This window comes from Ranitomeya imitator, chromosome 6, assembly GCF_032444005.1.
Source record: "Ranitomeya imitator isolate aRanImi1 chromosome 6, aRanImi1.pri, whole genome shotgun sequence".
Taxonomy (NCBI): Eukaryota; Metazoa; Chordata; class Amphibia; order Anura; family Dendrobatidae; genus Ranitomeya; species Ranitomeya imitator.
Window position 1 is genome coordinate 9,414,355 of NC_091287.1, and position 285,389 is coordinate 9,699,743.

The following is a 285,389-nucleotide window of genomic DNA, read 5'->3' on the forward strand; positions in this document are numbered from 1 at the left end:
CCCCCCAGGGACCTTACTCCCTGTCCCCATTGTCACTCCCCAGGAACCCACACTCCCTGTCCCCATTGTCACCCCCCCAGGGACCCACACACACTCCCTGACCCCATTGTCACCCCCCAGGGACCACACTCCCTGCCCCCTTTGTCACCCCCTCCCAGTGACCACACACACTCCCTGCCCCCATTGTCACTCTCCCCCCCCCCCCCCAGGACCCACACACACTCCCTGCCCTCATTCCCACACACACTCCCTGCCCTCATTGTCACCCCCAGGAATTCACACAGGTCCTGCGAGTTCACGGCCAAATGAACTTACTTCGCCTATGTGATGTTGGCGCTCGCACTGACGTCAGAAAGGTGAAGTGTGTTCATTGTCCGTGAAGGCCCAGGACCCATCAGACGGCCCCGCGAGCAGGAGAACTTTCTCACGCCCTCAGACAGGTAATAGCAGTTCACAGGGAGACACCGAGCACACGGAGCTCAGTGTCTGCTGGATGACAGGCTGCATGGACGCATCATGTCACATTATAACAAACATGTAGAAAAGCCGCGGAGACACCATCACATGTTTCTCAACGCAAGCAATAAGTAGCCAGGTCTTTCACCGGGAAGGAACAGCATCCAAAAAGGAAAACCACCTATGCCAAAACATGGTATCCATCCACAGAAAGCTGTTTCGGGGTATTTGCCCCACATCCGTGTGGAGTAGGAAACTGGCTATTAGGAGCAGTGCCTGGTGAAAGACCTGGCTATTTATTGCTTGCGTTGAGAAACACGTGATGGTGTCTCCGCGTTGTTGGATGTTTTGATATCCCCGAGGTCATTCATCCTTATGTTTATAGACATTATAACAAACATAGCGTCTTGAGACCTTTGGGGTTTATGGTCCTGTTACCTTACTGGGGGGATGCCTTTAGTGACGAGCTGCTGTCACAATATGGTAAGAAATATCATATAAGTAGTTTCTCTTGTTAGCAGGCTGCGGGCTAAAATAGCCTCCCTTCCCTTGCACTCAGCCAAGAGCTTTCCTTTCCAAGGGATGGGGGAAGAAGAGTTTATTACCTCTAGCTCGGAGAGCAAAGGTATTTACGACCGGCATTCCTGCAGTGGAAAGTGACCGGCTAGAACTGGATTCTAAGTCTCTAGAATCCATGGAAGTTCTTTGTTTTGTTTTTGTAAGATATTACGCAAACCGTTTATGTTAAGAACACGAATATATATATTCTTAATCTCCCTCGGTGGATCTACCCATCACTCTAAACACGGGCTTCTAACTCCATCTGGTAAAGAAGTAGGGATTCCTCTGTAAATATGTATCCCAGATAGGACATATTTGATCTCATTAGAATGCCCACATTAATCCGAGATGAATGCTGGGTTTGTTATGACTGACATGTTTTGTAGCGGAGTTATAGAAATTAGATAAAGGTTAGGGAAAAATTAGTTAACTGAAGAGGTAGGAGGGACGAGGTGATCCAACCCCTTTCTGGGATGTTACAGGCTGCAGCTATAACTGTCTGCCCAGATCCCAGCAGGTTTTTCTTGTCTTTTTCCTGGAGAGCCCTGAGCACGTCCCATGAACTGGGACGTATGGAAGCTCCACTAGCCTGGGTGCCTGCAATGCTCTGAGAACATGTGAGTGTTATCTTTTCTCCTGTAATCCCTTTATGTTATAATTACCTTGTACATAATTGCAATTGTCTCATTTGTAACATCATTTGTAAAATATTTTGATAAAACACTGCCTGAAACTTTTGATGGGGTATATTATTTAATACTAGTTCGTTCTCCTGTTCTAAACCGTACCCTAAGTCTCCTGAAGGGAATTACGCTCCTGTTGTGTTGGGTTAGCTTCGGACCCGTTTAATCGAAGCTGGTGGCAGTGATACCGTGTGCAGACTTTTGGGTGATGTTGTAGCGACTGCGGCGTTGATAATTATTGTTCCTGCCTGAGTGGTAGTAGTTTATCGCGTCGCTGCAGCGTGCCCAATAGCCAGTACATAGCAGGCAGCCTGTCTGGCGACTAATTACCCAGGGTGCAGTACCTAACCTGACCTGAGAGTAAGGGGGGGGCGCTAGAGAGCTGCAAGTGTTAAGTGGAACTGTAAGTGGGATAAACATAAATCCCTACAGTTCGTGGTATATTGAAGAGCAGTGGGATACCTAAAATAAGCCCCTGCTGTAAACTAAGAGGTCAATAGCCTTGTGTGTGTTTTTTAGCCCAAATTGGTGGCCCAATGTCTTACTATATTAGAACCGTTATAATAAATGAAATGTGGATTACATCCGCGCTGCTGCGACAAATAATAGATCCAGATATACTGTTAGGGTGTTCGGGTGGTTTATTCAACGCGTTTCGAAGCTCAAAGGCTTCTTCTTCAGGAAGTTTCCACACAAAGATATCTTTGTGTGGAAACTTCCTGAAGAAGAAGCCTTTGAGCTTCGAAACGCGTTGAATAAACCACCCGAACACCCTAACAGTATATCTGGATCTATTATTTGTCGCAGCAGCGCGGATGTAATCCACATTTCATTTATTATAACGGTTCTGAGAGGTCGCAACGCCGACCTGTGGATCTGCAGCAGCTGACAACTACACGCTTGTACTGTGTACCACCAGGTGAGCAGTTCTCTCACAATTGATTAAGAACAATCCTGGGGATAAGACCCTATTTGCGCTTTTTTTGTCTCCTATCTTTCAAGATTACTATATTAGAACAAAGAACCTCCTGTCTTAAGAGAGAGATCAGACCAGTTTCAGCTGGAGGAAGATTTGCGCCTACACAAGCACCATAAAAATTCTTCTGGGAGGGGCATGAGGGGTTTGGGATCTACACATACACATCTCCGCAAACAGAAGCACACAGAGAAGGAGGGGTTGTTAGCCCACAGTATGGTGCTAACAGGCAAAGCTACAAAATCATATTACATTTCATACAATATTGTGACAGAAAGGTACTCCTTCAGCATTTCCAAAACTTGTCAAAATACCCTGCACATTAGGGCCTAGGAAGTGGGAGGGTCTGAGAGCACTGTCCCAGACCTTTGAGAGGGATCCCGTGCCTCTGCAGCATCTGGTGTGTGTCTCCCTTGTCTACATTCCTTGGTTGCCCAAAGAACTGTGACCTCTACTGCCAACATTGTCAGTTGGGAATTTGTTTAATAATTCTTCAGCTAGGGTCTTCTGGTGCTGCAACATTTTATTATACCGCTCCGCCACAGGAAGAAGAGATGTAAAGTTCTTCTTGTAGAGTGGATCTAGAAGGCTGACTAGGGTCATGGAAAAGGCAGCACTACATAATTTCAGCCATGTTTGCCAGGTGGCCAACAGCCAAGACTTCCCTGTCCCTATCAAGAGGACGACTGTCCATTCTGTCCTCCTCCTTGTCTTTCCTCTTCTCGTAGTCTTCAGGCCATCGACGCAGAACAGACGGGATGAAGGTGGTGTGGGTAGTACCATCTGTAGCGCAGGCAACCAGCTCCTGTTCCTCCTCATCACCCAATCCGCATTGAGAGGATGAGATGAGCCTGGGCTGTGTAGCATCACCTTGTATAGCTTCTTGCTCCATCTCAACTTGCTCCCCCTGCAAAGCCTCCTCTTTAATTGGGAGCAGTGAGCATTTCATTAGACAGAGAAGCAGGATGGTTAGTCTGATTAAGGCATTATCGCCATTCACCATCTTGGTTGAGTCCTCAAAGTTTTGGAGAACCCCACAGATGTCATATATCCGTGCCCACTCATCAGCTCTTATGTGCTGAGGCTGACTGGAATACTGACGGACAAGGTATAGCTGGTATTCAGCTACTGCCCTCTGGTGCTCATACAGCCTTGCCATCATATGTAACGTTGACTTCCAACACGTGGTGACATCGCACTACAGTAGGTGAGCTGGAAGTTGCAAACACTACTGCAGCACTGCCAGCGCGGCGGCAGCTGTAGCTGAGTTGCGGAAATGGGCAGACACGTGGCATACTTTCACAAGTAGCTCAGGCAGATCTGGGTAGGTTTTGAGAAACTGAACCACTAAGGTGAGTACGTGGCCCAGGCATGGTATGTGTGCGAGGTTGCCAAGCTTCAGAGCTGCTACCAGGTTACAGCCATTGTCACACATGGCCATGCCTGGTTGTAGGTTCAGGGGTGACAGCCACCGATCAGTTTGGTCTGTCAGACCTTTCAACAACTCTGTGTCGGTGTGCGGTTTGGCTTCTTCAGAAAGGGTGACCCTTACTCCCAGTTACATGTGTTACTGACAATTCTTTTGCTTTCTCTCCTTTGGTTCCTTGTCATTTTTTTGTTTCTCTCAAAGCCTTGGGTAACCTATTGCCTTAAAATGTAGTTATTAATGTTATAAAGAGTATATGATTAATTTATTGTATGATCACGTTGAAACCACTGATACCCTCATTGCAGGGACCAATACTGGTTTAATTATATGGTGGATATACAGTGCAGACCAAAAGTTTGGACACACCTTCTCATTTAAAGATTTTTCTGTATTTTCATGGCTATGAAAATTGAAACAATCACACTGAAGGCATCAAAACTATAAATTAACACATGTGGAAATTATGCCTTATATTCTAGGTTCTTCAAAGAAGCCACCTTTTGCTTTGATGACTGCTTTGCACACTCTTGACATTTTCTTGATGAGCTTCAACCCACTGGGGAGTTTCTGTTGTGGGCAACCTGGACAGGGCATTGGCATTGGCATTTGATCGGCCCGCTCGGTACTTCAAGATAAATTGGTAGCTGTCCAGACAGGAGGCCCATCTCTGCTGAAAGGCTCTAAGTTTGTCAGTTTGCAACCAAAACAATGGGTTGTTGTCTGTGAAAGCAATAAAAGGGGTTGCAGCCAAGTAATACTTACTTTTTTTGGTGATTGTCCATACTAATGCAAGGCATTCCAAGTTAAAATGAAATTCTGATTTTTTTTTCGGTTGGCCTGAGGGATCAGCTGGCATAAGTGATAACTTTCTCTTTGTCATCTTGGACCTAGGTTAGCACTGCACCTAGTCCCATATGTCTGGCATCTGTATACAGGTGGAAAAGGACATTGTAGTCCGGATAAGCAAGGACTGGGGCTTTGGTTAACTTCATCTTAAGGTCTGGAGTCCATTGAATGGAGGGGCTTTTGTATGCCTTCTGGAACGATTGTCCTTTAAGAGCTCTTGTAAGGGTGCAGCAATCCGACTAAAGTTCTTGATGAATCTCTTGTATTGGCTAACAAATCCGAGAAATCTGCGGACTTCATTAATATATATAGCCTAAAGATGAATACTAAGTATCCATAAACCACTAATACCAAAAAAATAAAATCAATAAAGTTTATTTAGCAAAGAATAATAAAACCATACATCACAAAATATAGGAGAAAGCACATGAGCGAAACGCGCATCGGGGCGTTTTGCGGTGGTGTCTGGGATCGGGTATTCCACATCATGGGTAAGCACTGAGCTCATAATAGCACCACATGTGCAATCAAACTGATATGTACATGTATTTAATTAGCGATATATCTTTTGGAAATGTTTATAACTATATGATGATCGGATGATCTATACTGCGATCTAATGTGATGTCATTGCCCTACATTATATATTTTTGACTCACCGCCACCTCACTCTTTTTGTACTTGATATATCCTCTTAGAAAACCTTTGCATATGTGCTCTATTTTTTGTGATGTATGTTTTTTAATATTTTTTGCTAAATACAATTTATTTTATTTTATTTTTTTGGTATTAGTGGTTTATGGATACTTACTATTCATCTTTAGGCTATATACAATGTAATCCACTATATTTACATATGGAGAGACAAACACAGATATGTCTCTAGCCAACTTTACCATTTTTTCATTCTTTAAGAATATTTGACTCTATGGACTTCATTAATAGTAGGTGGGATAGGCCAGTCTTTTACCATGACAATCTTCTCCGGATCCGGAATAACTCCTCCTGCACTATCTACGTGCTCTAGATACTGGACCTTGGGTTTTAGTAGATGGCACTTGGACGGTTTGAGTTCCAGACCATGTTTGGCTAGAACTTCAAAGACCTCTGCAAGATGCTGGAGTTGTTCTTTGTAGGTTTTGGAGTAGATGATTACGTTATCTAAATACAGTAGCACAGTTTTAAAATTCTTGTAGCCCAAGCAGCATTCCATGAGTCTCTGGAAGGTTCCTGGAGCATCGCACAGGCCGAAGGGCATGCAGTTAAATTCAAAGAAGCGCATGGGGGTAGTGAACGCAGTCTTCTCTTGGTCCTCTGGGGCCATAGGTACTTGCCAGTACCCGCTAGTAAGAGCTAGGGTGGAAAAATAGGCTTCTGATTTCATGGCAGTCAATGATTCTTCTATTCTGGGCAGGGGGTATGCATCTTTATGGGTAATGTTGTGAAGTTTGCGATAATCCACACAAAAGAATACTCCCATTCTTTTTCATGAGGACAACTATTGTGGCCCAAGGACTGCATATGTCCTTATTCACATCAGCATCTTTCATTTATTGTATCATCTTCACTGGCTGGTACATGGATGGAAGTATAGGTTGGTGGAGGATGGAAACCATTGGAAGTGTGGTGTTCGATTTTACTGACTGTCCCGAAGTCAAAGGTAAATTTGCTTAATATATGTTAGTATTTGTTCACAAGTCTAAGTGCTCCATCTTTTTGCTCGACGGAGGTCTCTTTAGTGCCAATGTCGAGCATAATCAGTGAAAACTGTTTCAGTGACTGGACTAGTCCCTGCTCAATGTGCTGCCTCCATACAAATTGCACTGACAGTGTGCTCTCTTGCCAGCTCGTCACTTTTCTTTAGAGCCAGCAAAGGAGCGCACTGTCACTGTGAATTCAAAGGAAAATAGCACAGAGATCTCATACTGAGTATGCGTCATAATTTACAACCGACGCATTATCAGGTGAGCAGGACTATAGTGCCCAGCATTTGAAACAGACATCACTGATGACGTCTCATCTCAGAGAGGGCTCAGAGGCTGCGGCAGTGACCGCAGGCCCTGCCCCCTGAGGCTGGCTGATTTGAGTATCCCAGCATGCACTGGTGAATCTCAAAATGTCATTGGAAGTGAAAAAAAAACAAGAGAGGAAGTCAGAATGTAGAGGATATGTTAGGGAACTTTCCATTCAAGTATAGTGTATTAGAAAAGTAGATTAGAGTATTAGGCTGGGTTCACATTGCGTTCAGTGTCTCCGTTAAACGGACTACGTTACACCGCGGCATAACGCGGTGTAACGTAGTCCGTTAACGGCGCCATTGAATGCAATGTCGGACGCATCGCTAGCGCACGCCCGCAATGGGCGATGAGTCCGACATTGAGTGACGGACCCGAGACGCGGGCTGCAGCGTTTCTGGGTCCGTCACCGCTAGCGCAGGTAGAGCTAGCAGATGCTCCATCTGCGCTAGCGCTGTGCAAAGTCGGCACTTGCGTCAGCGCAGTCCGTTTAACGTATGCGTTGAACGGACTGCACTAACGCAATGTGAACCTAGCCTTACACTAAATAGATGCACATTTAGTATGAAATTCACATTTGGTTTCGGACTACTCCTTTAAGTTCAGCCGATTTGTTCAGCCCTCCACAGCAGTGCCAGTTTCTCATGTGGCCCCTTGGGAAAATGAATTGACCACCCCTGCTGTAGACCCATCTTGTTCTTGCACCACATCATAGTTTCTGTACGAGGTTTCAGGACTACAGGTCTGGAGTCCATAATCCTGGAAGGGCAGATCTCTGTTATGTTTGCTAATGACAGGTGTTATGAAGGCAATCCAGAAACACAGTGTGCTTAGCGATCAGAGCGCACACAGTGATCTGACAAATACCCAAAAATACAAGAACGAGCTCTGAGACGTGGAAACTCTGTAGACTGCACACCTGATCCTATCCTAAACACAACTAAAAGCGGCTGTGGATTGCGCCTAACAACTACCTAGGCAACTCGGCACAGCCTAAGAAACTAGCTAGCCTGAAGATAGAAAAATAGGCCTGACTTGCCCCAGAGAAATTCCCCAAAGGAAAAGGCAGCCCCCCACATATAATGACTGAGTAAGATGAAAAGACAAAACGTAGGGATGAAATAGATTCAGCAAAGTGGGGCCCGATATTCTAGGACAGAGCGAGGACAGTAAAGCGAACTTTGCAGTCTACAAAAAACCCTAAAGCAAAACCACGCAAAGGGGGCAAAAAAAACCCCACCGTGCCGAACTAACGGCACGGCGGTACACCCTTTGCGTCTCAGAGCTTCCAGCAAAACAAAAGACAAGCTGGACAGAAAAAAAGTAACAAAAAAGCAAAAAACACTTAGCTATACAGAGCAGCAGGTCACAGGAACAATCAGGAGAAGCTCAGATCCAACACTGAAACATTGACAAGGAGCAAGGATAGCAGCATCAGGCGGAGTTAAGTAATGAAGCAGTTAACGAGCTCACCAGAACACCTGAGGGAGGAAGCTCAGAAGCTGCAGTACCACTTGTGACCACAGGAGTGAATTCAGCCACAGAATTCACAACAGTACCCCCCCCTTGAGGAGGGGTCACCGAACCCTCACCAGAGCCCCCAGGCCGACCATGATGAGCCGCATGAAAGGCACGAACAAGATCGGAAGCATGAACATCAGAGGCAAAAACCCAGGAATTATCTTCCTGAGCATAACCCTTCCATTTAACCAGATACTGGAGTTTCCGTCTAGAAACACGAGAATCCAAAATCTTCTCCACAATATACTCCAATTCCCCCTCCACCAAAACCGGGGCAGGAGGCTCAACAGATGGAACCATAGGTGCCACGTATCTCCGCAACAACGACCTATGGAATACATTATGTATGGAAAAGGAGTCTGGGAGGGTCAAACGAAAAGACACAAGATTGAGAACCTCAGAAATCCTATACGGACCAATAAAACGAGGTTTAAATTTAGGAGAGGAAACCTTCATAGGAATATGACGAGAAGATAACCAAACCAGATCCCCAACACGAAGTCGGGGACCCACACGGCGTCTGCGATTAGCGAAAAGTTGAGCTTTCTCCTGGGACAAGATCAAATTGTCCACTACCTGAGTCCAGATCTGCTGCAACCTATCCACCACAGAATCCACACCAGGACAGTCCGAAGACTCAACCTGTCCTGAAGAGAAACGAGGATGGAACGCAGAATTGCAAAAAAATGGAGAAACCAAGGTAGCCGAGCTGGCCCGATTATTAAGGGCGAACTCAGCCAACGGCAAAAAGGACACCCAATCATCCTGGTCTGCAGAAACAAAACATCTCAGATATGTTTCCAAGGTCTGATTGGTTCGTTCGGTCTGGCCATTAGTCTGAGGATGGAAAGCCGAGGAAAAGGATAGGTCAATGCCCATCCTACCACAAAAGGCTCGCCAAAACCTTGAAACAAACTGGGAACCTCTGTCAGAAACAATATTCTCAGGAATGCCATGCAACCGAACCACATGCTGAAAGAACAAAGGTACCAAATCAGAGGAGGAAGGCAATTTAGCCAAGGGCACCAGATGGACCATTTTAGAAAAGCGATCACAGACCACCCAAATGACTGACATCTTTTGAGAAACGGGAAGGTCAGAAATGAAATCCATCGAAATATGTGTCCAAGGCCTCTTTGGGACCGGCAAGGGCAAAAGCAACCCACTGGCACGAGAACAGCAGGGCTTAGCCCTAGCACAAATCCCACAGGACTGCACAAAAGTACGTACATCCCGTGACAGAGATGGCCACCAGAAGGATCTAGCCACTAACTCTCTGGTACCAAAGATTCCAGGATGACCAGCCAACACCGAACAATGAAGTTCAGAGATAAGTTTATTAGTCCACCTATCAGGGACGAACAGTTTCTCTGCTGGACAACGATCAGGTTTATTCGCCTGAAATTTTTGCAGCACCCGCCGCAAATCAGGGGAGATGGCAGACACAATGACTCCTTCCTTGAGGATACCCGCTGGCTCAGATAAACCCGGAGAGTCGGGCACAAAACTCCTAGACAGAGCATCCGCCTTCACATTTTTAGAGCCCGGAAGGTACGAAATCACAAAGTCGAAGCGGGCAAAAAATAACGACCAACGGGCCTGTCTAGGATTCAAGCGCTTGGCAGACTCGAGATAAGTCAAGTTCTTATGATCAGTCAATACCACCACGCGATGCTTAGCTCCTTCAAGCCAATGACGCCACTCCTCGAATGCCCACTTCATGGCCAGCAACTCTCGATTGCCCACATCATAATTACGCTCAGCGGGCGAAAACTTCCTGGAAAAGAAAGCACATGGTTTCATCACTGAGCAATCAGAACCTCTCTGTGACAAAACCGCCCCTGCTCCAATCTCAGAAGCATCAACCTCGACCTGGAACGGAAGAGAAACATCTGGCTGACACAACACAGGGGCAGAACAAAAACGACGCTTCAACTCCTGAAAAGCTTCCACAGCAGCAGAAGACCAATTAACCAAATCAGCACCCTTCTTGGTCAAATCGGTCAATGGTTTGGCAATGCTAGAAAAATTACAGATGAAGCGACGATAAAAATTAGCAAAGCCCAGGAACTTTTGCAGACTTTTCAGAGATGTCGGCTGAATCCAATCCTGGATGGCTTGGACCTTAACTGGATCCATCTCGATAGTAGAAGGGGTAAAGATGAACCCCAAAAATGAAACTTTCTGCACACCGAAGAGACACTTTGATCCCTTCACAAACAAAGAGTTAGCACGCAGGACCTGAAAAACCATTCTGACCTGCTTCACATGAGACTCCCAATCATCTGAGAAGATCAAAATGTCATCCAAGTAAACAATCAGGAATTTATCCAGATACTCACGGAAGATGTCATGCATAAAAGACTGAAACACAGATGGAGCATTGGCAAGTCCGAACGGCATCACTAGATACTCAAAATGACTCTCGGGCGTATTGAATGCAGTTTTCCATTCATCTCCTTGCCTGATTCTCACCAGATTATACGCACCACGAAGATCTATCTTAGTGAACCAACTAGCCCCCTTAATCCGAGCAAACAAGTCAGATAACAATGGCAAGGGATACTGAAATTTAACAGTGATCTTATTAAGAAGGCGGTAATCAATACACGGTCTCAGCGAACCATCCTTCTTGGCTACAAAGAAGAACCCTGCTCCCAGTGGTGATGACGATGGGCGAATATGTCCCTTCTCCGGGGATTCCTTCACATAACTGCGCATAGCGGCGTGTTCGGGCACGGATAAATTAATCGACCTTTAGGGAATTTACTACCAGGAATCAAATTGATAGCACAATCACAATCCCTATGCGGAGGTAGAGCATCGGACTTGGGCTCTTCAAATACATCCTGATAATCAGACAAGAACTCTGGGACCTCAGAAGGGGTGGATGACGAAATCGACAAAAATGGAACATCAGCATGTACCCCCTGACAACCCCAGCTGGATACCGACATGGAATTCCAATCCAATACTGGATTATGGGTTTGTAGCCATGGCAACCCCAACACGACCACATCATGCAGATTATGCAACACCAGAAAGCGAATAACTTCCTGATGTGCAGGAGCCATGCACATGGTCAGCTGGGCCCAGTATTGAGGTTTATTCTTGGCCAAAGGTGTAGCATCAATTCCTCTCAATGGAATAGGACACCGCAAAGGCTCCAAGAAAAACCTACAACGTTTAGCATAATCCAAATCCATCAGATTCAGGGCAGCGCCCGAATCCACAAACGCCATGACAGAAAACGACGACAAAGAGCATATCAAGGTAATGGACAGAAGGAATTTGGACTGTACAGTACCAATGACGGCAGACCTAGCGGACCGCCTAGTGCGCTTAGGACAATCAGAAATAGCATGAGTGGAATCACCACAGTAGAAACACAGTCTGTTCAGACGTCTGTATTCCTGCCGTTCAACTTTAGTCATAGTCCTATCGCACTGCATAGGCTCAGGTTTAACCTCAGGCAGTACCGCCAAATGGTGCACAGATTTACGCTCGCGCAAGCGTCGACCGATCTGAATGGCCAAAGACAAAGACTCATTCAAACCAGCAGGCATAGGAAATCCCACCATGACATCCTTAAGAGCCTCAGAGAGACCCTTTCTGAACAAAGCTGCCAGCGCAGATTCATTCCACTGAGTGAGTACTGACCATTTCCTAAATTTCTGACAATATACTTCTATATCATCCTGACCCTGGCACAAAGCCAGCAAATTTTTCTCAGCCTGATCCACTGAATTAGGCTCATCGTACAGCAATCCGAGCGCCAGGAAAAACGCATCGACACTACTCAATGCAGGGTCTCCTGGCGCAAGAGAAAATGCCCAGTCTTGAGGGTCGCCGCGCAAAAAAGAAATAATAATCAAAACCTGTTGAATAGGATTACCAGAAGAATGAGGTTTCAAGGCCAGAAATAGCTTACAATTATTTTTGAAACTTAGTTCTGTCTCCAAAAAACAAATCAGGAATAGGAATTCTTGGTTCTAACATAGATTTCTGATCAATAGTATCTTGAATTTTTTGTACATTTATAACGAGATTATCCATTGAAGAGCACAGACCCTGAATATCCATGTCCACACCTGTGTCCAGAATCACCCAAATGTCTAGGGGAAAAAAAAAAAGTGAACACAGAGCAGAAAAAAAAAAAAAAAAATGATGTCAGAACTTTTTCTTTCCCTCTATTGAGAATCATTAGTTAGGCTCCTTGTACTGTTATGTTTGCTAATGACAGGTGTTATGAAGGCAATCCAGAAACACAGTGTGCTTAGCGATCAGAGCGCACACAGTGATCTGACAAATACCCAAAAATACAAGAACGAGCTCTGAGACGTGGAAACTCTGTAGACTGCACACCTGATCCTATCCTAAACACAACTAAAAGCGGCTGTGGATTGCGCCTAACAACTACATAGGCAACTCGGCACAGCCTAAGAAACTAGCTAGCCTGAAGATAGAAAAATAGGCCTGACTTGCCCCAGAGAAATTCCCCAAAGGAAAAGGCAGCCCCCCACATATAATGACTGTGAGTAAGATGAAAAGACAAAACGTAGGGATGAAATAGATTCAGCAAAGTGGGGCCCGATATTCTAGGACAGAGCGAGGACAGTAAAGCGAACTTTGCAGTCTACAAAAAACCCTAAAGCAAAACCACGCAAAGGGGGCAAAAAAAAACCCACCGTGCCGAACTAACGGCACGGCGGTACACCCTTTGCGTCTCAGAGCTTCCAGCAAAACAAAAGACAAGCTGGACAGAAAAAAAGCAACAAAAAAGCACTTAGCTATACAGAGCAGCAGGTCACAGGAACAATCAGGAGAAGCTCAGATCCAACACTGAAACATTGACAAGGAGCAAGGATAGCAGCATCAGGCGGAGTTAAGTAATGAAGCAGTTAACGAGCTCACCAGAACACCTGAGGGAGGAAGCTCAGAAGCTGCAGTACCACTTGTGACCACAGGAGTGAATTCAGCCACAGAATTCACAACAGATCTCCCCTCGTGAATTTCTGATGACTAACGAGTATGTGAAGCATTTTCTAATTGGTTCTCTTCTTCTTGGGGGACTCAGCATTAAGAGCCTAAGTCACGCCTTCAATCAGTTCATCAAAACAATTTCGTAGTATGTTCATCCCAAGGAGGGAAATCACAGGTTGTCCATTGCTAGCTGTAATGTCGAGGTCAGTGGAGGTGATTTTTGCTAGCTGGTGTTTTCCAGTAACGCTTATATTGTGGTAGCTGGATGGTGGTAAGTTGTGAGCCAGTGTCAAGTAGTGCTAGAAAAGAGATACCATCTATTGTGATCGGAATAATGGGGCGATAGCCGACATATTTCAGGCCCCAGTCAGGATCATCATGCATTCTTCTCCCGAGGGTCCGTCCTTGTCCTCAGGAAATTCCGGTTTAAAGGTTGGCATTCTCTTTCTATGTGCCCACTGCAATCGCGTCTGCGGTAAATTGGCCGACCTGTTGGTCAGTCTCCTACCTGTCCTGTAGTGGTTGTACCTGGGACTGTAAGGTGGCACGTTCCGGACAAAACAAGGATGGTACTCTTAACTGGAGACTGGGTGCTTCAACTCCTTTACTTCTTTTCATAGGCGTGCAAGGCTTTTGATTAGTTCCGCAATTTGACTACATATTTCTTCAGTAGGGCCTTGTGCAGTAGGGGAAATAAGTATTTGATCCCTTGCTGATTTTGTAAGTTTGCCCACTGACAAAGACCTGAACAGTCTATAATTTTAAGGGTGGCTAATTTTAAAATTGAGAGATAGAATATCAAAAATAAAAATCCAGAAAATCACATTGCCTAAATAATACAAATGTATTTGCAGTTTGCAGTGAGAAATAAGTATTTGATCCCCTACCAGTCATTAAGAGTTCTGGCTCCCACAGACCAGTTAGACGCTCCTAATCAACTCGTTACCTGCATTTAAAGACAGATGTCTTACATAGTCACCCTTATAAAAGACTCTGTTCCACAGACTTAATTAATCAGTCAAACTCTGACCTCTACAACATGGGCAAGACCAAAGAGCTTTATAAGGATGTCAGGGACAATATCATAGACCTGCACAAAGCTGGAATGGGCTACAAAACCTTATGTAAGACGCTGGGTGAGAAGGAGACAACTGTTGGTGCAATAGTAAGAAAATGGATGAAATGCAACATGACTGTCAGTCGACATTGATCTGGGGCACCATGCAAAATCTCACCTCGAGGGGTATCCTTGATCATGAGGAAGGTGAGTCATCACCCTAAAACTGCACAAGGGGAACTTGTTAATGATCTCAAGGCAGCTGGGACCACAGTCACCAAGAAACCCATTGGTAACACATTACGCCGCGAAGGTATAAAATCGTGCAGTGCCCGCAAGGTCCCCCTGCTCCAGAAGGCACATGTGCAGCCCGTCTGAAATTTGCCAATGAACACCTGGATGATTCTGTGAGTGATTAGGAGAAGGTGCTGTGGTCAGATGAGACAAAAATTGAGCTCTTTGGCATTAACTCAACTCGCCGTGTTTGGAGGAAGAGAAATGCTGCCTATGACCCAAAGAACATCGTTCCCACTGTCAAGCATGAAGGTGGAAACATGTTTTGGGAGTGTTTTTCTGCTAAAGGCACAGGACTACTTCACCTCATCAATAGGAGAGTGGATGGAGCCATGTACCGTAAAATCCTGAGTTCCAACCTCCTTCCCTCCGCCAGGACATTAAAAATGGGTCTTCCTGCAAGACAATGACCCAAAACATACAGCCAAGGCAACAAAGGAGAGGCTCACAAGAAGTACATTAAGGTCATGGAGTGGCCTAGCCAGTCTCCAGACCTTAATCCAATAGAAAACTTATGGAGGGAGTTGAAGCTCCGAGTTGCCAAGCGACAGCCTTTAAAATCTAATAATTTATAGATGATCTGCAAAGAGGAGTGGAGCAAAATTCCTCCTGACATGTGCACAATCCTCATCATCAACTACAAACAACGTCTGACTGCTGTGCTTGCCAACAAGGGTTTTACCACCAAGTATTACGTCTTGTTTGCCAGAGGGATCAAATACTTATTTCTCACTGCAAAATACAAATAAAGTTATATAATTTATACAATGTGATTTTCTGGATTTTATTTTTGATATTCTATCTCTCAATGTTAAAATGAACCTACCCTTAAAATTATGGACTGTTCCTGTCTTTGTCAGTGGGCAAACTTACAAAATCAGCAAGGGATCAAATACTTATTTCCCCCACTGTACCTGTTAGGGAGCGCACTGAACAACAACAGGTTTGGCAGGGGCAAACACAACACTTTCTTGGTCATTCAAATCTTTATCCCTTGGACTTTGATATGCATCAACAAGTTCTGTATGGACTGGCACAGGTCTGCGTGGTGTGTCCGGGCTCAGTACTTTTATGGCAGGCTCTTTAAAATCCATAAAATCACTATCAGGATGTTATAGAGGCAGACTACTCAACCGTAACTTAGTAGTATCAGACGTTACTCCCCCAGTAAATTGTTCCCTTAAAATTTGATCAGCATTAATAGCTTCAAATGGATTAGCTTCCTTAAAGACACACCAGGCTTCCTGTAAACTCTCTTAAAGGTTCATGGGACTGCTGTTTTTTTCCCAAAGAATACAATCTTTAAAGGGAACCTGTCAGCAGGATTATGCAATGTAACTTACAGACAGTGTCAAGTGGGCGCCGTTATACTGATTACAATGATACCTGGTGATGAAATCCGTCTTGTGGTTTTTGTGGAATCTGGATTTTCAGTTTTGAGTTAAAGAGATTCTCGTGGTCTGGGGCGGCCTGTGGGGGTCTTCATGTGGTGCATTGCTTAGCTATTCATACTGATGTCTTCTGACAGGTCTTTGGTCCCTCAGGGATCCGCCCCCTATTTTACATAATGAATATTATATATATTGGGAAAAAAAATCACCTGCAGCAGACAGGCCGCGGCGGCCTGGATCGCCTATAGCTGCTACTGCGCAGGTGTGGCTAGTGCCATCTTAGTGGAGACAATTTTTTTTTCCTTTAGCAAGATGGTGCTTGCTCAGTGTCAGCTATCTGATTTACGATAGATGCTAGTACGCCGTTGCGGCAGGCGCCATTTTGGGACATATTTTTTTAAGATTAAACAACAACCACAAGACATTTCATTACCAGGTATCATTGTAATCAGTATAACGACACCGACCTGACACTGTTTGTAGTTACTGAGTACAATCCTGATCACATGTATCATTGTAATCAGTATAACGGCACCGACCTGACACTGTCTGTAGTCACTGGGCACAATCCTGATCACATGTATCAGTGTAATCAGTATAACGACACCGACCTGACACTGTCTGTAGTCACTGGGCACAATCCTGATCACATGTATCAGTGTAATCAGTATAACGGCACCGACCTGACTCTCTGTAGTCACTGGGCACAATCCTGATCACAGGTATCAGTGTAATCAGTATAACGGCACCGACCTAACACTGCCTGTAGTCACTGAGCACAATCCTGATTACATGTATCACTGTAATCAGTATAACGACACTGACCTGACACTGTCTGTAGTCACTGAGCACAATCCTGATCACAGGTATCATTGTAATCAGTATAACGACACCGACCTGACACTGTCTGTAGTCACTGAGCACAATCCTGATCACAGGTATCAGTGTAATCAGTATAACGGCTCCGACCTGACACTGTCTGTAGTCACTGAGCACAATGCTGATCACAGGTATCAGTGTAATCAGTATAACGGCACCGACCTGACACTGTAGTCACTGAGCGCAATCCTGATCACAGGTATCATTGTAATCAGTATAACGACACTGATCTGACACTGTCTGTAGTCACTGAGCACAATCCTGATTACATGTATCACTGTAATCAGTATAACGACACTGACCTGACACTGTCTGTAGTCACTGAGCACAATCCTGATCACATGTATCATTGTAATCAGTATAAAGGCACCGACCTGACATTGTCTGTAGTCACTGAGCACAATCCTGATCACATGTATCAGTGTAATCAGTATAACGACACCGACCTGACACTGTCTGTAGTTACTGAGTACAATCCTGATCACATGTATCAGTGTAATCAGTATAACGGCACCGACCTGACACTGTCTGTAGTCACTGAGCACAATCCTGATCACAGGTATCAGTGTAATCAGTATAACGGCACCGACCTGACACTGCCTGTAGTCACTGAGCACAATCCTGATCACAGGTATCAGTGTAATCAGTATAACGGCACCGACCTGACACTGTCTGTAGTCACTGAGCACAATCCTTATCACAGGTATCAGTGTAATCAGTGTAACGGCACCGACCTGACTCTGTCTGTAGTCACTGAGCACAATCCTGATCACAGGTATCATTGTAATCAGTATAACGACACCGACCTGACACTGTCTGTAGTTACTGAGTACAATCCTGATCACATGTATCACTGTAATCATTATAACGGCACCGACCTGACACTGTCTGTAGTCACTGAGCACAATCCTGATCACAGGTATCATTGTAATCAGTATAACGACACCGACCTGACACTGTCTGTAGTTACTGAGTACAATCCTGAACACATGTATCACTGTAATCATTATAACGGCACCGACCTGACACTGTCTGTAGTCACTGAGCACAATCCTGATCACAGGTATCATTGTAATCAGTATAACGACACCGACCTGACACTGTAGTTACTGAGTACAATCCTGATCACAGGTATCACTGTAATCATTATAACGGCACCGACCTGACACTGTCTGTAGTCACTGAGCGCAATCCTGATCACAGGTATCAGTGTAATCAGTATAACGGCACCGACCTGACACTGTCTGTAGTCACTGGGCACAATCCTGATCACAGGTATCAGTGTAATCAGTATAACGGCACCGACCTGACACTGTCTGTAGTCACTGAGCACAATCCTGCTGACAGTTTCCCTTTAACTTTCCCATGGTTCTTGTCTGAAATGTAGCTCCTAACCTGTCTAGCATCTGTTCAGCAGTTTCCTTTACACTAGGAGGCCAAGATTTAACAACTTCCCATAGTGCAGCGCCACCTACCTCACCAATCAATATCTGCAGTTTACTCTGTAAAGTCTGAACATTGCCTGCATTAACGCCCCTAAGTAATAAGGCATTGTTTGGGCCACATGTTGACGGGCTGCGGCCAGTCACTTCGCCCTCCTCTTCTTAATATACAGTCATGGTCAAAAGTATTAACACCCCTGCAATTCTGTCAGATAATACTCAGTTTCTTCCTGAAAATGATTGCAATCACAAATTATTTGTTATTATCTTCTTTTAATTTGTCTTAAATGAAAAAAAACACAAAAAGAAAAGGATTAAAGTTGACTCAACCTCTGTCCTGTGTCCTTGTGTGACCACATTGAGCATGGAGAAAAGAAAGAAGACCAAAGAACTGTCTGAGGACTTGAGAAACCAAATTGTGAGGAAGCATGAGCAATCTCAAGGCTACAAGTCCATCTCCAAAGACCTGAATGTTCCTGTGTCTACCGTGCGCATTGTCATCAAGAAGTGTAAAGCCCATGGCACTGTGGCTATCCTCCCTAGATGTGGATGGAAAAGAAAAATTGACAAGAGATTTCAACGCAAGATTGTGCGGATGTTGGATAAAGAACCTCGACTAATATCCAAACAAGTTCAAGCTGCCCTGTAGTCCGAGGGTACAACAGTGTCAACCCGTACTATCCGTCGGCGTCTCAATGAAAAGGGACTGTATGGTAGGAGACCCAGGAAGACCCCACTTCTTACCCCGAGACATAAAAAAGCCAGGCTGGAGTTTGCCAAAACTAAACTGAAAAATCCTAAAACGTTTTGGAAGAATGTTCTCTGCTCAGATGAGACAAAAGTAGAGCTTTTTGGGCAAAGGCATCAAAATAGAGTTAACAGGAGAAAAAAAAGAGGCATTCAAAGAAAAGAACATGGTCCCTACAGTCAAACATGGTGGAGGTTCCCTGATGTTTTGGGGTTGCTTTGCTGCCTCTGGCACTAGACTGCTTGACCGCGTGTATGGCATTATGAAGTCTGAAGACTACCAACAAATTTTGCAGCATAATGTAGGGCCCAGTGTGAGAAAGCGGAGTCTCCCCCAGAGGTCATGGGTCTTCCAGCAGGACAATGACCCAAAACACACTTCAAAAAGCACTAGAAAATGGTTTGAGAGAAAGCACTGGAGACTTCTAAGGTGGCCAGCAATGAGTCCAGACCTGAATCCCATAGAACACCTGTGGAGAGATCTAAAAATGGCAGTTTGGAGAAGGCACCCTTCAAATATCAGGGACCTGGAGCAGTTTGCCAAAGAAGAATGGTCTAAAATTCCAGCAGAGCATTGTAACAAACTCATTGATGGTTACCGGAAGCGGTTGGTCGCAGTTATTTTGGCTAAAGGTTGTGCTACCAAGTATTAGGCGGAGGGTGCCAATACTTTTGTCTGGCCCATTTTTGGAGTTTTGTGTGAAATGATCAATGTTTTGCTTTTTGCTTCATTCTGTTTTGTGTTTTTTCATTTAAGACAAATTAAATGAAGATAATAAGACCAAAGAATTTGTGATTGCAATAATTTTCAGGAAGAAACCGAGTATTATCTGACAGAATTGCAGGGGTGTCAATACTTTTGGCCATGACTGTATGGACAATGCAGTAGTTCCTCTTACTTTTCCAGCTGCTGCGCGTCTCTCCTCTCTTTGTAGGGGTGCGGCTGAGGAAAGAACGTCACTTTTCCATGGCCTCCTTGGCAGTTGGTGCGCTTTTCAGTTATGCCGCAGTTTTCACAGGATTCGTGTCTGGTTGTTGGTCACTGCAGAGTGTCGGCTTCATACACGAAGCATCTATACAATAACTTGGAAAACACCGTTCAGATCACAGGGTAGTGCAATTAAAACAGATCACGGTTTCCAATAAAGCAGCCACTGGTCTCTGCGCAGTCCCTGAGGCAGCAGCAGCTGTGGTGCAGTACAAATTCTCTACAGCAGTAAAGATGGACACTTTCTGAGTGTCTGAGGTAATTTTCTCATTAACGTCCTCCAACATCAGCATTACATGTTACCTCGGTCTCCAATACAATACACGGAGGTGATATCCTGCTCGTGAGGTCAGTTCTGTGGTAACCTCATGGTGGACGGCAGAAGGTTGTACTCCTGGCTCTTCATAATGCTTTCTGTCAGATAAGCCTCTTCTCCCTTTGCCCAGTAGCAGCCTCTTTAAGTAGAGGATGATGGTGGAGATAGTAGTAGTTTGAGCAACTGAACCCGAACGGTCTCTTTACTGATAAGAATGAGGCAAGAAATAGGACTTTCCCTAATCCGAAGACTCTTCTGCTCCTTTATTTTATTAGTCCCTTCTAGACCCAGCATCCCGGGGGAGGAAACTCCTCTTCCTACAAAATGGCCTCCTCTTCTCACTCCTCTCACAAATTGTCTGACTTTCAACTGCTGCCTCTATTCTTAAATACCTCACAGGATTTAGCTCCTCCCACTCTCATGTGACTCTTAAAGCTGCAGCCATTGGCTGACTGCCTAGGAGCATTTGTTCCAGAAGCTTCTGCATACTAAGCAGAGCTGGGTCACATGATCAAGCCTATGAGAGGAAGATTAACCCTTTTAATGCTGCCTGTCAACAGGTCTCAGTTTACACAAAAAAATCACAGCATTTGTGTGGAACCCACTGTACATCCGGTATCCCATGGTAATGGCCACTATATAGGATACCACACACAGACCTCGAAGGTAGAATTTCTGAAAAACTCCTGTACTACGTGCCACGTGTTACGGGTGATTAGGATGTGAATATGTAGGTTCAGGTCTCCTGGAGAACTGGGCCGACTTCTCTGTTAGTTACAGGCTCTATAATAAGGAGTTTTCCCACAAGCAAAAGGAGCAGGATGGAGTAAGAGAGTATACAGACAGGACAGCATGAGATCACAGACGATTATTTTTGTGAGGTAAAACATTTCCCTGCCTGTATTTAAACAATGATTTAATTGAAAGAAAGAATCATTTGCGATCCCTTAAGGTACCGTCACACTAAGCGACGCTGCAGCGATACCGACAACGATGTCGCTGTTTGATCGCTGGAGAGCTGTCACACAGACCGCTCTCCAGCGACCAACGATACCGAGGTCCCCGGGTAACCAGGGTAAACATCGGGTTACTAAGCGCAGGGCCGCGCTTAGTAACCCGATGTTTACCCTGGTTACCAGCGTAAAAGTAAAAAAAAAAAACACTTCATACTTACCTACCGCTGTCTGTCCTCCGGCGCTCTGCTTCTCTGCACTCCTCCTGCACTGGCTGTGAGCGTCGGTCAGCCGGAAAGCAGAGCGGTGACGTCACCACTCTGCTTTCTGGCCGCTGTGCTCACAGCCAGTGCAGGAGGAGTGCAGAGAAGCAGAGCGCCGGAGGACAGACAGCGGTAGGTAAGTATGAAGTGTTTTTTTTTTTTACTTTTACGCTGGTAACCAGGGTAAACATCAGGTTACTAAGCGCGGCCCTGCGCTTAGTTACCCGATGTTTACCCTGGTTACCAGTGAAGACATCGCTGGATCGGTGTCACACACGCCGATCCAGCGATGTCAGCGGGAGATCCAGCGACGAAATAAAGTTCTGGACTTTCTTCAGCGACCAACGATCTCCCAGCAGGGGCCTGATCGTTGGTCACACATAACGATTTCCTTAACGATATCGTTGCTACGTCACAAAAAGCAACGATATCGTTAACGATATCGTTAAGTGTGACGGTACCTTTACTGTAATGGCTGTGTTTACTCTTTCCCCCCACCCCATGTACTTTTGTTCTTGGGAAAACAGCTGGGGAGAAAGCCGTTATGCTGGGGGACAGAATGGCGAGAAGGTTGGAGGAGCAATATATGGGACTCATTATTCTGTATGGAGGACTGTGTGGTGCCCTTAATACTGTATGGAGCAATATATGGGCTCATTATTCTGTATAGAGCACTATCTGGTGCCCTTAATACTGTATGGAGCAATATATGGGGCTCATTATTCTGTATAGAGCACTATGTGGTGCCCTTAATACTGTATGGAACAATATATGGGGCTCATTATTCTGTATAGAGCACTATGTGGTGCCCTTAATGCTGTATGGAGCAATATATGGGACTCATTATTCTGTATAGAGCACTATGTGGTGCCCTTAATGCTGTATGTAGCAATATATGTGACTCATTATTCTGTATGGAGGACTATACTGTCCAGTTTCTGACCTATTGTACATTTTACAATAGACAGCACTCAAGTAACATAGTAACATAGTTAATAAGGCCGAAAAAAGACATTTGTCCATCCAGTTCAGCCTATATTCCATCATAATAAATCCCCAGATCTACGTCCTTCTACAGAACCTAATAATTGTATGATGAGTAAGTAACATAAGTAAGTGAAATCTTTGGCATTGTATTACACCTAGATTTCTCTGCCGTATCTGTGCCTCATGAATCATAATGTTAGAATCAAGTTCCTGCCGCTGCACAGGGGAAATCTCGAGCCGTGTCTCTCATTCAGCTTCAGCCGCAGTGGAGCCTGCTCTGCGGAGACGTCGGTCCCAGCGTCTCGCTTAGCCTGATACTGTGCAAAGGGTTACTGCTGCCTTTCCAGGTTCTGCTTTTGTAGCCAGCACTGGTCAGCGGTGCAGGCTTTTCTGGGGCTAAGTCGTGCTTTGCACACACACTGAGCATGCCCACGGGAGGACTCTCATTAGAGGTCGGGGGTCACACGCTCAGGCCCTGTAGCAGCTCTTATTGGACCACTTGTAAGGTCCTTGTCTGCTACAGCTATAAAAGGTTCACATGGCCATGCACTAGTATCAAACCAAAGTCTATGAGCTCAGCGCCAGTGTGGTCATGTCTGGATGTGGTTAGGGTTTGGCTGAAATAAGCCCCTAGACTACCGGCACCTCCGGTGAGGAGTTTGTATGTGTGTATTCAGGGCCTTGGCTGAAATAAGCCGCTAGAATACCATCACCTCCGGCGAGGAGTTGTTTGCCTGTTTCTCTGACTGCATGACCACACTTTTGCTCTGTTTGGTAACTGTGTACCTTTGTGAGGATAACAGGGCACAGCATCTTGCTTCTAGCGAATCGGTGGCGTTAAGAGTTCGCTTATACCGCCATATAGTGCCGCCATTTGCTAGCAGCAGGTTCCTCTCCTGCACAGTGGACCCCGGGTTGCGAACGCACCTATTAATACATATATATATATATATATATATATATATATATATATATACATACAGTGGGGCAAAAAAGTATTTAGTCAGTCGGGAGCGACATGCGTCTAGCTCTGAGCAGGTGGCAACTATACTGACCGCAGTCCCTAAGCTCAACACAACACTAGAAGTAGCCGTGGAATGCTCCTAACTCGGCCTAGACATCTCGTCACAGCCTAAGAGCTAACTACCCCTAAAGATAGAAGCAGGAAAACTATCTTGCCTCAGAGAAAATCCCCAAAGGATAGATTAGCCCCCCACAAATAATGACTGTGAGAGGAGAAGGAAATTACATACGTAGTATGAAACAAGATTTAGCACAGGAGGCCACTTCTAGCTAAATAGAAATAGAATAAACACCAAAGAAAAAAGCACCAGGCTAGAATTCAATAAAACATATAATTTTATTTATGACAAAAAGATAAAAGCATATATCAACGACGTAAAAACGGGGAAAAAGACAAGAATGCAGGAACACCCAACGGGTATGGCTAGAAAAAATGGTAATAATACATATAGGGTACCTTCAAACTATCAAATACTATCCAAATAGATATATCCAATAACCAAACAACTTGCTCAGCGCCGTAGACCACAGCGATCACGCACCAAAAGAAAATTAATAAAATATATATCACAACCAAGGTGAATCATTAGTAATTAAGGTGCAATCACAATATAAATCAGAAATGTAAATGTGCATATATAAGGTGCACCATCACAGCAGCCGCGGCGTCCGGGCAAGAAAAACAACATAATCACAGCCCATGAAATAGAAGGCACATAATTACCTAGGTACAGACCACCAGCCAGGGACCCACAAACACCTAAATAGAAATAGTACAGAACAGAACGTTGTGCGGTCAGTAAAAAAACACTAGAAAAAGTCCACCGCAGAGAAATGCAAAAATCTCCACACCTGACTAAAGGTGTGGAGGGCAAACTCTGCTGCCCAGAGCTTCCAGCTTAATTTAATAGATCCATACTGAAAAGCTGGACAAATGAACAAAAACAAAGAAAGTGCTGAACAACAAGTCCACAGCAAGAGAACCGCTAAAGGACAAGCAAGGACTTAGCTTAGATGAACTGGTCAGAGTGTCAGGAAAGTCCTAAGAGCAATGACTCCAGGCAGGAACAATTGACAACTGGCATTGAATGAGGGCTAAGGCCAGACTAATATAGCTGAGCCAGAAAGACGATCAGTGAAAACAGCTGCTGAAGTTAAATCCAAGAAGCAGCCATACCACTCAAAACCACAGGAGGGAGCCCAAGAGCAGAACTCACAAAAATGCTACTTGCAACCACCGGAGGAGCCCAAGAGCGGAATTCACAACAGTAATGGAGGGCTGGTGACCTCTCTGTAGTACTGGGGGGCTGGTGGCCTCTCTATAGTGCTAAGGGGCTGTTGATATCTCTCTGTAGTACTGGGGGGCTGGTGACCTCTCTCTGTAGTACTGGGGGGATGGTGACCTCTGTCTATAGTACTTGGGGGCAGGTGTCCTCTCTATAGTACTGGGGGGGCTGGTGACCTCTCTATAGTACTGGGAGGCTGGTGTCCTCTCTCTATAGCACTGGGGGGCTGCTGACCTCTCTGTAGTACTAAGGGGCTAGTGACCTCTATAGTACTGGGGGGCTGGTGACTTCTCTGTGTAGTACTGGGGGGCAGGTGACCTCTCTGTAGTACTGGTAGGCTGGTGACCTCTCTCTGTAGTACTGGGGGGCTGGTGTCCTCTCTCTGTAGTACTGGGGGGCTGGTGACCTCTCTCTGTAGTACTGAGGGCTGGTGACGTCTCTCTGTAGTACTGTGGGGCTGGTGACCTCTCTATAGTACTGGGGGGCAGGTGACCTCTCTGTAGTACTGGGGGGCTGGTGACCTCTCTGTAGTACTGGGGGGCTGGTGACCTCTCTGTACTGTGGGGCTGGTGACCTCTCTGTAGTACTGGTGGGCTGATGACCACTCTGTAGTACTGGGGGGCTGATGACCTCTCTAGTACTGGGAGGCTGGTGACCTCTCTGTAGTACTGGGGGGCAGGTGACCTCTCTGTAGTACTGGGGGGCTTTTGACCTCTCTGTAGTACTGGGGGGCAGGTGACCTCTCTGTAGTACTGTGGGGCTGGTGACCTCTCTGTAGTACTGGGGGGCAGGTGACCTCTCTGTAGTACTGGGGGGCAGGTGACCTCTCTGTAGTACTGGGGGGCAGGTGACCTCTCTGTAGTACTGGGGGCATGACCTCTCTGTAGTACTGGGGGGCTGGTGACCTCTCTGTAGTACTGTGGGACAGGTGACCTCTCTGTAGTACTGTGGGGCTGGTGACCTCTCTGTAGTACTGGGGGCATGACCTCTCTGTAGTACTGGGGGGCTGGTGACCTCTCTGTAGTACTGGGGGGCTGGTGACCTCTCTAGTACTGTGGGACAGGTGACCTCTCTGTAGTACTGTGGGGCTGGTGACCTCTCTGTAGTACTGGGGGGCAGGTGACCTCTCTGTAGTACTGGGGGGCAGGTGACCTCTCTGTAGTACTGGGGGGCATGACCTCTCTGTAGTACTGGGGGGCTGGTGACCTCTCTCTGTAGTACTGGGGGGCTGGTGACCTCTCTAGTACTGGGGGGCAGGTGACCTCTCTGTAGTAGTGGGGGGCTGGTGACCTCTCTCTGTAGTACTGGGGGGCTGGTGACCTCTTTGTAGTACTGGGGGGTAGGTGACCTCTCTGTAGTACTGGGGGGCAGGTGACCTCTCTATAGTGTTTGGGGGACTGGTGACCTCTCTCTATAGTAATGGGGGGACGGTGACCTCTCTATGCCTATGATATTGGGGTCCAGTGACCTCTGGTCGGGGATGGTCTCCTTGTCAGGGGATCCTTCTCTCCTAATTTCTCGCCCCCTGCACAGAGCTGACAATATCCTTCCCCCCGCCCTCCCCCCTCGGGTCCCACCTGACGACTCCAGACAGCTGCACTCTCACCCTCATCATTCTCAATGGCCGGCAGGAAACTCCATATGTCTCCAGTCCTGCGCAGCTGTCAGGAGTCAATCAAGAAGAGGAGCGTCCCCCCAATCTTCAGGAGATTTCTCTTGACTCTGGAGCAGTCGGTGCCGCTGTCTGCCGTCCTCCAGCACTAAGCAGCCTCTACAGGACCAATATATGGGCTTATTATTCTGTATTGAGCACTATGTGGTGCCCATAATACTGTATAGAGCAATATATGTGGCTCATTATTCTGTATGGAGCACTATGTGGTGACCATAATACTGTATGGAGCAATAAATGGGGCTCATTATTCTGTATGGAGGACTATGTGGTGCCCATAATACTGTATGGAGCAATATATTAGGATCATTATTCGGTATGGAGCACTATGTGGTGACCATAATACTGTATGGAGCAATATATGGAGCTCATTATTCTGTATGGAGCACTATGTGGTGACCATAATACTGTATGGAGCAATATATGGAGCTCATTATTCTGTATGGAGGACTATGTGGTGCCCATAATACTGTATGGAGCAATATATGGGGCTCATTAGTCTGTATGGAGAACAATGTGGTGCTCATAATACTGTATGGAGCAATATATTAGGATCATTATTCGGTATGGAGCACTATGTGGTGCCCATAATACTGTATGGAGCAATTTATGGGGCTCATTATTCTGTATGGAGCACTATATGTTGACCATAATACTGTATGGAGCAATATATTAGGATCATTATTCGGTATGGAGCACTATGTGGTGACCATAATACTGTATGGAGCAATTTATGGGGCTCATTATTCTGTATGGAGCACTATGTGGTGCCCATAATACTGTATGGAGCAATATATGGGGCTCATTATTCTGTATGGAGCACTATGTGGTGACCATAATACTGTATGGAGCAATAAATGGGGCTCATTATTCTGTATGGAGCACTATGTGGTGCCCATAATACTGTATGGAGCAATTTATGGGGCTCATTATTCTGTATGGAGCACTATGTGGTGCCCATAATACTGTATGGAGCAATATATGGGGCTCATTATTCTGTATGGAGGACTATGTGGTGCCCATAATACTGTATGGAGCAATATATGGAGCTCATTATTCTGTATGGAGCACTATGTGGTGCCAATAATACTGTATAGAGCAATATATGGGGCTCATTATTCTGTATGTAGTGCTATGTGGTGCCCATAGGACTGTATGGAGGACTATACTGTCCGGTTTCTGACCTATTGTATAATGGCACGCATGGTACCCTATAGGGAACGTGCCTCTGACTGCAGAGCCCCTAGGAGTAAGCTGGAAGGAAACTGCAGTGCACAATTCCCCCCCCTCCCACTACTCCCCAGGTGAGGATATAATTGGGACGCCCAACTGACCAACGGGAAGAAAGAGTAAGGGGCGTCCGGCCACACTCTCGGGGGTTAAATTCAGGTGCTCGGGGTCAGTGCCTTCCTCTTTCTCCCCGGCTGACCCTTGGAAGCTGCTGTCCCGAGGACCCCCGGATCTTCCCTGCAGCCATGTCCGAAGCTATGATTGAAGCCCTGTGGCAGAGAGAAGCACAGGAAGGTGAGCAATGGTTGCAAGACCTTATGTCCAGCATGCGTTCTCACCTCCCTGTGCCCTCTCATGACCCCCTAACGTCACCGCAAGTCTCCTCTATATTCCCCGGGGCTCCATCCCTTCCTGGTTCACAGGCCTCCTCTATGTCCTCTAAGTCACTCGAGCCTCCATCACTTCCTGGGCTGTAGTTCTCTGCATCCCTCTGGGCCCCATCCTCCCCTGGCCTCTCACCTGGCCTTGTAGGCCATGTCGCTTGCTCCCCCCTGACTTTCTCCCCCGTTCTGGCCACTCCATACCAACCTCCTACCATCACATCACCGGTGGGCCAGTCGTCTGGCTTACCCGTGACTGCTTCCATTTTGGCCAGCGCCCCTCATGTTGCTCCGGTGGTGCGGGCAGACAGATGCTCCACGCGGTCCTCCCATTCTCCGTCTTCACGTGGGTGGTGGGTTGGCACTTCCGAGCCGCCGTACTGCCGCCCTATCCACCAGCCCGATCGCGGCGGGCGCTGCGGCCGGCATCGCCATGCACGGACCACACTCCCAGATGTACTGGGCCCAGGCACAGTCGGCTTCCACACTTGGCGTCACACGACCTGGCCAACCCCACTCACTTCTGGTCTTCCGGCGCCACATCCAGGCCTAGGATAGCCTCACCCACATCTTCTCCCTGCTTCTCGTCGCCCAGGCCGCAGGCCCTGACAGGCCAGGCTCGAGCCTCCATACACAGCGCCACGCTGGCCCCGCCCATCCCCGTGCCAAACTGCCGTAGACCTCCGGCCAGCACACACCGGGCCCACTGTGTTCACCCTGCAGTCACATCAGCGTTGCCTGCGCGGGGGCATGGGGTCACGTGCCAGAGCCCACAATGCGGCTGCACAGCACGCTGACCGGTCCGACCGGACTGGCCAGCCAGCTCTGCAGCTAAGAGAGTACACCACAAGCATGCACACTTTTGCAACTAACACAAACACATCAATAATAAACTATGCACCACCAACACCCCGATTGTCTCAAACACAAACCGTTAGTGATTTTCCATCAACCCCTGCCCCCTCAAGCACACCTCATGGCGCTAGTCTAACTGTTACTATGCCATCTTTCTTGTTAAGCCCTGCACCACCAGTCACGCCCCATAGCCAGCATAATGACCACCCAAATCCCAAAATAAATGCCCCCAACACAACCTCAAGCCACGGCGGGTGCAGGCATATACACGCTGAAGACCGTCCTTATCCGAAGACTCCCGCCACCACCCTTGCTGTCCCTCAAACTGTCAGTATTCCCACTACCGACGCAGACACAGCTCATATAGGAGCCGCCATAGATCGCGTTCCTCCAGATGGCGTTCACCTTCCACATTGGATTGGTCAGATGCATCGGGGAGTCACACTTGGCGGTGTCATGCACACGATGGAAGACACTTCACCCAGAGTGGCCGCCCGGAGGGAACCATCGACACCCCGCCCCCATCATCGACCATGCGAGAGCCGGAGTTCCACCACCAGCGGTAGCCTCTCGGGCACACGACAGATCTCATCCGTCACGTGCAACGTCCTTGGCTGCTGACAGAGAGACCAACCCATATCTCTCCGGCCCACTGGCCAGCACCGAACCATCGATGTAACAGAAGCTGGAGCTCCCCCCTCATCTGGGGTCACTCGGCACCAGGCACAAGGCAGCAGACAACATTCTCACGCTACGGCACTGGCTACCGGCTTGGGAGTCCCATCTTCATCTCCCTGGGCTGTCTGCCAGCATCAAGTTATCGCCACGGCAGGAGCCAGAGTCCCTCCGTCCTCTGAGACTCTCGGCCTGCATTTGACAGCAGTGAGTGTTTTGAATTTAGTGAACACTATGCTATACAAAATCTGGAAGAGAGCGAACTAGCATCGGCTAACAAGGCGTTAGTTCAGCAGTTGACTCACCCAGGCTGGTCACTGTCTGTAGTCACTGAGCACAATCCTGATCACAGGTATCAGTGTAATCAGTATAACGGCACCGACCTGACTCTGTCTGTAGTCACTGAGCACAATCCTGATCACAGGTATCATTGTAATCAGTATAACGACACCGACCTGACACTGTCTGTAGTTACTGAGTACAATCCTGATCACATGTATCACTGTAATCATTATAACGGCACCGACCTGACACTGTCTGTAGTCACTGAGCACAATCCTGATCACAGGTATCATTGTAATCAGTATAACGACACCGACCTGACACTGTCTGTAGTTACTGAGTACAATCCTGAACACATGTATCACTGTAATCATTATAACGGCACCGACCTGACACTGTCTGTAGTCACTGAGCACAATCCTGATCACAGGTATCATTGTAATCAGTATAACGACACCGACCTGACACTGTAGTTACTGAGTACAATCCTGATCACAGGTATCACTGTAATCATTATAACGGCACCGACCTGACACTGTCTGTAGTCACTGAGCGCAATCCTGATCACAGGTATCAGTGTAATCAGTATAACGGCACCGACCTGACACTGTCTGTAGTCACTGGGCACAATCCTGATCACAGGTATCAGTGTAATCAGTATAACGGCACCGACCTGACACTGTCTGTAGTCACTGAGCACAATCCTGCTGACAGTTTCCCTTTAACTTTCCCATGGTTCTTGTCTGAAATGTAGCTCCTAACCTGTCTAGCATCTGTTCAGCAGTTTCCTTTACACTAGGAGGCCAAGATTTAACAACTTCCCATAGTGCAGCGCCACCTACCTCACCAATCAATATCTGCAGTTTACTCTGTAAAGTCTGAACATTGCCTGCATTAACGCCCCTAAGTAATAAGGCATTGTTTGGGCCACATGTTGACGGGCTGCGGCCAGTCACTTCGCCCTCCTCTTCTTAATATACAGTCATGGTCAAAAGTATTAACACCCCTGCAATTCTGTCAGATAATACTCAGTTTCTTCCTGAAAATGATTGCAATCACAAATTATTTGTTATTATCTTCTTTTAATTTGTCTTAAATGAAAAAAAACACAAAAAGAAAAGGATTAAAGTTGACTCAACCTCTGTCCTGTGTCCTTGTGTGACCACATTGAGCATGGAGAAAAGAAAGAAGACCAAAGAACTGTCTGAGGACTTGAGAAACCAAATTGTGAGGAAGCATGAGCAATCTCAAGGCTACAAGTCCATCTCCAAAGACCTGAATGTTCCTGTGTCTACCGTGCGCATTGTCATCAAGAAGTGTAAAGCCCATGGCACTGTGGCTATCCTCCCTAGATGTGGATGGAAAAGAAAAATTGACAAGAGATTTCAACGCAAGATTGTGCGGATGTTGGATAAAGAACCTCGACTAATATCCAAACAAGTTCAAGCTGCCCTGTAGTCCGAGGGTACAACAGTGTCAACCCGTACTATCCGTCGGCGTCTCAATGAAAAGGGACTGTATGGTAGGAGACCCAGGAAGACCCCACTTCTTACCCCGAGACATAAAAAAGCCAGGCTGGAGTTTGCCAAAACTAAACTGAAAAATCCTAAAACGTTTTGGAAGAATGTTCTCTGCTCAGATGAGACAAAAGTAGAGCTTTTTGGGCAAAGGCATCAAAATAGAGTTTACAGGAGAAAAAAAAGAGGCATTCAAAGAAAAGAACATGGTCCCTACAGTCAAACATGGTGGAGGTTCCCTGATGTTTTGGGGTTGCTTTGCTGCCTCTGGCACTAGACTGCTTGACCGCGTGTATGGCATTATGAAGTCTGAAGACTACCAACAAATTTTGCAGCATAATGTAGGGCCCAGTGTGAGAAAGCGGAGTCTCCCCCAGAGGTCATGGGTCTTCCAGCAGGACAATGACCCAAAACACACTTCAAAAAGCACTAGAAAATGGTTTGAGAGAAAGCACTGGAGACTTCTAAGGTGGCCAGCAATGAGTCCAGACCTGAATCCCATAGAACACCTGTGGAGAGATCTAAAAATGGCAGTTTGGAGAAGGCACCCTTCAAATATCAGGGACCTGGAGCAGTTTGCCAAAGAAGAATGGTCTAAAATTCCAGCAGAGCATTGTAACAAACTCATTGATGGTTACTGGAAGCGGTTGGTCGCAGTTATTTTGGCTAAAGGTTGTGCTACCAAGTATTAGGCGGAGGGTGCCAATACTTTTGTCTGGCCCATTTTTGGAGTTTTGTGTGAAATGATCAATGTTTTGCTTTTTGCTTCATTCTGTTTTGTGTTTTTTCATTTAAGACAAATTAAATGAAGATAATAAGACCAAAGAATTTGTGATTGCAATAATTTTCAGGAAGAAACCGAGTATTATCTGACAGAATTGCAGGGGTGTCAATACTTTTGGCCATGACTGTATGGACAATGCAGTAGTTCCTCTTACTTTTCCAGCTGCTGCGCGTCTCTCCTCTCTTTGTAGGGGTGCGGCTGAGGAAAGAACGTCACTTTTCCATGGCCTCCTTGGCAGTTGGTGCGCTTTTCAGTTATGCCGCAGTTTTCACAGGATTCGTGTCTGGTTGTTGGTCACTGCAGAGTGTCGGCTTCATACACGAAGCATCTATACAATAACTTGGAAAACACCGTTCAGATCACAGGGTAGTGCAATTAAAACAGATCACGGTTTCCAATAAAGCAGCCACTGGTCTCTGCGCAGTCCCTGAGGCAGCAGCAGCTGTGGTGCAGTACAAATTCTCTACAGCAGTAAAGATGGACACTTTCTGAGTGTCTGAGGTAATTTTCTCATTAACGTCCTCCAACATCAGCATTACATGTTACCTCGGTCTCCAATACAATACACGGAGGTGATATCCTGCTCGTGAGGTCAGTTCTGTGGTAACCTCATGGTGGACGGCAGAAGGTTGTACTCCTGGCTCTTCATAATGCTTTCTGTCAGATAAGCCTCTTCTCCCTTTGCCCAGTAGCAGCCTCTTTAAGTAGAGGATGATGGTGGAGATAGTAGTAGTTTGAGCAACTGAACCCGAACGGTCTCTTTACTGATAAGAATGAGGCAAGAAATAGGACTTTCCCTAATCCGAAGACTCTTCTGCTCCTTTATTTTATTAGTCCCTTCTAGACCCAGCATCCCGGGGGAGGAAACTCCTCTTCCTACAAAATGGCCTCCTCTTCTCACTCCTCTCACAAATTGTCTGACTTTCAACTGCTGCCTCTATTCTTAAATACCTCACAGGATTTAGCTCCTCCCACTCTCATGTGACTCTTAAAGCTGCAGCCATTGGCTGACTGCCTAGGAGCATTTGTTCCAGAAGCTTCTGCATACTAAGCAGAGCTGGGTCACATGATCAAGCCTATGAGAGGAAGATTAACCCTTTTAATGCTGCCTGTCAACAGGTCTCAGTTTACACAAAAAAATCACAGCATTTGTGTGGAACCCACTGTACATCCGGTATCCCATGGTAATGGCCACTATATAGGATACCACACACAGACCTCGAAGGTAGAATTTCTGAAAAACTCCTGTACTACGTGCCACGTGTTACGGGTGATTAGGATGTGAATATGTAGGTTCAGGTCTCCTGGAGAACTGGGCCGACTTCTCTGTTAGTTACAGGCTCTATAATAAGGAGTTTTCCCACAAGCAAAAGGAGCAGGATGGAGTAAGAGAGTATACAGACAGGACAGCATGAGATCACAGACGATTATTTTTGTGAGGTAAAACATTTCCCTGCCTGTATTTAAACAATGATTTAATTGAAAGAAAGAATCATTTGCGATCCCTTAAGGTACCGTCACACTAAGCGACGCTGCAGCGATACCGACAACGATGTCGCTGTTTGATCGCTGGAGAGCTGTCACACAGACCGCTCTCCAGCGACCAACGATACCGAGGTCCCCGGGTAACCAGGGTAAACATCGGGTTACTAAGCGCAGGGCCGCGCTTAGTAACCCGATGTTTACCCTGGTTACCAGCGTAAAAGTAAAAAAAAAAAACACTTCATACTTACCTACCGCTGTCTGTCCTCCGGCGCTCTGCTTCTCTGCACTCCTCCTGCACTGGCTGTGAGCGTCAGTCAGCCGGAAAGCAGAGCGGTGACGTCACCACTCTGCTTTCTGGCCGCTGTGCTCACAGCCAGTGCAGGAGGAGTGCAGAGAAGCAGAGCGCCGGAGGACAGACAGCGGTAGGTAAGTATGAAGTGTTTTTTTTTTTTACTTTTACGCTGGTAACCAGGGTAAACATCAGGTTACTAAGCGCGGCCCTGCGCTTAGTTACCCGATGTTTACCCTGGTTACCAGTGAAGACATCGCTGGATCGGTGTCACACACGCCGATCCAGCGATGTCAGCGGGAGATCCAGCGACGAAATAAAGTTCTGGACTTTCTTCAGCGACCAACGATCTCCCAGCAGGGGCCTGATCGTTGGTCACACATAACGATTTCCTTAACGATATCGTTGCTACGTCACAAAAAGCAACGATATCGTTAACGATATCGTTAAGTGTGACGGTACCTTTACTGTAATGGCTGTGTTTACTCTTTCCCCCCACCCCATGTACTTTTGTTCTTGGGAAAACAGCTGGGGAGAAAGCCGTTATGCTGGGGGACAGAATGGCGAGAAGGTTGGAGGAGCAATATATGGGACTCATTATTCTGTATGGAGGACTGTGTGGTGCCCTTAATACTGTATGGAGCAATATATGGGCTCATTATTCTGTATAGAGCACTATCTGGTGCCCTTAATACTGTATGGAGCAATATATGGGGCTCATTATTCTGTATAGAGCACTATGTGGTGCCCTTAATACTGTATGGAACAATATATGGGGCTCATTATTCTGTATAGAGCACTATGTGGTGCCCTTAATGCTGTATGGAGCAATATATGGGACTCATTATTCTGTATAGAGCACTATGTGGTGCCCTTAATGCTGTATGTAGCAATATATGTGACTCATTATTCTGTATGGAGGACTATACTGTCCAGTTTCTGACCTATTGTACATTTTACAATAGACAGCACTCAAGTAACATAGTAACATAGTTAATAAGGCCGAAAAAAGACATTTGTCCATCCAGTTCAGCCTATATTCCATCATAATAAATCCCCAGATCTACGTCCTTCTACAGAACCTAATAATTGTATGATGAGTAAGTAACATAAGTAAGTGAAATCTTTGGCATTGTATTACACCTAGATTTCTCTGCCGTATCTGTGCCTCATGAATCATAATGTTAGAATCAAGTTCCTGCCGCTGCACAGGGGAAATCTCGAGCCGTGTCTCTCATTCAGCTTCAGCCGCAGTGGAGCCTGCTCTGCGGAGACGTCGGTCCCAGCGTCTCGCTTAGCCTGATACTGTGCAAAGGGTTACTGCTGCCTTTCCAGGTTCTGCTTTTGTAGCCAGCACTGGTCAGCGGTGCAGGCTTTTCTGGGGCTAAGTCGTGCTTTGCACACACACTGAGCATGCCCACGGGAGGACTCTCATTAGAGGTCGGGGGTCACACGCTCAGGCCCTGTAGCAGCTCTTATTGGACCACTTGTAAGGTCCTTGTCTGCTACAGCTATAAAAGGTTCACATGGCCATGCACTAGTATCAAACCAAAGTCTATGAGCTCAGCGCCAGTGTGGTCATGTCTGGATGTGGTTAGGGTTTGGCTGAAATAAGCCCCTAGACTACCGGCACCTCCGGTGAGGAGTTTGTATGTGTGTATTCAGGGCCTTGGCTGAAATAAGCCGCTAGAATACCATCACCTCCGGCGAGGAGTTGTTTGCCTGTTTCTCTGACTGCATGACCACACTTTTGCTCTGTTTGGTAACTGTGTACCTTTGTGAGGATAACAGGGCACAGCATCTTGCTTCTAGCGAATCGGTGGCGTTAAGAGTTCGCTTATACCGCCATATAGTGCCGCCATTTGCTAGCAGCAGGTTCCTCTCCTGCACAGTGGACCCCGGGTTGCGAACGCACCTATTAATACATATATATATATATATATATATATATATATATATATACATACAGTGGGGCAAAAAAGTATTTAGTCAGTCGGGAGCGACATGCGTCTAGCTCTGAGCAGGTGGCAACTATACTGACCGCAGTCCCTAAGCTCAACACAACACTAGAAGTAGCCGTGGAATGCTCCTAACTCGGCCTAGACATCTCGTCACAGCCTAAGAGCTAACTACCCCTAAAGATAGAAGCAGGAAAACTATCTTGCCTCAGAGAAAATCCCCAAAGGATAGATTAGCCCCCCACAAATAATGACTGTGAGAGGAGAAGGAAATTACATACGTAGTATGAAACAAGATTTAGCACAGGAGGCCACTTCTAGCTAAATAGAAATAGAATAAACACCAAAGAAAAAAGCACCAGGCTAGAATTCAATAAAACATATAATTTTATTTATGACAAAAAGATAAAAGCATATATCAACGACGTAAAAACGGGGAAAAAGACAAGAATGCAGGAACACCCAACGGGTATGGCTAGAAAAAATGGTAATAATACATATAGGGTACCTTCAAACTATCAAATGCTATCCAAATAGATATATCCAATAACCAAACAACTTGCTCAGCGCCGTAGACCACAGCGATCACGCACCAAAAGAAAATTAATAAAATATATATCACAACCAAGGTGAATCATTAGTAATTAAGGTGCAATCACAATATAAATCAGAAATGTAAATGTGCATATATAAGGTGCACCATCACAGCGGCCGCGGCGTCCGGGCAAGAAAAACAACATAATCACAGCCCATGAAATAGAAGGCACATAATTACCTAGGTACAGACCACCAGCCAGGGACCCACAAACACCTAAATAGAAATAGTACAGAACAGAACGTTGTGCGGTCAGTAAAAAAACACTAGAAAAAGTCCACCGCAGAGAAATGCAAAAATCTCCACACCTGACTAAAGGTGTGGAGGGCAAACTCTGCTGCCCAGAGCTTCCAGCTTAATTTAATAGATCCATACTGAAAAGCTGGACAAATGAACAAAAACAAAGAAAGTGCTGAACAACAAGTCCACAGCAAGAGAACCGCTAAAGGACAAGCAAGGACTTAGCTTAGATGAACTGGTCAGAGTGTCAGGAAAGTCCTAAGAGCAATGACTCCAGGCAGGAACAATTGACAACTGGCATTGAATAAGGGCTAAGGCCAGACTAATATAGCTGAGCCAGAAAGACGATCAGTGAAAACAGCTGCTGAAGCTAAATCCAAGAAGCAGCCATACCACTCAAAACCACAGGAGGGAGCCCAAGAGCAGAACTCACAAAAATGCTACTTGCAACCACCGGAGGAGCCCAAGAGCGGAATTCACAACAGTAATGGAGGGCTGGTGACCTCTCTGTAGTACTGGGGGGCTGGTGGCCTCTCTATAGTGCTAAGGGGCTGTTGATATCTCTCTGTAGTACTGGGGGGCTGGTGACCTCTCTCTGTAGTACTGGGGGGATGGTGACCTCTGTCTATAGTACTTGGGGGCAGGTGTCCTCTCTATAGTACTGGGGGGGCTGGTGACCTCTCTATAGTACTGGGAGGCTGGTGTCCTCTCTCTATAGCACTGGGGGGCTGCTGACCTCTCTGTAGTACTAAGGGGCTAGTGACCTCTATAGTACTGGGGGGCTGGTGACTTCTCTGTGTAGTACTGGGGGGCAGGTGACCTCTCTGTAGTACTGGTAGGCTGGTGACCTCTCTCTGTAGTACTGGGGGGCTGGTGTCCTCTCTCTGTAGTACTGGGGGGCTGGTGACCTCTCTCTGTAGTACTGAGGGCTGGTGACGTCTCTCTGTAGTACTGTGGGGCTGGTGACCTCTCTATAGTACTGGGGGGCAGGTGACCTCTCTGTAGTACTGGGGGGCTGGTGACCTCTCTGTAGTACTGGGGGGCTGGTGACCTCTCTGTACTGTGGGGCTGGTGACCTCTCTGTAGTACTGGTGGGCTGATGACCACTCTGTAGTACTGGGGGGCTGATGACCTCTCTAGTACTGGGAGGCTGGTGACCTCTCTGTAGTACTGGGGGGCAGGTGACCTCTCTGTAGTACTGGGGGGCTTTTGACCTCTCTGTAGTACTGGGGGGCAGGTGACCTCTCTGTAGTACTGTGGGGCTGGTGACCTCTCTGTAGTACTGGGGGGCAGGTGACCTCTCTGTAGTACTGGGGGGCAGGTGACCTCTCTGTAGTACTGGGGGGCAGGTGACCTCTCTGTAGTACTGGGGGCATGACCTCTCTGTAGTACTGGGGGGCTGGTGACCTCTCTGTAGTACTGTGGGACAGGTGACCTCTCTGTAGTACTGTGGGGCTGGTGACCTCTCTGTAGTACTGGGGGCATGACCTCTCTGTAGTACTGGGGGGCTGGTGACCTCTCTGTAGTACTGGGGGGCTGGTGACCTCTCTAGTACTGTGGGACAGGTGACCTCTCTGTAGTACTGTGGGGCTGGTGACCTCTCTGTAGTACTGGGGGGCAGGTGACCTCTCTGTAGTACTGGGGGGCAGGTGACCTCTCTGTAGTACTGGGGGGCATGACCTCTCTGTAGTACTGGGGGGCTGGTGACCTCTCTCTGTAGTACTGGGGGGCTGGTGACCTCTCTAGTACTGGGGGGCAGGTGACCTCTCTGTAGTAGTGGGGGGCTGGTGACCTCTCTCTGTAGTACTGGGGGGCTGGTGACCTCTTTGTAGTACTGGGGGGTAGGTGACCTCTCTGTAGTACTGGGGGGCAGGTGACCTCTCTATAGTGTTTGGGGGACTGGTGACCTCTCTCTATAGTAATGGGGGGACGGTGACCTCTCTATGCCTATGATATTGGGGTCCAGTGACCTCTGGTCGGGGATGGTCTCCTTGTCAGGGGATCCTTCTCTCCTAATTTCTCGCCCCCTGCACAGAGCTGACAATATCCTTCCCCCCGCCCTCCCCCCTCGGGTCCCACCTGACGACTCCAGACAGCTGCACTCTCACCCTCATCATTCTCAATGGCCGGCAGGAAACTCCATATGTCTCCAGTCCTGCGCAGCTGTCAGGAGTCAATCAAGAAGAGGAGCGTCCCCCCAATCTTCAGGAGATTTCTCTTGACTCTGGAGCAGTCGGTGCCGCTGTCTGCCGTCCTCCAGCACTAAGCAGCCTCTACAGGACCAATATATGGGCTTATTATTCTGTATTGAGCACTATGTGGTGCCCATAATACTGTATAGAGCAATATATGTGGCTCATTATTCTGTATGGAGCACTATGTGGTGACCATAATACTGTATGGAGCAATAAATGGGGCTCATTATTCTGTATGGAGGACTATGTGGTGCCCATAATACTGTATGGAGCAATATATTAGGATCATTATTCGGTATGGAGCACTATGTGGTGACCATAATACTGTATGGAGCAATATATGGAGCTCATTATTCTGTATGGAGCACTATGTGGTGACCATAATACTGTATGGAGCAATATATGGAGCTCATTATTCTGTATGGAGGACTATGTGGTGCCCATAATACTGTATGGAGCAATATATGGGGCTCATTAGTCTGTATGGAGAACAATGTGGTGCTCATAATACTGTATGGAGCAATATATTAGGATCATTATTCGGTATGGAGCACTATGTGGTGCCCATAATACTGTATGGAGCAATTTATGGGGCTCATTATTCTGTATGGAGCACTATATGTTGACCATAATACTGTATGGAGCAATATATTAGGATCATTATTCGGTATGGAGCACTATGTGGTGACCATAATACTGTATGGAGCAATTTATGGGGCTCATTATTCTGTATGGAGCACTATGTGGTGCCCATAATACTGTATGGAGCAATATATGGGGCTCATTATTCTGTATGGAGCACTATGTGGTGACCATAATACTGTATGGAGCAATAAATGGGGCTCATTATTCTGTATGGAGCACTATGTGGTGCCCATAATACTGTATGGAGCAATTTATGGGGCTCATTATTCTGTATGGAGCACTATGTGGTGCCCATAATACTGTATGGAGCAATATATGGGGCTCATTATTCTGTATGGAGGACTATGTGGTGCCCATAATACTGTATGGAGCAATATATGGAGCTCATTATTCTGTATGGAGCACTATGTGGTGCCAATAATACTGTATAGAGCAATATATGGGGCTCATTATTCTGTATGTAGTGCTATGTGGTGCCCATAGGACTGTATGGAGGACTATACTGTCCGGTTTCTGACCTATTGTATAATGGCACGCATGGTACCCTATAGGGAACGTGCCTCTGACTGCAGAGCCCCTAGGAGTAAGCTGGAAGGAAACTGCAGTGCACAATTCCCCCCCCTCCCACTACTCCCCAGGTGAGGATATAATTGGGACGCCCAACTGACCAACGGGAAGAAAGAGTAAGGGGCGTCCGGCCACACTCTCGGGGGTTAAATTCAGGTGCTCGGGGTCAGTGCCTTCCTCTTTCTCCCCGGCTGACCCTTGGAAGCTGCTGTCCCGAGGACCCCCGGATCTTCCCTGCAGCCATGTCCGAAGCTATGATTGAAGCCCTGTGGCAGAGAGAAGCACAGGAAGGTGAGCAATGGTTGCAAGACTTTATGTCCAGCATGCGTTCTCACCTCCCTGTGCCCTCTCATGACCCCCTAACGTCACCGCAAGTCTCCTCTATATTCCCCGGGGCTCCATCCCTTCCTGGTTCACAGGCCTCCTCTATGTCCTCTAAGTCACTCGAGCCTCCATCACTTCCTGGGCTGTAGTTCTCTGCATCCCTCTGGGCCCCATCCTCCCCTGGCCTCTCACCTGGCCTTGTAGGCCATGTCGCTTGCTCCCCCCTGACTTTCTCCCCCGTTCTGGCCACTCCATACCAACCTCCTACCATCACATCACCGGTGGGCCAGTCGTCTGGCTTACCCGTGACTGCTTCCATTTTGGCCAGCGCCCCTCATGTTGCTCCGGTGGTGCGGGCAGACAGATGCTCCACGCGGTCCTCCCATTCTCCGTCTTCACGTGGGTGGTGGGTTGGCACTTCCGAGCCGCCGTACTGCCGCCCTATCCACCAGCCCGATCGCGGCGGGCGCTGCGGCCGGCATCGCCATGCACGGACCACACTCCCAGATGTACTGGGCCCAGGCACAGTCGGCTTCCACACTTGGCGTCACACGACCTGGCCAACCCCACTCACTTCTGGTCTTCCGGCGCCACATCCAGGCCTAGGATAGCCTCACCCACATCTTCTCCCTGCTTCTCGTCGCCCAGGCCGCAGGCCCTGACAGGCCAGGCTCGAGCCTCCATACACAGCGCCACGCTGGCCCCGCCCATCCCCGTGCCAAACTGCCGTAGACCTCCGGCCAGCACACACCGGGCCCACTGTGTTCACCCTGCAGTCACATCAGCGTTGCCTGCGCGGGGGCATGGGGTCACGTGCCAGAGCCCACAATGCGGCTGCACAGCACGCTGACCGGTCCGACCGGACTGGCCAGCCAGCTCTGCAGCTAAGAGAGTACACCACAAGCATGCACACTTTTGCAACTAACACAAACACATCAATAATAAACTATGCACCACCAACACCCCGATTGTCTCAAACACAAACCGTTAGTGATTTTCCATCAACCCCTGCCCCCTCAAGCACACCTCATGGCGCTAGTCTAACTGTTACTATGCCATCTTTCTTGTTAAGCCCTGCACCACCAGTCACGCCCCATAGCCAGCATAATGACCACCCAAATCCCAAAATAAATGCCCCCAACACAACCTCAAGCCACGGCGGGTGCAGGCATATACACGCTGAAGACCGTCCTTATCCGAAGACTCCCGCCACCACCCTTGCTGTCCCTCAAACTGTCAGTATTCCCACTACCGACGCAGACACAGCTCATATAGGAGCCGCCATAGATCGCGTTCCTCCAGATGGCGTTCACCTTCCACATTGGATTGGTCAGATGCATCGGGGAGTCACACTTGGCGGTGTCATGCACACGATGGAAGACACTTCACCCAGAGTGGCCGCCCGGAGGGAACCATCGACACCCCGCCCCCATCATCGACCATGCGAGAGCCGGAGTTCCACCACCAGCGGTAGCCTCTCGGGCACACGACAGATCTCATCCGTCACGTGCAACGTCCTTGGCTGCTGACAGAGAGACCAACCCATATCTCTCCGGCCCACTGGCCAGCACCGAACCATCGATGTAACAGAAGCTGGAGCTCCCCCCTCATCTGGGGTCACTCGGCACCAGGCACAAGGCAGCAGACAACATTCTCACGCTACGGCACTGGCTACCGGCTTGGGAGTCCCATCTTCATCTCCCTGGGCTGTCTGCCAGCATCAAGTTATCGCCACGGCAGGAGCCAGAGTCCCTCCGTCCTCTGAGACTCTCGGCCTGCATTTGACAGCAGTGAGTGTTTTGAATTTAGTGAACACTATGCTATACAAAATCTGGAAGAGAGCGAACTAGCATCGGCTAACAAGGCGTTAGTTCAGCAGTTGACTCACCCAGGCTGGTCAACCGACACGAGCACAACACCTCAATCAGCTAGCCTTCATAAGGACGTATTTTCTGTGGAGTTAGCCCATTAGGCGCACATGTCGACTTAGAAACCAAACAAAAGATATGGGATAACAATTATGTGGATATATGGTCACTATTATCAGCAGATCAACCGTCCGTAGACAAGGAAAGAAGAGTATTCTTTACTGTTAGGGCAGTGAGAATCTGGAATTGCTTGCCTGAGGAGGTGGTGATGGCGAACTCAGTCGAGGGGTTCAAGAGAGGCCTGGATGTCTTCCTGGAGCAGAACAATATTGTATCATACAATTAGGTTCTGTAGAAGGACGTAGATCTGGGGATTTATTATGATGGAATATAGGCTGAACTGGATGAACACATGTCTTTTTTCGGCCTTACTAACTATGTTACTATGAAAGGAGGACAGGCGAACAGCTATACTATGGGAATAAACCAAAATTAGCGCAAACTATGAATAATTGGCTTCAGGCCTTCCTGGTCCTCGGCTGCATCATGGGCCGGAACCATCCCGAACGCTCTCCCAAACTATTTCTTTATCAGGACCTAATATATAATTCATACAAGTCCCACAGCGGTTCAGCATGGAGGCAGTACGACGAGGAGTTCCGCAGGTGGCTGGCCATGCAACCTGATCTAGGCTGGGGTTTAAAAGCGTCAGACATATGGTTACGAGTCGACTCATAGTTTCCCAAAAACAGCCCCCCTTTTCAGCAGTGACCACTTATAACTCAGCAGCCGCAGGCCAGAATTCAGTGGTCGTACATGGACCAGGAGCCTGCTTACTATTTAACAAAGGATAATGCCAAATCCAGGGGTCCTGTAAATATAGACCTGAATGCTCAACCTGCGGAGGTGGACATCCTGCATTCAGGTGTACCCGCCAAGCAAACAGAGTGCCTACGAGGCATAACCCCGGTGAGCGTAACCGCAATGGGCACATGTCTAAGCCTTTATCCCAATAAAGAAGCTGCACAGCAGCTATATTACGGTTTTAAATACGGCTTTTTTTATCCCCTTCAAATTTAGTCAAACACCTACAATCGGCAAATAATCTAAAATTGGCGCTTGAATTCCCAGAGATTTTACAGCAAAAGAAAATCAAAAAAGAGGTAAAACTAGGCAGGATGGCGGACCCATTTAAATCGTTGCCATTCATGAATTTCAGAATCTCGCCATTAAGTATTGTCCCCAAAAATGAACCCGGAAAATATCAGCTGATACATCACCTTTCCTACCCAAAAGGCGCTTCGATTAACATCCGTAACCTACGCTTTGTTTGACAGGGCAATCAAACTCGTGCGCACAGCTGGGCCCAGTGCCCTGCTGGAAAAATCCGACATAGTCAGCTTTCCGCCTATTGCCCGTGCACCCTGAATGCTTCCATTTGATGGGCTGTAAGGTGGACCAGCTGTTTTATTTTGACATGTGCCTACCGATGGGCTGCTCCATTTCCTGTCACTATTTCGATCTTTTCAGTACCTTCCTAGACTGAGTAGTACGATACGAAACCGGCAGCAATTCAACAATTCACTACCTCTATGATTTTTTTTGTTCGCCGGACCCAGGGACTCTAAACTCTGCTCCTTCCTTCTCCAAAAGTTTAAGTTAATATCTCGGAAATTCAGAGTACCACCATCGCCGGAAAAAAACAGTCATCCTATGCAACGTGCTGCCTTTCCTTGGCATCGAAATAGATACCAATGCAATGGTTTTTCGATTACTAGCTGATAAATTACAAAAAGCACTGCAAATGGTAGAAAGTTTCCACGAAGCTGAAAATGTCACCCTACAGCAGATGAAGTCCTTGCTAGGTTTGCTCAACTTTGCTTGCCGCGTAATGCCAGTGGGCAGAGCTTTTTCACACCGTTTATTGCTAGCAATGAAGGGCATTTCCCAGCCGGGCCACAGAATTAGACTCAACCGCTCCCTGAAGGCAGATTTGTTGGTCTGGAGCACATTCCTAGAATCCTACAATGGCCATACATGCATCATGGTGCAAGAGACACCAAGCAAAGATTTAGGCCTAGCAGTGGGTGGAAATATCACAGACGGTTTTGTGGCAATCTACAAGGACCAATGGTGCAAAGGCAGCAGGCCAGACTTATGGACCACGGCCGCTAGGGGCCGCAAACCAGCACTGGTAAAAAATTTTCCAATAGTAACATCAGTCGAGCTTTGGGGTACCCAATTAAAAAAACGCGAACATCAGATTTTTAACCAAACACCCGGGAACAGCAAACAGCATGTCCTCTTCTTCCCCCTTTCTATTCGCGTTGTTGCGCTGCCTAGCACTATTATGCCTAAAACAGAACATCTGGTGCCGTGCCAGATTTACATCGGTTGTAGAGGATAAGATTGTTAACTCTCTGTTATCTTCCAATTGGCAGGCCTTCAAAGTCTTCCTCCCCAACGCACAGCCATCAGGCATACAGTGTCCTCCTTCCCTTTGGGACACGGTGGCCTTAATCCACGCTTCAGTGACACCGGCTACCTGGCAGGTTTATGGTAAGGCATGGGAAGAGTGGTGCTCGCTAATTCAAGGAAGACCGGTCAATAGGTGCGATCGGGCGAGATGCTACGTGTTAGTAGAACTCCTGAATCAAGCGTAGAGGCGCGTCAGGTACATTAGCGCAATGGCATTTATCAGGAATAGCGTTTTTCTTTCAGCTAATGGGGTGGGCAGACATAACTAAATATGTTTTCATGAAGCAAGCTGTTAAAGGCTGGAAAAGGCTTCAACCTAGTCAGGAATGTCGTCAACCCTAATATCTACAGCATTCGCAATCGCTCTTTGCATTAGCGAACTGGTGCTGCAGTCAAAAACAGCATCGTTAGGCGGGTTAATCAATGAAGACCTCATTATATGCAGTGACGCTCTGCGCATGAGAGTGTGGAAATCTAAATGCGATCCCACCGGTAGAGGGACATGGGTCTTGGTCAAGGCGTCAGATGGCCCTATATGCCCAGTAAAAATAGTCAGACGCTATATGGTAATAAGACACGCGAGTAGATAATATAATTATAATATTTTTATATTCCGCAGGACTTTACAAATTATAGAGGGGACTTGTACAGACAATAGACATTACAGCATAACAATAAACACAGATCAAAACAGATACCAGGAGGAATGAGGGCCCTGCTGCTCACAAGCTACAAACTATGAGGAAAAGGGGAGACACGAGAGGTGGATGGTAACAATTGCTTTAGTTATTCGGACCGGCCATAGTGTAAGGCTCGGGTGTTCATGTAAAGCTGCATGAACCAGTTATCAGCCTAAGTATGTAGCAGTACAGACACAGAGGGCTATTAACTGCATAAAGTGAATGAGAACATGATGCGAGGAACCTTTTTTTTTTTTTTTATTATAAATAGGCCACACAGGGATAGTTAGGTTAATGCGTTGAGGCGGTAGGCCAGTCTGAACAAATGAGTTTTTAGGGCACGCTTAAAACTGTGGGGATTGGGGATTAATCGTATTAACCTAGGTAGTGCATTCCAAAGAATCGGCGCAGCACGTGTAAAGTCTTGGAGACGGGAGTGGGAGGTTCTGATTATTGAGGATGCTAACCTGAGGTCATTAGCGGAGCGGAGGGCACGGGTAGGGTGGTAGACTGATACCAGGGAGGAGATGTAGGGTGGTGCAGAGCCATGGAGTGCTTTGTGGATGAGGGTAGTAGTTTTGTACTGGATTCTGGAGTGGATGGGTAACCAGTGTAATGACTGGCACAGGGTAGAGGCATCGGTGTAACGGTTAGTGAGGAATATGATCCTGGCTGCAGCATTCAGCACAGATTGGAGCGGGGAGAGTTTGGTAGAGGGAGGCTGGTGAACTCTCTATAGTGCTGGGGGCAGGTGACCTCTCTATATTACGGGGGCAATTAACCTCTCTGTAGTACTGGGGGGGGGGTGGTGTCCTCTCTCTGTAGTACTGGGGAGCTGGTGATCTCTCTATAGTACTGGGGGGCCGGTGACCTCTCTCTATAGTACTGGGGAGCCAGTAACCTCTGGTCAGGGATGGTCTCCATGTCAGGGGATCCTTCTCTCCTAATTTCTCGCCCCCTGCACAGAGCTAACAATAACCCTCCCCTCAGGTCCCACCTGACGACTCCAGACAGCTGCACTCTCACCCTCATCATCCTCAATGGCCGGCAGGAAATTCCATATGTCTCCAGTCCTGTGCAGCTGTCAGGAGTCAATCAAGAAGAGGAGCGTCCCCCCAATCTTCAGGAGGCTTCTCTGGACTCTGGAACGGTCAGTGCCGCTGTCTGCCGTCCTCCAGCACTAAGCAGCCTCTCCAGGACCCCGCTGTCTGCCGTCCTCCAGCACTAAGCAGCCTCTTCAGGACCCCGCTGTCTGCCTTCCTCCAGCACTAAGCAGCCTCTCCAGGACCTCGCTGTCTGCCGTCCTCCAGCACTAAGCAGCCTCTCCAGGACCTCGCTGTCTGCCTTCCTCCAGCACTAAGCAGCCTCTCCAGGACCCCGCTGTCTGTCGTCCTCCAGCACTAAGCAGCCTCTCCAGGACCCCGCTGTCTGCCGTCCTCCAGCACTAAGCAGCCTCTTCAGGACCCCGCTGTCTGCCTTCCTCCAGCACTAAGCAGCCTCTCCAGGACCTCGCTGTCTGCCGTCCTCCAGCACTAAGCAGCCTCTCCAGGACCTCGCTGTCTGCCTTCCTCCAGCACTAAGCAGCCTCTCCAGGACCCCGCTGTCTGTCGTCCTCCAGCACTAAGCAGCCTCTCCAGGACCTCGCTGTCTGCCGTCCTCCAGCACTAAGCAGCCTCTCCAGGACCCCGCTGTCTGCTGTCCTCCAGCACTAAGCAGCCTCTCCAGGACCCCGCTGTCTGCCGTCCTCCAGCACTAAGCAGCCTCTCCAGGACCCCGCTGTCTGCCGTCCTCCAGCACTAAGCAGCCTCTCCAGGACCCCGCTGTCTGCCGTCCTCCAGCACTAAGCAGCCTCTCCAGAACCTCGCTGTCTGCCGTCCTCCAGCAGAAAGCAGCCTCTCCTGGACCCGTCTGTCTGCCATCCTCCAGCACTAAGCAGCCTCTCCAGGACCCCGCTGTCTGCCGTCCTCCAGCACTAAGCAGCCTCTCCAGGACCCCGCTGTCTGCCGTCCTCCAGCACTAAGCAGCCTCTCCAGGACCCCGCTGTCTGCCATCCTCCAGCACTAAGCAGCCTCTCCAGGACCCCGCTGTCTGCCGTCCTCCAGCACTAAGCAGCCTCTCCAGGACCCCGCTTTCTGCCGTCCTCCAGCACTAAGCAGCCTCTCCAGGACCTCGCTGTCTGCCGTCCTCCAGCACTAAGCAGCCTCTCCAGGACCCCGCTGTCTGCCGTCCTCCAGCACTAAGCAGCCTCTCCAGGACCTCGCTGTCTGCCGTCCTCCAGCACTAAGCAGCCTCTCCAGGACCTCGCTGTCTGCCGTCCTCCAGCACTAAGCAGCCTCTCTAGGACCCCGCTGTCTGCCGTCCTCCAGCACTAAGCAGCCTCTCTAGGACCCCGCTGTCTGCCGTCCTCCAGCACTAAGCAGCCTCTCCTGGACCCCGCTGTCTGCCGTCCTCCAGCACTAAGCAGCCTCTCCTGGACCCATCTGTCTTCCGTCCTCCAGCACTAAGCAGCCTCTCCAGGACCCCGCTGTCTGCCATCCTCCAGCACTAAGCAGCCTCTCCAGGACCCCGCTGTCTGCCGTCCTCCAGCACTAAGCAGCCTCTCCTGGACCCATCTGTCTTCCGTCCTCCAGCACTAAGCAGCCTCTCCAGGACCCCGCTGTCTGCCGTCCTCCAGCACTAAGCAGCCTCTCCAGGACCCCGCTGTCTGCTGTCCTCCAGAACTAAGCAGCCTCCAGGACCCCGCTGTCTGCCATCCTCCAGCACTAAGCAGCCTCTCCAGGACCCCGCTGTCTGCCGTCCTCCAGCACTAAGCAGCCTCTCCAGGACCTTGCTGTCTGCCGTCCTCCAGCACTAAGCAGCCTCTCCAGGACCTCGCTGTCTGCCGTCCTCCAGCACTAAGCAGCCTCTCCAGGACCTCGCTGTCTGCCGTCCTCCAGCACTAAGCAGCCTCTCCAGGACCCCGCTGTCTGCTGTCCTCCAGCACTAAGCAGCCTCTCCAGGACCCTGCTGTCCAGGTAATTCCCCATCCTCCACCTCCTTAGTTGTTGGCTCCTGGGATTGTGAGTACTATATGAAGAGTGGGGTGAGGACTTATTCATGCTCATGACATATTGTAACCCCGGAGTCCTTTTTTATATGGCTGCACCCTCCTCTGTTACTGTATGTGGCAGGACACCAAACCTCACATGGCGGGGGATGGGGGTCTATAGTGTTTGCTGAGATTTATTGTGGAGATAACATCAGGGCCGTATTTGCCACTAGGCACTTGAGGGCACGTACCTAGGGCTGGACGATGGGAATTTTTTTTCTGTTTTTTTTTAATTAAAGTTTGGGGTCACCTCCCGACCGACCGCATTCCCCCATCCCCGGCTGCCTGCCTGCCTCCTTGAAGACGTCATACTCGCCCTAGTCTAGCAATGCCTGGTCTCAGCGCCGGCAGCTCGTCCTGTGTGAGCGGTCACGTGGTACCGCTCATTAAGGTGATGAATATGGACGCATATTCATGACCTTAATGAGTGGTACCACGTCACCGCTCACGCAGGCAAAAGGAACTGCATCGGGACAGAGATGGAGGGATGTTTGGCGTGGTGTGGGAAAGGTGAGTATGACAGCCGGGGAGGATGAAGCCATGCATACAGGATGGGAGGGGGGTGAGAGGAGCCATGCACACAGGGTGGGGTGGGGGGGAGAGATGAGCCATGCATACAGGATGGGAGGGGGGGTGAGATGAGCCATGCATACAGGATGGGGGTTTGGGGGTGAGATGAGCCATGCATACAGGATGGGAGGGGGGTGAGATGAGCCATGCATACAGGATGGGAGGGGGGTGAGATGAGCCATGCATACAGGATGAGAGGGGGTGAGATGAGCCATGCATACAGGATGGGAGGGGGGTGAGATGAGCCATGCATACAGGATGGGAGGGGGGTGAGATGAGCCATGCATACAGGATGGGGGGGTGGGGGGGTGAGATGAGCCATGCATACAGGATGGGAGGGGGGTGAGATGAGCCATGCATACAGGATGGGAGGGGGGTGAGATGAGCCATGCATACAGGATGGGAGGGGGGTGAGATGAGCCATGCATACAGGATGGGAGGGGGGTGAGATGAGCCATGCATACAGGATGGGAGGGGGTGAGATGAGCCATGCATACAGGATGAGAGGGGGTGAGATGAGCCATGCATACTGGATGGGAGGGGGGTGAGATGAGCCATGCATACAGGATGGGAAGGGGGTGAGATGAGCCATGCATACAGGATGGGAGGGGGGTGGGATGAGCCATGCATACAGGATGGGAGGGGGGAGATGAGCCATGCATACAGGATGGGAGGGGGGTGAGATGAGCAATGCATACAGGATGGGAGGGGTGAGATGAGCCATGCATACAGGATGGGAGGAGGAGATGAGCCATGCATACAGGATGGGAGGGGGGTGGGATGAGCCATGCATACAGGATCGGAGGGGGTGAGATGAGCCATGCACACAGGATGGGAGGGGTGAGATGAGCCATGCAGACAGGATAGGGGGTGAGATGAGCCATGGATACAGGATGGGAGGGGGTGAGATGAGCCATGCACACAGGATGGGGGGGTGAGATGAGCCATGCATACAGGATGGGAAGGGGGGTGAGATGAGCCATGTATACAACATGGAGGGGTGAGATGAGCCATGCATACAGGATGGGAAAGGGGGTGAGATGAGCCATGCATACAACATGGAGGGGTGAGATGAGCCATGCACACAGGATGGGGGGGTGAGATAAGCCATGCACACAGGATGGGGGGGTGAGATGAGCCATGCATACAGGATGGGAAGGGGGGTGAGATGAGCCATGCATACAACATGGAGGGGTGAGATGAGCCATGCATACAGGATGGGAAAGGGGGTGAGATGAGCCATGCATACAAGATGGAGGGATGAGATGAGCCATGCATACAGGATGGGGGGTGAGATGAGCCATGCACACAGGATCGGAGGGGGTGAGATGAGCCATGCACACAGGATCGGAGGGGGAGAGATGAGCCATGCACACAGGATCGGAGGGGGTGAGATGAGCCATGCACACAGGATGGGTGGGGGGAGATGAGCCATGCACACAGGATGGGAGGGGGGTGAGATGAACCATGCACACAGGATGGGAGGGGGGAGATGAGCAAGGAATACAGGATGGGAGGAGGGGGGAGATGATCCATGCATACAGGATAGGAAGGGAGGTGAGATGAGCCATGCATACAGGATGGGGGGGTGAGATGAGCCATGCATACAGGATGGGAGGGGTGAGATGAGCCACGCATACAGGATGGGGGGGTGAGATGAGCCATGCACACAGGATGGGGGGTGAGAGGAGCCATGCACACAGGATGGGAGGGGGGAGATGAGCCATGCATACAGGATAGGAGGGGGTGTGAGATGAGCCATGCATACAGGATGGGAGGGGGGGGGTGAGATGAGCCATGCATACAGGATGGGAGGAGGGGGGTGAGATGAGCCATGCATACAGGATCGGAGGGGGAGAGATGAGCCATGCACACAGGATCGGAGGGGGTGAGATGAGCCATGCACACAGGATGGGAGGGGGGAGATGAGCCATGCACACAGGATGGGAGGGGGGTGAGATGAACCATGCACACAGGATGGGAGGGGGGAGATGAGCAAGGAATACAGGATGGGAGGAGGGGGGAGATGATCCATGCATACAGGATAGGAAGGGAGGTGAGATGAGCCATGCATACAGGATGGGGGGGTGAGATGAGCCATGCATACAGGATGGGAGGGGTGAGATGAGCCACGCATACAGGATGGGGGGGTGAGATGAGCCATGCACACAGGATGGGGGGTGAGAGGAGCCATGCACACAGGATGGGAGGGGGGAGATGAGCCATGCATACAGGATAGGAGGGGGTGTGAGATGAGCCATGCATACAGGATGGGAGGGGGGGGGTGAGATGAGCCATGCATACAGGATGGGAGGAGGGGGGTGAGATGAGCCATGCATACATGATGGGAGGGGGGGTGAGATGAGCCATGCATACAGGATGGGAGGGGGGCATTATACAGTATGGAGCATCATGTGTGGCCTTTATACAGTATTGAGCATCATGTGTGGCCATTATACAGTATTGAGCATCATGTGGGGTCATTTTACAGTATGAAGCATCATGTGAGGCCATTATACAGTATAGAGCACAGTGTGGCCATTATACAGTATGGAGCATCATGTGTGGCCATTATACAGTACTGAGTATCATGTGGGGCCATTATACAGTATGGAGCATCATGTGTGGCCATTATACATTATGGAGCACTGTGTGGCCATTATACAATATAGATCATCATGTGGGGTTGTTATACAGTATGGAGCACTGTGTGGCCATTATACTGTACACAGCATCATGTGGGGCCATTATACAGTATTGAGCATCATGTGGGGTCGTCATACAGTATGGAGCACTGTGTGGCCATTGTACAGTATTGAGTATCATGTGGGGCCATTATACAGTATGGAGCATCATGTGTGGCCATTATACATTATGGAGCACTGTGTGGCCATTATACAATATAGATCATCATGTGGGGTTGTTATACAGTATGGAGCACTGTGTGGCCATTATACTGTACGCAGCATCATGTGGGGCCATTATACAGTATTGAGCATCAAGTAGGATCGTTATACAGTATGGAGCACTGTGCGGCCATTATACTGTATGCAGCATCATGTGGGGCCATTATACAGTATTGAGCATCATGTGTGGCCATTATACAGTGTAGAGCACTGTGTGGCCATTATACTGTATGCAGCATCATGTGGGGCCATTATACAGTATTGAGCATCATGTGGGGTCGTTATACAGTATGGAGCACTGTGTGGCCATTATACTGTATGCAGCATCATGTGGGGCCATTATACAGTATTGAGCATCAAGTGGGATCGTTATACAGTATGGAGCACTGTGCGGCCATTATACTGTATGCAGCATCATGTGGGGCCATTATACAGTATTGAGCATCATGTGTGGCCATTATACAGTATGGAGCATCATGTGTGGTCATTATACTGTATGCAGCATCATGTGGGGCCATTATACAGTATTGAGCATCATGTGGGGTCGTTATACAGTATGGAGCACTGTGTGGCCATATATTTTTTTTGGTTATAATTATTGTTTATGAAACAGTGTGATCAGCAGTGCTAAATGGGTGTGGTTGGGGCGTGGATATGGGTGTGACTAGCTGTGAAATGGGTGTGGCCAGAGCGTGGCCTAAACTTGTCCCTCTTTCCCTTTTTCAAAAGTTGGGAGGTATGATACCGCATTTGCCAGATTGCGGCAAGTGCCGCAAATGTCCGCAAATCCCATAGGGAATGAATGAGGCCGAACGCAGTGTTGCCGTAAGTGATCTGTTACGTGGCAGATGCGGAAAAACTGCCCGATCTGCTGCAAAAGGCGACTTTCACATCAACGATTATTGCCAAAGTCACTGCCGATAGTGTCATACCAATGGGGGAGCCAGCACTAAAAGTGCCTGGGGCAGCAGAAACTCTAAATACGGCCCTGGATAACATCACAGTCGGAAGACACAGACCGATGTGAGCTAATTAGTAGAATTCAGCAGGGCGGCAGCTAAAGGGTTAAGGGGGGGGGAATTTCTCCAGACCCCCATACACATGGGCATATGTTTTCTATAAGGGAGGGAAGAAGCAGCGGGCAGACATCTCTAGTACTGGGGAGAGCTGGGGGTGGAGAGTTGTATCTGGAGAAACGAGGAAAAACATCCCAAAAATTGTCCCCAAGACCCTGACAAATGTCTCGTGTCCCTTCCCTTGTATATGGGGGCGCCACATAACGAGCTGCTTGTAAATATCTCTGCCTGTCACCGCTGTAGCCCCCCACATGTATACACACAGGACTCTGACCACTCAGTATATAGTGTATATAATATGTGCAGAAATCCTGCTCCTATCCTGTATACTGGGTGTAATTCTCAGTATCTGTATTATTCTCTATATACAGTTGCTTATGAAAGTATTCTACCAGCCCCCACTGCCCCCCACCCCGCTGACATTTTTTGTGTTTTGTTGCCTCACAACCTGGAATTTCACTTGTTTGCATCAGTTCATGTACAGAACATGCCGACAACTTTGAACATTCGGTTTTCTTTTATTTTGTGAAGCAAACAACAAATAGGACAAATAGGACAAAATAACTGAAAGCTTCAGTGTGCAAAACTATTCACCCCCTAAAGTCAGTATTTTGTAGAGCCTCCTTTTGTGGCAATTACAGCTAATGTCGCTTTGGATAAGTCTCTATGAGATTTCCACATCTTGCCACTGGGATTTTTGCCCATTCCTCACGGCAAAACTGCTCCACGTCCTTCAAGTTAGATGGTTTACTCAGGTGAACATCGATCTTCACGTCTGACCACAGATTCTCCATTTCTCCATTGGATTAAGGTCGGGGCTTTGAGTAGGCCACTCCAAAACATTTACATATTTATCCTTACACCACTCGAGTGTTGCTTTAGCAGTATGCTTTAGGGTCATTTTCTTGTTGGAAGGTAAACCTCCGTCCCAGTCTCAAAACACTGACAACCTACAACAGATTTTGCTCAAGAATATCCCTGTATTTCGCACCATCCATCTTCCCCTTAACTCGGACCATTTTCCATGTCCTTGTTGCCAAAAAACATCCCCACAGCGTGATGATCCTACTACCATGTTTCACTGTGGGGATGGTGTTCTTGAGGTGATTTATTTATTTATTTTACTCATTTATATAGCGCCATTATTTCCACAGCACTTTAGGCCAGTCTCACACGTCCAGATAATCCTGGTACCGGAAAAATCGGTACCGGAGTTATCTGTGTCCGTGTGCTCACGTGGCACATCAGTGTGGCACACGTGCGGCAGCCGTGTGCCGCTTGTGTGCCGACTGAGGACCACACGGACCGTACAGGAAACAGCGCTAGAGTTAAGCGCTGTCCCCCCCTGCGTGTGATGCTGAAGCCGCCATTCATTCCTTCTTCCCAGCAGCGTTCGCTGGAGAGAAGGATTAACAAATCAAGGTTTTGGTTTTTTTTTTGTGTTTAAAATAAAGTTCCTGGTCACCTCCCACCTCCCACCCCCTGTGCGCCCGCCCGCTTGCATTAAAATACTCACCCAGCTCCCGCGATGCTTCCTCTCAGCGCCGCAGCTTGTCCAGTGTGAGTGGTCACGTGGTGCCGCTCAATACAGGGATGAATATGCGGCTCCACCCCTATGGGAGTATTTTAATGCAAGCGGGCGGGCACACAGGGGGTGGGAGGTGGGAGGTGACCAGGAACTTTATTTTAAACACACAAAAAAACAAAAACCTTGATTTGTCATTCCTTCTCTCCAGTGAACACTGCTGGGGAGAAGAAATGAATGGCGGCTGCAGCACCACACGCTGGGGGGACAGCGCTTAACTCTAGCGCTGTCTCTTGCACGTTCCGTGTGGTCCTCAGTCGGCACACGGACAGCATCCGTGTGCGGTACGTGTTTACATGGACCCATTGACTTTAATGGGTCCGTGTGATCCGTGCGCTCCCACAAACACAGACATGTCTCCGTGTTTTGCAAATGGACATACGGTCCGTGAAAACACGCTGACATGTGCAGAGACACATTGATTTTAATGTGTCTACGTGTGTCAGTGTCTTCGGTACGTGAGGAAATTGTCACCACATGTACCGGAGCCACTGCCGTGTGAAACCGGCCTTACAGACATTATTGGCACTGTCCCCAATGGGGCTCACAATCTAAATTCCCTATCAGTATGTCTTTGGAATGTGGGAGGAAACCGGAGAACCCATAGGAAACCCACACAAATACGGGGAGAACATACAAACTCCTTGAAGATATTGTCCTTGGTGGGATTTGAACCCAGGACCCCAGCGCTGCAAGGATGCTGTGCTAACCTCTGAGCCACAGTGCCGCGTGTCGTGCCATGATGAGCTATGTTGTTTTGATGCCAGACATAGCATTTATCTTGATGGCCAAAAAGTTCCATTTTGTCTCCTCCGACCACAGCACCTTCCACAAGATATAATTAGGGAGTCTCTCACATGTTGTAGAATCTGCTGAGTTTTGGGGTGCCAGTTAATACTAATTAACAAGAACTACTGGATCTTTAAAAGGGGGTTTATTACAAACAAGGTATTTACAATGACATACAGTGGGGCAAAAAAGTATTTAGTCAGTCAGCAATAGTGCAAGTTCCACCACTTAAAAAGATGAGAGGCGTCTGTAATTTACATCATAGGTAGACCTCAACTATGGGAGACAAACTGAGAAAAAAAAATCCAGAAAATCACATTGTCTGTTTTTTTAACATTTTATTTGCATATTATGGTGGAAAATAAGTATTTGGTCAGAAACAAAATTTCATCTCAATACTTTGTAATATATCCTTTGTTGGCAATGACAGAGGTCAAACGTTTTCTGTAAGTCTTCACAAGGTTGTCCACACACTGTTGTTGCTATGTTGGCCCATTCCTCCATGCAGATCTCCTCTAGAGCAGTGATGTTTTTGGCTTTTCGCTTGGCAACACGGACTTTCAACTCCCTCCAAAGGTTTTCTATAGGGTTGAGATCTGGAGACTGGCTAGGCCACTCCAGGACCTTGAAATGCTTCTTACGAAGCCACTCCTTCGTTGCCCTGGCGGTGTGCTTTGGATCATTGTCATGTTGAAAGACCCAGCCACGTTTCATTTTCAATGCTCTTGCTGATGGAAGGAGGTTTGCACTCAAAATCTCACGATACATGGCCCCATTCATTCTTTCATGTACCCGGATCAGTCGTCCTGGCCCCTTTGCAGAGAAACAGCCCCAAAGCATGATGTTTCCACCACCATGCTTTACAGTAGGTATGGTGTTTGATGGATGCAACTCAGTATTCTTTTTCCTCCAAACACGACAAGTTGTGTTTCTACCAAACAGTTCCAGTTTGGTTTCATCAGACCATAGGACATTCTCCCAAAACTCCTCTGGATCATCCAAATGCTCTCTAGCAAACTTCAGACGGGCCCGGACATGTACTGGCTTAAGCAGTGGGACACGTCTGGCACTGCAGGATCTGAGTCCATGGTGGTGTAGTGTGTTACTTATGATAGGCCTTGTTACATTGGTCCCAGCTCTCTGCAGTTCATTCACTAGGTCCCCCCGCGTGGTTCTGGGATTTTTGCTCATCGTTCTTGTGATCATTCTGACCCCACGGGGTGGGATTTTGCGTGGAGCCCCAGATCGAGGGAGATTATCAGTGGTCTTGTATGTCTTCCATTTTCTAATTATTGCTCCCACTGTTGATTTCTTCACTCCAAGCTGGTTGGCTATTGCAGATTCAGTCTTCCCAGCCTGGTGCAGGGCTACAATTTTGTTTCTGGTGTCCTTTGACAGCTCTTTGGTCTTCACCATAGTGGAGTTTGGAGTCAGACTGTTTGAGGGTGTGCACAGGTGTCTTTTTATACTGATAACAAGTTTAAACAGGTGCCATTACTACAGGTAATGAGTGGAGGAAAGAGGAGACTCTTAAATAAGAAGTTACAGGTCTGTGAGAGCCAGAAATCTTGATTGTTTGTTTCTGACCAAATACTTATTTTCCACCATAATATGCAAATAAAATGTTAAAAAAACAGACAATGTGATTTTCTGGATTTTTTTTTCTCAGTTTGTCTCCCATAGTTGAGGTCTACCTATGATGTAAATTACAGACGCCTCTCATCTTTTTAAGTGGTGGAACTTGCACTATTGCTGACTGACTAAATACTTTTTTGCCCCACTGTACATAAGGGAAGTCTAACTAAGGGACAAAGGTACAATTAAAGGGAAGAGGTATTAGGAGAGGGTAGACGAGACTGGGATGTGGGAAAGGAAAAGATACATAACTGATCCTTACATATATATTAAACCAATGCACATCCACACCCACATACAAGCCATGACTCCACCCTCGCTTCCGGTATCTTCTGTGGCAAATGTCCAATCATCTTCTGGCAATGTGAACACTGTCGTTGGCTGCAGTAATCATCACCTTCCTGCAGATGGCATCCTTGTACTTGGGAAGAAAGTTCTTGTGTAGGACAGGTTCAACTCCATTTGGGCTGGCTCCAACATGTCCATTCAAAGAACAATGGTTTGTCACCCAAACACCGCAGGCATTGTATATCAATATAAAATTCATAGCCATGAGTCTGACCAGACGTGTCTGACCATCTTAGAAATTGCATTTTTAAATTGCAGTTTTTTAATTGCTATGAATTAGACTAGAATTCCATGGGGCATTTGAGCATTCATCACTGCTGTACTTTCATCATCCTCATCACCACCTGTATCCTCTAATCAAGCTCTTTTGTCTACCCACAGGTATGCTGCTGTCCATCTACTCTGCCTTTCCTGCAATGTGTGTTTATGTGAACTGCATATAATTTCCACCTGGTATGCTTTGCTTACCCATTGTTTTCTATCCATTCCTATTTCACTTCCCTTGCTTCTTGCTTGCATACCTGAGTAGCCATCTACCCCACCCCCTCTTTATGACCTGGCTTAACTGTGAACATGTGCTCTAGACACACACGCCCACATCCTCCCTCTCAGCTGTGAGCCCTTAGGTGCCCATAAATTCATAGCCATGAGTCTGACCAGACGTGTCTGACCATCTTAGAAATTGCATTTTTAAATTGCAGTTTTTTAATTGCTATGAATTAGACTAGAATTGACTGGAAGGTAAAGGAATAGAAAACCACTATAATGTTTCGGTTTCTTTTCACATTCACCCCCATACTACTCTATTTCTTCCTATCTCCTGTAGTCCCTCCACCCAGTAAAGAACTAGTCATTTCTCCCTCCATCCTCCCCAGTCATCTCACCTCCTCCACAGAACTATTCCTCCACATACAATCCTTTCTCGCCAGGCACACACGGCCACATCATGACCTATCCAGCTCACACCTTCTAACGCTCTGTCTGCTGCTCCTCATTGCTGGCGACATATCCCCAAATCCTGGCCCTCCTCATCACATCCCCACACTCATTTCTAATCCCCTGCCACGATCCTCTACACGTCCTCGCAACCACAGTAACCTCATACCCATTCATCCTGCCCCCACTCCCCCAATTTCCCTATCTGGAGCACTATGGAACGCACGCTCTGTCTGCAATAAACTGTCATTTATCCATGACCTCTTTATCAATAACAAACTCTCCTTCCTCGGCATCACTGAAACCTGGCTCACCCCTTCTGACACAGCCTCCCCTGCGGCACTCTCTTACGGTGGCTTCCACCTTTCTCACACACCCCGCCCCAGCAGCAAGCATGGCGGAGGAGTTGGTTTTCTCCTGTCAGATAACTGCTCCTTCACCCCAATCCCACTGCCACCCTCTGTTATCCTCCCTTCCTTTGAGGTGCACTCTGTGCGCATCTACTCCCCCTCCAACCTCCAACTGGCTGTCATCTACCGTCCCCCAGGGCCAGCCACCACCTTCTTCGACCACTTCACCACCTGGCTACTCCACTTCCTCGCCGCTGACATCCCCACTATCATCATGGGCGACTTCAACATCCCCATTGACACTTCCCTCTCAGCTGCCACTAAACTTCTATCTCTCACTTCCTCCTTTGGCCTCACTCAATGGTCTTCTACAGCCACCCACAAAGATGGTCACACACTGGACCTCATTCTCACCCGCCTCTGCTCCCTATCTAACCTCTCAAACTCACCTCTTCCTCTTTCTGACCACAACCTACTTACATTCTCTTCCCTTTCCACTCCTTGTCTACAACCCCCACCCCACAAACTCTCACACCCTCGCAGAAATCTCCACTCTATATAACACCACAATAGCTGCAGCTTTGGAATCTCTTGCCCCTCTCACACATGCCAAAGCTCGCAAAATCAACAGACAACCCTGGCACACCAGCATGACAAAAGAACTGAGGCGAGCTTCCAGAGCTGCTGAGCGCAGATGGAAAAGATCCCACTCCATCGAGCACTTCATCGCATTCAAACAGTCCCTCACTGCTTTCAAAACCATGCTCGCCACAGCAAAACAAACCTACTTCTCATCTCTCATATCCTCCCTGTCTCACAACCCCAAACAGTTATTCAACACCTTCAACTCTCTCCTCCGTCCCCCAGCACCTCCTCCCTCCCCACTCATCTCAGCTGAAGACTTCGCCTCATTTTTCAAGCAGAAAATTGAGAACATCAGAGACAATTTTAGTAAACAACCCCCAGAACCCTTCCTCCCAACTACCCAGCCCTCCACCTCCAAAACCAACTTCTCCACCATTACAGAAGACGGACTCTCCACTCTACTCTCAAGATCGCATCTCACCACCTGTGCACTTGACCCACTCCCATCCCACTTCATCCCAAACCTCACCACAGTCTTCATCCCAACCCTAACCCATCTCTTTAACCTATCACTAACAACTGGCATTTTCCCCTCAAGCTTTAAACATGCCACAATCACACCTATCCTCAAAAAGCCCTCTCTTGACCCATCCTCTGTATCTAGCTATCGCCCTATATCACTTCTCCCCTTTGCCTCAAAACTACTGGAACAACATGTCCATATTGAACTGTCCTCCCATCTATCTTCCTGCTCCTTCTTCGACCGCTTTCAATCAGGCTTCCGGTCACACCACTCCACTGAAACTGCCCTAACTAAGGTCACCAATGACCTATTAACCGCCAAGAGCAAGCGACACTACTCTGTCCTCCTCCTCCTGGACCTGTCCTCTGCCTTTGACACAGTGGACCATTCCCTGCTGCTGCAGACCCTCTCATCCCTTGGCATCACAGAATTGGCCCTATCCTGGATCTCATCATACCTAACTGACCGTACATTCAGCGTCTCCCACTCACACACCACCTCCTCACCTCGCCCCCTATCTGTCGGAGTCCCACAAGGTTCAGTTCTAGGACCCCTGCTCTTCTCCATCTACACCTTTGGCCTGGGACAGCTCATAGAATCTCACGGCTTTCAGTATCATCTCTATGCTGACGACACACAGATCTACATCTCTGGACCAGATATCACCTCCCTACTAACCAGAATCCCTCAATGTCTATCCGCTATTTCATCCTTCTTCTCCACTAGATTTCTAAAACTTAACATGGACAAAACAGAATTCATCATCTTTCCCCCATCTCACGCGATCTCCCCAACGAACCTATCCATTACAGTAAACGGCTGCCCACTCTCCCCAGTCCCACAAGCCCGCTGTCTTGGGGTAATCCTTGACACTGATCTCTCCTTTAAACCACATATCCAAACCCTTTCCACTTCCTGCCGCCTCCAACTCAAAAATATTTCACGGATCCGCACATTCCTAAACCAAGAATCTGCAAAAACCCTAGTCCATGCCCTCATCATCTCCCGCCTTGACTACTGTAACCTCCTGCTCTGTGGCCTCCCCTCTAACACTCTTGCACCCCTCCAATCTATTCTAAACTCTGCTGCCCGACTAATCCACCTGTCCCCCCGCTATTCCCCGGCCTCTCCCCTCTGTCAATCCCTGCACTGGCTCCCCATCACCCAGAGACTCCAGTACAAAAGCCTAACCATGACATATAAAGCCATCCACAACCTGTCTCCTCCATACATCTGTGACCTCGTCTCCCGGTACTTTCCTGCACGCAACCTCCGATCCTCACAAGATCTCCTTCTCTACTCCCCTATTATCTCCTCTTCCCACAATCGCATACAAGATTTCTCTCGTGCATCCCCCCTACTCTGGAATGCTCTACCACAACATATCAGACTCTCGCCTACCATCGAAACCTTCAAAAAGAACCTGAAGACCCACCTCTTCCGACAAGCCTACAACCTGCAGTAACCACCGATTGACCAAACCGCTGCACAGCCAGCTCTACCCTCACCTACTGTATCCTCACCCATCCCTTGTAGATTGTGAGCCCTCGCGGGCAGGGTCCTCTCTCCTCCTGTACCAGTTGTGACTTGTATTTTTCAAGATTATTGTACTTGTTTTATTATGTATACCCCTCCTCACATGTAAAGCGCCATGGAATAAATGGCGCTATAATAATAATAATAATAATAATATACATATCCATAGGCCGAAGACAGGATGTCTATCTCAAGACCACTGGCTTATAATGGAAACCCACAGGAGTTGTGTACATATGCAGATAATGATGGGTCACAAACAAGATAGAGGCTATTGAGTCAAGATTTCCACAGTGTACACCTATATCCTCCATTAGGTTGGAGGGCCAATATTCATTTAGTATGTAGATGCACCTCTGCCGTGTCACTAAACAAAGGACATCACACAAAAGAACACCGGCCTGACTGTCTAATAGGTTTACAGTCTGGTATCTGGTTTATCTCATCAACAGAGTCCAGGAGATATTCAGCACTCATAAGTTCTATATATCTCAGTGATTTCTATGATACGTGCATTGTCCATGTTGACTCCAACATACGCCCCTTTGTGTCTGAATGACCACAAATCCAGAATCCTCTTCACCACTGTAGTTGATTCTTCTTAGGGCAAGGTTATTAGAGGACTGGGGGGTCTGCAATACCAAGATAGGTTATTACACTTGGGGCTATTTAGTTTGGAAAAACGAAGACTAAGGGGTGATCTTATTTTAATGTATAAATATATGAGGGGACAGTACAAAGACCTTTCTGATGATCTTTTTAATCATAGACCTGAAACAGGGACAAGGGGGCATCCTCTGCGGTTGGAGGAAAAAAGGTTTAAGCATAATAACAGACGCGGATTCTTTACTGTAAGAGCAGTGAGACTATGGAACTCTCTGCCGTATGATGTTGTAATGAGGGATTCATTACTTAAATTTAAGAGGGGACTGGATACCTTTCTGGAAAAGTATAATGTTACAGGGTATATACACTAGATTCCTTGATAGGGCGTTGATCCAGGGAACTAGTCTGATTGCCGTATGTGGAGTCGGGAAGGAATTTTTTTCCCCAATGTGGAGCTTACTCTTTGCACATGGGGTTTTTTTGCCTTCCTCTGGATCAACATGTTAGGTTAGGCTATGGGTTGAACTAGATGGACATATAGTCTTCCTTCAACCTTAATAACTATGTAACTATGTAACTATGAGTCTTGACACATTCACTCATCTGCCAACATTTACTCTAAAAAATTAACTTTGCTATAGCTTGATTTCTTTTCCCACTAGGATTTTCCTATTTTGTTTCGTTCTGGAACCATGCAGTCTTTCCTACTGTGCCCTCTTCTGCCACAGTTCTCACATACTACGATTTCCTCTAACTCTATGGGACTTTGTACATTTGTGTCGCATGATGCAATTTTAACAGCAGTTTGTTCTTTCACATTTAACATCTGAATCGTCTTATATAAGTAACAGATCACATAGCACATGTATATTTGTAGCCGGGACAAAATTAGCGAAATAATGGGTAGTACAAGAATCAGACGGATTACACATTTCAGAATACCATTTGCTGCATTTGAATGACAAAATATTACCTCCCACCAATAACCCTTAGCATTGTTTTCCAAAAGATGGGTAACCTCATTTAATTCATTTTGATCATGATGTTTGCTACTCATACTTTTAGACAATCCCCTTCTGCTTTGAATATATCTAATAAATTCAGAACATGAATAGTTTACAACAATATATCACATGCGACTCATGCTGCTAATGTAGACTCTGCTGCTGCACACGGTATCAATAGATAAGGGGTATCCAATGCCCGGTTAAAACATGGCCTTCCACGAGTTTTAGATACAGGTTAATCCATGTCAAGAAGATGTTCCATAAAAGTTGTTTATGAATCAAATCGCCATCAAATCATAGCTTATCCAGGATGCAAATTTATGCTCCATCATAGATCCTGGAAATAAAGAACAAGAGCAGTATCAGATTCTTAGCAGTTGTAATCTATATATTGTTTCTTTTACAAGAATCAAAAATAAATAAAAAAAAATAACTTGGAAAAATAAGATCCAAAAAAATAAAATGTTAATTACAAAAATTCTAACACCATTTCATTTATGGTATTGCATGGTAATTGTTACACTTACGCCCCTTTGATACCAAAACTTGGTACAAACAAAAAGAAAGGGAGAAAAAAAAAATAGAATTTAAATGTGAGGTAAGAAAATTTCTAAATAATGATTAGGGATGTTAAAAAAGAAAAAATTCTGAGCAGCAAGAATATTTAAATGAAGAGAAAAAAAAATAATACTGTGACACAATGCATTGCACAGGAAGACATAAAACAGACAAACATAAAACAATTAGGGCAACTCAACTTTATCTGTCTCATGATGACTAAAGATGAACAAAGTGGTCAAGCTGGATCTGCAGATTTCATATAGAAACCTCAGCTTTGCACTAGTTGGCACTATCATGTAAATTAACTATCCAACTTCAGGTCCTGAATGAAGACTATTACCTGTGAAACAAGATAAAGAGCATGCATACACAACAAACAATCATGCATTAGGTAAATACAATACACAGTCATCACAATGGGAAGACTACTCGTTTAATTGTTTGCAAACAATTACTTAAACCTTTAACTTTGAGCTCATTGTCTAAACCACGTGGATTTAAATTTGGCCTTATGAATGCATTCATATAGTTAGTTATTACAGAGAAATAACCTGTTTCGTCTATGGATACAGTGCTGTATATGGCCTGTTGAACAAAACACACTGGTTAATCTCCTTGCTGTAATATCACGCGATACATGGTCTCCAGTCTAAAAAGAAACAGACATAGTTAGAACACAAATTCAAACCATACCCAAAACATAACTTTATCCTGTCCATTATCCATATCCTAATTGATTCACTTCTAACATGGCAGCCAAAGTCCCTCTATGTTTACCCAACCATATTGGCAAATGGTGCTGGGCAGTTTAGCAACAGCGGTAGGGCCATTTGTGACCAACTCCAAAATAACCAGAATGGTAGAGATACCCATGGGTCGATCATAGGGATATTAGCACCTTCCTTTTGTTGTTTATTATATGACCTCTCCTGGCGTTTTCCTGTCTTACTTTTGTCATTTGGGCTCCGCAATGTTTCTGGTTTTGGTGCATTTGTATCAGTTTCTATATTCCCTATCTCCTCACATGTCTCTATGAACTCTGCGTTATAGGAGATACTTTCCTCTTCAGCCTCAACACTATCAATTTCTTGGTGCAACAAATGACTTTTTCTATCTGGGTACATGTTCGGTGTATTACAATAGCGTTTAATGTGTCCTGGTTGACCACATTTATAACAATACCTAACATATCCTCGCCTCCTGGGTCTGTATACAGCAGATACATTTTCTGACGGTTCATATTGCTCTTTAGACTCATTACACCAGTCCCTAAGTATATTCACAAAGTTTTCATAGGAGCTAGTATTCCTTAAGGCCCCTTCACATTAAGCGACGCTGCAGCGATACCGACAACGATCCGGATCGCTGCAGCGTCGCTGTTTGGTCGCTGGAGAGCTGTCACACAGACCGCTCTCCAGCGACCAACGATGCCGGTAACCAGGGTAAACATCGGGTAACTAAGCGCAGGGCCGCGCTTAGTAACCCGATGTTTACCCTGGTTACCATGCTAAAAGTAAAAAACAAACAAACAGTACATACTTACCTACAGCCGTCTGTCCTCCAGCGCTGCGCTCTGCTTCTCTGCTCTCCTCCTGTACTGTCTGGGAGCCGGAAAGCAGAGCGGTGACGTCACCGCTCTGCTTTCCGGCTCACAGCCAGTACAGGAGGAGTGCAGAGCACAGCGCTGGAGCACAGACAGCGGTAGGTAAGTATGTACTGTTTGTTTTTTTTTACTTTTAGCATGGTAACCAGGGTAAACATCGGGTTACTAAGCGCGGCCCTGCGCTTAGTTACCCGATGTTTACCCTGGTTACCAGTGAAGACATCGCTGGATCGGTGTCACACACGCCGATCCAGCGATGTCCACGGGAGATCCAGCGACGAAATAAAGTTCTGGACTTTATTCAGCGACCAACGATCTCCCAGCAGGGGCCTGATCGTTGGTCGCTGTCACACATAACGATTTCATTAACGATATCGTTGCTACGTCACAAATAGCAACGATATCGTTAACGATATCGTTATGTGTGAAGGTACCTTTAGAGTCATTCTTGTGGTGTAATCTACATTACAATGATTTGCCATTGAACATAGGAAATTCGCATCATCCTGAGACATTTCCAGACAGTTGTAAACAGTCCTATATAGGGACAGATAATTATTACAAAAGAGCAACGGATCATCATATCGCCTGAATCTTGTCATTGCTAGGGCATCTTCACCTCTAATGTCTCGTCCACCTATGGTGCGTTGTAATTCCTTCCTTCTTATCTCTGCACCATTACAACTATCACCCATTTGTTCTGTTTTTAGTTGTCCTGCAATTGGCCCTGGAAGCCAAACTTGTAATAGAGACCAAGCATTTTTATTGTTCAGATTATACTATAGGACAACATGTTCAAATCTATTGGACAGAATGACGGGAGAAATATGTGACTCAAATCTACCGAGAAGTTGACACAGATGGAGCTTCTCAGAAATAGTGAGCAATGGAGAATTATCAATCAATGGAGATCTATATCCGGCATCCATTCTATCACTAGCATTTCCCCGATTGCATTCAAGATCTGCAGATAATCCTTTGTGATATCCTACAGGAGGCTGCAAGTTTTCACAGAGTTGGGATGGGAGCCATACCCGAAGTAATGTACACGCAGCCCTATTACCTAGATTATATTGTGTCACTACAGCCTCTAACCTATTGGAGAGACTAATGGCTGATGCGCTTGTGTCAAATTTCCCTAATATCTGGCATAGGTTTGTCTTTTCTTGTATGGTGAGTGTTGTGCAATGTACTTGATGGCTGCTATTTATAAGTGAATTCTCCCTCATTTGTCTCAATCTACCTGACTCAGGGGTAAAGAGAGAGGACCTCTGATTTGGGTTACCTTCAGGGCTATCCACAGTGTATGCAGGCTGCTCCTCCCCCCTTTTCCAGTCTCTTTCTTCCTGGTCATTAGATTTGCACATTTGATTACAGCAATGATTATTCACTTTAGTACTTTTCTGTGATTTCAAAGACTTATTATCATGTTCTTTTAGTTCCAATTTTACATTAGCATCATGCAACTGATTTCTAAGTATTGTCATAACATCATTATACTTTGCTTCCTTTTCTTCTAGCAAAGCAGTTTTCTGCTCCCTAACTTTACATCTTTCCTTATACTCCTCGAGCTTATCTTCTAACTCACAATTTTGGTAATTCATATTGTCTAACTCATCCCTTAGATTTTCACATTCACAACTATGATCTTCAGCACTAGCAATAGCCGTACTGACTTCCTGTTCAATTTTGTCCACCTCACCTCTTAATTGAGCTTTCTCTGAGTACCAATGCAATTCCTTTCATTTTCAACAACATACATAAAACATTTGCTAACTTCTCTTTCTTTGCTTTCTTTTTCGACAATTTACTCTTGTTCTCACTCTGCCCTTCACATTGTTTCATTAGGTCATTAAACTGATGTGTCAATGCATCATCTGCACAAGTATTAAACTGAGCAGAGGCATGCTTTTCAATAAACTTACTGACTATTTCCATGTTAATTATTTCCAACTATTTTCACAGAGGACAAATAAAAATAAACAAATCAACTTTTCTAACAGAAATTACAAATTAACTAAATACAACACAGAAACCAGTGAATATTACTTCACTAGACAGGGAATCAGATTGAATACAATCTTCCCTCAGGCAATCACACTCCAATACTAGAGTCTTGTGACTTTACCAATATCTGACTGACCGTATCTCATGCACTTGATCAAATACAGATCCAAGATCCAGGCCAAGAGTGATCTCCTATTGAAGCATAAGGCTACTTCCCCTTAACATGAGATTTAGATTTTAACCTCTAAGGGTACCGTCACACTATACAATTTACCTACGATCACGACCAGCGATATGACCTGGCCGTGATCGTAGGTAAATCGTAGTGTGGTCGCTGGGGAGCTGTCACACAGACAGCTCTCCAGCGACCAACGATGCCGAGGTCCCTGGGTAACCAGGGTAAACATCGGGTAACTAAGCGCAGGACCGCGCTTAGTAACCCGATGTTTACCCTGGTTACAAGCGTAAAACTAAAAAAAAAAAACAGCACATACTTACATCTGGTGTCCGTCAGGTCCCTTGCAGTCTGCTTCCCGCACTGTGACTGCCGGCCGTAAAGTGAAAGTGAAAGCACGTCACCGCTGTGCTCTGCTTTCACTTTACGGCCGGCAGTCACAGTGCGGGAAGCAGACGGCAAGGGACCTGACGGACACCAGAATGTAGTTTTAGTTTTACGCTTGTAACCAGGGTAAACATCGGGTTACTAAGCGCGGCCCTGCGCTTAGTTACCCGATGTTTACCCTGGTTACAAGCGAACGCATCGCTGGATCGCATCGCTAGATCGGTGTCACACACACCGATCTAGCGATGCCAGCGGGAGATCCAGCGATGAAAGAAAGTTCCATACGATCTGCTACGACGTACGATTCTCAGCAGGATCCCTGATCGCTGCTGCGTGTCACGTCACGAATCGTACCGTCGTAGCGATCTAAATGGTATAGTGTGACGGTACCCTAACTCACTTTCTTCTCAGAGATGTCTGGTTTTATCCTTTAGATCTTTTGAGAAACTCAATCAACAGGGCGCTACCCTAACTTTACCGGCAACAATTCAACAACATTTAAACAAATAAAGACATAACAATAGGCCTAAACTTAACAGAAAGACATTAATAAACATAAAATATAATGCATGTATTAAATCTAATTAAAGGAATGTATACTTACCAATTAAGCGCGTCCGCTCACTGATGAAGAATATCACAGAACTTCTGGTCAATATCTCAGGCGTTCCAATTTCCACGAACCAGCGTGTCACTTGTTATCCGATAAGATATTCTCCTTGGGTCTGTTTCCTTGAAGAAAGGCTTTCTTGTCTGGTCTTAAAATCGAATATTTTCAGGCACTTGGATGAAGCCAGTTGGGAACTTCTTGGTTCTGTGTAGAATGCTGTTTTCCACTATCCGCTGGGGTGCCAAATGTTGGATGTGCTTTTCCGTCCTGTATCCTGTCCTGAATATTTCCTATACCATCAATAACTCAAGTTTGGGAAAATGGTAAAGATATTTAATAACAAGTAAAATAATATAGTAGTAAGACAATTCAAATAATAACAATAAAACCTTTTCTTCAATGTCCTATAATTTGAGAAAATACAAATACAAATATCTACAAGTATACTTAGCAATGACTTTTGACAACCTCAAAATAAGCCTTACAATTTTTGCTTGGAAGTAAAGACTTTTTTCTGCTCACTCTTCCTTGAAGTCACCTCTATTGAGTGTACGGTTTATTGTGGTCGTTTGGACTGATACTACAGTCTCTGCATGGGAACTCTGCAGTTTCTTCAGGGTTACCTTTGGTCTCTGTGCTACTTCTCTGATTAATGCCCTTCTTGCCGGGATTGAGAGTTTTGGTGTGTGACCATCACTTGGCAAGTTTTATTGTGATACCATGTTCTTTCCAAATGATGATAATGGATTTGATGGTGCTTCGGGAATCATCAGAGATTGGGATTTTCTTTATAACCGAAACCTAACTTGTACTTATCAACAACTTTGTCCCTGACTTGTTTGGAGATCTCCTTGGTCTTCATGGTGTTGTTTGGAGATCTCCTTGGTCTTCATGGTGTTGTTTGGAGATCTCCTTGGTCTTCATTGTGCTGTTCGGTTAGTGGTGCCACTTGTTAATGGTGTTGCAACCTCTATGGCCGTTCAGAAAAGGTAAAGTGTACCATATTTTTTGGACTATAAGACACACATTTTTCCTCCAAAAATGTGGTGGAAAATGGCGGGGTGTCTCCTAGTCACAGAGGCAGGAGTCGGCTGCTGCGGCTAAGTCTGCTTTCTCACTTCCGTCTTTGAGCTCCCGTCGAAATCCGTCGATTTTTGAAAAAAACAGGATCCAGCAAATTTTTCTGCTGGATCCTGTTTTTACTCATAGACTTGTATTAGCAACGGATTGTGGCGGATGGCCATCTGTTTCATCCGTCGTGCACTGAAGCCGTCGGAAAATTGCTGTCCGTCGGGCGGAGAAAACATACAGAGGACCGTTTTTTCTGTACGTCGGAAAATTGCTCAGCAACGGATCCTGCGCTGCCCGTCGTTGGCTATAATGGAAGCCTATGGACGCAGGATCCGTCGCTGACTGTCAGAAGCAGGAATCCAGCGATGGGTTCTGTCTTTTGAAACTGAGCATGCCCGGAAAAATTTGCAGTCAGGGAAATTCTCTCTCGCTCGCTCTCTTTTTCTTTTTACTATTGATGCTGCCTATGCATAATAATGTTAAAAAAAAAAAAGTGCAATATTCTCACCTTCCAGCGTCCCGCGCAACGTTACCGATGCTCGCGATGCTGCCGGCAGCTGGCGTTCCCAGTAATGAATTGCAAAATGACCCGCGAGACCGCTACATCGTCAGAGGTCATTGCCCGCAAGGTATTACTGGGAGCGCCAGCTGCCGGGAGCATCACGAGCATCGGTAACGCTGCGGGGGATGCCAGAAGGTAAGAATATTGCGATTTTTTTTTTTTTTTTTTTTTTAACCTGGGTTGTGTTGTGTATGCATTTTCGCAGCGGAAAGACACATACACAACAGGTACACATAGCCTCGACGAGTCCGTCAGAAAAATGGGCCCAGTGCACCCGTTTTTTACAATCTGCACAGGAACCGTCTTTTCAACATTTTGACGGATCCTGTGTAGATTGTAAAAACGGAAGTGTGAAAGAGGCCCAACTCCTGTGCCCGCTGCTAAAGAGAACTGAATATTCACTGCATGCCACACTCATGGGCGTGGAGGGCAATGAATATTCATTTCTCTTTAAAGGCATCCTGGTATGATGTCCCCCCCCCCCATCCTGGTATGTACAGCCCCATCAGAAAACATTAAAAAACCATAAACAAATACACGTCCCCTCCCGACGTTCCCTCGCAGCGTCCTGTTCCGATGCCAGCAGCTGCTTTATGCTTGTAAGCAGTGCATGGCAGAGACCTCATGGGCTGCTTGCAAGCTGAAGGGCAGCTGAAGGAATACTCAATGCTCTGCACGCCGGTACTATGTACGCGCAAAGCAGTGAGTATTTATTGCTCTCTAGCAAGCACAGTGTCAGCGGGAGACTTCCTGTTGTGGCCGGCCGTCACGTGTGCTGCTACTTAAGAGAAATGAATATTCACCCCATTTCATGAATATTCATTTCTCTTAAGTATCAGCACATGTGACCTCCAGCTGGATCCAGCTTTTGTTTTAGCCAGTCAGGAGTGGAAAAATCAGAGGAGAAGTATAATAGAAACACGTCACTACTTCTGTATTTATCACCCACTCCTGGTTTTGGCTTACAAATACTGATGTATAATACTGACCAAATACTGAACATGTGGATGTAGCCTTAGGATAGGTGATTACTTATTTTCACAGGAGAACAAATGTAAGTGCATTATTTCTACTGTGTAATAGTCACAGGACAGGGAGGGGTAAAACTTCCAAGTATTTGATCTGTATTGGAAATCAAGAATCTTCCCCTTATTGATATCATAGAGAGCAAGTGACCTCAATACACAACACAATCCCCTATACCAAGACCAATAATACCAAATAAATGGAACAAATACTGCCACACAGTGACAAGACCACAAATTACCACCACATAGTGACCGAATAATACCACATACAAGGAAAAAATACTGCAACATCATGACCAGACCACATGTTTCCACCATATACTGACCAAATAATACCACAAGCAGGGGAGAAATACCGCCACACCATGACCAGATCACATTTAACAACCACTGAGTGACTAATACCACATACCAGAGACAAATACTGCCACACTGTGACCAGACCACATTATCACCACATAGTGACTGTATATTACCACATACAAGGTAGAATTACTGCCACACTTTGACCACGCCACGCCATTACTAATGTAGTGATACCAAAGACGTGTATTTTTTTTTTATTTCCTAATCGGGGACAAGGAGGGTAATTTGAACTTTTTTTGTTTTCATATTTTTCAAATCATTTTTCTTTTACTTTTCTTTGTATTTGTTTTTCCCCTCAGGGGGCTTGAACCTGCAATAATCCGATCACTTGTTCTATATTTAGCAGTGCCACAGTGTTGCTGAATATTGCAAAAATCACGATCTCCTATGAAAGTCGGCTACAGGCTGGTTTTCACAGGAATTTGTCTTGACAGACACAGGCTGTCATCAGGCCTCTGTCCATAATGGTAACCCATCAGCTCCCCACGATCACGCCACAAGAGTGCCAATGGGCGCATTCATCAACACTCTCCTGCTGACACAGTGAATGCTGCTGTCACAGATCCACAGCGGTGTTTACCAGGTGAACAGTGGCTGTTAGTGACAGATGGGGGAACTACAATACCCAGAGAGATTAGCAAAATGAGGATTATTTAGTCTAGATAAAAGACGACTGAGGGGCGATCTAATAACCATGTATAAGTATATAAGGGGACAATACAAATATCTCGCTGAGGATCTGTTTATACCAAGGAAGGTGACGGGCACAAGGGGGCATTCTTTGCGTCTGGAGGAGAGAAGGTTTTTCCACCAACATAGAAGAGGATTCTTTACTGTTAAGGTACCGTCACACTTAGCGACGCTGCAGCGATACCGACAACGATCCGGATCGCTGCAGCGTCGCTGTTTGGTCGCTGGAGAGCTGTCACACAGACAGCTCTCCAGCGACCAACGATCCCGAGGTCCCCGGTAACCAGGGTAAACATCGGGTAACTAAGCGCAGGGCTGCGCTTAGTAACCCGATGTTTACCCTGGTTACCAGCGTAAAAAAACAAACAGTACATACTTACATTCAGCTGTCTGTCCCTTGCCGTCTGGTTCCTGCACTGACTGCTGGCCGTAAAGTGAAAGTGAAAGCACAGCGGTGAGTCACACAGCGGTGACTCACCGCTGTGGCTGTGCTCTGCTTTCACTTTACGGCCAGCAGTCAGTGCAGGAACCAGACGGCAAGGGACAGACAGCTGAATGTAAGTATGTACTGTTTGTTTTTTTACGCTGGTAACCAGGGTAAACATCGGCCCTGCGCTTAGTTACCCGATGTTTACCCTGGTTACCAGTGAAGACATCGCTGAATCGGTGTCACACACGCCGATTCAGCGATGTCTACGGGGAGTCCAGCGACGAAATAAAGTTCTGGACTTTCTTCCCCGACCAGCGATCTCCCAGCAGGGGCCTGATCGCTGCTGCCTGTCACACTGGACGATATCGCTAGCGAGGACGCTGCAACATCACGGATCGCTAGCGATATCGTCTAGTGTGACAGTACCTTTAGAGCAGTGAGAATCTGGAATTGCTTGCCTGAGGAGGTGGTGATGGCGAACTCAGTCGAGGGGTTCAAGAGAGGCCTGGATGTCTTCCTGGAGCAGAACAATATTATATCATACAATTATTAGGTTCTGTAGAAGGACGTAGATGTGGGGATTTATTATGATGGAATATAGGCTGAACTGGATGGACAGATGGCTTTTTTCTGCCTTACTAACTATGTTACTATGTTAAGATGATGGCTGAACATTACTGCCATCATTTGCAAAGGAAAGATGCGGGATCAGCTTATGAGCCTGCATCAAGGCAGGGAGATGACAAGTGACGTACCCAGTATGTCATTCTTCACTAAGGGCTTATACACTTTGGGGAGATTTTTCAAAACTAGAAGTAGGCAAAAATGATGTAGCTGCCTATATCAATGCATCAGAGTATAGCTATATATGAAGTACCCTCACGGTGCATATCTATATATAATACACACATATAGAATATACCCATGTACAATAAACACCTGTGTCTACTGCATATGTGATCTACTGTACATGTATATATTATGTGTCTATGTATTGTAGCTGTGTGTTACATACCACAGGTATAATATATGTGAATGAAGGCTTCAGTGGGCTCAGGGCTCAGTCCCAGCCTGGATCTGTTACAGTATTAATGACAGGAGGCCGCCAGTCAGAGAACACAGCTGGTGATTTAGTGACTGTGTTCCCGAGCTCTCTGGTCGGTGCTGTCTGTGGATGAGAATCCTGCACCGATCAGAATCAGACAGCACAAAGCTCCGGGGTCACAGTAAGTCACTGCTTCTAGTCTCTGACTGCAGCCCCTGCCTCCCCTCTTTACTCTTCTAAACAATCGGACACATTCAGGCCGTTCTTTACCTCTTGTTCAGGGGGTCATTGAGGTCCTGCACAGCTGCAGCTTCCTTCCAGCCATGAGCGTGCAGACACCGTTCTGCAGAGGCTGGAAATGTGTGCAGGGAGAAGGGGCGATCTAAGGCTACGTTCACATTAGCGTTAAGCTAATGTGTGTCGGGTTTGCGTCGGGCGACGCAGCGGCGACGCATGCGGCATGCGCCCCTATACTTAACATGGGGGACGCATGCGTTTTTGTTTGTTGCGTTGTGCGACGCAAGCGTCGTTTTTGCCGCAAGCGTCGGACCAAGAAAACGCAACAAGTTGCATTTTTCTTGTGTCCGAATTTCGGCAAAAAACGACGCATGCGTCGCAAAACGCAGCGTTTTTGCGTGCGTTTTGCTGCATTATTGCGTGCGTTGTGCGTTGCGTCGCCGACGCAGCGGCGCACAACGCTAATGTGAACGTAGCCTAACAGGTACGAGCCGGGAGGAGCAGCTGTGAAGACAGGCGATGCGAGATGCCGCGTGCATAGTTGTGAAAAGTAAGGCCATGTTCACACGTTTCGGTTTTTACCGCAGATCCGCAGCGTTTTTGACGTTGCGGATCTGCAGCAGTTTTCCATGCGGTTTACAGTACCATGTAAACCTATGGAAAACCAAATTTGCTGTGCACATGCTGCGGAAAAAAATGCGCGGAAACGCAGCGTTGTTTTTTCCGCAGCATGTCAATTCTTTGTGCGGATCTGCAGCATTTCTGCACCCATTGACTTGCATTGAGTCAGGCACATCCGCAGCAAAACCGCAGAAGTAAAAAAGATCTGCGGTTTAGCTGCGGGTGAAACGCAGATCGAGAGGAGGGAAGTGTGTGGGCGGAGTGTGGGCCTGTGTGTAGGCAGGGGCTGTTGGTCTGTGCGGGACTCTCGGGGGGGTGTGCGGGGCTCTCGGGGGTCTGTGCGGGGCTCTCAATCTGTGCGTGACTCTCCGGGGTCTGTGCCCGCCACCGTGGTCCTGTGCGAGGCTCTCGGGAGACTGCGGGGCGCTCGGGGGTCTGTGCGGGGCGCTCAGGGGTGTGTGTGTGTGTGTGCAGGCATTGTCCGATGGGACTACAGATCCCATCGGGCTATGCCTGCTGCAGTGACAGTGATTGACACATTAGCCAATGATGGGACAATAGTAGTCCCATCATCCGGCTAATGTGTTGAATGTAAAAGCAAAACAAAACACAAACATTACATACAACAGAACATACAATATATAAATGTACATACAACATATAACAACATATAACAGTACATACAACATATAACAGAACATACAACATATAACTGTACATACAACATATAACTTCATACAACATATAACAGTACATACAACATACAACATATAACAGAACATACAACAAATAACAGTACATACAACATATAACAGTACATAGAACATATAAAAGAACATACAACATATAACTGTACATACAACATATAACAACATACAACATATAACAGTACATGCAACATATAACTGAACATACAACATAAAACAGAAAATACAACATATAACAGTACATACAACATATAAAATACAATACATACATACAGTACATTCATACATTACATACAATACATACATATAGACATACAGTACATACAGCATAGAGTACATACTCACCATCACTTGTCACCTTGATCCCCGAAGCCAGTGTCACCTGTCAAAAATATTAAAATAATAAGCAAACTATATACTCTCTGATCTGCAGAAATCCAACGACGATCTCCCGTGGAGAGCAGCAGCATATGCTGATGCGACCGCTCTCCAGGGGCTCCAGAAAGATATCCTTCCGCACTGTATTCCTCCGCCACTGTAAAAAATGGTCCCTGGTCTCACTTGTGGCACTGCTGTGTGACAAATTTCCCACGCAGCATTGCCATAAAGTGAGATTCTGAACTCAGGTGACCTCTCAGTGATGCACTGCAGGAGCCATTGTCGCCTGTCAGTGTGTCACTGAGGGTCCTATAGAGCAGTGAAATCACTCGATGTCACTGTTCTATAGGGGAGATCGTCGTGGGACACTCGTTATTAATTGGACTGCGTCGGACAGGTAGTATGCGGTTTATTATTTTCAATTTTTTGCAGGTGATCGAGTATGGTTAAATTAAGAATATTAAAATACTTTCTTCTGCCTGTGGCTTTATTTTTTTTTAACTATTTCACTACTATTGGATTAATAATGGATAGGTGTCTTATTGACGCCTCTCCATTATTAACCGGGCTTAATGTCACCTTACAATAGCAAGGTGACATTAACCCCTTATTACCCCATATCCCACCGCTACACAGGAGTGGGAAGAGAGGGGCTAAGTGCCGGAATTGGCGCATCTTACAGATGCGCCATTTCTGGGGCGGCTGCGGGCTGGTATTTGTAACTGGGGGGAGGGGGCAATATCCATGGCCCCTCTCTAGGCTATGAATATCAGCCCGCAGCTCTATGCGTAGCCCTTCTGACTATAAAATATAGGGGCATCCCACGTCATTTTTTTTGGGGGGGGGTCCCTCTATTTTAATTACCAGTAAAGGCTACGCAGACAGCTGCGGGCTGATATTCATAGCCTAGAGAGAGGCCATGGGTATTAACCTCTTCCCAGGCTACAAATATTGGCCCCCGGCCGTCGACTTTCCCCCTCTGGCGCAGAAAATTGCACGGGAGCCCACGCCCTTTATTTCCGTTTTTTTTTTTTTTTTCTTCAATTAAACGTTCATTAACAAACATAGGCCTTGCTATTATAGATCTATGGATATATCCATAGATAAATCTATATATACATGGATATCTATGGATATATGTATAGATATAACTATGGATATATCTATGAATGGATAACTGGCTATATCTATCTATAGATATATTTATCGATAGATAGATATATCTGTTGATAAATAGATGTTTCAATCCATATATCTATCTGGCTACTTTCACACATCAGGTTTTTGCTGTCAGGCACAATCCGGCGAGTTTTGAAAAAAACAGATCCGTTTTTTTTTTTCCGGATCCGTTTTTTGCTCATAGAGTTGTATTAGCGCCGGATTGCGCCTAATGGCCACAAAGTTCATCCGTTTTTTGCTGGATCCATCCGAAAAGGTGTTTCCGGCGGATGGAGAAAACATTCAGAAGAACGTTTTTTTTCTGTCCGGCGAAAAACTTATGAAACTGAGATGTAAAATGATGAATCCGGCCTCCGAATCAAAAATTTGCCGGATCCTGCCAGAAAACAACTGATGTGTGAAAGTAACCTAACTATCCATATATCTATCTACATCTATCCATCAGGCAGGATCCGGCGAATTTTCGAAAAAACGGATCCGTTGCAAATAGTGAAAAACTGATGCAACTGATCCGGTTTTTTTTTTTTTGAAAGAGAGAATGGAAAATGTGCATGATTTCAATGGAAAAAAAATTCATGAGAAACCGGATTCGGAGGCTGGATTCATGATTTCGCATCTCGGTTTCATACATTTTTTGCCTTATTCGTCGCTGGGCGTTTTTTCACCGGACAGAAAAAAACTTTCCTCTGTACGTTATCCCCGTCCGGCGCAAACAGTTTTTTTTACGTATCCAGCAAAAAATGGATGAAACGTGAGGTCATCAGGTGCAATCAGGAGCTAATATAATTCTATGAGAAAAAAAACGGATCCGGCGAAAAAAAACCAGATCTTTTTTTCTAAACTCGCCGGATTGTGCCTGACGGCAAAAACCTGATGTGTTCAAGTAACCTAACTATCCATATACAGTGGGGCAAAAAAGTATTTAGTCAGTCAGCAATAGTGCAAGTTCCACCACTTAAAAAGATGAGAGGCGTCTGTAATTTACATCATAGGTAGACCTCAACTATGGGAGACAAACTGAGAAAAAAAAATCCAGAAAATCACATTGTCTGTTTTTTTAACATTTTATTTGCATATTATGGTGGAAAATAAGTATTTGGTCAGAAACAAAATTTGATCTCAATACTTTGTAATATATCCTTTGTTGGCAATGACAGAGGTCAAACGTTTTCTGTAAGTCTTCACAAGGTTGCCACACACTGTTGTTGGTATGTTGGCCCATTCCTCCATGCAGATCTCCTCTAGAGCAGTGATGTTTTTGGCTTTTCGCTTGGCAACACGGATTTTCAACTCCCTCCAAAGGTTTTCTACAGGGTAGAGATCTGGAGACTGGCTAGGCCACTCCAGGACCTTGAAATGCTTCTTATGAAGCCACTCCTTCGTTGCCCAGGCGGTGTGCTTTGGATCATTGTCATGTTGAAAGACCCAGCCACGTTTCATCTTCAATGCCCTTGCTGATGGAAGGAGGTTTGCACTCAAAATCTCACGATACATGGCCCCATTCATTCTTTCATGTACCCAGATCAGTCGTCCTGGCCCCTTTGCAGAGAAACAGCCCCAAAGCATGATGTTTCCACCACCATGCTTTACAGTAGGTATGGTGTTTGATGGATGCAACTCAGTATTCTTTTTCCTCCAAACACGACAAGTTGTGTCTCTACCAAACAGTTCCAGTTTGGTTTCATCAGACCATAGGACATTCTCCCAAAACTCCTCTGGATCATCCAAATGCTCTCTAGCAAACTTCAGACGGGCCCGGACATGTACTGGCTTAAGCAGTGGGACACGTCTGGCACTGCAGGATCTGAGTCCATGGTGGCGTAGTGTGTTACTTATGGTAGGCCTTGTTACATTGGTCCCAGCTCTCTGCAGTTCATTCACTAGGTCCCCCCGCGTGGTTCTGGGATTTTTGCTCACCGTTCTTGTGATCATTCTGACCCCACGGGGTGGGATTTTGCGTGGAGCCCCAGATCGAGGGAGATTATCAGTGGTCTTGTATGTCTTCCATTTTCTAATTATTGCTCCCACTGTTGATTTCTTCACTCCAAGCTGGTTGGCTATTGCAGATTCAGTCTTCCCAGCCTGGTGCAGGGCTACAATTTTGTTTCTGGTGTCCTTTGACAGCTCTTTGGTCTTCACCATAGTGGAGTTTGGAGTCAGACTGTTTGAGGGTGTGCACAGGTGTCTTTTTATACTGATAACAAGTTTAAACAGGTGCCATTACTACAGGTAATGAGTGGAGGAAAGAGGAGACTCTTAAAGAAGAAGTTACAAGTCTGTGAGAGCCAGAAATCTTGATTGTTTGTTTCTGACTAAATACTTATTTTCCACCATAATATGCAAATAAATTGTTAAAAAAAAACAGACAATGTGATTTTCTGGATTTTTTTTTCTCAGTTTGTCTCCCATAGTTGAGGTCTACCTATGATGTAAATTACAGACGCCTCTCATCTTTTTAAGTGGTGGAACTTGCACTATTGCTGACTGACTAAATACTTTTTTGCCCCACTGTATCTATCTACATCTAGCTATCTCATTCCTTCTATCTATCTATCTATCTATCTATCTATCTATCTATCTATCTGTGTGTAATGGAGTGTGGGTTGGACAAATGTAAAAGAGGAGGTTGGACAAGACATGACATCACAAATCTTTTTTTTTTTTGTTCAATAATACATCTTTATTTAGCTTTCAAAAACGCATACAAAACATAGTAACATAGTAACATAGTTAGTAAGGCCGAAAAAAGACATTTGTCCATCCAGTTCAGCCTATATTCCATCATAATAAATACCCAGATCTACGTCCTTCTACAGAACCTAATAATTGTATGATACAATATTGTTCTGCTCCAGGAAGACATCCAGGCCTCTCTTGAACCCCTCGACTGAGTTCGCCATCACCACCTCCTCAGGCAAGCAATTCCAGATTCTCACTGCCCTAACAGTAAAGAATCCTCTTCTATGTTGGTGGAAAAACCTTCTCTCCTCCAGACGCAAAGAATGCCCCCTTGTGCCCGTCACCTTCCTTGGTATAAACAGATCCTCAGTGAGATATTTGTATTGTCCCCTTATATACTTATACATGGTTATTAGATCGCCCCTCAGTCGTCTTTTTTCTAGACTAAATAATCCTAATTTCGCTAATCTATCTGGGTATTGTAGTTCTCCCATCCCCTTTATTAATTTTGTTGCCCTCCTTTGTACTCTCTCTAGTTCCATTATATCCTTCCTGAGCACCGGTGCCCAAAACTGGACACAGTACTCCATGTGCGGTCTAACTAGGGATTTGTACAGAGGCAGTATAATGCTCTCATCATGTGTATCCAGACCTCTTTTAATGCACCCCATGATCCTGTTTGCCTTGGCAGCTGCTGCCTGGCACTGGCTGCTCCAGGTAAGTTTATCATTAACTAGGATCCCCAAGTCCTTCTCCCTGTCAGATTTACCCAGTGGTTTCCCGTTCAGTGTGTAATGGTGATATTGATTCCCTCTTCCCATGTGTATAACCTTACATTTATCATTGTTAAACCTCATCTGCCACCTTTCAGCCCAAGTTTCCAACTTATCCAGATCCATCTGTAGCAGAATACTATCTTCTCTTGTATTAACTGCTTTACATAGTTTTGTATCATCTGCAAATATCGATATTTTACTGTGTAAACCTTCTACCAGATCATTAATGAATATGTTGAAGAGAACAGGTCCCAATACTGACCCCTGCGGTACCCCACTGGTCACAGCGACCCAGTTAGAGACTATACCATTTATAACCACCCTCTGCTTTCTATCACTAAGCCAGTTACTAACCCATTTACACACATTTTCCCCCAGACCAAGCATTCTCATTTTGTGTACCAACCTCTTGTGCGGCACGGCATCAAACGCTTTGGAAAAATCGAGATATACCACGTCCAATGACTCACCGTGGTCCAGTCTATAGCTTACCTCTTCATAAAAACTGATTAGATTGGTTTGACAGGAGCGATTTCTCATAAACCCATGCTGATATGGAGTTAAACAGTTATTCTCATTGAGATAATCCAGAATAACATCCCTCAGAAACCCTTCAAATATTTTACCAACAATAGAGGTTAGACTTACTGGCCTATAATTTCCAGGTTCACTTTTAGAGCCCTTTTTGAATATTGGCACCACATTTGCTATGCGCCAGTCCTGCGGAACAGACCCTGTCGCTATAGAGTCACTAAAAATAAGAAATAATGGTTTATCTATTACATTACTTAGTTCTCTTAGTACTCGTGGGTGTATGCCATCCGGACCCGGAGATTTATCTATTTTAATCTTATTTAGCCGGTTTCGCACCTCTTCTTGGGTTAGATTGGTGACCCTTAATATAGGGTTTTCATTGTTTCTTGGGATTTCACCTAGCATTTCATTTTCCACCGTGAATACCGTGGAGAAGAAGGTGTTTAATATGTTAGCTTTTTCCTCGTCATCTACAACCATTCTTTCCTCACTATTTTTTAAGGGGCCTACATTTTCAGTTTTTATTCTTTTACTATTGATATAGTTGAAGAACAGTTTGGGATTAGTTTTACTCTCCTTAGCAATGTGCTTCTCTGTTTCCTTTTTGGCAGCTTTAATTAGTTTTTTAGATAAAGTATTTTTCTCCCTATAGTTTTTTAGAGCTTCAATGGTGCCATCCTGCTTTAGTAGTGCAAATGCTTTCTTTTTACTGTTAATTGCCTGTCTTACTTCTTTGTTTAGCCACATTGGGTTTTTCCTATTTCTAGTCCTTTTATTCCCACAAGGTATAAACCGCTTACACTGCCTATTTAGGATGTTCTTAAACATTTCCCATTTATTATCTGTATTCTCATTTCTGAGGATATTGTCCCAGTCTACCAGATTAAGGGCATCTCTAAGCTGTTCAAACTTTGCCTTCCTAAAGTTCAATGTTTTTGTGACTCCCTGACAAGTCCCCCTAGTGAAAGACAGGTGAAACTGCACAATATTGGGTGAAACCGCATTCAAAACCGCGCAAAAACCGCATCAAAAATGCACCTGCGTTTTCTGCCAAGAGCTGCGGATTTAGTGCAGAAAAATCTGCAACGTGTGCTCATATCCTAATGCAGCATTACAGTTAGTAAGTGACGGCGATGACCATCCCCCTTGCCCCTGGTTCCCGGTAAGCTGAAGCAAAGAGGGGAGGGCCCCAAGCAGCCAGCATTTCCAGGCCCTCCTCTTTCCTTCTGCCACCGGGCCCCATACAACAGTAAGGGCAGTAATGCCCTAATAGTGGCCCTGTGTATAGGAGGTGCAGCTTCATCCAGGGCACTGTGCAGTGTTTCATTATAATTCTTCTGTTCAGAATCAGGACATGAGGTGGAGGAGATAGGGGTCAATGAGGGCTGCAAGTCCTTCATAAGTTTTTGGGTGTTAATGGCTTGTATATTTCTGTAAGTGTGGAAAGTGGGGGTGTCCTGAGCGGGATGGCAATTCTTAACCTAGAATGAAAGAAGGTTGTGGTCAAAAAGTGGGAGAGGGAAGTTTGTAAAATCATCCACTGAGCAAAGCCGGGAGAAGACCAAGACGAGGGAGTTTCAGTCGTCATGCGTAGGAGAGTTAGTATGCTGCGAAAGGCCGAAGGAGGAGGTTAGAGATAAAAGGTGAGAAGCAGATGGGGAGAGGAGAAAAGCAATGGGGATTTTAAAGTCTCTCATGGTAAGGGTGTGGGTGTCACAGGAGAGAGAATGTGGAAGCCAGGTGGCAAAGTGATCCAGGAATTGATGGGAAGGACCTGGAGGACGACACACCACCGCCGCTCACAAGGAGAAGGGGATGTAGACTCTGACAGCATGGACCTCAAAAGAAGGGAAGACAAATGAGGGTACTTGGGGGATAACCTGAAAGGTACATTTGGTTGATAGGAGCAGACCAACGCCTCCACCTATTCTGTTGTCCGATCTTTGGGTGTGAGAGAAATGTAGTCCACCATATGAAAGAGCAGCAGCAGCGGTGGTATCTGACTGCCGGATCCAGGTTTCAGTAAGAGCCAGAAGGTTAAGAGAATCAGAAAGGAAGAAGTCATGGATGAAGGAGAGTTTATTACACACTGAGCGAGAATTCCGAAGGGCACAATTAAGAGACAGTAGGCATGCAGGGAATATTAATGAGATTTGAGGGATTTCTGAGTGTAGCAGTTGAGGGGTTCGACTTGCTATAACATGAGGGGCCAGGATTGGGACAGATATCTCCTGCGACAAGGAGGAGGAGGAGAAGGATAGAAAGAGTGAGCAGATGGTTAAATGATTTCTGAGAGCATCTCTTGTGTTGGATAGTCCTCCATACAGTACAATGGTCCCCACATAGTTGCCTCTACAGCACAATGGGTCTATACAGAATAATGACCCCTCAAAATCCTTCATACAGAATAATGGGCCCCACATAATCCTCCATACAGGATAATGGCCCCATGTAGTCCATCATACAGTATAATAGCCACATATAGTATTCCATACAGTATAATGTCCACTCAGTCCTCCATACAGTATAGTTTCCCCACAAAATCCTTTATACAGTGTAAAGTCCCCACATTGTCCTCCTTACGGAAAAATGGGACCCACATAGTCCTCCATACAGAATATTAGTCCCTACATAGTCCTACATACAGAATAATGAGCCCCATATAGTCCTACATACAGTAAAATGGGCCCCACGTAGTTTTCCATACCGAATAATGGGCCCCACATACAGTGGGGGAAATAATTATTTGATCCCCTGCTGATTTTGTAAGTTTGCCCACTGACATAGGCATGAACAGTCTATAATTTTAAAGGTAAAAAAATAAAATCCAGAAAATCACATTGTGTAATTTATATTATTATTATTATAATACATTTTTATAGCGCCATTTATTCCATGGCGCTTTACATGTGAACGGGGCAAATATAGACAAGTACAATAAGCATGAGTAAAACAAGGCACACGCAAGTACAGGAGGAGAGAGGACCCTGCCCGCGAGGGCTCACAGTCTACAGGGGATGGGTGAGGATACACTTGGAGAGGATAGAGCTGGTCATGCGGCGGTTCAGTAGACTGAGGATCACTGCAGGCTGTAGGCTTGTCGGAAGAGGTGGGTCTTCAGGTTCCTTTTGAAGGTTTCCGTGGTAGGTGAGAGCCTGATGTGTTGGGGTAGAGAGTTCCAGAGTATAGGGGAAGCACGGCAGAAGTCTTGGATGCGGTTGTGGGAGGAAGAGATGATGGAGAAGGAGATTATGAGACGATCGAAGGTTGTGTGTAGGTAGGTAGCGGGAGACCATGTCACAGATGTATGGAGGAGACAGGTTGTGAATGGTTTTGTATGTCATTGTTAGTGTTTTGAACTGTAGTCTCTGGGCAATAGGAAGCCAGTGAAGGGCCTGGAAGAGAGGAGAGGGGAATAAAGGGGAGACAGGTGGATTAGTCGGGCAGCAGAGTTTAGGATGGATTGGAGTGGGCCAGAGTGCTAGAGGGGAGGCCAGAGAGTAGGAGGTTGCAGTAGTCGAGGCTGGAGATGATAAGGCCATGTACTAGTGTTTTTGTGGTTTCAAGGTCAAGGAAAGCACGGATCCGGGAAATTTTTTTGAGTTGGAATTGGCAAGAGGAGGCAAGAGCTTGGATATGTGGCTTGAAAGAGAGGGTAGAGTCAAGGATCACCCCGAGGCAGCGAGCGTGCGGGACCAGGGAAAGTGAGCAGCCGTTGACATTGCTGGATAGGTCGGGTGGAGGGGTAGTGTGAGGTGGGGGAAAGATGATGAATTCTGTTTTGTCCATGTTTAGTTTTAGAAAGCGAGCAGAAAAGAAAGATGAAATAGCAGACAGACATTGTGGGATTTTCATCAGTAAGAAGGTTATGTCCGGTTCAGATAGGTAGATCTGCGTGTCATCAGCGTAGAGATGATATTGTAAACCGTGGGATTCTATGAGCTGTCCCAGGCTGATGGAGAAGAGTAGGGGTCCTAGAACTGAGCCTTGGGGAACACCGACAGATAGGGGGCGAGGTGAGGAGGTGGTGTGTGAGTGGGAGACGCTGAATGTCCGGTCTGTTAGGTATGATGAGATCCAGGATAGGGCCAAGTCTGTGATGCCAAGAGATGAGAGAATCTGTAACAGGAGAGAGTGGTCCAGAGTTTCGAAGGCAGAAGACAGGTCCAGGAGGAGGAGGAGGACAGAGTAGTGTTGCTTGGTCTTGGCGGTTAGTAGGTCGTTGGTCACTTTAGTTAGGGCAGTTTCAGTTGAGTGATGTGATCAGAAGCCAGATTGTAACCGGTCAAAGAGGGAGCAGGAGGAGAGGTGGGAGGACAGTTCAAGATATAAATGTATTTGTATTTTGCAGTGAGAAAGAAGTATTTGATCCCTCTGGCAAACAAGACTAATACTTGATGGTAAAACCCTTGTTGGCAAGCATAGCAGCCAGATGCTTTTTGTAGTTGATAATGAGGTTTGCACACGTGTCAGGAGGAATTTTGCTCTACTCCTCTTTGCAGATCATCTCTAAATCATTCGATTTTGAGACTGTCGCTTGGCAACTCGGAGCTTCAACTCCCTCCATAAATGTTTATTATGGGATAAAGGTCTGAAGACTGGCTAGGCCACTCCATGACCTTAATGTGCTTCTTTTCGAGCCACTCCTTTGTTGCCTTGGCTGTATGTTTTGTGTCATTGTCTGTTGGAAGACCCAGCCACGACCCATTTTTATTGTCCTGGCGGAGGGAAGGAGGTTTGTCATTGAGGATTTTATGGTGATGCAGTGAAGTGGTCCTGTGCCCTTAGCAGAGAGACACCCCCAAAACCTAATGTTTCCACCTCCATGCTTGACAGTTGGGACGGTGTTCTTTGGGTCATAGGCAGCATTTCTCCTCCTCCAAACGCGGCGAGTTGAGTTAATACCAAAGACCTAAGTTTCTGTCTCATCTGACCACAGCACCTTCTCTAAATCACTCAGAGAATCATCCAGGTGTGATGATGGGCCTGCACATGTGCCTTCTTGATCAGGGGGACCAAGTTGCGGGCAGTGCAGGTTTTTAAACCTTTACAGCGTAATGTTTTACCAATGGTTTTCTTGGTGACTGTGGTCCCAGCTGCCTTGAGATCATTAACAAGTTCCCCATGTGTAGTTTTAGGCTGATCTCTCACCTTCCTGAGGATCAAGGATACCCCATGAGGTGAGATTTTGCATGGTGCCCCCAGATCAATGTTGATTGACAGTCATATTATATTTCTTCCATTTTCTTACTATTGCACCAGCAGTTGTCTCCTCACCCAGCGTCTTACTCAGATGCATATCTGGGGGGGGGCAGCTGGGGCATGTGCCCCGGGTGCAGCCAGCAGGGGGCGCCATCGGGCAGTCTAATGCGGTGGTCCGCAGTGTCTCCCCCTGTGGCTACATTCTGCTGCCCCCAGACTTTGAGTCAGTTGTTCCCTGTGCCGACTGTCAAGCTGACAGCTGGCACAGAGAAGCTGCAGCACGTCGGCCCCCAGGGAATAATTGTGCTCACATCTTAGAGGCGCGAGTACAATTGAAGCTCTGACTGCCAGGTCAGAGCGATGCCAGCTGGGTGATCATGTCATGTGATCACGCTGCTGACGTCAATCGCCGGCGCTGCAGAGACGCCAATGGGTGGTGAGTGCTCCAGAGAATCTGAAGACACCGAAGATTAAATGCATGGGGGAGATTTAGTTTGGGGGGGAAAATTAGGAGTGAAGATGAGGGAGAATTTGAGTGGGGATGGGGAGATTTATTGTGTGGGGGAGATATGGAGTGGAGATGGGGTTACTTATTGTGTGGGGGAGAGATTTGGAGTGGGGAATGGGTGATTTAATGTATGGGGAGATTTGAGGACACAAAATGAGGAGCAAAGGGGAGATGGGGGGCATATATGAGGAAATAGTAGTTGAATGGGGTCATGTATGAGGAAACAGTACACAGGAATGGGGGCATGTACGAGGAAACCGTATAGGGGAATGGGGGCATGTATGAAGGAACAGTATGGGAGGATGAGGGCATGTATGAGACAACAGTACGGGGGAATGAGGGCATGTACGGGGCAATGGAGGACATGTATGAGGAAACAGTATGGGTGAATGGGGGGCCTGTACGAGGAAACAGTACGGGGGAATGGGAGGCATGTATAAGGAAACAGAATGGGGGAATGGGATGCATGTACGAGGAAACAGTACAGTGGAATTGGGGGCATGTACGAAGAAACAGTATGGTGGAATTGAGGGCATGTACGAGGAAACAGTACTGGGGAATGGAGGGCATGTATGAGGAAACAGTATGCGGGAATGGGTGCATTGTTATGATTAGGTAATTCAGAACCGTAATGGACCTTAAAGTTCAGAGCACACAAAGTGACCTGACAAAAACCAAAAAACATATGACGAGCTCTGAGACGTGGAAACTCTGCTGACCGCAATCCCTAATCCTATCCAACCACACTAGAGGCAGCCGTGGATTGCGCCTAATGCTCCCTATGCAACTCGGCACAGCCTGAGAAACTAGCTAGCCCTAAGAGGAAAATAAGCCTACCTTGCCTCAGAGAAATTCCCCAAAGGAAAAGGCAGCCCTCCACATATAATGACTGTGAGTAGAGATGAAAGTACAAATGCAGAGATGAAATAGATTTAGCAAAGTGAGGCCCGACTTACTAACAGACCGAAGATAGGAAAGATTGCTTTGCGGTCAACACAAAACCCTACAAACAACCACGCAGAGGGGGCAAAAAGACCCTCCGCACCGACTAATGGTACGGAGGTGCTCCCTCTGCGTCCCAGAGCTTCCAGCAAGCAAGAAAAACCAATATAGCAAGCTGGACAGAAAAAATGGCAAACAAAAACAACACAAGCAAACTTAGCTCATGCAGGAAGACAGGCCACAGGAACGATCCAGGAGGAAGCAGACCAACACTAGAACATAGACTGGAGGCCAGGATCAAAGCACTAGGTGGAGTTAAATAGAGAAGCACCTAACGACTTAACCTCATCACCTGAGGAAGGAAAGTCAGAAGCCGCAGTACCACTCACATCCACCAACGGAAGCCCATAGACAGAATCAGCCGAAGTACCACTTGTGACCACAGGAGGGAGCTTGACCACAGAATTCACAACAGTACCCCCCCTTGAGGAGGGGTCACCGAACCCTCACCAGAGCCCCCAGGCCGACCAGGATGAGCCATATGAAAGGCACGAACCAGATCGGCAGCATGGACATCAGAGGCAAAGACCCAGGAATTATCTTCCTGACCATAACCCTTCCACTTAACCAGATACTGGAGTTTCCGTCTCGAAACACGAGAATCCAAAATCTTCTCCACTATATACTCCAACTCCCCCTCCACCAAAACCGGGGCAGGAGGATCAACAGATGGAACCATAGGTGCCACGTATCTCCACAACAATGACCTATGGAATACGTTATGGATGGAAAAAGAATCTGGAAGGGTCAAACGAAAAGACACAGGATTAAGAACCTCAGAAATCCTATACGGACCAATGAAACGAGGCTTAAACTTAGGAGAGGAAACCTTCATAGGAATATAACGAGATAACAACCAAACCAAATCCCCAACACGAAGTCGGGGACCCACACAGCGTCTGTGATTAGCGAAACGTTGAGCCTTCTCCTGGGACAAGGTCAAATTGTCCACTACATGAGTCCAAATCTGCTGCAACCTGTCCACCACAGTATCCACACCAGGACAGTCCAAAGACTCAACCTGCCCCGAAGAGAAACGAGGATGGAACCCAGAATTGCAGAAAAACGGCGAAACCAAGGTAGCCGAGCTGGCCCGATTATTAAGGGCGAACTCAGCCAACGGCAAAAAGGAAACCCAATCATCCTGATCAGCAGAAACAAAGCATCTCAGATATGTCTCCAAGGTCTGATTGGTTCGTTCAGTCTGGCCATTTGTCTGAGGATGGAAAGCCGAGGAAAAAGACAAATCAATGCCCATCCTAGCACAAAAGGCTCGCCAAAACCTCGAAACAAACTGGGAACCTCTGTCAGAAACGATGTTCTCTGGAATGCCATGTAAACGAACCACATGCTGGAAGAACAATGGCACCAAATCAGAGGAGGAAGGTAATTTAGACAAGGGTACCAAATGGATCATCTTAGAGAAGCGATCACAAACCACCCAAATGACCGACATTTTTTGAGAGAAGGGGAGATCCGAAATAAAATCCATAGAGATATGTGTCCAAGGTCTCTTCGGGACCGGCAAGGGCAAAAGCAACCCACTGGCACGAGAACAGCAGGGCTTAGCCCGAGCACAAATCCCACAGGACTGCACAAAAGAACGCACATCCCGCGTCAGAGACGGCCACCAAAAGGATCTAGCCACTAAATCTCTGGTACCAAAGATTCCAGGATGACCAGCCAACACCGAACAATGAACCTCAGAGATAACTCTACTAGTCCATCTATCAGGGACAAACAGTTTCTCCGCTGGGCAACGATCAGGTTTATTAGCCTGAAATTTTTGCAGCACCCGCCGCAAATCAGGGGAAATGGCAGACACAATTACTCCCTCTTTGAGAATACCCGCCGGCTCAGACAAACCCGGAGAGTCGGGCACAAAACTCCTAGACAGGGCATCCGCCTTCACATTTTTAGAGCCCGGAAGGTACGAAACCACAAAGTCAAAACGGGAGAAAAACAGCGACCAACGAGCCTGTCTAGGATTCAACCGTTTGGCAGACTCGAGATAAGTCAAGTTCTTGTGATCAGTCAAGACCACCACGCGATGCTTAGCTCCTTCAAGCCAATGACGCCACTCCTCGAATGCCCACTTCATGGCCAGCAACTCTCGATTGCCAACATCATAATTTCGCTCAGCAGGCGAAAACTTCCTGGAAAAGAAGGCGCATGGCTTCATCACCGAGCAATCAGAACCTTTTTGCGACAAAACAGCCCCCGCTCCAATTTCAGAAGCATCAACCTCGACCTGGAACGGAAGCGAAACATCTGGTTGACACAACACAGGGGCAGAAGAAAAACGACGCTTTAACTCCTGAAAAGCTTCCACAGCAGCAGAAGACCAATTGACCACATCAGCACCCTTCTTGGTCAAATCGGTCAATGGTTTAGCAATACTAGAAAAATTACAGATGAAGCGACAATAAAAATTAGCAAAGCCCAGGAACTTTTGCAGACTCTTCAGAGATGTCGGCTGAGTCCAATCATAAATGGCCTGACCTTAACAGGGTCCATCTCGATAGTAGAAGGAGAAAAAATGAACCCCAAAAATGAAACCTTCTGAACACCAAAGAGGCACTTTGATCCCTTCACAAACAAAGAATTAGCACGCAGGACCTGGAACACCATTCTGACCTGCTTCACGTGAGACTCCCAATCATCCGAGAAGACCAAAATATCATCCAAGTATACAATCAGGAATTTATCCAGGTACTCTCGGAAGATGTCATGCATAAAGGACTGAAATACTGATGGAGCATTGGCAAGTCCGAATGGCATAACTAGGTACTCAAAATGGCCCTCGGGCGTATTAAATGCAGTTTTCCATTCATCGCCCCGTTTAATACGCACAAGATTATATGCACCACGAAGATCTATCTTGGTGAACCAACTAGCCCCCTTAATCCAAGCAAACAAATCAGATAGCAACGGCAAGGGGTACTGAAATTTGACCGTGATTTTATTTAGAAGGCGGTAATCAATACAAGGTCTCAGCGAACCATCCTTCTTGGCCACAAAAAAGAACCCTGCTCCCAATGGCGATGACGACGGACGAATATGACCCTTCTCCAAGGATTCTTTTACGTAACTCCGCATAGCGGCGTGCTCAGGTACAGATAAATTAAACAGTCGACCCTTAGGAAACTTACTACCAGGAATTAAATCGATAGCACAATCACAATCCCTATGCGGAGGTAGGGCATTGGACTTGGGCTCATCGAATACATCCCGGTAATCAGACAAGAACTCTGGAACCTCAGAAGGGGTGGATGATGAGATAGACAGAAATGGAACATCACCATGTACCCCCTGACAACCCCAGCTGGACACAGACATTGATTTCCAATCTAATACTGGGTTATGGACTTGTAGCCATGGCAACCCCAACACGACCACATCATGCAGATTATGCAACACCAGAAAGCGAATATCCTCCTGGTGCGCAGGAGCCATGCACATGGTCAGCTGGGTCCAATACTGAGGCTTATTCTTGGCCAAAGGCGTAGCATCAATTCCTCTCAATGGAATAGGATACTGCAAGGGCTCCAAGACAAACCCACAGCGCATAGCATACTCCAAGTCCATCAAATTCAGGGCAGCACCTGAATCCACAAATGCCATGACAGAATAGGAAGACAAAGAGCAGATCAAAGTAACGGACAAAAGAAATTGCGACTGTACCGTACCAATGGTGGCAGACCTAGCGAACCGCTTAGTGCGCTTAGGACAATCAGAGATAGCATGAGTGGAATCACCACAGTAAAAACACAGCCCATTCTGACGTCTGTGTTCCTGCCTTTCAGCTCTGGTCAAAGTCCTATCGCACTGCATAGGCTCAGGTTTATGCTCAGATAATACCGCCAAATGGTGCACAGATTTACGCTCACGCAAGCGTCGACCGATCTGAATGGCCAAAGACATAGACTCATTCAGACCAGCAGGCATAGGAAATCCCACCATGACATCCTTAAGGGCTTCAGAGAGACCCTTTCTGAAAATAGCTGCCAGCGCACCTTCATTCCATTGAGTGAGCACGGACCACTTTCTGAACTTCTGACAATAAATCTCAATCTCATCCTGACCCTGACACAGAGCCAGCAAATTTTTCTCTGCCTGATCCACTGAATTAGGTTCATCGTACAGTAATCCGAGCGCCAGAAAAAACGCATCAATATTACATAATGCAGGATCTCCTGGCGCAAGAGAAAATGCCCAGTCTTGAGGGTCGCCACGTAATAAGGAAATAATGATCTTTACTTGTTGAACTGGGTCACCAGAGGAGCGAGGTTTCAAAGCCATAAACAGTTTGCAATTATTTTTGAAACTCAGAAATTTAGCTCTATCTCCAGAAAACAAATCAGGAATAGGAATTCTTGGCTCTAACATAGAATTCTGAGCCACAAAGTCTTGAATATTTTGTACTCTTGCAGTGAGATGATCCACACATGAAGACAGACCTTTAATGTCCATCACCACACCTGTGTCCTGAACCACCCAAATGTCTAGGGGAAAAGAGAGACAAAACACAGTGCAAAGAAAAAAAAATGGTCTCAGAACTTCTTTTTTCCCTCTATTGAGAAGCATTAGTACTTTGGGCCTCCAGTACTGTTATGATTAGGTAATTCAGAACCGTAATGGACCTTAAAGTTCAGAGCACACAAAGTGACCTGACAAAAAACAAAAAACATATGACGAGCTCTGAGACGTGGAAACTCTGCTGACCGCAATCCCTAATCCTATCCAACCACACTAGAGGCAGCCGTGGATTGCGCCTAACGCTCCCTATGCAACTCGGCACAGCCTGAGAAACTAGCTAGCCCTAAGAGGAAAATAAGCCTACCTTGCCTCAGAGAAATTCCCCAAAGGAAAAGGCAGCCCCCCACATATAATGACTGTGAGTAGAGATGAAAGTACAAACGCAGAGATGAAATAGATTTAGCAAAGTGAGGCCCGACTTACTAACAGACCGAAGATAGGAAAGATTGCTTTGCGGTCAACACAAAACCCTACAAACAACCACGCAGAGGGGGCAAAAAGACCCTCCGCACCGACTAACGGTACGGAGGTGCTCCTTCTGCGTCCCAGAGCTTCCAGCAAGCAAGAAAAACCAATATAGCAAGCTGGACAGAAAAAATGGCAAACAAAAACAACACAAGCAAACTTAGCTCATGCAGGAAGACAGGCCACAGGAACGATCCAGGAGGAAGCAGACCAACACTAGAACATTGACTGGAGGCCAGGATCAAAGCACTAGGTGGAGTTAAATAGAGCAGCACCTAACGACTTAACCTCATCACCTGAGGAAGGAAAGTCAGAAGCCGCAGTACCACTCACATCCACCAACGGAAGCCCAAAGACAGAATCAGCCGAAGTACCACTTGTGACCACAGGAGGGAGCTTGACCACAGAATTCACAACAGGGCATGTACAAGGAAACTACGCGGGAATGGGGGGCATGTAAGAGGAAACAGTATGGGGGGTTGGGTGCAGAAACATGGTGATTGGGGATGAGTGCAGACAGCATGGGGAGCGAACGGGGAATGTATGCGGACACAGTATGAGTAGCAATGTGAAAAATATATGTGGACAGAGTATGTTGAGTGAGGGTGATGGGATGTGTGCAGACACAGTATGGGGAGTCAGAGGTATGTGTGAGCAGGCAGTATAGAAAATGAGGGGGCAAATATATGAGGAGACAGTATTGTGAACGGGGGATGTGAGAGGAGACAGTATGAGGAGAGAGCGGAATAGTGTGAGGAGATGGTATAGGAGGAGAAAAGTGAGTGGGTACAGAATAGAAACTGAGTAGTGAGGGCATAGCATGGGAGGACAGTGTAAGGGCACAGCCAGAAGGGGACAGTATACTAAGGAGGGTGTATGTGATGAGAGAGTACAGTATAAATACTGGGCCCTATAGGGGGACACAGTATGAGAGGACAGTGTGAAGAGGGGGCCGGTATGGAAAGGAGAGGTCAGTGTAAAGAGCATGTACCCATAAGAGGGACAATGTGGGGGTCATATTTTGAGCAGACAATATAGTGAGGAGTAATTTTTTATTCAGGAGCATTATAATCACTTTTCTATCTTTAAGGGTGTTGTGTGGGGATGTGCTGCAGAAGACCGGAGAAGATGGAAGTCTGCAGAGACAGCTGTGAATGAGAAAACTCATCATGGGGTCTGGACAAGGTGAAGAAAAAGAGAACGACTCCAGAGATGATGTCATCTATAAGGTACCTGGATGTAAATGTTATTTGTGATACTGACTAATTCTCATGCTTTTTTTGTTAGGAGCATTAAAGGGGATGCCCAGGTTTGTGATGAGTCTGCAGTCATTCTATGTGACTGCAGACTTCTGAATTCTCACAGTGCGCACTGCAGGCTGTCAGGATTCTCTCGTGCTGGCGATTTATATATATATATATATATATATATATATATATATATATATACAGTGGGGCAAAAAAGTATTTAGTCAGTCAGCAATAGTGCCAGTTCCACCACTTAAAAAGATGAGAGGCGTCTGTAATTTACATCATAGGTAGACCTCAACTATGGGAGACAAACTGAGAAAAAAAAATCCAGAAAATCACATTGTCTGTTTTTTTAACATTTTATTTGCATATTATGGTGGAAAATAAGTATTTGGTCAGAAACAAAATTTCATCTCAATACTTTGTAATATATCCTTTGTTGGCAATGACAGAGGTCAAACGTTTTCTGTAAGTCTCCACAATTTTGTCACACACTGTTGTTGGTATGTTGGCCCATTCCTCCATGCAGATGTCTCTAGAGCAGTGATGTTTTTGGCTTTTCGCTTGGCAGCACGGACTTTCAACTCCCTCCAAAGGTTTTCTATAGGGTTGAGATCTGGAGACTGGCTAGGCCACTCCAGGACCTTGAAATGCTTCTTACGAAGCCACTCCTTCGTTGCCCTGGCGGTGTGCTTTGGATCATTGTCATGTTGAAAGACCCAGCCACGTTTCATCTTCAATGCCCTTGCTGATGGAAGGAGGTTTGCACTCAAAATCTCACGATACATGGCTCCATTCATTCTTTCATGTACCCGGATCAGTCGTCCTGGCCCCTTTGCAGAGAAACAGCCCCAAAGCATGATGTTTCCACCACCATGCTTTACAGTAGGTATGGTGTTTGATGGATGCAACTCAGTATTCTTTTTCCTCCAAACACAACAAGTTGTGTTTCTACCAAACAGTTCCAGTTTGGTTTCATCAGACCATAGGAAATTCTTCCAAAACTCCTCTGGATCATCCAAATGCTCTCTAGCAAACTTCAGACGGGCCCGGACATGTACTGGCTTAAGCAGTGGGACACATCTGGCACAGCAGGATCTGAGTCCATGGTGGCGTAGTGTGTTACTTATGGTAGGCCTTGTTACATTGGTCCCAGCTCTCTGCAGTTCATTCACTAGGTCCCCCCGCGTGGTTCTGGGATTTTTGCTCACCGTTCTTGTGATCATTCTGACCCCACGAGGTGGGATTTTGCGTGGAGCCCCAGATCGAGGGAGATTATCAGTGGTCTTGTATGTCTTCTATTTTCTAATTATTGCTCCCACTGTTGATTTCTTCACTCCAAGCTGGTTGGCTATTGCAGATTCAGTCTTCCCAGCCTGGTGCAGGGCTACAATTTTGTTTCTGGTGTCCTTTGACAGCTCTTTGGTCTTCCCCATAGTGGAGTTTGGAGTCAGACTGTTTGAGGGTGTGCACAGGTGTCTTTTTATACTGATAACAAGTTTAAACAGGTGCCATTACTACAGGTAATGAGTGGAGGAAAGAGGAGACTCTTAAAGAAGAAGTTACAGGTCTGTGAGAGCCAGAAATCTTGATTGTTTGTTTCTGACCAAATACTTATTTTCCACCATAATATGCAAATAAAATGATAAAATATCAGACAATGTGATTTTCTGGATTTTTTTTTCTCAGTTTGTCTCCCATAGTTGAGGTCTACCTATGATGTAAATTACAGATGCCTCTCATCTTTTTAAGTGGTGGAACTTGCACTATTGCTGACTGACTAAATACTTTTTTGCCCCACTGTATATACAGTCACGTGCTGACTAGACATGTGTGGCTTCACTCAATGAAAATGAACTGAGCGAGGCCGGGCACGTCTAGTCCGAATGTGGTCAGAAGTAAACAAATCACATGCTTGTGCTGACATGACCGTCCATCGGCAAGGAAAAATCTTAAGGGTATGTGCACACGTTGCGGATTTTGCTGCGCATCCGCAGCAGTTTCCCATGAGTTTACAGTTCAATGTAAACCTATGGGAAACCGAAAACGCTGTGCACATGCTGCAGAAAAAAACGCGCGGGAATGCAGCGGTTTACAATCCGCAGCATGTCACTTCTTTGTGCGGAATCGCGGCGATTCTGCACACATAGGAATGCATTGATCCGCTTACTTCCCGCATGGGGCTGTGCCCACCATGCGGGAAGTAAGCGGATAATGTGCGGGTTATACCCGGGGTGGAGGAGAGGAGACTCTCCTCCAGGCCCCGGGAACCATATTTGTGTAAAAAAAAAGAATTAAAATAAAAAATAATGATATACTAATCTCTCAGCGCTGCATGCAGCCGTCCGGTCGCAGGGTTGCTATGCGAGCAGGACCTGCGATGACGTCGCGGTCACATGACCGTGACGTCACTAAGGTCCTTCTCGCATAGCATCTTTCGAACCGGACCGCCGCATGCAGCGCCGAGGAGATCGGGACGTCGGAGGGTGAGTATAACAATTTGTTTATTGTTTTTAACATTAGTATTAATGCTGCATATGCAGCATTAATAGTAAAACGAGTGCAGGAGTAAACCCGCAGCGGAAACCGCAAGACAAACCGCGATAAATCTGCAGGGATAACCGCAGCGGTTTTGCCCTGCAGATTTATCAAATCCGCTGCGGGAGAACCCGCAGAGGACCTTTCCTACGTGTGCACATAGCCTAAAAGTGTGCAGTGCATGCGTTGTGAGAATTCAGAAGCTGCGATGTCAGGATTCAGCTCTGCAGGTTCCAGTAGTCGTCACATGGACACTTCACTCATATGCGATTTTCACACTTATAGTCCTGTCACAACGAGCTTCTCTTCCTTCTTCTCTGTTTTTCACTGAACATTGAGGCCATGTGCACACGTTCAGGTTTTTTCGCGCTAAAAACTCATTAAAAACGCATACATTATGCATTCTATGATTTAGAATGCATTCTGCATGTTTTGTGTACATGGATGCGTTTTTTTCCGCGAAAAAAATGCATCGCGGTAAAAAAATGAGCATGTTCATTACTTTTGCGGATTTTCTGCATTTTTCCCACAATTCTATGCATTTGGGAAAAAACGCACAAAAAATGCACAAAAAAACGCATCAAAAACGCGTCAAAAAAACGCATGCGGATTTCTGGCAGAAATGTCCGGTTTTTGTCAGGAAAATTTCTGCAAGAAATCCTGACGTGTGCACATACCCTGAGAGCATTAAGGAGAGGAGCTCGTCGGTATATGACTGACTGCAAATCGCATATGTCCTTGGAGAAGGGGGGGGCAAACTGAATTCTTGCCCCGGGTGCCAAAAACCTAGATACACCTCTGGTCTTAAGGTACCATCACATTTAGCGATGCTGCAGCGATCTAGACAACGATGTCGATCGCTGCAGCGTCGTTGTGTGGTCGCTGGAGAGCTGTCACACAGACAGCTCTCCAGCGACCAACTATGCGAAGTCCCCTGGTAACCAGGGTAAAGATCGGGTTACTAAGCACAGGGCCGCGCTTAGTAACCCAATGTTTACCCTGGTTACCAGTGTAAATGTAAAAAAAAAACCAAACACTACATACTTACATTCCGGTGTCTGTCCCCCGGCGCTCTGCTTCCCTGCACTGACTGTGAGCGCCGGCTGGCCGTAAAGCAGAGCGGTGACGTCACCGCTGTAATCTGCTTTACGGCTGGCCGGCGCTCACAGTGCAGGGAAGCAGAACGCCGAGGGACGCGACAGACACCGGAATGTAAGTATGTAGTGTTTGTTTTTTTACATTTACACTGGTAACGAGGGTAATCATTGGGTTACTAAGCGCGGCCCTTTGCTTAGTAACCCGATGTTTACCCTGGTTACCAGTGAAGACATCGCTGAATCGGCGTCACACACACCGATTCAGCGATGTCTGCGGGAGTCCAGCGACGAATTAAAGTTTTGGACTTTCTGCTCCGACCAACGATGTCACAGCAGGATCCTGATCGCTGCTGCGTATCAAACACAACGATATCGCTATCCAGGACGCTGCAACGTCACGGATCGCTAGCGGTATCGTAGTTATATTGTCCAGTGTGAAGGTACCTTTATGGTTTTGCAGCCCGTTCCAGCTTTGTGCAGGTCTATGATCTTGTCCCTGACATCCTTATAATGCCCTTCGGCCTTGACCATGTTGTAGAGGTTTGAGTCTGATTAATTGAGTCTGTGGACAGGAGTCTTTTATAAAGGTGACTATGTAAGACAGCTGTCCTTAATGCAGGTAACGAGTTGATTAGGAGCGTCTAACTGGTCTGTAGGAGCCAGAACTCTTAATGGTTGTAGGGGATCAAATACTTATTTCTCACTGCAAAATGCAAAAACATTTATATACAGTTGTGCTCAAAAGTTTACATACCCCGGCAGAATTTTTTCATTTTTTAGCTTTTTTTTTTCAGAGAATATCAATGATAACACCAAAATGTTTTCTCCACTCGTGGTTATTGGTTGGGTGAAGCCATTTATTGTCAAACTACTGTGTTTTCTCTTTTTAAATCATAATGACAACCCAAAACATCCAAATGACCCTGATCAAAAGTTCACATACCCTGATGATTTTGGCCTGATAACATGCACAGAAGGTAAAACAAATGGGTTTGAATGGCTACTAAAGGTAACATCCTCACCTGTGACCTGTTTGCTTGTAATCAGTCACCTGGTGTAATGACAAGTGGGATAATATTTGTGGGGTTGATGTCACCTTTGTATTGTCAGGTGAGATCAAGCCCACGGGTTAGTAATGTAGAGGCATTTATAAGACACCTATCCATTACTGATCTTATAGTTATATGGTAAATAAATACATAGCCAGTATAAAGCCCTTTATTTGAAATAAAAAGAACAGTTTTACTTTTTTTAAAGTAACAACATTTACATTCCCTTAAAAAAAAACTAAAACAATGAACAACAGTATGTGAGGCAGTGTCACATGTAGGGGTCGCTGTGTGTGATTCCCTGGATGCGCACGGAGGCGTATGGAGGCCATGGGGGTGAATTGCAGTCACAGGCATAGCAGTGATTACAATGGTGAGGCAGTGACCGATGTCACAGATAGAGGTCGCTGTTTATTCTCCCCAGGATGCGCACAAAGGCGTATGGAGGCCATGAGAGTGCATTGCATTCACAGGTGTAGCTGTGATTGCAGTGCAGACTAAAAATAAGTGTTAGTCTTGGTCATGCTAGTTTCCAGGGCAGAGTTGGGAAAACCTGCTCTGGGTTTTGTATTTTGAAACAGACTGTAGGATGGTAGTCGTGCGGTCCGTTTCATTCCAGGCCCGGATTTTCCATGTGGCTGAAGGCCACAGATCCCAGTTCAAATCCCTGCAGTAAAGGGTTTAGGTGTGTCAGGTCCAGTGTCAGGCTGAGTGTCAGTCTGGTGTGTGCTAGAGGGCAGAGAAGTTGGCTCTGGAGTGCCATCTATGTGAACCAAAACAGACCAGTGAAGCCAAGCAGCCAAGGCAGCTCAGGGGCCTGGCACCCACAGCGTACACAGCGGTGCAGTCGCCCACGGCAACTGGTATCGGAGGTGAACTGTCCTATGCATGAAGGAGGACTAGCGAGTTTATTGGCTGCAAACTTGAGGGCATGGTTCCTGGCTGCAATCCAGAGGATACTGGGTACTTTGTAGTGCTTTGAATTGGACATTAATGCTGTGAAGTAACCGCATTAAAGAGACTCTGGGTATCTGCACACGTTCAGGTTTTTTCACGGTTTTTTCGCTATAAAAACGCTATAAAAACTCATTAAAACGCATACATTATGCATCCTATCATTTAGAATGCATTCTGCATGTTTTGTGCACATGATGCGTTTTTTTCCGCTAAAAAAACGCATCGCGGTAAAAAAAAAAGCAGCGTGTTCATTAATTTTGCGGATTTTCTGCGTTTTCCCACTATTCTATGCATTTGGGAAAAAACGCACAAAAAACGCAGAAAAAAACGCATGCGGATTTCTGGCAGAAATGTCCGGTTTTTGTCAGGAAAATTTCTGCAAAAAATCCTGACGTGTGCACATAGCCTTTGTGTTGGAACTTTTTAGGTCACTGCTTCATCATTGCACAGCGTGCTACCGCGGCACTACAAATAAGGCTACTTTAACACTAGTGTCGGGCACTGTCCGTCGCAATGCGTCGTTGTGGAGAAAAAAAACGCATCCTGCAAAGTTGCCCGCAGGATGCGTTTTTTCTCCATAGACTTTTATTAGTGACGCAGTGCCACACGTCGCAACCGTCGTGCGACGGTTGCGTCGTGTTATGGCGGGCCGTCGGTACAAAAAAAGTTACATGTAACGTTTTTTTGCACATCCTGGCTGCCATTTTCGACCGCGCATGTGCGGCTGAAACTCCGCCCCCTCCTCCCCGGACCTTACAATGGGGAAGCGGAAGCGTCGTAAGACTGCTTCCGCTGCCCACGTCGGGCATTTATTTCACAGCATGTGTCGGTACATCGGCCCGACGTACTGCGACGGGCCCGTACCGACGCTAGTGTGAAAGTAGCATAATGCTCACCTAATGCCGATTCCATTGAATCCCTGGTGTCCTGCAAAAAAAACAAAAATGAAAAACAACCATATTCCTCACCTGTGACAAAAAAACAAAAGCAAGAAAAAAATTCCTGGTCCTTGAAGTGTTAAATAGGCCTTGGACTATTCTCACATCAGATCTAGATCTGAAGGATCCTCTGACCACAGGATCCTCTTCTGGTTATCGCATAGCAATATCCACGTCTGACCTCCCGGCGTGGAGTCACATTACATGGAAGGAAACACGGACGCAGTCACCAGATCCTCGTTTCTTTGATCCTGAGTAAAAACTTTCTAGATGCCTTTGGCACGGGGGTCCTCAGCTATGAATAAATTGACAACTGGGTGTTTAAATTAGATTTATTAAAGGGGCATGTCCATGCACGGACCCTGTGAACTGATTGGACTGTGCAGAGACACCCCCTCCTGGTAACACCCAGCTGTCAATATATTCATACATTATCAGTAGGAATAACAGAGGAACGGTACAACGCCGAGATATAAAGCGAGATGCTCCAGAATCATATAATGGAGACTATGAGGATCTACTAGAGCCGTCGTGTCCGGAGAGCTGATGGCGCCTCTTTACTGATCGCCTCTGGTCATCTAGAACTTTCCATGTGACTTTTCCTTTGGTCTTTTTCTTGTTACTTTTCCTTCTGTTTGTGATTTTTCCATTATTTCTTTCACAGATCTGAAATCCAGGTGTAAAATTTGAAAATAATAACACTACAGTCATAATGGAGAAAGAAAAGCGTGATGAGCGGTGCACAGAGGACGATCCTACAGGTAACCACCCCGGTGGAGAACCACCATTAAAAAAAGCAGAGAAGAGTCACATTCTCCGAACCAGACAGTTCTGGGACAGAGGTTTTATGCTTTGTGTTTTCTCAACTATTGATTCCCCCGTTCAGATAAATACAGGTGATATCTGGAGATAATGTGATAGCGCTATATGTGATAACACCGCTGTGCATCTGTAATATGGGTGTAAGATACAGCGGGAACATGGAGGTGAAATAGGAGCAGGGTCCGGGCTTTACCTTAGAGAGGCGTAGCTAATAGAGTTCCTGGTTTTCACTGGAGCTCCTGATGGTGGAGTCATGCTTGAGCTGCTGATAGCGGCTGGGTATCACTCCAGGGCAGTCCCTGGTACTGCAGCTGCTCACCCCAAGGGTCACACACACTGACACGGTCTCTGGCTCTGCTCAGACTACACCGGTTCTGGACACTCGGGAAGAACGACACTGAAAAGGAGTCACTGACAGGACTGAATTTGGAGACTGGTATAGCTGTCCAGACTCATGGATCTCAGGAATAGGTTTAGGCCCTGGACACACACGGACTAGGGAGTAGCTTCTGGCACTGGTCACACATGGACTAATGAAGCAGGTTCAGGCACTGACCACACACAGACCAGGGGAGCAGGTTCAGGAACTGGTCACACATGGACCAGGGGAACAGGTTCAGGCGCTGGCAACACACAGACCAGGGAAGCAGGTTCCTGCAATGGCTGAACTAGGACCAGAGGGTCGGGTTCAGTCACTGCCACACACGGACTAGTGGAGCATGTTAAGGAAGTAACCGCAGAAGGACCAAGGGAGCAGGTTGAGGCACTGGACGCACAAGGACCAGGGTTTCAGGTTCAGGCACTGGCCTCGGTGGGTTGATGGGAAGCCACTTCAGGCTCTTGCTGCACAAGGACCAGGGGTTTGAGTTCAGGCACTGACCATACACCTACCAGGAGAGCAGGTTGAGGAACTGGTCGCACGAGGACCAAGGGAGCAGGTTCAGGCACTGGCTGCACAAGAACCAGGGTTTTCAGGTTCAGGCACTGGCCAAACATGAACTAGGGAAAACATGTTTAGGAACTAGCAACACATGGACCAGGGAAGCAGGTTCGGCCACTGGGCCACACAAGGACCAGGGGTTTCGGTTCAGGACTTAGCCACACAAGGACCAGGGGACATAACACGTGTCCACGTCTCGGTCGTTAAGTGGACAATCCCAGTAAGAGCATGGGTGATATTCCTGGACATGTGCTGGTAGAAGGAGGAGATGCCACACCAGGAGAAATAGTGGCAGCTGGGGACCAAGTATCAAGGGAAAGCTGCTGCCATGAGTCTGCGGAAATCCTTTTTATCTACAAGCTTAAAAGGTAACATTTCCATGTCAAGCAGCCTGCAAATGTGCACTTTTTAGCATTTGGGCCCATAGGTGGGTGGCTGAGAATTTTTCTTTTTAGTTTCAAGGCCTGGGGTAGGGACAGCTGAATGCTGTGTTTGGACATTGATTTTGTAACACCTGATAATGGTGCCTCAGAATGTGCAATAACAGGCGTAGGGTGGGAGGCATCTGCAACAGTGTCATGGACAAGGGATTGTCCATCACCTAGCACAGGGCAAGAGGCAGTGGTGTCACCCATTGGCACCAGTTGTAAACCCAATCGTTCGTCCCACCGAGTCAGGTGCTTAGATGACATGTGCCTAATCATGCTGGTGGTGCTTAGGCTCTTAGTGGTCAGGCCCTTGCTGATCTTGGCATTACACAGGTTGTAAATTACCATTTTGTGTCTTAGAACTCTCTTTAATAAAGTGCCAGACTGGAGATCATCTAATTCTTTGCAGGAGAAGTTCACAAGTGTCGGCGGAATAATTTCCCGCCTTCTCCCCCTGGTCACCCTACTACCTATTCCTGCCTGTTTCGTTACTGCCAATCTGTCCCCTTCAGTTCTGCTGGCCTTGCCCTGCATGCCAGCTTCCCAGGTAGGGTCAGTGCCTTTGTCATCCACCACCTCGTCTTCCACCGCCGAACACTGCCCTGGTCCTCCTGAATTGGTAACTTAGCAAGAACCTGACTTATCGACAACTGTCTTATAATCATCTACCTCCTTAGACAAAATTTGCCATTCCCCACCATCATGGTCTTGTAGCCTTGGCTGCTGTAAGTTTTTTTTGCATCGCTAAACAGCATGTCCTCCTGTCCCTCTTGGATCATGCAGGGTGAGAAGAAATAATCAAGAATTGATGATGTAAAGAGCTCCTCGGAGTGTCCTAGTGTGAGATTACAGGTCCCCAGGGACTCGACATGGTGAGAGGAAGGAGGATCAGGATGAGGATTAAGTGATCCAGACTCTTGGGTGGTGAGACTGGACTATGAGGAAGACTGGGTGGTGCTGGCAAACATGTTGGAAGCATTATCTGCTACCCATCCGACCACCTGCTCACCTTGGTGTGGCTACAGAAGTGATGTCCCATGTCTCCCCGCAAAATGGGACAGGATGCTATGTGTTGTGGGTGGGCGAGTTGCTTGTGCTTCAGCAACAGGTGCAGTCGCACCTTATCCACGTCCTCGCCGCCTGCATACACCATCATCAGCACTTCCTGTCCCTTACCACATGCCTAATTACTAGGTTTCTGGAAATCAAGTTTCCTTGATTAATTGAAGCTACGTTTTCAAGCCACCATAACTTCACACAAAGTATATTTAAATAGCATGGATGACGGTAGTCATTTGTTTAGAATAAAAATTGTGAACTGTAGCAGGACAAGCGGTTTTTAAAAATGTTAAACCAACACAATTTTACACAAAAGCTCATTAAGCTATATAGAAGGCAATACAGTCATTATACAGGTGACAGTTCACACCTCTGTACATATCACACTCCGCTGACAATCTGGACATCTGTTGGGCAGGGGGCATTTAATCACCTGACCCATCTGTTCTCCAGGGGAGTCTGGAAATCACTTTCTTGTCTCCAATTGTCTGAAATGTTGTCTATTTTGGACATAAGATCTTTCTCACCTGATGTCATTGAAGTTGTAGGGCCAGTAGTGGGACAGTATTGTTCAGTGTGGAATAAATGGTGTTAGGTCGCTTATGTGTAATGACTGTATTGGGCTCACCTGTTGAGGTGGAATCCTTGCGCTATACAGAGGATATAAAAAGTCTTCACACCCCTATTAAAATGGCAGGAAAAAAATCCGACTAAGAAAGTGACTGGGCCAATCCAGAACTTCCGTCTTCTTCTGGTGAAGCCTTTCTTATGGTGATTTGGAGGTCGCTTAGGGTCCTTGTTGTGCTGAAAGGTGGAATTCCTCTACGTCTTCTGCTTTTTAGCCCAGGCCTGAAGGTTTGGATGTAAACTTAACTGATATTTGGTATTGTTCCTAATTCCCTCCTATACACGTACAAAAAATAAAAGACTTGAAGCTCTCACATATGTGGCGACACATAGCACTGACTACCAGGCTATTACATCTAACTGTAATAAAAATTTACCAATATTGTATCAAGATGAAACATTGGTTAACATACCGTCTTCAGGAGCCAGACATTCCGCTCATTAGGAGATACGTTATCTCCAGGTTTATTCAGTTGTCCCTCTCCTGCTCACAAATCCTGGTTACCTTTCATAGGTAACTTTAGATGTGGCTCATCCAAATGTGCAATATTCAAGATTATGGTTAAAGCCCAGTCTTTTTCATCTTGCAACAAGAGGATGCAATATAGTGTTAATTCCTTCATCAACTGTAAAGGTACCGTCACACTAAGCGACGCTGCAGCGATACCGACAACGATCCGGATCGCTGCAGCGTCGCTGGAGATCTGTCACACAACTATGCTGGTAACCAGGGTAAACTGTTGTGAATTCTGTGGCCAAGCTCCCTCCTGTGGTCGTGAGTGGTACTGCGGCTGGTTCTGTCTATAAGCTTCCTTTGGTGGATGAGAGTGGTACTGCGGCTTCTGAGTTTCCTTCCTCAGGTGATGAGGTTAAGTGGTTAGGTGCTGCTCTATCTAACTCCACCTGGTGCTTTGATCCTGGCCTCCAGTCAATGTTCTAGTATTGGTCTTGCTTCCTCCTGGATCGTTCCTGTGGCCTGTCTATCCTGCATAAGCTAAGTTCTGCTTATGTTATTTTTGTTTGCTATATTTTCTGTCCAGCTTGCTATATTGGTTTTTCTTGCTTGCTGGAAGCTCTGAGACGCAGAGGGAGCACCTCCGTGCCGTTAGTCGGTGCGGAGGGTCTTTTTGCCCCTCTGCGTGGTTGTTTGTAGGTTTTAAGTGTTGACCGCAAAGCTATCTTTCCTATCCTCGGTCTATTCAGTAAGTCGGGCCTCACTTTGCTAAATCTATTTCATCTCTGTGTTTGTATTTTCATCTTACTCACAGTCATTATATGTGGGGGGCTGCCTTTTCCTTTGGGGAATTTCTCTGAGGCAAGGTAGGCTTATTTTTCTATCTTCAGGGCTAGTTAGTTTCTCAGGCTGTGCCGAGTTGCATAGGGAGCGTTAGGCGCAATCCACGGCTACCTCTAGTGTGGTGTGATAGGATTAGGGATTGCGGTCAGCAGAGTTTCCACGTCTCAGAGCTCGTCATATGTTTTTGGTAAATGTCAGGTCACTTTGTATGCTCTGAACTTCAAGGTCCATTGTGGTTCTGAATTACCTGTTCATAACAGTACTGGAGGCCCAAATACTAATGCTTCTCAATAGAGGGAAAAGAGAAGTTCTGAGACCATTTTTTTTTCTTTGCACTGTGTTTTGTCTTTCTTTTCCCCTTTACATCAGGGTGGTTCAGAACACAGGTGTGGACATGGACATTCAGGGTCTGTCCTCTTTGATGGATAATCTCACTATAAGAGTACAGAACATTCAAGATTTAGTGGTTCAGAATCCTATGTTAGAACCTAAAATTCCTATTCCTGAGTTATTTTCTGGAGATAGAGCTAAGTTTTTGAATTTTAAAAATAATTGTAAACTATTTCTGGCTTTGAAACCCCGCTCCTCTGGTGACCCAGTTCAACAAGTTAAAATTATTATTTCTTTATTACGTGGCGACCCTCAAGACTGGGCATTTTCCCTTGCGCCAGGAGATCCTGCATTATGTAATATTGATGCGTTTTTTGTGGCGCTCGGATTGCTGTACGACGAACCTAATTCAGTGGATCAGGCAGAGAAAAATTTGCTGGCTCTGTGTCATGGTCAGGATGAGATTGAGATTTATTGTCAGAAGTTTAGAAAGTGGTCCGTGCTCACTCAATGGAATGAATGTGCGCTATTTTCAGAAAGGGTCTCTCTGAAGCCCTTAAGGATGTCATGGTGGGATTTCCTATGCCTGCTGGTCTGAATGTGTCTATGTCTTTGGCCATTCAGATCGGTCGACGCTTGCGCGAGCGTAAATCTGTGCACCATTTGGCGGTATTATCTGAGCATAAACCTGAGCCTATGCAGTGCGATAGGACTTTAACCAGAGCTGAAAGGCAAGAACACAGACGTCAGAATGGGCTGTGTTTCTACTGTGGTGATTCCACTCATGCTATCTCCGATTGTCCTAAGCGCACTAAGCGGTTCGCTAGGTCTGCCACCATTGGTACGGTACAGTCGAAATATCTTTTGTCCGTTACTTTGATCTGCTCTTTGTCTTCCTATTCTGTCATGGCATTTGTGGATTCAGGCGCTGCCCTGAATTTGATGGACTTGGAGTTTGCTAGGCGCTGTAGGTTTGTCTTGGAGCCCTTGCAATGTCCTATTCCATTGAGAGGAATTGATGCTACGCCTTTGGCCAAGAATAAGCCTCAGTATTGGACCCAGCTGACCATGTGCATGGCTCCTGCGCACCAGGAGGATATTCACTTTCTGGTGTTGCATAATCTGCATGATGTGGTCGTGTTGGGGTTGCCATGGCTACAAGTCCATAACCCAGTATTAGATTGGAAATCAATGTCTGTGTCCAGCTGGGGTTGTCAGGGGGTACATGGTGATGTTCCATTTCTGTCTATCTCATCATCCACCCCTTCTGAGGTCCCAGAGTTCTTGTCTGATTACCGGGATGTATTCGATGAGCCCAAGTCCAATGCCCTACCTCCGCATAGGGATTGTGATTGTGCTATCGATTTGATTCCTGGTAATAAGTTTCCTAAGGGTCGACTGTTTAATTTATCTGTACCTGAGCACGCCGCTATGCGGAGTTACGTGAAGGAGTCTTTGGAGAAGGGTCATATTCGCCCGTCATCGTCGCCATTGGGAGCGGGGTTCTTTTTTGTGACCAAGAAGGATGGTTCGCTGAGACCTTGTATTGATTACCGCCTTCTAAATAAAATTACGGTCAAATTTCAGTACCCCTTGCCGCTGCTGTCTGATTTGTTTGCTCGGATTAAGGGGGCTAGTTGGTTCACCAAGATAGATCTTTGTGGTGCGTATAATCTTGTGCGTATTAAACGGGGCGATGAATGGAAAGCAGCATTTAATACGCCCGAAGGCCATTTTGAGTACCTGGTTATGCCATTCGGACTTTCTAATGCTCCATCAGTGTTTCAGTCCTTTATGCATGACATCTTCCGAGAGTACCTGGATAAATTCCTGATTGTATACTTGGATGATATTTTGGTCTTCTCGGATGATTGGGAGTCTCATGTGAAGCAGGTCAGAATGGTGTTCCAGGTCCTGCGTGCTAATTCTTTGTTTGTGAAGGGATCAAAGTGTCTCTTTGGTGTTCAGAAGATTTCATTTTTGGGGTTTATTTTTTCTCCTTCTACTATCGAGATGGACCCTGTTTAAGTTCAGGCCATTTATGATTGGTCTCAGCCTACATCTCTGAAGAGTCTGCAGAAGTTCCTGGGCTTTGCTAATTTTTATCGTCGCTTCATCGCTAATTTTTCTAGTATTGCTAAACCGTTGACTGATTTAACCAAGAAGGGTGCTGATGTGGTCAATTGGTCTTCTGCTGCTGTGGAAGCTTTTCAGGAGTTGAAGCGTCGTTTTTCTTCTGCCCCTGTGTTGTGCCAACCAGATGTTTCGCTTCCGTTCCAGGTCGAGGTTGATGCTTCCGAAATTGGAGCAGGGGCTGTTTTGTCGCAGAGAAGTTCTGATTGCTTGGTGATGAAACCATGCGCCTTCTTTTCCAGGAAATTTTCGCCTGCTGAGCGAAATTATGATGTTGGCAATCGAGAGTTGCTAGCCATGAAATGGGCATTCGAGGAGTGGCGTCATTGGCTTGAAGGAGCTAAGCATCGCGTGGTGGTCTTGACTGATCACAAAAACTTGACTTATCTCGAGTCTGCCAAACGGTTGAATCCTAGACAGGCTCGTTGGAGTCATGATTCCAATGGCAGGGAATCACAAAAGGACAAGCACCAACGAGCTCTAGGGTGATGGAACCTGAGCTGACCGCGACCCTAAACCTGAACACACAAATAACAATAGCCGGGGAACGTGCCTACGTTGATCCTAGACGTCTCGCACCAGCCGAAGATCTAACTTCCCCTATTAGAAGAAACACAGACCTCTCTTGCCTCCAGAGAAATACCCCACAGAAATAGCAGCCCCCCACATATAATGACGGTGAAATGAGAGGAAGGCACATACACAGTATGAAATCAGATTCAGCAAAATGAGGCCCGCTAAAACTAGATAGCAGAGGATACAAAAGTAAACTGCGCGGTCAGCAAAAAACCCTTCAAAAAACCATCCTGTAATTACTTGAACTCATGTTCCAACTCATGGAACATGAGGAGCAATTACAGCCCGCTAGAGCAACCAGCAGCAAAGAAACAATTATATGCAAGCTGGACAAGACAAAAATAAATCAAAACGTGGAACAAGAAAATCAAAAACTTAGCTTGTCCTGAAGATTACTGAAGCCAGAAGCTGAGGTAACAAAACACTCTGATAACCTTGATAGCCGGCGGGGAAATGACAAGAAAGCCCGGTTAAATAGGAAACTCCCAAATCCTAATAGAACAGGTGGACACCAGAGACAGCAGAACACAAATCACCCAGTACCATCAGTAACCACCAGAGGGAGCCCAAAAACAGAACTCACAACACGTTGGTCGCTGTTTTTCTCCCGTTTTGACTTTGTGGTTTCGTACCTTCCGGGCTCTAAAAATGTGAAGGCGGATGCCCTGTCTAGGAGTTTTGTGCCTGATTCTCCGGGTTTGTCTGAGCCGGCGGGTATTCTCAAAGAGGGGGTAATTTTGTCTGCCATCTCCCCTGATTTGCGGCGGGTGCTGCAAAAATTTCAGGCTAATAGACCTGACCGTTGCCCAGTGGAGAAACTGTTTGTCCCTGATAGGTGGACGAATAAAGTTATCTCTGAGGTTCATTGTTCGGTGTTGGCTGGTCATCCTGGAATCTTTGGTACCAGAGATTTGGTGGCTAGATCCTTTTGGTGGCCGTCTCTGTCGCGGGATGTGCGTTCTTTTGTGCAGTCCTGTGGGATTTGTGCTCGGGCTAAGCCCTGCTGTTCTCGTGCCAGTGGGTTGCTTTTGCCCTTGCCGGTCCCAAAGAGGCCTTGGACACATATCTCTATGGATTTTATTTCGGATCTCCCCGTCTCTCAAAGAATGTCGGTCATTTGGGTGGTTTGTGATCGCTTCTCTAAGATGGTCCATTTGGTGCCCTTGTCTAAATTGCCTTCCTCCTCTGATTTGGTGCCGTTGTTTTTCCAGCATGTGGTTCGTTTACATGGCATTCCAGAGAACATCGTTTCTGACAGAGGTTCCCAGTTTGTTTTGAGGTTTTGGCGAGCTTTTTGTGCTAGGATGGGCATTGATTTGTCTTTTTCCTCGGCTTTCCATCCTCAGACAAATGGCCAGACTGAACGAACCAATCAGACCTTGGAAACATATTTGAGATGCTTTGTTTCTGCTGATCAGGATGATTGGGTGTCCTTTTTGCCTTTGGCTGAGTTCGCCCTTAATAATCGGGCCAGCTCGGCTACTTTGGTTTCGCCGTTTTTCTGCAATTCTGGGTTCCACCCTCGTTTCTCTTCAGGGCAGGTTGAGTCTTCGGACTGTCCTGGTGTGGATACTGTAGTGGATAGGTTGCAGCAGATTTGGACTCATGTTACATAGTTACATAGTTATTAAGGTTGAAGGAAGACTATATGTCCATCTAGTTCAACCCATAGCCTAACCTAACATGCCCTAACATGTAGTGGACAATCTGACTTTGTCCCAGGAGAAGGCTCAACGTTTCGCTAACCGCAGGCGCTGTGTGGGTCCCCGACTTCGTGTTGGGGATTTGGTTTGGTTGTCATCTCGTTATATTCCTATGAGGGTTTCCTCTCCTAAATTTAAGCCTCGTTTCATTGGACCATATAGGATTTCTGAGGTTCTTAATCCTGTGTCTTTTCGTTTGACTCTTCCAGCTTCTTTTGCCATCCATAACGTGTTCCATAGGTCATTGTTGCGGAGATACGTGGCACCTGTGGTTCCATCTATTGATCCTCCTGCTCCGGTTTTGGTTGAAGGGGAATTGGAGTATATTGTGGAGAAGATTTTGGATTCTCGTGTTTCGAGACGGAAACTCCAGTACCTGGTTAAGTGGAAGGGTTATGGTCAGGAAGATAATTCCTGGGTCTTTGCCTCTGATGTCCATGCTGCCGATCTGGTTCGTGCCTTTCATGTGGCTCATCTTGGTCGTCCTGGGGGCTCTGGTGAGGGTTCAGTGACCCCTCCTCAAGGGGGCGGTACTGTTGTGAATTCTGTGGCCAAGCTCCCTCCTGTGGTCGTGAGTGGTACTGCGGCTGGTTCTTTCTATAAGCTTCCTTTGGTGGATGAGAGTGGTACTGCGGCTTCTGAGTTTCCTTCCTCAGGTGATGTGGTGAAGTCGTTAGGTGCTGCTCTATTTAACTCCACCTGGTGCTTTGATCCTGGCCTCCAGTCAATCTTCTAGTATTGGTCTTGCTTCCTCCTGGATCGTTCCTGTGGCCTGTCTATCCTGCATAAGCTAAGTTCTGCTTATGTTATTTTTGTTTGCTATATTTTCTGTCCAGCTTGCTATATTGGTTTTTCTTGCTTGCTGGAAGCTCTGAGACGCAGAGGGAGCACCTCCGTACCGTTAGTCGGTGCGGAGGGTCTTTTTGCCCCTCTGCGTGGTTGTTTGTAGGTTTTTGTGTTGACCGCAAAGCTATCTTTCCTATCCTCGGTCTATTCAGTAAGTCGGGCCTCAGTTTGCTAAATCTATTTAATCTGTGTTTGTATTTTCATCTTACTCACAGTCATTATATGTGGGGGGCTGCCTTTTCCTTTGGGGAATTTCTCTGAGGCAAGGTAGGCTTATTTTTCTATCTTCAGGGCTAGTTAGTTTCTCAGGCTGTGCCGAGTTGCATAGGGAGCGTTAGGCGCAATCCACGGCTACCTCTAGTGTGGTGTGATAGGATTAGGAATTGCGGTCAGCAGAGTTTCCACGTCTCAGAGCTCGTCATATGTTTTTGGTAAATGTCAGGTCACTTTGTATGCAGCGTTGCAGCGTTCTGGATAGCGATCTCATTGTGTTTGACACGCAGCAGCAATCAGGATCCCGCTGTGACATCGCTGGTCGTAGCTAGAAGTCAAGAACTTTATCTTGTCGTCAGGTCGGCGTGATTCGTCATGTTTGACAGCAAAAGCAACGATGCCTGCAATGTTTTTTCATGGAGCTAACAACCAGCGAGAACGATAAGTACGTCACTGGATCGCTCTTGCATTGTTCTGCTGTTGCCGTGTTTGACGTCTCCTAGCGACCTAAACAGCGACGCTGCAGCAATCGGCTCGTTGTCTATATCGCTGCAGCGTCGCCTAATGTGACGGTACCTAAGACTGCACAACAGACTCCCCAGTGTGAACAGAGTCTGAAGCCGGCATGGCAGCGTGAGGTCAGATTATCAGAACGTATTTATGACATATCATCCACCGCTATAAAAACGAACAGCTCATTGTCAGGGCTATCCAGGCATTTCCTAGACACACACCAGGGAGACGTATCCTCCCTGATGTTCACAGTCATAGAAAGGGTCAATTGTCCATCATGAGGAGGTACCGTATATACTTGAGTATAAGCCGAGATTTTCAGCCCATTTTCTTAGGCTGAAAGTGCCCCTCTCGGCTTATACTCGAATCATTGTCCCAGGGGGTCGGCGGAGGAGCTGCATCATACTCACCCCCTCCTGACGCAGTCTCTGTAGGTCCCTTCTCAGATGGTCTCCGGCACCGGCAGCTCTTCCTGTGTTCAGTTATTCATTAAAGTAATGTATATGGATGCGACTCCACTCCCATAGGCGTGGAGTGCATATTCATTACTTTAATGAGCGGTACCACATGACTGCTGAACACAGGAAGAGCTGCTGGCGCCGGAGAGACCATCGGAGAAGCAGAGACCGCGCCAGGAGGGTGTGTATGACGAGGGAGGGGGAGCCATGTGATATTCACCTGTCCCCGTTCCACCGCCGCGCTTTGTCTTCCGCCGCCTCTGGCTGTGACATTCAGGTCAGAGGGCGCGATTACGTGTTTAGTACGTACCCTCTGCCTGAACAGTCACCCGGAAGACACAGCAGCGCACGTCGGTGGATCGGGGACAGGTGAATATCGCAAGTGCAGGAGGCCTGAGCCAGCGGTGACACGGGCACCTCGCCCCCATAGCGCGCCGGTGTCCCCGCCTGCTCAGGACCCCGACACCTAGCCCCCAGCGATGAGAGGGGAGTATTTCATTTTTTTATTTTTTTTTTGTAATCACATCATTATATGGGGCATATTATTCTATGGGGCAACTTATGGGGCCCATCAACCTTTATGGAGCATCATATAGGGCATATTTTAATATGGAGCATCTTATGGGGCCTTCATTAACCTTTGTGCAGAATTATAGGGCATATTATTGTATGGAGCATCTTATGGGGCCATCATGAACTGTATGGAGCATTATATGGGGCTCCTGATTCAATATGGATATTCAAAAACATTTAACCTACTGATGTCTCAATTAATTTTACTTTTATTGGTATCTATTTTTATTTTTGATATTTACCGGTAGCTGCTGCATTTTCCACCCTAGGCTTATACTTGAGTCATTAAGTTTTCCAATTTTTTTGTGGCAAAATTAGGGGTCTCTGCTTATACTCAGGTCAGCTTATATTCGAGTATATACAGTAATTGAAAAAAAAAGCGCTTCTCAAATGTGAATCATACTGGATACTAAAACGTGAAACCAGATTTTTCCCAAAAGGTTAAATTATACAACTGATCTGCTATATTTACATTGACAGCCTCAATTTCCATCCACACATAAACAAAAAATATTTTATAATTTTTCTTTCTTACTTTTTCTTCTTATTTCCTTTAGTATTTGCCCTGCTCATAAGCATCCGCCCTTATATATCGTCAACTTATTGTTTTTTTTTTTACAAATGTATTACATCTAATGATTTATTATACGTGACTGATCTACAGCAAGACCCTTTCAATCATAAAATGAACTTGCTACAGCAGTTGAGACACAATCCTCCCGTATATAATCTGGTGACATTTATACATTGCGGCACTGCTGTTTCTATGTACTTAATGAATATTGCCATAAATTCTAATCTGGCTTATGACCAATGCCACTAACAGTGCCATAATCATTAACCCCTTCATGACCCGGCCTATTTTGACCTTAATGATCTGGCCGTTTTTTGCAATTCTGATCAGTGTCCCTTTGAGGTAATAACTCAGGAACGCTTCAACGGATCCTAGCGGTTCTGAGATTGTTTTTTCGTGACATATTGGGCTTCATGTTAGTGGTAAATTTAGGTCGATAACTTCTGCGTTTATTTGTGAAAAAAATGGAAACTTGGCGAAAATTTTGAAAATTTCGCAATTTTCAAATTTTTAATTTTTATTCTGTTAAACGAGAGAGTTATGTGACACAAAATAGTTAATAAATAACATTACCCACATGTCTACTTTACATCAGCACAATTTTGGAAGCAAAATTGTTTTTTGCTAGGAAGTTATAAGGGTTCAAATTTGACCAGCGATTTCTCATTTTTACAACGAAATTTACAAAACCATTTTTTTGAGGGGACCACCTCACATTTGAAGTCAGTTTGAGGGGTCTATATGGCTGAAAATACCCAAAAGTGACACCATTCTAAAAACTGCACCCCTCAAGGTGCTCAAAGTCACATTCAAGAAGTTTATTAACCCTTCAGGTACTTCACAGCAGCAGAAGCAACATGGAAGGAAAAAAATGAACATTTCACTTTTTAGTCACGAAACAGATCTTTTAGCAACAATTTTTTTATTTTCCCAAGGGTAAAAACAGAAACTGGACCCCAAAGGTTATTGTACAATTTGTCCTGAATACGCCGATACCCCATATGTGGGGGGGAACCACTGTTTGGGCGCACAACAGGGCTCTGAAGGGAAGGAGCGCCATTTGACTTTTTCAATGAAAAATAGGCTCCAATCTTTAGCGGACACCATGTCATGTTTGGAGAGCCCTTGTGTGCCTAAACATTGGAGCTTCCCCACAAGTGACCCCATTTTGGAAACTAGACCCCCCAAGGAGCTTATCTAGATGCATAGTGAGCACTTTGAACCCCCAGGTGCTTCACAAATTGATCCGTAAAAATGAAAAAGTACTTTTTTTTTCACAAGAAATTTCTTTTAGCCTCAATTTGTTCATTTCCACATGGGCAACAGGACAAAATGGATCCTAAAATTTATTGGGCAATTTCTCCTGAGTACACCAATACCTCACATGTGGGGGTAAACCACTGTTTGGGCACGCGGCAGGGCTCGGAAGGGAAGTAGTGATGTTTTGGAATGCAGACTTTGATGGAATGGTCTGCAAGCATCATGTTACGTTTGCAGAGCCCCTGATGTGCCTAAATAGTAGAAACCCCTCACAAGTGACCCCATTTTGGAAACTAGAACACCCAAGGAACTTACCTAGATGTGTGGTGAGCACTTTGAACACCCAAGTGCTTCACAGAAGTTTACAATGCAGAGCCATGAAAATAAAGAATAATTTTTCTTTCCTCAAATATTATGTTTTAGCAAGCAATTTTTTTATTTTTGCAAGGGTAACAGGAGAACTTGGACCCCAATAGTTGTTGCACAGTTTGTCCTGAGTGTGCTGTTACCCAATATGTGGGGGTAAACCACTGTTTGGGCGCACGTCAGGGCTCGGAAGGGAGGGAACACCATTTGACTTTTTGAACGCAAAAAAGAGGGAAATAACATACGCAGAAATGAAATCAGATTTTAGCATAGGAGGCCATACTAGCTAGATAGATAAAACAGGACAGGATACTGTGCGGTCAATATAAAAACTACAAAAAATCCACACAGTTTACAAAAATCTCCACACCTGACTAAAGGTGTGGAGGGTAAATCTGCTTCCCAGAGCTTCCAGCTAACAGAATAAATCCATACTGACAAGCTGGACAAAACATAGAATGCATAGAACAATTAAGTCCACCACATGTGGACAGAAAAGAGCAAAGCAAGGACTTATCTTTGCTGAACTGGTCAGGATATCAGGAAAATCCAAGCAGAGATGTGAATCCAACCAGGAACCATTGACAAGTGGCCCTGGCTGAAGGGAAGAGCCAGGCATAAAAGCCGAGCAGAAAGACAATCAGTGGAAGCAGCTGCAGACTGATAAATTCAAGGAGCAGCCATTCCACTTAAAACCACCGGAGGGAGCCCAAGAGCAGAACTCACAAAAATGCCACTTACAACCACCGGAGGGAGCCCAAGAGCGGAATTCACAACAGGTGGCGCCATGTCGTGTTTGGAGACCCCTGATGTGCCTAAACAGTGGAAACCCCTCAATTCTAACTCCAACACTAACCACAACCCTAACCCTGATACACCCCTAACCACAACGCTAACCCTGATACACCCCTAATCCCAACCCTAACCCCAACACACCCCTAACCATAACCCTAACCACATGCCTAATCTTAACCCTATTTCCAACCCTAGCCCTAATTCCAACCCTAACTCTTTTTCCAACCCTAAGTCTATGTGCCCACATTGCGAATTCGTGTGAGATTTTTCTGCACCATTTTTGAAAAATCTGCAGGTAAAATGCACTGCTTTTTACCTGCGGATTTACCGCGGATTTCCAGTGTTTTTTGTGCGGATTTCACCTGCAGATTCCTATTGAGGAACAGGTGTAAAACGCTGCGGAATCCGCACAAAGAATTGACATGCTGCGGAAAATATAATGCAGCGTTTCCGCGCTGTATTTTCCGCACCATGGGCACAGCGGTTTTCCATAGGTTTACATGGTACTGTAGGTTTACATGGCCAATCCGCCGTAGATCCGCAGCCAAATCCGCACCGTGTGCACATAGCCTAATTCTAACCCTAAGGCTGCCGTCACACTAACAGTAGTTGGTCAGTATTTTACATCAGTATTTGTAGCCAAAACCAGGAGTGGAACAATTAGAGGAAAAGTATAATAGAAACATGTCACCACTTCTGCATTTATCACCTACTCCTGGTTTTGGCTTACAAATACCGATGTAAAATACTGACCAAATACTGCTAGTATGACGGCAGCCTAATTCTAACCCTAACCCTAGTCCTAACCCTAGCCCTAACCCCTGCCCTAACCCTAGTTCTAACCCTAACCCTAGTGGAAAAATAAAAGTAAATATATTTTCTTCATTTTATTATTGTTCCTACCTATGGGGGTGATAAAGGTAGGGGTTCATTTACTATTTTTTTTTATTTTGATCACTGTGATAGGTTTTATCACAGTGATCAAAATGTACCTGGAACGAATCTGCCGGCCGGCAGATTCGGCGGGTGCACTGCGCATGCGCCCACCATTTTGGAAGATGGCGGCGCCCATGGAGCAGACGGACGGACACTGGGAGGCTCGTAAGTATGAGGGGGACATCGGAGCACGGGGGGAGCGGACAGGAGAACGGGGGAGCGGAGCACAGGACGGAGGACTGGGGAGGCGATCAGTGGGGGGGGGCAGATTAGGGTTTCCAGCTATGACCGATGATATTGCAGCATCGGCCATTGCTGGATTGTAATATTTCACCAGTTTTCATAGGTGAAATATTGCAAATCGCTCTGATTGGCTGTTTCACTTTCAACAGCCAATCAGAGCGATCGTAGCCCTGCAGATCGGTTGAAATTGAAGTTAACCCTTTCACTCGATCTGCAGGGACGCGATCCCTCCATGACGCCACATAGGCATCACAGGTCGGATTGGCACCGACTTTCATGATGCCTACGTGGCGTCACAGGTCGGGAAGGGGTTAATATTAGTGATGAGCGAGTATACTTGTTGCTCGGGTGGTCTCCGAGTATTTGTTAGTGCTTGGAGATTTAGTTTTGTTGATGCGGCTGCATGATTTACAGCTGCTAGCCAGCCTGAGTACATGTGGGGGTTGCCTGGTTGCTAGGGAATCCCCACATGTAATTAGGCTGTCTAACAGTCGCAAATAATGCAGCTGCTGTGACTAAAACTAAATCTCCGAGCACTAACAAATACTCGGAGATCACCCGAGCAACGAGTATACTCGCTCATCACTAATTACTCGCTCATCACTAATTAATATACATATGTTACCGCTAGCTTCTCACCTAATGAGATTTGTCTCTGTTGGTTGGTGTTAATCATTAGGTTACTGGGCTTCCGTGCATGTTATGTCTTTCATTTCCTGCATAATCCCTGGACAGCCCCTTCATTTGGACGCAAATAAAAGCCCTGTTCAGACAATGCCCTAACATCGTGATTTTATTTTTACCTTATGATATATATGGGTTTTGTTGTAAATACAGTTTCTTGAGATATTTTCTTCATTTTTCCATTGGGGCCATATCTACTGTTCGGATATAGTATCCTACATGCATTGCCCGCCCTCACACACCCTTTCCCCCTTTTCTCTGTTCAATTTAGTTTTCTCCTCTGAGCACAGCCCTATAGACTGATTGAAATACAATTTGGAAGATATCTGTCTGCTTGCACCACATGTTCCATTTGTCCTTTCCTTTTCCTGTTTGCTATATATGCATCTCATTCGGACACCTTTATTGTCAGGACTAACTGCGTTATAGTTTGAAACGCGTAACTCTTGTCCTTTTATCCTCCCCCCTCGTCCTATGTCTTCCTACCCTTCTCCCTTCAATTTTGTATGTTTTTTTTTCTTTAATTTTTAATATTCCCCATTAAAAGTCATGTTTTAATTCCACACTATCAAGCGGTTGCTGGAACCCTCTCGTTTTTACTGTCCTAATCCAGTCCACCTTGACTAAAACCCTAGCTGTAGAAGAGAAGCTCCAAAGCACATGCTTCCTCCACCATGCCTCACCGTGGGGATGGTGATTATATAGTGATGCATGGTGAGACATGACACAAACCAAACCTTTTAGAATAGAAAGTTCCAGGGCTGTGCTGTTCCGCTCGGTATGCTGTTTACATCTGGCTGCTGCCAGAGCTGGTAGCAGCAGATTGAGGGTGGTGGTGCGGAGTGTTGGATCCCCAGTGATCTGATATTGATGACTTTTACTAAGGATAAGTCATTAGAAATACTAAAGGAAAAATAAAATGGTTCCTCTGCCCTGTTGGTGAAAATTCACAGTAATGATCCAGGAGACTCAATAACTTAAATGCTTTTTATGATCTACATTTCAAAGTCCACCACCTTCATCAGGCTGTAACAACAATGCAAGGAGGAGCGCACGCGTTCAGATTGATAGATTGATCTCTCCCGACTGTAAGAAGCTTCACTCCATTGTGGTGGCGTCTATATGGAGAAAAATGTCCCCACTGCATGGACTGGAATACATTCTGGGAGTGGTAGTGCTTCTCACGGCTCCCTGGACTAGACAGGGCAAAACTAGTTTGTACCACCTTCCAGGAAGTGTCCGCCCTGAGCGTGGAGGCTTCTCCCACTGTTTCAATGGCAGCCTCTTGAGGGGGGGGACTGAATATGTAACGTTCATATGCACACATCAGCCAGTAGATGGCAGCAGCGTGTACCGCACAATTCACATTAATCAGTCCGCAGTGTGCGCACATACACTGCATTATGGATATTACTGCAAGCTCCCTGCCTTGGTGTAATCCTTGACACTGAGCTCTCCTTCAAACCACATATCCAAGCACTTTCCACTTCCTGCCTTCAAATCAAAAATATTTCCCGGATCCGTACATTTGTCAACGAAGAATCTATAAAAACCCTAGTCCATGCCCTCATCGTCTCCCGCCTTGACTACTGCAACCTCCTGCTCTGTGGCCTCCCCTCTAACACTCTCACACCCCTCCAATATATTCTAAACTCTGCTGCCCGACTAATCTACCTGTCCCCCCGCTATTCCCCGGCCTCTCCCCTCTGTCAATCCCTTCACTGGCTCCCCATTACCCAAAGACTCCAGTTCAAAACCCTAACCATGACGTACAAAGCCATCCACAACCTGTCTCCTCCATACATCTGTGACCGCGTCTCCCGGTACTTACCTGCACGCAACCTCCGATCCTCACAAGATCTCCTTCTCTACTCCCCTCTTATCTCCTCTTCCCACAATCGTATACAAGATTTCTCTTGCGTATCACCCCTACTCTGGAACTCTCTACCACAACATATCAGACTCTCGCCTACCATCGAAACCTTCAAAAAGAACCTCAAGACCTAACTCTTCCAATAAGCCTACAACCTGCAGTAACCACCACTCAACTAAACTGCTGCACGACCAGCTCTATCCTCACCTACTGTATCCTCACCCATCCCTTGTAGATTGTGAGCCCTCGCGGGCAGGGTCCTCTCTCCTCATGTACCAGTCAGACTTGTATTGATTAAGATTATTGTACTTGTTTTTTATGTATATACCTTCTCACATGTTATATGCCATGGAATTAATGGCGCTATAATAATTATAATTATACATCTCCTGACTGCGCCCACAGTAATTCTGGCACATTGGAACAGATCTACTGACATGACAACTGTTTCACTCAGCAGTAGTACAGTGGGTAGCAGGATTCCACACTGGACAATAATGAACATTATTAGAATTGATTGTTTATTCTGTCTTCACCCCCAAGTAAACGACTCTTTAGTCAATTAATAATAGTTTTGCTACTTTGCAATTTGTATGGGATTTTTTCTTCAATATTTGTTATATTTAGATATATTTAGGTTATATTTTTCAAAAATAACATGCATTTTATTTTTGGCAGATGACTGTATCTGGAGCTCCGAGGGACATCTGATATCTTTAGAATTTAAAGCAGATAATTCTAGTATCACACAAGATACATGTACACAGCATTCTGACATCTTGGATATACCCCCAGCTGTTGACAGCAGAGATCGATCATCGGATGATTTTAATGAAGAAATATCTCCTACTCCATCAAAGATTGTTAAGCAAAATAAAAGTCAGAGAAGAAATGCTGAAGATAAAAGCCCTCCTACAAGGAAGAAGCCATATTCATGTTCAGAATGTGGGAAATGTTTTTCACGTATATCACTTCTTAGTAATCACACAAGAATTCATACAGTAGAGAAGCCATTTTCATGTTCAGAATGTGAGAAGTGTTTTTCTCGTAAAGATACTCTTGTTCGACATCAAATCCTTCACACAGGACAGAAACTATTTTCATGTTCAGAATGTGGGAAATGTTTTGCACGTAAAATACATCTTACTTATCATGAGAGAATTCACACAGGAGAGAAGCCATATTCATGTTCAGAATGTGGGAAATGTTTTGCGCAGAAAAGTCGTCTTAAGCAGCACAACACAATTCACACAGGAGAGAAGCCATATTCATGTTCAGAATGTGGGAAATGTTTTTCACTGAAATCATATCTTAATGCTCACGAAAGATTTCACACAGGAGAGAAGCCATTTTCATGTTCAGAATGTGGAAAATGTTTTGCAAATAAATCACATCTTAATCGTCACAAGAGAATTCACACAGGAGAGAAGCCATTTTCATGTTCAGAATGTGGGAAATGTTTTACAGAAAAATCACAGCTTACTTGTCATGAGAAAATTCATACAGGAGAGAAGCCATTTTCATGTTCAGAATGTGGGAAATGTTTTTCTCTTAAAAGAACTCTTATTCAACATCAACGGCTTCACACAGGAAAGAAACCATTTTCGTGTTCAGAATGTGGGAAATGTTTTACTCTTAAATCTAATCTTAATCAACATCAAAGACTTCACACAGGAGAGAAGCTATATTCATGTTCAGAATGCAGCAAATATTTTTTTAATAAATCAAAACTTAGTAGTCATGAGAGAATTCACACAGGAGAGAAGCCATATTCATGTTCAGAATGTGGGAAATGTTTTACTTATAAATCAGCTCTTAATTCGCATGAGAGATATCACACAGGAGAGAAGCCATTTTCATGTTCAGAATGTGGGAAATGTTTTACTTATAAATCAGCTCTTAATTCGCATGAGAGATATCACACAGGAGAGAAGCCATATTCGTGCTTAGATTGTGGGAAATGCTATTCGCAGAAATTTCTTCTTGTTATTCATGAGAGAATTCACACAGGAAAGAAGCCATTTACATGTTCAGAATGTGGGAAATGTTATTATCAGAAATTATCACTCACTCAACATCAAAGACTTCACACAGGAGTGAAGTCTTATTCATGTACAGAATGTGGGAAATATTTTTCTCAAAAATCACATCTTTGTAGTCATAAGAGAATTCATACAGGAGAGAAGCCATATTCATGTTCAGAATGTGAGAAAAGTTTTGCAGTGAAATCATCTCTTAAAAGTCATGAGAAAATTCATACAGGAGAGAAGCCATTTTCATGTTCAGAATGTGGGCAACGTTTTGCATGGAAATCACAGCTTAATTGTCACGGGAAAATTCATACAGGAGAGAAGCCATATTCATGTTCAGAATGTGGGAAATGTTTTGCACAGAAATCACATCTTAATAGTCATGAGAACATTCATACAGGAGAGAAGCCATATTCATGTTCAGAATGTGGGAAATGTTTTGCATCGAAAATACAGCTTAATCGTCACAACACAGTTCACACAGGAGAGAAGCCATATTCATGTTCAGAATGTGGGAAATGTTTTGCACTGAAATCACAGCTTACTTGTCACGAGAAAATTCATACAGGAGAGAAGCCATATTCATGTTCAGAATGTGGGAAATGTTTTGCACTGAAATCACAGCTTACTTGTCACGAGAAAATTCATATAGGAGAGAAGCCTTATTCATGTTCAAAATGTGGGAAATGTTTTGCACTGAAAGCACATGTTAATAGGCACGAGAAAATTCATACAGCAAAGAAGCCATATTCATGTTCAGAATGTGGGAAATGTTTTGCACGTAAATCACATCTTAGTAGTCACAAGACCATGGAGTTACACTGACAGCTTGGTGCAAGAAAAGGGTCTGGGCCCCCTCTTTTAATGGCTATAAATCTACAAATATAAAACATAAAAACTTCCTTCTCACCCCCTACTGGAGTTGGTCTTTGTTGTCATTTCTCATTCTACCGGGGAGGCCTGGGAGTTTGAGGGTTCTACGCAGGATCTTAGGCTACTTTCACACTAGCGTCGTTTAGGGGAAAAAACGCATCCTGCAAAGTTGTTTGCAGGATGCGTTTTTGCCCCATAGAGTAACATTACCGACGCATTGCGACGTATTGACACACGTCGCAACCGTCGTGCGATGGTTGCGCCGTGTTGTGGCGGACCGCAGGGAGCAAAAAACGTTAAATGTAACGTTTTTTGCTGCCGACGGACCGCTTTTTCCGACCGCACATGCGCGGCCGGAACTCCGCCCCCACCTCCCTGCACCTCACAATGGGGCAGCGGATGCGCCGGAAAAATGTATCCGCTGCCTCCGTTGTGCAGCGCATCAAACGCTAGCGTCGGAATCTCGGCCCGACGCACTGTGACGGGCCGAATCCGACGCTAGTGTGAAAGTAGCCTAGGTGTTCCCAGCATTGCTCTTTTCTGGACAGAGAGCTCAGATGTTGTTCCTGGGATCTGTTGTAACCATTCTTCCAACTTGGGTGTCACTGCTCTAAGTGCTCCTATCACCACTGGAATCACTGCTGCCTTCACCTTCCACATCTCCAGTTCTCCTTTGAGGCCCTGGAACTTCTCCAGCTTCTCATGCTACTTCTTTCTAATGCTGCTGTCATTTGGCACTGCCACGTCTATTATCATTGCTGTCTTCTGATCCTTGTCTGTTATCACAATGTCTGGTTGGTTAGCCAACACCTCCTTATTCGTCTGGATCTTGAAGTCCCACAGGATTTTTGCCCTTTCATTCTCCAGCACATTCTCTGGTATCTCCCACCTGGACTTAGGGGGACTTAGCCAATATGCTGTGCAGAAGTTCCTGTATACAATTCCCGCTACTTGGTTGTGTCGTTCGGTATACGCTGTTCCTGCTTGCATTTTGCATATCTATTGTGGAGACACAGCATTGTATCTTAATTAACCGGATGACTTTTTTGCAAACCAAGATGAATAGACTGTTATCTGTACGTTGACTTTTGAATTTGTGTTGGTCAAGAAAACAGACTTTTGCTTGTGTAAGCCTGTAATATTGAAATTTCATATAACATATTGTGATCTTATCCTTGATGACTAGTGATGTTTACTGATATGCTAATTATGCATTGTGTAAGCCAGATAGTTTGGTGACTTAAAAAACAGAGCAGGAAAAACTATGCAAATAGATTAAATAATCAAGTAATGCTACTTGATCTCATCTCTATTCTTACCCTTTATGTAAATACTGAATGAAGGACACTTGTTAAGTATAAAAAAGAGGTTACATGCCTCTATAGAGCGAGACAGCCAGAGATTTTGCTAAGACATCCAGGGGACTCTACAGGACTGCAGGTAATGCATAATGGCTCCATCACGAGGGACACAGATTCATTATTCTACAGGATTTCCGGCTTAGGGGACTTCAGCCCCAGCCGGCAGAATACAGATCTGCTCCATTGACCATCACAAATCCATGGATACTTTTGGAGAAAGCCAGGATTGGGACCTGCCAGGTTGTGACTCGGGTCAAACGGCCTTATACCTCAATGAACTATCATCTTCCTAAGCTTGTTGTTGCCTCCTCTGTGTGTGTGTGTGTGTGCCACACATGCGATAATCGACCCTGGAAGATGAAGCCAGGTTGTGACCCTCCGGTTAACTGAATTTGTACCTGAATGGACTGTCATCTTCCAACGCTTCTCGTTACCTCCTCTCTGTGGGTGTGTGCCACAGGTGGGGTAGTCGATCCTGGAAGCTCTGAAGTAACAGCTGCCATCCCGGCGAGTTAGCGGAAGGGTCAGATTCTAATGTGCACCATCTTGGGATATCTTGCTGGGGGTGTTGTACGTGTTATCTGCCTGTTTTGTGGTTCAGTAAAGCATTGCCACACTGTTTTCACTAACTGTGTTGTCTAAGTAGCATTATGCTCACGTTAAAGAGAGTGGGTGTGCAGTGGGACGAGATCCCTGGTCCATGCGATTCCGGCTAGCTGACTGTCTTAGGCTAGTTTCACACTGGCGTTTACCTGATCTGCGGCGGGCTGCGGACTTCCTCTGTGAAGCCCTGCCCTCGGCCGCACCTCCGCTGCTAGCTCCGCCTACATCTGCATGCGGCCCGCGTACCTATATTTAACATTGGGTACGCAGGTCGTGCGGCTGTATGCAGATGGTGCCGCATGCATCGTTTTGACGATGCGGCGACCAGCGTAGGACGCAGCCTGTAGCATTTTTTTCCGCATCAAAATGACGCATTCGGCACAATCCGTATACAGCCGCACGACCTGCGTACCTAATGTTAAATATAGGTATGCGGGGCTTCACGGAGGAAGTCTGCAGCCCGCCGCAGATCAGGTAAACGCTAGTGTGAAACTAGCCTTACAAACTCAAATTTTTTAAACCTACAGCTCGCTCACTAACATGCAAGTTAGGCACAACTGAGAACAGTTTTTGTGGTAAAACAAAGTATTTTAATCATATACAGGTCCTTCTCAAAAAATTAGCATATAGTGTTAAATTTCATTATTTACCATAATGTAATGATTACAATTAAACTTTCATATATTATAGATTCATTATCCACCAACTGAAATTTGTCAGGTCTTTTATTGTTTTAATACTGATGATTTGGCATACAACTCCTGATAACCCAAAAAACCTGTCTCAATAAATTAGCATATTTCACCCATCCAATCAAATAAAAGTGTTTTTTAATAACAAACAAAAAAACCAACAAATAATAATGTTCAGTTATGCACTCAATACTTGGTCGGGAATCCTTTGGCAGAAATGACTGCTTCAATGCGGCGTGGCATGGAGGCAATCAGCCTGTGACACTGCTGAGATGTTATGGAGGCCCAGGATGCTTCAATAGCGGCCTTAAGCTCATCCAGAGTGTTGGGTCTTGCGTCTCTCAACTTTCTCTTCACAATATCCCACAGATTCTCTATGGGGTTCAGGTCAGGAGAGTTGGCAGGCCAATTGAGCACAGTAATACCATGGTCAGTAAACCATTTACCAGTGGTTTTGGCACTGTGAGCAGGTGCCAGGTCGTGCTGAAAAATGAAATCTTCATCTCCATAAAGCATTTCAGCCGATGGAAGCATGAAGTGCTCCAAAATCTCCTGATAGCTAGCTGCATTGACCCTGCCCTTGATGAAACACAGTGGACCAACACCAGCAGCTGACATGGCACCCCACACCATCACTGACTGTCGGTACTTGACACTGGACTTCAGGCATTTTGGCATTTCCTTCTCCCCAGTCTTCCTCCAGACTCTGGCACCTTGATTTCCGAATGACATGCAAAATTTGCTTTCATCAGAAAAAAGTACTTGGGACCACTTAGCAACAGTCCAGTGCTGCTTCTCTGTAGCTCAAAAGTGGCTTTACCTGGGGAATGCGGCACCTGTAGCCCATTTCCTGCACACGCCTGTGCACGGTGGCTCTGGATGTTTCCACACCAGACTCAGTCCACTGCGTCCTCAGGTTCCCCAAGGTCTGGAATCGGTCCTTCTCCACAATCTTCCTCAGGGTCCGGTCTCCTCTTCTCGTTGTTCAGCGTTTTCTGCCACATTGTTTCCTTCCAACAGACTTACCATTGAGGTGCCTTGATACAGCACTCTGGGAACAGCCTATTTGTTGAGAAATTTCTTTCTGGGTCTTACCCTCTTGCTTGAGGGTGTCAATGATGGCCTTCTTGACATCTGTCAGGTCGCTAGTCTTACCCATGATGGGGGTTTTGAGTAATGAACCAGGCAGGGAGTTTATAAAAGCCTCAGGTATCTTTTGCATGTGTTTAGAGTTAATTAGTTGATTCAGAAGATTAGGGTAATAGGTCGTTTAGAGAACCTTTTCTTGATATGCTAATTTATTGAGACAGGTTTTTTGGGTTATCAGGAGTTGTATGCCAAAATCATCAGTATTAAAACAATAAAAGACCTGACAAATTTCAGTTGGTGGATAATGAATCTATAATATATGAAAGTTTAATTGTAATCATTACATTATGGGAAATAATGACATTTAACACTATATGCTAATTTTTTGAGAAGGACCTGTAATAGCAATTTTAAGCATGAATTAAAGGATATACAGTGACTATCAGAGTCCTGTCATAAACATACAACAAATTACATAGGAATGAATAAGCATCAATACATCACCGGACATTGTAGCATCACTCCTCAATCGGAGGGACCTCGATTCAGTGAAGAGGAAAATTCCGAGAAAACATCAAGACGGCCGGCACGTCTGCTTCACCTGTCTGAAGAAAGTCCCTACCTCACTGAATCATTCCCATTCTTTTATATTCTTATCTGACTATATCCGCTTCTGCGCAGTACATTCTACAAAATCATCGTTATATAATTCATCACGCACTGTCATGCGCAATGAAGACTTCCAGAACCTTCTAACGCGTGATTTCCTTTTAGGCTGCCATCACACTAACAGTATTTGGTCAGTATTTTACATCAGTATTTGTAAGCCAAAACCAGGAGTGGAACAATTAGAGGAAAAGTATAATAGAAACATATGCACCACTTCTGCATTTATCACCCACTCCTGGTTTTGGCTGAGAAATACTGATGTAAAATACTGACCAAATACTGCTAGTGTGATGGCAGCCTTAAGGTCATGCGCAGTTAGTTGTTTTTCTGAGGGTCTTTTTTCAAGGTTATTATACTCCCGTTTTGTACAACTAGACTATTCTTCTGCAGCCATATTTTGTCTGATAATAACCTTATACTCATACTCTAAAGCAAGAAACCATATTGATCACTATATATGTCTGGATACCTACCTATTTAATCCATACAATCAATCTTGACCCCTTTGTATCACACGGACCTGGATGCCCTCCGTTCCCGTGTCGCCACATGTATATAGCCATACACACATATCTTACATAGTCTCCTTTAATATGTATATTGATATCTCTTATTAAACAGTGAACTCTCTTGTTATGTACATCACCGTCCCTTACATATTGGATATATTTGTATCACATTGGGTCCTTGATCAATTGGTTTGTTGCTGTAGGTCACCATGAATACTGTTGTCTTCCTATAAAACATTTTAAAGGCTATGAAACAATTCCACACAGATAATAGAATTATTAAAATAGCCATTACCAATACTGGATAAATTAACCAATTCAACATTTGCTCTGCAGAAGAATTTCTCACATAAATATCAATATTTTATATAAGAAGTCATCACATTTGATTTTGAAACACTTCATTTTTTTCACAAAGCATTTATCACAACACATGATTATCTTAATATATATTAAAACAATAAGCAACATAACTTGAAAAGCGCCTTATAAAATTCCCACTAACCATCCCCGATACCTTGGAACCAATTAGTAGGATTTAAAAAAAAAAAGTATTGGATCACCAACAATCTCTATTCTCATTATTATCGCTTTGGTATTTTCCTCTTGGTCGTTGTATATTAGCCAATTTGACTTGTAAATGTAATTGTCCTTGAGGGTCTATGTAATGACAGGGTAATTCCATGTCAAGTGGACCAGTGGTCCCCACTCGACCTCCGATTTTGCTGAAAATTTATAAGGATGTACATGTATGTTTGAAAAGAGGTTCTGTAAATTTTTAGGGCCAGATCTCAAATACATTGGGCACTGTTGACCTTTCACTGGAGGTTCCACCAAGCCTGCGGCTTCATCTAAGTGGATTTTGCAAACTTTGGCACATAGCCATTAGAGTTCTATACTGGCTATGATGCTGAAATTTGGCATACTAGCTCAACTTTTGGTGCTAAATGCGATAAAATTATTACCGGCTATGACAAAACAATATTTCGGCCGCAATTTTGTGTCAAAGTAGCTTGAAAAACGCGTTGCATAAAATTTATGCCAAACTTTGCCCATATATAACTCAAGACCAAAACCAATAGTAACTGGTGCTTTGCCCTGTACACCAAACATACATGACCTTGCATTGCTGCAATATCACGGTCAAAGCTTATGTATTTGTGGAAATATTCACACCCAGATATGATGAAAAATTTAAAAAACCCGAATTTTACCTATATTTAGGTCAAATTTCTCAAAAAGGGTACCCCTAAAATATATTCTGATATCATTAGAAAGAGCACATTTTTCTCTACAAGGATCATTGTTTGTTTTTTTGGAGTCTCTCAGTTTAAGAAATGAAAAATGCCACTGAACATGGTGTTATTTATTAATACGCAATGAATGGTAACTGCACTATTCAAACCCTTGCGTTGGTCCATGGTGGTTATACCACAACCAATTCCCTAAGAATTGGTATAATCCTATTAAGAATTGTAAAAATGCTGTCTTTCGAGAATTGGCAGCCCCATCGCCTAGGAGCCATGGCCGATAGCCGTGCAAGGCGAGCCTTGGGCGGTCTCTTTATCGCAGGTTCCGAAGCCTGAGGGTGGGTGTCTTTGCCTAGGATCCCAAGCCTAATATTGGGTATCTTTTGTTGGTTCCCAAGCCATAATGTGCAGTCTAAGTGGTCTGGAATTGTTGCTGAATTTGCAACATAATCGGTTCAGAGAAGCTGTATTGTCGGCCCATTGCTGTTGCAGCTGGTGCTGGAATTATTGCAATGATTGACTGCTCGGGAATCCAGCATGTATCATTTCTCACAGGCCAGTGAAAGAAGCTAGCTGGTCCGTGAGGATGCATAAAATTTATTAATGCATCATGCTCGTCGACTGAAATTTCAGAAATATTTCCAATCCACCAGTTCCTATCGTAAATGCAGGCAATGTATTGTCCTGGCTGGAGATTTGCAATTGGCACAAAAGGCATTTCTGATCTGACAGATCTATCTACATGGGCAATGAAAGATGATGGGTCGTTTGACACCTTTGAAATGCGAATCTTTTTGTCATCAATTGGCACAAACTGGTGATTTTCTCTTGTTCCAGCAATTGTATGTCCATCTTTGAACCTTTCCTCTTGAACTACCCGTATTTCGTCAATTTTTTCTTTTGGAACAAAAAAAACTTGATTCCTTGCATTTGCTTGTTGCAAAAGTTGAATAAATCCACCGGGGTCAGTATTTGGTTTTCAGTTGGGCGTTGAAGACTGGCACGAGCTGCCAACCTCTTTGCTGTCCCTCCAATCCCATCACAGGGCGACTTTCCATGACTGGTACCAAAAAAATTCCATTCAGCGCTGATATTGAAATCAGCATTGTGGTGGCACAAGTTGAGAGAATTTTTGAAATTTTTGTACTGGGCTGCAGATCCATCGCTGAAGTAGTGGATATGACGAATCCCATAGATGAGAGTCTTGAGATACTCCACAATTACTGTTAAGTGTGGACTGCAACTGTGTCATGTCGTGAGCAATCACTGATTATGCACAAGCTGATGTTTTGCGCAGCTTCACCATTTAACTCCTTGAAGTAAATTACAAATGGGGCATTTCTGATCTGACAGATCTATCTACATGGGCAATGAAAGATGATGGGTCGTTTGACACCCTTGAAATGCGAATCTTTTGTCATCAATTGGCACAAACTGGTGCTTTTCTCTTGTTCCAGCAATTGTATGTCCATCTTTGAACCTTTCCTCTTATTCCAGGTCCTACGCTTGCCTTACCTCGCTGAGAATAAACGTCGGTTTTTGAAATGTATTCTTTAGCCTTCTGATCGTGCACTCCGCCTCCTAGCTTCAGGTGTTTTAATTACAGCAGGTCCAATACCCCTCCACAGAGAAAGAGAATTTTAGTCTAAGAAGAGGTTTCACATGTACCCATTCAGATGGAGACGTTTATTCTCAGCGAGGTAAGGCAAGCGTAGGACCTGGAATAAGAGAGATGCCGTAAAGGGGCTTCCAGGTACACATAAAATTGGCCATTTGTATGCGCTAAAAGCTCTCATTTTTCATATTTCTAGTGCAGTAATGCAGTTAAAATTTTGTGTTTTCAAGTTTGCATGTTTTAGCGCTGCAGTGTGCTGCCTTATTTACTTAACTATATACGAGTTGGCGACTCTGGGTTCAGCACCTGTTCACACTTAGTCTATGTTTGGATGTGCCGGTCAGGTTTTTGAAATGTATTCTTTAGCCTTCTGATCGTGCACTCCGCCTCCTAGCTTCAGGTGTTTTAATTACAGCAGGTCCAATACCCCTCCACAGAGAGAGAGAATTTTAGTCTAAGAAGAGGTTTCACATGTACCCATTCAGATGGAGACGTTTATTCTCAGCGAGGTAAGGCAAGCGTAGGACCTGGTATAAGAGAGATGCCGTAAAGGGGCTACCAGGTACACATAAAATTGGCCATTTTTATGCGCTAAAAGCTCTTATTTTTCATATTTCTAGTGTAGTAATGCAGTTAAAATTTTGTGTTTTCAAGTTTGCATGTTTTAGCGCTGCAGTGTGCTGCCTTATTTACTTAACTATATACGAGTTGGCGACTCTGGGTTCAGCACCTGTTCACACTTAGTCTATGTTTGGATGTGCCGGTCAGGTTTTTGAAATGTATTCTTTAGCCTTCTGATCGTGCACTCCGCCTCCTAGCTTCAGGTGTTTTAATTACAGCAGGTCCAATACCCCTCCACAGAGAGAGAGAATTTTAGTCTAAGAAGAGGTTTCACATGTACCCATTCAGATGGAGACGTTTATTCTCAGCGAGGTAAGGCAAGCGTAGAACCTGGTATAAGAGAGATGCCGTAAAGGGGCTACCAGGTACACATAAAATTGGCCATTTTTATGCGCTAAAAGCTCTCATTTTTCATATTTCTAGTGCAGTAATGCAGTTCAAATTTCGTGTTTTCAAGTTTGCATGTTTTAGCGCTGCAGTGTGCTGCCTTATTTACTTAACTATATACGAGTTGGCGACTCTGGGTTCAGCACCTGTTCACACTTAGTCTATGTTTGGATGTGCCGGTCAGGTTTTTTAAACGAAATATTGTTTTGTCATAGCCGGTAATAATTTTATCGTATTTAGCACCAAAAGTTGAGCTAGTATGCCAAATTTCAGCATCATAGCCAGTATAGAACTCTAATGGCTATGTGCCAAAGTTTGCAAAATCCACTTAGCTGAAGCCGCAGGCTTGGTGGAGCCTCCAGTGAAAGGTCAACAGTGCCCAATGTATTTGAGATCTGGCCCTAAAAATTTACAGAACCTCTTTTCAAACATACATGTACATCCTTATAAATTTTCAGCAAAATCGGAGAAGGTCGAGTGGGGACGATTTTTAAAACTGGTCCACTTGATGTGGAATGACCCGACAGCAAGCAGGACCTATAATTTAACACATTCCTGGTAACTGGTAACTATTACCAATTGTTGCTGCACGGGAACAGTATTCAATATCTCCAATATTGCATATATTTGATCATCTAAATATTCTGTGGATTATACTAATTTATCCCACATTTGCATAATCATTGGATGTACAGAGTACTAAAGATTGTATTTTTTACTTCCATTTGCACTACATGAGGTCGTCCTGATTCCCTAGGTTTATTATCTGCCGCTCTTTTGAATTTAATATGTTTAGGTAATACCCTAGCATCTAAGTGTTTATATGGCACAATAAATGTAGCAGGCGTCAGTCTAGCCAACGTACAACTTCCCTTAATTCCTACAAGAAGCCATTTATAGACATTACTTCCACGTATCCAATACATTCCATTAGGAAGATCCCATAAAGCTGAATGTTATAATACCAACCATAAAACTAAATCGATAAAGATACTTACATTTGACATCATGCACCAACCAGGACTTTGTCCTTTAGGACTACAATAACCTGCATTAGGATTACCACATGTTCTGTCGCCTTTTGTATACTCAGACGATTCGTCACACATCAAACTGCCAGGTATATTTGTTACAGAACCCCAGCACCAAGAATATGTATGCTATATATATTATGTATAATAGGTTCCATGTGAAATGCATCAGTCCACAGGCTGCATCCCTGGGCAGAGGGGACAAGATATTCTCCTGACCTCCCCCACCTTTGTAATTCCCACAGTAAATACCAGCAGGCTCCGGCCCCCTGCGGCTATTGTAATTGTATGTCTGGCCTGTTTTTTCTATTGGCCTGCCCTGTGTATCTGTGTTATATATTCTGTTTGCTGTGAATAAAGTGTGTTCTTTTAGACTGGACATACGTGGAGTAGCAGTCAGCTTTTATATGCTCCCATGTAATCAAGAAATTCCAGCCAGCATCCTTAATTCAGAATCCAGCAAAAGCAGAGCGGACCTCCTGAAACACAGGGGGTGCTGAAAGAGGTACTACAGCACAGTAGACCCCGTTACACTGGTGGCAGACAGCGGGATGTGATACCCCTTCTACAGGAGGAAAGGAATGAATGGAAGACAACTACCAGAAGTTAAAGAAGACTACACTAAAAGATCTGGTGGAAGCCCAAGGGTTAATCGCCAGCAACAAAACTAAAGCGGATTTGATAGCAGCCATCATGGAACACAACAGTGCAGCGCCCCCCAATGTGAACGTGGAGGAGACTGAATTCCAGAGGGAGGTAAAGATCAGACTGGCGTTCTATGGCCCAAACCCTGCAGTAGAGATCATACGAGAGGTGATGGCTGATGTGCGTACTGATCTGAAGGAAGAGATGGCCGAGCAGACCAGGATAGAGCTAACCAAGATGGAGATGGCAGAGCGGACCAAAGTGGAGCTGGCCAAGATGGCAGAGCGGAGAGAGGAGAGTCAGCGAGCAAGGGAAGCTCTGGCCTCCGCCCAGGTACCTTCACCAGTAAGCCACAAAAAGATCCAGTATAATGCCTTCCAACAGTTGGGGGAGGCAGAGGAAGACATTGATGGCATCCTGCAGGACTTTGAGCGGCAGTGTGCCCTTCATCAAGTGAAGCCGGAGGAACGGGTTCAAATTCTGGCCAGCAAGCTGACAGGCCGGGCAGCGGACGCCTATCGCACGGTACCCGATGAGGACTGTATGGACTATGAGCGGATCAAAGAAGTGATCTTGGCCCGGTATGCGCTGACACCAGAGGCATACCGCCAAAAGTTCTGCGGACTTATAAAACGAGTAACCGATACCCACACTGAATGGGTCTGTAAATTACGGCAGTCACTGCTACAGTGGGTACAAGGGAGCCAAGCAACCACTAAGGAGGACGTCCTCCAGCTTTTCTTGTTAGAACGATTCTTTAATGGACTAAACCCCGAGACACAGGAATGGCTTCAGGACAGGCGGCCAATGACTCTTGAAGCCGCTCGTCTGGCCGATGAATATCATGACGCCAGGAGGCCTCAGTTGTCCAAATCAAAGATGGTCACTAGGGGTCCGCCCATGGACCTGGAGGGCCCCAAACCACCAAAGATTGTAGGGGGATCAGCTAGAAACCCGGCCTACCACAGTTCCCCTGGGGCGCGATGCCACACCTGCCGTCAGCTTGGCCACCTGCAAAGACAATGTCCCAACCGGACTCAGAATACCCAGTGGCCAAAGGCGGGAACAGCTACCTTCCGCCGGGTCGCTGTACACTGCTACCAAGGTGAAGCTGACCCAGCATTGGGGGCTACAACTAACCAAGGGGTGGAAGACATGGAGGAATTGCTGCATGAAGTAGACCCCATGCAGGCAGCCCGGGCAGATAATCGACAACAGCATCTACAGGTCGTGTGGGTTAATGGGAAACGCATGCAGGGACTAAGAGATTCCAGAGCAACTTTGACCCTTGTGAAGCCTCATCTCGTCCGGGACCAAGAGAAGACGGACCGGACAGTGACAGTCCGTGTAGCAGGGGAGCCATACATCGACTGCCCACTGCCAGGATTCACCTGAACTGAGGAGTTGGGGATGGTCTTGTTGAGGTTGGCTTGATGGAGGATTTGCCTGCAGACGTTTTGCTGGGAAATGACTTGGGGCCCATGTTGTCTGCCTTCTCGGTTGCCCCTCTGGCTGAGACATATCCTGTGACCACCCGGAGACAAGCTCGAGCTGCGGAGGCGGAATCACACTTAGAGGAGGCCCAGGTAAGACATCCCAGCCCTACACGTATTCCCATAGCCAGACAAATTTCTTGGGCCACCCCAGATGAATTTAAGAGGGAGTTACTTGAGGATCCTTCATTGGAGGGATATCGTGGGAAGGCACAGGAGGGAAGAGGGGTACTGGAAGGGGAACAGTTTATATGGAAGCAAGGACTCCTCTACCGGATCACAGAGCAGCACCACACAGGGACGAGCCCCACTATAAAACGACAGCTGGTAGTTCCCAAGAAGTATAGGCAGGAGTTACTGCGAATCTCTCATGATATACCCTTGGCCGGGCACTTCTGCGTCAGTCGCACCAGGCATCGTCTGACACAAAACTTCTTTTGGCCGGGGGTAACCTATGATGTTCGTCAATACTGGCAGAACTGTGACAGTTGCCAGCGCATTGGCAAGAGGGGAGATCGATGCAAGGCTAAATTGCGCCCCCTCCCCATTGTGGAGGAACCATTTAGCCGAGTAGCGGTCGATCTGATAGGGCCATTAGCCAAACCCAGTCCGTCAGGGAAAAGGTATATATTGACAGTGGTAGATTATGCCACACGATATCCAGAGGCGGTTGCGTTACCTAACATACTGGCAGAGACGGTGGCGACTGCCGTGCTCCAGGTTTTCTCACGGGTTGGATTTCCCCGGGAGATTATCTCAGACCAGGGTACCCAGTTTACAGCAGAGGTGACCAACCAACTGTGGAAGCTGTGCGGCGTAAAGTCCATTAGAAGCGCCCCGTACCACCCGCAAACCAATGGGTTTTGTGAACGCTTTAATGGGATGTTAAAACAACTCCTTGGGTCTTTTACCAGGACCTACAGGGACTGGGAGAAATTCTTGCCTCACCTCCTGTTTGCCTATCGAGAGGTGCCCCAAGAATCCATGGGGTTCTCCCCATTTGAACTGGTATACGGGTAAGGGGACCCCTAGAATTAGTGCTAGAACATTGGGAAGGGGAGGGCATCATAGAAGGGGTACCTATTGCACCCTATGTGCTGGAATTCCGAAACCGCCTACAGGAGCTGACCCAGGCTGTACGTGGGAACATGCAGGTGGCCCAGCAGCGCCAGCGCATATGGTACAATCGGAGGGCCAGAAAGCGCACCTGGGAAATAGGGCAGAAGGTCCTGGTGTTAGAGCCCACTAGGCAGAACAAGTTCCAAGCTGCTTGGCAGGGGCCCTACCAGGTAGTGGGGAAAATAGCCGACACCACCTATAATGTCGCCGATTGTGACGACCCCAGGGTTATCCGCATGTTCCACGTGAATATGCTGAAGCCCTATCGGGAGCGCCCTGAAGAGGTAGTGGCCATCTGTGCACCTGAAGCAGAGGATTTAGCCAGACTTCCCTTGCCGGATGTCTTAGGGGAGAGGACTCAGTCTAAAACATTGGACCAGGTACACTGGGGTGAAGACTTAGGTCCCCGGGAGAGACAGCAGGCGGAGGAGTTGTTGAGGCAGCGACAGAGGATGTTTTTGGGGAAACCCGGGTACACTCACCTGGCACAACACAAGGTTGAGACCCAGGATCAGACCCCCCTGCGACAACCCCCCTTCCGCGTCCCTGAGTCTGTACGAGAAGGGATGCGACAAGAGATACAAGAGATGTTGCGTTTAGGGGTCATTGAAGAGTCAGATAGTCCCTGGGCATCCCCCGTAGTGTTAGTGCCCAAGAAGGATGGGACTACATGGTTTTGTGTAGACTATCGTAAGCTCAATGAGAAAACAGTGACGGATGCGTATCCCATGCCGCGTGTGGATGAGTTGTTAGACCGGCTGGCAGGGGCAAAGTATTTGACCACCATCGATCTATGCAAAGGCTACTGGCAGATTCCCCTTAGTCATGCTATTCCCAAGTCGGCATTTGTCACCCAGGCCGGAATCACCCTGAACCCAAACAAGTGTCACGTGGGCAAAGCAGAGGTTCAGTATTTAGGGCATTGGGTGGGAAGTGGGAAACAGAGACCAGAACCAGCCAAGATTGAGACCATAGCCAAATGGCCCACCCCACGCACTAAAACCCAGGTCATGGTGTTTCTAGGGACAGCGGGGTATTACAGGAAATTCGTTCCCAATTACAGCAGCGTGGCCAAGCCCCTCACTGATCTGACCCATAAGAACCAACCCCGCCAGGTAACCTGGATCCCAGAGTGTGAGGAAGCCTTCCGCCAGCTAAAGGACGCCCTCACCAATACCCCTGTATTGGCCGCACCCGATCCAACTAAACGTTTCCTGGTTCACACAGACGCTTCTATGTTTGGATTGGGGGCAGTACTAAGCCAGGTTGGGCCGGACGGCCAAGAACACCCGGTAGCTTACCTGAGTCAGAAACTACTGCCCCGTGAAGTGAGCTATGCGGCCATCGAGAAGGAGTGCCTGGCAATAGTATGGGCACTCAAAAAGTTACAAACATATTTGTATGGACGACAGTTTTCCCTCCTAACGGACCATAATCCCCTAGTCTGGTTTAATCGAGTCTCTGGAGACAATGCCAGATTACTGCGGTGGAGTTTAGCCCTACAACCTCAGGACTTCACCATCCACTACAGACCCGGCAAACAAAACGGTAATGCTGATGGACTAAGTCGACAAACGGAACTTGTACCAACCCCATAAACTTCGGTCATCCCCAAACCGATCCGTTAAGGATCAGACTGTGTATGCCAATCACGTAGCTGAAAAGGGGAGCCGTGTTACAGAACCCCAGCACCAAGAATATGTATGCTATATATACTATGTATAATAGGTTCCATTTGAAATGCATCAGTCCACAGGCTGCATCCCTGGGCAGAGGGGACATGATATTCTCCTTCTGACCTCCCCCACCTTTGTAATTCCCACAGTAAATACCAGCAGGCTCCGGCCCCCTGCGGCTATTGTAATGTATGTCTGGCCTGTTTTTTCTATTGGCCTGCCCTGTGTATCTGTGTTATATATTCTGTTTGCTGTGAATAAAGTGTGTTCTTTTAGACTGGAAATACGTGGAGTAGCAGTCAGCTTTTATATGCTCCCATGTAATCAAGAAATTCCAGCCAGCGTCCTTCATTCAGAATACAGCAAAAGCAGAGTGGACCTCCTGAAACACGGGGGGTGCTGAAAGAGGTACTACAGCACAGTAGACCCCGTTACAATATTACTACAAGTATCATTGGTTGAGAAATATATCGGAACACAGACATATAATTATATATTTACCTGACTACTAAACTGTGTCAGTATAATCAAAGACTCCTAGGTATACATGTATAAAATTAGAACAATTGGAGTCAGCCAATGATATTAAATAAACCAAAACAATTTATTGAACAATTTAACAACAATTGCAAGTACAAATACTCATATAGATATAGATAAACTGGTAATTACAACAGTTATCAGTAAAACTGAAGGACACGGGTAAAGAAGGGGAGTCCCAAGGAAACCACTGATGATATTAATCTGACCAGAGAATACAAGTTCTTTGAACAACTAGGCCCCAAAGTAAACTCATATCTGCGCCTTTAAGTGCAGTAAGTGATGTGGCTAGTCAAAGGTTGATTCTCACCCATCTTGGTCGCAGTGAGTCAAGGGACTTGCAACCCCTACGCGTGTTTTGCGTAGGCTTCTACAGGGGGGGTATCATTAGTTCCATTAACAAACATTTCAGCATATGGCCATGATACATTATGAATTACTCTTTCTAACAAAATTGGTTTAAAAGCATCGGCAGTATTGGATGTAGATTTAAAACTTATTTATATATTATTTAAAGGGATCATTCCTAAATCAGTCAATCCGGTTTTATTTCTTGGTACCCATGCACCTCCTTTAAAAGCTAAATATTGTAAGTTAGTACTTGTTCCACTCATATTCCCTTGCCACCAAGGCAGATTGACCATCCTACTACTGGTATGGGCACCGTAGTGTTCCATAATTGGGAATTTTGAGTGTTATTATTTGCCAAAGTATCTGAGCAATTGTTCCAGGTTAAAATTTCTTCCAAGGATACTGGAATAGCCAAACATGGGAGGCTCGTCGCTGTTACAGGTGAATGAGTACAAATCCCGCCGTCTGTATACTGGATGCTTTTTAATGCTTCAGGTAGCACGCGATGATGTGTCAGGAACTTGCTGTTCACTGGCTCCACTTGGGGTAAACTTGTCCACCCTATAACCGTGGGGATGTCCAAATACACTATTCCAAGGATTCCACATATTAAGTTTTTTGAATCTGTAACAAAATAAAATCGCATTATTCCCGCAAATAACATTTTTCTTGAGGGACATATTCCCACTTTTCTACTCCAGGCCTCATTATGAGGAGAGTCCTATCCTTCCCTAAGCAATGACCTCAGCAGGGGAAGGCTGTCCGTGAGGGTTTTGGACCCAAATTTTAGCTCCAACATGCGTAATATTAGTGGAGCCAAACCCTTTATCTCCTCTTACTTTTAGTTCAGTAGGGGCTTGTCCTTCTTTGGCGTCAGCTAAACTGATGGGAATTAACAATATCTGAGACATTTTTTTTACCCTTTTTTTTTAATCACAAGGGGTTCTGCTGCCAATCATAATCACTTTAATTTCTCCGTGAGAATCTGCATCAATTACTCCTATTACTAATGCCCCTTTCAAAGCAAAACTGGATCATGTATTAATCTGCCGAAAATGACCCTTAGTAATTTTGCATCTGAATCCTGTAGGGATTGTACTTACCTTTCCTGGCATTATTAATACTGCTTCTGTAGCATACAATTATAATCCAGCAGCCGCTGGAGTAGCACGATAAGGCGTTTTTACCTCTTCATGCAACTTCCAGTAAATTTGTGTGTCAACATGTACTTCATGTATACTCACATTAGGTGTCAGCATCCTCATGAGTGGCGTCATGGAGTCAGTAATGGGCCTATTTTTATTCTGAGATTATCTCTCCATTGTCCATATGAATCTGATTGTGTAATTTTCTCCAGTGTGGATTTTAATAATGAAGTCAACAAGAAAATAAAGCCAGCTCACCACCTTCCAGGTGCACGGGAACTCCGTCCTGATGAGACGATATGTAGCAGAGGAAAAAAAAAAAAAGGTCTTTGTTGCAGCTCCTTAGATAAAATCTTCAAAATGTATTAAAAATGACAAAAGGCATGCTCCAAGACCGCACCGTGTGCACACAGAGACAGCAGGTGACGCGTTTCGATCATATATACACAGACTGAACCAATCCATTCACAGTTACAAATCATATGACACGTAAGGTCCTACAACATTGATTGTGAACAAACAGAACATACAAAAATAAGATAAAAACGCTCCTACAAAAGATAATATACAAAGCAAATGAATAAAAGACACATTCATTGATAATGAAACATCATTTCATTGCGTCTGTTCAGTCCGTCTGGAAATCTGGTGCCTCGGTCATAAATCCAGTAGGCTTCTCGGGTTAATGGTCGGCGTCTGACATCTCCACCACGTGGTGAGTTATTAACCTTCTCCAGTCCACAAACTTGCAGCGAGGAAATGTTACCGGCGTCTGAATGAAATTTTTGCTACTGAAGATTTATTACGGGAAAAGTTGGTGTCAATACCATTAGAAATATCATCTAAATGTTCAGCTTTGCGAGTTATTAACTTTCTTATTGTGCAGCCTACATAGGCTCATCTACAGATGGTACCATCAATTTTATAAACCTCTGACTTAGTGTTACAATTAATAAAGCTCCTAATGTTGAATTTTTTAGTATTGTCATGATTGTGAAAACATTTGGTATTGATAGCTTGTTTGCATGTTTTGCAATTTGTTGTTCCACATTTATAGCTACCCTTTGTACTCAACCATGTTTCCCGAGAAGTACGAGATGTAAACATGCTAGGAGACAAAACGTTACCTATAGTGGGGGCCTTTCTTGCTACTATATTGCATCCACTTTGTAATATCAATGCGAGTGTGCGATCCTCATGCAAAATTGGAATGAATTTTTTTATATTTCTGATTAAATAAAATTGAGAGCTATATTGCAAACATAAAAAAGGTTTACGAACAACAGAGTCATCAGTTATATTGTTAGAATTATGAGATGAAATCAAATCCTCATGATTTTTGGCTGCCACTCTATTTAGAGCTCTATTTCGCATCCAATTGGGGTAATCCCTGTCTTTGAAATTCTTACAAGACTGCTTTAGTTCTGTGTTTACATTTTGTTGATCATTACAATTACGTTTAATTCTAGTAAACTCACCAACAGGTATAGACCTGATGGTGTGTTTAGGATGACAGCTTTAGGCATGAAGAATAGTGTTTCAAATCCAGAAAAGAAATCTGATGTCTATCAAAGACATGAGTAAACATCAAATTATTGGAGTTGATGTAGTTGATGAAATCTGGTATGGCAGATACATCGGCACCCCATATGATGAGCGTGTCATCAATGTATCTGCCATACCAGACAATGGCAGAAATAAAAGGATTAGAGTCAGAAAACAAAAACTGAAATTCCCTAAAAGCCATGACCAAATTTGCTAATGAAGGTGAGAATTTTGCACCCATGGTCACCCCAGTGCGCTGTAAATAAAAACATTGATCAAAAGAAAAAAAAAATTATGAGTTAGCAAAACAAAAAGGCAACGTGCAAAATATAATTGATTAAATCTTGGGAATTATTACTGTATCTTGTCAGATGATAATTCAATGATCTCATTGCCAAATCATATAGTATACATGTATATAATGCTATAACATCCACACTTAGCCAGTTATAAGTTGATGACCACTTTCTATTTGATACAACACTGAGAATGTCCCTGGAATCTTTAATATATCCCGGTGTACGTCAAACTAATGGCTGAAGCAATGAGTCAAGCCATTCACATTCATTTGCAGCCCCTATTCCCGAGACTATGGGTCTCATAGATGGAAACGATCCAGGTTTGTGTATCTTTGGCAAACCATGCAAAATGGGCAAAATAGGATAATCAACTTGCAGAAATTCTGCCTGTTTTTTTGACAAAACCCCCAAACTCGCTCCATCCTGGATAATTCTATCAATTTCTATTATTATTATTTATATAGCACCATTAATTCCATGGTGATGCACACGAGAAAGGGGTTACATACAGGGTTATAGATATCAGTTTCTAGTTTATATTGCACTGTTGGATTCTTTTGTAGATTTTATATGTGAGATGATCCCTCAACAATTTCTCCATTGCATCTCTATAATCCTCAGAGTTCATGATAACTATCACACCGCCCTTGTCAGACATTTTGATTATTATGTCCGTCATTTTTTTCAATTCTGAAATAGCATTTTGATGTTTTTTTGACAAATTATTTTTATTAGAATTTCTTCTTGTGTTGTTTTTGAGCAATTTCAATTCACGCTCTATTACCTCCTGAAATCTGTCCATACAATCAGATCGAGATTGAATCGGATAAAATGATGGATTTCTCACTTTGAAGCTTGTGGACTGATTGACTGAGTCACTTGACTTGTTGGTTTGTGAACCGAGTTCTTGAAGCGTTAATACCGAATGTTGTTCCTGAAAATCCAACCCATGAAATTCATTAGTAACCACATCAGAGGTATACACTGAATTGGAGAAATCTTCAAAAAAATGTCTTTTCACTGTCAAATCACGCATGAATTTATTTACATCAAGAATAGTGGAAAATAAATCAAAATCCTGGTCCACAGCAAAAAATTCAAACCATATGATAACACTTAAATGTTCATCTGATACATTTCTTGAAGATAAATTCAGAACATTGTCAGGAATTAATTCATTGAGAAGGTTTTCTTGAGGCGCGTTGTCATGCCAAAATGTCTTTCTGTGCTTGCGCCATGTGCGTTTTTTGACAGCCTGTGTGGTCTGTTAGAAGAATGTCTGGCTTCATTTAACCCCTTCATGACCCAGCCTATTTTGACCTTAATGACCTGGCCATTTTTTGCAATTCTGACTAGTGTCCTTTTATGAGGTCATAACTCAGGAACGCTTCAACGGATCCTAGCGATTCTGAGACTTTTTTCGTGACATATCGGGCTTCATGATAGTGGTAAAATTTCTTCAATATTACTTGCGTTTATTTGTGAAAAAAAAAATGGAAAATTTTGCAATTTTCAAATTTTGAATTTTTATTCTGTTAAACCAGAGAGTTATGTGACACAAAATAGTTAATAAATAACATTACCCACATGTCTACTTTACATCAGCACAATTTTGGAAACAAAATTTTTTTTGCTAGGAAGTTATAAGGGTTAAAATTTGACCAGTGATTTCTCATTTTTACAACAAAATTTACAAAACCATTTTTTTAGGGACCACCTCACATTTCAAGTCAGATTGAGGGGTCTATATGGCTGAAAATACCCAAAAGTTTTGTAGTTTTTGTAGCTGTTTTTAAGTGTATTCACATCAGGGCACCTCGCTGCATTGTGTTCTGTTATTGTGATGCTTATTTTTTGTTGTTAAACCTATAAAAAACAGAAAAGAAAAAATTGCCGAATAAGAAACTGACGAATAAGAAACCAACTTCAGCTCCGAATAAGAAACTGAACGAATAAAGGAACCTTCACACTGAACGATATCGCTAGTGATCCGTGACGTTGCAGCAGCCTGGCTAGCGATATTGTTCAGTTTGACATGCAGCAGCGATCAGGATCCTGCTGTGATGTCGTTGGTCGCTGCAGAAAGTCCAGCACTTTATTTCGTCGCTGTACTCCCTGCAGACATCGCTGAATCGGCGTGTGTGACACCGATTCAGCGATGTCTTCACTGGTAACCAGGGTAAACATCGGGTTACTAAGCGCAGGGCCGCGCTGCTCACAGCCAGTGCAGAGAAGCAGAGTGCCGGGGACAGACAGCGAAGGTAAGTATGTAGTGTTTGTTTTTTTTACTTTTACGATGGTAACCAGGGTAAACATCGGGTTACTAAGCGCGGCCCTGCGCTTAGTAACCCGATGTTTACCCTGGTTACCGGCATCGTTGGTCGCTGGAGAACTGTCTGTGTGACAGCTCTCCAGCGACCAAACAGCGACGCTGCAGCGATCGACATCGTTGTCGGTATCGCTGTAGCGTCGCTTAGTGTGAAGGTACCTTAAGAAACCAACTTCAGCCTCGTTAGATGATAGATGGATAGATGATAGATGGATAAATAGATAGATAATAGATAGATGGATAAATAGATAGATAATCAACAAAATCAACAGACAGCCCTGGCACACCCGCCTGACCAAAGAACTGAGGGGAGCTTCCAGGGCTGCTGAGCGCAGATGGAAAAGATCCCACTCCAACGAGCACTTCATCACATTCAAACAGTCCCTCACTACTTTCAAGACCACACTCACCACAGCTAAACAAACCTACTTCTCATCTCTCATATCCTCCCTGTCTCACAACCCCAAACAGTTATTCAACACCTTCAATTCTCTCCTCCGCCCCCCAGCACCTCCTCCCTCCCCACTCATCTCAGCTGAAGACTTTGCCTCATTTTTCAAGCAGAAGATTGAGAACATCAAAGACAGTTTTAGTAAACAACCCCCAGAACCCTTCCTCCCAACTACCCAGCCCTCCACCTCCAAAGCCAACTTCTCCACCATTACAGAAGATGGACTTTCCACTCTACTCTGAAGATCGCATCTCACCACCTGTGCACTTGATCTGATCCCATCCCACTTCATCTCAAACCTCGCCACAGTCTTCATCCCAACCCTAACCCATTTCTTCAACCTATCACTAACAACTGGTGTTTCCCCTCAAGCGTTAAACATGCCTCAATCACACCTATCTTCAAAAAGCCCTCTCTTGATCCATCCTCTGTATCTAGCTATCGCCCTATATCACTTCTCCCCTGTGCCTCAAAACTACTGGAACAACATGTCCATCTTGAACTGTCCTCCCATCTATCTTCCTGCTCCCTCTTCGACCGCTTTCAATCAGGCTTCCGGTCACACCAGTCCACTGAAAGTGCCCTAACTAAGGTCACCAATGACCTCTTAACCGCCAAGAGCAAGCGACACTACTCTATCCTCCTCCTCCTGGACCTGTCCTCTGCCTTTGACAGAGTGGACCATTCCCTGCTGCTGCAGACCCTCTCATCCCTTGGCATCACAGACTTGGCCCTATCCTGGATCTCGTCATACCTAACAGACCGGACATTCAGCGTCTCCCACTCACACACCACCTCCTCACCTCGCCCCCTATCTGTCGGAGTCCCACAAGGTTCAGTCCTTGGGCCCCTGCTCTTCTCCATTTACACCTTTGGCCTGGGACAGCTCATAGAATCTCATGGCTTTCAGTATCACCTCTATGCTGATGACACACAGATCTACATCTCTGGACCAGATATCACCACCCTACTAACCAGAATCCCTCAATGTCTATCCGCTATTTCATCCTTCTTCTCCGCTAGATTTCTAAAACTTAACATGGACAAAACAGAATTCATCATCTTTCCCCCATCTCACACGACCTCCCCAACGAACCTATCCATTACAGTAAACGGCTGCCCACTCTCCCCAGTCCCACAAGCCCGCTGTCTTGGGGTAATCCTTGACACTGATCTCTCCTTCAAACCACATATCCAAACCCTTTCCACTTCCTGCCGCCTCCAACACAAAAATATTTCATGGATCCGTACATTCCTAAACCAAGAATCTGCAAAAACCCTAGTCCATGCCCTCATCATCTCCCGCCTCGACTACTGTAACCTTCTGCTCTGTGGCCTCCCCTATAGCACTCTTGCACCCCTCCAATCTATTCTAAACTCTGCTGCCCGACTAATCCACCTGTCCCTCCGCTATCCCCGGCCTCTCCCCTCTGTCAATCCCTGCACTGGCTTCCCATTACCCAGAGACTCCAGTACAAAAGCCTAACCATGACATACAAAGCCATCCACAACCTGTGTCCTCTATACATCTGTGACCTCGTCTCCGGTACTTTCCTGCACGCAACCTCTGATCCTCACAAGATCTCCTTCTCTACTCCCCTCTTATCTCCTCTTCCCACAATAGCATACAAGATTTCTCTTGTGCATCCCCCCTACTCTGGAACTCTCTACCACAACACATCAGACTCTCGCCTACCATCGAAACCTTCAAAAAGAACCTGTAGACCGACCTCTTCCGACAAACCTACAACCTGCAGTAACCACCGATCTACCAAACCACTGCACAACCAGCTCTACCCTCACCTACTGTATCCTCACCCATCCCTTGTAGACTGTGAGCCCTTGCGGGCAGGGTCCTCTCTCCTCCTGTACCAGTTGTGACTTGTATTGTTCAAGATTATTGTACTTGTTTTTATTATGTACACCCCTCCTCACATGTAAAGCGCCATGGAAAAAATGGCGCTATAATAATAAATAATAATAATAGATAGATAATGGATTGATGGATAAATGGATAGATGATAGATGGATAAATAGATGATAGATGGATAAATACCGTATATACTCGAGTATAAGCCAACCCGAGTATAAGCAGAGACCCCTAATTTTGCCACAAAAAACTGGGAAAACTTAATGACTCGAGTATAAGCCTAGGGTGGAAAATGCAGCAGCTACCAGTAAATGTCAAAAATACAAATAGATACCAATAAAAGTAAAATGAATTGAGACATCAGTAGGTTAAATGTTTTTCAATATCCATATTGAATCAGGAGCCCCATATAATGCTCCATAAAGTTTATGATCGGCCCCATAAGATGCTCCATATTAAAATATGCCCCATATAATGCTGCACAAATGTTGATTATGGCCCCATAAGATGCTCCATACAATCATTTGCCCCATATAAAGCTCCACAAATGTTGATTATGGCTAAATAAGATGCTCCATACAGACATTTGCCCCATATAATGCTCCACAAATGTTGATTATTTCCCCATAAGATGCTCCATGTAATCATTTGCCCCATATAAAGCTCCACAAACGTTGATTATGGCCCCATAAGATGCCCCATACAATCATTTGCCCCATATAAAGCTCCTCAAACATTGATTATGGCCCCATAAGATGCTCCATACAGACATTTGCCCCATAAAAAGCTCCACAAACGTTGATTATGGCCCCACAAGATGCCCCATACAATCATTTGCCCCATATAAAGCTCCACAAACGTTGATTATGGCCCCATAAGATGCTCCATACAGACATTTGCCCCATATAAAGCTCCACAAACGTTGATTATGGCCCCATAACATGCTCCATACAATCATTTGCCCCATATAAAGCTCCACAAACATTGATTATGGCCCCATAAGATGCCCCATACAATCATTTACCCCATATAAAGCTCCACAAATGTTGATTATGGCCCCATAAGATGCTCCATGTAGTCATTTGCCCTATTTGGTGTTGCTGCGATAAAAAAAAATAAAAATCACATACTCACCTCTCAGGCCCCCGGTACTTCCTATATTCACCTACTCCCCATTCCACCGCTGGGCGCCGCTGTGTCTTCCCCGTCCTCTGCACTGACTGTTCAGGCGTCACAGCGCCCTCTAACCTGAGCGTCAGTGCAGAAGACAGGGAAGACAGAGCGGCGCCGATGGTGGAATGAGGAGCAGGTGAATATCGCGCACTGCGTTATACTCACCTGCTCCTGGCGCGGTGCAGTCCCTGGTTCCCCCGACGCCGGCAGCTTCTTCCTGTAGTGAGCGGTCACATGGTACCGCTCATTACAGTAATGAATATGCGGCTACACCCCTATGGGAGTGGAGTGGGGTCCATATTCATTACTGTAATGAGCGGTACCATGTGACCGCTCACTACAGGAAGAAGCTGCCAATGCCGGGGGAACCAGGGACCGCGCCAGGAGCAGGTGAGTATGATTACACAGCTGCTGCTCCCCCTCCCCTGCCGACCCCTGGGTATGAATCAAGTATAAGCAGAAAGAGACAATTTCAGCCTCAAAAAATGGGTTGAAATTCTCAGCTTATACTCGAGTATATACGGTAGATAGATAATAGATAGATAATAGATACATCTATATATATGATTGTCTAAGGTCCACTTCCACTTGTCTGTCTGTCTGACACGGAAATCCCAAGTCGTTGATTGGTTGAGGCCAGAAGGCCGCGACCAATCAGCGATGGGCACAGTCCGCCCGCGAAATGGCCGCTCCCTACTCCCCTGCAGTCAGTGCTCCCTCCATAGTCCCCCCCCAGTCAGCGCCCACTGCCCGCATAGCATTTAAGCAGTCCGTTAAACCGACTGCGTTACACCGCGGCATAACGCGGTGTAACGCAGTCTGTTACCGCTGCTGTTAACCCTGTGTGACCAACTTTTTACTATTGATGCTGCCTATGCAGCATCAATAGTAAAAAGATATAATGTTAAAAATAATTTAAAAAGAATAAAAAATGGTGCTATTCTCACCTTCCGCCGTCCACCGATGCGCGCGAGCGGTGAGGCTGCCGCCAGCTTCCGTTCCTAGTGATGCATTGCGAAATTACCCAGATGACCTAGTGGTCTTGCGAGACCGCTAAGTCATCGCATGCATCGGGACAGCTTCTTTGGACGCCGGAGGGTGAGTATATAACTATTTTTTATTTTAATTCTTTTTTTTAACAGGGATATGGTGCCCACACTGCTGCATACTACATGGGCTGTTATATAGTGCGTGACTGATATATACTACGTGGGCTGTGTTATATACTGCGTGGGCTGTTATTTACTGCGTGGGCTGTGTTATATACTACGTGGCGCCGGATTTGAACCAAGCTTCGGTGATCGGCCAGCCGGGTGCGACCAATCAGCGATATTGGCGCGGAATATAACCCCCACTTACAGCATGACGTACATACATACATATTCTAGAATACCCGATGTGTTAGAATCGGGCCACCATCTAGTGATAGATAATAGATAGATGGATAAATAAATAGATAAGATAGATAATAGACAGACAGATACATAGATGGATAAATAGATAAGATAGATAGATGGAGAAATAGATAATAGGTTCATGATAGATAATAGATAGATATATCTATAGATAAAAAAAGCCTGAAAATCATCAAAAATGCATCAAATCCGCACGTTTTTATCTGTGTTTTCTGACAAGAGATGCAGAATTTGCGTGGAAAATTCCACAGGCAAATCTGCAACGTGCGCACATATGACTAATCCAATCCCCCATGTATACATTAGAGAAAAATGGAGGAAAAAAATCCAAATAATGTAGAATTCTTTAAAATGAAATAATTTATTTCACATTTAAATATTAAAATTGAAACAAGGGAATATCACAAAATTAATGAGGGTCACAGAGACCAGGAATTCTTACTAGTTGGACAGATAATGATAAATGCCACAGAGACCCTCATACATTTTAAATATCCCACCAACAACCCTCCATAGAAAATGCTCAGTGCCAGAAACTTTGTTGTGGTAACCAGATACTTATAGCTTCTAAAAACGCCAAGTGCCAATAGGAGCATCTGTAAAGGAGACTGCCCATGTGTAAACGATATCATGTTACTACAGAGGGTATTAATCCTGGGGACTCTGCCCTCAGGTACAGGGGACCTGCCCCATGGGGACTCTGCCCTCAGGTACAGGGGACCTGCCCCCTGGGGACTCTGCCCTCAGGTACAGGGGACCTGCCCCATGGGGACTCTGCCCTCAGGTACAGGGGACCTGCCCTCTGGGGACTCTGCCCTCAGGTATAGGGGACCTGCCCTCTGGGGACTCTGCCCTCAGGTACAGGGGACCTGCCCCATGGGGACTCTGCCCTCAGGTACAGGGGACCTGCCCTCTGGGGACTCTGCCCTCAGGTACAGGGGACCTGCCCCATGGGGACTCTGCCCTCAGGTACAGGGGACCTGCCCTCTGGGGACTCTGCCCTCAGGTATAGGGGACCTGCCCCCGGGGACTCTGCCCTCAGGTACAGGGGACCTGCCCCCTGGGGACTCTGCCCTCAGGTACAGGGGACCTGTCCCCTGGGGACTCTGCCCTCAGGTACAGGGGACCTGCCCCCTGGGGACTATGCCCTCAGGTACAGGGGACCTGTCCCCTGGGGACTCTGCCCTCAGGTACAGGGGACCTGCCCCCTGGGGACTCTGCCCTCAGGTATAGGGGACCTGCCCCCTGGGGACTCTGCCCTCAGGTACAGGGGACCTGCCCCCTGGGGACTCTGCCCTCAGGTATAGGGGACCTGCCCCCTGGGGACTCTGCCCTCAGGTACAGGGGACCTGTCCCCTGGGGACTCTGCCCTCAGGTACAGGGGACCTGACCCCTGGGGACTCTGCCCTCAGGTACAGGGGACCTGCCCCCTGGGGACTCTGCCCTCAGGTACAGGGGACCTGCCCCCTGGGGACTCTGCCCTCAGGTACAGGGGACCTGCGCCCTGGGGACTCTGCCCTCAGGTACAGGGGACCTGCCCCCTGGGGACTCTGCCCTCAGGTACAGGGGACCTGCCCCCTGGGGACTCTGCCCTCAGGTACAGGGGACCTGCCCCCTGGGGACTCTGCCCTCAGGTATAGGGGACCTGCCCCCTGGGGACTCTGCCCTCAGGTACAGGGGACCTACCCCCCGGGGACTCTGCCCTCAGGTACAGGGACCTGCCCCCTGGGGACTCTGCCCTCAGGTACGGGGGATCTGCCCCCTGGGGACTCTGCCCACAGGTACAGGGGACCTGCCCCCTGGGGACTCTGCCCTCAGGTATAGGGGACCTGCCCCCTGGGGACTCTGCCCTCAGGTATAGGGGACCTGCCTCCTGTGGACTCTGCCCTCAGGTACAGGGACCTGCCCCCCGGGGACTCTGCCCTCAGGTATAGGGGACCTGCCCCCTGGGGACTCTGCCCTCAGGTATAGGGGACCTGCCTCCTGTGGACTCTGCCCTCAGGTACAGGGACCTGCCCCCTGGGGACTCTGCCCTCAGGTATAGGGGACCTGCCCCCCGGGGACTCTGCCCTCAGGTACAGGGACCTGCCCCCTGGGGACTCTGCCCTCAGGTATAGGGGACCTGCCCCCTGGGGACTCTGCCCTCAGGTATAGGGGGACCTGCCTCCTGTGGACTCTGCCCTCAGGTATAGGGGACCTGCCCCTCGGGGACTCTGCCCTCACGTACAGGGACCTGCCCCCTGGGGACTCTGCCCTCAGGTACAGGGGACCTGCCCCCTGGGGACTCTGCCCTCAGGTATAGGGGACCTGCCCCCCGAAGACTCTGCCCTCAGGTACAGGGGACCTGCCCCCTGGGGACTCTGCCCTCAGGTACAGGGGACCTGCCCCCTGGGGACTCTGCCCTCAGGTATAGGGGACCTGCCCCCCGGGGACTCTGCCCTCAGGTACAGGGGACCTGCCCCCCGGGGACTCTGCCCTCAGGTACAGGGACCTGCCCCCTGGGGACTCTGCCCTCAGGTACGGGGGACCTGCCCCCTGGGGACTCTGCCCACAGGTACAGGGGACCTGCCCCCTGGGGACTCTGCCCTCAGGTATAGGGGACCTGCCTCCTGGGGACTCTGCCCTCAGGTATAGGGGACCTGCCTCCTGTGGACTCTGTCCTCAGGTACAGGGACCTGCCCCCCGGGGACTCTGCCCTCAGGTATAGGGGACCTGCCCCCTGGGGACTCTGCCCTCAGGTATAGGGGACCTGCCTCCTGTGGACTCTGCCCTCAGGTACAGGGACCTGCCCCCTGGGGACTCTGCCCTCAGGTATAGGGGACCTGCCCCCCGGGGACTCTGCCCTCAGGTACAGGGACCTGCCCCCTGGGGACTCTGCCCTCAGGTATAGGGGACCTGCCCTCAGGTATAGGGGACCTGCCTCCTGTGGACTCTGCCCTCAGGTATAGGGGACCTGCCCCCCGGGGACTCTGCCCTCAGGTACAGGGACCTGCCCCCTGGGGACTCTGCCCTCAGGTACAGGGACCTGCCCCCTGGGGACTCTGCCCTCAGGTATAGAGGACCTGCCCCCTGGGGACTCTGCCCTCAGGTACAGGGGACCTACCCCCCGGGGACTCTGCCCTCAGGTACAGGGGACTCTGCCCTCATGTATAGGGGACCTGCCCCCTGGGGACTCTGCCCTCAGGTATAGGGGACCTGCCCCCCGGAGACTCTGCCCTCAGGTACAGGGGACCTGCCCCCTGGGGACTCTGCCCTCAGGTACAGGGGACCTGCCCCCTGGGGACTCTGCCCTCAGGTATAGGGGACCTGCCCCCCGGGGACTCTGCCCTCAGGTACAGGGGACCTGCCCCCCGGGGACTCTGCCCTCAGGTACAGGGACCTGCCCCCTGGGGACTCTGCCCTCAGGTACAGGGGACCTGCCCCCTGGGGACTCTGCCCACAGGTACAGGGGACCTGCCCCCTGGGGACTCTGCCCTCAGGTATAGGGGACCTGCCCCCTGGGGACTCTGCCCTCAGGTATAGGGGACCTGCCTCCTGTGGACTCTGCCCTCAGGTACAGGGACCTGCCCCCCGGGGACTCTGCCCTCAGGTATATGGGACCTGCCCCCTGGGGACTCTGCCCTCAGGTATAGGGGACCTGCCTCCTGTGGACTCTGCCCTCAGGTACAGGGAGCTGCCCCCTGGGGACTCCGCCCTCAGGTATAGGGGACCTGCCCCCCGGGGACTCTGCCCTCAGGTACAGGGACCTGCCCCCTGGGGACTCTGCCCTCAGGTATAGGGGACCTGCCCCCTGGGGACTCTGCCCTCAGGTATAGGGGACCTGCCTCCTGTGGACTCTGCCCTCAGGTATAGGGGACCTGCCCCCCGGGGACTCTGCCCTCAGGTACAGGGACCTGCCCCCTGGGGACTCTGCCCTCAGGTACAGGGGACCTGCCCCCTGGGGACTCTGCCCTCAGGTACAGTGGACCTGCCCCCCGGGGACTTTGCCCTCAGGTACAGGGGACCTGCCCCCAGGGGACTCTGCCCTCAGGTACAGGGGACCTGCCCTCTGGGGACTCTGCCCTCAGGTATAGGGGACCTGCCCCCTGGGGACTCTGCCCTCATGTACAGAGGACCTGCCCCCTGGGGACTCTGCCCTCAGGTACAGGGGACCTGCCCCCTGGGGACTCTGCCCTCAGGTACAGGGGACCTGCCCCCCGGGGACTCTGCCCTCAGGTACAGGGACCTGCCCCCTGGGGACTCTGCCCTCAGGTATAGTGGACCTGCCCCCTGGGGACTCTGCCCTCAGGTACAGGGACTCTGCCCCCCGGGGACTCTGCCCTCAGGTACAGGGGACCTGCCCCCTGGGGACTCTGCCCTCAGGTACAGAGGACCTGCCCCCTGGGGACTCTGCCCTCAGGTACAGGGGACCTGCCCTCTGGGGACTCTGCCCTCAGGTACAGGGGACCTGCCCCCCGGGGACTATGCCCTCAGGTACAGGGGACCTGCCCCCTGGGGACTCTGCCCTCAGGTATAGGGGACCTGCCCCCCGGGGACTCTGCCCTCAGGTACAGGGGACTCTGCTCCCCGGGGACTCTGCCCTCAGGTACAGGGACCTGCCCCCCGGGGACTCTGCCCTCAGGTACAGAGGACCTGCCCCCCGGGGACTCTGCCCTCAGGTACAGGGGACTCTGCCCCCCGGGGACTCTGCCCTCAGGTACAGGGGACCTGCCCCCCGGGGACTCTGCCCTCAGGTACAGGGGACTCTGCCCTCAGGTACAGGGGACTCTGCCCTCAGGTACAGGGACCTGCCCCCTGGGGACTCTGCCCTCAGGTATAGGGGACCTGCCCCCCGGGGACTCTGCCCTCAGGTACAGGGACCTGCCCCCCGGGGACTCTGCCCTCAGGCACAGGGACTCTGCCCCCTGGGGACTCTGCCCTCAGGTACAGGGACCTGTCCCCTGGGGACTCTGCCCTCAGGTACAGGGACCTGCCCCCTGGGGACTCTGCCCTCAGGTATAGGGGACCTGCCCCCCGGGGACTCTGCCCTCAGGTACAGGGACCTGCCCCCCGGGGACTCTGCCCTCAGGCACAGGGACTCTGCCCCCTGGGGACTCTGCCCTCAGGTACAGGGACCTGCCCCCCGGGGACTCTGCCCTCAGGCACAGGGACTCTGCCCCCTGGGGACTCTGCCCTCAGGTACAGGGACCTGTCCCCTGGGGACTCTGCCCTCAGGTACAGGGACCTGCCCCCCGGGGACTCTGCTCTCAGGTATAGGGGACCTGCCCCCCGGGGACTCTGCCCTCAGGTACAGAGGACCTGCCCCCCGGGGACTGTGCCCTCAGGTACAGATGACTCTGCCCCCCGGGGACTCTGCCCTCAGGTATAGGGGACCTGCCCCCCGGGGACTCTGCCCTCAGGTACAGGGACCTGCCCCCCGGGGACTCTGCCCTCAGGTATAAGGGGACCTGCCCCCCGGGGACTCTGCCCTCAGGTACAGGGACCTGCCCCCCGGGGACTCTGCCCTCAGGTATAGGGGACCTGCCCCCCGGGGACTCTGCCCTCAGGTACAGGGGACTCTGCCCCCCGGGGACTCTGCCCTCAGGTACAGGGGATTCTGCCCCCCGGGGACTCTGCCCTCAGGTACAGGGGACTCTGCCCCCGGGGACTCTGCCCTCAGGTACAGGGGACCTGCCCCCCGGGGACTCTGCCCTCAGGTACAGGGGACTCTGCCCCCCGGGGACTCTGCCCTCAGGTACAGGGGACTCTGCCCCCCGGGGACTCTGCCCTCAGGTACAGGGGACCTGCCCCCCGGGGACTCTGCCCTCAGGTATAGGGGACCTGCCCCCCGGGGACTCTGCCCTCAGGTACAGGGGACCTGCCCCCCGGGGACTCTGCCCTCAGGTACAGGGGACCTGCCCCCCGGGGACTCTGCCCTCAGGTACAGGGGACTCTGCCCCCCGGGGACTCTGCCCTCAGGTACAGAGGACCTGCCCCCCGGGGACTCTGCCCTTAAGTACAGGGGACCTGCCCCCTGGGGACTCTGCCCTCAGGTATAGGGGACCTGCCCCCCGGGGACTCTGCCCTCAGGTACAGGGGACTCTGCTCCCCGGGGACTCTGCCCTCAGGTACAGGGACCTGCCCCCCGGGGACTCTGCCCTCAGGTACAGAGGACCTGCCCCCCGGGGACTGTGCCCTCAGGTACAGATGACTCTGCCCCCCGGGGACTCTGCCCTCAGGTATAGGGGACCTGCCCCCCGGGGACTCTGCCCTCAGGTATAAGGGGACCTGCCCCCCGGGGACTCTGCCCTCAGGTACAGGGACCTGCCCCCCGGGGACTCTGCCCTCAGGTATAGGGGACCTGCCCCCCGGGGACTCTGCCCTCAGGTACAGGGGACTCTGCCCCCCGGGGACTCTGCCCTCAGGTACAGGGGATTCTGCCCCCCGGGGACTCTGCCCTCAGGTACAGGGGACTCTGCCCCCCGGGGACTCTGCCCTCAGGTACAGGGACCTGCCCCCCGGGGACTCTGCCCTCAGGTACAGAGGACCTGCCCCCCGGGGACTCTGCCCTTAAGTACAGGGGACCTGCCCCCCCGGGGACTCTAGGTACAGGGGACCTGCCCCCTGGGGACTCTGCCCTCAGGTATAGGGGACCTGCCCCCCGGGGACTCTGCCCTCAGGTACAGGGGACTCTGCTCCCCGGGGACTCTGCCCTCAGGAACAGGGACCTGCCCCCCGGGGACTCTGCCCTCAGGTACAGAGGACCTGCCCCCCGGGGACTGTGCCCTCAGGTACAGATGACTCTGCCCCCCGGGGACTCTGCCCTCAGGTACAGGGGACTCTGCCCCCCGGGGACTCTGCCCTCAGGTACAGGGGATTCTGCCCCCCGGGGACTCTGCCCTCAGGTACAGGGGACTCTGCCCCCCGGGGACTCTGCCCTCAGGTACAGGGACCTGCCCCCCGGGGACTCTGCCCTCAGGTACAGAGGACCTGCCCCCCGGGGACTCTGCCCTTAAGTACAGGGGACCTGCCCCCCCGGGGACTCTGCCCTCAGGTACAGGGGACCTGCCCCCTGGGGACTCTGCCCTCAGGTATAGGGGACCTGCCCCCCGGGGACTCTGCCCTCAGGTACAGGGGACTCTGCTCCCCGGGGACTCTGCCCTCAGGTACAGGGACCTGCCCCCCGGGGACTCTGCCCTCAGGTACAGAGGACCTGCCCCCCGGGGACTGTGCCCTCAGGTACAGATGACTCTGCCCCCCGGGGACTCTGCCCTCAGGTATAGGGGACCTGCCCCCGGGGACTCTGCCCTCAGGTACAGGGACCTGCCCCCTGGGGACTCTGCCCTCAGGTATAAGGGGACCTGCCCCCCGGGGACTCTGCCCTCAGGTACAGGGACCTGCCCCCCGGGGACTCTGCCCTCAGGTATAGGGGACCTGCCCCCCGGGGACTCTGCCCTCAGGTACAGGGGACTCTGCCCCCCGGGGACTCTGCCCTCAGGTACAGGGGACCTGCCCCCCGGGGACTCTGCCCTCAGGTACAGGGGACTCTGCCCCCCGGGGACTCTGCCCTCAGGTACAGGGGACTCTGCCCCCCGGGGACTCTGCCCTCAGGTACAGGGGATCTGCCCCCCGGGGACTCTGCCCTCAGGTATAGGGGACCTGCCCCCCGGGGACTCTGCCCTCAGGTACAGGGGACCTGCCCCCCGGGGACTCTGCCCTCAGGTACAGGGACTCTGCCCCCCGGGGACTCTGCCCTCAGGTACAGGGGACCTGCCCCCCGGGGACTCTGCCCTCAGGTACAGGGACCTGCCCCCCGGGGACTCTGCCCTCAGGTATAGGGGACCTGCCCCCCGGGGACTCTGCCCTCAGGTACAGGGGACTCTGCCCTCAGGTACAGGGGACCTGCCCCCCGGGGACTCTGCCCTCAGGTATAGGGGACCTGCCCCCCGGGGACTCTGCCCTCAGGTACAGGGACCTGCCCCCCGGGGACTCTGCCCTCAGGTATAGGGGACTCTGCCCCCCGGGGACTCTGCCCTCAGGTATAGGGGACTCTGCCCCCCGGGGACTCTGCCCTCAGGTACAGGGGACCTGCCCCCCGGGGACTCTGCCCTCAGGTACAGGGGACCTGCCCCCCGGGGACTCTGCCCTCAGGTATAGGGGACTCTGCCCCCCGGGGACTCTGCCCTCAGGTATAGGGACCTGCCCCCCGGGGACTCTGCCCTCAGGTATAGGGGACCTGCCCCCCGGGGACTCTGCCCTCAGGTATAGGGACCTGCCCCCCGGGGACTCTGCCCTCAGGTACAGGGGACTCTGCCCCCCGGGGACTCTGCCCTCAGGTATAGGGGACTCTGCCCCCCGGGGACTCTGCCCTCAGGTACAGGGACTCTGCCCCCCGGGGACTCTGCCCTCAGGTACAGGGGACTCTGCCCCCCGGGGACTCTGCCCTCAGGTACAGGGACCTGCCCCCCGGGGACTCTGCCCTCAGGTACAGGGGACTCTGCCCCCCGGGGACTCTGCCCTCAGGTATAGGGGACTCTGCCCCCCGGGGACTCTGCCCTCAGGTATAGGGGACTCTGCCCCCCGGGGACTCTGCCCTCAGGTATAGGGGACCTGCCCCCCGGGGACTCTGCCCTCAGGTATAGGGGACTCTGCCCCCCGGGGACTCTGCCCTCAGGTATAGGGGACCTGCCCCCCGGGGACTCTGCCCTCAGGTACAGGGACCTGCCCCCCGGGGACTCTGCCCTCAGGTACAGGGACCTGCCCCCCGGTGAGGACGCCATTAGGGCGCTGTCGGGGACGTGAGGGCAGAGTCCCAGGATTATCCTCTGTGGTAACATGGCACACATTACACATGGGCAGCAGCCGCCTTTACAGGCACTGAGCATTTCCTATGGAGGGTTGTTGGTGGGATATGTAACATGTATGAGGGTCTCTGCGGCATTTATCATTATCTGTCCAACTAGTAAGAATTCCTGGTCTCCGGGACCCTCATTTATTGTGTGATATTCCCTTGTGTCAATATTTAAAGGTGAAATAAATTATTTCATTTTATAGAAATCTACATTATTTGGATTTTTTCCTCCATTTTCTCTTGTACATGGGGGATTGGAGCGGTCAGATGTTTTTGGACGGTTCTGACTCTTTTGGACCTTTGATGTATAATGTGCACATGGCCTAAACTTCTTTGTTGTGCTGAACGCGCCATGTTGTGTCTTGTGGGGGGATTTGGCGGCTCCTGTTACTGGGGTCTTTCCTGTTCCTCCAGATCACTGTGGACGCGGTTTTCTTCCTTTGCTGCCGCCTCTATGTGATCATATTACCTCAGCTCTGCTGCAGGTTTAGGGCAGTTTTCCCTCATCCAACATGGCCGCCGCGGGGTCAGTCGCCTATGAGCGCGCACTCCCGGGTCCTGAGGTGACGGATATGACGGGTGGTGACGTCATGGCCGGGGGTCTCCCGGGCTCCGCCCCCTCAGTGTGGCCACGTGTTCCTCCGTCCAGGCCTCTCTCACCGCTTGTGCTCCGCCGTCCGGTCTCGGGCAGTGTTCTCACTGTGCGGCTTCTCCCGGTGTCCGGTGGAGCAGGTAATTCTCCCGGCAGCCGCACACAGTCTGTGCCCGGTGTTCTGTGAGGAGGAGGCTCCCGGGGTCGGTGCTCGGCCTCCACTGTACACAGAGCCCCGCACACCGGCCGTGTAAGAGGCCGCAGCCCCGGAGCTTCCCCGGTCTCACGTTCCTCCACAGACTCCGGGGGTTTATTGGGGTTTTCTGTGGTGAGAAGGAAAAAATCCAGGAAGAAAAATAATTCTACATCTATAACTGCACATTGTGCCGGCGTCAGTGTTCAGCCCCTCAGCACTTTATAGGACCCCCCAACTCTGCAGTCTATGGGGGTCTCTCCCCCAACTCTGCAGTCTATGGGGTCTGTCTCTCCTCCTAACTCTGCAGTCTATGGGGTCTGTCTCTCCTAACTCTGCAGTCTATGGGGGTCTCTCCCCCTAACTCTGCAGTCTATGGGGGTCTCTCCCCCTAACTCTGCAGTCTATGGGGGTCTGTCTCCTCCTAACTGCAGTCTATGGGGTCTGTCTCTCCCCCTAACTCTGCAGTCTATGGGGGTCTGTCTCTCCCCCCAACTCTGCAGTCTATGGGGGTCTCTCCTCCTAACTCTGCAGTCTATGGGGGTCTCTCCCCCTAACTCTGCAGTCTATGGGGTCTGTCTCTCCCCCTAACTCTGCAGTCTATGGGGGTCTGTCTCTCCCCCTAACTCTGCAGTCTATGGGGGTCTGTGTCTCCTCCTAACTCTGCAGTCTATGGGGGTCTCTCCCCCTAACTCTGCAGTCTATGGGGTCTGTCTCTCCTAACTCTGCAGTCTATGGGGTCTGTCTCTCCCCCTAACTCTGCAGTCTATGGGGTCTGTGTCTCCCCCTAACTCTGCAGTCTATGGGGTCTGTCTCTCCCCCTAACTCTGCAGTCTATGGGGGTCTGTCTCTCCTCCTAACTCTGCAGTCTATGGGGGTCTGTGTCTCCCCCTAACTCTGCAGTCTATGGGGTCTCTCCTAACTCTGCAGTCTATGGGGTCTCTCCTCCTAACTCTGCAGTCTATGGGGGTCTCTCCTCCTAACTCTGCAGTCTATGGGGGTCTCTCCTCCTAACTCTGCAGTCTATGGGGGTCTCTCCTCCTAACTCTGCAGTCTATGGGGATCTCTCCTCCTAACTCTGCAGTCTATGGGGGTCTGTGTCTCCCCCTAACTCTGCAGTCTATGGGGGTCTCTCCTCCTGACTCTGCAGTCTATGGGGGTCTGTCTCTCCCCCCAACTCTGCAGTCTATGGGGTCTGTCTCTCCCCCTAACTCTGCAGTCTATGGGGGTCTGTGTCTCCTCCTAACTCTGCAGTCTATGGGGGTCTCTCCTCCTAACTCTGCAGTCTATGGGGGTCTGTCTCTCCTCCTAACTCTGCAGTCTATGGGGGTCTCTCCTAACTCTGCAGTCTATGGGGGTCTGTCTCTCCTCCTAACTCTGCAGTCTATGGGGGTCTCTCCTCCTAACTCTGCAGTCTATGGGGGTCTCTCCTCCTAACTCTGCAGTCTATGGGGGTCTGTCTCTCCCCCTAACTCTGCAGTCTATGGGGTCTGTCTCTCCCCCTAACTCTGCAGTCTATGGGGGTCTGTCTCTCCTCCTAACTCTGCAGTCTATGGGGTCTGTCTCTCCCCCTAACTCTGCAGTCTATGGGGTCTGTCTCTCCCCCTAACTCTGCAGTCTATGGGGTCTGTGTCTCCCCCTAACTCTGCAGTCTATGGGGGTCTCTCCCCCTAACTCTGCAGTTTATGGGGTCTGTCTCTCCCCCTAACTCTGCAGTCTATGGGGGTCTGTCTCTCCTCCTAACTCTGCAGTCTATGGGGGTCTGTCTCTCCCCCTAACTCTGCAGTCTATGGGGTCTGTCTCTCCTCCTAACTCTGCAGTCTATGGGGTCTGTCTCTCCCCCTAACTCTGCAGTCTATGGGGTCTGTCTCTCCCCCTAACTCTGCAGTCTATGGGGTCTGTCTCTCCCCCTAACTCTGCAGTCTATGGGGTCTGTCTCTCCCCCTAACTCTGCAGTCTATGGGGTCTGTCTCTCCCCCTAACTCTGCAGTCTATGGGGTCTGTGTCTCCCCCTAACTCTGCAGTCTTTTGGGGTCTGTCTCCTCCTAACTGCAGTCTATGGGGTCTGTCTCTCCCCCTAACTCTGCAGTCTATGGGGGTCTGTCTCTCCTCCTTTCTCTGCAGTCTATGGGGGTCTGTGTCTCCTCCTAACTCTGCAGTCTATGGGGGTCTGTGTCTCCCCCTAACTCTGCAGTCTATGGGGTCTGTGTCTCCTCCTAACTCTGCAGTCTATGGGGTCTGTCTCTCCCCCTAACTCTGCAGTCTATGGGGTCTGTGTCTCCTCCTAACTCTGCAGTCTATGGGGTCTGTCTCTCCCCCTAACTCTGCAGTCTATGGGGGTCTCTCCCCCTAACTCTGCAGTCTATGGGGGTCTGTCTCTCCTCCTAACTCTGCAGTCTTTTGGGGTCTGTCTCTCCTCCTTTCTCTGCAGTCTATGGGGGTCTGTCTCTCCTAACTGCAGTCTATGGGGGTCTCTCCCCCTAACTCTGCAGTCTATGGGGGTCTGTCTCTCCTCCTAACTCTGCAGTCTTTTGGGGTCTGTCTCTCCTCCTAACTCTGCAGTCTTTTGGGGTCTGTCTCTCCTCCTTTCTCTGCAGTCTTTTGGGGTCTGTCTCTCCTTTCTCTGCAGTCTATGGGGTCTGTCTCTCCTTTCTCTGCAGTCTTTTGGGGTCTGTCTCTCCTCCTTTCTCTGCAGTCTTTTGGGGTCTGTCTCTCCTTTCTCTGCAGTCTTTTGGGGTCTGTCCTCCTTTCTCTGCAGTCTTTTGGGGTCTGTCTCTCCTTTCTCTGCAGTCTTTTGGGGTCTGTCTCTCCTTTCTCTGCAGTCTTTTGGAGTCTGTCTCTCCTCCTTTCTCTGCAGTCTTTTGGGGTCTGTCTCTCCTCCTTTCTCTGCACTCTTTTGGGGTCTGTCTCTCCCCCTTTCTCTGCACTCTTTTGGGGTCTCTCCTCCTTTCTCTGCAGTCTTTTGAGGTCTGTCTCTCCACCTTTCTCTGCAGTCTTTTGGGGTCTGTCTCTCCTTTCTCTGCAGTCTTTTGGGGTCTGTCTCCTCCTTTCTCTGCAGTCTTTTGGGGTCTGTCTCTCCACCTTTCTCTGCAGTCTTTTGGGGTCTGTCTCTCCACCTTTCTCTGCAGTCTTTTGCGGTCTGTCTCTCCTTTCTCTGCAGTCTTTTGGGGTCTGTCTCTCCTCCTTTCTCTGCACTCTTTTGGGGTCTGTCTCCTCCTTTCTCTGCACTCTTTTGGGGTCTGTCTCTCCACCTTTCTCTGCAGTCTTTTGGGGTCTGTCTCTCCTCCTTTCTCTGCACTCTTTTGGGGTCTGTCTCTCCTCCTTTCTCTGCACTCTTTTGGGGTCTGTCTCTCCTCCTTTCTCTGCACTCTTTTGGGGTCTGTCTCTCCCCCTTTGCAGCCTTTTGGGGTCTCTCCCCCTTTCTTCAGTCTTTTGGGGTCTCTCTCCCCCTTTCTCTGCAGTCTTTTGGGGTGTCTCTCCCCCTTTCTCTGCAGTCTTTTCGGGTCTGTCTCTCCACCTTTCTCTGCAGTCTTTTGGGGTCTGTCTCTCCCCCTTTGCAGCCTTTTGGGGTCTGTCTCTCCTCCTTTCTCTGCAGTCTTTTGGGGTGTCTCTCCCCCTTTCTCTGCAGTCTTTTAGGGTGTCTCTCCCCCTTTCTCTGCAGTCTTTTGGGGTGTCTCTCTCCCTTTCTCTGCAGTCTTTTGGGGTCTGTCTCCTCCTTTCTCTGCAGTCTTTTGGGGTGTCTCTCCCCCTTTCTCTGCAGTCTTTTGGGGTGTCTCTCCCCCTTTCTCTGCAGTCTTTTGGGGTGTCTCTCTCCCTTTCTCTGCAGTCTTTTGGGGTCTGTCTCCTCCTTTCTCTGCAGTCTTTTGGGGTGATTAATGTTTAAATGAATGTTTAAAAAAAATTGAACATTTATCTTTTTTTAACAAAAATTGTACTTCAGATCCAATTTGTGTTATTTTCCCAAGGGTAACAGGAGAAATTGGACCCCAAAAGTTGTGCAATTTGTTCTGAATACGCTGATACCCCATATGTGGGGGTAAACCACTGTTTGGGCGCACGGGAGAGCTCGGATGGGAAGGAGCACCATTTTACTTTTTCAATGCAGAATTGGCTGGAATTGAGATCGGACGCCATGTCGTGTTTGGAGAGCCCCTGATGTGCCTAAACAGTGGAAATCCCCCAATTATAACTGAAACCCTAATCCAAACACACCCCTAACCATAATTCCAACCCTAACCCCAACCGTAAACATAATCCAAACCCTAAATCCAACTTTAGCCCCAACTCTAATCCTAATGGGAAAATGGAAATAAATACTTTTATTTTATTATATTTCCCTAACTAAGGGGGTGATGAAGGGGGTTTGATTTACTATTTATAGCGGGTTTTTATGTTTGGCGGTGGTCACACGCTAAAAGACGCTTTTTTTGCAAAAAATAGTTTTTGCATCACCACATTTTGAGAGCTATAATTTATCCATATTTTGGCCCACAGGGTCATGTGAGATCTTGTTTTCTCTATCCCCATGATGGCACCACGGAGAGAAGGGTCCGCCCCCAGGGACAGGAAACCTACAGATGAAAAAGGGCGTACCTCTCTCCCACATCAGTTGGTTTCCTGTCCCTGACGGGGAACCTACAGCACGTACCTGAAGGATTCTTCGTGGGATTCCAGGGAGCTGGCCGGTCGGTTCCTGACAGGGGGCGCCCTGTCACGGCCGGTTGCAGCGGGTTTTCTCCCCCCTTTTATTCCGACCCTGAAGCACCACCGCTGGGGTCGGCGGGCCCTGTGGGTGAGTGTGCCAGGGGAAGGCAGTGAAGAGATTCCAGCCTGCCTTCCCCGTGAAAAAAAAAAAAGGGGGAGGAAGGAGGCAGGTGACGGCGGTCACCGATTCAGCCTCTGTACCGCTAGTCGGTACATGGAGGTAGCGGTGGCTATCTTTCCATGGCGGGCACAGGAACGCTAGAGCTGGTAGCGCCCCACAGCACCGCCGATCACCGCCGCCCAAACCGGAAGTGCGGGGGCAGGCGGAACGAGAAATCGCGCGCACAGGCGTCCCCAATAATACCTTCCCTATAGGACGCCTGTGCCGCGAAACCGGAAGTGACACGCGCGCCTGCGCAGATGGTCGCTTCTGCCGGCGGCAGATTCAACAGCGTTCCCTAAGGCGTAAGCGTGGAAATCCCCTCTTTGTTGGAAAACTACAGAGTGGAGCCACTATGAGTGGTAGAGAGGAGCAAGAGGCACAGGAATGTGCACAACTGTCACCTGAGCAATTACAGGTGCAGCGGCACCCGCGTTCACAGCACCAGCGGAAGGGAAATGCTTCGTCCCAGCAGCGCAGCAGCAGTGGTCGCTCAGGGTCACAACGCAGCCAAGTCTCTGGGAAATCTACACGACCGGCGACGAATCCAGTGGATGTAGTCCCGAGGCCAGAGACGGTATCTCTCATTCACAAGTGGTGAGTGATCTACGTGAAAGTAATAATGTAATACGAGATTATTTTTTCTTCTAGGGCAGACACTTTCTTAAAACACTCATGGGAAGCAGCAGGAGGTGGTCTAAAACCAGCCATCGCAGCCACTTGCACGGCCCGTGCTCTAATGGTATGGCTTGAACATTTGGATTCCCAGCTAAAGGGAAAAGTCTCAAGAGACACAATACAAAAGTCAGTGTCCATGATGAAAGGGGCAGCAGCTTTTCTGGCGGACGCTTCGGTGGACTCAGTGAGATTAGCAGCCAGGTCGGCCTCTTTTTCCAACGCAGCAAGACGTGCCCTGTGGCTAAAGTGCTGGCCGGGGTACTTGCAAACGAAGACCAAGTTATGCTCAATACCTTGCGAAGGGGAATTCCTGTTTGGATCAACATTAGATGACATCCTCGACAAAGCGGGGGATAAAAAGAAATCTTTCCCCGGGTTCCCTAACCAGTCATATAGACGTTCCTTTCGGAACAGAAAGTTTATGCGGAGAAGACCCCCAAAAGGAAATAAGGATGGATGGGAAGACAGAAGAAATAAAAATAGGGGCTTCTTGTTCAACAAACCCCCCCCTCCTGATAATAAAAAATCCCAATGAAGGTATTCCCCAGGTCGGAGGGAGACTAGCCGAGTTTCTTCCAGCCTGGGAGAGAATTTCAAACAGCCCCTGGATCTTAGGCATTATACGAGAAGGCCTCAAATTCAAATTTCGTGTCCCTCCCGGCAACTTCTTCAGGATAACGCCTCAAAAACAGTCACACGAACAGTCAGCTCTCCAGAAGGAAATTCTGAACCTAATCCAGAAAGGGGTATTGCAAGAAGTCCCATACCAGGAAAGAGGCACAGGTTTCTATTCTCCCCTCTTCCTCCGCAAGAAACCGGACGGATCATACAGAACGATCATCAATCTAAAAAAATTAAACAGTTTCCTAGAGTTACAACATTTCAAAATGGAGACAATAAAATCTTGCGTAAGAATACTCTTTCCCTTGTGTTTCATGACTGTTCTAGATTTACGAGACGCATATTACCATGTGCCCATCCACAGAGATTATCAAAAATATCTCAGACTGGCAGTGAATATCCAGGGGGAGGTAAAACACTTCCAATTCCGGGCTCTCCCCTTCGGGATAGCTATTGCTCCTCGGGTATTCACGAAAATAATGGCAGAAGTAATGGCCCACATACGGGAGCAGAACATCCTAATAGTTCCCTATCTGGACGACCTCCTTGTAGTAGGGAACTCATTCCAACATTGCGAACAACAGTTGAATCAGGTCATGACTTCACTGTCGAGTCTAGGGTGGCTGCTAAACATAGCCAAGTCCAAGATGGTGCCATCCCAGGTACAGATGTACTTAGGGATAGTCCTAGACTCGATCACGCAAACATGCTATCTTCCTCAGGAGAAGATTGAGAAAATGACACAGGCAGTGTTGCAGCTGACGGTATCCCCAGTCACTACCCTGAGGAAAGCAATGTCCCTGTTGGGCTCCATGACTGCCTGTATCCCAGCCGTACAGTGGGCACAATGTCATTCCCGGGATCTACAATGGGAGACTTTAGATTCAGGCATATCTCTGCACGGGAATTTAGACGAGCAGTTAAGTATATCACCAAACACAATACACTCCCTAGCATGGTGGGCGGACCCAGGGAATCTAACCAAAGGGGTTCCTTGGGCTCTACCGACAGAAAAAATTCTAACGACAGATGCAAGCCCCTGGGGCTGGGGAGCACACATAGACGATCAAGTGGCACAGGGGAATTGGAACAGAAGTCAAAAGCTAGACTCTTCCAACATGAAAGAACTGTTAGCGGTAAAGCTGGCCCTAACACATTTTCTATATCTCCTTCACGGGCATCATGTAAAAGTCTTCTCGGACAACCAAGTAGTGGTCGCATATCTAAACCACCAAAGGGGCACCAGGGGTCGAGCTCTGATGGAGGTAACCCAATCCATCTTCCACATAGCGGAACACAGTCTAAAGTCCTTGACAGCTCTCCACTTAAAGGGCTCAGAAAACCAGACTGCAGACTTCCTGAGCAGGACATGCTTAAAGCAGGGAGAGTGGGAGCTAAATCAGTTGGTCTTCGATCAAATCGTGAATCTCTGGGGTCTACCAGAAATAGACCTATTCGCGAACAGCCAAAACCACAAAGTGAAAACATTCTGCTCAATAGATCCCCGGGGGAACCCTGTAGCTCTAGACGCACTAACAATTCCTTGGAACTATCATCTCGCCTATGCGTTCCCTCCAATGTCGCTCATCCCCTTAGTGTTGAGGAAAATTCGGGAGGAGAGAGCTACAGTGATAGCGCCATTTTGGCCTCGCAGAATATGGTTTTCTTGGCTAAGAAACATGTCCATATCGAGTCCTTGGGTTCTACCAGACTCTCCAAAACTTCTGTCCCAGGGTCCAGTATTTCACCCCAATGTAAAAAATTTACACATGACAGCATGGCTTTTGAAAGGAGGTTGCTGAGGGATAAAGGGTTCTCTCCCAACTTGGTGTCCACTCTATTACAGAGTAGAAAACCCGTAACCACTAGAATATATGGGAAAGTGTGGAAAAAGTTTATGTCGGTATCAGGGGCAGACCCGTCCGGGGAAATCCCAATAGGGAAAATACTTGAGTTCTTACAGAAAGGTCTGGAAAGAGGTTTAGCTACAAGCACTCTAAAGGTCCAGGTGGCAGCCTTAGGAGCACTGTATAATTACGACTTGGCCAAAAATTGATGGGTCATGCGTTTCATTAAAGCCTCATCTAGATCCAGACCCATTCCCCTCCACAACTCGCCTCCATGGGATCTAAACCTTGTATTAAACGCTCTAACCAAACCTCCCTTTGAGCCCCTGACAGAAGTTCCTTTAAAGATCTTATCCCTAAAAACCACACTCTTAGTGGCCCTAACCTCGGCTCGTCGTGTCAGCGATATACAAGCGTTATCCTCATGTCCACCCTTTATTCAGATACTTGATGACAAAGTCATTCTTAAAACTGACCCGGCTTACCTCCCTAAAATATCGTCAGAGTTTCATAGAACGCAAGAAATTTCTTTGCCCTCCTTTTGTCCCAACCCTAAAAATGAGGGGGAAAGAACACTGCATACCCTAGACGTAAAAAGATGCCTGATCCAATATCTGTCAGCCACTAGGGAGTGCAGGAAGGATAGGGCTTTGTTTGTCTGCTTCCAGGGTCCACGGAAGGGACAAAAAGCATCGAAAGCCACGTTAGCAAGGTGGATAAGAGACGCCATCGCCCTATCCTACTCATCCTGCGGGACAGCCATCCCGGAGAATATAAAGGCTCATTCGACCAGAGCAGTGGCATCATCCTGGGCGGAGAGAGCTGGCGCTTCGATACAACAGATATGTAGAGCGGCCACTTGGTCTTCCCAGTCTACATTTTTCAAGCATTACCGCTTAGACTTGACCTCCTCTGATACTACCTTTGGGCGAAGGGTTCTAGAGGCAGTGGTCCCTCCCTAAGAGCTATCTATTCAAATCTCTCCGTGGTGCCATCATGGGGATAGAGAAAATGGTAGTTACCTGCCGATAACGGTATTTCTCTGATCCCATGATGGCACCCGTATATTCCCTCCCCTTTCACACACAGGTGTGCACTTGGTAATGTACCAGTAATTAGTTTTAGTCACGGTGCCTCTGTTAAGTTAAATTGGTTAAGTTTAATTTGTGTAAATATTGAGTTGCAGCTGAAGTTCTGTATAAGGCTCTGTAATCCAACTGATGTGGGAGAGAGGTACGCCCTTTTTCATCTGTAGGTTTCCTGTCCCTGGGGGCGGACCCCTCTCTCCGTGGTGCCATCATGGGATCAGAGAAATACCGTTATCGGCAGGTAACTACCATTTTTTGCCGGACGAGTTGATGTTTTTGTTGGTATCATTTTTGGGCACATTATATTTTTTGATCGCTTTTTATTCCGATTTTTGGGAGGCAGAATGAAGAAAAACCAATTTTATCAATTTTACCACACGCGGAATGGTATAAAGCAGTTTTATTCTTCGGGTCAGTACGATTACAGCGATACCTCATTTATATCTTCTTTTGTTTTGGCGCTTTTACACAATAAAAATTATTTTATATGAAAAAAAAATTGTTTTTGCATCGCTTTATTCTGAGAGCTATAACTTATTTTTCTGCTGCTGATGCTGTATGGTGGCTTTTTTTTTGCGGGACAAGATGACGTTTTCAGCGGCAGCATGTTTATTTATATCTGTCTTTTTGATCGCAGTTTATTGCACTTTTCGTTCGGCAATATGATGATAAAGCGTTGTTTTCTCTAGTCACCTTCCACGACGGCATACGGAGGTTGACTCTTTGCCCTAATGGGGAGCAGGAAATGGAGAGGTTAAAATGCCCTCCCTCTCACCAGTGTCTTTCCTGTTCCCCATGGGACAGGAGAGGTTTACTTCGTATGCAGTGGTGGCCGGTAACTGCTGCTTCTACAGGCTCTGGCCTAATGTAACTGGGTAGCATGGGGTCGTACCTTACCTCCCCCCCTTATGCTGCTCCCGCCGTGCCGCGGTGTCCTCGGGACCTGTTCCTAGCCTTCCCGCGCCCCCGTGAGGGCAAAGCAGGCTAGCGTTCCTATCCGGAGTCCTCCTGGAGCTCTCCGGTTTCCTCTCCTCCACATGCCGCTGGCGACCCGGAACTGATTGCTCGTGTCACTTCCGGTCTTTTCTGCGCTCCCTGGAGGCACTTCCGCCGGCGGTATCTCGTGCAGGACGGCGTCCTCCACCCTGGACCATGGAGGGGAGGAGGATTTTCGTAATCGCTGGGGGCAGGGACATGCCGTAGAGCATAAAACCTGCCAGAAAACGTTGCAGGCAGTGGCGTAGGAAGGGGGGGGGGCAGGCCGCCCCGGGCGGCACAATGCGGGGGGCGGGCATCTAGCCGTGCTGGCACAAGCATCTTTTCAGTCAGTGCAGGGCCAGGCACATCGGGGTTAAGAACGCAGCCAGCGTGACATTGTTTGTGGGCGGAGAGAGCACGTTCTCCTGCTCTGCTCTCTGCCCCTCGCTGGCTGCTGAACTTATCAGGACAGGCAGATTCCGGAGGAGCTCCTTGCCGCCCTGAGTGAGTGCGATGTATCGCTGTATTCTGACAGTCTGGGTGACCTGGGGCGGCCACAGCTGATATACTGTATATTATATACTTCAGCAGCCGCCCAGGCCCCCAGCACCTGTCCTGTATGTATATACTGTATCTGTGCAGCCTGTATGACAGTATATATAATATATATACCGGACAGGTGCTGGGGGCCTGGGCGGCTGCTGAAGTATATACACTGCACAGTACCATCACTCCCCTGTATATATACACCGCACTGTACCACTGCCCTGTATATATACACCGCACTGTACCACTACCCTGTATATATACACTGCACTGTACCACTGCCCTGTATATATACACTGCACAGTACCATCACTCCCCTGTATATATACACCGCACTGTACCACTGCCCTGTATATATACACCGCACTGTACCACTGCCCTGTATATATACACTGCACTGTACCACTGCCCTGTATATATACACCGCACTGTACCACTGCCCTGTATATATACACCGCACTGTACCACTGCCCTGTATATATACACTGCACTGTACCACTGCCCTGTATATATACACTGCACAGTACCATCACTTCCCTGTATATATACACCGCACTGTACCACTGCCCTGTATATATACACTGCACTGTACCACTGCCCTGTATATATACACTGCACAGTACCATCACTCCCCTGTATATATACACCGCACTGTACCACTGCCCTGTATATATACACCGCACTGTACCACTGCCCTGTATATATACACCGCACAGTACCATCACTTCCCTGTATATATACACCGCACTGTACCACTGCCCTGTATATATACACTGCACTGTACCACTGCCCTGTATATATACACTGCACAGTACCATCACTCCCCTGTATATATACACCGCACTGTACCACTGCCCTGTATATATACACCGCACTGTACCACTGCCCTGTATATATACACCGCACAGTACCATCACTTCCCTGTATATATACACCGCACTGTACCACTGCCCTGTATTATATACACCGCACTGTACCACTACCCTGTATATATACACCGCACTGTACCACTGCCCTGTATATATACACTGCACAGTACCATCACTCCCCTGTATATATACACTGCACTGTACCACTGCCCTGTATATATACACCGCACAGTACCACTGCCCTGTATATATACACTGCACAGTACCATCACTCCCCTGTATATATACACTGCACAGTACCATCACTCCCCTGTATATATACACCGCACTGTACCACTGCCCTGTATATATACACCGCACTGTACCACTGCCCTGTATATATACACTGCACAGTACCACTGCCCTGTATATATACACTGCACTGTACCACTGCCCTGTATATATACACTGCACTGTACCACTGCCCTGTATATATACACTGCACAGTACCACTGCCCTGTATATATACACTGCACAGTACCACTGCCCTGTATATATACACTGCACAGTACCACTGCCCTGTATATATACACTGCACAGTACCACTGCCCTGTATATATACACTGCACAGTACCACTGCCCTGTATATATACACTGCACAGTACCACTGCCCTGTATATATACACTGAACAGTACCACTGCCCTGTATATATACACTGCACAGTGCCACTGCCCTGTATATATACACTGCACAGTATATATACACTGCACAGTACCACTGCCCTGTATATATGCACTGCACAGTACCACTGCCCTGTATATATACACTGCACAGTACCACTGCCCTGTATATATACACTGCACAGTACCACTGCCCTGTATATATACACTGCACAGTATATATACACTGCACAGTACCACTGCCCTGTATATATACACTGCACAGTATATATACACTGCACAGTACCACTGCCCTGTATATATACACTGCACAGTGCCACTGCCCTGTATATATACACTGCACAGTATATATACACTGCACAGTACCACTGCCCTGTATATATACACTGCACAGTACCACTGCCCTGTATATATACACTGCACAGTACCACTGCCCTGTATATATACACTGCACAGTACCACTGCCCTGTATATATACACCGCACAGTACCACTGCCCTGTATATATACACTGCACAGTACCATCACTCCCCTGTATATATACACTGCACAGTACCTCTCCTCCTATCCTGTATATATACACTGCACAGTACCACTGCCCTGTATATATACACCGCACAGTACCACTCCCCTCTATATATACACCGCACAGTACCACTGCCTTGTATATATACACTGCACAGTACCATCACTCCCCTGTATATATACACTGCACAGTACCACTCCTCCTGTCCTGTATATATACACTGCACAGTACCTCTCCTCCTATCCTGTATATATACACTGCACAGTACCTCTCCTCCTATCCTGTATATATACACTGCACAGTACCAGTCCTCCTGTATATATACACTGCACAGTACCACTCCTCCTGTATATATACACTGCACAGTACCACTCCTCCTGTCCTGTATATATACACTGCACAGTACCACTCCTCCTGTCCTGTATATATACACTGCACAGTACCACTCCTCCTGTATATATACACTGCACAGTACCACTCCTCCTCTTCTGTATATATACACCGCACAGTACCACTCCTCCTGTCCTGTATATATACACCGCACAGTACCACTCCTCCTGTCCTGTATATATACACTGCACAGTACCTCTCCTCCTATCCTGTATATATACACTGCACAGTACCACTCCTCCTGTATATATACACTGCACAGTACCTCTCCTCCTATCCTGTATATATACACTGCACAGTACCACTCCTCCTGTCCTGTATATATACACTGCACAGTACCACTCCTCCTGTATATATACACTGCACAGTACCACTCCTCCTGTCCTGTATATATACACTGCACAGTACCACTCCTCCTGTCCTGTATATATACACTGCACAGTACCACTCCTATCCTGTATATATACACTGCACAGTACCTCTCCTCCTGTCCTGTATATATACACTGCACAGTACCACTCCTCCTGTCCTGTATATATACACTGCACAGTACCACTCCTCCTGTCCTGTATATATACACTGCACAGTACCACTCCTCCTGTCCTGTATATATACACTGCACAGTACCTCTCCTCCTGTCCTGTATATATACACTGCACAGTACCACTCCTCCTGTCCTGTATATATACACTGCACAGTACCACTCCTCCTGTCCTGTATATATACACTGCACAGTACCTCTCCTCCTATCCTGTATACATACACTGCACAGTACCTCTCCTCCTATCCTGTATATATACACTGCACAATACCACTCCTATCCTGTATATATACACTGCACAGTACCACTCCTCCTGTCCTGTATATATACACTGCACAGTACCTCTCCTCCTATCCTGTATACATACACTGCACAGTACCTCTCCTCCTATCCTGTATATATACACTGCACAGTACCTCTCCTCCTATTTTGTATATATACACTGCACAGTACCTCTCCTCCTGTCCTGTATATATACACTGCACAGTACCACTCCTCCTGTCCTGTATATATACACTGCACAGTACCACTCCTCCTATCCTGTATATATACACTGCACAGTACCTCTCCTCCTGTCCTGTATATATACACTGCACAGTACCACTCCTCCTATCCTGTATAGATACACTGCACAGTACCTCTCCTCCTGTCCTGTATATATACACTGCACAGTACCACTCCTTCTGTCCTGTATATATACACTGCACAGTACCACTCCTTCTGTCCTGTATATACACACTGCACAGTACCACTTCTCCTGTCCTGTATATATACACTGCACAGTACCACTCCTCCTGTATATATACACTGCACAGTACCACTCCTCCTGTATATATACACTGCACAGTACCACTCCTCCTGTTCTGTATATATACACCGCACAGTACCACTCCTCCTGTCCTATATATATACACCGCACAGTACCACTCCTCCTGTCCTGTATATATACACTGCGCAGTACCTCTCCTCCTATCCTGTATATATACACTGCACAGTACCTCTCCTCCTATCCTGTATATATACACTGCACAGTACCACTCCTATCCTGTATATATACACTGCACAGTACCACTCCTATCCTGTATATATACACTGCACAGTACCACTCCTCCTGTCCTGTATATATACACTGCACAGTACCTCTCCTCCTATCCTGTATATATACACTGCACCGTACCACTCCTATCCTGTATATATACACTGCACAGTACCACTCCTCCTATCCTGTATACATACACTGCACAGTACCTCTCCTCCTATCCTGTATATATACACTGCACAGTACCTCTCCTCCTATTTTGTATATATACACTGCACAGTACCTCTCCTCCTGTCCTGTATATATACACTGCACAGTACCACTCCTCCTGTCCTGTATATATACACTGCACAGTACCTCTCCTCCTGTCCTGTATATATACACTGCACAGTACCTCTCCTCCTGTCCTGTATATATACACTGCACAGTACCACTCCTCCTTTCCTGTATATTTACACTGCACAGTACCACTCCTCCTGTCCTGTATATATACACTGCACAGTACCACTCCTCCTGTCCTGTATATATACACTGCACAGTACCTCTCCTCCTATCCTGTATACATACACTGCACAGTACCTCTCCTCCTATCCTGTATATATACACTGCACAGTACCACTCCTATCCTGTATATATACACTGCACAGTACCACTCCTCCTGTCCTGTATATATATATACACTGCACAGTACCTCTCCTCCTATCCTGTATACATACACTGCACAGTACCTCTCCTCCTATCCTGTATACATACACTGCACAGTACCCTCTCCTCCTATCCTGTATATATACACTGCACAGTACCTCTCCTCCTATTTTGTATATATACACTGCACAGTACCTCTCCTCCTGTCCTGTATATATACACTGCACAGTACCACTCCTCCTGTCCTGTATATATACACTGCACAGTACCACTCCTATCCTGTATATATACACTGCACAGTACCTCTCCTCCTGTCCTGTGTATATATACACTGCACAGTACCACTCCTCCTGTATATATACACTGCACAGTACCTCTCCTCCTATCCTGTATATATACACTGCACAGTACCACTCCTATCCTGTATATATACACTGCACAGTACCGCTCCTCCTGTATATATACACTGCACAGTACCACTCCTATCCTGTATATATACACTGCACAGTACCGCTCCTCCTGTATATACACTGCACAGTACCACTCCTCCTGTCCTGTATATATACACTGCACAGTACCACTCCTCCTGTCCTGTAAATATACACTGCACAGTACCACTCCTCCTATCCTGTATATATACACTGCACAGTACCACTCCTCCTGTATATATACACTGCACAGTACCTCTCCTCCTATCCTGTATATATACACTGCACAGTACCACTCCTCCTGTCCTGTATATATACACTGCACAGTACCACTCCTCCTGTATATATACACTGCACAGTACCACTCCTCCTGTCCTGTATATATACACTGCACAGTACCACTCCTCCTGTCCTGTATATATACACTGCACAGTACCACTCCTATCCTGTATATATACACTGCACAGTACCTCTCCTCCTGTCCTGTATATATACACTGCACAGTACCACTCCTCCTGTCCTGTATATATACACTGCACAGTACCACTCCTCCTGTCCTGTATATATACACTGCACAGTACCACTCCTCCTGTCCTGTATATATACACTGCACAGTACCTCTCCTCCTGTCCTGTATATATACACTGCACAGTACCACTCCTCCTGTCCTGTATATATACACTGCACAGTACCACTCCTCCTGTCCTGTATATATACACTGCACAGTACCTCTCCTCCTATCCTGTATACATACACTGCACAGTACCTCTCCTCCTATCCTGTATATATACACTGCACAATACCACTCCTATCCTGTATATATACACTGCACAGTACCACTCCTCCTGTCCTGTATATATACACTGCACAGTACCTCTCCTCCTATCCTGTATACATACACTGCACAGTACCTCTCCTCCTATCCTGTATATATACACTGCACAGTACCTCTCCTCCTATTTTGTATATATACACTGCACAGTACCTCTCCTCCTGTCCTGTATATATACACTGCACAGTACCACTCCTCCTGTCCTGTATATATACACTGCACAGTACCACTCCTCCTATCCTGTATATATACACTGCACAGTACCTCTCCTCCTGTCCTGTATATATACACTGCACAGTACCACTCCTCCTATCCTGTATAGATACACTGCACAGTACCTCTCCTCCTGTCCTGTATATATACACTGCACAGTACCACTCCTTCTGTCCTGTATATACACACTGCACAGTACCACTTCTCCTGTCCTGTATATATACACTGCACAGTACCACTCCTTCTGTCCTGTATATATACACTGCACAGTACCACTCCTTCTGTCCTGTATATACACACTGCACAGTACCACTTCTCCTGTCCTGTATATATACACTGCACAGTACCACTCCTCCTGTATATATACACTGCACAGTACCACTCCTCCTGTATATATACACTGCACAGTACCACTCCTCCTGTTCTGTATATATACACCGCACAGTACCACTCCTCCTGTCCTATATATATACACCGCACAGTACCACTCCTCCTGTCCTGTATATATACACTGCGCAGTACCTCTCCTCCTATCCTGTATATATACACTGCACAGTACCACTCCTCCTGTATATATACACTGCACAGTACCTCTCCTCCTGTCCTGTATATATACACTGCACAGTACCACTCCTGTATATATACACTGCACAGTACCACTCCTCCTGTCCTGTATATATACACTGCACAGTACCACTCCTCCTGTATATATACACTGCACAGTACCACTCCTCCTGTCCTGTATATATACACTGCACAGTACCTCTCCTCCTATCCTGTATACATACACTGCACAGTACCTCTCCTCCTATCCTGTATATATACACTGCACAGTACCACTCCTATCCTGTATATATACACTGCACAGTACCACTCCTATCCTGTATATATACACTGCACAGTACCACTCCTCCTGTCCTGTATATATACACTGCACAGTACCTCTCCTCCTATCCTGTATATATACACTGCACCGTACCACTCCTATCCTGTATATATACACTGCACAGTACCACTCCTCCTATCCTGTATACATACACTGCACAGTACCTCTCCTCCTATCCTGTATATATACACTGCACAGTACCTCTCCTCCTATTTTGTATATATACACTGCACAGTACCTCTCCTCCTGTCCTGTATATATACACTGCACAGTACCACTCCTCCTGTCCTGTATATATACACTGCACAGTACCTCTCCTCCTTTCCTGTATATTTACACTGCACAGTACCACTCCTCCTGTCCTGTATATATACACTGCACAGTACCACTCCTCCTGTCCTGTATATATACACTGCACAGTACCTCTCCTCCTATCCTGTATACATACACTGCACAGTACCTCTCCTCCTATCCTGTATATATACACTGCACAGTACCACTCCTATCCTGTATATATACACTGCACAGTACCACTCCTCCTGTCCTGTATATATATATACACTGCACAGTACCTCTCCTCCTATCCTGTATACATACACTGCACAGTACCTCTCCTCCTATCCTGTATACATACACTGCACAGTACCTCTCCTCCTATCCTGTATACATACACTGCACAGTACCTCTCCTCCTATCCTGTATATATACACTGCACAGTACCTCTCCTCCTATTTTGTATATATACACTGCACAGTACCTCTCCTCCTGTCCTGTATATATACACTGCACAGTACCACTCCTCCTGTCCTGTATATATACACTGCACAGTACCACTCCTATCCTGTATATATACACTGCACAGTACCTCTCCTCCTGTCCTGTGTATATATACACTGCACAGTACCACTCCTCCTGTATATATACACTGCACAGTACCTCTCCTCCTATCCTGTATATATACACTGCACAGTACCACTCCTATCCTGTATATATACACTGCACAGTACCGCTCCTCCTGTATATATACACTGCACAGTACCACTCCTATCCTGTATATATACACTGCACAGTACCGCTCCTCCTGTATATACACTGCACAGTACCACTCCTCCTGTCCTGTATATATACACTGCACAGTACCACTCCTCCTGTCCTGTAAATATACACTGCACAGTACCACTCCTCCTGTCCTGTATATATACACTGCACAGTACCATTCCTCCTGTATATATACACTGCACAGTACCACTCCTCCTGTATATATACACTGCACAGTACCTCTCCTCCTGTCCTGTATATATACACTACACAGTATCACTCCTATCCTGTATATATACACTGCACAGTACCTCTCCTCCTGTCCTGTATATATACACTGCACAGTACCTCTCCTCCTGTATATATACACTGCACAGTACCTCTCCTCCTGTCCTGTATATATACACTGCACAGTACCACTCCTATCCTGTATATATACACTGCACAGTACCTCTCCTCCTGTCCTGTATATATACACTGCACAGTACCTCTCCTCCTATCCTGTATATATACACTGCACAGTACCTCTCCTCCTGTCCTGTATATATACACTGCACAGTACCTCTCCTCCTATCCTGTATATATACACTGCACAGTACCACTCCTCCTGTCCTGTATATACACACTGCACAGTACCACTTCTCCTGTCCTGTATATATACACTGCACAGTACCACTCCTATCCTGTATATATACACTGCACTGTACCGCTCCTCCTGTATATACACTGCACAGTACCACTCCTCCTGTCCTGTATATATACACTGCACAGTACCACTCCTCCTGTCCTGTAAATATACACTGCACAGTACCTCTCCTCCTATCCTGTATATATACACTGCACAGTACCTCTCCTCCTATTTTGTATATATACACTGCACAGTACCTCTCCTCCTGTCCTGTATATATACACTGCACAGTACCACTCCTGTCCTGTATATATACACTGCACAGTACCACTCCTATCGTGTATATATACACTGCACAGTACCGCTCCTCCTGTATATACACTGCACAGTACCACTCCTCCTGTCCTGTATATATACACTGCACAGTACCACTCCTCCTGTCCTGTAAATATACACTGCACAGTACCACTCCTCCTGTCCTGTATATATACACTGCACAGTACCACTCCTTCTGTCCTGTATATACACACTGCACAGTACCACTTCTCCTGTCCTGTATATATACACTGCACAGTACCACTCCTATCCTGTATATATACACTGCACAGTACCTCTCCTCCTGTCCTGTATATATACACTGCACAGTACCACTCCTATCCTGTATATATACACTGCACAGTACCGCTCCTCCTGTATATACACTGCACAGTACCACTCCTCCTGTCCTGTATATATACACTGCACAGTACCACTCCTCCTGTCCTGTAAATATACACTGCACTGTACCTCTCCTCCTATCCTGTATATATACACTGCACAGTACCTCTCCTCCTATTTTGTATATATACACTGCACAGTACCTCTCCTCCTGTCCTGTATATATACACTGCACAGTACCACTCCTGTCCTGTATATATACACTGCACAGTACCACTCCTGTCCTGTATATATACACTGCACAGTACCACTCCTATCCTGTATATATACACTGCACAGTACCTCTCCTCCTGTCCTGTATATATACACTGCACAGTACCACTCCTGTCCTGTATATATACACTGCACAGTACCACTCCTATCCTGTATATATACACTGCACAGTACCACTCCTATCCTGTATATATACACTGCACAGTACCGCTCCTCCTGTATATACACTGCACAGTACCACTCCTCCTGTCCTGTATATATACACTGCACAGTACCACTCCTCCTGTCCTGTAAATATACACTGCACTGTACCTCTCCTCCTATCCTGTATATATACACTGCACAGTACCTCTCCTCCTATTTTGTATATATACACTGCACAGTACCTCTCCTCCTGTCCTGTATATATACACTGCACAGTACCACTCCTATCCTGTATATATACACTGCACAGTACCACTCCTCCTGTCCTGTATATATACACTGCACAGTACCTCTCCTCCTATCCTGTATACATACACTGCACAGTACCTCTCCTCCTATCCTGTATATATACACTGCACAGTACCTCTCCTCCTATTTTGTATATATACACTGCACAGTACCTCTCCTCCTGTCCTGTATATATACACTGCACAGTACCACTCCTCCTGTCCTGTATATATACACTGCACAGTACCACTCCTCCTATCCTGTATATATACACTGCACAGTACCTCTCCTCCTGTCCTGTATATATACACTGCACAGTACCACTCCTCCTATCCTGTATAGATACACTGCACAGTACCTCTCCTCCTGTCCTGTATATATACACTGCACAGTACCACTCCTTCTGTCCTGTATATACACACTGCACAGTACCACTTCTCCTGTCCTGTATATATACACTGCACAGTACCACTCCTCCTGTATATATACACTGCACAGTACCACTCCTCCTGTATATATACACTGCACAGTACCACTCCTCCTGTTCTGTATATATACACCGCACAGTACCACTCCTCCTGTCCTATATATATACACCGCACAGTACCACTCCTCCTGTCCTGTATATATACACTGCGCAGTACCTCTCCTCCTATCCTGTATATATACACTGCACAGTACCACTCCTCCTGTATATATACACTGCACAGTACCTCTCCTCCTGTCCTGTATATATACACTGCACAGTACCACTCCTGTATATATACACTGCACAGTACCACTCCTCCTGTCCTGTATATATACACTGCACAGTACCACTCCTCCTGTATATATACACTGCACAGTACCACTCCTCCTGTCCTGTATATATACACTGCACAGTACCTCTCCTCCTATCCTGTATACATACACTGCACAGTACCTCTCCTCCTATCCTGTATATATACACTGCACAGTACCACTCCTATCCTGTATATATACACTGCACAGTACCACTCCTATCCTGTATATATACACTGCACAGTACCACTCCTCCTGTCCTGTATATATACACTGCACAGTACCTCTCCTCCTATCCTGTATATATACACTGCACCGTACCACTCCTATCCTGTATATATACACTGCACAGTACCACTCCTCCTATCCTGTATACATACACTGCACAGTACCTCTCCTCCTATCCTGTATATATACACTGCACAGTACCTCTCCTCCTATTTTGTATATATACACTGCACAGTACCTCTCCTCCTGTCCTGTATATATACACTGCACAGTACCACTCCTCCTGTCCTGTATATATACACTGCACAGTACCTCTCCTCCTGTCCTGTATATATACACTGCACAGTACCACTCCTCCTTTCCTGTATATTTACACTGCACAGTACCACTCCTCCTGTCCTGTATATATACACTGCACAGTACCACTCCTCCTGTCCTGTATATATACACTGCACAGTACCTCTCCTCCTATCCTGTATACATACACTGCACAGTACCTCTCCTCCTATCCTGTATATATACACTGCACAGTACCACTCCTATCCTGTATATATACACTGCACAGTACCACTCCTCCTGTCCTGTATATATATATACACTGCACAGTACCTCTCCTCCTATCCTGTATACATACACTGCACAGTACCTCTCCTCCTATCCTGTATACATACACTGCACAGTACCTCTCCTCCTATCCTGTATATATACACTGCACAGTACCTCTCCTCCTATTTTGTATATATACACTGCACAGTACCTCTCCTCCTGTCCTGTATATATACACTGCACAGTACCACTCCTCCTGTCCTGTATATATACACTGCACAGTACCACTCCTATCCTGTATATATACACTGCACAGTACCTCTCCTCCTGTCCTGTGTATATATACACTGCACAGTACCACTCCTCCTGTATATATACACTGCACAGTACCTCTCCTCTTATCCTGTATATATACACTGCACAGTACCACTCCTATCCTGTATATATACACTGCACAGTACCGCTCCTCCTGTATATATACACTGCACAGTACCACTCCTATCCTGTATATATACACTGCACAGTACCGCTCCTCCTGTATATACACTGCACAGTACCACTCCTCCTGTCCTGTATATATACACTGCACAGTACCACTCCTCCTGTCCTGTAAATATACACTGCACAGTACCACTCCTCCTATCCTGTATATATACACTGCACAGTACCACTCCTCCTGTATATATACACTGCACAGTACCTCTCCTCCTATCCTGTATATATACACTGCACAGTACCACTCCTCCTGTCCTGTATATATACACTGCACAGTACCACTCCTCCTGTATATATACACTGCACAGTACCACTCCTCCTGTCCTGTATATATACACTGCACAGTACCACTCCTCCTGTCCTGTATATATACACTGCACAGTACCACTCCTATCCTGTATATATACACTGCACAGTACCTCTCCTCCTGTCCTGTATATATACACTGCACAGTACCACTCCTCCTGTCCTATATATATACACTGCACAGTACCACTCCTCCTGTCCTGTATATATACACTGCACAGTACCACTCCTCCTGTCCTGTATATATACACTGCACAGTACCTCTCCTCCTGTCCTGTATATATACACTGCACAGTACCACTCCTCCTGTCCTGTATATATACACTGCACAGTACCACTCCTCCTGTCCTGTATATATACACTGCACAGTACCTCTCCTCCTATCCTGTATACATACACTGCACAGTACCTCTCCTCCTATCCTGTATATATACACTGCACAATACCACTCCTATCCTGTATATATACACTGCACAGTACCACTCCTCCTGTCCTGTATATATACACTGCACAGTACCTCTCCTCCTATCCTGTATACATACACTGCACAGTACCTCTCCTCCTATCCTGTATATATACACTGCACAGTACCTCTCCTCCTATTTTGTATATATACACTGCACAGTACCTCTCCTCCTGTCCTGTATATATACACTGCACAGTACCACTCCTCCTGTCCTGTATATATACACTGCACAGTACCACTCCTCCTATCCTGTATATATACACTGCACAGTACCACTCCTCCTGTATATATACACTGCACAGTACCTCTCCTCCTATCCTGTATATATACACTGCACAGTACCACTCCTCCTGTCCTGTATATATACACTGCACAGTACCACTCCTCCTGTATATATACACTGCACAGTACCACTCCTCCTGTCCTGTATATATACACTGCACAGTACCACTCCTCCTGTCCTGTATATATACACTGCACAGTACCACTCCTATCCTGTATATATACACTGCACAGTACCTCTCCTCCTGTCCTGTATATATACACTGCACAGTACCACTCCTCCTGTCCTGTATATATACACTGCACAGTACCACTCCTCCTGTCCTGTATATATACACTGCACAGTACCACTCCTCCTGTCCTGTATATATACACTGCACAGTACCTCTCCTCCTGTCCTGTATATATACACTGCACAGTACCACTCCTCCTGTCCTGTATATATACACTGCACAGTACCACTCCTCCTGTCCTGTATATATACACTGCACAGTACCTCTCCTCCTATCCTGTATACATACACTGCACAGTACCTCTCCTCCTATCCTGTATATATACACTGCACAATACCACTCCTATCCTGTATATATACACTGCACAGTACCACTCCTCCTGTCCTGTATATATACACTGCACAGTACCTCTCCTCCTATCCTGTATACATACACTGCACAGTACCTCTCCTCCTATCCTGTATATATACACTGCACAGTACCTCTCCTCCTATTTTGTATATATACACTGCACAGTACCTCTCCTCCTGTCCTGTATATATACACTGCACAGTACCACTCCTCCTGTCCTGTATATATACACTGCACAGTACCACTTCTCCTATCCTGTATATATACACTGCACAGTACCTCTCCTCCTGTCCTGTATATATACACTGCACAGTACCACTCCTCCTATCCTGTATAGATACACTGCACAGTACCTCTCCTCCTGTCCTGTATATATATACACTGCACAGTACCACTCCTTCTGTCCTGTATATACACACTGCACAGTACCACTTCTCCTGTCCTGTATATATACACTGCACAGTACCACTCCTTCTGTCCTGTATATATACACTGCACAGTACCACTCCTTCTGTCCTGTATATACACACTGCACAGTACCACTTCTCCTGTCCTGTATATATACACTGCACAGTACCACTCCTCCTGTATATATACACTGCACAGTACCACTCCTCCTGTATATATACACTGCACAGTACCACTCCTCCTGTTCTGTATATATACACCGCACAGTACCACTCCTCCTGTCCTATATATATACACCGCACAGTACCACTCCTCCTGTCCTGTATATATACACTGCGCAGTACCTCTCCTCCTATCCTGTATATATACACTGCACAGTACCACTCCTCCTGTATATATACACTGCACAGTACCTCTCCTCCTGTCCTGTATATATACACTGCACAGTACCACTCCTGTATATATACACTGCACAGTACCACTCCTCCTGTCCTGTATATATACACTGCACAGTACCACTCCTCCTGTATATATACACTGCACAGTACCACTCCTCCTGTCCTGTATATATACACTGCACAGTACCTCTCCTCCTATCCTGTATACATACACTGCACAGTACCTCTCCTCCTATCCTGTATATATACACTGCACAGTACCACTCCTATCCTGTATATATACACTGCACAGTACCACTCCTATCCTGTATATATACACTGCACAGTACCACTCCTCCTGTCCTGTATATATACACTGCACAGTACCTCTCCTCCTATCCTGTATATATACACTGCACCGTGCCACTCCTATCCTGTATATATACACTGCACAGTACCACTCCTCCTATCCTGTATACATACACTGCACAGTACCTCTCCTCCTATCCTGTATATATACACTGCACAGTACCTCTCCTCCTATTTTGTATATATACACTGCACAGTACCTCTCCTCCTGTCCTGTATATATACACTGCACAGTACCACTCCTCCTGTCCTGTATATATACACTGCACAGTACCTCTCCTCCTTTCCTGTATATTTACACTGCACAGTACCACTCCTCCTGTCCTGTATATATACACTGCACAGTACCACTCCTCCTGTCCTGTATATATACACTGCACAGTACCTCTCCTCCTATCCTGTATACATACACTGCACAGTACCTCTCCTCCTATCCTGTATATATACACTGCACAGTACCACTCCTATCCTGTATATATACACTACACAGTACCACTCCTCCTGTCCTGTATATATATATACACTGCACAGTACCTCTCCTCCTATCCTGTATACATACACTGCACAGTACCTCTCCTCCTATCCTGTATACATACACTGCACAGTACCTCTCCTCCTATCCTGTATACATACACTGCACAGTACCTCTCCTCCTATCCTGTATATATACACTGCACAGTACCTCTCCTCCTATTTTGTATATATACACTGCACAGTACCTCTCCTCCTGTCCTGTATATATACACTGCACAGTACCACTCCTCCTGTCCTGTATATATACACTGCACAGTACCACTCCTATCCTGTATATATACACTGCACAGTACCTCTCCTCCTGTCCTGTGTATATATACACTGCACAGTACCACTCCTCCTGTATATATACACTGCACAGTACCTCTCCTCCTATCCTGTATATATACACTGCACAGTACCACTCCTATCCTGTATATATACACTGCACAGTACCGTTCCTCCTGTATATATACACTGCACAGTACCACTCCTATCCTGTATATATACACTGCACAGTACCGCTCCTCCTGTATATACACTGCACAGTACCACTCCTCCTGTCCTGTATATATACACTGCACAGTACCACTCCTCCTGTCCTGTAAATATACACTGCACAGTACCACTCCTCCTGTCCTGTATATATACACTGCACAGTACCATTCCTCCTGTATATATACACTGCACAGTACCACTCCTCCTGTATATATACACTGCACAGTACCTCTCCTCCTGTCCTGTATATATACACTACACAGTATCACTCCTATCCTGTATATATACACTGCACAGTACCTCTCCTCCTGTCCTGTATATATACACTGCACAGTACCTCTCCTCCTGTATATATACACTGCACAGTACCTCTCCTCCTGTCCTGTATATATACACTGCACAGTACCACTCCTATCCTGTATATATACACTGCACAGTACCTCTCCTCCTGTCCTGTATATATACACTGCACAGTACCTCTCCTCCTATCCTGTATATATACACTGCACAGTACCTCTCCTCCTGTCCTGTATATATACACTGCACAGTACCTCTCCTCCTATCCTGTATATATACACTGCACAGTACCACTCCTCCTGTCCTGTATATACACACTGCACAGTACCACTTCTCCTGTCCTGTATATATACACTGCACAGTACCACTCCTATCCTGTATATATACACTGCACAGTACCTCTCCTCCTGTCCTGTATATATACACTGCACAGTACCACTCCTTCTGTCCTGTATATACACACTGCACAGTACCACTTCTCCTGTCCTGTATATACACACTGCACAGTACCACTTCTCCTGTCCTGTATATATACACTGCACAGTACCACTCCTTCTGTCCTGTATATACACACTGCACAGTACCACTTCTCCTGTCCTGTATATATACACTGCACAGTACCACTCCTATCCTGTATATATACACTGCACAGTACCTCTCCTCCTGTCCTGTATATATACACTGCACAGTACCACTCCTATCCTGTATATATACACTGCACTGTACCGCTCCTCCTGTATATACACTGCACAGTACCACTCCTCCTGTCCTGTATATATACACTGCACAGTACCACTCCTCCTGTCCTGTAAATATACACTGCACAGTACCTCTCCTCCTATCCTGTATATATACACTGCACAGTACCTCTCCTCCTATTTTGTATATATACACTGCACAGTACCTCTCCTCCTGTCCTGTATATATACACTGCACAGTACCACTCCTGTCCTGTATATATACACTGCACAGTACCACTCCTATCCTGTATATATACACTGCACAGTACCGCTCCTCCTGTATATACACTGCACAGTACCACTCCTCCTGTCCTGTATATATACACTGCACAGTACCACTCCTCCTGTCCTGTATATATACACTGCACAGTACCACTCCTCCTGTCCTGTAAATATACACTGCACTGTACCTCTCATCCTATCCTGTATATATACACTGCACAGTACCTCTCCTCCTATTTTGTATATATACACTGCACAGTACCTCTCCTCCTGTCCTGTATATATACACTGCACAGTACCACTCCTGTCCTGTATATATACACTGCACAGTACCACTCCTATCCTGTATATATACACTGCACAGTACCGCTCCTCCTGTATATACACTGCACAGTACCACTCCTCCTGTCCTGTATATATACACTGCACAGTACCACTCCTCCTGTCCTGTAAATATACACTGCACAGTACCACTCCTCCTGTCCTGTATATATACACTGCACAGTACCACTCCTCCTGTATATATACACTGCACAGTACCACTCCTCCTGTCCTGTATATTTACACTGCACAGTACCACTCCTCCTGTCCTGTATATATACACTGCACAGTACCACTACTCCTGTCCTGTATATATACACTGCACAGTACCTCTCCTCCTATCCTGTATACATACACTGCACAGTACCTCTCCTCCTATCCTGTATATCTACACTGCACAGTACCACTCCTATCCTGTATATATACACTGCACAGTACCACTCCTCCTGTCCTGTATATATATACACTGCACAGTACCTCTCCTCCTATCCTGTATACATACACTGCACAGTACCTCTCCTCCTATCCTGTATATATACACTGCACAGTACCTCTCCTCCTATTTTGTATATATACACTGCACAGTACCTCTCCTCCTGTCCTGTATATATACACTGCACAGTACCACTCCTCCTGTCCTGTATATATACACTGCACAGTACCACTCCTCCTATCCTGTATATATACACTGCACAGTACCTCTCCTCCTGTCTTGTATATATACACTGCACAGTACCACTCCTATCCTGTATATATACACTGCACAGTACCTCTCCTCCTATCCTGTATATATACACTGCACAGTACCACTCCTATCCTGTATATATACACTGCACAGTACCGCTCCTCCTGTATATATACACTGCACAGTACCACTCCTCCTGTATATATACACTGCACAGTACCACTCCTCCTGTATATATACACTGCACAGTACCACTCCTATCCTGTATATATACACTGCACAGTACCGCTCCTCCTGTATATACACTGCACAGTACCACTCCTCCTGTATATATACACTGCACAGTACCACTCCTCCTGTATATATACACTGCACAGTACCACTCCTCCTGTCCTGTATATATACACTGCACAGTACCACTCCTCCTGTCCTGTATATATACACTGCACAGTACCACTCCTCCTGTCCTGTATATATACACTGCACAGTACCACTCCTCCTGTATATATACACTGCACAGTACCGCTCCTCCTGTCCTGTATATATACACTGCACAGTACCACTCCTCCTGTCCTGTATATATACACTGCACAGTACCACTCCTGTTGTGAATTCTGTGGCTGAATTCACTCCTATGGTCACAAGTGGTACTGCAGCTTCTGAGCTTCCTCCCTCAGGTGTTCTGGTGAGCTCGTTAACTGCTTCATTACTTAACTCCGCCTGATGCTGCTATCCTTGCTCCTTGTCAATGTTTCAGTGTTGGATCTGAGCTTCTCCTGATTGTTCCTGTGACCTGCTGCTCTGTATAGCTAAGTGCCTTTTGCTTTTTTGTTGCTTTTTTTCTGTCCAGCTTGTCTTTTGTTTTGCTGGAAGCTCTGAGACGCAAAGGGTGTACCGCCGTGCCGTTAGTTCGGCACGGTGGGTTTTTTTTGCCCCCTTTGCGTGGTTTTGCTTTAGGGTTTTTTGTAGACTGCAAAGTTCGCTTTACTGTCCTCGCTCTGTCCTAGAATATCGGGCCCCACTTTGCTGAATCTATTTCATCCCTACGTTTTGTCTTTTCATCTTACTCACAGTCATTATATGTGGGGGGCTGCCTTTTCCTTTGGGGAATTTCTCTGGGGCAAGTCAGGCCTATTTTTCTATCTTCAGGCTAGCTAGTTTCTTAGGCTGTGCCGAGTTGCCTAGGTAGTTGTTAGGCGCAATCCACAGCCGCTTTTAGTTGTGTTTAGGATAGGATCAGGTGTGCAGTCTACAGAGTTTCCACGTCTCAGAGCTCGTTCTTGTATTTTTGGGTATTTGTCAGATCACTGTGTGCGCTCTGATCGCTAAGCACACTGTGTTTCTGGATTGCCTTCATAACACCTGTCATTAGCAAACATAACACACTCCTCCTATCCTGTATATATACACTGCATAGTACCTCTCCTCCTGTCCTGTATATATACACTGCACAGTACCACTCCTTCTGTACTGTATATATACACTGCACAGTACCACTCCTTCTGTCCTGTATATATACACTGCACAGTACCACTTCTCCTGTCCTGTATATATACACTGCACAGTACCACTCCTATCCTGTATATATACACTGCACAGTACCTCTCCTCCTGTCCTGTATATATACACTGCACAGTACCTCTCCTCCTGTCCTGTATATATACACTGCACAGTACCTCTCCTCCTATCCTGTATATATACACTGCACAGTACCGCTCCTCCTGTATATATACACTGCACAGTACCACTCCTATCCTGTATATATACACTGCACAGTACCGCTCCTCCTGTATATACACTGCACAGTACCACTCCTCCTGTCCTGTATATATACACTGCACAGTACCACTCCTCCTGTCCTGTAAATATACACTGCACAGTACCACTCCTCCTGTCCTGTATATATACACTGCACAGTACCACTCCTCCTGTATATATACACTGCACAGTACCACTCCTCCTGTATATATACACTGCACAGTACCTCTCCTCCTGTCCTGTATATATACACTGCACAGTACCACTCCTATCCTGTATATATACACTGCACAGTACCTCTCCTCCTGTCCTGTATATATACACTGCACAGTACCTCTCCTCCTGTATATATACACTGCACAGTACCTCTCCTCCTGTATATATACACTGCACAGTACCTCTCCTCCTGTCCTGTATATATACACTGCACAGTACCACTCCTATCCCGTATATATACACTGCACAGTACCTCTCCTCCTATCCTGTATACATACACTGCACAGTACCACTCCTCCTGTCCTGTATATATACACTGCACAGTACCACTCCTCCTGTATATATACACTGCACAGTACCACTCCTCCTGTCCTGTATATATACACTGCACAGTACCACTCCTCCTGTCCTGTATATATACACTGCACAGTACCACTCCTATCCTGTATATATACACTGCACAGTACCTCTCCTCCTGTCCTGTATATATACACTGCACAGTACCACTCCTCCTGTCCTGTATATATACACTGCACAGTACCACTCCTCCTGTCCTGTATATATACACTGCACAGTACCACTCCTCCTGTCCTGTATATATACACTGCACAGTACCACTCCTCCTGTCCTGTATATATACACTGCACAGTACCTCTCCTCCTGTCCTGTATATATACACTGCACAGTACCACTCCTCCTGTCCTGTATATATACACTGCACAGTACCACTCCTCCTGTCCTGTATATATACACTGCACAGTACCTCTCCTCCTATCCTGTATACATACACTGCACAGTACCTCTCCTCCTATCCTGTATATATACACTGCACAATACCACTCCTATCCTGTATATATACACTGCACAGTACCACTCCTCCTGTCCTGTATATATACACTGCACAGTACCTCTCCTCCTGTCCTGTATACATACACTGCACAGTACCTCTCCTCCTATCCTGTATATATACACTGCACAGTACCTCTCCTCCTATTTTGTATATATACACTGCACAGTACCTCTCCTCCTGTCCTGTATATATACACTGCACAGTACCACTCCTCCTGTCCTGTATATATACACTGCACAGTACCACTCCTCCTATCCTGTATATATACACTGCACAGTACCTCTCCTCCTGTCCTGTATATATACACTGCACAGTACCACTCCTCCTATCCTGTATAGATACACTGCACAGTACCTCTCCTCCTGTCCTGTATATATACACTGCACAGTACCACTCCTTCTGTCCTGTATATACACACTGCACAGTACCACTTCTCCTGTCCTGTATATATACACTGCACAGTACCACTCCTTCTGTCCTGTATATATACACTGCACAGTACCACTCCTTCTGTCCTGTATATACACACTGCACAGTACCACTCCTTCTGTCCTGTATATACAGACTGCACAGTACCACTCCTCCTGTATATATACACTGCACAGTACCACTCCTCCTGTATATATACACTGCACAGTACCTCTCCTCCTGTCCTGTATATATACACTGCACAGTACCACTCCTGTATATATACACTGCACAGTACCACTCCTCCTGTCCTGTATATATACACTGCACAGTACCACTCCTCCTGTATATATACACTGCACAGTACCACTCCTCCTGTCCTGTATATATACACTGCACAGTACCTCTCCTCCTATCCTGTATACATACACTGCACAGTACCTCTCCTCCTATCCTGTATATATACACTGCACAGTACCACTCCTATCCTGTATATATACACTGCACAGTACCACTCCTATCCTGTATATATACACTGCACAGTACCACTCCTCCTGTCCTGTATATATACACTGCACAGTACCACTCCTGTTGTGAATTCTGTGGCTGAATTCACTCCTGTGGTCACAAGTGGTACTGCAGCTTCTGAGCTTCCTCCCTCAGGTGTTCTGGTGAGCTCGTTAACTGCTTCATTACTTAACTCCGCCTGATGCTGCTATCCTTGCTCCTTGTCAATGTTTCAGTGTTGGATCTGAGCTTCTCCTGATTGTTCCTGTGACCTGCTGCTCTGTATAGCTAAGTGCCTTTTGCTTTTTTGTTGCTTTTTTTCTGTCCAGCTTGTCTTTTGTTTTGCTGGAAGCTCTGAGACGCAAAGGGTGTACCGCCGTGCCGTTAGTTCGGCACGGTGGGTTTTTTTTGCCCCCTTTGCGTGGTTTTGCTTTAGGGTTTTTTGTAGACTGCAAAGTTCGCTTTACTGTCCTCGCTCTGTCCTAGAATATCGGGCCCCACTTTGCTGAATCTATTTCATCCCTACGTTTTGTCTTTTCATCTTACTCACAGTCATTATATGTGGGGGGCTGCCTTTTCCTTTGGGGAATTTCTCTGGGGCAAGTCAGGCCTATTTTTCTATCTTCAGGCTAGCTAGTTTCTTAGGCTGTGCCGAGTTGCCTAGGTAGTTGTTAGGCGCAATCCACAGCCGCTTTTAGTTGTGTTTAGGATAGGATCAGGTGTGCAGTCTACAGAGTTTCCACGTCTCAGAGCTCGTTCTTGTATTTTTGGGTATTTGTCAGATCACTGTGTGCGCTCTGATCGCTAAGCACACTGTGTTTCTGGATTGCCTTCATAACACCTGTCATTAGCAAACATAACACACTCCTCCTATCCTGTATATATACACTGCACAGTACCTCTCCTCCTGTCCTGTATATATACACTGCACAGTACCACTCCTTCTGTACTGTATATATACACTGCACAGTACCACTCCTTCTGTCCTGTATATATACACTGCACAGTACCACTTCTCCTGTCCTGTATATATACACTGCACAGTACCACTCCTATCCTGTATATATACACTGCACAGTACCTCTCCTCCTGTCCTGTATATATACACTGCACAGTACCTCTCCTCCTATCCTGTATATATACACTGCACAGTACCACTCCTATCCTGTATATATACACTGCACAGTACCGCTCCTCCTGTATATACACTGCACAGTACCACTCCTCCTGTCCTGTATATATACACTGCACAGTACCACTCCTCCTGTCCTGTAAATATACACTGCACAGTACCACTCCTCCTGTCCTGTATATATACACTGCACAGTACCACTCCTCCTGTATATATACACTGCACAGTACCACTCCTCCTGTATATATACACTGCACAGTACCTCTCCTCCTGTCCTGTATATATACACTGCACAGTACCACTCCTATCCTGTATATATACACTGCACAGTACCTCTCCTCCTGTCCTGTATATATACACTGCACAGTACCTCTCCTCCTGTCCTGTATATATACACTGCACAGTACCTCTCCTCCTATCCTGTATATATACACTGCACAGTACCTCTCCTCCTGTCCTGTATATATACACTGCACAGTACCTCTCCTCCTATCCTGTATATATACACTGCACAGTACCACTCCTCCTGTCCTGTATATATACACTGCACAGTACCACTCCTTCTGTCCTGTATATACACACTGCACAGTACCACTTCTCCTGTCCTGTATATATACACTGCACAGTACCACTCCTATCCTGTATATATACACTGCACAGTACCTCTCCTCCTGTCCGGTATATATACACTGCACAGTACCTCTCCTCCTATCCTGTATATATACACTGCACAGTACCACTCCTATCCTGTATATATACACTGCACAGTACCGCTCCTCCTGTATATATACACTGCACAGTACCGCTCCTCCTGTATATATACACTGCACAGTACCACTCCTATCCTGTATATATACACTGCACAGTACCGCTCCTCCTGTATATACACTGCACAGTACCACTCCTCCTGTCCTGTATATATACACTGCACAGTACCACTCCTCCTGTCCTGTATATATACACTGCACAGTACCACTCCTCCTGTATATATACACTGCACAGTACCACTCCTCCTGTATATATACACTGCACAGTACCTCTCCTCCTGTCCTGTATATATACACTGCACAGTACCACTCCTATCCTGTATATATACACTGCACAGTACCTCTCCTCCTGTCCTGTATATATATACACTGCACAGTACCTCTCCTGTATATATACACTGCACAGTACCTCTCCTCCTGTCCTGTAAATATACACTGCACAGTACCACTCCTCCTGTCCTGTATATATACACTGCACAGTACCACTCCTCCTGTATATATACACTGCACAGTACCACTCCTCCTGTATATATACACTGCACAGTACCACTCCTATCCTGTATATATACACTGCACAGTACCTCTCCTCCTGTCCTGTATATATACACTGCACAGTACCTCTCCTCCTATCCTGTATATATACACTGCACAGTACCTCTCCTCCTGTCCTGTATATATACACTGCACAGTACCTCTCCTCCTATCCTGTATATATACACTGCACAGTACCACTCCTCCTGTCCTGTATATATACACTGCACAGTACCTCTCCTCCTGTCCTGTATATATACACTGCACAGTACCTCTCCTCCTATCCTGTATATATACACTGCACAGTACCTCTCCTCCTATCCTGTATATATACACTGCACAGTACCTCTCCTCCTATCCTGTATATATACACTGCACAGTACCTCTTCTCCTATCCTGTATATATACACTGCACAGTACCACTCCTCCTGTATATATACACTGCACAGTACCACTCCTCCTGTATATATACACTACACAGTACCACTCCTCCTGTATATATACACTGCACAGTACCTCTCCTCCTGTCCTGTATATATACACTGCACAGTACCTCTCCTCCTATCCTGTATATATACACTGCACAGTACCTCTCCTCCTGTCCTGTATATATACACTGCACAGTACCTCTCCTCCTATCCTGTATATATACACTGCACAGTACCACTCCTCCTGTCCTGTATATATACACTGCACAGTACCTCTCCTCCTGTCCTGTATATATACACTGCACAGTACCTCTCCTCCTATCCTGTATATATACACTGCACAGTACCTCTCCTCCTATCCTGTATATATACACTGCACAGTACCTCTCCTCCTATCCTGTATATATACACTGCACAGTACCTCTTCTCCTATCCTGTATATATACACTGCACAGTACCACTCCTCCTGTATATATACACTGCACAGTACCACTCCTCCTGTATATATACACTACACAGTACCACTCCTCCTGTATATATACACTGCACAGTACCTCTCCTCCTGTCCTGTATATATACACTGCACAGTACCACTCCTATCCTGTATATATACACTGCACAGTACCTCTCCTATCCTGTATATATACACCGCACAGTACCACTCCTCCTGTCCTGTATATATACACTGCACAGTACCGCTCCTCCTGTCCTGTATATATATACTGCACAGTACCACTCCTATCCTGTATATATACACTGCACAGTACCTCTCCTCCTGTCCTGTATATTTACACTGCACAGTACCACTCCTCCTGTATATATACACTGCACAGTACCTCTCCTCCTGTCCTGTATATATACACTGCTCAGTACCACTCCTATCCTGTATATATACACTGCACAGTACCTCTCCTCCTATCCTGTATATATACACCGCACAGTACCACTCCTCCTGTCCTGTATATATACACTGCACAGTACCTCTCCTCCTATCCTGTATATATACACTGCACAGTACCACTCCTCCTGTATATATACACTGCACAGTACCACTCCTCCTATCCTGTATATATACACTGCACAGTACCTCTCCTATCCTGTATATATACACTGCACAGTACCACTCCTCCTGTATATACACTGCACAGTACCTCTCCTCCTATCCTGTATATATACACCGCACAGTACCACTCCTCCTGTCCTGTATATATACACTGCACAGTACCTCTCCTCCTATCCTGTATATATACACTGCACAGTACCACTCCTCCTGTATATATACACTGCACAGTACCACTCCTCCTGTCCTGTATATATACACTGCACAGTACCTCTCCTATCCTGTATATATACACTGCACAGCACCACTCCTCCTGTATATACACTGCACAGTACCACTCCTCCTATCCTGTATATATACACCGCACAGTACCACTCCTCCTGTCCTGTATATATACACTGCACAGTACCTCGCCTCCTATCCTGTATATATACACTGCACAGTACCACTCCTCCTGTCCTGTATATATACACTGCACAGTACCACTCCTCCTGTATATACACTGCACAGTACCTCTCCTCCTATCCTGTATATATACACCGCACAGTACCACTCCTCCTGTCCTGTATATATACACTGCACAGCACCACTCCTCCTGTATATACACTGCACAGTACCACTCCTCCTATCCTGTATATATACACCGCACAGTACCACTCCTCCTGTCCTGTATATATACACTGCACAGTACCTCGCCTCCTATCCTGTATATATACACTGCACAGTACCACTCCTCCTGTCCTGTATATATACACTGCACAGTACCACTCCTCCTGTATATACACTGCACAGTACCTCTCCTCCTATCCTGTATATATACACCGCACAGTACCACTCCTCCTGTCCTGTATATATACACTGCACAGTACCTCTCCTCCTATCCTGTATATATACACTGCACAGTACCACTCCTCCTGTCCTGTATATATACACTGCACAGTACCACTCCTCCTGTATATACACTGCACAGTACCTCTCCTCCTATCCTGTATATATACACCGCACAGTACCACTCCTCCTGTCCTGTGTATATATACACTGCACAGTACCTCTCCTCCTATCCTGTATATATACACTGCACAGTACCACTCCTCCTGTATATATACACTGCACAGTACCACTCCTCCTGTCCTGTATATATACACTGCACAGTACCACTCCTCCTGTATATATACACTGCACAGTACCACTCCTCCTGTCCTGTATATATACACTGCACAGTACCACTCCTCCTGTATATACACTGCACAGTACCTCTCCTCCTATCCTGTATATATACACTGCACAGTACCTCTCCTCCTATCCTGTATATTTACACTGCACAGTACCACTCCTCCTGTCCTGTATATATACACTGCACAGTACCACTCCTCCTGTATATACACTGCACAGTACCTCTCCTCCTGTATATACACTGCACAGTACCTCTCCTCCTATCCTGTATATATACACTGCACAGTACCACTCCTCCTATCCTGTATATATACACTGCACAGTACCACTCCTCCTGTCCTGTATATATACACTGCACAGTACCTCTCCTCCTATCCTGTATATATACACTGCACAGTACCACTCCTCCTGTCCTGTATATATACACTGCACAGTACCACTCCTCCTATCCTGTATATATACACTGCACAGTACCACTCCTCCTGTCCTGTATATATACACTGCACAGTACCTCTCCTCCTATCCTGTATATATACACTGCACAGTACCTCTCCTCCTATCCTGTATATATACACTGCACAGTACCACTCCTCCTGTCCTGTATATATACACTGCACAGTACCTCTCCTCCTATCCTGTATATATACACTGCACAGTACCACTCCTCCTGTCCTGTATATATACACTGCACAGTACCACTCCTCCTGTATATACACTGCACAGTACCTCTCCTCCTATCCTGTATATATACACTGCACAGTACCTCTCCTCCTATCCTGTATATATACACTGCACAGTACCGCTCCTCCTGTCCTGTATATATACACTGCACAGTACCTCTCCTCCTGTCCTGTATATATACACTGCACAGTACCTCTCCTCCTGTCCTGTATATATACACTACACAGTACCACTCCTCCTGTATATATACACTACACAGTACCACTCCTCCTGTCCTGTATATATACACTGCACAGTACCTCTCCTCCTATCCTGTATATATACACTGCACAGTACCACTCCTCCTGTCCTGTATATATACACTGCACAGTACCACTCCTCCTGTCCTGTATATATACACTGCACAGTACCACTCCTCCTGTCCTGTATATATACACTGCACAGTACCTCTCCTCCTGTCCTGTATATATACACTGCACAGTACCTCTCCTCCTGTCCTGTATATATACACTGCACAGTACCTCTCCTCCTGTCCTGTATATATACACTGCACAGTACCTCTCCTCCTGTCCTGTATATATACACTGCACAGTACCACTCCTCCTGTCCTGTATATATACACTGCACAGTACCTCTCCTCCTGTCCTGTATATATACACTGCACAGTACCTCTCCTCCTGTCCTGTATATATACACTGCACAGTACCTCTCCTCCTGTCCTGTATATATACACTGCACAGTACCTCTCCTCCTGTCCTGTATATATACACTGCACAGTACCTCTCCTCCTGTCCTGTATATATACACTACACAGTACCACTCCTCCTGTATATATACACTACACAGTACCACTGCTCCTGTCCTGTATATATACACTGCACAGTACCACTCCTCCTGTATATACACTGCACAGTACCTCTCCTCCTATCCTGTATATATATACTGCACAGTACCTCTCCTCCTATCCTGTATATATACACTGCACAGTACCACTCCTCCTGTATATACACTGCACAGTACCTCTCCTCCTATCCTGTATATATACACTGCACAGTACCTCTCCTCCTATCCTGTATATATACACTGCACAGTACCACTCCTCCTTTATATATACACTGCACAGTACCACTCCTCCTGTATATACACTGCACAGTACCACTCCTCCTTTATATATACACTGCACAGTACCACTCCTCCTGTATATACACTGCACAGTACCTCTCCTCCTATCCTGTATATATACACTGTAGAATTTACAATAGCTGTCACTCATGTTAGAAGTGAAATCTGGCATTGTACTATACCTAGATTTCTCTGCCGTTTTTGGGCATCATGAATCGTGGGCATTGCTGCGGGCTGTCAGCTGTCACATACAGCTGACAACCGCACGCGATCGCTGCGCCGCTCACCGTGAGGCCGCGCGATCGTGCCGCCATACTAGTATTGCAGGAAGGGGACTTTGTGAGTCACCTAATGATGATTCCATTGAATCCCTGGTGTCCTGTAAAAAAAGAAAAATGACAACCATATCCCTCACCTGTGAAGAAAAAAACAAAAGCAAATAAAATCTCTGGTCCATGAAGTGTTAAATAGGCCCTGGCCTATTCTCACATCAGATCTAGATCTGAAGGATCCTCTGACCACAGGATCCTCTTCTGGTTTGTGCAGATATATCCACGTCTGACCTCCCGGCGTGGAGTCACATTACATGGAAGGAAACGCCGACGCAGTCACCAGATCCTGGTTTCTTTGATCCTGAGTAAAAAACTTTCTAGATGCTTTTGGCACGGGGGTCCTCAGCCATGAATAAATTGACAACTGGGTGTTTACATTAGATTTATTAAAGGGGCATGTCCATGCACGGACCCTGTGAACTGATTGGACTGTGCAGAGACACCCCCTCCTGGTAACACCCAGCTGTCAATATATTCATACATTATCAGTAGGAATAACAGAGGAACGGTACAACGCCGAGATATAAAGCGAGATGCTCCAGAATCATATAATGGAGACTATGAGGATCTACTAGAGCCGTCGTGTCCGGAGAGCTGACGGCGCCTCTTTACTGATCGCCTCTGGTCATCTAGAATGAATTTCCATGTGACTTTTCCTTTTGTGTGTTTTTGCTGTTACTTTTCCTTCTGTTTGTGATTTTTCCATTATTTCTTTCACAGATCTGAAATCCAGGTGTAAAATTTGAAAATAATAATACTACAGTCATAATGGAGAAAGAAGAGCGTGATGTGCAGGGTGATGAGCGGTGCACAGAGGACGATCCTACAGGTAACCGCCCCGGTGAGGAGCCACCATTAAATAAAGCAGAGAAGGGTCACATTCTCCTCATTCTCCAGACCGGACAGTTCTGGGATGGAAGTTTTATGTTTTGTGTTTTCTCAGCTATTGATTCCCCCGTTCAGATAAATACAGGTGATATCTGGAGATAATGTGATAGCGCTATATGTGATAGCACCGCTGTGCATCTATAATATGGGTGTAAGATACAGCGGGAACATGGAGGTGAAATAGGAGCAGGGTCCGGGCTTAACTAAGAGAGGCGTAGCTAATAGAGTTCCTGGTTTTCACTGGAGCTCCTGATGGTGGAGTCATGCTTGAGCTGCTGATAGCGGCCGGGTATCACTCCAGGGCAGTCCCTGGTACTGCAGCTGCTCACCCCAAGGGTCACACACACACACACTGACAGTCTCTGGCTCTGCTCAGACTACACCGGTTCTGGACACTCAGGAAGAACGACACTGACAAGGAGTCACTGACAGGACTGAATTTGGAGACTGGTATAGCTGTCCAGACTCATGGATCTCAGGAATAGGTTCAGGTCCTGGACACACATGGACTATGGAGTAGGTTCTGGCACTGGCCACACATGGAATAGGGAAGCAGGTTCAGGCACTGGGCACACATGGAATAGGGAAGCAGGTTCAGGCACTGGCCACACATAGACCAGTGGAGCAAGTTCAGGCACTGGGCACACACAGACCAGGGGAGCAAGTTCAGGCACTGGGCACACACAGATCAGGCGAACAGGTTCAGGCGCTGGCAACACACAGACCAGGGAAGCAGGTTCCTGCAATGGCCGAACTAGGACCAGAGGGTCGGGTTCAGGCACTGTCCACACACAGACCAGTGAAGCATGTTGAGGAACTGACCGCAGAAGGACCAACGGAGCAGGTTGAGGCACTGGCCTCAGTGGGTTGATGGGAAGCTGCTTCAGGCTCTTGCTGTACAAGGACCAGGGGTTCGAGTTCAGGCACTGACCGCACACCTACCAGGGAAGCAGGTTGAGGAACTGGCCGCACAAGGACCAGGGTTTTCGGGTTCAGGCACTGGCCAAACATGAACTAGGGAAAACGTGTTTAGGAACTAGCAACACATGGACTGGGGAAGCAGGTTCGGACGGGTTCGGGTTCAGGTCTTAGTAACACAAGGACCAGGGGATATGACACGTGTCCACGTATCGGTCGTGTAGTGGACAATCCCAGTAAGTGCATTGGTAAGGGCATGGGTGATATTCCTGGACACGTGCTAGTAGAAGAGGAAATGCCACACCAGAAGAAATAGTGTCAGCTGGGGACAAAGAATCAAGGGAAAGCTGCCGCCATGAGTCGGTGGAAATCCTTTTTGTCTACAAACTTAAAAAGGCAACATTTCCACGGCAAGCAGCCTGAAAATATGCACGTTTAGCATTTGGGCCCATAGGTGGGTGGCTGAGAATTTTCTTTTTCATTTCAAGGCCTGGGGTAGGGACAGCTGAATGCTGTGCTTGGACAACGATTTTGTAACACCTGATAATGGTGCCTCAGAATGTGCAATAACAGGCGTATGGTGGGAGGCATCTGTAACAGTATCATAGACAGGGGATTGGCCATCACCTACCACAGGGGATGAGGCAGTGGTGTCACCCATTGGCACCAATTGTAGACCCAATCGTTCTCAGGTGCTTAGATGACAGGTACCTGATCATGCAGGTTGGTGTTTAGGCTCTTAGTAGTCAGGCCCTTGCTGATTTTTTTTCATTGCACAGGTTGTAAATTACCATTTTTTTGTCTTGGAACTCTGTAAAAAAGAACCAAACTGGGGATCTTCTAATTCTTTGAAGAAGTTAACAAGTGTTGGCGGAATAATTTCCCACCTTCTCCCCCTGGTCACCCTGCTACCTATTCCTGCAGGTTTCGGTACTGCCGATCGGTCCCCTTCAGTTCTGCTGGCCTTGCTCTGCATGCCCCAGGTTTCCCAGGTTGGTTCAGTGACTTCATCATCCACCACCTCGTCTTCCACCGCCATGCGCTGCCCTGGTCCTCCTGAATTGGTGAATTAGCAACAACCTGACTTATCGGCAACTGTCTTATCACCATCTTCCTCCTCAGACAAAATGTGCCATTCCCCACCATCATGGTCTTGTGGCCTTGGCTGCTCTAAAGGCCCCGTCGCACATAGCGACGCTGCAGCGATACCGACAACGATCCGGATCGCTGCAGCGTCGCTGTTTGGTCGCTGGAGAGCTGTCACACAGCACAGCGGCCGGAAAGCAGAGCGGTGACGTCACCGCTCTGCTTTCCGGCTGCCCGGCGCTCACAGCCAGACCAGAGAAGCAGAGCGCCGAGGACAGACAGCGATAGGTAAGTATGTAGCGTTTGTTTTTTTACTTTAACGATGGTAACCAGGGTAAACATCGGGTTACTAAGCGCGGCCCTGCGCTTAGTTACCCGATGTTTACCCTGGTTACCAGCGAAGACATCGCTGAATCGGTGTCACACGCCGATTCAGCGATGTCTACGGGGAGTCCAGCGACGAAATAAAGTTCTGGACTTTCTTCCCCGACCAGCGACAGCACAGCAGGGGACTGATCGCTGCTGCCTGTCACACTGGACGATATCGCTAGCGAGGACGCTGCAACGTCACGGATCGCTAGCGATATCGTTTAGTGTGACGGTACCTTTAGTTTTATTCATCACTAAACAGCATGTCCTCCTGTCCCTCTTGGGGCATGTAGGGTAAGAAGACACAATCAAGAAATGATGATTTAAAGAGCTCTTCGGTGTGTCCTAGTGTGGGATCGCAGGTCTCCTGGGACTTGACATGTGGGAGGAAGGGGGATCAGGGTGTGGATTAAGTGATCCATACTCTAGTGTGGTGAGACCGGATCATGTGGAAGATTGGGTGGAGCTGGCAAGCATGCTGGAAGCATTATCTGGTATCCAACCGACCACTTGTTCACATTGGTGTGGCTACAGAAGTGGTGTCTCTTGCCTTCCTGCAAAGTGGGACTGGAAGCTATGTGTCGTGGATGGGCATGCTGCTTGCGCTCCTTACCCACGTCCTCACCGTCTGCGTGCACCATCATCTTAACTTCCCGTCCCTTAACACACACCTTACGCATTTTCTAGTTGCTAGGTCTCTGGAAACCAAGTTTCCTTGATTAATTGAAACTACATTTTAATAAAATAAAATTTGAACACCTGTACCAGGCAAAGAATTTTTTAAAAATTTCAAACGACTGTAACTTCACATAAAGCAGATTAAACTGTATGGATGACAATAGTCAATTTTTGGAACATTATTTGGTTTGGTCAGCTGACCGTGAGAACTAGCCTAGTGTGACCGGAGATAACCCCTGGTCACATGCATGGCAGTTCTCGCAGCAAGCTAAGTTATCGTGAAAACTGCAGTGGACGCGGACTTCCGGCGGTGTGACAGCTAAGACCTTAGGTAAATTAGTAGACATGCGTAGTAATCTGCGTTTTCGAAGTTATGACGCATGTGACTAATCATTATATGAGGTTTTACCACATCTAATGATAGTCTATGGGAAATTTATGCTGCCGGGACAGAGCGTCTCCGCATTGTAAATAGAAATGCTGTGCGAAAGACTCGCCACATGTCCGGTTACGCAGGTTGAATGCATAGTGGAGATGGGATTTCATGAAATCCCCTCCACTATGCTGTAACATCTGGACACTGCGGGTTTGAAGCTGCGGATGTACGCAGCGTCAAACCCGCAGCGTTTACTGACCGTGGAAACACAGCCTTACAACAAGAGAATGTAATATACACTGCTCAAAAAAATAAAGGGAACGCTTAAACAACGGAATCTAACTCCAAATAAATCAAACTTCTGTGAAATCAAACTGTCCACTTAGGAAGCAACACTGATTGACAATCAATTTCACATACTGTTGTGCAAATGGAATAGGGAACAGATGGAAATTATTGGCAATTATCAAGACACACTCCATAAAGGAGTGGTCCTGCAGGTGGGGACCACAGACCACATCTCAGTACCAATGCTTTCTGGCTGATGTTTTGGTCACTTTTGAATGTTGGTTGTGCTTTCACACTCGTGGTAGCATGAGACGGACTCTACAACCCACACAAGTGGCTCAGGTAGTGCAGCTCATCCAGGGTGGCACATCAATGCGAGCTGTGGCAAGAAGGTTTACTGTGTCTGTCAGAGTAGTGTCCAGAGGCTGGAGGCGCTACCAGGAGACAGGCCAGTACACCAGGAGACATGGAGGGGGCCGTAGGAGGGCAACAATCCAGCAGCAGGACCTTTACTTCAGCCTTTGTACAAGGAGGAACAGGAGAAGCACTGCCAGAGCCCTGCAAAATGACCTCCAGCAGGCCACAAATGTGCATGTGTCGGTACAAACAGTTAGAAACCGACTCCATGAGAATGGTCTGAGCGCCCGACGTCCACAAATGGGGGTTGTGCTCACAGCCCAACACCGTGCAGGATGCTTGGCATTTGCCACAGAACATCAGGATTGGCAAATTTACCACTGGCACCCTGTGCTCGTGACAGAGTCTGGAGACCCCGTGGAGAGCGATATGCTGCCTGCAACATCTTTCAGCATGAACGGTTTGGCAGTGGGTCAGTAATGGTGTGGGATGGCATTTCTTTGGAGGGCCGCACAGCCCTCCATGTGCTTGCCAGAGGTAGCCTGACTGCCATTAGGTACCGAGATGAGATCCTCAGACCCCTTGTGAGACCATATGCTGGTGCGGTTGGCCCTGGGTTCCTCCTAATGCAGGACAATGCCAGACCTCATGTGGCTGGAGTGTGTCAGCAGTTTCTGCATGATGAAGGCATTGAAGCTATGCGTTCCCCAGACCTGAATCCGATTGAGCACATTTGGGACATAATGTCTCACTCCATCCACCAATGTCACGTTGCTCCACAGACTGTCCAGGAGTTGGCGGATGCTTTAGTCCAGGTCTGGGAGGAGATCCTTCAGGAGACCATCCGCCGCCTCATCAGGAGCATGCCCAGGCGTTGTTGGGAGATCATACAGGGACGTGGAGGCCACACACACTACTGAGCATCATTTCCTTGTCTTGAGGCAGTTCCACTGAAGTTGGATCAGCCTGTAACTTCATTTTCCACTTTGATTTTGAGCATCATTCCAACTCCAGACCTCCGTGGGATATTAGTTGTGATTTACATTGATCATTTTTAGGTTTTATTGTTCTCAACACATTCCACTATGTAATGAATAAAGATTTACAACTGGAATATTTCATTCAGTGATATCTAGGATGTGGGATTTTAGTATTCCCTTTATTTTTTGGAGCAGTGTGCTATTGATTCCTTCATCAAATGTATCATCACACAAGTGGTTTACTTAGCTGAATGCAAATTACGTGCTAAACAATACGTGGGCTGCTCCACAAGAAAGCGTGAGGTCACATTATGAGAAGGTATTTATGACGTAGCATCCACATCTATAAAAATGAAAAGCTCATTGTCAGGGCTATCCAGGCATTTCCTAGACACACACCAGGGAGATTTATCCTCCCTGATGTTCACAGGCATAGAAAGGGTCAGTTGTCCCTCACGAGGAGGTAATTGAAGAAAAGTGCTTCTCAAATATGAATCACATTGGATCCTTAAAGGTGAAACCAGATTTCCCAAAGGGTTAAATTGTAAAACAGATCTGCTATATTTACATTGACAAGTGTGACGATAATGTATAATATGATTTTTAGTTTTCCCTGTTAGCACACATGCTGTGGGCTCTGACCCACCTCTGTTTGCTTCAGCTTGCTGATATGTAACAGTGTGGGAATCCTAAATCACTTATTGCCCCCACCAAAAAAATGTTTATTGCTCCTGTAGCTGTGGTAGACAATGCTCCCATCTAGTACCAGCTAAAACTGGTCTAAGTCGCTCTCAAAGGGCATGAATTTCTATTGTTCTTGTAAAGTGATATATCGCAGCACCGAGTTGGGCTAGAAATACACCCGTTTCATATTTTAGATATCCATCGGTAGACCTATCTTCCACTGAAAGCGCAAGCCGCTAGACGCAGCGAGTGCAAAGTGTGGATTTCTCTTTAAGCAGTTCATGTAATTGTTCCGTAGTTACACTTAAAAGAATCTCCCTGACGTGGCGCACCTAGAGATCCGGGTGTATTCTGGATACGAAGTTCATACAGCGAGATATGAGTAACAATAGTTTTCTTAAGTGTAAGTAAAAAGGAGGTCTCAGCTTTTAAGTGATGTCACTACAAGGGGAGTGCATGGGATTGGGGCTAGAATAACTTAGTAAGACAGGATGATTGGGGTGTCTTTTGCCGGGGGATTCAGCTGTGACAGGCTGTGCAATCTGACCTGAAACTAAGTGGGGAAGGTCCACTCCCCCAGCCAGCACACGGCACCATTGAATATGAAAGAATCGCAAGTCAATTTTCACTCTTAATCCCTTTTTTATTTGTAATTGTAATGTACATATGATCGTCTCCTTTATAATATCCTTTTAATATTTTTATAAACACTGCCTAATTTTTAATGGTGTAAAGTATGTAATTTTACTAAGCTTGCCTCTTCTGCTCTATAAACAAACTGTGTCCTCTGAAGTGAATTGCGCTACTGATTTGGGTTGGCTTCTGACCCGTTTAATCGGAGCTGGTGGCAGCATACCTTGTCCTGTGCAATTGAGAATCTTTGTAGCGACGGCGGCGTTGATAATTATTGTTCCTGCCTGAGTGGGAGTATTTATATTGCCCTCGCTGCAGTGTGCCCAATAGCCAGTACATAGCAGGCAGCCTTTCTGGAGACTAATTACCCTAGGTGCAGTACCTAATCTGACCTGAGGGTAAGGGGGTGCCAGAGAGCTGCAAGTTCCAAACCGGAACTGGGAAGTGGGATATAGATAAATCCCCTTCAGAAAAGAACTGGGCAACCAAACATCCCCGGTTCATGACATATTAGTGTGAGTGGCAGGGATGATAAAGATATCCTCCCTGGGATCCGTGACACATTGGTGAGACCCGTGACCTAGTGTTGGCAGTCACAGAGTGATTCGTGACATATTGGCGGCAGGCGCTGGGATAATAGAGGATTAGTGATCTGGTTTGAGCAGTCATTCCTCTCACTAAAAACTTGCAAAGTTCTTGCGAAGACTCTGCGCAAATACGTTTGGAGAGCAAGCTCAGTGTTTACTAGTCCTGAGACGATACCGTATGTACTTTCGATTACCCCCTACCATTCTCTTCGTTTTTCTTTTCTATCTTTTATTTGGCAACCATGGCTGCGATGGGAGAAAAGTGGTATAAGCAGGACGCTCTTATTGCCCTTTGTGGGGTGTGGCGGATCGACGCCACAAACAAAAACAAAGGTCAACTAGTCGCGGCTCTGGTGCAACGGGAAAACGGCCAGAGCCCAGCGGGCGCAGAACCCAGCCCAAACAGAGGCGGTGCTGCTGCCGAGGTCCAACCACTGAATGCTGGCCCTACTAGCAACCAAGGCAAATTGGACCCCCACCTGTTTGCGGCCTTGGAAGAACTCCCCGCTGATGACAGTGATGGATGTCTGCAGCTGATTCAGCAATACCTGCAGGAGGCCAATGACCAGCGAGCCGAGCGTCAAGCCCAGCGAGAATATGAACTGGCGATGGTCCGGCAGGGGGGGATACCCGATACCCTCCACCTCCTGGAGCCGTGATCCCAACAGCGCTCAGATACCAAAGCCCCGGCCCGAGCACTTTCTTGTGAAGGAAAAGCACGGAGACTTGGACACTTTTCTGCGGGCCTTTGAAATAACCTGCAGACAGTACGGGCTGCCTGGGGACCAATGAGCACGATACCTGACCCCAGGGCTGAGAGGCAAAGCTCTGGAGGTATTTGCTGCCCTCCCTCAAGAACAAGATGGTGACTATGAGGCCTTCAAGCAGGCCCTGATAGCCAAGTTCCAGCTTACACCCGAGGTTTACCGTAGAAAGTTCCGGAACCTCCAACGTGGTCCCCATGACAGTTACAGTGATGTCAAGTAAATAAGGCAGCACACTGCAGCGCTAAAACATGCAACCATGAAACACGAAAATTGAACTGCATTACTGCACTAGAAATATGAAAAATGAGAGCGTTTAGCGCATAAAAATGGCCAATTTTATGTGTACCTGGTAGCCCCTTTACGGCATCTCTCTTATACCAGGTCCTAAACTTGCCTTACCTCGCTGAGAATAAACGTCTCCATCTGAATGGGTACATGTGAAACCTCTTCCTAGACTAAAATTCTCTCTCTCTATGGAGGGGTATTGGACCTGCTGTAATTAAAACACCTGTGGCTAGGAGTCGGAGTGCACGATCAGAAGGCTAAAGAATATATTTCAAAAACCTGACCGGCACATCCAAACATAGACTAAGTGTGAACAGGTGCTGAACCTAGAGTCGCCAATTCGTATACAGTCAAGTAAATAAGTTACAGTGATGTGGCGCATGGACTCGAGACCCACTTTGACCAGTGGACCCAAGGACTGTCAGTGACCACCTTTGCACAGCTGCGAGACCTGATGATCAAAGACCAGTTCGTACATCTTTGCCAGCTGGGGTGCGACAGTTTGTGATGGACCAAGAGCCCAAAGATGTGACGAAAGCAGCGCAGATTGCCGATGCCTACGAGGCCAACCGTAAATCGGATGTGCGGAAGCTAGTCACCGTCAGCTGGAGAGGGGTAAGCCTGCAACCAATGCCAGTGCCCCTGCCAGCCAACACAACAGAGGCCCTGTCCCTGTTGCCAACAGCACCAGACCTACCACCGACCGCCAGTGTTTTTCCTGCAAACAGACTGGTCATATCAGTGCCTACTGTCCAGCGAAACAGAACAACCCCCCCAGCCAAGGCCCCAAGGCCTAATGCAGCAGTTCTCTTGGTGGGTGGGGCGGTTGGGAGGGTGTGTGACAATGTACAGAACGTCACCGTGGGAGACAATGTCGCTACAGGACTCAAGGACACGGGCTGAACGGACCCTCATCCGACCCGAACTGGCGGGCCCTGAAGAGATCATTCCGGGGAAAACCCTGACTGTCACCGGGATTGGGGGCATCAGCTTCCCTTGCCGATGGCCCGGGTTTTCATTGGGATGCCGGGAGCGGGGTGAAGGAAGTGGGGCTGTCTGATAACTTGCCCACTGATGTTTTGTTGGGGACTGATTTGGGGAGGATGGTGGCATACTACGTCCCTGACACCCCTCCCCAATCTGCTAATAAGGTTAACGTTATCCCTTATGATGATGATAATGGGAAATCGCATGTGTTACGTGACCATGCTTTATCTAGTAATGATGTCTCTGATAACCATTTTTTTCCCTAGGAATGATGCGGAAAATGATGTAAATGTGCCAACTGAACCTGATAACCATTTCACTGCAAAGGTTGATGTGTCCACAGGTGCAGGAGTGCTCAGCCACATCCCTCCGCGGGGTGGGTTGGCTGATGAACACCTAACAGGAGCAAGCGTCAGTAACTGGCCCTTAAGTAGCACTGCTTCTGGAATGTTGGGGGTGGTTGGGGAGGTAGCACCCATAGCAGCGCCGCCTGATGGGTCTGCAGAAATCCCCTGGGAGACAGCCTATGTAGCTGCTGTCACCCACAGTCAGAGTGCCCGGAACGCAGATAACGTTCTGCCTTCTGAACCCTCCTCAGTCACAGGTGACTGAACCAGGGATAGACCCAGAGCAGGTCCCAGAGGGTTCCCTTGGGGAAGGGACCCTGACGTTGCTTCTGGCTTCCCCTAGCCAGGAGTTTCAGGCCGCTCTGCGCGCAGATGCGAGCTTAGAGAATTTGAGACACCTTGCCGAGTCGCTCGCCTCTGTGACTGATGAGAGGGTGTTCTGGCAACGAGGGAGGTTGTACCGGTAGACAATACCCAGAAAATCGCAAAAGGAGTGGTTGAGGGAAAGACAGCTGGTCGTCCCGCAGCAATTTCGGAGTGAGTTGTTGCGGATTGCCCATGAGCTCCCGCTCGCTGGACACTTGGGGATCAGCAAAACTATGGCCTGGCTGTCTCAACACTTCTATTGGCCTAAGATGGAGACAGATGTGTCAAACTACTGCCACTCCTGTGTCACCTGTCAGAGTGGGGAAGGCGGGGGCCTGCTCTTAAGTTTCCCCTGATCCCTTTGCTTGTGATAGAGGAGCCTTTCCAGAGAATCGCGGTGGACATTGTGGGCCCGCTCGCCGTCCCCAGCAGCTCTGGAAAGCAATACATCCTTAATGTGGTAGACTACGCTACCCGGTACCCAGAAGCAGTAGCTCTGTCCTCCACTAGGGCCGATAAGGTGGCGGATGCCCTGTTGGCTATCTTTTCACGTGTAGGATTTCCCAGGGAGATGCTAACTGATCAAGGGACCCAATTCATGTCTCGCCTAATGGAGGTTCTGTGTAAGAGAATGCAGGTGAAGCATCTATTATTGAGTGCTTATCACCCACAGACCAATGGCTTGTGTGAGCGCTTCAATGGTACCCTCAAACAGATGCTATGCATGCTGGTTGAGACCCAAGGGCGCGACTGGGAGCCATACCTCCCACACCTGTTCGCTTACCGAGAGGTCTCGCAGGCCTCGATGGGGTTCTCCCCTTCGAGCTCCTGTACGGCAAGCGTGTCCGGGGACCCCTTGGGTTGGTAAGAGAGTCCTGGGAAGAGGAGCCGAACCCTTCTGAAGTGTCCCTGGTGGAGTATGTCATGTGCTTCCGTGACAAGATGCAGACCTTGATGCAGTTGGTGCATGACAACATGAAGCAGGCTCAGGCTGATCAGAAGCACTGGTACAGCCAGAACGCCCGGGAGCAGACCTACCAAATGGGTCAACAGGTGTGGGTGCTGGTCCCCATACCAAAGAAAGAGCTTCAGGCAGCCTGGGAAGGCCCATATGTCCACCAACAGCTCAACCAGGTCACATACGTGGTCACGCTTGACCACGCTCGGGGTAGGCGAAAAGCCTTTCACGTCAACATGATGAAGGCTCATCACGAACGTGAACCTTTCGTCCTAACGGTCTGCAGCCTGCCCAAAGACTGGGAGGAAGACCCCTCCTGGACATGCTGGCCAAGCCAAGGCTGGTGGGTCCATTGAGGACATGGAGGTAAGCGTCTTGCTAACCGAACCCCAGCGGTTGCAGTTGTGGACAATGCTGGAACCCTTCCGGGCCGTGTTCTCCAACCGACCTGGAAGTACTGACTTGGCGGTCCACGAGGTGGACACCGGAAATCATGCGCCACTACGGCGAACACCCTATCGGATCTCCGATGAGGTGCTGCAGGTTATGTGCCAGGAGATCGATGAGATGTTACAGCTGGGGGTGATTCAACGGTCAAAGAGCGCGTGGGGCTCACCTGTAGTCCTCCTGCCAAAGAAGGATCGGACCACCCTGTCCTGCGTGGACTACAGGGGGCTCAACGCCATCACAGCCTCTGAAGCGCACCCAATGCCGCGCATCGATGAGCTGCTTGAGAGGTTACCTGGCGCAAAATATCTGACCATAATGGATCGGAGTCAAGAATACTGGCAGATTCCCCTGAGCCCCAAGGCACAGGAGAAGTCCGCCTTTATCACACCCTTCGGACTGTACGAGTCCACGGTCATGCCCTTTGGCATGAAGAATGTCCCTGCCACTTTCCAGCGGATTGTCAACCACCTGCTTCAGGGACTGGAGAAGTATGCGATGGCGTACCTGGGTGACATTGCCATCTTCAGTTTCTCCTGGGATGAACACCTGCAGCATCTCGAGGAGGTGCTCAGGCGAATTCACCGAGCCAGACTGATTATCAAACCCGGAAAGTGCCAGATGGGCCTGATCCGCATATTCATTACTGTAATGAGCGATAACGGTGACCGCTCACTACAGGAAGAAGCTGTGGGGAAGCAGGGACTGCACCGCGCCAGGAGCAGGTGAGTATAACGGGGAGGGGGAGCGCTGTGCGATATTCACCTGCTCCTCGTTCCGGCGCCGCTCCATCTTCAGGAGTGACGCTCAGGTCAGAGGGTGCGGTGACGTGGTTAGTGCGCGCCTTCTGCCTGACCGTCCGTGCAGGAGACGCTGAAGATGGAGTGGCGCCGGAACGAGGAGCAGGTGAATATTGAAAGTGCGTGGGCCTGAGCGACGGAGAGGTGAGTATGTGATTTTTTTTAAAATTTTTTATCGTAGCAACAGCAAATGGGGCAAATATCTGTATGGAGCATCTATGGGGCCATAACGTTTGTGTAGCACTATATGGGGCCATAACGTTTGTGCAGCACTATATGGGGCAAGTGTCTGTATGGGGCCATAATCAACGTTTGTGCAGCACTATATGGGGGCCATAACGTTTGTGCAGCACTATATGGGGGCCATAACGTTTGTGCCGCACTATATGGGGGCCATAACGTTTGTGCCGCACTATATGGGGGCCATAACGTTTGTGCAGCACTATATGGGGGCCATAACGACTATATGGGGGCCATAACGTTTGTGCCGCACTATATGGGGGCCATAACGTTTGTGCCGCACTATATGGGGGCCATAACGTTTGTGCAGCACTATATGGGGGCCATAACGTTTGTGCAGCACTATATGGGGGCCAAAACGTTTGTGCAGCACTATATGGGGGCCATAACATTTGTGCAGCACTATATGGGGCCATAACGTTTGTGCAGTACTATATGGGGCAAGTGTCTATATGGGGCATCTTATGGGACCATAACGTTTGTGCAGCACTATATGGGGCAAATATCTTTATGGAGCATCTTATGGGGCCATAATCAACATTTGTGCAGCATTATATTGGGCAAATGTGTCTTTGGAGCATCTTATGGGGCCATCATTACCCTTTTATGGAGCATTATATGGGGCATATTTTAATATGGAGCATCTTATGGAGCCCATCATGAACTGTATGGAGCATTATATGGGGCTCCTGATTCAATATGGATATTCAAAAACACTTAACCTACTGATGTCTCAATTAATTTTACTTTTATTGGTATCTATTTTTACTTTTGACATTTTCCGGTAGCTGCTGCATTTCCCACCCTAGGCTTATACTCGAGTCATTAAGTTTTCCCAGTTTTTTGTGGCAAAATTAGGGGGTCGGCTTATTCTCGGGTCGACTTATACTCGTGTATAGGGTTGAGCGACTTTTGTTTTTATAGGATCGGGTCGGATTTCACGAAACCCGACTTTTTCAAAAGTCGGGTCGAGTGAAATCGGCCGATCCTATAGAAAAGTCGGGGTCGGCCGAAACACGAAACCCAATGCAGTGCATTGGGTTTCTAATGGTTCCCAGGGTCTGAAGGAGAGGAAACTCTCCTTCAGGCCCTGCGATCCATATTAATGTGTAAAATAAAGAATAAAAATAAAAAATATTGCTATACTCACCCTCGGACGCGCCCTGGTTGTAACCGGGAGCCTTCCTTCCTAAGAATCAGCGCTTGAAGGACCTTTCGATGACGTCGCGGCTTCTGATTGGTCGCGTGAGCGGTCACATGGGCGTCACGCGACCAATCAGAAGCCGTGACGTCATCGAAAGGTCCATCAAGCGCTGATTCTTAGGAAGGAAGGCTGCGGGTTACAACCAGGGCGCGTCCGAGAGTGAGTATAGCAATATTTTTAATTTTTATTCTTTATTTTACACTTAAATCTGAATTCCGATACCAATTCCCGATATCTTAAACATATCGGGAATCGGTATCGGAATTCCGATTCCAGTTCAGAAGATCGCCGACTTCATGGCCGACCCCACACAGGGGTCGGGTCGGGTTTCATGAAACCCGACTTTGCCAAAAGTCGGCGACTTCTGAAAATGGCCGACCCGTTTCGTTCAACCCTACTCGTGTATATACGGTATTTATCCATCAGTGCCTTGTAACACAAATTTTGGAGAAATAATGAGAGAGTGAAGACAGGATGAATACATAGAAGGTAATAGGGGAAGGAAGAGAATCTCTATTTTACTGTATTTATTTTTGATTTATTTTTATTTAATCTCTTTTACTGCATTTTGCATAGTCAAGAGTGTTGTTCTCTGGTAATATATGTTGTATCTTTAATAGACATTATACCTCTAGAATAGTTCCCAAGACCCTTAACGTCCTGATCAAATTCTCCAGACAGTACAGTGCAGACATAGTTTCGTACATATGAATATGTTTATGTTCTAAGTACACTCCTAGGGCTGGTGCTGCCCTTCCCCCATTACTTTTGTGCCATGCAGCCCTGAGGCCCTGAAGCTGCAGCCTCCAACCCCCTCCCTCTTCCCCATGTTGGTATGTCCACGGCCCCCTCCCTCCAGCTACACATGCTGGTGTAATGTGAGACCAGCAGCTGGGCACATTTATTGCCCTACCCGGGTATATTCCGTCTGTCTCAAGCACATGGCAAACCCATGTCTTTGTTCATTCCAACTCGAATATAATAACAGAATGGTCATAGATGCAGGAAACTTATATTTTTGGAATCTGCATGAATAGCACTGTTCACAGCAGGGTTTTTTGGCTTATGTGCCTGTCAGGAACTGAGAAAAGGTTTCCTGCCTTCCCCTAACCGGCAGGTAGTTTATCTTTATTTTGATAGCAAACATTATGTCCCCCATCCTCTGGAATTCTCTGCCTCAACACGTCCGAATATCCACCACCCTCGGATCCTTCAGACAGAACCTGAAAACCCATCTCTTCAGGAAAGCCTACAGCCTGCAATAACCATGCCGCCGCCTCACCACTGCCAGAGACGCCGCCTCCCCACCACCAGAGCTGCCGCCTCACCACTGCCAGAGACGCCGCCTCACCACCACCAGAGCCGCCTCCTCGCCGCCTCCTCGCCCCTACCTTCTGTCTCTTCCCCACTATCCCATAGAATGTAAGTCCGCAAGGACAGGGTCCTCTCCCCTCTGTACCAGTCTCACTGTAAACCTGTGTACTGTAAACGATATCTATAACCCTGTATGTAACCCCTTCTCATGTACAGCACCATGGAATTAATGGTGCTATATAAATAAATAATAATAATAATTATGTCGTAATAAGAGAAATGATACCCCTGGCGTCTTGTTTCCAAAGTTTCCACCCAGATTTATGACCAATAGTAGTTTCTTAATAACTTTCTAAAGGGGGCGTAACCAGCCCACCCTATGAGGTCTTCCAGGGGGGGAAGACCCTTAATTTTGGGCGGAGGTATAAAGCTCAGAGGCCCAGACAAAGTGGGAATCTTTTGACCTGATGCTCTGGGAAGGTTCCCCTCCTCCACATGGCGTGCCATTGACTGAGGTGTGTAAGTTTCATATTTTAATCCATTTTATTTTGTATTTGCCTGCATATACTGTATCTTATCTCTTTCTGTAGCACCTTTATACTTTTGTAAACATTACCTATATTTTTTTGGGAATAAATCTATTATATTTACTAGTTTCTTTTTCCGTGCTCTAAGAACGTATATCGCCACGACCTCCACGCAAAAAATGTTGCTACCGTGTGGGTTGGCTCCTGACCCGATATTGATTTTAATATAGAATGAGGTGCTGGTGGCAGCAAAGTGTTCTGGGGATTTGGGAGACTCTGGCAGTGACAGAACTGAGGTTTTATATGTGTATTACCCGCCCTGGGACTGGGAATATACATACCGCACTCACGGCAGATTGCCCAATAGCCAGGACACTGGAAGGCAGCTTTTCTGGTGACTACTTATCCTAGGTGTAGTTCCCTGACTGACCTGAGGGTAAAGGGGGACGCCAGAGAGCTGCAAGTTCTAAAACCGGAACTGAAGGTGGAAGCAAAAGTTGTGACTGGTTATATGACCCATGACCACTAATAAATAGTAAATTTGTAACAATTGGTGGGATATAATAAATCCCTGAAAACTGGGGTGCCACCACACACGCCCCCAGTTCCTGACATATTGGTGGCAGCAGTGGGATATTCAGATATATCCCCCTGGTGATTCATCACATATTGGTGGCAGCGGTGATATCATAGAGCATTAGTGATCTGGTTTGAGCAATCATTCCTCTCACTAAAAACTTGCACAGTACTTGCAAGGACCCTGCGCAAAAAGTTTATTGCTGAGACAATGCTGTGTATATATTGGTTGCTCTCTCCCCTTCTCTTCGTTTTCTGTCCTATCTTTTATTTGGCTACTATGGCTACGTTTTGAGAAGCCTGGTATAAGCAGCATACCAAGGACACTCTTCTTGCCCTTTGTGTGTCGAAATGGATTGACTACACAGGCAAATCCAAGGCCCAGATGGTTGCTTCACTGATGCAAAATGCCGCAGAGCCAGTACCTCACTAAACGCAGGTGATGCTGCTGCTGAAGTCCAACCAGTGAATGCCAGCCCTACTAGCAACCAGGGCAGTGTGGACCCCCACCTGTAGATGGCCTTGGAACAACTCCCCGCAGATGATCGTGAGGAAAGTTTGAAGCTGAGCTTGCAATTCCAAGAGCGAGAAGCCCAGCAAGAGGCCGAGAGAGCCGAGCGGCAGGCCCAAGCTCAGAGAGACCATGAACGGCGGATGGCCCAACTCGGAGCAGTACCATCTATCCCACGGAGCTGTGAGTCCAATAATGCCACCACCTTTAAACCCCAGCCAGAGCGCTTTCCTGTGATGGAAAAGGGCGGGGACTTGGACATTTTTCTGCAGAGATTTGAGAAAGCCTGCAGATAGTACCAGCAGCCTGTGGACCAATGGGCCCGATATTTGACCCCAGGGCTCAAAGGAAAAGCACTGGGGTCATTTGCTTCTCTCCCTCAAGACCAAGATGAAAACTATGAGGCGATCAAGCAGGCCTTGATAGAAAAAAAAAAAATACCAACTGACTCCTGAGGTTTACCGTAAAGTCCTGGAACCTCCAACATGGCTCACACGACAGTTACAGTGATGTGGTACATGGACTCAGAACCCACTTTGACGAGTGGATCCAAGGACTGGCCGTGGACACCTTTCAGAAGCCGCGGGACCTGATAAAATACCAGTTCCTACAACTTTGCCCAGCTGAGGTGCGACAGTTTGTGATGGACCGGGAGCCAAAAGAAGCAGACAAAGCAGCGCATATCGCTGACACATACGAGGCCAACCGTAAACCGGAGGTGCGGAAGCCGATCACCGCCAGCTGGAAAGGGGGAAAGCCATCAATTAACCCCAATACCCCTGCCAGCCGACTCACTGGAGGTCTTGTCCCCATTGCCAATGCAAGGCCTACATCAGACCCTCGCAAGTGTTATTCCTGCAATCGGACTGGACATCTCGGCGTCACTTGTCCGGAGAAGCAGGAAAAGAGCCCCCCAGCCAAGGCCTCGGGGCCTAATGCAGCCGTTCTTTTTGTGGGTGGGAAGAGATAAATGATGCGCACTCTGTGAGGTGCAGGCTGAACCTGTACCGAGTCCAGAAAAAATCATAGAGAAAGAAAAACGGCCGCACTCATAATTGTAGTTTCTGTTTTCAAGTAAAAATAACATTTATTTGGAAACAATTCACCACAGCAGAGAATGACAGTGTAACGAGGTAATGTTTCGACCCAGCTTAGAGTCTTTGTCAAACCTCATTTGAGCAGAGAAGATGACAAGAATAAGCCAAGGCTAAGGAGAATAGAAGTCCTGACTGAGGCTTGGTAGTGTGCAGAGGTGGAGCAGTTGGGAGGGTCTGTAAAATTTGCAGCACTCCACCGTGGGGGACCATATTGATAGAGGTCTCAAGGACATTGGGGCTGAACGAACCTTCATCCGACCTGAACTGGCAGCCCCTGATGAGACTATTCCGGGGAAAACCCTGACTGTCACTGGGATTGGGGGCATCTGCTGTCCCTTGCCGATGGCCTGGGTTTTTATAGATTGGGGTGCCGGGAGTGGGGTGAAGGAAGTGGGGTTGTCTGAAAACTTGCCCGCACACGTTTTGTTGTGGACTGAATTGAGGAGGATGTTCGCGTATTATGTCCCTGACACCCCTCCCAATCTAATACAGAAGGTAATAGTAATGATAATAATGTGAATATGCATTCTTTACTTGACAGTGATTTACCCAATAATGCTTTATCTGATAATCCTGATGTGTCTGCAGGTGCAAGAGTGCTCAGCCACGTCACGCTGCAGGGTGAAATGGCTGAGGAACCCCTTACAGGAGCAAGCGACCGTGCTAAGGGAAATGGGGAGATGAATGGGAACCGTGAGGAAGGTGACTGAGAAAAGGGTTACCGCCTTTGCCTAGCCGGCAGGTAGTTCAAGTTTGGTATCAAAAGAAAGATAACCTTATAATAAGAGGAATGATACCCCTGACGTCTTTGTGAGGTTTCCACCTAGAGTTATGACCAATAGTTTCTTAATAACTTTCTAAAAGGGGCATAACCAGCCTACCCTATGAGGTCACCCACGCTAAAAATGATGCTACTGTGTGGGTTGGCTTCTGACCCAATATTGATTTTAATATAGAACGATGAACCTGGAAATTATAGGCCAGTAAGTCTAACCTCTATTGTTGGTAAAATATTTGAAGGGTTTCTGAGGGATGTTATTCTGGATTATCTCAATGAGAATAACTGTTTAACTCCATATCAGCATGGGTTTATGAGAAATCGCTCCTGTCAAACCAATCTAATCAGTTTTTATGAAGAGGTAAGCTATAGACTGGACCACGGTGAGTCATTGGACGTGGTATATCTCGATTTTTCCAAAGCGTTTGATACCGTGCCGCACAAGAGGTTGGTACACAAAATGAGAATGCTTGGTCTGGGGGAAAATGTGTGTAAATGGGTTAGTAACTGGCTTAGTGATAGAAAGCAGAGGGTGGTTATAAATGGTATAGTCTCTAACTGGGTCGCTGTGACCAGTGGGGTACCGCAGGGGTCAGTATTGGGACCTGTTCTCTTCAACATATTCATTAATGATCTGGTAGAAGGTTTACACAGTAAAATATCGATATTTGCAGATGATACAAAACTATGTAAAGCAGTTAATACAAGAGAAGATAGTATTCTGCTACAGATGGATCTGGATAAGTTGGAAACTTGGGCTGAAAGGTGGCAGATGAGGTTTAACAATGATAAATGTAAGGTTATACACATGGGAAGAGGGAATCAATATCACCATTACACACTGAACGGGAAACCACTGGGTAAATCTGACAGGGAGAAGGACTTGGGGATCCTAGTTAATGATAAACTTACCTGGAGCAGCCAGTGCCAGGCAGCAGCTGCCAAGGCAAACAGGATCATGGGGTGCATTAAAAGAGGTCTGGATACACATGATGAGAGCATTATACTGCCTCTGTACAAATCCCTAGTTAGACCGCACATGGAGTACTGTGTCCAGTTTTGGGCACCGGTGCTCAGGAAGGATATAATGGAACTAGAGAGAGTACAAAGGAGGGCAACAAAATTAATAAAGGGGATGGGAGAACTACAATACCCAGATAGATTAGCGAAATTAGGATTATTTAGTCTAGAAAAAAGACGACTGAGGGGCGATCTAATAACCATGTATAAGTATATAAGGGGACAATACAAATATCTCGCTGAGGATCTGTTTATACCAAGGAAGGTGACGGGCACAAGGGGGCATTCTTTGCGTCTGGAGGAGAGAAGGTTTTTCCACCAACATAGAAGAGGATTCTTTACTGTTAGGGCAGTGAGAATCTGGAATTGCTTGCCTGAGGAGGTGGTGATGGCGAACTCAGTCGAGGGGTTCAAGAGAGGCCTGGATGTCTTCCTGGAGCAGAACAATATTGTATCATACAATTATTAGGTTCTGTAGAAGGACGTAGATCTGGGTATTTATTATGATGGAATATAGGCTGAACTGGATGGACAAATGTCTTTTTTCGGCCTTACTAACTATGTTACTATGTTACTATGTTACTATGATGAGCTGGTGGCAGCAAAGTGTTCTGGGGATTTGTGAGACTCTGGCAGTGATGGAATAGAGGTTTTATATGTGTATTATCCATCCTGGGACTGGGAATATACATACCACCCTAACGGCAGATTGCCCAATAGCCAGGACACGGCAAGGCAGCTGATCTGGCGACTACTTATCCTAGGTGTAGTTCCCTGATGACCTGAGGGTAAAGGGGCACCAGAGAACTGCAAGTTCCAAAACCAGAACTGAAGGTGGAAACAAAAGTTGTGGATGGTTATATGACCCATGACCACTAATAAATAGTACATTTGTAATAATTGGTGGGATATAATAAATCCTTGAAAACTGGGGGACCACCACACACGCCCCCAGTTCCTGACATATTGGTGGCAGCAGCGGGATATTCAGATATATCCCCCTGGTGATTGATCACAATCCCCTGCTTTTCTCATGTTATCGCCTGCTTGTCCTATCGCTCTTTTGATTTCTGATCCTTGGGGAAATTCCGGGTGACCAAATGGTGGCATATGTTTAGAGATCTGGAAGGGAAGGCCAAATGCCTTCCTTACTATCTTCCATTATGTGATAGTATCCCGAAGCAATAGGGAGGATTTTACATTTGGGGGAGTTTGGCCTGTTTTGCACGTAAGAGGGCATTTAATTCACACGGCGCCGCCAGATGTCTTTCCAGTTGGGTATTAGAGTAGCAGTTAGTCTCCTGTAGCCAATCTATCACGTCTAAAAAGACTTGCTATGTTGTGGGCTCTGACATTCGGGAAATTGATCCCACCTTGATTCCTGGTTAGCATCAGTTTTCCCGATGCGATTCTGGGCCTTTTATCCACCCAAATAAAATGGGTGAAAGCTCAATTTATTTTGTTTATATGTAGATGCTTGAGTATCAGTGGTAATGTCTGTAGGTGGGGTATAGGAGTCTGGCAAAGCTGATCATTTTAATTAAATTGCATCTTCCCAGAAGAGATAGTGGTAGATTCTCCCATCTCCGAAGTTCTCCTAACATTTTTTCGATGAGAGGTTTATAATTTCGTGAATATAGTTGTGCCGGAAGGCTGCCTATCTTTATTCCCAAATAGGTGACATGTGTCTTTGCAATATGCAATTCTAAACCTTTCTTCCATTGTTCTGCAGGCGTTTTTCCCCCAATTCCAAGAGTTCGCTCTTGGCGATATTGAACTTATAGCCCTAGTATTCCCCAAATTTCTGGATAAACTGAAAGATGTTTCCTAATTGTTCCAGTGGCCGGTACAAGAGCAAGATGACTTCATCTGCAAATAATGCTATTTTAGTGCTGCTAGCGCCCACCCCGATTCCCTAAAATAAATCTGACTCTTCCATATACCGAGCAAAGCGCTCCAATGCCAAGCTGAAAAGCAGTGGTGACATCGGGCACCCCTGCCTGTTCCCCTTATATTGACAAAATGGCTCAGGGAGGAAGCCTGACGTTTATATTCTAGCTGTCTGGTCCCTATACATTCCCTTCGTGTATATTCTAAAATTGCCCTTTGTGTTGAACGAGTCCAGAGCCCCCCCCAGAAGGTCCCAGCTAACATTATCAAAAGGTTTCTCTGCATCCAGAGACAGCAGAGCCGGGCTTTCTCCCGACTGGCTGTGGCGACCCATCCCGACCAACACAGCACCTTTCATATGTTTTTTTTACTGCCACCCTACCTTTAACAAATCCCACTTGTGCAGGGCTCACCAGTTGGGGTAATATTACTGCCAATCTGTCCGCCATTATTTTTGACATAATCTTCTGGTCTACATCAATAAGGGAAATGGGTCTAGAAGAGCAGGCCTCAAGGGGGTCCTTGCCTGGTTTGGGTATGACTTTAAGGGCAGAGACACACTGCCGTATTTCTCGTAAATCTTGCACTGGCTGTCGGCTCTCCTGACCTGAGCTTGACAGCTGCATAGTAATCCATCATTCTGTCATGCTCCGGTCAGGAGAGGTGCCAGGCAGTCCATGCAGTGCTATCTATCACACGAGAAATACGGCAGTGTGTCTCTGCCCTAATATATGTTTCTTTAGATCTTTCTGGTTTGTGCACCACCAACACCCCCCACAACCCCGTTCCGTATAAGAGATTGGTGTTGTAGTAATTTGTTAAAGGGAACCTGTCATCTGAATTTTGCAGGACCTTTTTTTGGTCCGATGGGCGGGGTTTTATTCACCCCTTCCTTTCCCACTGGCCGCACACTGCCCGCAATATTGCCTTGAAGTTGATTCGCTTTCCTCCGTAGATCACACCTGCGCAAGGCAATCTTGCCTTGCGCATGCGCAGTATGCTTTGCCCAACTGCGGGCAAAGCCGAAAACTATTAGTGCGCATGCGCCGGCGCACTATGTCCCGGAAGTATTTCGCTGTGATCCGAGACATAGTGTGCCGGCGCATGCGCACTAATGCTTTTCGGCTTTGCCCGCAGTTGGGTAAAGCATACTGCGCGTGCGCAAGGCAAGATTGCCTTGCGCAGGCGTGATCTATGGAGGAAAGCGAATCAACTTCAAGGCAATATTGCGGGCAGCGTGCGACCAGCGGGAAAGGAAGGGGTGAATAAAACACCCCCCATCGGACCGAAAAAAGGTCCCGCCAAATTCAGGTGACCGGTTCCCTTTAACAATTGGGAGATATGTTACCTGAGGGCCTTATTAAACCTTCTGCTTAATCCATCTGGCCTGGTGTTTTCCCATTTTGAAGATGACTTATGGTTTGTCTCACTTCTCCTTCTGTTATTTCTGCATTAATTACATCTTGTCCTTGTGTTAGTTTTAGTAGAGTGACTTGTTGGAGGAATTTTTTACCTTCTGCCAAATTAGTATGTGAGAGTTTATATAATTTTTTGTAAAAGTTTTGTAGTATTTCATTGATTTTCCTAGGGTCGGGGTTATACCGTAGTTCCCTGGCCATCTTGTAATCTTCGTGATCTGTCTATTGGATTCACCTGCAGACGCAATTTGGCAAGTCTTGCCAGCAATTTTCCCGCTTTGTTCCCATATCTCAGCAATTCAACCTCCTGCCTAGAGTGGAACATCTGCTCCCTCCTATCGATCCAGGTTTCAAACTCGTTTGGCCAGCTTCCATTGTTCCCTGTTTTGAGTTGTGGGGCTCTGAAAGAGCTCTGTATATAGATTTCTAATCTTTGCACTAGAACCTGAGTATTTTTCCGCTACTCTTTTCTTGAGTGAGGGCACAACATCATAATTTTGACTCTTAGTACCGCTTTCGCCGTACTCCAGTACAAAGCGTGTTGGTTTGCATGTTCCTTGTCCCATTCGAATTCCTCCCACCTGCCCCATAATTTGTCTTTAAATCCCTCATCTTTTGTGTTAGAGGCTGGAAATTTCCATATGTAATGTGTTCCTTTTATTTGATTATCCACCAATTCCATACCAACTGGAGCATGGTCAGATATGACCAGGTCGTGGATGTCCACTGACTTCATTTTATTTCATAGTCTCTCCGAGATCAGCAGATAATCTAACCTTGACCAGGATCGGTGAGCATGAGAGAAGTGGGTAAACTCTCTCTATCCTCTGGATGTAACCAACGCCAAACATCCCTCAATCCAGTTTGTTCAAGAAAGGAGGGGAGAACAGACTTTTTGGAGGGATCAGACTCTGGCTCTTTCTTTCCTCCTCCCCATTGTGAACTGTATTCAAGTCTCCCCCCAGTAATTATCAAAGGCGAGTTGTCCAAGACAATTTTCCTCTCCAGGTCCTCAAAGAAGACTCTGTTAGAACCATTGGGTCCATATACATTGTAGATTGAATAGACTTCTCCTCCGTGCTTTATGGTGACCCAAACCCATCTTCCCTGATCATCACCTTACTGGGACAGCAGAATAAATACAAAATTACAATGTAATAGTATCACTACCCCTGCGTGTACCTTGAGCTGCCGAGCCCACTACTTTTCCCACCCACAATTTGCTGAGCCTAAAAAAATCCTCTTCCTTTAGATGGGTTTCTTGGAGCAATACAGTATCTGGCGAGTACCTTTTCAGATGTCTCAGTAGTATCTTTACTCTTTTATATCTTAGGTCTTTCACATTCCAGGAGATGACCTTCATAATCACTGTCACCACAGCCTATTACCTTTTGCTTTGTTTTCCTTGTGACGGTTCTAGGGATTAACCCCTTTCTGACATCGGACGTACTATCCCGTCGAGGTGGGGTGGGCCCCTATGACCACAGATGGGATAGTACGTCCAGCGCGATCGGCGGCGCTCACGGGGGGAGCGCGGCCGATCGCGGCCGGGTGTCAGCTGCCTATCGCAGCTGACATCCGGCACTATGTGCCAGGAGCGGTCACGGACCGCCCCCGGCACATTAACCCCTGGCACACCGCGATCAAAGATGATCGCGATGTGCCGGCGGTGCAGGGAAGCATCGCGCAGGGAGGGGGCTCCCTGCGGGCTTCCCTGAGCCCCCCGCAGCAACGCGATGTGATCGCGTTGCTGCGAGGGTCTTACCTCCCTCCCTGCCTGCTCCAGACCCGGATCCAAGATGGCCGCAGATCCGGGTCCTGCAGGGAGGGAGGTGGCTTCACAGAGCCTGCTCAGAGCAGGCACTGTGAAGCAGCCTGCACTGCTATCAGATCGGTGATCTGACAGAGTGCTGTGCAAATTGTCAGATCATCGATCTGTGATGTCCCCCCCCCTGGGACAAAGTAAAAAAGTTAAAAAAAAAATTTTCCAAATGTGAAAAAAAAAATTAAAAAAAATATTCCTAAATAATGAAAAAAAATATATATATATATTATTCCCATAAATACATTTCTTAATCTAAATAAATAAAAAAAAACAATAAAAGTACACATATTTAGTATCGCCGCGTCCGTAACGGCCCGACCTATAAAACTGGCCCACTAGTTAACCCCTTCAGTAAACACCGTAAGAAAAAAAAACGAGGCAAAAAACAACGCTTTATTATCATACCGCCGAACAAAAAGTGGAATAACACGCGATCAAAAAGACAGATATAAATAACCATGGTACCGCTGAAAGCGTCATCTTGTCCCGCAAAAAACGAGCCGCCATACAGCATCATCAGCAAAAAAATAAAAAAGTTATAGTCCTGAGAATAAAGCGATGCCAAAATAATTATTTTTTCTATAAAATAGTTTTTATCGTATAAAAGCGCCAAAACATAAAAAAATGATATAAATGAGGTGTCGCTGTAATTGTACTGACCCGAAGAATAAAACTGCTTTATCAATTTTACCAAACGCGGAACAGTATAAACGCCTCCCCCAAAAGAAATTCATGAATAGCTGGTTTTTGGTCATTCTGCCTCACAAAAATCGGAATAAAAAGCGATCAAAAAATGTCACGTGCCCAAAAATGTTACCAATAAAAACGTCAACTCGTCCCGCAAAAAACAAGACCTCACATGACTCTGTGGACCAAAATATGGAAAAATTATAGCTCTCAAAATGTGGTAACGAAAAAATATTTTTTGCAATAAAAAGCGTCTTTTAGTGTGTGACGGCTGCCAATCATAAAAATCCGCTAAAAAACCCACTATAAAAGTAAATCAAACCCCCCTTCATCACCCCCTTAGTTAGGGAAAAATTAAAAAAATGTATTTATTTCCATTTTCCCATTAGGGTTAGGGTTAGGGCTAGGGTTGGGGCTACAGTTTGGGTTGCGGCTAAAGCTACAGTTAGGGTTTAGATTACATTTACAGTTGGGAATAGGGTTGGGATTAGGGTTAGGGGTGTGTCAGGGTTAGAGTTGTGGTTAGGGTTACCGTTGGAATTAGGGTTAGGGGAGTGTTTGGATTAGGGTTTCAGTTATAATTGGGGGGTTTCCACTGTTTAGGCACATCAGGGGCTCTCCAAAAGCGACATGGCGTCTGATCTCAATTCCAGCCAATTCTGCGTTGAAAAAGTAAAACAGTGCTTCTTCCCTTCCGAGCTCGCCCGTGTGCCCAAACAGTGGTTTGCCCCCACATATGGGGTATCAGCGTACTCAGGACAAATTGTACAACAACTTTTGGGGTCCAATTTCTTCTCTTACCCTTGGACAAATAAAAATTTGGGGGCGAAAAGATAATTTTTGTGAAAAAATATGATTTTTTATTTTTACGGTTCTACATTATAAACTTCTGTGAAGCACTTGGTGGGTCAAAGTGCTCACCACACCTCTAGATAAGTTCCTTAGGGGGTCTACTTTCCAAAATGGTGTCACTTGTGGGGGGTTTCAATGTTTAGGCACATCAGGGGCTCTCCAAATGTAACATGGCGTCCCATCTCAATTCCAGTCAATTTTGCAATGAAAAGTCAAATGGCGCTCCTTCGCTTCCGAGCTGTGCCATGCGCCCAAACAGTGGTTTATCCCCACATGTGGGGTATTGGCGTACTCAGGACAAATTGTACAACAATGTTTGGGGTCCATTTTCTCCTGTTACCCTTGGTAAAATAAAACAAATTGGAGCTGAATTAATTTTTTTGTGAAAAAGAGTTAAATGTTCATTTTTATTTAAACATTCAAAAAATTCCTGTGAAGCACCAGAAGGGTTAATAAACTTCTTGAATGTGGTTTTGAGCACCTTGAGGGGTGTAGTTTTTAGAATGGTGTCACACTTGAGTATTTTCTAACATATAGACCCCTCAAAATGACTTCAAATGAGATGTGGTCCCTAAAAAAAAATGGTGTTGTAGAAATGAGAAATTGCTGGTCAACTTTTCACCCTTATAACTCCCTAACAAAAAAAAATTTTGGTTCCAAAATTGTGCTGATGTAAAGTAGACATGTGGGAAATGTTACTTATTAAGTATTTTGTGTGACATATCTCTGTGATTTAATTGCATAAAAATTCAAAGTTGGAAAATTGCGAAATTTTCTTAATTTTCGCCAAATTTCTGTTTTTTTCACAAATAAACGCAGGTACTATCAAAGAATTTTTACCATTGTTATGAAGTACAATATGTCACGAGAAAACAATGTCAGATTCACTTTGATCCGTTGAAGCGTTCCAGAGTTATAACCTCATAAAGGGACAGTGGTCAGAATTGTAAAAATTGGCCCGGTCATTAACGTGCAAACCACCCTTGGGGGTAAAGGGGTTAAAGGAAAATCCTCAGGTGGTTAGAGAAGGGTAGAAAAGAAAAAAAAAGACTTACCAATTATATAAAAAGGGACAGATTTAAACCTTAAGGGTAAGTTCACACAGGGCGTTTTTGCTGCGTTTTTTATGCTAATTTTCAGCTGCTTTTTCCAGTACCAGCAAAGCCTATGAGATTTCAGAAACCTCATGCACAGACATTGGGTTTTTGTGAGGTCAGTATTTTGCAGCGTTTTTTGACATAGAGCATGTCACTTCTTTCAGCGTTTTTCCAGCATTTTTTCACCCATTGACTTGAATGGGTGGTGAAAATGCGCAAATACGCTAGGTTGACCTTTTGTGCTGCGTATTTGTGACGTCACACCCGGCTCTGCTACATCTAGATGGCATGCTGCACGATGCGTCCATGGAGCCTGTCATTCAGCAGCGGACCCCCCATTCACTTGAATGGGGGGTCCGACATTAGTGTTTGATACTCTGTCATATGCATGACAGCGCCGCAAACACCGCTTTTGATCGGCAGGGAAATCCTCCCCGCCACTCTTGCGCTATAAATAAATAATTTTTTTTTTTAAAACGGCGTGGGTTCCCCCCTAATTTTGATAACCAGCCAGACAAAACTCACAGCAGGGGGCTGCAACCCCCAGCTGTGAGCTTTAGCAAGGCTAGTTATCAAGAATAGAGGGGACCTCACGCTTTTAAAAAAAAATTATTTAAATAACGGTGGTAACTGCGCTGGCCACTCCATTACAGATAGAATACCAGCTGCCGACTTCTTCCCTAAATAGTTCCGGCATAATTTGGAGGTGTGCTTTGGGTCATTGTCCTGTTGTAGGATGAAATTGACTCCAAGCAAGCGCTGTCCACAGGGTATGGCATGGCGTGGCAAATGGAGTGATAGCCTTCCTTATTCAATATCCCTTTTACCTTGTAAAAATCTCCCACTTTACCAGCACCAAAGCAACCCCAGACCATCACATTACCTCCACCATGCTTGACAGATGGCGTCAGGGACTCTTCCAGCATCTTTTCAATTGTTCTGTGTCTCACAAATGTTCTTCTGTAAAAAAATAAAAAAATAAAAAAGGGGATAAAAAGGTGGATTAACTCCGCGCTGCTTGAAAAATAGAAGTCCAAATGGATATTCAGATGAAAAAGTGGCTTTATTCAACGCGTTTCGGAGTACTATGACTCCTTCATCAGGAAACCACAAAAGTATATCTTTATGTATTAAATGTTCTTCTGTGTGATCCAAACACCTCAAACTTGGATTCGTCTGTCCATAACACTTTTTTCCAATCTTCCTCTGTCCAATGTCTGTGTTCTTTTGCCCATATTAATCTTTTCCTTTTATTAGCCAGTCTCCGATATGGCTTTTTCTTTGCCACTCTGCCCTGAAGGCCAGCATCCCGGAGTCGCCTCTTCACTGTAGACGTTGACACTGGCGTTTTGCGTGTACTATTTAATGAAGCTGCCAGTTGAGGACCTGTGAGTCGTCAATTTCTCAAACTACAGACTCTAATGTACTTGTCTTGTTGCTGAGTTATATAGCGGGGCCTCCCACTTCTCTTTCTACTCTGGTTATCCAGTTTGTGCTCTCCTCTGAAGGGAGTAGTACACATTGTTGTAGGAAATTTCATGATTACTTGATGTGGTCTTAATGTCCGGTCGCCAGATCCTTGGTTGTGAGATCGTAGAACTGGCCCAACTGTGTGAGCCCCTTTCAACCCTACAACTGTGATTAATTCCCAGGGCCATTGGTAGGTCTCTTTTGCAAAGTCTTTGAAGTTCAGCTGCAGGGACAGACTCAGAGAGCCCTACTAGCCTTAGGTTGCTCCGCCTTGACCTGTTTTCCAGATCTTCGACCTTCTCAGACAGGCATTTTGTTTTTTTCAACTGCAAGGAGAGCTGTATGTTATCACCCTCCAGTTGTGAGACCCTCTGCTCCAGCTCCTCTATCTGTCATTTATGTTTGCTTAATTCTTCTTGAAAATGCTGGAAGGCCTTCTTCATCGCCTGTTCCAGAGTTTTTTGGATGTCTGGCATGATGCTACTTGCCATGTCAGCTGCCAGTATGTTATAGTCTATTGTTATCAATCTTGAAGGGTCTTCTATGTGCCGCTCATCAGCTTGTACCTTTTTGGGTTTTGCTGTGGAAAGAGCAGCCCCTCCTGGCTCTGGGTGCACACGTGCGTGCTCCAGGTCTCAGAAATGGTCCGGGATTCTAGTGACTGACCTTTATAGATGATGTGGAGTGGGGGCCGGTGGTCATCTGTCTTTCTTTTGTGTTGGGGTGGTGGATGTCTGCAGATTTGCCAGTAGGATTCTTGTCGGTGTGGGAGCTGTTTCTCTTGGTGCTACATCTTCAGTGCTGGAATCTTAAGTCTACTTATTAGATGTAATACATTTGTAAAAAATAATGATTTATTATACATGACTGATCTACAGCAAGACCCTTTCAATCATGAAATAAACTTGCTACAGCAGTTGAGACCCAATCCTCCCGGATATAATCTAGTGACATTCATACATTGCGGCACTGCTGTTTCTATGTACTTAATGAATATTGCCATCAATTCTAATCTGGTTTATGACCAATGCCACTAATAGTGCCATAATCATTAATATCCATATGATGTTACTGCAAGCTTCTCACCTAATGAGTCTCTTTGGTTGGTGTTAAAGGGAACCTGTCACCCCCAAAATCGAAGATGAGGTAAGCCCACCGCCATCAGGGGCTTATCTGCAGCATTCTGTAATGCATTCTGTAATGCTGTAGATAAGCCGCCGATGTGCCCTGAAAGATGAGAAAAACAGGTTATATTATACTCACCCAGGGGCGATCCCGGTCCGATGGGCGGTCCAGTCTGGGGCCTCCCATCTTCATTCGATGACGTCCTCTTCTTGTCTTCTTCCTGCGGCTCCGGCGCAGGCGTACTTTGTCTGTCCTGTTGAGGGCAGAGCAAAGTACTGCAGTGCGCAGGCGCCGGAAAAGGTCAGAGAGGCCCGGCGCCTGTGCCGGAGCGTGAAGACAAGAAGAGGACGTCATCCTATGAAGATAGGAGGGACCGGACCTCTACACTCATCGGACCCGGACCACAGCGGGACCGCCCCTGGGTGAGTATAATATAACCTCTTTTTCTCATCTTTCAGGATACATCAGGGGCTTATCTACACCAGGCATGTCAAACACGCGTCCCGCGAGCCGCATGCGGCCCTTTACAGGCATATCTGCGGCCCGCACAAAAGTCTCAAACTTTGTCTCTAAACACAAAGTTTGAGACTTTTGTGCGGGCCACAGATGCTCAAAACTTCACGATCAGCACTTCCGGCTCTTCATTCATTGGCCGATATCCCTGCATATGACTTGCTTACGTGATCAGCAGCCGACCAACTAGCTCCGTGTCAATCCATGACGTGTGTACTTTGGTCGGCTGCTGATCACGTAAGCAGGTCTTATGCAGGGATATGGGCCAATGAATGACGACCCGGAAGTGCTGATCGGGAGTTTTGTACATCTGCGGCTCGCGCGGCTGCTGATCACCGTCCTAAGTCAGGAAGGCTGAGAGTGACTCTGACCGAGGAAGAAGGGACCCACTGCCGCACAGGCAAACTCCAAGTAAGTGAGTGGCCCTCCTGTATGTAACGGTACCATTAACCCCTTCCCGACCTTTGACGCCACGTAGCCGTCATGAAAGTCGGTGCCAATGTGACCCATGACGCCTGTGTGGCGTCATGGAAAGATTGCGTCCCTGCAGATCGGGTGAAAGGGTTAACTCCAATTTCACCCCATCTGCAGGGACAGGGGGAGTGGTAGTACAGTCCGGGGGGGTGGCTACGATCGCTCTGATTGGCTGTTGAAAGTGAAACTGCCAATCAGAGCGATTTGTAATATTTCACCTATTATAACTGGTGAAATATTACAATCCAGCCATGGCCGATGCTGCAATATCATCGGCCATGGCTGGAAACACTGATGTGCCCCCCCACCCCACCGATTGCCCCCCCCCAAGCCACCGATCAGTCCTGCACACTGCCCCGCTCCCCTCCGTCCTGTGCTCCGCTCCCCTGTGCTCCGATCCACCCCCGTGCTCCGATCCACCCCCCCATGCTCCGATCCACCCCCAATGCTCCGATCCACCCCCCCCCCCCATGCTCTGATCCACCCCTTTCCCCCCCCCCCCCCCCCGTGCAAGCAACCCCCCCCCCACCCCATCATACTTACCGATCCTCCCGGGGTCCATCCGTCTTCTCCATGGGCGCCGCCATCTTCCAAAATGGCGGGGGCATGCGCAGTGCGCCCGCCGAATCTGCCGACCGGCAGATTCGTTCCAAAGTGCATTTTGATCACTGAGATATAACCTATCACAGTGATCAAAATAAAAAAAATAGTAAATGACCCCTCCCCCTTTGTCACCCCCATAGATAGGGACAATAATAAAATAAACAATTTTTTTTTTTCCACTAAGGTTGGGGTTAGAACTAGGGTTAGGGTTTCTGTATTTTTGTTAAATATATTAGTTGTTGTTGCGCACTGCAAATATATGTTGCTGTTACATATTACTACTTCATATCTTGTTTTCATTGACTGCTGTTAAAATACGTGTGTGACATTAGCTGCTGTGTGCGGCCCTCGCAACAACCTCTTGTTACTCATGTGGCCCTCGGGGTACCCTGAGTTTGACATGCCTGATCTACACCATTACAGAATGCTGTAGATAAGCCCCTGATGACGGTGGGTTTAGCTCATCTTCGAATTTGGGGGTGACAGGTTCCCTTTAATCATTAGGAGATGGTTACTGGGCTTCCCTGCATGTTATGTCTTTCATTTCTTGCGTAATCCCTTGGCAGCCCCTTCATTTGGAAACAAATAAAAGCCCTATTCAGACTAGATCCAAACATTGTAATTTTATTTTTACCTTATGATATATGGGTTTTGATAAAAATACAGTTTCTTGAGATATTTTCTTAATTTTACCATTGGAGGCCATATCGTCACTAATTCAGTTATGAACATTATGCACTTCACAGACGTTTTTCCACCGCATCTACTGTTCGGATATAGTATCCTACATGCATTGTCCGCCCCATCCCACCACCCCCTTTTCTCTGTTCAATAGAGTTTTCTCCTATGAGTACTGCCCTATATACAGACTGATTGAAATATAATTTGGAAGATAATCCTAGTTAATGATAAACTTACCTGGAGCAGCCAGTGCCAGGCAGCAGCTGCCAAGGCAAACAGGATCATGGGGTGCATTAAAAGAGGTCTGGATACACATGATGAGAGCATTATACTGCCTCTGTACAAATCCCTAGTTAGACCGCACATGGAGTACTGTGTCCAGTTTTGGTCACCGGTGCTCAGGAAGGATATAATGGAACTAGAGAGAGTACAAAGGAGGGCAACAAAATTAATAAAGGGGATGGGAGAACTACAATACCCAGATAGATTAGCGAAATTAGGATTATTTAGTCTAGAAAAAAGACGACTGAGGGGCGATCTAATAACCATGTATAAGTATATAAGGGGACAATACAAATATCTCGCTGAGGATCTGTTTATACCAAGGAAGGTGACGGGCACAAGGGGGCATTCTTTGCGTCTGGAGGAGAGAAGGTTTTTCCACCAACATAGAAGAGGATTCTTTACTGTTAGGGCAGTGAGAATCTGGAATTGCTTGCCTGAGGAGGTGGTGATGGCGAACTCAGTCGAGGGGTTCAAGAGAGGCCTGGATGTCTTCCTGGAGCAGAACAATATTGTATCATACAATTAGGTTCTGTAGAAGGACGTAGATCTGGGGATTTATTATGATGGAATATAGGCTGAACTGGATGGACAAATGTCTTTTTTCGGCCTTACTAACTATGTTACTATGTTACTATGTATATAATACATGTCTAATTGCACCAAACGTTCCATTTGTCCTTTCCTTTTCAGGTTTGCTATATATGCATCTCATTCGGACACCTTTATTGTCAGGACTTAGGCTATGTGCCTACGTTGCGGATTACCCTCAGGAATTTTTTGTGCGGATTCTGCATCTCTTGGCAGGTGTGGATTTGCTGCGGATTTCTGTAATGGAATGGGTTCAAAAACGCTGCAGATCCGCAAAAAAGAAGTGACATGCTACTTTTAATCCGCAGCGTTTCCGCACAAAATTTTCCGCACCATTAGTACAGCGTTTTTTTTTTCTCGTTGATTTACATTGTACTGTAAATCACTTGCGGATCTGCAGAATTTCTGCATGGTAAAAAACGCTGCGGATCCGCAGGAAATCCGCAACGTGTGCACATACCCTAAAAGTGTTTTAGCTTGAAACGTGTAACCCGCGTACTTTTATACTATACCCCTCTTCCTATGTCTACCTCCCCTTCTCCCTTCAATTGTTGATTTTTTTTTTCTTTCATTTTTAATATTTCTAATTAAAAGTCATGTTTTAATTCCACATTAACAAGTGAATGCTGGAACCCTCTCGTTTTTACTGTCCTAATTCCTTCTACCTTGACTAAAAACCCAGCTGCAGAAGAGAAGATCCAGAGCACATGCTTCGCCCACCATGCCTCACCGTGGGGATGGTGATTATTTAGTGATGCATGGTGAGACATGTTATGAAACAAACCTTTTAGAATTGTAGATAGAAATCTGCAGAGCAGTGCTGTTACACGCTGAATACTGTTTACATCTGGCTGCTGCCAGTGCTGATAATAGGAGATTGATGGTGGTGCTGAGTGTTGGATCCCCAGTCATCTGATATTGATGTATTTTACTAAGGATAAGCCAATATAAATGCTAAGAGAAATATAAAGTGGTTCCTCTGCGCTGTTGGTGAAAATTCACTGTAATGATCCAGGAAACTCAATAAATTATAGGCTTTTTTTCTTATCTACATTTAAAACTCCACTGACTTCTTCATCAGGCTGTAACCACAGTGCAAGGAGGGGCGCACTGGTTCAGATTTATCTCTCTCGATTGTAAGAAGCTTCATGCCTTTGTAGAGGTGATTATATGGAGAAAGATGTCCCCACAGCATGGACTGGAGTAGATTCTGGGAGTAGTAGTGCTTCCCACCGCTCCCTGGATTAGACAGGGCAGAACTAGGTTGTACCACCTTACAGGAAGTGTCCACACTGAGCGTTAAAGCGTCTACCACTGTTTCTATGGCATCTTCTGGGGAGGGAGATTGAATATATAATGTTCATATGCACATCAGCCAGTAAATGGCAGCAGTGTGCACCGCACAATGCACATTAAGTCCTTAACAACAGCCGATACAGCTTTTAACGGCGGCTGTAAGGGTATTTAAACCACAGCGCCGCTTTTTAACGAAGCTGAGGAATAAGAGTATAGCGCCCCCCAGAGTCAGAATTTCTCAGAGAACATGATTCGGGTTGTTTTTTACCAAACCCAGTGTTGCGGTTGCCGTTATTAATGGTATAATGGCAACCGCAAAAAAAAAAAAAATCCCATTTAATTTCTCTCTCCTCTGATGTGATCGCACATCAGAGAGAGAAATAGGGTCCCCCTCCGATTCCCATCCCCCTCCCCCCGGTACCTCTGGAGTCCCTGCATCTCCCCTCCCCCCTGATTGTCCCCGGACTGCCTGTGTCGTCTTCCTGGAAGAAAATGGCGGGCGCATGTGCAGAGCTCCCGCCGAGATCTGCCGGCCGGCACCTGACAACAGTAGAATTTTTCTATTGGTTCAATTTGATCACTGTGATAGGCCCTATCACAGTGATCAAAATAAAAAAGTAAATTTATCACCCCCTTATGTAGGGAAAAATAAATTAAAAAAATATATTTCCATTTTTCTATTAGGGTTGCGCTAAAGTGGGTTGGGCTAAGAGTTAGAATTGGGGGGGGTTTCCACTGTTTAGGTACATTAGGGGGTCTCCAAAAACAACATCGCGCCACCATTGATTCCAGCCAATTTTTTGTTCAAAAAGTCACAGTGCTCCCTCCATTCTGAGTCCTGCCATGGGCCCACACAGTATCATTTCCCCACAAACGGGGTATCAGCGTACTCAGGAGAAATTGCACAACAAATTTTATGGTCCATTTTCTCCTGTTACCCTTGTGAAAATAAAAAAAAATTGGTTCCAAAGTAAAAATGTTTGTGAAAAAAGTAAAATGTTCATTTTTTTTTTCCGTCCACATTGCTTTCGTTCTCGTGAAGCACCTGAAGGGTTCACAAACTTCTTGAATGTGTTTTTACGCACCTTGAGGAGTGCAGTTTTTAGAATGGTGTGTTTTCTGTTATATCAACTCCCCAAACTGACTTGAAATGTGAGGTGGTCCCTAAAAAAAATGGTTTTGTAAATTGGAAAAATGAGAAATCGCTGGTCAACTTTTAACCCTTACAACGTCCTAACAAAAAAAATATCTTTACAAAATTGTGGTGATGTAAAGTAGACATGTGGGAAATGTTATTTATTAACTATTTTGTGTGATACCACTCTCATTTTAAGGTTCAAAAATTAGAAAACTTTTAAATTTTCAAACTTTTAAGTTTTCTCCAAATTTCCGTTTTTTTAAATAAATAAGTGCAAGTTATCGAATAAATTTTTACCACTAACATGAAGTACAATATATCATGAAAAAACAGAATCAGTGGGATATGTTAAAGCGTTCCAGAGCTATAACCTCAAAGTGACTGGTCAGAATTGTAAAAATTGGCTTGGTCATTAAGTACCAAATTGGCTCTGTCACTAAGGGGTTAATCAGTCCGCAGTGTGCGCACATACACTGCATTATGCGTTGCCTGACTCTCGGCGCCCACAGTAATTCTGGCACAATGGAGCAGATCTACTGACACACGACAACTGTTTCACTCAGCAGTAGTACAACGAGTAGTAGGATTCCACACTGAACAATAATGAACATTAGTAGAATTGATTATTCTGTCTTCACCCCCAAGTAAATGACACTTTAGGCAATTAGTAATAGTTTTGCTGCTTACTCTATTTGTATGGGATTTTTTTTCAATATTTGTTACATTTGGATTAATATTTAAGGTTATAGTTTTCAAAAATAATAACATGCGTTTTATTTTTGGCAGATGACTGTACCGGGAGCTCCGAGGGACATCTAATATCTTTAGAATTTAAAGCAGAGAATTGTAGTATCACACAAGATGCATATAAACAGCATGCTGATATCTCTGATATTTCCTCAGCCATTCACAGGAGAGACCGATCATCTGATGATTTTAATGAAGAAATATCTCCTACTCCATCACAGATAGTTAAACAAAAGAAAAGTTGCAGAAGAAATGCTGAAGATAAAAGCCCTCCTACAAGGAAGAAGCCATATTCATGTTCAGAATGTGGGAAATGTTTTTCACGTATATCGCTTCTTAGTAATCACACAAGAATTCATACAGTAGAGAAGCCATTTTCATGTTCAGAATGTGAGAAGTGCTTTTCTCGTAAAGATTCTCTTGTTCGACATCAAATCCTTCACACAGGACAGATACCATTTTCATGTTCAGAATGTGGGAATTGTTTTGTATGTAATGCGGAGCTTAATCGGCACAAGAGAATTCATAGAGGAGAGAAGCCACATTCATGTTCAGAATGTGGGAAATGTTTTACTCAAAAAAATGCTCTAATTAAACATCAAAGACATCACACAGGAGAGAAGCCATATTCATGTTCAGAATGTGGGAAGTGTTTTTCTCATAAAGTAACTTATGTTCGACATCAAAGTCTTCACACAGGAGAGAAGCCATTTTCATGTTCAGAATGTGGGAAAGGTTTTGTATGTAAGGCGGAGCTTAATCGGCACACGAGAATTCATACAGGAGAGAAGCCATTTTCATGTTCAGAATGTGGGAAAGGTTTTGTATGTAAGGCGGAGCTTAATCAGCACACGAGAATTCATACAGGAGAGAAGCCATATTCATGTTCAGAATGTGGGAAATGTTTTGTATGTAATGCGAAGCTTAATCAGCACACGAGAATTCATACAGGAGAGAAGCCATATTCATGTTCAGAATGTGGGAAATGTTTTACTCAAAAAAATACTCTAATTAAACATCAAAGACATCACACAGGAGAGAAGCCATATTCATGTTCAGAATGTGGGAAATGTTTTACTCAAAACCACGCTCTAATTATACATCAAATACATCATACAGGAGAGAAGCCATATTCATGTTCAGAATGTGAGAAAGGTTTTGCACATAAATCACATCTTAATATTCATGAGAAAATTCATACCGGAGAGAAGCCATTTTCATGTTCAGAATGTGGGAAATGTTTTGCACGTAAATCACACCTTAATGGTCACCAGAAAACTATTCATACAGGAGAGAAGCCATATTCATGTTCAGAATGTGGGAAATGTTTTGCACATAAATCAAGTCTTTATAAGCACGAGAAAATTCATACAGGAGAGAAGCCATATTCATGTTCAGAATGTGGGAAATGTTTTGCACATAAATCAAGTCTTTATAATCACGAGAAAATTCATACAGGAGAGAAGCCATATTCATGTTCAGACTGTGAGAAAGGTTTTGCACATAAATCACATCTTAATAGACATGAGAAAATTCATACCGGAGAGAAGCCATTTTCATGTTTAGAATGTGGGAAATGTTTTGCATGTAAATCACAGCTTAATTGTCACCAGAAAATTATTCATACAGGAGAGAAGCCATATTCATGTTCAGAATGTGGGAAATACTTTGCTTATAAATCACATCTTAATAGTCATGAGAAAATTCATACAGGAGAGAAGCCATTTTCATGTTCAGAATGTGGGAAATGTTTTGCACGTAAATCAAAACTTCATAGACATAAGAGAATTCATACAGGAGAGAAGCCATATTCATGTTCAGAATGTGGGAAATACTTTGCTGATAAATCACATCTTAATAGTCATGAGAAAATTCATACAGGAGAGAAGCCATTTTCATGTTCAGAATGTGGGAAATGTTTTGCACGTAAATCAGAACTTCATATTCATAAGAGAATTCATACAGGAGAGAAGCCACATTCTTGTTCAGAATGTGGGAAATGTTTTGCACAGAAATCACAGCTTAATTGTCACGAGAAAATTCATACAGGAGAGAAGCCATATTCATGTTCAGAATGTGGGAAATGTTTTGCACAGAAATCACAGCTTAATTGTCACGAGAAAATTCATACAGGAGAGAAGCCATATTCATGTTCAGAATGTGGGAAATGTTTTGCATATAAATCACATCTTAGTAGTCACAAGACCAGGGACAGACACTGACACCTTGGTGCCCCTGTGCAAGAAATGTGTCTATGCCCCCCTCCTTCAATGGCGACAAATCTACAGAGATATAGATATATATATATTGTGGAAACACAGCATTGTATCTTGATTAACCAGATGACTGTTTTTAGCAAACTAAGAAGAATAGACTTTTGACTTTGTGTTGGTCAATAAAACAGACCTTTGCTTGTGTAAGTCTGTAATATTGAAATTTCATATAACATATTGTGCTTTTATCCTTGATGAGTAGTGATGTTTACTGATATGGTAATTATGCATTGTGTAGGCCAGATAGTTTGGTGACTTCTAAAGCAGAGCAGGAAAAACTATGCAAATATATTAATGATCAAGTAATGTAATTGATCTCATCTCCATTCTTACCCTTTATGTCAATACTGAATGAAGGACACTTGTTAAGTATAAAAAGAGGTTTCATACCTCTATAGAGAGACTGAGATCCAGCCAGAGATTATGCCAAGACATCCAAGCATCCAGGGGATTCTACAGGACTGCGAGAAATACATCATGGCTCAATCACGAGGGACACAGATTCATTATTCTACAGCATGTCGGCTTAGGGTACTTTGGTCCCAGCTAGAAGAAAACTGATCTGCTCCATTGACCATCGCAAATCCATGGATACGTTTGGAGAAAGCCATGATTGGGACCTGCCGGTCACCTGCCTCCATGGAGATGTTCGGAGAAGCGAGGTTGTGACTCTCGGGTCAACTGGCCTTGTACCTCAATGAACTGTCATCTTCCTAAGCTTGTCGTTACCTCCTCTGTGTGTGTGTGTGCCACAGATGGAGTAGTCGACCATGGAAGCTCTGAAGTAACAGCTGCTATTATCCCGGCGAGTCAGCGGAAGGGTGTTAAATATGCTTATTTTGCACATTACTTTAATCAAGACTATTCACCAGGTGCATTACTCTTAAAGAAAAATGACATGATATGCTCATAAAAAAGGTAGTGGTTTATTGAATTGTCCACAGAAAACCACATTGCAGTGAAACATAAAAATAGATGAAATAGTTACGAACAGATTGTCCATGTGTAGATATCAGCACTTGATGCACATCTTTCCCAAAGTTTGAATGGTAATAGCCGTCTGTGTGAAGTCTGAAGGTCATCATGGCTACCAGCTAGCAGCTGTGCTTCCTTATGCGACTTGTCTGATGTTCATGGAGAATGATGATGAAGGCAGGAGATGACAGTCCCACGTGACAAAAGCCCCCACACCCTCCTAAGAGACGTTTATATATGTTTTCTACAGACCACGTGTTCCCTGTATATGGTGTTGAGCTATACTCTGAGCTACACACACAGAAATAGCCCTTTGTAATGTCAGCAAGAAGCAATGTTCTCAGTACTGAATAGAGATTAAGAATTCAATTAATATTTAACAAAGGGTGAGACTCTGTAATGTGCACCATCTAGGGGTATTTTGCTGGGACTGTTCTACGTGTTATCTGCGTGTTTTGTTGTTCAATAAAGCATTGTCACTGTTTTACCCTCACCCTGTGTTGTCTGATTAGCATTATGCTCATGTTAAAGGTGACAGCTGGCGTGCAGTGGGATGATCCCTGGTTCATGCGCTTCCAGCTAGTGGACCCGGGCACCCACCGATCCCCGTCTCTCCACATGTATATAGCCACACATATATGTGTATATATATCTCTCTTACATAGTCTCTTTTATTATGTACAGTGGGTACTTAAAGTATTCAGACCCCTTGACATTTCTCACTGTTTCATTACAGCCGAATGGTAAATTCAAAAAGTTCACTTTTTTCTTATTAATGTACACTCTGCACACTATCTTGTCTGAAAAAAACAGAAATGTAGACATTTTTGCTTATTAATTAAAAAAGAAAAACTGAAATATCACATGGTGATAAGTCTTCAGCCCCTTTGCTCAGTATTGAGTAGAAGCACCTTTTGAGCTAGTACAGCCATGAGTCTTCTTGGGAATAATGCAGAACAGAGAAGAAGAAAACAAACAGCCATAAAGTACCATAAAAAATAGATATTTATTGAACACCATTAAAACACCAAGCAAAAAAAGGTAATACAATACAGGGGATAGACATGAGGCCATAGATAACGGGAATGGACGCCAGCCCACAATCTGCGCCACTGCAATAATAAAATGTATTAAAACAGATACCCATACCTCTTTAAAGAATATATGTAGTGGACAGTGTCCTAGTATGGGAAACGTTACATATCAGCATAACACAACTCTACATACCCAGCAATATGCACAGCAGACAGAGTGGACAGGCGACCAGATCTGACCCAGATGTGCGTTTCGGAGCGGGCAGCTCCTTCATCGGGGTAAGCTGCCCGCTCCGAAACGTGCGTTTACTACATATATTCTTTAAAGAGGTATGGGTATCTGTTTTAATACATTTTATTGCAGTGGCGCAGATTGTGGGCTGGCGTGCAGGCCTGTTATCTATGGCCGCTAGGGACGCATGTCTCTCCCCTCTATTGTATTACCTTTTTCTGCTTGGTGTTTTAATGGTGTTCAATAAATATCTATTTTTTATGGCTGTTTGTTTTCTTCTCTGTTCTAATTATGTTTGGCAGCTGGTCCCTATATGTCCTTACATTGTATTGGTTACTTTTGGGTTATGTTATGATACATTGATTATTTATATCTATTGAATATGCTGGCTTCAATATTGTTTTGGGAATAATGCCACCCAATTATAATGACACCCAATTATACACTTCTGCTCCCGATATCACACCGACCTTTTTAGAAAACACCAGTGATTGTCTTACCGCTGTCTCTAACATCATGTCCTCCCTCTATCTGAAACTAAACCTGTCAAAAACTGAACTCCTCGTGTTCTCTCCCTCTACTAACCTACCTTTGCCTGACATTGCCATCTCCGTGTGCGGTTCCACCATTACTCCAAAGCAACATGCCCGCTGCCTTGGGGTCATCCTTGATTCTGACCTTTCATTCACCCCCTACATCCGATCACTGGCTCGCTCTTCTTACCTGCATCTCAAAAACATTTCTAGAATTCGCCCTTTTCTTAATTTCGACTCTGCAAAAACTCTGACTGTTTCACTTATTCATTCTCGTCTGGACTATTGTAACTCTCTACTAATCGGTCTCCCTCTTGCAAAACTCTCCCCGCTCCAATCTGTCCTGAATGCTGCAGCCAGGATCATATTCCTCACCAACCGTTACACCGATGCCTCTACCCTGTGCCAGTCATTACACTGGCTACCCATCCACTCCAGAATCCAGTACAAAATTACTACCCTCATCCACAAAGCACTCCATGGCTCAGCACCACCCTACATCTCCTCCCTGGTATCAGTCTACCACCCTACCCGTGCCCTCCGCTCCGCTAATGACCTCAGGTTAGCATCCTCAATAATCAGAACCTCCCACTCCCGTCTCCAAGACTTTACACGTGCTGCGCCGATTCTTTGGAATGCACTACCTAGGTTAATACGATTAATCCCCAATCCCCACAGTTTTAAGCGTGCCCTAAAAACTCATTTGTTCAGACTGGCCTACCGCCTCAATCCATTAACCTAACGATCCCTGTGTGGCCTATTTATAATAAAAAAAAAAAAAAAAAAAGGTTCCTCGCATCATGTTCTCATACACTTTATGCAGTATTAGCCCTCTGTGTCTGTACTGCTACATACTTAGGCAGGTAACTGGTTCATGCAGCTTTACATGAACACCTGAGCCTTACACTATAGCTGGTCCGAATAACTAAAGCAATTGTTACCATCCACCTCTCGTGTCTCCCCTTTTCCCCATAGTTTGTAAGCTTGCGAGCAGGGCCCTCACTCCTCCTGGTATCTGTTTTGAACTGTATTTCTGTTATGCTGTAATGTTTATTGTCTGTACAAGTCCCCTCTATAATTTGTAAAGCGCTGCGGAATATGTTGGCGCTATATAAATAAAATTATTATTATTATTATTATAATGCAACAAGATTTTCACACCTGGATTTGGGGATCCTCGGCCATTCTTCCTTGCAGATCCTCTCCAGTTCCGTCAGGTTGGATGGTGAACGTTGGTGGACAGCCATTTTCAGGTCTCTCCAGAGATGCTCTGGTTTAGGTCAGGGCTCTGGCTGGGCCATTCAAGAATGGTCAGAGTTCTGAAGCCACTCCATTGTTATTTTAACTGTGTGCTTAGGGTCATTGTCTTGTTGGAAGTTGAACTTTAGGCCTTGCCTGAGGTGCAGAGCACTCTAGAAGATGTTTTCATCAAATATATTTCTATACTTGGCCACATTCATATTTCCTTCAATTGCAACCAGTTGTCATGTCCCTGCAGCTGAAAAACACCCCCATAGCATGATGCTGCCACCACCATGTTTTACTGTTGGGATTGTATTGGGCAGGTGAGCAGTGCCTAGTTTTCTCCACACATACTGCTTAGAATTATCACCATAAAGTTCTATCTTCGTCTCATTAGACTAGAGAATCTTATTTATCATAGTCTGGGAGTTCTTCGTGTGTTTTTTTTTTTTTAGCAAACTATACAAGCTTTCATGTCTTGCACTGAGGAGAGGCTTCCGTCAGGCCAGTCTGCCATAAAGGCCCGACTGGTGGAGGGCTGCAGTGATAGTTGACTGTGTGCAACTTTCTCCCTACTGCATCTGTGGAGCTTGGCCACAGTGATCTTGGGGTTCTTCTTTATCTCTCTCACAAAGGCTCTTCTCCCACGATTGCTCAGTTTGGCTGGATGGCCAGGTCTAGGAAGACTTCTGGTGGTCCCAAACTTCTTCCATTTAAGGATCATGGAGTCCACTGTGCTCTTAGGAACCTTGAGTACTGCAGAAATTCTTTTGTAGCCTTGGCCAAATGTGTGCCTTGCCACAATTCTGTTTCTGAGCTCCTTGGCCAGTTCCTTTGACCTCATGATTCTCATTTGGTCTGACATGCACTGTGAGCTGTGAGGTCTTCTATAGACAGGTGTCACGATAATGCATAAAAATACAGGTAAACTTATCATTCATTCTCTGTACTGAAATACCCTGCATGTCTATTGCTCCAGTCCCTGACAGCAAGCAGCCTGAATGGTAAACTTATCATTCATTCTCTGTACTGAAATACCCTGCATGTCTATTGCTCCAGTCCCTGACAGCAAGCAGCCTGAATGATATTTAACTCACTTCTGCCTGTCCTCATGCAGAGAGATCACAACTGTTTCAAAGCACTTTATGATCCATGTAGACCTGGACATTTGTTTATCTGTTCACTACATTTATTGTGTCCTGCTGTTTCAACTGAGTTAGATTGATTGCTAACAAGCTTTAAAAAAAAAAAAAAAAAGTGAGATCTAAGAGCTAGCCTTCTGTAAATGTAGACATATATTGGGGAAGCATTCGTGCAGGGTTGCATTCGTGCACTATTATTCGTGTACAGTCATGGACAAAAATTTTGAGAATGAGACAAATATTAATTTTTCCAAAGTCTACTGCTTCATTTTTTCTAATGGCAATTTGCATATACTCCTGAATGTCAGAGTGATCAGCTTAACAGCAATTACTGTACTTGCAAAGTCAATATTTGCCCAGAAAATGAACTTTAACCCCCAAAACACATTTCAACATCATTGCAGTCCTGCCTTAAAAGGAGCAGCTAACATCGTTTTAGTGATTGATCCATTAACACAGGTGTGGGTGTTGATGAGGACAGAGCTGGGGATCAATCAGTCATGATTAAGTAAGAATGACATCACTGGACACTTTAAAAGGAGGCTGGTGCTTGGTATCATTGTTTCTCTTCAGTTAACCATGGTTATCTCTAAAGAAACGTGCAGCCATCATTGCACTGCACAAAAATGGCCTAACAGGGAAGAGTATCGCAGCTACAAAGATTGCACCTCAGTCAACAATCTATCGCATCATCAAGAACTTCAAGGAGAGAGCTTCCATTGTTGTCAAAAAGGCTCCAGGGCGCCCAAGAAAGGCTGGTTTCACACTTGCGTTTTGATCTGCAGCGTTTTTAACGCAAACGCATTTAAACGCATTTGGTGCAAAACCGCGTTTAAACGCTGTGTTTTTTAGGTGCATGCGTTTTTGCATGTTTTAATGCAAACGCGGCGTTTTGATGCGTTTACAAGCGTTTTTTCCTGCGTTTGCATTTTTGAAACGCATGATGAGAAGTGTGTGACAGCTGCCAATCATCAAAATCAACTAGAAAACCCACTATAAACAGAAATACCTAGGGTTAGGATCCCTAGTAACCCTAGGGATCCTAACCCTAAAACACAAACTCTAACCCTAAAACACAAACTCTAACCCAAACTCTAACCCTAACACAAACTCTAACAAACTAACACAAACTCTAACCCTAAAACACAAACTCTAACCCTAAAACACAAACTCTAACCCAAACTCTAACCCAAACCCTAACACTAACCCTAAAACACAAACTCTAACACAAACTCTAACACAAAACTAACTCTAACCCTAACACAAACCCTAAAACAAACTCTAATCCTAAAACACAAACTCTAACCCTAAAACACAAACTCTAACACAAACTCTAACACAAACCCTAACACAAACCCTAACCTAAACTCTAACCCTAGGGTTAGGATCCCTTAGGGTTAGGGTTTGTGTTAGGATTTGTGTTAGGGTTTGGGTTAGGGTTCGTGTTAGGATTAGGGTTTGGGTTAGGGTTTGGGTTAGAGTTTGGATTAGGGTTTGTGTTAGGGTTAGAGTTTGGGTTAGGGTGTTTTGTGTTTTTCTATAAAAACGCATGCAAACACATGTGCTTAAAAACGCATGCGTTTACATAGACATCAATACGTTTTTTTGCCGTGAAAAAACGCATGCTTTTTTTGCGTTTTTTACCACAAAAACGTAAAAAAAAAAAAACGCAAATGTGAAACCAGCCAAAGACCAGCAAGCGCCAGGACCGTATCTTAAAACTGTTTCAGCTGCGGGATCGGACTACCAGCAGTGCCAAGCTTCCTCAGGAATGGCAGCAGGCTGGTGTGAGTGCTTCTGCACGCACTGTGAGACGGAGACTCTTTGAGCAAGGCCTGGTTTCAAGGAGGGCAGCAAAGAAGCCACTTCTCTCCAGAAAAAACATGAGGGACCGACTGATATTCTGCAAAAGGTACAGGGAGTGGACTGCTGAGGACTGGGGCAAAGTCATTTTCTCTGATGAATCCCCTTTTCGATTGTTTGGGACATCTGGAAAACAGCTTATTCGGAGAAGAAGAGGTGAGCGATACCACCAGTCTTGTCTCATGCCAACTGTAAAGCATCCTGAAACCATTCATGTGTGGGGTTGCTTCTCAGCCAAGGGAATCGGCTCACTCACAGTCTTGCCTAAAAACACAGCCATGAATAAAGAATGGTACCAGAATGTCCTCCAAGAGCAACTTCTCCCAACTGTCCAAGAGCAGTTTAGCACCCAACAATGCCTTTTCCAGCATGATGGAGCACCTTGCCATAAAGCAAAGGTGATAACTAAATGGCTCATGGAACAAAACATAGAGATTTTGGGTCCATGGCCTGGAAACTCCCCAGATCTTAATCCCATTGAGAACTTGTGGTCAATCATCAAGAGACGGGTGGACAAACAAAAACCAACAAATTCTGGCAAAATGCAAGCATTGATTATGCAAGAATGGACTGCTATCAGTCAGGATTTGGTCCAGAAGTTGAATGAGAGCATGCCAGGGAGAATTGCAGAGGTCTTGAAGAAGAAGGGTCAACACTGCAAATATTGACTTGCTGCATTAACTCATTCTAACTGTCAATATAACCTATTGGTACTCATAGTATGATTGCAATTATATTTCTGTATGTGATATAAACATCAGACAAACACTAATAAAAACCAGAGGGCAGCAGATCATGTGAAAATATCATTTTGGTGTCATTCTCAAAACTTTTGCCCATGACTGTACATTTATTCAAAGTGCTTTTTCTAAGTGCTGGCAGTTATAACATGGCAGTTAGACAGGGCAGGAGACAGGTAAGACCATCTAAATCTATTCTCTGTTCATTTGGAACACAACAAATATTCACCATATGTATTTGTATAGTCTTTATCCTGGCTGCCGCATTCACTCACATTCACCGCCCTTGCGTTAACTCTCTACACTCCATCCATATCGGTCCCTCTGTCCTTGCCTCTCCTATGTATAGCACTCATGCTCTGTTCACATTGCTCAACAGCACAGATCCATTCAGTCCCACCATCCAGCACAAGAGACGCTCTCACAAATCACTTAACCATCTGCTCACGCTTTCTATCCTCCTCCTAGTTGCTGGAGACATCTCTCACGGCCCCCCATGTTATAGCCAGTCAAACCTCCCAACTGCTACACTCAGAAACCCCTCTAACCTTATTAATATTCCATGCATGCCTTCTGTGTTTTTCAATTGTGCCCTTTGGAAATCTCGCTCTGTGTGTAATAAACTCTCCTTCATCCATGACTTCTTCCTTTCTAATTCTTTTAATCTCCTGGCCCTTACTGAAACCTGGATCCAGCAGTCAGACACCACCGCTGCTGCTGCTCTTTCATATGGTGGACTGCATTTCTCTCATACCCCAAGATCGGACAACAGAGCAGGTGGAGGCGTTGGTCTGCTCCTTTCACCTAAATGTACCTTCCAAGTTAGGCTAGGTTCCCATTGCGTTAATGGGACCGCGCTAACGGACAGCGTTGCACGGCGAAATTAATGCCGTGCAACTCGTCCGTTAGCGCGCCCATTAACAGCAATGGGGACGCGCATCACTAGCGCGTGCCATTTTCGGCACGCGCTAGCGATGTGCCGGTGTTTTGTGGCGCCGCGGATGCTGCTTGCAGCGTCCGAGGCGCGCCCGCGGTCCGTTCCTCGCTCTCGCAGATCGGAGAGAGCGGGGGCGTTTACGCGACCCCTTTATATAATAATAATAATAATAATAATTTTATTTATATAGCGCCAACATATTCCGCAGCGCTTTACAAATTATAGAGGGGACTTGTACAGACAATAGACATTACAGCATAACAGAAATACAGTTCAAAACAGATACCAGGAGGAGTGAGGGCCCTGCTCGCAAGCTTACAAACTATGGGGAAAAGGGGAGACACGAGAGGTGGATGGTAACATATCACATTGTGTTAGCGCAATCCGCTAGCGCTAGGCGCTAAACGGATTGCACTAATGCAATCTGAACCTAGCCTTATCCCCCAAGTACCCTCACTTGTCTTCCCTTCCTTTGAGGTCCATGCTGTCAGACTCTACATCCCCTTCTCCATGCGAGTGGCGGTGGTGTATCGTCCTCCCGGCCCCTCTCATCAGTTCCTGGATCACTTTGCCACCTGGCTTCCACACTTTCTCTCCTGTGACACCCCCACCCTCATCATGGGTGATTTCAACATCCCCATTGCTTCTCCCCATCTGCTCACCTTTTATCTCTAACCTCCTCTTTTGGCCTCTCGCAGCATACTAACTCTCCAACGCATGAAGATGGAAACTCCCTCGACTTGGTCCTCTCCCGCCTTTGCTCAGTGGATGATTTCACAAACTCCCCTCTCCCGCTCTCTGACCACAACCTTCTTTCATTCTCTATCAAGAACTGCCATCCTGCTCAGGTCACCCCCACTTTCCACACTTATAGAAACATCCAGGCCATTAACACCCAGAAACTTATGAAGAACTTGCAGTCCTCATTGGCCCCAATCTCCTCCATCTCATGTCCTGATTCTGCTCTGAAGCATTACAATGAAACCCTGCAAAGTGCTCTGGATGAAGCTGCTCCTTCTATACATAAAATAACTCCGCAGACGGCGACAACCGTGGCACACTGTTATGAAAGGTAATTCAGTACCACAATGGACATAGAGGTCAGCGCACATACAGTGACCTGGCAATAACCCAAAAAACAAGAACGAGCTCTGAGACGTGGGAACTCTGTTGACCGCAATCCCTAATCCTCTCCAACCACACTAAAGGCAGCCGTGGATTGCGCCTAACGCTGCCTATGCAACTCGGCACGGCCTGAGAAACTAGCTAGCCTGAAGATAGAAAATAAGCCTACCTTGCCTCAGAGAAATTCCCCAAAGGAAAAGGCAGCCCCCACATATAATGACTGTGAGTAAAGATGAAAAGACAAACGTAGAGATGAAATAGATTTAGCAAAGTGAGGCCCAACTTTCTGAACAGAGCGAGGATAGGAAAGGTAACTTTGCGGTCAACACAAAACCCTACAAAAACCACGCAAAGAGGGCAAAAAGACCCTCCGTACCGAACTAACGGCACGGAGGTACACCCTCTGCGTCCCAGAGCTTCCAGCAAGCAGTAAAAAACAAATTGACAAGCTGGACAGAAAAAAAACGGCAAACAAATAGCAAAGAGGAACTTAGCTATGCAGAGCAGCAGGCCACAGGAACGATCCAGGAGGAAACAGGTCCAATACTAGAACATTGACTGGAGGCCAGGATCAAAGCACTAGGTGGAGTTAAATAGAGAAGCACCTAACGACTTCACCACATCACCTGAGGAAGGAAACTCAGAAGCCGCAGTACCACTTTCCTCCACCAACGGAAGCTCACAGAGAGAACCAGCCGAAGTACCACTTGTGACCACAGGAGGGAGCTCTGCCACAGAATTCACAACAGTACCTCCCTCTTGAGGAGGGGTCACCGAACCCTCACCAGAGCTCCCAGGACGACCAGGATGAGCCATATGAAAGGCACAAACAAGATCGGGAGCATGGACATCAGAGGCAAAGACCCAGGAATTATCTTCCTGAGCATAACCCTTCCACTTAACCAGATACTGGAGTTTCCGCCTTGAAACACGAGAATCCAAAATCTTCTCCACAATATACTCCAACTCCCCCTCCACCAAAACCGGGGCAGGAGGGTCAACAGATGGAACCATAGGTGCCACGTATCTCCGCAACAATGACCTATGGAATACGTTATGTATGGAAAATGAATCTGGAAGGGTCAGACGAAAAGACACAGGATTAAGAACCTCAGAAATCCTATACAGATCAATAAAACGAGGTTTAAACTTAGGAGAGGAAACCTTCATAGGAATATGACGAGAAGATAACCAAACCAAGTCCCCAACCCGAAGTCGGGGACCCACACAGCGTCTGCGATTAGCGAAACGTTGAGCCTTCTCCTGGGACAAAGTCAAATTGTCCACTACATGAGTCCAAATCTGCTGCAACCTGTCCACCACAGTATCCACACCAGGACAGTCCGAAGACTCAACCTGCCCTGAAGAGAAACGAGGATGGAACCCAGAGTTGCAGAAAAACGGTGAAACCAAGGTAGCCGAGCTGGCCCGATTATTAAGGGCGAACTCAGCCAAAGGCAAAAAGGACACCCAGTCATCCTGATCAGCAGAAACAAAGCATCTCAGATATGTTTCCAAGGTCTGATTTGTTCGTTCGGTCTGGCCATTAGTCTGAGGATGGAAAGCCGAGGAAAAAGACAAGTCAATGCCCATCCTACCACAAAAGGCTCGCCAAAACCTCGAAACAAACTGGGAACCTCTGTCAGAAACTATATTCTCTGGAATGCCATGTAAACGAACCACATGCTGGAAAAACAATGGCACCAAATCAGAGGAAGAAGGCAATTTAGACAAGGGTACCAAATGGACCATCTTAGAGAAGCGATCACAGACCACCCAAATGACAGACATCTTTTGAGAGACGGGAAGATCTGAAATAAAATCCATAGAGATATGTGTCCAAGGCCTCTTCGGGACCGGCAAGGGCAAAAGCAACCCACTGGCACGTGAACAGCAGGGCTTAGCCCGAGCACAAATCCCACAGGACTGCACAAAAGTACGCACATCCCGCGACAGAGATGGCCACCAGAAGGATCTAGCCACTAACTCTCTGGTACCAAAGATTCCAGGATGATCAGCCAACACCGAACAATGAACCTCAGAGATAACTTTATTCGTCCACCTATCAGGGACAAACAGTTTCTCCGCTGGGCAACGATCAGGTTTATTAGCCTGAAATTTTTGCAGCACCCGCCGCAAATCAGGGGAGATGGCAGACACAATTACTCCCTCTTTGAGGATACCCGCCGGCTCAGATACACCCGGAGAGTCGGCCACAAAACTCCTAGACAGAGCATCCGCCTTCACATTTTTAGAGCCCGGAAGGTATGAAATCACAAAGTCAAAACGGGCAAAAAACAACGACCAACGACCTTGTCTAGGATTCAACCGCTTGGCGGACTCGAGATAAGTCAAGTTCTTATGATCAGTCAAGACCACCACGCGATGCTTAGCTCCTTCAAGCCAATGACGCCACTCCTCGAATGCCCACTTCATGGCCAGCAACTCTCGATTGCCCACATCATAATTACGCTCAGCAGGCGAAAACTTCCTGGAAAAGAAGGCGCATGGTTTCATCATTGAGCAATCAGAACTTCTCTGCGACAAAACAGCCCCTGCTCCAATCTCAGAAGCATCAACCTCGACCTGGAACGGAAGCGAAACATCTGGTTGACACAACACAGGGGCAGAAGAAAAACGACGCTTCAACTCTTGAAAAGCTTCCACCGCAGCAGAAGACCAATTGACCAAATCAGCACCTTTCTTGGTCAAATCGGTCAATGGTTTAGCAATACTAGAAAAGTTGCAGATGAAGCGACGATAAAAATTAGCAAAGCCCAGGAACTTTTGCAGACTTTTCAGAGATGTCGGCTGAGTCCAATTATGGATGGCTTGGACCTTAACAGGATCCATCTCGATAGTAGAAGGGGAAAAGATGAACCCCAAAAATGAAACCTTCTGAACACCAAAGAGACACTTTGATCCCTTCACAAACAAAGAATTAGCACGCAGGACCTGAAACACCGTTCTGACCTGCTTCACATGAGACTCCCAATCATCCGAGAAGATCAAAATGTCATCTAAGTACACAATGAGGAATTTATCCAGGTACTCTCGGAAGATGTCTTGCATAAAGGACTGAAACACTGATGGAGCATTGGCTAGTCCGAATGGCATTACTAGATACTCAAAATGGCCCTCAGGCGTATTAAATGCAGTTTTCCACTCATCGCCTCGCTTAATACGCACAAGATTATACGCACCACGAAGATCTATCTTAGTGAACCAACTAGCCCCCTTAATCCGAGCAAACAAATCAGATAACAATGGCAAGGGGTACTGAAATTTAACCGTGATCTTATTTAGAAGGCGGTAATCTATACAAGGTCTCAGTGAACCATCCTTCTTGGCTACAAAAAAAGAACCCTGCTCCCAATGGCGATGATGACGGGCGAATATGCCCCTTCTCCAAAGACTCCTTCATATAACTCCGCATAGCGGCGTGCTCAGGCACAGATAAATTAAACAGTCGACCTTTAGGGAATTTACTACCAGGAATCAAATCGATAGCACAATCACAATCCCTATGCGGAGGTAGGGTATCGGACTTGGGCTCATCAAATAAATCCCGGTAATCAGACAAGAACTCAGGAACCTCAGAAGGGGTGGATGACGAAATAGTCAGAAATGGGACATCACCATGTACCCCCTGACAACCCCAGCTGGACACAGACATGGATTTACAATCTAAAACTGGATTATGGACTTGTAGCCATGGCAACCCCAACACGACCACATCATGCAGATTATGCAACACCAGAAAGCGAATAACCTCCTGATGTGCAGGAGCCATGCACATGGTCAGCTGGGTCCAGTACTGAGGCTTATTCTTGGCCAAAGGCGTAGCATCAATTCCTCTCAATGGAAAAGGACACTGCAAGGGCTCCAAGAAAAACCCACAACGCCTAGCATACTCCACGTCCATCAAATTCAGGGCAGCGCCTGAGTCCACAAATGCCATGACAGAATACGATGACAAAGAGCAGATCAAGGTAACAGACAGAAGAAATTTAGACTGTACCATACCAATGGTGGCAGACCTAGCGAACCGCTTAGTGCGCTTAGGACAATCAGAGATAGCATGAGTGGAATCACCACAGTAGAAACACAGCCCATTCAGACGTCTGTGTTCTTGCCGTTCAACTCTGGTCAAAGTCCTATCGCACTGCATAGGCTCAGGTTTAAGCTCAGGTAATACCGCCAAATGGTGCACAGATTTACGCTCGCGCAAGCGTCGACCGATCTGAATGGCCAAAGACATAGACTCATTCAGACCAGCAGGCATAGGAAATCCCACCATGACATCCTTAAGGGCTTCAGAGAGACCTTTTCTGAAAATAGCTGCGAGCGCACCTTCATTCCACTGAGTGAGTACGGACCACTTTCTAAATTTCTGACAATATACCTCTATTTCATCCTGACTCTGACACAGAGCCAGCAAATTCTTCTCTGCCTGATCCACAGAATTAGGCTCATCGTACAGCAATCCGAGCGCCAGGAAAAATGCATCGATATTACTTAATGCAGGATCCCCTGGCGCAAGGGAAAATGCCCAGTCCTGAGGATCGCCACGCAAAAAAGAAATAACGATCCTAACTTGTTGAACTGGGTCACCAGAGGAGCGAGGTTTCAAAGCCAGAAATAGTTTACAATTATTTTTGAAACTCAGAAATTTAGTTCTATCTCCAAAAAACAAATCAGGAATAGGGATTCTCGGTTCTAACATAGAATTCTGAACCACAAAGTCTTGAATACTTTGTACTCTTGCCGTGAGCTGATCCACACATGAAGACAGACCTTTAATGTCCATTGCTACACCTGTGTCCTGAACCACCCAAATGTCTAGGGGGAAAAAAAAGGCAAAACACAGTGCAAAGAAAAAAAAATGGTCTCAGAACTTCTTTTTTCCCTCTATTGAGAATCATTAGTACTTTCGGCCTCCAGTACTGTTATGAAAGGTAATTCAGTACCACAATGGACATAGAGGTCAGCGCACATACAGTGACCTGGCAATAACCCAAAAAACAAGAACGAGCTCTGAGACGTGGGAACTCTGTTGACCGCAATCCCTAATCCTCTCCAACCACACTAAAGGCAGCCGTGGATTGCGCCTAACGCTGCCTATGCAACTCGGCACGGCCTGAGAAACTAGCTAGCCTGAAGATAGAAAATAAGCCTATCTTGCCTCAGAGAAATTCCCCAAAGGAAAAGGCAGCCCCCACATATAATGACTGTGAGTAAAGATGAAAAGACAAACGTAGAGATGAAATAGATTTAGCAAAGTGAGGCCCAACTTTCTGAACAGAGCGAGGATAGGAAAGGTAACTTTGCGGTCAACACAAAACCCTACAAAAACCACGCAAAGGGGGCAAAAAGACCCTCCGTACCTAACTAACGGCACGGAGGTACACCCTCTGCGTCCCAGAGCTTCCAGCAAGCAGTAAAAAACAAATTGACAAGCTGGACAGAAAAAAAACAGCAAACAAATAGCAAAGAGGAACTTAGCTATGCAGAGCAGCAGGCCACAGGAACGATCCAGGAGGAAACAGGTCCAATACTAGAACATTGACTGGAGGCCAGGATCAAAGCACTAGGTGGAGTTAAATAGAGAAGCACCTAACGACTTCACCACATCACCTGAGGAAGGAAACTCAGAAGCCGCAGTACCACTTTCCTCCACCAACGGAAGCTCACAGAGAGAACCAGCCGAAGTACCACTTGTGACCACAGGAGGGAGCTCTGCCACAGAATTCACAACAGCACACGCTGCAAACATGTTTCCTGCAGCGGTGCTCCAGGTGCGCCGAACGTCTGTGGAGAAAATCTAATCTACCCGAAGATTTCATCCATTATAATTTCATGCTAAAAACATACAACTCTGCCCTTCACCTCTCCAAACAAACCTATTTCAACACTCTCATCACCTCGCTGTCCAATAACCCTAAACGTCTCTTTGACACTTTCCAGTCCCTACTCAACCCAAGAGTGCAGGCCCCAACTACAGATCTCCACGCTGACGATCTGGCCAATTACTTCAAAGAAAAAATTGACCACATTCGACAGGAAATCATCTCCCAATCTCTTCATACCATGCACTGTCCCCCCTCCCCCACTGCATCTAGTTCACTCTCTGACCTTGAACCAGTTACAGAAGAAGTAATCAGGCTCCTTGCATCTTCTCGCCCAACCACTTGCACCAGTGACCCCATTCCGTCACATCTCCTCCAGTCCCTTTCCCCGGCTGTCACCTCTCACCTAACAAAAATATTCAACCTTTCTCTCACTTCCGGTATTTTTCCATCCTCATTTAAGCATGCCATCATACATCCATTACTTAAAAAACCATCCCTGTGCCGCTAATTATAGACCTCTCTCTAATCTTCCCTTCATCTCTAAACTCCTCGAGCGCCTGGTCCACTCTCGTCTTACCCGCTATCTCTCAGTGTCATACCGGCCTCCTCTGATGCTGCGGCCGCTTCTCCTATCAGTCCTGCTCTCTCCATTTCTCCTCGCCGCCCTCAGTGTCGCACCGGTTCCCCGCGTCCTCTTCCTGCTGCTCGGGGATTTCGGCGTGGGGTGCACGCTCCTCTTTCCTCCCGTCCTGTACCTGCTCCACACATGCTCCTTAGGACGCGGGCATGCACTTCTTCCTCCAGTTAACCATTTCGGACCCTCCCTGCTCCTGTCTCCTCCAATCAGTTACTTCTTTGGGCTATATCAGGCCTCGCCTCCATAATGGAGGTGCCTGATTGTTGTGTGCAGTTTGTACCTTCGTTTGGCCCTGTCTGGTTCAGATCCTTTTCTGCTCCAGTCTGGTCCATGTTCTCAGGCTCATTCTCCTCCTGTCTTCCCTCCGTTTTCCCAGCCTGTCTCCCTTGGTTCGTCCCTTCTGTCCTTTCCAGAGCCGTCCCTCTTGGTGCCAGCTGTTGCGGTATTGTTCCCCTCGGGCCTGCTCCCCAACTATCCCTGTATAGGGGTTGTCATCGCGGGTTCGCTCGTCCCTGGGTGTATCAGTACCGTGACCCAGAGGGTCCACTCTCTGTCCCGTTCTTCCGTCCTCACGGTCACTATAGGACTGCGCTCAGATTACATCAGAGTGCAGTCAGATCGTCACACTCAGATAACTCTCTTCTCGACCTTCTTCAATCTGGTGTCCGCTCTTTACACTCCACTGAAACTGCCTTCACTAAAGTCTCTAATGACCTACTAACAGCTAAATCTAATGGTCACTACTCCATGCTAATTCTCTTGGATCTCTCCACAGCATTAGACACTGTGGATCATCAGCTCCTCCTCACTATGCTCCGCTCCATCGGCCTCAAGGACACCGTTCTCTCCTGGTTCTCCTATCTACCCGACCGCTCCTTCACTGTATGTTTTGCTGGTTCCTCCTCCTCTCACCTTCCCCTTACTGTTGGGGTTCCTCAAGGATCAGTCCTAGGCCCCCTCCTCTTCTCGTTGTATTCTGCCCCTATTGGACAAACAATCAGTAAATCTGGTTTCCAGTACCATCTCTATGCTGACGACATTCAATTATACACTTCTCCTGTTATCACGCCGACCTTTTTAGTAAACACCAGTGATTGTCTTACCGCTGTTTCTAACATCATGTCCTCCCTCTATCTGAAACTGAACCTGTGAAAAACTGAACTCGTATTTTCTCCCTCTATTAACCCCTTAGTGACAGAGCCAATTTGGTACTTAATGACCGAGCCAATTTTTGCAATTCTGACCACTGTCACTTTATGAGGTTATAACTCTGGAACGCTTCAACGGATCCTGCTGATTCTGAGATTGTTTTTTCGTGACATATTGTACTTCATGTTAGTGGTAACATTTCTTCGATATTACTTGCGATTATTTATGAAAAAAACGGAAATATGGCGAAAATTTTTAAAATTTTGCAATTTTCAAACTTTGTATTTTTATGCCCTTAAATCAGAGAGATATGTCACGAAAAATAGTTAATAAATAACATTTCCCACATGTCTACTTTACATCAGCACAATTTTGGAAACAAAATTTTTTTTTGTTAGGGAGTTATAAGGGTTAAAAGTTGACCAGCAATTTCTCATTTTTACAACACCATTTTTTTTTAGGGACCACATCACATTTGAAGTCATTTTGAGGGGTCTATATGATAGAAAATAATGAAGTGTGACACCATTCTAAAAACTACACCCCTCAAGGTTCTCAAAACCACATGCAAGAAGTTTATTAACCCTTTACGTGCTTCACAGGAACTGAAACAATGTGGAAGGAAAAAATGAACATTTAACTTTTTTTTGCAAACATCTTAATTCAGAACCATTTTTTTTATTTTCACAAGTGTAAAAACAGAAATGTAACCATAAATTTTGTTATGCAATATCTCCTGAATACGCCAATACCCCACATGTGGGGGTAAACCACTGTTAGGGCGCACCGCAGAACTTAGAAGTGAAGGAGCGCCGTTTGACTTTTTCAATGCAGAATTGGCTGGAATTGAGATCGGACGCCATGTCACGTTTAGAGAGCCCCTGATGTGCCTAAACAGTGGAAACCCCCCACAAGTGACACCATTTTGGAAACTAGACCCCTTAAGGAACTTATCTAGATGTGTGGCGAGCACTTTGAACCCCCAAGTGCTTCACAGAAGTTTATAACGTAGAGCCGTGAAAATAAAAAAATCGCTTTTGTTTACACAAAAATGATCTTTTTGCCCACAAATTCTTATTTTCACAAGGGTAACAGGAGAAATTAGACCACAAAAGTTGTTGTGCGATTTCTCCTGAATACGTCGATACCCCATATGTGAGGGTAAACCACTGTTTGGGCGCACCGCAGAGCTTGGAAGTGAAGGAGCGCCGTTTTACTTTTTCAATGTAGAATTGGCTGGAATTGAGATTGGACGCCATGTCGCGTTTGGAGAGCCCCTGATGTGCCTAAACAGTGGAAACCCCCCACAAGTGACACCATTTTGGAAACTAGACCCCTTAAGGAACTTATCTAGATGTGTGGCGAGCACTTTGAACCCCCATGTGCTTCACAGAAGTTTATAACGTAGAGCCGTGAAAAAAAAAAATCGCATTTTTTCTACAAAAATGATCTTTTTGCCCACAAATTTTTATTTTCACAAGGGTAACAGGAAAAATTAGACCACAAAAGTTGTTGTGCAATTTCTCCTGAGTACGCTGATACCCAATATGTGGGGGTAAACCACTGTTAGGGCGCACCGCAGAGCTTGGAAGAGAAGGAGTGCCGTTTTACTTTTTCAATGTAGAATTGGCTGGAATTGAGATCGGACGCCATGTCGCGTTTGGAGAGCCCCTGATGTGCCTAAACAGTAGAAATCCCCCACAAGTGACCCCATTTTGGAAACTAGACCCCCCATGGAACTTATCTAGATGTGTGGTGAGAACCTTGAATGCCCAAGTGCTTCACAGAAGTTTATAATGCAGAGCCGTGAAAATAAAAAATATTTTTTTTTCCACAAAAAAGATATTGTAGCCCCCAAGTTTTTATTTTTACAAGGGTAACAAGAGAAATTGGACCCCAAAAGTTGTTGTCCAATTTGTCTTGAGTATGCTGGTACCCCATATGTGGGGGTAAACCACTGTTTGGGCGCACGGCAGAGCTCGGAAGGAAGGAGTGCCGTTTTGGAATGCAGACTTTGATAGAATGGTCTGCGGGTATTATGTTGCATTTGCAGAGCCCCTGATGTACCTAACCAGTAGAAACCCTCCACAAGTGACCCCATTTTGGAAACTAGACCCCCCAAGGAACTTATCTAGATGTGTGGTGAGAACTTTGAATGCCCAAGTGCTTCACAGAAGTTTAGAATGCAGAGTCGTGAAAATAAAAAATATTTTTTTTTCACAAAAAAGATTTTGTAGCCCCCAAGTTTTTATTTTCACAAGGGTAACAGGAGAAATTGGACTGCAATAGTTGTTGTCCAATTTATCCCGAGTACGCTGATGTGCCATATGTGGGGGTAAACCACTGTTTGGGCGCACGGCAGAGCTCGGAAGGGAAGGAGCGCCTTTTTGGAATGCAGACTTTGATAGAATGGTCTGTGGGCATTATATTGCGATTGCAGAGCCCCTGATATACCTAAACTGTAGTAACCCCCCACAAGTGACCCCATTTTGGAAACTAGACCCCCCAAGGAACTTATCTAGATGTGTGGTGAGAACTTTGAATGCCCAAGTGCTTCACAGAAGTTTAGAATGCAGAGTCGTGAAAATAAAAAATATTTTTTTTTTTCACAAAAAAGATTTTGTAGCCCCCAAGTTTTTATTTTCACAAGGGTAACAAGAGAAATTGGACCCCAGAAGTTGTTGTCCAATTTATCCCGAGTACGCTGATGCCCCATATGTGGGGGTAACCCACTGTTTGGGCGCACGGCAGAGCTCAGAAGGGAGGGAGCACCATTTGACTTTTTGAGCGCAAAATTGGCTGTCGTGTTTGGAGACCCCCTGATGTACCTAAACAGTGGAAACCCCCCAATTCTAGCTCCAACCCCTAACCCTAATCCCAACCTGATCCATAATCCTAATCACTAACCCTAACCATAATCACAACCCTTACCCCAAAACAACCCTAATGTCAACCCTAACCATAACCCTAATCAAAACCCTAAATCCAACACACCCCTAATCCTAATCTCAACCCTAACCTCAAACCTAACCCTAATCCCAATACACCCCTAATCACAACCCTAACCTTAACCCTAATCCCAAACCTAACCCTAATCCCAAGCGTAACCCTAATGCCAACCCTAACCCTAATACCAACCCTAATCCAAACCCTAAACCTAATCCCAGCTCTAACCCTAACTTTAGCCCCAAACCTAGCCCTAACTTTAGCCCCAACCCTAACCCTAGCCCTAAGGCTACTTTCACACTTGCGTTGTTTGGCATTCCGTCGCAATCCGTCGTTTTGGACAAGAAACGGATCCTGCAAATGTGCCCGCAGGATGCGTTTTTTGCCCATAGTATTGCCGACGGATCGTGACGGATGGCCACACGTCGCGTCCGTCGTGCACTGGATCAGTTGTGTTTTGGCGGAGCGTCGGCACAAAAAAACGTTCAATGAAACGTTTTTTTGTACGTCGCATCCGCCATTTCTGACCGCGCATGCGTGGCCGTAACTCCGCCCCCTCCTCCCCAGGACATAGATTGGGCAGCGGATGCGTTGAAAAACTACAGCTGCTGCCCACGTTGTGCACAATATTCACAACGTGCGTCGGTATGTCGGGCCGACGCATTGCGACGGCCCCGTACCGACGTAAGTGTGAAAGAAGCCTAACCCTAAATTTAGCCCCAACCCTAACCCTAAATTTAGCCCCAACCCTAACCCTAAATTTAGCCCCAACCCTACCCCTAACCTAACCCTACCCCTAACCTAACCCTACCCCTAACCTAACCCTAGCCGTAACCCTACCCCTAACCCTAACCTAACCCTACCCCTAACCTAACCCTAGCCGTAACCCTACCCCTAACCTAACCCTAGCCCTAACCCTAGCCCTAACCCTACCCCTAACCCTACCCCTAACCTAACCCTAGCCCTAACCCTAACCTACCCCTAACCCTACCCCTAACCCTACCCCTAACCCTAACCCTACCCTACCCTACCCCTAACCCTACCCCTAACCCTACCCCTAACCCTACCCCTAACCCTAATTTTAGCCCTAACCGCTGTTCTCCTGCCGGCCGGCAGATGGAGACAGATGGCGGGCGCACTGGGCATGCGTCCGCCATGTTCTTCTGCCGGCGGCCAGGAGGAGCAGCAAGAGGATCCAGGGACCTAGGTGAGTATGCTAGGGTCCCCGAATCCCCCTATTTCTCTGTCCTCTGATGTGCGATCACATCAGAGGACAGAGAATTACACTTTACTTTTTTTTTTTTTTTGCGGTCGCCGGTAAACAGTTAATTACCGGCGATCGCAAAACAGGGGTCGCTAAAACCGACCCCCGATCATGCTCTTTGGGGTCTCGGCTACCCCAGGCAGCCGAGACCCCAAAGATTCTCCCGGTGCCGGCCGGCGGGCGCACTGCGCATGCGCCCGCCATTTTGAAGATGGCGGCGCCCACCGGGAGACACGAGGAGCATCGGGGGAGCTAGGTGAGTATTGGGGGGCCACCTGGGACCCCTTTTCTCTGTCCTCCGATGTGCGATCACATTGGAGGACAGAGAAATTAAAAAGAGATCGCTTTTTTTTTTTTTTTTTTTTTGCGATCGCCGGTAAACGGTTAATTACCGGCGATCGCAAATGCGGGGTGGGTTAAAACCCCCCCGAATCATGTTCTCTGGGGTCTCGGCTACCCTCGGCAGCCGAGACCCCGGAGAAAATCGGCCTGTGGGGGGCGCTATACACTTTTTCCACAGCGCCGTTAATTAACGGCGCTGTGGTTTAAGTACCCTTAGCGGCCGCCGTTAAAAGGCGTATCGGCGGTCGCTAAGGGGTTAACCTACCTTTGCCTGACATTGCCATCTCCGTGTGTGGTTCCACCATTACTCCAAAGCAACATGCCCGCTGCCTTGGGGTCATCCTTGATTCTGACCTTTCATTCACCCCCTACATCCGATCACTGGCTCGCTCTTCTTATCTGCATCTCAAAAACATTTCTAGAATTTGCCCTTTTCTTAATTTCGACTCTGCAAAAACTCTTACTGTTTCACTTATTCATTCTCGTCTGGACTATTGTAACTCTCTACTAATCGGCCTCCCTCTTACCAAACTCTCCTCGCTCCAATCTGTCCTGAATGCTGCAGCCAGGATCATATTCCTCACCAACCATTACACCGATGCCTGTACCTTGTGCCAGTCATTACACTGGCTACCCATCCACTCCAGAATCCAGTACAAAACTACTACCCTCATACACAAAGCACTCCATGGCTCAGCACCACACTACATCTCCTCTCTGGTCTCAGTCTACCACCCTACTCGTGCTCTCCGCTCCGCTAATGACCTCAGGTTAGCATCCTCAATAATCAGAACCTCCCACTCTCGTCTCCAAGACTTTACACGTGCTGCGCCGATTCTTTGGAATGCACTACCCAGGTTAATACGATTAATCCCCAATCCCCACAGTTTTAAGCATGCCCTAAAAACTCATTTGTTCAGATTGGCCTACCGCCTTAACGCATTAACCTACCTATCCCTGTGTGGCCCATTCAAAAAAAAAAATTATTGGGTTCCTCGCATCATGTTCTCATACACTTTATGCAGTTAATAGCCCTCTGTGTCTATACTGCTACATACTTAGGCAGTTAACTGGTTCATGCAGCTTTACATGAACATTTGAGCCTTACACTATGGCTGGTCCGACTAAAGCAATTGTTACCATCCACCTCTCATGTCTCCCCTTTTCCTCAGTTTGTAAGCTTGCGAGCAGGGCCCTCATTCCTCTTGGTATCTATTTTGAACTGATTTCTGTTATGCTGTAATGTCTATTGTCTGTACAAGTCCCCTCTATAATTTGTAAAGCGCTGCGGAATACGTTGGCGCTATATAAATAAAATGTATTATTATTTATTATTATTATAAAATGGAGTAGGATTTTTCATTTTCCCTGTTATCACGCACGCTGTGGGCTCTGACCCCCCTTCTCTCTTTGCTTCTGCTGTGTGTGTGTGTGAAGCTATTCCTCTCTGCTCTGCCCTCCTCCAAGCCAGGAATGTTAATTGGCCCCGAGCTGGCTTTTCCACAAGAAACATGTGCTTTCCTTTGTAGATATGGGAGATAGTAAAAAGGGCATAATTCGGGCCCCATCAATGATAAAAAAAAATGGATGCATATTCGGAATGTTATTTAATAATTTAATAGAGCTTCACAACGAGGCCTCTTGCTGGAGTCTAACTCCAACACAACCTGAGAAATTTCTCCCAAACAAAGCGGACTAGCCAGATCACGTTTGGATTCAATAGAGAGCCAATTTTAATACAAGATGAATGAGGTGTGTGTTGGGACTCTGCCAGATTCTCGAGCGAAGATATGAGAATTATAAGAATTGCAGTTGAAATCTGTGTCTGAGGAGAGGGGAGGGTCCAGGGAAACCAGCCTTTTTAGTGATGTCACCAGCCGGCGACTATAAAGCCCGGCATGCAACCCCACCTTCAGTCTTGCCTGAGGAGCTGTTGCTGCTAGACCTCATGAATTGGGATATTTGGCGTCGCCTACCAGCATGGTTTCCTGAAATGATCTGAGCACATGTGAGTTTTATTTTCTTTAATCCATGTTATTTTATAATTGCTTTGTACATACTTTAATTGTGTCATATTGTAACATCTTTATATACCTTTTATAAACACTGCCTGTTCTTTTATGGAGTAAAATATTTAAATTACTAGTTTCGTTCTCTTGCTCTAAAACGTACCCTAAGCCTCTGAAGTGAATTGTGCTACTGATTTAGGTTGGCTTTGGACCCGTTTAATCGAAGCTGGTGGCGACATACCTGGTTCTGTGCCTTTGGTTGTCGTTGTAGCGACGGCGGTGTTGATAATTATTGTTCCTGCCTGAGTGGGAGTAGTTATATCGCCCTCACTGCAGCGTACCCAATAGCCAGTACATAGCAGGCAGCCTTTCTGGCGACTAATTACCCCAGATGCAGTACCAAATCTGACCTGAGGGCAAGGGGGCGCCAGAGAGCTGCAAGTTCTCAAGTGGAACTAACGCGGGATATACATAAATCCCTGCATTTCGTGTTAAATTGTAGAGCAGTGGGATACCTAAAATAAGCCTCTGCGGTAAATTGAAAGGTCAATAGCCTTGTGTGTGTTTTCATCACATTGTAGCAGTGGAGGGATAACTAAGAGAAGCCCCCCTGCACATGTGATAGTCGTGTGCTGGCCAAAGGTCACCACGATCCGTGACATATTGGCGGTAGCACAGTGGGATCCGTGACATATCATGGACAGTCACGGTGTGATTCGTGACAACAGGTGTGTGCCTTTACAAATCAAGTCCTATCAGTTTAATTAAACACAGCTGGACTCCAATGAAGGAGTAGAACCATCTCAATGATTATCTTTATATAACGCTAACATATTCCGCAGCGCTTTACAGTTTAACAGTTTCAAGCACAACAGTCATAACTAACAACGTTAACAATACAATAATTAAAGCAAAATAAGACGACCCTGCTCGTGAGAGCTTACAATCTTCAATGAGGTGGGAAACAGTAAGAGTTTTTGCAGAGTCGAAAGTAAGAAAAGGGCGAATTCTAGAAATGTTTTTGAGGTGCAGATAAGAACGAGCCAGTGATCGGATGTGGGGGGTGAATGAAAGCTTGGAATCAAGGATGACCCCAAGGCAGCAGGCATGTTGCTTGGGAGTAATGGTGGACCCGCACACGGAGATGGCAATGTCAGGCAAAGGTAGGTTAGTAGAGGGAGAAAACACGAGGAGTTCAGTTTTTGACAGGTTCAGTTTCAGATAGAGGGAGGACATGATGTTGGAGACAGCGGTAAGATAATCACTGGTGTTTACTAAAAAGGTCGGCGTGATAACAGGAGAAGAGGTGTATAATTGGGTGTCATCAGCATAGAGATGGTACTGGAAACCAAATCTACTGATTGTTTGTCCAATAGGGGCAGTGTATATAGAGAAGTGGAGGGGGCCTAGGACTGATCCTTGAGGAACCCCAACGGTAAGGAGAAGGTGAGAGGAGGAACCAGCAAAAGATACAGTGAAGGATCGGTTAGAGAGATAGGAGAACCAGGAGAGAACGGTGTCCTTGAGGCCGATGGAGCGGAGCATAGTGAGGAGGAGCTGATGATCCACAGTGTCGAATGCAGTGGAGAGATCCAAGACAATTAGCATGGAGTAGAAATCCAAAAAATGCGTTAAACCGCACCCTCTACCCATACGGCCTTCACAGGCTTAGTGGCGCACGTCACTGCCAGGGGGTCAGCCCAGCTACAAAGTCCAATCCATATAAAAAAAGAAGACAGCGCCACAACGGTCAGTGAAAAATAACTTACAGATTTAATCTGCCATCTGCGGCGACGTTTCGGTATCATGCTTGATAAAGGTCATTGTACCGAAACGTCGCCGCAGATGGCAGATTAAATCTGTAAGTTATTTTTCACTGACCGTTGTGGCGCTGTCTTCTTTTTTTATATGAATTAGCATGGAGTAGTGACCATTAGATTTAGCTGTTATTAGGTCATTAGAGACTTTAGTGAGGGCAGTTTCAGTAGAGTGTAAAGAGCAGAAACCAGATTGAAGAGGGTCTAGAAGAGAGTTATCTAAGAGATAGCGTATTAGACGGGAGTGGACCAAGCGTTCCAGGAGTTTAGAGATGAAGGGAAGATTAGAGACAGGTCTATAATTAGTGGCACAGTTTTGATCGAGGGATGGTTTTTTTAAGTAATGGATGTATGATGGCATGCTTAAATGAGGATGGAAAAATACTGGAAGTGAGAGAAAGGTTGAATATTTTTGTTAGGTGAGAGGTCAAAGGGACTGGAGGAGATGTGACGGAATGGGGTCACTGGGGCAAGTGGTTGGGCGAGAAGATGCAAAGAGCCTGATTACTTCTTCTGTAACTGGTTCAAAGTCAGAGAGTGAACTAGATGCAGTGGGAGGGAGGACAGTGCATGGTATGAAGAGATTGGGAGATGATTTCCTGTCGAATGTGGTCAATTTTTTCTTTGAAGTAATGGGCCAGATCGTCAGCGCGGAGACCTGTAGTTGGGGCCTGCACTCTTGGGTTGAGTAGGGACTGGAAAGTGTCAAAGGGACATATATTATAGTGTACAAAGTATTATACTGTACAAAGCATCATGTGGGGCCATTATACTGTATGGACCATCACATGGGGCAAGTATACTGGACGCAGCATCATGTTGGGCCATTATACTGTACCCAGCATTATGTGTGGCCATTATACTGTACCCAGCATCGTGTGGGGCCATTATACTGTACAAAGCATCATGTGGGGCCATTATACTGTATGAACCATCACGTGGGGCAAGCATACTGTACGCAGCATCATGTGGGGCCATTATACAGTATAGAGCATAATGTGGCCATTATACAGTATGGAGCATTATGTGTGGTCATTATACAGTATGGGGCACTGTGTGGCTATTATACAGTATGGAGCACGGTGTGGCCATTATAATAATAATAATCTTTATTTTTATATAGCGCTAACTGTTGTGAATTCTGTGGCCAAGCTCCCTCCTGTGGTCATGAGTGGTACTTCGGCTGGTTCTGTCTATGAGCTTCCTTTGGTGGATGAGAGTGGTACTGCGGCTTCTGAGTTTCCTTCCTCAGGTGATGAGGTTAAGTCGTTAGGTGCTGCTCTATTTAACTCCACCTAGTGCTCTGATCCTGGCCTCCAGTCAATGTTCTAGTATTGGTCTTGCTTTCTCCTGGATCGTTCCTGTGGCCTGCATAAGCTAAGTTCTGCTTGTGTAATTTTTGTTTGCTATTTTTTCTGTCCAGCTTGCTATATTGGTTTTTCTTGCTTGCTGGAAGCTCTGGGACGCAGAGGGAGCACCTCCGTACCGTTAGTCGGTGCGGAGGGTCTTTTTGCCCCCTCTGCGTGGTTGTTTGTAGGGTTTTGTGTTGACCGCAAAGCAATCTTTCCTATCTTCGGTCTGTTCAGTAAGTTGGGCCTCACTTTGCTAAATCTATTTCATCTCTGCGTTTGTATTTTCATCTCAACTCACAGTCATTGTATGTGGGGGGCTGCCGTTCCCTTTGGGGTATTTCTCTGAGGCAAGGTAGGCTTATTTTTCTTTCTTAGGGCTAGCTAGTTTCTCAGGCTGTGCTCGAGGCGCATAGGACTGGTCAGGAGCGCTCCACGGCTACCTTTAGTGTGGTTGGATAGGATTAGGGATTGCGGTCAGCAGAGTTCCCACGTCTCAGAGCTCGTCCTATGTTTTTGGTAATTGTCAGGTCACTTTGTGTGCTCTGAACTTCAAGGTCCATTGTGGTTCTGAATATCCTGTTCATAACAGTACTGGAGGCCCAAAGTACTAATGCTTCTCAATAGAGGGAAAAGAGAAGTTCTGAGACCATTTTTTTTCTTTGCACTGTGTTCTGTCTTTCTTTTCCCCTTTACATCAGGGTGGTTCAGAGCACAGGTGTGGACATGGACATTCAGGGTCTGTTCTCTTTGATGGATAATCTCGCTATAAATGTACGGAATATTCAAGATTTAGTGGTTCAGAATCCTATGTTAGAACCTAAAATTCCTATTCCTGAGTTATTTTCTGGAGATAGAGCTAAGTTTTTGAATTTTAAAAATAATTGTAAACTATTTCTGGCTTTGAAACCCCGCTCCTCTGGTGACCCAGTTCAACAAGTTAAGATCATTATTTCTTTATTACGTGGCGACCCTCAAGACTGGGCATTTTCCCTTGCGCCAGGAGATCCTGCATTATGTAATATTGATGCGTTTTTTCTGGCGCTCGGATTGCTGTACGATGAACCTAATTCAGTGGATCAGGCAGAGAAAAATTTGCTGGCTCTGTGTCAGGGTCAGGATGAGATAGAGATTTATTGTCAGAAGTTTAGAAAGTGGTCCGTGCTCACTCAATGGAATGAATGTGCGCTGGCAGCTATTTTCAGGAAAGGTCTCTCTGAATCCCTTAAGGATGTCATGGTGGGATTTCCTATGCCTGCTGGTCTGAATGAGTCTATGTCTTTGGCCATTCAGATCGGTCGACGCTTGCGTGAGCGTAAATCTGTGCACCATTTGGCGGTATTATCTAAGCATAAACCTGAGCCTATGCAGTGCGATAGGACTTTGACCAGAGCTGAAAGGCAAGAGCACAGACGTCGGAATGGGCTGTGTTTCTACTGTGGTGATTCCACTCATGCTATCTCCGATTGTCCTAGGCGCACTGAGCGGTTCGCCAGGTCTGCCACCATTGGTACGGTACAGTCGAAATTTCTTTTGTCCGTTACTTTGATCTGCTCTTTGTTTTCCTATTCTGTCATGGCATTTGTGGATTCAGGCGCTGCCCTGAATTTGATGGACTTGGAGTTTGCTAGGCGCTGTGGGTTTGTCTTGGAGCCCATGCAGTTTCCTATTCCATTGAGAGGAATTGATGCTACGCCTTTGGCCAAGAATAAGCCTCAGTATTGGACCCAGCTGACCATGTGCATGGCTCCTGCGCACCAGGAGGATATTCGCTTTCTGGTGTTGCATAATCTGCATGATGTGGTCGTGTTGGGGTTGCCATGGCTACAAGTCCATAACCCAATATTAGATTGGAAATCAATGTCTGTGTCCAGCTGGGGTTGTCAGGGGGTGCATGGTGATGTTCCATTTCTGTCTATCTCATCATCCACCCCTTCTGAGGTCCTAGAGTTCTTGTCTGATTACCGGGATGTATTCGATGAGCCCAAGTCCAATGCCCTACCTCCCCATAGGGATTGTGATTGTGCTATCGATTTGATTCCTGGTAGTAAGTTTCCTAAGGGTCGACTGTTTAATTTATCTGTACCTGAGCACGCCGCTATGCGGAGTTACGTGAAGGAGTCTTTGGAAAAGGGTCATATTCGCCCGTCATCGTCGCCATTGGGAGCAGGGTTCTTTTTTGTGGCCAAGAAGGATGGTTCGCTGAGACCTTGTATTGATTACCGCCTTCTAAATAAAATTACGGTCAAATTTCAGTACCCCTTGCCGCTGCTGTCTGATTTGTTTGCTCGGATTAAGGGGGCTAGTTGGTTCACCAAGATAGATCTTCATGGTGCATATAATCTTGTGCGTATTAAACGGGGCGATGAATGGAAAACAGCATTTAATACGCCCGAAGGCCATTTTGAGTACCTGGTTATGCCATTCGGGCTTTCTAATGCTCCATCAGTGTTTCAGTCCTTTATGCATGACATCTTCCGAGAGTACCTGGATAAATTCCTGATTGTATACTTGGATGATATTTTGGTCTTCTCGGATGATTGGGAGTCTCATGTGAAGCAGGTCAGAATGGTGTTCCAGGTCCTGCGTGCTAATTCTTTGTTTGTGAAGGGGTCAAAGTGTCTCTTTGGTGTTCAGAAGGTTTCATTTTTGGGGTTTATTTTTTCTCCTTCTACTATCGAGATGGACCCTGTTAAATTTCAGGCCATTTATGATTGGACTCAGCCAACATCTCTGAAGAGTCTGCAGAAGTTCCTGGGCTTTGCTAATTTTTATCGTCGCTTCATCAATAATTTTTCTAGTATTGCTAAACCGTTGACTGATTTAACCAAGAAGGGTGCTGATGTGGTCAATTGGTCTTCTGCTGCTGTGGAAGATTTTCAGGAGTTGAAGCGTCGTTTTTCTTCTGCCCCTGTGTTGTGCCAACCAGATGTTTCGCTTCCGTTCCAGGTCAAGGTTGATGCTTCTGAAATTGGAGCAGGGGCTGTTTTGTCGCAGAGAAGTTCTGATTGCTCGGTGATGAAACCATGCGCCTTCTTTTCCAGGAAATTTTTGCCTGCTGAGCGAAATTATGATGTTGGCAATCGAGAGTTGCTAGCCATGAAGTGGGCATTCGAGGAGTGGTGTCATTGGCTTGAAGGAGCTAAGCATCGCGTGGTGGTCTTGACTGATCACAAGAACTTGACTTATCTCGAGTCTGCCAAACGGTTGAATCCTAGACAGGCTCGTTGGTCGCTGTTTTTCTCCCGTTTTGACTTTGTGGTTTCGTACCTTCCGGGCTCTAAAAATGTGAAGGCGGATGCCCTGTCTAGGAGTTTTGTGCCCGATTCTCCGGGTTTGCCTGAACCGGAGGGTATTCTCAAAGAGGGGGTAATTTTGTCTGCCATCTCCCCTGATTTGCGGCGGGTGCTGCAAAAATTTCAGGCTAATAGACCTGACCGTTGCCCAGCGGAAAAACTGTTTGTCCCTGATAGGTGGACGAATAAAGTTATCTCTGAGGTTCATTGTTCGGTGTTGGCTGGTCATCCTGGAATCTTTGGTGGCTAGATCCTTTTGGTGGCCGTCTCTGTCACGGGATGTGCGTTCTTTTGTGCAGTCCTGTGGGATTTGTGCTCGGGCTAAGCCCTGCTGTTCTCGTGCCAGTGGGTTGCTTTTGCCCTTGCCGGTCCCGAAGAGGACTTGGACACATATCTCTTTGGATTTTATTTCGGATCTCCCCGTCTCTCAAAGAATGTCGGTCATTTGGGTGGTTTGTGATTGCTTCTCTAAGATGGTCCATTTGGTGCCCTTGTCTAAATTGCCTTCCTCCTCTGATTTGGTGCCATTGTTTTTCCAGCATGTGGTTCGTTTACATGGCATTCCAGAGAACATCGTTTCTGACAGAGGTTCCCAGTTTGTTTTGAGGTTTTGGCGAGCCTTTTGTGCTAGGATGGGCATTGATTTGTCTTTTTCCTCGGCTTTCCATCCTCAGACAAATGGCCAGACTGAACGAACCAATCAGACCTTGGAAACATATCTGAGATGTTTTGTTTCTGCTGATCAGGATGATTGGGTGTCCTTTTTGCCTTTGGCTGAGTTCGCCCTTAATAATCGGGCCAGCTCGGCTACTTTGGTTTCGCCGTTTTTCTGCAATTCTGGGTTCCACCCTCGTTTCTCTTCAGGGCAGGTTGAGTCTTCGGACTGTCCTGGTGTGGATACTGTGGTGGATAGGTTGCAGCAGATTTGGACTCATGTAGTGGACAATTTGACTTTGTCCCAAGAGAAGGCTCAACGTTTCGCTAACCGCAGGCGCTGTGTGGGTCCCCGACTTCGTGTTGGGGATTTGGTTTGGTTGTCATTTTGTTATATTCCTATGAAGGTTTCCTCTCCTAAGTTTAAGCCTCGTTTCATTGGTCCATATAGGATTTCTGAGGTTCTTAATCTTGTGTCTTTTCGTTTGACTCTTCCAGCTTCTTTTTCCATAAATAACGTGTTCCATAGGTCATTGTTGCGGAGATACGTGGCACCTGTGGTTCCATCTATTGATCCTCCTGCTCTGGTTTTGGTTGAAGAGGAGTTGGAGTATATAGTGGAGAAGATTTTGGATTCTCGTGTTTCGAGACGGAAACTCCAGTATCTGGTTAAGTTGAAAGGTTATGGTCAGGAAGATAATTCCTGGGTCTTTGCCTCTGATGTCCATGCTGCCGATCTGGTTCGTGCCTTTCATGTGGCTCATCCTGGTCGGCCTGGGGGCTCTGGTGAGGGTTCGGTGACCCCTCCTCAAGGGGGGGGGTACTGTTGTGAATTCTGTGGCCAAGCTCCCTCCTGTGGTCGTGAGTGGTACTTCGGCTGGTTTTGTCTATGAGCTTCCTTTGGTGGATGAGAGTGGTACTGCGGCTTCTGAGTTTCCTTCCTCAGGTGATGAGGTTAAGTCGTTAGGTGCTGCTCTATTTAACTCCACCTAGTGTTTTGATCCTGGCCTCCAGTCAATGTTCTAGTATTGGTCTTGCTTTCTCCTGGATCGTTCCTGTGGCCTGCATAAGCTAAGTTCTGCTTGTGTTATTTTTGTTTGCTATTTTTTCTGTCCAGCTTGCTATATTGGTTTTTCTTGCTTGCTGGAAGCTCTGGGACGCAGAGGGAGCACCTCCGTACCGTTAGTCGGTGCGGAGGGTCTTTTTGCCCCCTCTGCGTAGTTGTTTGTAGGGTTTTGTGTTGACCGCAAAGCAATCTTTCCTATCTTCGGTCTGTTCAGTAAGTTGGGCCTCACTTTGCTAAATCTATTTCATCTCTGCGTTTGTATTTTCATCTCAACTCACAGTCATTATATGTGGGGGGCTGCCTTTCCCTTTGGGGTATTTCTCTGAGGCAAGGTAGGCTTATTTTTCTTTCTTAGGGCTAGCTAGTTTCTCAGGCTGTGCTCGAGGCGCATAGGACTGGTCAGGAGCGCTCCACGGCTACCTTTAGTGTGGTTGGATAGGATTAGGGATTGCGGTCAGCAGAGTTCCCACGTCTCAGAGCTCGTCCTATGTTTTTGGTAATTGTCAGGTCACTTTGTGTGCTCTGAACTTCAAGGTCCATTGTGGTTCTGAATATCCTGTTCATAACAGCTAACATATTCCGCAGCGCTTTACAGGTTGCACACATTATCATCACTGTCCCCGATGGGGCTCACAATCTAGATTCCCTATCAGTATGTCTTTGGAATGTGGGAGGAAACCGGAGTACCCGGAGGAAACCCACGCAAACACAGAGAGAACATACAAACTCTTTGCAGATTATACAGTATGGTGCAACATGTGGAGCCATGATACAGTAAGAAGCATCATGTGTGGCCATTATACAGTATGGAGCATCATGTGTGGCCATTATACAGTACGCAGCATCATGTATGGCCATTATACAGTATGAAGCATCATGTGGGGCTATTATACAGTACGGAGCATAATGTGGCCATTATACAGTATGGAGTATCATGTGTGGCCATTATACAGTATGGAGCATCATGTGTGGACATTATACAGTATTGAGCATCATGTGTGCCCATTATACAGTATGGAGCATCATGTGGCCATTATACAGTATGGAGCATCATGTAAGTCTAAGTTCACATTTGCGTTGTGCGCCGCAGCGTCGTCGCCGCAACGCACAACGCAAACAAAAACGCATCAAAACGCATGTACAATGCAGCGTTTTGCGCCGCATGCATTCAACGCATGCGTCGCAAAACGCTGCGGGTTTTTGAAACGCAGTTGCGTTTTTACCAAAAAACGCAGCGTTTTTAGACGCATGCGTTTTTAGTGCAGTGAGTCATTCATCATCCCCCACCCACAATAAAAAGTGTCTACACAATAGATAAAGAACCACCAATGGCTAGAAGAGGGTTGGTGTTAACAAATGTGTATATACCCTGGCAGAGATGAATTCCTCCCATTTTGCTGGTATTCATGATGGAGCGAACCATGAACAGTATCTACATGGATATGGAGATGGAATTTGCCTTGGCTCATGCCTATGCTGTTGCCTGTTTTAATGAAAGGGAAAGGGAAAAACGGAGATGGAGTCGTCGCCGCTTTTGGATCCACCCTATAGTTGAAGTCCGGGAGAGTCGTGGAGCATACCATTGCTTGTTTGGCGAACTGAATGACAACCGGGAAAAATATTTTGAATATTACCAGGATGTCACAGGACAGCTTCCGCTATCTTCTGCGTCGGGTGGAAGGATCCATTAGCAGGCAGGATACGCAGCTCCGGAGAGCTATTTCCGCAGAGGAACGGCTGCTGGTGACTCTACGGTACGTTGCTGTTTGAATGACTGTGATATGTATTTACTTTTTATTTTATTAATTTTTTTCAATTGTAATGGTCAATGTACTTTTATAAATTATAATGTGCTTTATTCTAAATTTCTTTATCTTCTTTGCAGTTTCCTGGCTACCGGAGAAACGTTGAGGTCACTTCATTTTCAATTCCGGATTGGAGTCTCCACACTTTCAGGAATTATTGCAGAGACATGCCGCGCTTTGTGGGATAATCTCCGGGAGGAATATTTACCTGTCCCTACTAGCGAAATCTGGGAGGCCAAAGCACAGAAATTCAACCAAGTGTGTAATTTTCCAAACTGTATTGGCGCAGTCGATGGAAAGCACATTCGGATTACCAAGCCTGCGAAAAGTGGATCCCTTTTCTACAATTATAAAAAATACTTTTCAACTGTTCTCATGGCAATTGCCGGTGCGGACTGCCGTTTTCTCGCAGTGGACATTGGTGCATTTGGGCGTGCAAATGACTCGCGCACATTTAAAGAGTCGAATATGGGCCAAAAATTATATGGAAACAATTTTAATTTCCCACAGCCACGACCTCTTCCCCACACCGAAGGCCCTGCGATGCCATTTGTTGTGGTAGGGGATGAGGCATTCCAAATGTCTGCCAACCTATTGAAACCCTACTCCAGTCGGGGCTTGGACCATACAAAAAGGGTTTTCAATTACAGACTGTCCAGGGCCAGAAGGACTGTGGAGTGTGCCTTTGGCATCCTTGTTTCCAAATGGCGGATATTGGGATCGGCCATTAATCTTAAAATTGAAACAGTGGATGAGGTGGTGAAGGCTTGTGTGGTTCTCCACAATTTCATTATGGCCAAAGAGAGAATAAATGTTGAACTGGATGAACCCATAGCCAACCCCTTGCCCGATTACCATGATCATCCTCTGAGGACAAGTGTGGAAATTGCGCAGATGCGTGATCGTTTTGAGGCCTATTTTGTGTCCGATGTTGGCCGTGTGTCATGGCAAGATCAAATGGTGTAGTTAGACTGTCTTCTGATTGTAACTACACCAATAATACCTCTACTGTGACAGTTAAAAATATATGAAAAAAAAAGTAATTTTCTGTTAAATGTGCAATAAAAGTTCCGTTTAGGTTGGTTTTGTATATTTCAAATTTTGCATCTAAGTATAGTTCACAAATTTAATGTTCCTATAAAAAACTTGAACCTGTTGTTTTTAAAATATTAAATAAAAAAGTTTTTAAATTCTATACCGATTCAAATAGCATTTTTATACCATAACATTACATATACTTGTTTGTCTGATCGACCTGTATCTTTGTGTTTTACCTGATAAGCAACGATAACAGCGATGCTTTCCAATTGAAACCAGGGTAAATATCTGAAGCGTGGCCCTGCGCTTATCAACATGATGTTTACCCTGGTTACACGTGGGCCTCTGCATCGTTGTTCGCTGGAGAGATGTCTGTGACAGCTCTCCAGGGACCAATCAGCGGACGCTGCAGTGATCTGCATCATTGTCTGTTTCGCTGCTGCATTAAGTGTGAACACCTCATACACTTTAGTGTTTGTGAACACCTCATACAGCAATGAGAGACACCCAAAAAAAGGCAAACTAACAATTGTAAAAATAGTGTCTGCCATTGCATATATGAGGTGTTTGAAGCACAAAATATGTGTAGACAGCACATGGCGTGATTTGCCGAGATAAATTCTGGAAAATAATAGCAAAAATAATAACAAATAGTGTTTTTTAAAACAAAAATTTTTTATTGGGGGGAAAACAGAAAAAAAAATTGGTTATTAAACTTAGGGGGTTTCCACCTGTGCCACCAGGGGGGAATGGTAGGTGTCTTCTTTGGAATGGGGAGAGGAAGGGGAGGATGATGGCGAAGATGACGATGATGGCGAAGAGCAGGATACATAGTCAAGTAGACTGGATGGTAGATCCAAACCCTCCCCAGGGTATAGCGACAGGGTCTGTTCCGCAGGACTGGCGCATAGCAAATGTGGTGCCAATATTCAAAAAGGGCTCTAAAAGTGAACCTGGAAATTATAGGCCAGTAAGTCTAACCTCTATTGTTGGTAAAATATTTGAAGGGTTTCTGAGGGATGTTATTCTGGATTATCTCAATGAGAATAACTGTTTAACTCCATATCAGCATGGGTTTATGAGAAATCGCTCCTGTCAAACCAATCTAATCAGTTTTTATGAAGAGGTAAGCTATAGGCTGGACCACGGTGAGTCATTGGACGTGGTATATCTCGATTTTTCCAAAGCGTTTGATACCGTGCCGCACAAGAGGTTGGTACACAAAATGAGAATGCTTGGTCTGGGGGAAAATGTGTGTAAATGGGTTAGTAACTGGCTTAGTGATAGAAAGCAGAGGGTGGTTATAAATGGTATAGTCTCTAACTGGGTCGCTGTGACCAGTGGGGTACCGCAGGGGTCAGTATTGGGACCTGTTCTCTTCAACATATTCATTAATGATCTGGTAGAAGGTTTACACAGTAAAATATCGATATTTGCAGATGATACAAAACTATGTAAAGCAGTTAATACAAGAGAAGATAGTATTCTGCTACAGATGGATCTGGATAAGTTGGAAACTTGGGCTGAAAGGTGGCAGATGAGGTTTAACAATGATAAATGTAAGGTTATACACATGGGAAGAGGGAATCAATATCACCATTACACACTGAACGGGAAACCACTGGGTAAATCTGACAGGGAGAAGGACTTGGGGATCCTAGTTAATGATAAACTTACCTGGAGCAGCCAGTGCCAGGCAGCAGCTGCCAAGGCAAACAGGATCATGGGGTGCATTAAAAGAGGTCTGGATACACATGATGAGAGCATTATACTGCCTCTGTACAAATCCCTAGTTAGACCGCACATGGAGTACTGTGTCCAGTTTTGGGCACCGGTGCTCAGGAAGGATATAATGGAACTAGAGAGAGTACAAAGGAGGGCAACAAAATTAATAAAGGGGATGGGAGAACTACAATACCCAGATAGATTAGCGAAATTAGGATTATTTAGTCTAGAAAAAAGACGACTGAGGGGCGATCTAATAACCATGTATAAGTATATAAGGGGACAATACAAATATCTCGCTGAGGATCTGTTTATACCAAGGAAGGTGACGGGCACAAGGGGGCATTCTTTGCGTCTGGAGGAGAGAAGGTTTTTCCACCAACATAGAAGAGGATTCTTTACTGTTAGGGCAGTGAGAATCTGGAATTGCTTGCCTGAGGAGGTGGTGATGGCGAACTCAGTCGAGGGGTTCAAGAGAGGCCTGGATGTCTTCCTGGAGCAGAACAATATTGTATCATACAATTATTAGGTTCTGTAGAAGGACGTAGATCTGGGTATTTATTATAATGGAATATAGGCTGAACTGGATGGACAAATGTCTTTTTTCGGCCTTACTAACTATGTTACTATGTTACTATGTATACTGGGGAGGAAACCGCCACCTCTGTAGGGGAGGGAGGAGGCAACACAAGCCTTGTTTGGCCCTGGCTGCTCCTACTGCGACTCGAGCCCCTACGGACAGATGGTGTCTGCACTGGAACAGCAGCCAGAGCCTCTGTGTGTGCCCGTCTGTGTTTCCTCTTTTTTTTTTGGGTCCTGTTGCAGCTCCCCCAGCATGATGACGCCTACGGGAGGATGAAGGCATGGCAGGAGCAGGAGTCGGCGGCACTATGTTATGGTGCCTGTGGTGGCGTCGCTCGGCACGTGGACCACGGTGGGGTGGCTGGAGTGGCTCTCCAGCAGGAGTGGGAGTCATGCTTGCCAGCGACGGCACTACTGCCATTGTCGCTGACTGCATGACCCCAGCCTGCTGGAGAGCCCTCACGTAGGTAGTGTTGCAGGCCTGCATCACTGAAATCTGTAGTTCCGGCGAGAGGTGTTCCACCATGCCCTTAGCAATGGTACTAAAAAAATGTTTTGCCGGATTTGAGAGCTCGGTTTCAATTGTTTCAAGGCGCCGGTCGATATTGGACAGACGAGTGTCCATGTTATCACTCAACGCCTTGAAACAGTTCTGGAAAACCGTGCTCAAATGCAAAAATTCGGGCATGGTTGGCCTGTCCGAGGCCCGCTGGCGCTGTCGGGAATACCCAAACGAAGGTGCGCCAGAGGCCTCGGCCAGGGGAACACCTGATGTACCGGTTGCCGGTTCTCCAGATGGCGGTGCAAGCCTGCTGTCGCTGTGGGAGGGCTGTGATGGATCAGATGGCGATTCATGAAGGACCGCTTCTGCAGGGCGAGCTCTCTCGAGGGTGCTGCTGTGTGTCCTGTGAAAAGATAATGGAAAAATTAGTCTTCACTGAGTAACCTCTCCCATACGCCAACTCCTGGAATAAAAATAGCATTACATAACATAGTAACATAACATAGTTAGTAAGGCCGAAAAAAGACATTTGTCCATCCAGTTCAGCCTATATTCCATCATAATAAATCCCCAGATTTATTACACAATAACACATTACATTACACAATAATACAAATCCTCGGTCTCACAGTCTGTGTGGCCAATAATTAATTTCTGATTGTTATCGCCAGCTGACCATTAGGGCCGACGATAACAATCATGAACATTCCCGCTGCCAAAGCCTTTTGACCGCATACCACTGTGGGTACAAAAATTTTGTAATCGAAAACTCTTTCTGGAAGCTGCCTATATGCCGCAAAAATAGTTGAAAATTTAATGTCAAGATAAAAAATAACAAAAAAAAACCCAGTGATTTCACTGATCTGATTGCAGGAACGACCATGATGTTAGGATCATGTGATCGAGACTTCATCATTATTCCTGCAATCAGAACTACCCTGACTCAGAACTTAACCTGTCATGGACTACAAGGACTCACGCTTAACCCAAAAAATTAACTAATGGCCTATATAGCATTTTAATAGGGATACATTTACGTGGATGGCCAATATGTTACGCTGACTACATGGATGGGCAATACAGTATGTGCCTGAGAAATATACTATGTGGATACGTGGCTAGAACGTGTGCTATGTGGCTGCGATATTGTTACCTGCCAATATACTATGTGGATGCACAATGTACGTGGCTGGGCAATGTACTATGTGTTTGTGCAGTAGGCTATGTGGCTGGGCACTGTAATGGGGCTGTGCAATATGTTTTGTGGACAAAATACTTACTGACGGCGGCCAAGGACTGGTCTTAAGAACTGTAAACATTTGGAATATTTATAGGGCACAGACTTGGCCGCAGCAGCACCACTCTTCGAGCGCTCCTCCTCTGCCCGTATCCCCTTATTGAAACGGTCCTTGATGGATCGCCATCTGATCCTCAACCTTTTAACTGTGAATGCAAAGGAAAAAAAAAGGTTACATATGTAGCATTTGAAATGGATAAAACAACCGTGTGCGATGCAAAACTTTAGGCGTTTATTGCATCACACACGGTTGTGTTTATCCTGGAAAGATGGTGGGTCATAGCAACGTATCTGCACGGCGTATCAGCAATACTCACCAAAGTTGGCTTTGTCCTTGGCAGGAGCTATGTCAAAGCCCTCCCACAGCGACTTTGCCACCTCTACCCACAAACGCCTCAACACCACCTGGTCCATGTGCCGGGAGTCACGGCTGTCCCACAACGGGCCACGCTCCTGGATGCTGGATATCAGGAGCTCCACATCAATGACTCCATGGTCCCGTTGTGAAACCTAGAAAAATTACAAACAGAAAAGGTTACAAATATGCAAATATTAACAACCACCAGCACCTGTCATGATATGTACCTTGGCCCTATCCTTTGTCATTTGATATATGTATATTGATGGTTTCTACAACCGGAATTTTTGAATGTTTTGGTTCTGTAAGTTTCACCTTTGTTACCTTCCCCCAATACTTGCTACCCTGAAAAGTTTGAATGTAAGCTTACTAAACATCCCTAGTGAAAGCAGGATGCTAATAAAAAAAAAATTAAAAAATTGTTTACAAAAAAATACTCACTCGCCGTGCTGACGCCACACCTTGGCCCTGACCTCTCTGCTCCCGCTGACTTCCTTCACCCTCACTTGAAGAAGCCTGTAAAAATTGTATAAAGAAATTATTTTAAAAACTACAAATGACAGCGAATAGTAAGGAAATTGACATAATTACTCACCACACTCCCCTGCGCCGATTGGCTCGATTCAGACACAGTGGCCATTCTAGCACGTTTGTTCTGGCATGAAAAAATAAAAATCAAAACTAAACCTAAATATGGCACATACAATAAAATAGGCCCAAAAATTTTTACAACAACCACAATTGACTTTTGACTGATCGGACAATGCAAAAATAAGAAAGCGACACCACAACGCCATACATTGCAAGAGAAGACAATCAATAGAAGAAACTATACAAGAAGACCTATGTCCCAAATTGTACATATCAAAACTTTCGGAAAAAACATTACAGGCACAAAAAGTACAATGAAAGAGCAAAATAATGAACGCCATACTTTACAATTGCAACAAGACATGATCCTAAAAAACAACATCTTGTGACATCTAACCACAGAAAGACAAAAGGCAATAAAAACCATTCTAGATAACAAGCAATAAACATTACGGGACAACCGCTGTAAAAATATACAGCAATCCAAAGATAAACCATAGCCAAATAGAAAAGAAAACACATGGAATTTTTAAAAAAGGCCACCACCAAAAATAATATAAACAAATAAAAATTATACTACACACTTCGCAATGCAATCAGTCAATGAAGGAAGATATATGCCATACGGAAAACGACGTAAAAACACCAGCGATATTTTTTAAAATAAAGGGAAAGTACAATTGAAACTATAATGGCATAGCAGCACGGAACTATACAATACAAAGACATCATAAATGTTGCCCCCCCACCAGCAAGAAAATACACTCAAGGAAAGAAAAAATAAAGCCAACAGCATAATCCAAAACACAGCAAGACATGAGCCAAGAAAATGCCACACAGTTACCACCAACAATAGAAACTAGAAAAACATGCACCAGAAATTTTACAAGACAAAATGAGCAAAAATCAATACATTGAACAACCACATGACACAAGAACAAAACACATAACCAAACCCAAACTAACGTAAAAAAAAAAAAAATTCAAAAGACAATAAATGCAATCATATTAACCCAGAAGAACATCAGAACCAGAAAAACAATTTTTCTATAACAACCCATAACCGTAATAGCACAGACCAAACATTGCAAAAATATAGACAAATCAAGAAATAAAACACAGAATACAAAATGTGCAAAGAGAAATATATACTTACAAGTTTGGAAAGCAGATTCTCCTCTCAGTCTTGTCTTGTGTGATGACTTGTGAAAGACAATGGCAAACCCCTCGTTTCTTTATATATATAGGTTGTTTTTTTTTGTGTCTAGACAAAGTCTAGACAATGTTTTGCATTTTTTATTGGAAAACGCATGCGTCGTACAACGCACAACGACGCAAGTACTTGCGTCGTCTGCGTTGTCAATACAAGTCAATGGGAAAAAAGGCGCATCGACGACGCAAACACGATGCAAACACGACGCATGCGTTTTTTAAAAGGTCGGCGCCGCCAGAAAAATGCAACATGTTGCGTTTGCCGCGCCCAGACAGGTGCGCCCTAACGCCGCATGCGGCGTTAAACGCAACACAACGCAACACAACGCATGCACATGCGGCGCCAATGTTAAAGATAGGCCCGCACGACGCATGCGTTTTGTTGTGGCGGCGACGCTGCGGCGCAAACCGCAAATGTGAACGTACCCTAACATAGTAACATAGTTAGTAAGGCCGAAAAAAGACATTTGTCCATCCAGTTCAGCCTATATTCCATCATAATAAATCCCCAGATCTACGTCCTTCTACAGAACCTAATAATTGTATGATACAATATTGTTCTGCTCCAGGAAGACATCGAGGCCTCACTTGAACCCCTCGACTGAGTTCGCCATCACCACCTCCTCAGGCAAGCAATTCCAGATTCTCACTGTCCTAAGAGTAAAGAATCCTCTTCTATGTTGGTGGAAAAACCTTCTCTCCTCCAGACGCAAAGAATGCCCCCTTGTGCCCGTCACCTTCCTTGGTATAAACAGATCCTCAGCGAGATATTTGTATTGTCCCCTTATATACTTATACATGGCTATTAGATCGCCCCTCAGTCGTCTTTTTTCTAAACAATCAGTAGATTTGGTTTCCAGTACCATCTCTATGCTGACGACACCCAATTATACCTCTTCTCCTGATATCACGCCGACCTTTTTAGAAAACACCAGTGATTGTCTTACCGCTGTCTCTAACATCATGTCCTCCCTCTATCTGAAACTAAACCTGTCAAAAACTGAACTCCTCGTGTTCTCTCCCTCTACTAACCTACCTTTGCCTGACATTGCCATCTCCGTGTGCGGTTCCACCATTACTCCAAAGCAACATGCCCGCTGCCTTGGGGTCATCCTTGATTCTGACCTTTCATTCACCCCCTACATCCAATCACTGGCTCGCTCTTCTTACCTGCATGTCAAAAACATTTCTAGAATTCGCCCTTTTCTTACGTTCGACTCTGCAAAAACTCTGTTTCACTTATTCATTCTCGTCTGGACTATTGTAACTCTCTACTAATCGGCCTCCCTCTTACCAAACTCTCCCCGCTCAAATATGTCCTGAATGCTGCTGTCAGGATCATATTCCTCACCAACCGTTACACCGATGCCTCTACCTTGTGCCAGTCATTACACTGGCTACCCATCCACTCCAGAATCCAGTACAAAACTACTACCCTCATCCACAAAGCACTCCATGGCTCAGCACCACCCTACATCTCCTCCCTGGTCTCAGTCTACCACCCTACCCGTGCCCTCCACTCCGCTAATGACCTCAGGTTAGCATCCTCAATAATCAGAACCTCCCACTCCCGTCTCCAAGACTTTACACGTGCTGCGCCGATTCTTTGGAATGCACTACCTAGGTTAATACGATTAATCCCCAATCCACACAGTTTTAAGCGTACCCTAAAAACTCACTTGTTCAGACTGGCCTACCGCCTCAATGCATTAACCTAACGATCCCTGTGTGGCTTATTTAAAAAAAAACAAAAAAACAATCAGGTTCCTCGCATCATGTTCACTTTATGCAGTTAATAGCCCTCTGTGTCTGTACTGCTACATACTTAGGCAGTTAACTGGTTCATGCAGCTTTACATGAACACCCGAGCAGGGCCGGCTCCAGGTTTTTGAGGGCCCCGGGCGAAAGAGTCTCAGTGGGCCCCCCCTTTAACACATACCCCGATTCATGATCGCATATAAACACAGCCATGTAGTATATAACACTGCCCACGTAGTATATAGCAGCCCATGTAGTATATAGCAGCCCACGTAGCATATAGCAGCCCACGTAGTATATAGCAGCGCAGCCCACATAGTATATAGCAGCGCCACTCACTCATGCACTGGTAGGACTAGGAGCTCCTCCTGAATCTGCCTCATAACTTCAGCACCACGGCAGCCAGCCAGGGGCGGAGAGCAGAGAACTGCTCTCTCCCCCCACAAACAATGTCACGCTGGCTGCCTTCTCTTAACCCCTATGTGTGCCTGCCTGGCTGCACTCACTGAGTGATCAGATGCTTGTGTCAGAGCTGGCACATAGGGGTTAAGAGAACGCAGCCAGCAGTGACTTTGTAGGCGGAGAGAGCATGTCATCTCCTGCTCTGCTCTCCCAGCTGTATCTATAACAGCATGAGTGGGCCCCCCTCTTTCCCCAGGGCCCCGGCATTTGCCCGCTGTGCCGGGTGCTGACGCCGGCCCTGCACCCGAGCCTTACACTATGGCTGGTCCGAATAACTAAAGCAATTGTTACCATCCACCTCTCGTGTCTCCCCTTTTCCTCATAGTTTGTAAGCTTGCGAGCAGCAGGGCCCTCACTCCTCTTGGTATCTGTTTTGAACTGTATTTCTGTTTATGCTGTAATGTCTATTGTCTGTACAAGTCCCCTCTATAATTTGTAAAGCGCTGCGGAATATGTTGGCGCTATATAAATAAAAATTATGAATATTATTATATAGACTAAATAATCCTAATTTCGCTAATCTATCTGGGTATTGTAGTTCTCCCATCCCCTTTATTAATTTTGTTGCCCTCCTTTGTACTCTCTCTAGTTCCATTATATCCTTCCTGAGCATGTGTGGCCATTATACAGTATGTAGCGCTGTGTGGCCATTATACAGCATGGAGCATCATGTGGCCATTATACAGTATGGAGCATCATGTGTGGCCATTATACAGTATTGAGCATCATGTGTGGCCATTATACAGTATGGAGCACTGTGTGGCCGTATTTTTTTGTTTATAATTATTGTTTATGAAACATTGTGATCAGAAGTGCTAAATGGGTGTGGTTGGGACGTGGATATGGGTGTGACTAGTTGTGAAATGGGTGTGGTCAGAGGTGTGGCCTAAAATTTGTCGTGGCGCGCTGCTAACTTTGTCCCTCTTTCCCTTCCTCAAAAGTTGGGAGGTATGATAAAGGTGACCATGTGTAATGTGTGCCATGTTACTATAGAGAGTATTAATCCTGGGGACTCTGCCCTCAGGTACAGGGGACCTGCCCCCCGGGGACTCTGCCCTCAGGTACAGGGGACCTGCCCCTCGGGGACTCTGCCCTCAGGTACAGGGGACCTGCCCCCTGGGGACTCTGCCCTTAGGTACGGGGGACCTGCCCCCGAGGACTCTGCCCTCAGGTACGGGGGACCTGCCCCCTGGGGACTCTGCCCTCAGGTACAGGGACCTGCCCCCCGGGGACTCTGCCCTCAGGTACAGGGGACCTGCCCCCTGGGGACTCTGCCCTCAGGTACAGGGGACCTGCCCCCGAGGACTCTGCCCTCAGGTACGGGGGACCTGCCCCCTGGGGACTCTGCCCTCAGGTACAGGGACCTGCCCCCCGGGGACTCTGCCCTCAGGTACAGGGGACCTGCCCCCTGGGGACTCTGCCCTCAGGTACAGGGGACCTGCCCTCAGGTACAGGGGACCTGCCCCCTGGGGACTCTGCCCTCAGGTACAGGGGAACTGCCCCCTGGGGACTCTGTCCTCAGGTACAGGGGACCTGCCCCCTGGGGACTCCGCCCTCAGGTATAGGGGACCTGCCCCCTGGGGACTCCGCCCTCAGGTATAGGGGACCTGCCCCCCGGGGAGTCTGCCCTCAGGTACAGGGGACCTGCCCCCTGGGGACTCTGCCCTCAGGTATAGGGGACCTGCCCCCCGGGGACTCTGCCCTCAGGTATAGGGGACTCTGCCCCCCGGGGACTCTGCACTCAGGTATAGGGGACTCTGCCCCTCGGGGACTCTGCCCTCAGGTATAGGGGACCTGCCCCCCGGGGACTCTGCCCTCAGGTACAGGGACCTGCCCCCCGGGGACTCTGCCCTCAGGTACAGGGACTCTGCCCCCCGGGGACTCTGCCCTCAGGTACAGGGGACCTGCCCCCCGGGGACTCTGCCCTCAGGTATAGGGGACTCTGCCCCCCGGGGACTCTGCCCTCAGGTACAGGGGACCTGCCCCCTGGGGACTCTGCCCTTAGGTACGGGGGACCTGCCCCCGAGGACTCTGCCCTCAGGTACGGGGGACCTGCCCCCTGGGGACTCTGCCCTCAGGTACAGGGACCTGCCCCCCGGGGACTCTGCCCTCAGGTACAGGGGACCTGCCCCCTGGGGACTCTGCCCTCAGGTACAGGGGACCTGCCCCCGAGGACTCTGCCCTCAGGTACGGGGGACCTGCCCCCTGGGGACTCTGCCCTCAGGTACAGGGACCTGCCCCCCGGGGACTCTGCCCTCAGGTACAGGGGACCTGCCCCCTGGGGACTCTGCCCTCAGGTACAGGGGACCTGCCCTCAGGTACAGGGGACCTGCCCCCTGGGGACTCTGCCCTCAGGTACAGGGGAACTGCCCCCTGGGGACTCTGTCCTCAGGTACAGGGGACCTGCCCCCTGGGGACTCCGCCCTCAGGTATAGGGGACCTGCCCCCTGGGGACTCCGCCCTCAGGTATAGGGGACCTGCCCCCCGGGGAGTCTGCCCTCAGGTACAGGGGACCTGCCCCCTGGGGACTCTGCCCTCAGGTATAGGGGACCTGCCCCCCGGGGACTCTGCCCTCAGGTATAGGGGACTCTGCCCCCCGGGGACTCTGCACTCAGGTATAGGGGACTCTGCCCCTCGGGGACTCTGCCCTCAGGTATAGGGGACCTGCCCCCCGGGGACTCTGCCCTCAGGTACAGGGACCTGCCCCCCGGGGACTCTGCCCTCAGGTACAGGGACTCTGCCCCCCGGGGACTCTGCCCTCAGGTACAGGGGACCTGCCCCCCGGGGACTCTGCCCTCAGGTATAGGGGACTCTGCCCCCCGGGGACTCTGTCCTCAGGTACAGGGACTCTGCCCCCCGGGGACTCTGCCCTCAGGTACAGGGGACCTGCCCCCCGGGGACTCTGCCCTCAGGTATAGGGGACCTGCCCCCCGGGGACTCTGCCCTCAGGTACAGGGGACCTGCCCCCCGGGGACTCTGCCCTCAGGTACAGGGACCTGCCCCCCGGGGACTCTGCCCTCAGGTACAGGGGACTCTGCCCCCCGGGGACTCTGCCCTCAGGTATAGGGACTCTGCCCCCCGGGGACTCTGCCCTCAGGTACAGGGACCTGCCCCCCGGGGACTCTGCCCTCAGGTACAGGGGACTCTGCCCCCCGGGGACTCTGCCCTCAGGTACAGGGACCTGCCCCCCGGGGACTCTGCCCTCAGGTATAGGGGACCTGCCCCCCGGGGACTCTGCCCTCAGGTACAGGGGACCTGCCCCCCGGGGACTCTGCCCTCAGGTACAGGGGACTCTGCCCCCCGGGGACTCTGTCCTCAGGTACAGGGACTCTGCCCCCCGGGGACTCTGCCCTCAGGTACAGGGGACCTGCCCCCCGGGGACCCTGCCCTCAGGTATAGGGGACCTGCCCCCCGGGGACTCTGCCCTCAGGTACAGGGGACCTGCCCCCCGGGGACTCTGCCCTCAGGTACAGGGACCTGCCCCCCGGGGACTCTGCCCTCAGGTACAGGGGACTCTGCCCCCCGGGGACTCTGCCCTCAGGTACATGGGACCTGCCCCCCGGGGACTCTGCCCTCAGGTACAGGGACCTGCCCCCCGGGGACTCTGCCCTCAGGTACAGGGACCTGCCCCCCGGGGACTCTGCCCTCAGGTACAGGGACCTGCCCCCTGGGGACTCTGCCCTCAGGTACAGAGGACTCTGCCCCCCGGGGACTCTGCCCTCAGGTACAGGGACCTGCCCCCCGGGGACTCTGCCCTCAGGTATAGGGGACTCTGCCCCCCGGGGACTCTGCCCTCAGGTACAGGGACCTGCCCCCCGGGGACTCTGCCCTCAGGTACAGGGACCTGCCCCCCGGGGACTCTGCCCTCAGGTACAGGGACTCTGCCCCCCGGGGACTCTGCCCTCAGGTACAGGGACTCTGCCCCCCGGGGACTCTGCCCTCAGGTACAGGGGACCTGCCCCCCGGGGACTCTGCCCTCAGGTATAGGGGACTCTGCCCCCCGGGGACTCTGCCCTCAGGTACAGGGACTCTGCCCCCCGGGGACTCTGCCCTCAGGTACAGGGACCTGCCCCCCGGGGACTCTGCCCTCAGGTACAGGGGACTCTGCCCCCCGGGGACTCTGCCCTCAGGTACAGAGGACCTGCCCCCTGGGGACTCTGCCCTCAGGTACAGGGGACTCTGCCCCCCGGGGACTCTGCCCTCAGGTACAGGGGACTCTGCCCCCCGGGGACTCTGCCCTCAGGTACAGGGGACTCTGCCCCCCGGGGACTCTGCCCTCAGGTACAGAGGACCTGCCCCCTGGGGACTCTGCCCTCAGGTACAGGGGACTCTGCCCCCTGGGGACTCTGCCCTCAGGTACAGGGACCTGCCCCCCGGGGACTCTGCCCTCAGGTACAGGGACCTGCCCCCCGGTGAGGACGCCATTAGGGCGCTGTCGGGGACGTGAGGGCAGAGTCCCAGGATTATCCTCTGTGGTAACATGGCACACATTACACATGGGCAGCAGCCGCCTTTACAGGCACTGAGCATTTCCTATGGAGGGTTGTTGGTGGGATATGTAACATGTATGAGGGTCTCTGCGGCATTTATCATTATCTGTCCAACTAGTAAGAATTCCTGGTCTCCGGGACCCTCATTTATTGTGTGATATTCCCTTGTGTCAATATTTAAATGTGAAATAAATTATTTCATTTTATAGAAATCTACATTATTTGGATTTTTTCCTCCATTTTCTCTTATACATGGGGGATTGCAGCGGTCAGATGTTTTTGGACGGTTCTGACTCTTTTGGACCTTTGATGTATAATGTGCACATGGCCTAAACTTCTTTGTTGTGCTGAACGCGCCATGTTGTGTCTTGTGGGGGGATTTGG

The 285,389-nt window shown here is 46.8% G+C and overlaps 2 protein-coding genes across 6 annotated transcripts; one reads left to right on the plus strand and one right to left on the minus strand.

Annotated features, from left to right (window-relative positions):
• Positions 1-64,217: 64,217 nt before the first annotated feature.
• On the minus strand, positions 64,218-67,245 carry LOC138642444 (posterior protein-like). Its single transcript, XM_069730595.1, has 4 exons — positions 66,443-67,245; positions 65,954-66,175; positions 64,554-64,565; positions 64,218-64,256 (listed from the first exon to the last, which is right to left on the minus strand). The coding sequence occupies exons 1-4, from the start codon at positions 67,121-67,123 to the stop codon at positions 64,218-64,220; spliced, it is 954 nt and encodes a 317-aa protein (XP_069586696.1). The 5' UTR covers positions 67,124-67,245.
• Positions 67,246-101,197: 33,952 nt separating this feature from the next.
• LOC138641608 (zinc finger protein 585A-like) lies at positions 101,198-238,443 on the plus strand. Of its 5 annotated transcripts, none has more exons than XM_069729120.1 (3): positions 158,011-158,138; positions 198,672-198,792; positions 234,748-238,443. In XM_069729120.1, exons 2-3 carry the CDS (start codon positions 198,720-198,722, stop codon positions 236,928-236,930), a joined length of 2,256 nt encoding a protein of 751 aa, XP_069585221.1. In that variant the 5' UTR covers positions 158,011-158,138; positions 198,672-198,719; the 3' UTR covers positions 236,931-238,443. The 5 variants fall into 5 exon arrangements, with proteins under 5 accessions (XP_069585225.1, XP_069585224.1, XP_069585223.1 ...); XM_069729121.1 differs by having other exon boundaries at positions 198,672-198,780; XM_069729124.1 differs by lacking the exons at positions 158,011-158,138; positions 198,672-198,792; positions 234,748-238,443 and adding exons at positions 101,198-101,307; positions 120,474-124,684.
• Positions 238,444-285,389: the final 46,946 nt, after the last annotated feature.

Coding starts and splice junctions, on each gene's coding strand:
- LOC138641608 (XM_069729120.1), top strand. CDS start 198,720: ATGGAGAAAGAAGAGCGTGATGTGCAGGGTGATGAGCGGTGCACAGAG. Junction 198,793..234,747: donor TCCTACAGGTAACCGCCCCG/GTGAGGAGCCAC, acceptor TATTTTTGGCAG/ATGACTGTACCGGGAGCTCC.
- LOC138642444 (XM_069730595.1), bottom strand. CDS start 67,123: ATGAATTACCAAAATTGTGAGTTAGAAGATAAGCTCGAGGAGTATAAG. Junction 66,176..66,442: donor ATGCTAGTGATAGAATGGAT/GCCGGATATAGA, acceptor ATAAGAAGGAAG/GAATTACAACGCACCATAGG.